Source organism: Xiphophorus maculatus, chromosome 5, assembly GCF_002775205.1.
Source record: "Xiphophorus maculatus strain JP 163 A chromosome 5, X_maculatus-5.0-male, whole genome shotgun sequence".
NCBI lineage: Eukaryota > Metazoa > Chordata > Actinopteri > Cyprinodontiformes > Poeciliidae > Xiphophorus > Xiphophorus maculatus.
Window position 1 is genome coordinate 3,764,236 of NC_036447.1, and position 288,358 is coordinate 4,052,593.

Below are 288,358 nucleotides of genomic sequence, written 5' to 3' on the forward strand. Positions count from 1 at the left end.
TCAACCTTCCAGATCTCTCAGGTCTTCTGGTACTGATCTGCTCTGCATCCCCAGAACCAGAACCAAACAAGGAGAAACAGCATTCAGCTTTTATACTCCTCTAATGTGGAAGAAACGTCCAGATTTTCTTTAAATCCAGGCTAAAAATCCACCTCTTAGAGCTACTTTCGATTAGTAGTAACTGCAACATTGACCAACATATTTGATGCGTTTCTGCTTGATGATTTTGGTGGTAACATTTGACAAAATGTAATGTTTACTGCTTGCTTTACAATTGATGGCTGTGCGATGCTTTTATGATGTAAAGCACTCTGAACTGCCCTGTTGCTGAAATGTGCTTGAATAAAGGTAAAACGAGGGCAAACAGCCAGCAGCTGAACTGTGGATTCTTTCTGCTACATCATTTCTTCGATCCTCACAGTCAAATATGTTTTTCAGCACTCATAACATAAACACTACATCTCCTCACTTTTAGGAGCAACACCAAATGAGTGGTTTCTTTTGCGTTTGAAGAATTAGTGGCAACTATAACAGGCCTTGCACCATACAGTTATTAGAAACCATTTGTTTACTTGTAATAGACCACCAGAGGAAGAAGAAGTGCTGTGCAGCGGATGGTAAATCCCCCACAGGAGCACTGGTGCCTCAACAAAAGATGCTATCAGGACTCATCTGCTTCTAATTTCCCTGACCAAAGTTGAAACAGACAGCACCCCTCTACAGAATATTTTATGGCCTATTACTTCATTTTATGAATACAAATTGGTCTCCCAACATTGAAGACAATCTATTTCTTCCTCTGAACTGATTTCTTCCTCTGAACAGGCAGAAAAGGAGAAAGGAAAGATAAAATGGAGGCTGCAAATAGGCCAGGAGATGGGATAGGAGGAAAATGAGAAATAAAAGACAGAAGACTGACAAGTTGTTGCCATAACTTCCTATTTCCAAAGACAAACACACCAATGAAAGGGTTTGCATTGTAGATCCATTTTATGATAGAGAATGTGCAGAGTTTCCATCATAAAACACATCTTCTGCTGATAACGCAGCTGCCAGCAAAACAATCAATATCCCCAATGTACAGTATGTGTTTAGGTAAAGTCAAAGACATTTCTTATTCTTACTAAACCTTATATTGCAGCTATCCTTTCACAAGTGGAAGTACTTCAGCTCAACTTTCCTTCAAACCATTTGATGTTTAGAACATTTCGCTCTATTTTGCACAAACTTCTTGCACTGCTTGCATTTACATGAAATGTTTCCAAAAGCGTGCTTTATATGGCATGAAAGAATTAGCAGTGGAAGAAAGTTCTGACATATATGATGTGACACGTTCGTACACATTTCCATTTGCTTCATTAATTAATGTTCAGACAACACAGGCAGGAGTCTGAAACATAAAGAATCCTCCAAAACACTCCAGCGCTGAACAATTTCCAACAGTAAAAGCTCTTATGCTGCAGCGTCAAGATCTCTGTTCAAGGCTTCAAACTCCTTCTGCTGCTGCAACATGAATAGAGAGTAGATGATGTAAACTGAGGGCCTGAAGATGCTGTTAGGTTTGAAGGTCCAAAGCTGCAGCCCTGCAACATGCAACCTGCATTTTGGTTCATCTGGGTGTAAACTGTCGACTTTCTGTCCATAACAAGTTGGTATTTTGTCCATTTGAAGGGAAACCTACATTTTTATAAGCTTTTAGTAGCTTCGGTGCAGCACTGTTGCTCTGACTGCAGCTACAATCCACACTTTGTGAGTCTCTCCTAAACTCTTGGATGTACTCAGAATCCTCTCCAGACTCCAGTTATTGTGATTTACCTTATTTAACACATTTTTTCTTCCACCAATCTTTCCATGTCACTCAATTTGGCATTTTAACTATTTTCCAAAATAAAACTGTATGATTTCATTTAGTCTCTGTTCAACCATTCCCTATCAAGCAACCAGTAGGCATGTAGATATTAGTTTAATTAATATCAATTCTAATGGACCTAGTAATCCAGACCTATTAGTCTGGTAGAATCGGTTAGATTGAGGACTAAAATTGCAGTATTTTCAGCTGGTGTGATTCACTTTCTCACTGCATTTTGTCAAACAAACCAAACAATTTGAAAATCTTGCTCCCCCCCTCGCCTGTAGTGGCGCTGCACCAAGAACCATGGAAGGAAACGACACAAAAATGTCCAAAGAAGACATGAATGCAACTTTCTCTTGTAATGTAAACAAAAATGTGTACTGTCAGATTTTAATGGTTGTAGGATTTCTCTTTGGTAAAAGACCACGAGTCATTTCTCCTGCTAGCGCCAGATATGAGTGTTTGTTTGGGTTGTATTTACCCAGAATGCCCTGCGCTGTAGTCATCTTCCTGGCTTTGGAACGGTCTCCAGTCCGTTTGTATCCACATATGCATTCAAACCACGAGGATTATTATTCATAGGTTAGTAGAAACCTAAATAAGTAAACTATACAACAAAAATGTTTAAATTACATTCATCCTATAGTAATATTAACAATGAATATTGTTTATAACACATTTTATATTTATAGAAATCATAAAGTGCTGAAAGTTATATGAATTATCAACAGTAGCAATAAGTTCGGCTCATTTGATCATATAAAACTGGAATTTTTTCCACACAAAATTTATTTTTCCACATTAAATGTAGATTTTCTGAATTTTTCAGGATGACGTAATAGGACCATATATTCAATATCAGGGGACACCGTTCTTGAGTTCAAATTAAATTAATGCCAGAATCCAATAAGACATTTTTTACATCTTCTTTAGTAGCAGTATGTATCTACAAAAGATCCATTCACTTCATTGGGTTCCCAGCAAACTTCTGTAGCTGAGCAGATCCCTTTAATCTCCATTTCCCACACTTTCTGTGTCTTAGAGTCCAGGTAAAGCTGCAGACCCAACACATTTGTCCTTCAGAACATGACACCTTAGCCTTACTAATGAGCCATTTAACATCAGTGTGAAGGAACAGCAGTTAAACGAAAGGCCCCTTGTGGCTTTGGTAAGTGCGTGTCAAGCCTGGAGGAGACAGTAATACTTCACATTGACAGGTGGAAGGATGAATAATGAGAAGTTTTGCATTTCTTTCTGTATAATGCTAATCCCTCTGCATTTTCCTTTGCAATGCCTCTCGCTCTCTCCGGAGAACTATCAGGGTCTGCGCAAACTTCTGCAAACTCATATCAAAGGTCCATTCATCAGGACTAGAAGATTAGAATATCTCTGGAAAGATCGTTTTAATAATTCATTTCAAAAAGTGAAACACTTTATGAAGATCTATTAAACAGTGGGATACATTTCAAGTATTTATTTCTGTTAGTCTAGTTGATTATGGCTTACAGAAAAATTAATAAAATAAGGAAGAATATTTTATTGCAGAAATGTTCTGGGGATTATATGACAGGGAAAGTTGAGTGGGAGGAAAAAGTGTGGCGAAGTAAAGATGCCAAAGAGTGAAAAGCGTCACACATAGATGTTTTCAGGACGTGGGATAAATCAGTCACATTCCTGGAGTTAAGCAACATCTGAACCAGAGTAAATGTCAGGAGTCTCTTAGCTGAGCTGAGCAGGTGTTACTTGTTTATTTATTTTAGTTAGATTTGTTTAAATAAAAGAAATTGGTAAGTTGATTCAGAAAAAATCAGATTTTTAACAACAACCTGTTTAGAAAATATTGAAACATCATACAGCAGACATAAAATAATAAATAAAAAAGTAAAAATGAAAATACGACCATATTCATCCTGACTTAAGGTACACGATAAGTCAGCAGTTTTAAAAGCAGGTACACTGAACATATACTGTATGTGTATGTACACTCCACTTCTAGATTCTTCTATATTAGTTTCATTTATTCTTGTGATTTTCTGACAAACTGGATTGTTTTTCTTTTCATTAGAAATAATCAATTTACACAAGTTTCCATTTTTAATTGAACCTCTTCGTCCATTCAAACTTGTACGACTTACGAGCTTCATTGTCTATTCTGTCTTCTATGACGGTAATTTGAACCCTAATTTAATTATCACATGTTTCTGAATCTAAATGAGGTTTCCAAAATCAATACTTGTTAGTCTTTGTAACAAAACAGAACTGAACAGAAACTTTGTGGGTCTTCAACACAAAACCCTCAAATTGCCGCAGCCTGCAGGAAAACAAACAGCTAAAAGCTGGAAAAACAGCTGTTGGAGAAACGTTAAATAGTTATGCACAAAGAGTTAATACTTCATTTTATAATTACACTTTTATAATACTGAGAATAAAACATATTAATGTAACATGAAGAATCATAACAGTTTTCTTTCATCACTTGGCAAGATTGAATGAATGAGAGAATGAAGTTTATTTATTCCAAAGAAAATAATCAACATAAAATAATAATAATAATAATAATAATAATAATAATAATAATAATAATAATAATAATAATAATAATAATAATAATAATAATGAGAATTTACCACTAAGGTAACTAAGTTTTAAAATTAAAATCTGTCATCTCTTCTAAGTATTTTAATAAACTTAAATGGTTTTATTCTTTTAAGCAACTTGAAACTTGAAGATTAAATTCAGAGCCATAGTTTAATGTTTTGCTTAAGGCTCCATGTGTTCCCTACAGTCAGTACTAAACTTGCAGGAAAAAAAAGAAGATAACTTCCGATGGACTAAATAACAGTGGTGCCCAAAATGAGGCCCGTGGGCCATTTGCTGCTCTTAGAGTAATTCTGTGCTGCCCATGACTGCAGTTCAGGAATTCTACAAAGATTTTCAACATAAAGTACACTAAATTAAATAAAAATCAAATGTAAAATGTTAGCCACAACTCAAACTATTGATTTTTTTTAAACTGATGTTTAATTTCAATATAAATCAGGACTATTTTTTCTAAATGAAGCTAAGTACAGGAGCTGCTGATATTGTTTAGTTTTTACTAAGTTATTTGGAGAGATGAAACCTAAGCAGAGACTTTTGCCCACAAAGCACCAGACCTGGAGAGCACAAGTACTTCATACTGACAAGCGGGTTAATGATCTGGGCTTGTCAACGTGGGAAGCAACATGCTTGATTAGAAATGCCCGTAAGTATATAAAAAAGACTTTGAAGAACTTCCAGAAACCCCCAAAAATTGTTCAGAGTCTCCCTAAAATATTGCAAGATTATTTGTCTGTTCAGACACATAATATAAAAAAACATAATCCTAGTTTAAAACTTTTGCACATCACTGGAAATGGATAAATGAGTGGAAATGGGGAACAAGAGTAAGCATGTGCACATGTGAACACTGTGCTTTATTGTTACAATGATTTAAAAACTGCAGGTCTTTTCCTCTTGATTGGATTTGAATTCTCAGTGGCAGCAGACCGGGAGCAGGAGCATATTGACAGAAATGACAAAACAAATGACTTTCATCTGTTTACCTACCAGAGGCTCAGAGCCTTGCATCAAATATGACGGAGATGTAAAGCTTTGACTTGCATACCAAGGTTGGAGAAGAAGATAATTATTTAAAATGCTTCTTTCATCTGGTAAATCCATTGTACTTATGCACATAGAGGAAGAAGCTGTAGATGTTTCTACAAATACACAGAAATGTTTAAAGAAAACACATTTGTTAAAAAAAAAAACATGAAAAGCTTTATTTTACTCATATCTTTTCAGTTATTAGTAATTTTTCAATGAGAAAACATTTTCATCTGCTGATTAATGTGCTTGAAGCAGCAGCATTAGAAAAATCATGTTTTATATATACATACAAATTTAGTTTCCTCTCTCTCTCTTTTTTAACCATCATTTTTGTCAGGCCTTGCTCTGCATCTGTCCGCTCACACAAAGACAAAGAAGACAGACGTGGCGAGACAGCGCAGCCAAAAACAGCCCTGGAAGCACTTCTGTGCAGCCCGTCTGTTTTGTTTGTGGGAACTTCACCAAGAGATTCTGCAAACAGCTGCAGTCACTGCGGCATGGCAGCCATGAGCGCCTTCTCTGCCTCACAGCGCGAGGAAAGGAAAACAGTTCTCAGGAAGAGCCACATGTAGGTGGTGTGGACACGGAGATCAGCGCTGGATGGCGAAGAGACGGCAGATAGGAAGGTTTTAAAGCCTCTGAGCTGCAGGAAGCCATGATGAGGGCAAGGCTGCTGGAAAAGGGCTGGGAAGTTACTGTGCTGGGATATTATTTTATGTTTTATTCGTCCTTCCAAAGATATGCTTTTGTTTTAAATGTTTCCAACAATTACAACACAAGTTTAATTTGAACTTCTGAAGGAATAGTTGCTAACGCCCTACTTCCAGGATGTATTGTGATGTTTGAGGCCCTTTGGCTCACTTCATGTTGTCGGACAGGTTCTGCTTTAGGGACTTTCCGATTGTACAGGTCCTACAGAAATGGGTTCAGGATTTGGCTGGTTAAACTGAACTCAACTTTTCAACAAAAGTGATTCAGTACAAATATTTAACAAGGGAGATAATTAATTTTTCACAATGGACCAGGCTGGTTTGGATGTTTTTTTCATTCAATCAATGTAATAATGATTTAAAACTTTTGTTGTTGTTGTTGCAGTAACTCATTGAATATTTGTGTAACTGTCTGAAATTAATATGATCTCGTTTGATGTATTTCTTAAGTATTAAGTTTTAATGGCTATCTATTTATCATTGCAATTGAGATGGCTTATTTATATAGATGTTTTATGCTGCAGTACTGACCTTAATCTAACACAAATCTTAACAGATTAGCTCCTACTTTTGTTTAAAATGAGTTTGGTGAGTTGATACATGGGCTGCATGGTGGTGCAACTGAAACACCACCAACTATTTAAAAACAGAGGAAATCTGCAAAAGGACAAATACTTTTTCATAACACACTAAATAAAAGGGAAAATAAAAACAACTGTTAATTGTTGATGAAAAACTGAAACAAAAATACTGCAGAAACTAATTTGGTTCAAATAAATAAAAATAAACCTCAATACAGCAGACTCCAGTGTATTTGTGGTTCAGAATTTGTCAATTTTACCTCCAAATTATTAGTGGAAGACTAATATGGCTCCCACTGTGTGTTTTAATGCATATTAAAATATATTTTGTGTTTAAAATATTAAAACAGGCAGATAGAAGTGATTTTAGAGAGGATCTTGATTTATGGACTGTTGTGGTATAAACCTCCATCGATCCCAGGGATCCACTGTAATCTCTAAGGACAATTAAGTAGGAGGCTTTTATTATGAAATTTAACCACAAAAAAACTATTTAAAAGTCTAAAAAGACAGTCCCAGTAGTTTTTCTGAGACATTTCAATGATAATGGCTTGAAGCTATTGAAAACAATATTTTCAGCTTGTTGAAGCTCCTGAAAACTCCAGAATGATTCATCAATAAATCTTTAGACAAACAGGAGTACCAAGAAAAGAAATGTCTTAAATTAAATTAAAAATTTGCTTTATTTCATACATTACTGACTTGTCTTTGAATTGATAATAAAGTGTTTATTCATTCTTCTGCTTTATTTAAACCATGCTTCATCAGATCCATGCAGACTTTAGGTAAACTGTTGAAGAACGGCCTCATTACGTGCTGAAAGTATTGACTGTTGTATCATTTATGTCTGCAGAAGCAGCGTGGCATCCACCATGCAGCGATGCCACACTTCTTCAAGCTCATGTCAACAGAGAGAAAGTGAGCAGCGAAGCATCATTTACCAAATGGAAAGCTTCAGAGAGAAGTATAGCCTCTGTCCTGCTTCTTCTCTCTCTGCTCGAATAAATCACCGTCATTGTCACGACGACTGGAACGACTCCAGTTTTAAAAGGCGTGCCAGTCCGGGGAGACAGAAAATGCAAACGTTAACATATTCTTGTCTTGAAACTTCACTGGTTTGATCTGGCAGCCAATACGTTCAGATCGCACCGGCGCTACATGATGTGTTTAGCAGTCTATAAAGCAGCGCAGGCCTTTCTGACCTCTTATACTACAGTATAAAATAAGAATCTTTATGAGCTTAAATACATGCTTCAATAGAAGCCCACAAGCTTGAGAATAATCTCTGTGAAAAAAGAAAGAAAAAAACGTAACGTGATTTTCTGCATTCTTCCTGCTTTACTGTGAATATAAATCCTGAACTTTGCACAAATCCAATCAGCACAACGGTTAAGGACAATGTCTGAGGTCACTAACTCTTAAATGGGTGCATCCTTATCTACTTCTAAACACATCGACCAAACTCTGATAATGCACCATGTTTACTTTAACCCAGCCTGATTTTCTGTCTCCAGTTTCAGCTCTCAAAGCACCAACTTGGACAAAATGGGAAGCCAAATGTCTGAAACTTGTTCTCTTCTTCAGTAGACCTGCTGGAAGTTGCTACAGGTCAGTTCCTTAGACTTGTGCACTTGGAAACCCTGACGACACATTGAACTCTAAAACAAGCAATTCTTTGTAAAACAATGTCCTCTAATTGATTTAATTACCTTTTTCCAGGCCAAAACATTGACTCAGGAAATCTATGTATTCACCTCATATACTGTATGCCTGCAGACTGCAAATAAAAACACACACACACACACACACACACACACAATGGTTTTGCCTTCTTAACCTTTGACTTTTCGCCTTGATAAAAGGTGGGACTTTGTGCCAGACAGGTCATGAAGCTGCAGCCTTGAAATAAACCTTGCAAACATGTTGGTCTCATTTATGAAGATTTAGCTTCATAAAAAATTGAAAACAATAAATACCTTTTAAAAGAAGACTGGTTCATCCATAGAATTCAATTAAACATAAAATAAAGATGAAATAAATATGAACTTGATCTGTGGGAATTCATGTGTATATCTTTATTAAAAGGGAAACTATTGCAATTATCACTGGAGATTATATAAACCCGTTCAATAAATTACAATATTCTTGAAATATTAATTTGTTTCACTAATTAAATTCACCAAGTAAAACACGTCGTCATGTTTTCAAGCCTTTATTTCTGTTAACTGTGGTGATTTTCCACTAATAAGCAGCTAATAAAAACATGACAAAGATGAAAATATTACATCAAAACATTTTTATTGCCAAAACGTGATGCAGTAAAAAGTGTTTGCTTAAAGGTTGTTACTTTCAAAAGATACTAAATGAGCCTCATCAGAGCTCATCCCAACTTACTAATATGACGATGGGAATCACTAAGGAATGTTTTATATAAGGAGCAAATATTGGAGATGAAAGGGAGCATTTATCTGTTTTTGATAATTACAACAGTATTAAAGTCCAATAGCAAATGTCATCCAGAAGAAGACATGCCTTTCTGTTTTAATTCATTTTTATAGAGTGCCCTCAAAAGTCCATGTCATCACCTACATTAAATAATGACTGAAGTCATTTCTTGCCAAAAGCAGTTTTTTTTTCATCTTTTGGTAAGAAAGAGGTGGTGATTTTTCTGACAAAAAAAAAATGATACAACTTTCAACTTGTGTTCGGTTTTTCTGTTGCACTCAGAACTGCAATTTTATGTTCATGGAAAGATGCAGAAGAAAAAAGAATGATCAAAAATTGCTACTTTTTATGAATCATAGGAAATTTTAAGTTAAAAAGTATTATGTGAAAGCTGACTAAAGAGTTATAAAATATCATGCGTGACTCATTAGAATAGAATAAAACGGGAAGAAAACAAACTACAAAAGAAAAATCAGCAAGGCGTAAGCACCACAACTGGCATTGCAACAAATGAGAACAACGAGGAAAATAAATACTGAGGAGGTGATTAGTGGAGAGGAAACAGGTGAGACTGATTAACCAAATGGGAACAGCTGAGACGGCTGCAGCCTAACTGGGGGAATTACAACCAAGTAAACATATGGATGACAAATTAAAGTAGTGAACATAGGAAATCGAAGGGCTCAGTAAAATAATCTTTAACCAGAGGAAAACACTCAAGAAAACTTAAAATAAATGTGACGAACCTGATCTCAAAGTCCTCCAGATCAGGACATTAACTTCTAAAGTCAGAAAGAGCAGATTTCTTTATTTGCTACAGAAATTAAAAAATAAATATAAACATTTATCATGTCATTTAATTCTGTAAATATCAATGTTCTTTTTTATGTAGAGAACTGGTGAGCTTACACCTATTGGGGGTTAAAATCTCACAGTAAAACATGAAAGTGGTCCAAAAGGCCAATTAGTTTTGGATTCTGTGCCAGTGCATATCAACCTAAGAAACTGATTTAGTGTCATCTCTTCAGTCAGGGGCAAAACCATCATCTCAGAAGTGAGAGGGGAACATTTTATCAGAGGTCTTCTCAGCTATTTATCATCATCTCGCATTTAACCTCTCCTCTACTTACTGGCTAAAAACAAACATCATCACTAACAGCCACAATGCAGCACCAGGCAGTCCGGCAGAGGTGGGTAGAGAACTCAAGTAAGAGTAGCTCTGCTTCAACATATTTTTAATAAAGTAAAATTAAAAAGTAGCTGACAAAGAAATAACTCAAGTAAAGGTAAAAAAAGTATCTTGTAAAAAGTCTACTCAACTGATTCAATTATTAACCATATAATTTTTTTAAATTACATGATCAGATGGACTAAAATATGATAAGTGGAAATTTTGGTATTTTAAGGACCAAATTTAACAAATTAATAACAAAATCAGGAAAAATAATTTTTTCCAAATTGGTTTATTTCAATAAAAAACTTTAGAGACTTTGAGACCTTAACAGAGACTGCAGGTCTGTGTCTGGTGAAGTTTTGATTAAAACCTGTTAGTTTTTTACTCAGTGAAGTTAGAAAATGCAGAAATTTTAGTCAGAGTAGAGATACTTCATCATAATATTACTCAAGTAAAAGTAAGAAGTGCAGCAGTAAAAATACTTGTAAAAGTAAATATTTTCAGAACGTTGCTAAACTAACTGCAATTGAATAAATGTATCTAGTTACCCAACTCTGCTTATATCCAATATGATACTGCATTTGTTTGGTAAATATATAGAGTGAATGTGAAAGATGAATAAATGAACGTGTGCAGATACCATTTAAAGCCCTGATGGTGGAAAGTGAATGAGAACGGGGCTGTCAGGGTATTGCTGTGCATCAACGCCTTCCTGCTTCCCTCCATGGGCTGCACGGCTTCTCTGTGGCCCATTCGGTTGAAAATGCCGCCTGATCTGAAAGCAAAATGCTGATTCTTGGTAAACTATGACAAGGCCTATTACACAGATGGATAACTGCTTTCATTGGGGGAACAGAGGCCAGATGCACTGAGCCATGCAAACTGTCAAGTGTCCCTCAGCAGCAAAGGCCTGTTAAAAACACTTCACTTCATCAGATATGAGCGACCTCATATCTGATGAGGTGCCAGCTTTTCAGCCGGGGTGTCCAAGTTACAAAGTACTGTTACTTAATTCCAATTACAATGATCTATGGTGTACAAGAGTGAATGGTAGGATGCTGCAGTCTGGTAAAGGCTAAAAGCAATCCCACACGGCTTCTAACAGGAGATATTTGAGGAGGAAGAATCCACTTCATCAAACCGTTTCTCACAATCAGCCATGTTTTGTTTCAACGCTTTTTATCCAACAACAGGGGAGGAAAAACACACAGTACACTTGGACTTTGACTGGGCCATATTAACACGTGTTTATGCTTTGATCTAGGCCGGGGATGTCCAAACCTTTTGCCACGTAGGCCAAAATCATCGAGTCACAGTGACATGTACTTTTTTTAATCAATAGTAAAAAATTATTGACTTTAAAAGACTCCTATATTTACCTGAAAAGTGACTTGTAAGTTGGTTCTGTTTTATTTTCAGTGTACTAAGATATTTGCAATAGAAACTAGAGAAAATACTTGGGCATAATTTTTAGCGTACACCTTGCGGATTTTAGTTTCTACGGTAACTGGTTGCCGTTGGGTATCTAATTACAAACACTTCACCTTTGCAAAAAACAAAATCTGAAAACCATGCACTTTTCCCGCACTAGCTACATCTTTATAAAAGCTCATTTTAAATCAGCATTAAAAGATTTGTTGCTAAATTACACGCCAACCTATTGCCTTGCTTACAGCAGCTGAATTATTTTCCCTTCATGTTCAGATTCTTGCTGGTGCTTGTACTTACTATGCTCCTCGGATAAGCATTTACAGTAAGTTAATAAACATCCTGAGTGAGATTTTCTCCTGGCCACGGTGTGACACGAGCCCTGCTGACACGCTGTCAGCCTGGGAAGCTTTTCTTAAGATGCTGTGTAGGACAAGCAGCTGCAGAGATGAACAGCTGACGCTTCACAAAGCAAAAAGTGGCGACAGAGGCAGAAACAAATCCAGACACACCCCAGAGCAGGTCTGTGGATAGAAACGCCAGCAGTCCTCTGGAGGCTATGAATCAAAGCCTGGGACATCAATATGCGCAGCTTAAAGGTTCACCTTCTTCTGGGATTGGTTAAGCTGAGGGGTAAGCAAATCTTTTTCATGAAACACTGAACTCCTGGGCAACGTTTAGACCTGTGGTGCCTGGAATAACTGCTGTTAGCCTAAGCATGATAGCGCATTATCAGAAGGGATAAATTTAGTATCGTCTTCAGGCAAACTCCTTAAGCTATTAAAAATTAATAGTACCTCATTATACAGTGCGAAGTTAGTATCTGGAGCAACATAATGTGCAGTTTTATTCTCACTAGTACACTAATCATCAGCTAAGTTAATGAACCTGCACCAATGTGCAGTAAATGCAGTGAAACTGAAGTGGCAATGATGAAAATCACAAGCTGAATTATAGTTTTATGTTCAATTCTGCTTCCTAAATACAATTACCTCTCTTACCTTGGCTCTAACGGTTTTACTACTCCAAATATCTGCTGATGACATTGCAGCCTCACACAAAAACCCAATCCTCATACCTTTGCTAAATCTGATTAGAGACAGCTTTGGAGCCGAGGGGAAGGAGAGGAGGTTTCAGAATCGTTTTTTCCCCTCCCTGTGGCCTGTTGCCAGGAGGCAGGATATGAAGTATAATTTCAAAAACATGGCAGTGGAGGCCATATTGCCACAGAGCGCTTGGAACATGCACATGCTGACGGACAGAGCGATGGGTGACTTTGATATAGAAAACATGCTTCCTTCGTCATGTACAGGAAAATATTTGAACAGAGTGAAGAGGCTGTGATGCAGGATTCAACCTCTGGAAGAAAAATATGGAATTATGACAATGAAAAAGTATTCCCTCTTTCTCTGATCATCAAACTGATTTTTATATCAAAGAGTTCAATCAAAACAAAATTAATTTCTTAAATGATACTCCTATGGGGAAAAGAGATAGCAAAACTATTCTAATAATATGTGGAAATCTAATTGCAATCTAAATCTACTAATACTGTATGTTCTGCCAATCTGAGTGGCAACAACCAACAAGTGTTCGTAAAAACTGCTGGTCAGTGTTTTAGATTGCTGTGTAGAAATCCTGGCCTACTTTTCTTTGCAGAATTGTTTTATTTCAGTCAAAGAAGATGATTTTCAAACACATACAGCATCATAACACAGGATTTTAGTGAAATTTAAGTCGAAAGTTTGACTAGGTCACCTGGAAACCTTTACTTTCAGAGGTCGACTTCCTGGTGCGTTTTGAATCATTGGACTTGAGCAAGCAGTCACAAACTGATGGGTGGACATTTTCCTTCAGGGATTTTTGGTGGAGCTCTGTCTTCTCAAACCCACATTACAAAAACACAAACTCTGATCAAGTATTTTTGTATAGTTTCTAGTGCAAAAATTTAAGTACATTTGAAATGAGACAAATCCAACTTACAAGTAACTTTTCTGTAAAATATAGAAGTTTGCTTAAAGTCAATAATTCATCAATATTTATGAAAAAGTATTAGTTATACTGCATGATTATTTCACTTATAACAAGACATTTTTACCATGTTATAAGTGAAATAATCTGCCAGTGAAATGAATGAAAAATCAATATAAAACAAGCTCCAATATCTTGAGAAAAAGTTACTTATAAGTTAGTTTTGTCTTATTTCAAATATACTTAAATATTTGCACAAGAAAATAGACCAAGAAGTCCTGGTAACAGATGGCTGCTCGTACTCTTCCAAAACTTCTGATGAAATAAATTGTAAAAATACATTTGTTACCATTAATACAAGATGAATTTTTTGACCAGCTTAGTGAAATTGAAGACGGACACATTGCTATTGCTGCAATGGCTTTATTATAAGTTCAGTTATGCTAGCGTGTTTTCATGGCGACAAGCTGTTAAGCTTAGTTTGAGTGTATTTCTTGGACTGAATAGGAAATAAATTAATAGGAAACCTACGCTGCTCTTGACTTGTTGATCTGCATTGTTTTCTTGTCAGGCTTATCCAGGTCTAATAATTAAACAACGCTGGGCAGCTGCCAGAGGAGCTGGACAAAGGGAAAATATCGATTTCTGTCCGAACAGAACAAAAAACAAAAAGTCATGGACCTGGACTCTGTGAGCGCTGTTGTTATGTTGAGGAGTTGGGGGTGGGGAGGTTGGCCCTTAATATAATTAGAGGTCTGAAACAGGGACAGAGGGAAGAAAGCTGGAGAGTAACAAGACAAAGAGCGGCTGCAGATAAATGGTGGACCACATGAGAGGTTGATTGGATGAGAACAATTTAACAAGCAGCTGCAAAGACTGGAAGATCAGCCCGAGTGGCAGATATGGTAGAGCTCGATGCAGGCCTGCCAGGAAGTGGACTGTAATGACGTGCGTCTGATTGGCTGCACTTTGATTTCAAACAGCCCACAGGAGATTAAACACCAGTTTAGATTCAGCTGCAGATACAAACGGCTCCTATTTTAGTGTTTCTATTGGGAGGATTGCAGGTGTGTTTTTGTGTGTAAAGGCGTTTAGTTAGACAAATGAGACAAATCTGGGAGTGTCAGAAATTGGCAGCGGTGTTGATTATGATCAATTTTGTGCAAAGATGTTTGAAAGTTTTATATTTCCTAACCCATAAAGACAGTTTGGTAGATTTATGGTAAATATAGATTACTCATAGAAATCAAATAACAATATTAATTCAATTTTTAATACATATTTTATGGGCATCAATGGCATAGAAAATTCAGCTATCACATTATTTATTTTTAAAAGAAAATGGTTGGAAAAACATCTCACTAAAATACAGAATCGGCGCAAGATTTTTTTCAGTTACCAAAAACTCAAGTAAAATTATGCATAAGAATATTTAGAGAGGCTGTGGGATGAATCTGGAGTACCCAGAGAGAACCCACACGAAGAACATGAAAACTCCACCGGCTTGGATTTGAATTTAGGACTTTCTTGATGCAAGGTAACAGTGATGCCACCTGCTCCACCTTTTAACTTCAGAATAACTAATTTAGTTCTTGTTAAATTTTCACTGCTCTTTCTTCCAGTGTAAAACGTTTTTTTCGGTGCATCTTTGATTTGCAACATTTGTGCCCCTGCATTAATTTTTAGAGAAAAAGCTCTTTCAGTCTGGAAAAAATAAACGTACAGTGCTGCCATTTCATTCAGACTAAAGGTATAAATAAATATCCATATTCCAGTATCTTGTGAACTACCTCCAGTTTATTCTGTGAACGCTCCAGTCCACAATTAGCCCAGAGCATACGCCAAATGCCCCTGAACATGTGTACAACTGTTACAAGCCCCATAAGACACGGCACCTTAAAGCCTGCTCCCATCAGTCCAGACAGATGTCAAAGCTCCACCCAATAAAGCTGACTGGCTTCCTTCTGCCCTGGAAAAAGCTCTCAGTTTGCCTCATAATTATTCTGCTGGCCCTGTTAAGAAGCCAGAGACTCACTGCCTCGCTTCTTCTTCATCTTTCTTTCTTTCTTTCTTTCTTTCTTTCTTTCTTTCTTTCTTTCTTTCTTTCTTTCTTTCTTTCTTTCTTTCTTTCTGTGCCTCGTTCCTCAGACAGAGCCAAAGATGGTGCAGAGAGGCTAACTGGTCTGCAACACCACATACCTACCACATTGTGCCATGGTGTATTAGGGCTACTGCAGATATACAAAAAGAAGAGTTAAATTTCAACCAAAAAACTCAGGAGTATTGAAATAATTCTCAAATGTTTTCTAGGAAAAAATGGAAATTTCTGAGCTCCAAAATCCAAAGATTTTCTAGAAAAAACAAGAACATTTTGGGATTAATCTCTGAAATTAAGAAAAAAAAACTTTTTTCTTTCAATTTAAAAAAACCCTCACAAATTCAGAAACTCAGAAATTTTCAAGCGTTTTTTTTTATTATTTTTTTTACTTTTGCCACTGAAATTTCCGGGGGGTTTTCTTTCAAAATTTTGAGATTAATAATATTGTTGTAGCAAATTTCCAACTTTTGAAACTCGGACATTTCCAGATTAATCTCAAATTTCTGAGTTGTTTTTTCTTTTTTTTTTTTTTTGGCAGAAATGCATTACTTTTTTTTTTCTATCTGCAATGCCATCGTAATATGCATTACGTATTACGTTGCATTACTATGCATTACTAATATGCCATCAGTTAGGAGTGGTGTGAAAATGGGTGTGGGCTACAGACGACGCAAAACGGCGCCTGTAGCATCACAGGGGGCGCCAAAAATATGGCTGAAGAATAATTTCTATCCGGCATGTTTATGTATGTGTAAATTGTGTAAATCATGTGATCTATACTGTCCGCATGTAGACTGGACAGTACAAAGTAGCACCCCTGTGTGTATGCAGCAATCAGACAGGCTCCAACTGGGTTTTAATGCTCAGCATCTCTTTGCTGTCACACACGCATAGAGCAATTGAGATGCTCATTCTTCTACAAGACAACTGCTTAAAGGTTTTCAGTGAGTAAAAGCTGTTGACGCGTCTCCCAAACGCTTTGCATTTGCCTAAAAGCATGACAAACAGAAGAGCTGGCAGGTCTCTAACAGCATGCAGTAATGACTTGGAATTTCAGTCATTGCTGTTGGAGAGGTGGGGATGCTTCCTCACAATTTGGATGAGTGAATCACGAGTTCTTAAGTGCAAGAGGCAATCTAGATAAAATGTTAACCGGTGGGGAAGAGGATGCACGTCGTGTCCTGGCGGTCAAGAATCAGGTACAAAAAAAATAGCCGTGGTTTGAACAGTTGGACCCTTTGCATGAGCGCAGATGATGACATTAGAAGCATTCTACGTAATTCCACTGCATTTGGCAGTAAAAGCAGCGAGAAACGTGAAAGTTTGAAATGAAAATGTTAAGTGCGTAAAAAAATGTCAAGTTTCAGATGAACAAAGCGTGAAGTAACATTTGCAACCAGCAGCAATTACAGCACAACACCAAGGTAAGCGTGACATTTTCATTAATGGAGGTGTTTGCAGAGTGATTAGGAGGATTCATGCCTGTAGTGTAAGGAAATGGCAGATTTACATATATGGGCATGCCTCATTGTGCTGAGTACAAAAGATTCATAGGATTATATGTGGTTATTAAGCCAGTTAACCCATATGGGGAGTTTTATACTGGGAGATACGATTTATCCATAAATCCTTGATAATTAGCCAGTAGAGGGAGTTATTGATCAAGTAAAACCAAGAAATTGACATAAATCTTTATTTAAAAAAAAAATAGAACAAGATAATTTCCTTAAAGCAATGGGTGTCAATTATAGGGCTGCAGCTAACAATTATTTTAGTAATTTATTATTCTACGGATTATTTTGATGTTTAATTGATTACTCAGATAAAAAAAATTGGCACATTTGCAGATTTTTAATTCGACCACTTAAACCTTTTTCCACAATATTTGAAATACATTAAAAGATGCAAATAATTAAATTACTACTGAATTTAAAAAATGCAATAACAGCCTTCTTTTTTTGAAAGGTTTGATCAGGATGCATCTGCAGCTAAAAATACCATCTGTTGGTTATTTTTGGATATTGGTATCAAAAGTTGCTTAATAGGAGGTTTTTTTTACTGAGTTTGAACCAGGTGAAGCTAAAAATGCCACTTAGTTGACAATTATTTCAAAAATTGATTATTCACAATTAATTCAATTAATTGTTTCAGCCCTAGTCAATTTCCAGCAGCACAATCTGGAGGTCTTTTTTATGTTATTCTTATTTAAATAAGTAATTATGTTATGAGGTATTAGTCAGATGAATAATATTAAAGCAGAAATACATGACTCCTGGTGAAAAGAATAATTAAAAATGAAGTGTTTTTTTTTTTTTCAGGTTGCTTGCTTTAAAATTCAAATTTGCCCGTTGAACATTTAAAGTAAAGAACATTGGTAATTATCGTTTCTGAAAAAGCTACTAAAAAGCGTCTAGCAGCAGCCTGGCCTGCAAACATTTAGACTGAAGGAGGTGGGAATAACTCAGCGCTGAACGGCCGTGAGGAAGAGAACAGAGGAGGCAAACCGGGAACAACAAGCAACAGCTCCATCCAGTGGTCAGCAAGGGAAGCATTTCAAATTCACTGAGCCAAACGTGAGATTTTAATATAGGAATATGCTTTAAAGTGTAAAGAGACAGAAATCTGCATATTGCCCTGCAACAACTGCTATAAAGTGTAAGGTAAGTGAAACTACACTGGAGGTTTATTTAAACAGATTCAATCTTATTTGTTGTTTGGTAGGTTGGATCATTTTCTCTACATATAAATAATTGACAACTAAATCAGTGGCAGTAAATCCCACTTATATTTTAAAAATATGTATATAAAATCACCCGTTTGACATAACTCAGCGAGACATTAAAGAAATTAAGGCATATTTCCTTGCTACAGCTTTGACTAATATGTCATTAGTGAAAGTATCAAAATATTGAGTCAGGATCTTTTCAGATTTTCATTTCTATAAAGCAAAAACAAACAATTAGATAAGCAATTACTATTTAAACTATCTCAACTGTGAAGTATGGGGGTGGCAGCATCATGTTGTGGGACCGTTTTGCTGCAGGAGGAACTGGTGCACTTCACAAAATAGATGTCACAACGAAAGATTATGTGGAAATATTAACCCAACATCTAAAGGCATCAGCCTTAGGAAGTAAAAGCTCGGGCAACACAGTGGGTCAAAGTTCAAAGGCAATGGTAGCAAATACTGAGGAAATTGATGTAAACTTTTGATTTTTAAGGCATTAATAAATCTGACATTTTCTCTCATTATTGTGGCATTTCACTAGAAATAATTGCAGTCATTCTAACTGACCTGAAACAAGATTTATCAGTCTGATTTAACTTAAGACAGTGGGAAAAAAGTAAAATAAGATCGTTTTAATTTGGCATATTTATGTCAATTGTATGTCACTGCTCTGTTTTGGTCTATCACATCAAGGGCCTTAAAGTAGGAAAAGTAAGCAGAGATTTAATGTTTACTGAATGCTGTGCTAAAAAAAACAAACGACAAACCAGAGGTAAGATGATGGTTTTTATTAGTTCAGTTTTCAAATTTTAATTTTCACTTGAGATTCGTTAGAAAACATCATCAGTTCTGCAGCCTGCATCACAAAGAACCTGCAACACGGAAAGACGGAAGTCAAAGGAAAATGACTCTGTAGGTAGGTCTTTTAAGAGATATGTGTTAATACAGCTGATGGCAAACTATTTACAGCAACAGTTTGATTTTATGGTAGCAACATGCTTGGGATTTCTCAGGGAGAGATGATGATGATGGGCTTAGTAAAGCCAGATGTATGGAGGCAGAATATTTCAGCTGTTTTAGAGCCATCTAGTTGAGGCAGTCAATTTCTCAAAACTTTGTGCCAGTTCAGTTTAAAATAAATTAAACTCACGAGCAGAAAGACGAGCAGAAGAGAAAGGAGAAATGGATTTCTGACTCTTAATTTCTCAGCGGATGTCAAACTAAACTCCAGCTAATGTTCCCCCATTTGAATCAAGAATACTGAGCGAAAACCGGTCATGACGTCGACACGATGAAATTACTCCAGAAATAAATTAGAGAAGGAAAGTTGCATTAGTGTACATTTATAAAAAAAAAAAAATAAGTACCTGATTTTCTCTCTGTGACCCCGCTGTAATGCCTTTGCATAACTTATAGAAAACTTGTCACACTCTTTAAAAACTCAGTCATCATTCATTAAATCACAATCCTGAAAACCATCGAAGACCGGTAAAGAATTCCACCCTGCAGAATCCGATTACCTTCGAGTCAAAAACACGGTGGAGATTTCATACAAATAAAAAGGACACTTTTTTTTCCTGTCTATATACACAAAACACTTCTGTACAGTTTTTCACTTCCAGAAACAGACAGAAACTTTCCCACTTACAGAACAAATGGAAATCTGATCGGATTCAGTGATTAAAATTTAAGTAAATCTAAAGCTTACTTTTAGCACTTGGTTATGTTCGACTGCCTTTGAATTCCAAGAATCGGTCCATCATACGGGATCCGGGTTTAACGCATCAACTCTGGATCCTGCTTGGAGTCGACGTGAGGCTGATCTGATCTACGATGCTTTGCAAAAATATTCAGACGTCTAAATCTTTTCACATTTTGTCAGATTGCAGGGTATTTTACTGGAAATTTATATAATAGACTGCAACGATGTAATGCATAATTGTGAAGCGGAACATGGTTTAAAAATATTTTTTTTTTGACAAAAAAATCAGAAAAGTGTGGAGTGCATTTGGACTCCACACTTTCAGGACTTCCCTCCACAACACAGCTGCACTCACACTGACTTGGCAGACATTTTATTCGAAGGAATGAGTATCAAACTGAGAACCTCAACTCACTCAATTTCCTGTACATGATACATCCAGAGCAACAACTTGCCATCAGGAAAAACTAAATTCGTATTTAAAGAGGTTTATTAGAGAACATCAGAGGAGGTTCAGAGGTTTGAAGGATTAAGTAATAGTGTAATTTCCCATTAATAAGCATTATTCAATGCTCTAACTAAGCAGCTGCAAAACTACCAAAACATGGTAGTTTTGCCATGTTTTGGCAAAACTACCATGCCAAAACATGGCCAGCCTCAAAAACTCACAGGTCGAAAACAAGACAGCAGAGATCAAAAGCTCATTTTCTTTCCGCTCCACAATTATGCACTAATTTGTGTCGGTTTACCACATAAAAACTCAATAAAAAATACTTTCAGGTTTGTGGTTTAGCCTGACAGGATGTGGAAAAGTTCTCCGGGTGTGAATATTTTTGCAAGGCGCTACATTTGGCGTACATTAAAAAGTAAAAATAGTGTGGAATAAAACCTCCCCCAGATAAAAACACCAGAAACTGAAAATTCAACACTGTTAAACCTGCGCTGCTATTTAGTACAGTTGCATTCGCAAGGAGTCGTGATTATGTTGTCATGGGATTTCATTTACACCTCAAAAGCAACGCCTAACAGCTTTACAACGAAAGGAAATGTTAACGCTGGATTAGCCAACAGGTGTCGGGACAGACGAGTGGAAAAACAGCCCTTAATCCTCATCGAAGGCAGTGAATGTTTAAAGTTCATAGTCTGTTTAAGTCAAACCCCAGAAAGACAAGTTCAGTTCATATGCCTGCTTTCATGGGGCATAAAGCTTATTCATGGCCCGCGTCGCGCGAGAAGACGGACACACGCGTTCTGCTGGGCCTGACGTCAGATGAGCCACCGGCTCTCGTTCTGTGGAAAGCGTCCCAGGCCCGGCAGCCTGGAGGTTCAGAAGGTGGGTTGGTGGTCTGGAACGGGCTCATTTGGGTGCTTTGGAGAGGGTATCTGTCTCTGTGAATACGCGGTCTTCACTCCATGCCTCCCTGGTGCTCTTCAGGGCTTGTGTGCGTTGTTGGTCCACAACCACGTAGTCAACACGCTCGTCTGATGCAGAAATGCCGGTTCCATTGTTTTTCATCTGAGAAAGCACAAAGCGGTCCGAAAATAAATACATGTAAGCTCCTAGAACGCAAAAAACAACGTGGTGGTGGTGGGGAGCGCCTACCTTCCGAGGTGGGGTAGACTTGCCAGATTCAAGATCCAAATCCAAGTACTCCACCTGTTTATCTCCTTTGGGCTTCACCATGGGGCTACTCCCACCATCCACAGGCAATGGTGCCGCCATCTTCATCATCTGCGTGAGCCGGGACAAGTTTGGTTTTGTCCTCGCCAAACACAGTAAAAGCTCAAATCCAAATGAACTAATGTGTTGTCACAAAACCCAAAATTCTTTAGGATTCATTCCAGTTAACAAAACATAACTGGTGCAAAACCAAAGTTGCCAGTTTGTTCACTTTTAAGGTGTTCTGATTTATCAAGACACAATTTTAACAATAAATTAGCAAGAAACGTTTAGCAAGACCTTCACACTGGATGGAGACTCTATACCGGTGTTAAAGGCGACCCGTTATGTTTCCTTAAACACGTCAGAATAGGTCCAGGAGCTACACAAACCATGTTCATTGCATAGTTTTTGTTTTTTGGGGGGCACAAAATCATTGTTAGACAGTGAGATTTTAGTCTGCCTATTTTGAGCTCCTGTTTATTTATTTTATATTTTTTAAGAGCTTGGCCTATTTTAGATGCAGTAGATACCAAAATGGAAGTACAAAAACTTCCAAAATGTGAATTTTGTATAATAGGTCCCTTTTAATGCCCCACCTTCAAGACCCAGCTGGAAAGTCTAGGTCTTTCCAGGACTTTGTAAAATCTTGCAAAATTAAAAATACCCAGGCTCCCTGTTACTCATGCAGATTAATGTTTGATGTGGCAAAAAAGGTTTTCTGATATTTAGCAAATAGAAATAATTTTGATAATTCTAAATAACCTAAAGCAAGAAAAGTTTGTTTGGATTTAACTTCAGAAAGTGAGAAAAAAGTTGAATGTGTCTTTTATTCAGTGTATTTATACTGATAAAATAAAACAAAAGAAAAAAGAATTGTGGTTTTGTGACAACTCAAACACATGTTGGGTCTAAACGTAGCGTTAATTCTGCACTACAAGTACGGTGGAAACATTAGATCTAGGATGAGACAAAACTAGAACATAACTATTAAAGAAAGTGGTGGAAAATATCTAAAAACCCTTACAAAATTCCCCCAAACTCCTCAGTATTCTGGCCACACTGACTGGAAAGTGACGACAACATGGCTAAATCTGTGCAGATTTCTTTGTGATCTGATTGCAACACCTGAAAAGCCCCCCAAAAAACCTCTGGTGTTCTGACAGGGCAAGCCATTCATGCCTAACCCTGCTCACCTCCTCTATGGTGTCAGGTTCCTCCACCTCCCTCTTTACAGGGGTGATGGGGACTGTGCAGTAGAAGGACTCCTCTCTACAGAACGTAAGAAGGGGTGGAAGTAGCAAAGAACGAAGGGGGAAAAAAAGAAAAGCAGATGGTTAAGACCAAGAATGCAGGATAAAGAAAATGGTTGAAGCCAGAGCCGGAGGAAGCCGAGGAAGTGGGAAACTAGAGAAGGGAGGAAATGAACTGAGTGATGAAAGAGCAACAAGACAGCAAACGGTATCAAAGCAAGTAAAAAACTGTTAACAGCAAAAAAAAATGGCTGAGAATAGCAAAGCAAAAACCAAAACAGTAATGTTAAGACGTGGTTATCCACCTCTAGAGCGTTTAAAAAGTGCTTCTTTTCCTAAGAGTTTTCCACATTTTGAAACCACAAACTTTAATCTGTTACTGGGAGTTTATAACCAACACAGAGTAGTGAATAATTGTGAAACGAACAAGACAATGATGCATGGTTATAATTTATTTTACAAATTAATGTCCAGAGATTGGCTGCTCTGGAAATGTCGGCCAATAATGTGTCAGATAGCATTCTGTAAGCAAGTTCCTCAGTTCCCTTTTCTTAAGAATATTTTAGATTAGCTCTGCAAAAGCATGTGAAATATTCTCAAATAATTCCCACAGAAAAATACACTAATATCCATGAAAAGGTGTGGGTAAAAAAAAAAAAAAAAGGCCTCTTCAAACTCTGGACATGAATCAAAATGAGAATCGGTGTCAAGACAAAAAAATTAAGTCATCCAATCTGATTGAAGTTAGTAGATCTACATCAATAACTCAGCTACGACTTCGATAAAACCTTGCTACTTTATGGCTTTGGAGGTTATTGACTCAGAGGTCTGAAAATCTTTAGATTTCCATTTGTAAAAGAAAAAACAAACAAAAAAAACATTAAAACCTATTTATCATTTTTCACTTTGTTGTGCTACTTTGCGTTGGTCTTCCACATGAAATAAAATAAAATAAAATTTAAAAAAAGCATAAAATCCACATTAAATAATTGAAGTTTGTTGGTGTAATGCAACAAATTATGGAAATATTGAAAAGTTGGTTACTTCTGCAAGGCACTGGGTGTAGTTCTCTCAATGTTTCAGCATTATTTCATATTTGGTTTCATTTTGCTTCATAATTGAACAATAAAACTGAAAATATCTGTAAAAGTAAAAGAAAAATAAGGTGTAAAGAAGGCAGAGGAGGGCAAAAGGAAACTGCAAAGAAAAGAGTCAAGGTGGCGAGGAGTCCATCTGCAGGAGTCAGTGTTTTATCCACACTCACTATTATCATGTGGGAGAATACATTTCTTAATGTCTTGATGTTTTCTATAAATATTTTGACGTAGCAATTCATTCTCAAAGTCTTGCTAAAATTCCAGCTGCTTTAATGGAGCAGGCGTAAAAAAATATCTGCAGAGGTTGTTACTTTATGTTTACTCCATTATATAAACAATAAAAAGCAAAGTTTTCTGCAGATTTTATAATTAAAGTTTATTTTATTTAAAGCAAATCTTCTAATGCATGTTTTTGGATTCAGAGAATAAATGTGTGTTACATACTGGTTCGTCTGTGGGTAAATTAGGGTCCATTTCTACATAATTCTCTGCAATGTCCTCGGAGTCAGTGCTGGAGGCCGTGCTATGCACTGACGAGGGTCTCGCCGGCATTGGAAACCTAGAGAGACTGGGCAGCATTCACAATGTTTACACACCAACTTTGAAGCAAATGCACCAAATAAAAGCACAGATGTAGACCTCATCTCTGACTGACTTCAATGTGAAGCAGCTTGGAGGCAGATCCAGGATCCTGTTTGTATGAGCAGTGCTACTTTGGTCAAACAGTAACTACAGTAATGCATACAGTGTTAGAGTTTACTTCTTTAGTGATCCACTAAAATAAAAGGGCACATTCTCACTAGGCTCTGTTTAACTCATGGAAGCTGGATTCTGTGTTTAAAAAGTAAGATGGACAAAATGTTTTCTTTTGGTGTTCGAGTGGCAGAGGAGAGCAGAGCAGTGAGAACATGCCCTTTGGTGTTAGCAAAATGTAAAACTATGTAAAAAAAAACAAACTAATGTCAAACATCTTAGATACTTACTCTCTAGCAAATGAGCGTGTGACAGGTGAGCGGACAGGTGTGCAGGGCTCCTCCCATTCTGGTAGTGGTTTGATCTCTAATGGTGCAGGTCTTCCTAAACCAAACAAATGCACACCTTTCAGTCCCTGCTCCTCATCAATCCAGCACGAAAACAAATTATCGCTATGGTAACAGTATCCCACATCAGGAATGGCAATAAAATAGTGGAGGAATGTAAAATGTATCATAGTACACCCCCTTAAACTATAGCTTTGTTGAAGAACCTTTTAATTAGAGCAGAGGTGCAAAATATATGTTTCCAATCTGCATCACAGTATAAATCTATGAATATTGCATACATATTCATTAAAAGTTTACCTTTATTCATTTTTTTTGTCACCATAAAAAAGAAATGTCAAATTGCAATACATTAGAATTAGCTGTGTAGAGGGTAAATGTAAGCAGTAACATTTACGTGTGTAACTTTTTTTTTTTTTTTTCAATTAGTACTTTCAGGAGTACGTTACAGCAGTGGTCCCCAACCCAACTGGTACCGATCGGCACAAGAAATAGTTAAATATTTCTGTTTTATGTATTATGTGAGTCTGGAAGAGCTTTTATTTTGAAAATCCTTTAACCGGATTCTCTCGGTTACGTCTTGTGCGCCAAGATTGAGCCCACAAGCAGCAAAATGAGTAAGAAACAGATCAGATTATTTGGAAAGTTTCTTTGCAAATGGGAAAAGGCCCAGAGAAGAGACAGGAGGATGGATTTATCCCGGTAGGTGATTCTCACGTTCCAAGCTCTGCATGACATGCGGCGACCGGCTGTTAATGAGGCAATGAAGCTTCAAACTGCTTCGCTACTTAGAGAAAAAGGAATACCCTGCGCGTCACTCCGGGAGTTATTGTTTCCCTTTATTCTCCCAGACGGGAGCGTCTCGTTGCAGAGAAACAAGCGCAGGGCTCCCATTAATTGGTCATTATCATGAGTTAAAATTTTCATGAAAGTAAAATGTTCGTTTTTGTGGCACATCTGTATCTTATTTTGAAGGGATATGTAAACGTTACCATAGAGACCAGATAGAGTTAGGGCAGTGGTCGAGACGAGAACAGAGGCTCGTGAGTTTTAGGTCTGGTTCACACGATTTAAGGATCGTCGGCCGATTTTCCAAACCTCTGTGACCACAGAGCCGATAAAAGTCCAACAGGTTCGATCGGTTCGTGTGTCCAGCCACACAGCAGGAGCAACACACCACACCAGAACCGATTTCACTCCTGAACATCCCGATTCCTGAAGAAAATCCCATAAAACCCCAACATACCATACGTGAATTTAGAGCAACAAACATGTCCGACAATGTAGAAGCAGTAGTGATAGTTTGTAGACTCGTTTTAAGCGATAAAAGACGTAACAAAAAGAAAAACGTTGGATGAAAGACTGTGGGAGCAGCCGCTCTATGTGCTGAACTTCGCACTAAACCGGACTCTCGGTTGCGCCATGTCAGCTGTTTGGGATTCCCCACCGTGCTTACGTCACCGCGCTTTCCTGTCACATTCAACAGGTTGCGTCAGGGAAAACCCCACACTCTGCGATAAAAGGGCCAAGACAATCAAACATGTTGAATGTGCCCGATGTTAGACGGGATCGGTCCGACGTTCCACACTGACAGGATAATCGTACGATTATCACAAGCGACAATCTTAGAACTCGGAAAGGTCTAAGATTGTCATTAGGGGAAAATCGGGACAAAAAAATGTAAAATTGTGTCATGTGACCTCCTTCCCCACCAGTCCCCTGGGGCCGCAGTAAAATTGCCAAGCCTTGACCGGTCCGCCGTGATAAAAAGGTTGGGGACCACTGCGGTTACAGCACCATATATTTCATATTTACTTGAGAAATGTTATAAAGTATCGCTACTCTTGCAGTAAAGTTTCTCTAAACTTGACCCAGTGCAAATAACTTCACTCCATGAAGTACAAACATGTTACAACCAAAAATAAACCAGACACAGACCTACAATTTGTCAAAGTGAGACCTCTTGTTGTACTCAAACTCTGTTGTTCTAATGTCTTATTTGTTTCTTCTGCATAAAATTTATTTTGTAATGTTTTAAATTTTTTCCATTTTACCACAATTTGCACATTAGTATATTTTTTGTAAGTCTGATTTAATCAGATGTTATTATCAGATCATAACATTTTTACTCTCACTCTCTTATGCTGGAATAGAAACCATGTATACGATATAAAGGCATGTGAGTGAAAATGATGGCCATGCATGGCTTCCTCTCTAAGATCATATCTTTGTTCAATTTCCTCCTGCAGAGCTATCTGTTATTTTCCAAAAGCATGCATGTGTTTTAGTACCAATAAAAATCTGATTGTTGTCTGTTAATGTGTTTTGTGTCAACAAAATGTAATTTTTAAACAAAAATGTTAGTATTTGATTGTGCTAAAACGTAATGTTAGGGAGTATTTTGTGGAACACATGAAATCCAAAGTGAATGAAGACCACATTCCAAGAATATCCTGCAAACATTTTAAGTTAGACTGGATTAGTCAATCAAAGTGACATTTCTCTGAATCAAAGCCCTAGATGATAAGAGGAAAGATCCCACAATTTAACTCTAAAAGCATGCAGATGGATGAAGTGTTGTATGCAGAGGTCAAAGAAGTTTCAGACACACAAACAGTTCGATGGCGTGTACGTACCCTTGCGTCGTCCCCTCGGGAATTCACCTACGGTTTGAGAGTCGGTTCGCTCTAAACCGACAACCTTTGCTCTTATTATTTTAGGACTCTGACCTGATTGGTGAAAGAAGACTTTGCTCATTATATAAAAAAGGGGGTGATCACAACAATTAAGCCCTAAAGTAAGAAATATTCTGCCATGCAAAACAAAAGACATAACTTTGCTGCACAGTGAAGCTTCGCCCTCACTCACAACCATTTATTTATTTTCCAGCAGCACAAATCAAGAGAGCGATTGTCATGACAACAGCGGGACCAAACTACCCGACATGCAACTCACTCCATGCAGCACGGCTTCCCACACAAAGACTGACATCACAGCTGTGCATGCACGATTGGCTGTGTGGACGAGTACACGGAGAAATCAGGTCATGTTGAGAAGAACAACACACAGATCTGCAGCAGGGTGAAGTGCAATGTTAGAAAACTAGGAGGATTTCACTTCAACACACTGAGCAGAACATTTCTGGAAGGGTGGGGTCATTTAAACAGAGCTACAGTTTCAAACATTTTTGATGGAATTACATAGAAATTCAGCTGGCACTGAATTCCTGTTGAATCCTTGGAGAAAGGAGGATAAATGGACAGGTGGGGATTTATAGACAGAAAAAACTATTTCTCATGGCCGATAATAAAATTATAATAACCAGTAAGAATTTAAGCTGGTATTTTTATGCTCAATGCCCGAATAAATGCATTAGTTAACTTGTTTTAGCCTTGTGTCTAATATGAATATATTTATAGCTGAAACAACAAATTGTATTAATCGATTGTTGAAATAACCAACAACTAATTTAGTCATCGATTAATCAATAACTAGAGTATACTGTCTCAAAAAAAGCCACTTGCTGAAAGAAAAACGTATTCAGCCAAAACTATACAAAAATATATACATTTTGGATTTAAGATAAAAATTTAAAAAACTTTGAAAATATGTTCAACCCAAAACTTTAGTGGCAAAGTTTTATCTTCACCTGGTTCAAATTCTGTTAAATAAAATCTTCAATTAATCACCTTTTGCTACCCAATTATTAATCAGTTAATTGAAAAAATTTGTCAACAATTAGCCCTTCACCATAATGATGTTAAGTCAAGCAGGAGGGCTGAGCTTTTCACATTATGAAAAGCACATTTTCTAGCTGCACATATATCCTTTGCTACAAAAGCGTTCATTAAAGGAATGATATGTTGAAAATAAACATTTTATTACCTATTTAGAAAAGGAATTAAATTATTTGCATCATTTAATGTTTATCCAAGATTCTTTAAAAAATGTTTAATTGGTTAAATGAAAAATCTGCAAAATGTGTCAATTTTTTTAATCTGATTGTCAAAATAGTCGATAGATTAATCAATCACTAAAACAATTATTAGTTGCAGCCTTATATATATTAACATATGAAAATAATATCTGAAAGTGCTGTAAACATGAACGTTTAGCCTCCTTTCAAAATCCTCTCCACTGGGCATGGGGGCAACATAACTGGGTTTTTGTTGATTTTTGACTGTTGGTTCAGCTCTTACTGTAGATACGGACAAATTTGGACGAGCAACAAATATCTGCTTCTATAATGCCATGCTCTCCAGTTTTTCCAGTTTTGAGGAGTGGTTCAGAAAAACATTACTCTGAGTCACGTCATAATTGTAACCTGGGAAAACAGGAAGTCAATTACTAATAAGCATGGGTCAGTATGAGTTTCTCTCTGTGTGATGTTGAGTAAAAACATCACAGTAATAACTGCAAAAAATGTTCCAATAGGACTAATTGTTGTTTTTATGTAAAATAGAAATGGAACAATTAATCCTACTCTGGTTGAAAGAGTTGAACATATTATGTGTATTACTATGTTATTTAAAACTTTTTATCTTGCTGTGCTGTTTCTAATCAGATGCAACTACTTCAAATATGAAAATTTATCAATTAGTTTTTGCAGCTTAAGATATTTGAAAAAGCACAAGATTAAAATCTACTTTAGTAAAGAAAAAAAAGTATAAATTATCAATACCAAAATAAAGTAGCAACAAGTGAATTTTATCATAAAATACTGACCATGTTTGATGTTTTAAAGAAATGTAAAAGTTACGTTTTCAGTCAAATCTGATCATCTCACAGCTGCGGAGCTGAAGCATTAAATTATTTGGAGCATAAAAGACTTTTCTTACTTAATGACTTTACCTTGTCACATCTCTGAAAAATCCCCCAGTGAAGTGTTGGGCTGTCTGGTTCAAAGAGCATAAGAAAGGAAAAACTCCTAATTGGGAAGTATTAGCTGGCATGAACCAGCCTAATTTTCAGCTGTGACAATTACAGCCATGGCTTTTGATTAGGCCTGTGTGATGTTTTTTGTCAGTCTTCAATTCACTTTGTCTCTTCTTCCCTTCACTGCTCTCTCCTTCGCTGATCCCAGAGTCAGAATCCCCTTCGCTATCAGGTCTAATCAAAGGACTCAATTGAAATAAAGAGAACAAAAGAGGATGGAGGTGATCTCTCCAGCCTTTGGTTGCTCCGTGGCATTATGACAAGCCTTCTAAAAAGCGCCTTGCAGGGTCTCTCAGAAGCTTGAGTGTATTGAGCTTTTGACAAGGGGTTAAAACTTTATTAAAAAGATGTGGCTAGCAGGAAAGTAATTCACCAGCCTGCTTGGGGACATGCATGCAGAAGAAGAAGTTGGTATTTAAAATACCAGACACAAAGTAAGGAATTTCTCTTCCTACCAACGACATCTGCAGAGCAAAGATAACTTTACTGTGAAAGTTAGAAGTAGGGATGCACCGATCCACTTTTTTCGCTTCCGATACCGATATCTGAGGTTTAATATCAGCCGATACTGATTGGATACAGAAAAGCAGTGCTGAATTCACTTAAAACGTGTTTTTAAGACTCAGACATAAATGTGCTGAATTACAAACTTATTTGATAACTTATCTGATAACTCTGCACACTAAAATACACCAATAGCTTCGCAAGTTTGGCCAAACATCTAGAAACAACTTAAATTTGTTCAGTCGGCGCAAATAGGAGTAGAACAGCAAATGAAATATAAATAATAAAGAAACAGAAACTGACAAAAACAGGTTGGCTACCTTGCTCAAACTTGTAAAAATAAACTGCAACAAACCTCTTTTCAAATGGTTGATAAAATGCAATTATGAATTCTTAATGCAATGTAAAATATCATAACGTCGCTCAGAGTACAAGGCATAGAATTAGACTGAATAGATCTGCCCAATAGACCAGGCACATTGTCACTGATGCCTGATCTAGACTTTTTCTCTAATATCGGTACAGATACATATACAGAATATCAGATTGGTGCATCTCTATTTATTAGACAGTTCTGTGACCATGAAACAGCAGCTGAGTGCGACACAAAGCATTACCAGCTGTAGTGTTAGTTTGATAAACATCTCTATGAAGCAACAACATCCAGGAGAAATCACAACTACGAGTGCATGCACACAGGCTGAGGTCTCACCTTTACGATCAGGCTTGAGGTTTCGGTCCACAGGCGGGGGCTGGCACTCGTTGGGCACCGGCCGGCGGGGCGGGGTCTTCGGACTGGAGCGGAAGCCCATGTGGGCGGGCGGGGGCACCTGTTTTCCCAGGGAGGAGAACTCCATGGTGCTGGGAGTCATGGGGACATAGTTCGTTTCGTGCATTGGCTCGGACAAACTGCCCGAGTGGTGATGCGACGGCGAATTGGCGCTCATGGGGACGTAGTTCTGCTCCACCTCCTCCATAGAGTGGCTGCTCAGCGGCATCATCCCTTTGCTCTTCTGAGGAGCGGAGAACAGATGTGGCTTTTGAGACTAAGATGTGCTTCTACGACTGGTTCACATCTTGAGTCAGAGAAATCAGAAACCGGCTCAGAGACCCTGCTACCTCTGTAGGCCTGTCCCAATAAGCAACAAATCAATTAATCACATGATAAATTAAAACAAGCATTTGCATGATTTATTGTTTTTCTCTTTTCTAAAGACTTATAGATGTTTATAGACTTAATAATTAATTTTATTTGTTGTTTTGTTTATTGATTTTGGATTTTTAAAAAGTCTTCCAGTTCCACTGTTGAATACTCAGTAGAATTTAAAGTTTATTGTTTGAGTGTTCTTGCATTATTCTGCCATTGCCATAAGGTTACTTGAAAATGGTCTCAAAAGAAGAATATTATTGTTTATCACAATAACTTCTGTGACAATTTATCCTCCAGCAAAATTTATTGCGACAGGCCTACCTCTGTGATTATTGGATGATTCTTTCAGAGATTTATAGAGTTGTGTTCAACCAATCAGACCAATCACTGTCTTTAGCAGGAATTATATTTCTACCAGGCAAATATTTACTATCTGTAAGGTAGAAAACAAACAGATCCAACGGTCATTACATGCTTTCTCCTGATTGTGTGTAAGTGAATAATTTTTGTTTAAATAGTAACGTTCACATGTGAATTAAAGGACTCAAACAGTTTGACTTCCTCTGAAAATGGTTGCTATTATTCAGACCAGCACAATTTATCAAAACTTTGATTTGAAAGGGGAAAACATAAAGAAAATAAATTTAAAAAGTCAAAAAACAGCGAAAATGATCAACCGCTTGGAAAAATGATCCCAAATGCTTTAAAATGGAAACCAAAGCCAGAAGGATGTTGATGGAAACAGAAAACCTGTGGATCAAAGGGGAGCCAAAATGGCAAATACTTAGCCAATGATCAGCTCCAGGTGATAAAAGAAGATCTACAGTTACCTGTGAGTCCTGAAACAATTAGAAGAATCCCACAAAGTCACATTTTTTAAAAAAATGCTGATGTTAAAGCTTGTCATGGCAGACATTAACTGGCCTAAAGAAAAAAGGTGCATCATCTTATGGCCTGATGAAAGCAAGATTGACCGTTCTCGATTTAGGGGCACAGGATTCAAGTCACATTACTCTAACTGTGTTTCCATTAATTAGTAAGCTGATAAACTTTTACTTGTGTATAGAACAATGAAATGTGGAGCCTTGAATGCTTTGCTATAAGCCACAACCTTTGTTTTCTATAAAAGTTGAATAAACTAATATCTCTATGAGAAACACTTACAAAGTAGCTGTTGAAGCTTTCATTGAAGTCAAACGAACAGCTTTTGTCTGAGGAGAATGATCTGGGAATGTCATAGAAGTCCTGTGATCCAAAATCTGTAAAAAAAAACACAAAGGGTAAAACATGTCTTTTATTACTAACCTGCCAAGACTCTAAACAGTATTAGCATTCTCATCCATGTTTTTAAGTAAGGAAATGCTTAAAAGACAATCAAGATTTCCAGCTTCAAATAATTGTTACAGTAAGTGAAGAAGTGAACAAACATTTCAAGTGGTGTCTGCATGAAGACGTGTAAAAATCCCTAAAAAACATTTTATCGCAGCAGGAAATCTCATTGAAAAGTTTTGGAATCGCATTTAGTGTGAGGAAAATCTTTGTTATTTATTATCAACAGACTCACCACTGTCACAGTTACTGGCACACATGCTGGGAATACGTTTTTTAAAGGAATCGGTTTTATATTTATTTACTTTGGTTCCTTTGTCAGTAGATAAGGAAACAAAAAGAAGAGAATCATTTTGGAAATAATGTCTTGGCTCAGTCACATGTAAGAAAACATGCTTGCAGCTCCGGTTACATAAAGTCAAAAACTTGACTAATCCAGGATATTTTTCTGCTTTCTCCAAAGTTTCTTACAAGATTTTACTAAAATAACCTGGGGTTTAACTTTAGCATTGACTTTTTTCACCACTAGGGGGAACAATGAGTGGTTAATGTTTTTGCTCTGTTTTAATGAAAGTTCGTTTCATTTGCTTCTCCGTCTACTTAAAAAGAAAATTTTTTTTCCATCAGTTGTTCATAACAAAACCCTATCATATCCAACCACAATCTCCTATTTTGATGGACTTTTTAAATTTTATTTCTTTACTACTAAAACATAACTGAAAGTAAAAAAGGAGGATTGGCACATCCCTATTGAAATCCCAGTAAAATATTAAAAATTTTGTGGTGGTTAAATATCTAAATGTGGAAAAGGGCTGTAAACACTTTTTGTAAGACCTTGAGCACAAACCTTTGCGGAGCCGTGAACAGTCCATCGTGCCGATCGTGTTGCTGCGTAGAGCTTTGCTCCCGGCGCTCGTCGGCACGCAGTAATTTCCGTCCGTCTCCGAGGCCGAGCGAGGCACGCAGTAGGTGTCCGTAGGCGAGCGCTCAGCGGGGGGCGGCGGGAGCCCTGAGGTGGAGCTGAGTGAAGGTTTGGGCGGTCTGGGAGGGGGGACGACATCGCCCCCGCCCTCCGAGCCTCCGACACCCGTCGACGTCGACATCGTGCGGGGGACCTGGTAGGTGGAGTTGGCGCCGGGCGTGGGAGGGATGTCGTAGCTGACGGAAAGATTCCGCATGTGCGACTCCACGAATGACGTCTTCCTCAGTGGTATGTTGAAGACGTAAAGTCCAGATTCGTCCCCGCCGTCCGGGTTGGTCGGCGGGGAGGTGGCAGACTTCGGGAGCAGCACCGTGTCCTGCGAGTAGCTGCGAGGGAGGTGATAGATGCCAGCGTCGGACGAGGTGGAGGTGCCGCGCGAGGGAGGCGAGTCGTAGAAGGAAGGAGCGGAAGCTGGAGGCTGGTGCTGTGGGAAGAAGCCGTTGTGCGAGGTGTGTTTGGGTAAGGAGGTGGCGGATGGGGGCGTGCGGTGGGATGGGAGGTTGTCATTCAGGTCCGTCTCTGAAGAGGTAGACTTGGAGTACTCTGCCTGGGCTCTGAGAACAGAACACACTTCACTTAGAGGAGCAGAAAACCCACACAGTCACAAAAAACCTTCACACCACTCCGGCAGGCAGAGTTAATGACAAAGCTATATTTAATCAACTACTTTGGCAACTTTCATTATATTAGTATTACTTTGTGCATCACATAGCTGGGTTTCTGCAACTCAAATGTAAGTCTTTTTAAGACCATTATAAATTAAATTTAAGAGGTGTATCACAACAGAAATGACAATCCTTTTAATAATTTAAATTAAGAACAAATCAGTCTTTTAAACATTATCAACAAACTTAAAATTTTGGCTTGTAGATGATCAAATATGAAGGCACTGATGAAGTAATTCTTATTTTCATTCTGCTTTTTTAGTATTGTTTGTATTGTAGTAAACTTTACTCTGGTAAAAAGTGCTTTTTTTTATTATCACTAAAATTCTCTTTTTGATTGGAGAGGCTTGTTCATTTGTCTGTAAAATACTGGCCCTTTTGAAATAAAAAAACAAAACTTGGGTTGAAGACAAATTTACTGCCATTCTGGCAATAAATTTGCACTTTCCCATGACAGTTGGAGAAAAAGCTAACTAGCTAGCTAGCAAAAGCATCTTAGCAGCTAGTTAGCGGTAGCCTGAACTGCCTTCAGTCACAGAATAAAGTGACTCGAGGCTGATGATAAAGTGTTATCAGATGAAAAGTCAAAAATATGTTTATTTTGTCCTGCCATTACAAAATTTAAGGCCTTAATTTTACATTCATGAATTTAAGACTTTTTCAGAATGTGTGGACACCGTGCATAGTGAACAAAAGTAATGGGAAAAAAAACCTGGGTAGCTTAATATGCAGGCAAAAATAAGTTGAGAACATTTTAATCTCAAAGTGGGTTATAAAAACGTCTCAAAATCCAGCATTAATATCACCCATTTTCATTTAGAGTGATGAATAAAGTGATTTGCATTCCTGTGATTCACAAACGTTCAGCACTCTACACAGGCAGGCAGGCAGGTCCAGTCGGGTTCTGGCCACTCACACACTAGTCTGTGGAGGTAGAGTCCTGCTCTCACATTCCTCCAGGAGCAAATATTCCTGATAGCCCTCCAGTGGGGCCTGACAGTCCACTGAGCTACAAACACCATCCAGCAGGAAGGAGGAAGAGAGCAGCAGTGAAGTTAGAAAACTGAAAGGGTCAAGGTATAATTCAGATGGATTTTTAATATATTTCTAATATTTTCCAAATTTCTAGATTTTTCGTTCCAGTTTAAAAATATTCTAGACAAGACAAAGGATAGTTTCACAATTTCAAAATGTTTTTGTCTTACTGTCGCCTTGTTTGAATGAGATGCCAGAGAAAGTGTAGAGTTATTTGTCTGACTTAAAGAAGGCAAATACATTTTCAATTGTTTACAAGAGCAACAAATGTAGCTAAAGTTAAAAAGCAAACACAGCCACCACTCTTATTTATGCAAGATTGTTTTAAAACAATTGTCAAGTTACAAGTGGGTGTTAAGCAGCTGATTTCAGTGTTTTCAGCAGCATTAGAGTATAATATTCAATACTAAATTTAGTGGGAATTTATTTCATACATTCTTGTAGTTTATGTGTTAAAAATCAAAATACATAAAAGGTATGAAGAAGGGTCTTGTTACAACTATAATAATCACTGTCATTTTAGCAGCAATGTGATTATGGGTTAGTTTTTTTTATTTTCAGTAAATCACATTCAAATTACATTTTTTATGTTTTTAAAATTTTTGGAATTGCATTAAAGTGTGGGAATAGTACGCATTTTGTTCTTAAAGAAATTCAGATTTTAATCTTATGGAAAATGGAATAAATAATGTAGAAAAAATTGAATATAGTATTGTTCCCCAAATCCAGACTTTTCCATAATTCCCCAGCCTGCAGAGGCATCTCACACACACACACACACACACACACACACACACGCACACACACGCACACACACGCACACACACACCCACACACGCACACACACGCGCACACACACACACACACACACACACACACACACACACACACACACTCCCTTTTATTTATTATTTCAGAAAAGAATAATTTATATATGAACATTGGCCAGAGGTTGGTAATTGTTTTGACATCTTACTGTATGTCCGGTTGTTATTTACAATTGTTATTAGTGGTATTATTAGCCATAGATTGTCTTGTCTTTTGAGAGTTAGATTATATTACATTTTGTCTATGTAATATAATTTATTTGTTGGCTCTTTAGCTCAGTACATTGAACAAGCACATAAATATTATAACATGGTTTTAATTTTAATTTTTTTTTATAATTATTGAGTCAGTAAGTAATATATTTCATTAAATTGAAATAAGGGGTAGGATTAAATAAGTGTTCACGTCTTCCTACTCCTTTTCAAACAGAAAAGTATTGGTAAACAAATGATTTTGTTCTTGGTTATGTATGCAGATGTTTTCTCTGTCCTACTGATTGCTTGTTTTTAAAAACCTGTTTGAAATAAATCAAAATCAAACATTTAGACAATCAGTGTCACCTGTAGGTTTCAGGCTTTTTGCTCTCACAGTTGGCGAGCCACAGGTAATCCTGCGGGTCCTCTGAGCTGGACTGAGAGTCTAGGTGTCGCACGCTGACCGGCTGGTATGGAGGAGGGACGACGCCCAGCAAAGACGGTACCGGGCCGACCATATTAACTAAAGATGGGTGTGGAGGAGTGTCCACGACAGCGCCTGACGGCTGAAGATTTTTTGAATTATCTGCAGGAGAAAAGAAAGATGGCTGTGGTTAACTATGATTGGAAATTCATCTTATTCAGAACAACAATTTGAGAGAATGTGAAATTTACTGTGGTACAAACAGTAAGCAAGACAACAACAACAAAAAAAGCAGCATAAATAAATTGTGTACTTAATGCCAAGGATGTAAAAGTCAATGGAGAAAGAAGCTTCTGCTGAACTAGGAGTAGGATTTTATGCAGCAAAATGTCAGCATTTTCATGGTCGTAACCCGTACTATATGGTTAATGCGTCCCAAATTATTCTGTCTACTACATGTTACAAAGCATGAAAGTCGTTTTCCCTTTATTTGTGAAAGAGTGTGTTGTTTTAACAGGAAATTATGAGCCTGAACATCAACATCAGGCATGTCTGAATGCAAAACTAACATACTGGAGAGTTAGGTCACTTGATTCCTAATGGGTTTCTCCTGCACTAATGAAACTGAGCTACCAAAGGATTTATCACAGCAGACAGGCCTGAGAGGACTAAAGTTACTCATATAAATACCATTTCTTTACATCATCTTGATGACATTATTAATGACATATCCAGAAATAAAAATGTCAAATTTAACAACTTTTAAAACTCCATAGAGGAGTCAGTAGGCTGAGACAGTAGCAGTGGAAATGGTATTCATTTACAAGCTTATTGTAAAGCAATGATATCATGAGGAGAAATGTTTTATTTAACCAAATAATTCAGCAACACCATGTACAAATTACCTCCAATTTGTTAAAAAAAAAATTTAATAAATTTTTTTTCCATTTAACTATCCCGTTAAATGGAAATTCTTGTTTCTACACATTTGCATTTCAGTGCGAGGATGTGCTGCAGAAGAGGAGCATTATCCAGCAACAGAATGCATTTCCATTTCAAACGGATCATGTTGTTACTATTGGAATGATTATTATCATTCCAATAGTAACAACATCATTCCAATAGTAACAGAGCTATGTCTTTTTCTTTTGATAAAGTGTTCGAATGAGTTTCCATAAAGAAACAAGCATTTAAAATACTGCAGGAGGAATTCTGATGAAAACAATCCAAGATTGTATTTCTCCTATTTTAGCTTCTCTTTCCTGGCTCCCTGTTCAATTTAGAGTTTAAAATCATTCCTCTTAAAATGTAAATAGGCCTGTCGCGATAAACAATAAATCAATTAATCACACGATCGGCTTTATCATTTCTTCTGGCCTTTTTCTCTTTCTATTGATGACACTGGATGAAAAAAGGCTCAACTCCGGTGCTCTCCACTGCCCCTTCCCTTCCTCACTTCCTTATTGCCCAGTTCACACTAAATGCTTTTAGTATTGTCGGCCCATCGCCGCCCATTTTCAAACCCTGAGAGACCACAAACTAGCAGACTAAAAACCGTAGGTGTAACGGGTTCGACCGTGCAGTGTGCCCAGCCACACGGCAAGATCAACACACCACACACGAACCGATTTCTCTCACCGACATTCAGATTTCACAAAAAAAATCCCATAAAAAAACACTACATCATACATGAATTTAGTGTAAACAAACACGGCTGATGACGTAGAAGCAATAGCGATAGTCTGTGAGCTTATTTTAAGCGATAAAAGATGTAACAAAAAGAAAAGGCGCTGGATAAAAGAATGGAGGACGGGGCTTGATGTGGAGGTGAGTTATTCTGTTTTTCGTCTTTACCATTTGTGTGTTTAAGCTTCATCGGTTAATTAGTATTTACCGTTTTAATGTTTAAAATTACATTGAGAACAATGGGCACAAAATAATGGCTACAAGTCCAGTTAACTAATTGTAAAACCAGGCATTAATCAATGCTTTACTAAAATCTAGCCATTCAGTCAGTGGCTAGTGACACTAGCCACTGACTGAATGATATCCGTTCAGTCAGTAAAGTCCTGACTGAACGAATATCATTATAACCTATTTATGTCACGTTAACGATGAACAGCTGAAAAGTTACCGGGTTGCGGTAGCAATTTCGCTCCAACTCCCCTCCTTGTCATTTCTGTGAATATTCTTTGGACAAAATGTTGAATAAACATTAATGTTGTTTCCACATATCATTTCCGATGTCCGCTGGACTTTAGGTTGTGCCGTGTCAGCTGTTTGGGATTCCCCTCAGAAAGCATGGAGGGGAATCCGTGCTTTCTCACTGGCTACCTGTCACATTCAACAGGCTGCGTTCTTGCTCCCAGTTGGGGAAAACCTCACACGCTGCAGTGATAAACTGACAAGACAATATAACATGTTGAATATGCCTATGCCTGATTTATATCGGAGTGTTCTACCGACTGGACTGGACCTGATTAGTCGTAACACACTACAGGATGATCGGTTAGGATTATCGTGTGAACTGGGCTTAAGGTAGGAGTGAACTATTGCATCAGAATATGCCCATCTTCTCTATCTAAATCTAATGATTATTGAAGGGCAAGATAGTATACAGACTTCATAATCTGCACTCTTTTGGTTGAACGCAGTATTTATTTCCACTTTGATTTTATGTTGTTTAGTTTTTATTCAAGTGCATTTTTTGTTAATGGAGACTGAGAGTCAATTTTAGTTTTGTTTTTGGTTGTTTTGTTTATTTTGTTTACCAGTTCCAGAGTTAAGTGTTCTTTTGAAAATAAAGTGCATCTATCTTTGGCAGGATATACTTTGGATTATTATGTCATCACCATTACATCAGTTTAAAATGGTCTTCAAACAATATTATTGTTTATCGCAATAATGTTTGGGACAATTAATCGCTCAGTAAAATTTGTTATCGTGACAGGCCTACATGTAAACCTCTGAATGTTTAAGTTTCATCATGCCTTTAGATGCGCATTTTAAAAATTGTATTGAATTATTTGTTTATTTGATTCTTTTGGTGGATTGGACATAATTAGAAAGACACAGATTGGGGGATTTAACATTTCAATATCTTAACGGCTTCAGGGAGGTAATAAAAGTTTTCTGGAGAAAACTAATAGGTAGAAGGGGCAGAACAAAGGCTGAGGACAATTCTCACCGAAACTCAACAGGTCATGCAGGTGACTAATGAAGTTAGACATGAAGCAAAACAATCAGCTGGGATTAAATATACACTCAAGCTGTTTTCTAGCAACCTAATTTTAATAGGACACTGCAGTCAGAGACATTTTGAGCTGAACTGTATCAACTTTTAATCTGAATGCTGTCTGAACATGAAGGCCACATGTACTGAACGTAAGCTGAGACTGGAGAAAAACAACCCAAGGACAAGTCATGTATTTCTTTACATTCTCATCAAATATAAGCACTGAACTGAAGCTCTGGTCAAAGGTGGTAAACAGTAACCAACACCTTCTCGATCAATGTGAGAAAGCACCGAAGCGCATCATTTCACGACTCGCACCTAAATAAAAACTCTTGCAAACTCATAATTAAAATCGATCATGAGGCGAGGAACATGGATGCAAACAGCTGCCACCAGACGTAAGCCAAGCGTGGCGGTTCTGTGAATTTACATTCAAAGGGCCACATCAATAAGCATTCACACCTTTTGTTACATTTACAGCATGAACATAAAGGGACACGTCAAAAGCTTTATTCATACAAGTTCAGCTTGAATATGTTCTAAGACGCCATTTCATCAAGGTCTTTGCTTTGTCACTCAGCGAGTTATCAAATTCTTTCAAAGCCCCTTGCTTCAGCTCGCTGCTGAGTTGCACTGAAAGACAACATATGCTGATAAATATTTTGCCATTCTTCATTTTTCAATTCGTTTTGTTTTTGTTCACACAAACAAGGTCCCAGAGTTCATTTCTACAGCACCTCCCAAAGAATTCACACCCTTCAAAATGTTTCCACATTTTGTCAGCGAGAAACTCTTTTATTTTATTTGACAAACCGACACAAAGCAGAACATTATTGTAAAGTGAATGGTTTAAATATTTTACAAATAAAAAGAAAAAGTGTGGAATCATTTGGATTCAAAGTGCTTTACTAAGGTGAGTAAAGTAACCCTGTAACTCATAGAAAAATGTACAAGATGCACACATTTGTGCATGGAAAACTATAAGACGTTTTCTATACAGGGATGTTCAGTTCAAGTTTTATGATATAAACTTACTGATTAATTATTGGTAACTAACCAGTAATAGTAACTAACTATTTACTTACTAAATTTTAAACCATATTCAGTTACTGTGCAACTAAAAACTCATCTCAGGAGCGTTGCTGCAGACACAAGCAGTGGGAGGTGACAGTAAAGCAGGATAATTATTTTAGTAAATCTATCATTTTTTCAATTATTTTGACAATTAATTGGGTAACATTTTCACATTCTATAGATTTTTTGTTAAACACCAAAGCCTCTTTTTTAAATTCAATATTAGAAATACACTGAAATGTGCAAATAATTTAATTTCTTAAATTAAATAAACATTTTCTTGCCTAAAATCCAATAACAGCATTCCTTTAGTGAACCCTTTAGCATTTGTATCAAAGAATGTATCTGCAGCTAAACAACATGCGAAAAGCTCAATACTTTCAACTTGACTTTACATCGATTAATCAATTACTAAATTAGTTATTTAAATTCACCAAGACTAATTTGATTAATCGTTTCAGCCCTAATTATAAGCATTTAGCTGTGTCTCAGATACTGGAAGATTTGATTAAATGTGACAATATAGGAAAAGGTTCAAAGGGGGTGTGGATACTTTTACAAGGTGCTATAACTACATATTAAGGCATTTAAAATCTGAACATTTGCCATTGCTGCAATCTTCTTCTGTTTTTTGTCACGTAGTTTTACATTTTGAATCTTTAGAGGAAAATTGGAAACATCCTTGTATATTAATTTGCAACTTCTACAGTAAGTCTGCATTCCCCGAGCCCAGCAAATTTTATTTTCCTCCAATATTTGTTCAGCTACGCAACTCTTTACAAGTAGGTTGGCCACATTCGAGTGGGAGTTGGGTCACCCATGGAGAGAAAAGCTAGCAGAAAGACAGCCAAGGACGCTTTTCATGAGCGCCACGAAGGCCTAGCTGCAAGAATATCTGTCTGTGCAGCAGGTTTCTCCTTGAAAAGTCTGTTAGTTTTCTCATCTAAAGTTAAAAGTGAGCTCTAACAATTCTGTAAAACAGAAATGATAAACGCTAACATCAGCGTTTTCCTGCAACACAAGCCGTGAAAGAGAACTGGCAGCATGGTTTCAAGGATGACCTTGCAGCAGCCTAATCAGTAACTCATTTGTAAAAATTCAAAAGAAAAATGAAGCTTAATGGTCTGAACTACTGGACTCGTTTTCAGTGGCAATCACATTAAAATTTGCACCAGTTTAATAGCGGGGAGGAGAAATGAGAGACGGCTAAGTGCACGGTGCAAATAGCACAGATTGCAATTTGGCTCAGAGACAAGAGAGAGAAAAAGGAGTCGGCAAACAGGAGAGAATGAAAGCCAGTTAAAAGGCCGGGAGCGAAAGAAAGTCGGCAAGACCTGCAGGCACACAATGCTTTGATTATCCAGTACTGGGAACAAGAGTAACATGAGCCTGGATGCACACATGGATCAGCACATGGATCATTAGACCTTGGCTAAGAACTGTGCTGAATTGAGACTTTCCTGCACATTCAGCTCACTCACCTAACTCTGTCACAGAGAACAAGACATCTGGAGAGCAAAATGTGACCGTAAGCAAATAGATACAGAGAAATCAACATAAAGGCTGAATCAAAACTAATCAATAACGGCAATATCTTGACTCAACCTAATCCAGTACAAATTAACTGAAGTTTTATGAGTCTTAAAGGCTTGTCAAAACAATGATGTTGCGAAATGAATGTCTGGATGAAAGGCTGCAAATTCTTAACGCTGGCATGACTAAAATAATAATTTTAAAAAAACACTGCTCTGTCGGCCATCCTTACCCTCGTCAGTAGGGTTAAAACCACAGATGTCGCAGATGTTGCGCACCCACTTATTCATGTCTTCTTCGGTGTCGGCCACCAGGTAGAAAACGCGGTCGATCGTCTTGATGTCGAATATGAAGCTGTTCTCCAAGTCTTTCTTCCTGAACGACAGCCCAGCATCCACCTGAAACGATAAGTTTAGTTGCTTTTTATCTGGGCAGTTATCGTTAGCTACAACCTTAATGGATGCCTGACTTGAACTCTAATCTCAGGTGGGATTTTTAAAAAAAAAGGTGGTTGAACGTAAATCCAAGATTCCTCAGGAACGCTGTTAGAAGCTGGTTTCTGACTATAAAACATGTTTACAGCAGGTTATAAGATATTTTCGTCAATCTAATAATTATTAGGATTATGATATGAGGCCTAATATGGATCGATACAGATCAGACACAGTGCTGAATTGACTTATTTATTTGATAACACTGCGCCAGTGCAGCACATGAAGATACAACCAAAAGCTTCACCAGCTTGGTCAAACGTGTAAAAAATAAACTGCAACAAACCTTCTTTCAAATGGTTCAGAAAGTGAAATTAGAAATTCTAGATATAATGTTTAATAAATAATAAAGCATGGTGTAGACCAGAGCACACTGCATAGAATTAGACTGAATAGATTTGCCCTTACGGATATTAAAATCATATTGGTGTATCTCTATTGCCAGTGCACCTTTTCTGATCACACTTCTGCCTTCCACTCAATTTTCTGTTAATATGCTTGGACGCACCTCCTTGTGAAGGTTTATATCCTACTGACTCAGAGTGAAAGACCTTATAAAAGCTCAGAAAACCTTTTCATGTATTTTGAATTAAGTACCTGACTAGGGTGTGACACCATGCAATTTCATTAATGACCTTTTGCACAATATTAAAATTTTCTGAGACACTGACTTTTGGGTTTCCATCAAATTTACAAGAAACAACGGTTTGGAATACACTGCGTGACAATTCCATATAAAATGTGTTTAATTTCGAGATGACTGGAAAGAGGTATTGTACATTTAAGAAATATTACAAATTTTTGAGAGGTACTAGTACATTAAATAATTGAATGAATAATTTTAGGTGCAACTGTTTCTATTCTCTGGCATTCTCCAATCCAACGTCCCAGAAATAAAATACTGCTTGTTGCTTCGAACATGTCAAACATGAATAAATCTAAAGATTTTATTTTGGGGGGGGGGAATCTTAATGTTTGAAAAAATTTGAAAAAGAAACTAAAACCTACTTGTTGACATAAGTTCAGGTCGATCACTCGAATGGGCTTTTTGGCAGTGTCATTCTTGTAGTACTCCAGCACATCTGGGTCGCCTGTCATTCGGCCACTGCGAAGAATAAACCACCGCTTCTTCCATGCCTGTAGGGTGAGAACAGAAACGAGGTCAAAGGTTATATGAATGTTCTCACCATTACTGTGCCATTCCAAGATTGCCACAGTATGACCAAATGCCTTATTTTGGGCCGCATAGCTTGTGTGCCTTTTCCACCAGCTAAAATGCCCTCACTGGAGAACAGCAAGCGCCGGAGGGAAGAGGCCCACAACCAGAACTATGCGTCTGGGTTATCCAGAACAAAAGCTACATAGTTGGCTGTCGCACTTTGACTTAAGTGAATAACCAAATCTATAAAGAGAAACGGGCAATTGACTCATTTTGTTCAAATGCATTTCGCAGTCTCTGCAGAACTAAAGAGCAGCACACAACTCACTAAAGTTTAAATTTAGAATCAGCAGACAGAGGAAAAGCAGACGAAAGGAGAACAGATATATGACTTCACAGGCTGTGTGCCATAAAAAAGGTTTTAGGGACAACAGTGGACACCCAATTTATACTAGCAAAGAAATTAAGTACTACAACAAAATTAAAAATACTGAAATGAATTCAAAACTACTATTTATCCTAAAGGGAGATTTAAAGTTGTTGCAACTCGAATCAGTGCATCTTCAGAGTTGTGTATGGTGATGCTGTGAGCAGGAAGGATGTCCAGTAGCAGTCAGTTTTGCAGGAAATCTGTTGCAAAACTGGTGTATGCATCTGGTGTATGCCCAATTTCTTGCAGCAGAGAATATTCTACAGTAACATGTCCTGGATGAGACAATCAGTTGTTGGCAAGCTCTGCTAATCCACCTCATTTGCTTTTGCAGCTCCTCTTTAAATGTCTGTTTGGCTATATGGTTAGAAAGCCAGAGAGAGATGTTGGATTTGGGCATAAGATCGTTGTCTGTTATGATTGATTGAAGAGATGATTTGAACTTCCTCCTTCTCTCTCTGCATTTCAAAATTAAAAGTTACATTTTCAGGTGTATAGTATCAGAGCTTAAAAGTAAATTTTATATTGAGTCTTTGCATTTTCCTTTTTATCCATGAAAAGATTTTTAAGAATGAAAATGTTTGCATCCATAAAAATCTTTTCAACTCCTCTGGGATTTGGTGTCATAGTTCAGGTATAATTTAAGCTTTCAGATTAGCTTCTCCTAGTTGTTGAAAAAAGAAACACCTTGCTGCCATAGTTGTCACAATAACCATCTATAAATAAATACAGAACAAAAATACTTCCAGATGAACCGCATCCAAAACCAGAGAAAATAAATGTCCAAAGAAGAAATGCCTCAAAGTCTCAAGAAGAACAGAACTGCTCCGAGACGCTGCCACTATGAGCGGCGATATTCTTGAAACAAACTGTACAATTTGATGCCTGTGACAGATTAAAAAGCACTGGGATCATTTTGGCTTCAGCTACTCGTATTATAAAACAAATTATTGGCATCAGATTAAAAATATCACAGCGCATCTTTAGTTTAAGAGCTACAGCTGCACAATATTAGGAACAAACACAATCTCAGTCTAATTGTTATTGTATTAATGAGTTGCAACCTAGCCACATTTTTTTCACCCTCTTCTTTTTCTCTGCACAGTCTCTCTCTGGTAGGGAAAATATATTTTTTGAGCAAGTTAAACTGTGATGAAACTTTTTTTTCAAATGCGTCTTCAGAAGGCTTTTCACAATAACAAATTTTGCTGGACAAGAGACTCTCAGAAATTATTGTACTACACAACAATATTGTTGCTTTCAGACCATTTTCAAGTAATCGATTGATAATGACATAATAATGCAAGTATGTCCTCTCAAAGACTAATAAACATTAATCTTGTAAAAAAAAAAAATTTCCCATGGGAACTGGAAGATATTTTAAATGTCCAAAATAAAAACAAACAAAAACAATAAATAAAAACCACACTAAACTTAAACCATATAAAAAAGGATTATGATGTCTCTAAACAAAATTGCCCTTCAAAATAGAAATTATTGCATCCATTTTTAATTTATCTTGAAATTAATTGATTAATTGGAACATGCTTAGTCATCGGCTGAAATAGTATACGCTGAACTACATGAAATTCATATACAGTCAAGACCCAGCTGATAAGCAACTTCTATAAAGATTAGACAGAAGAGCTAAATAACCTGAGATTAAACAAATCAAACTGAAAGCTTTGTGTCCGTGTGAAGATAGCGGTGTTGGTTTGTTTTTGTCATTTTTCAGCTGTTTGCTGTCCACAGGGCGTCCCTTTGTTACTGGGCCAAGTCCCACACCGAGACGCATCATCCGCCTTTTCCACTTCACAAACAAAACGAAGACAGTTGCGGAGATGTGAAGGACTTGGATATTAAACTGTAAGCTGTAATTCACATCACTCTCACATGCAGTTCATGTTTTAAACATTTCACTTCAAAAAGCCTGTGTTGTATAATCACAAATACACCCACAGAGTCCAAACGAGGCCTAAACTTATTAAACCCAGAGCCTCGGAGGCACGGCCACCTCAATGTTGAATTTAATTGCAAAAGCTAAACTGACGGCCAGTGTTGTGTTGGACAAAGGCACTGTGGGTGTGGGGAGGGAACCTCTCTCTCCAGCATGTGACAAAGCAATCCTGGGTCATGTTACCCTGAGGGGAACAAGAGGACCAGGAGTTTAGGTTACAACCTGGCCAAGCCTCCCCAGGCTATGATTGTTGACAACGGGGAAAGTCGTACATCCCCAAAATGAGGAGCATGGGGTTCGCTAAAAAAAAACAAAAAACAACAAAAACGCTCTGCAGTGAAACAATTTTCCTTTTCAAATTACTAGAAAAAAAATCTAAATGTTTACACTTTGCTGTGGAAAGGAGAACAAACTGATATTTGAACACATTCTTTATTGCCATATAGCCGAAGCTAGATCCTTAATTGGGTTCAGGTCTGGTCTTTGACTAGAATTTCCAACAAACAAATGCATTATTATATATTTTAGTTTACCTTGAACATAACACAAAACAACATATATAAAATTAGAAAAAAAATGACTCCCTCTTTAATCCAGCTTCCCTGTTCCACAGCATAATACCATCACTACCAAGTTTAATACCCTGACCAGTTTGGGATGTGATTCTTGATCTTTTTGTTCACTAAAGAGGTCTTCATAGCTCAGCTGCATTTATACTGAGATTAAATTACACACAGACTTCTGAAAGAAACAGGTTGTGCAGAATTTCATTTGGGGACATTATAATATAGGGGGCTGAATACAAATGCACACCACATAACGCTGCACAGTATATCATTAATAATGGATATCATTATAGTGTGTGCAATATTCATATCACAAAAGACTGCGTGCAAACATTGTTCTCTAATATAATCTTGCATTTTTAAGCTAATGTAATATTTAGCCACACAAGTGACAGATCAAAATGCTAAAAATGGAAGAGTGATGGAAGCACAGATGGCAAAGAGAGAAAAGATGGTAATAGGCTTATATACCACAACTGATATTATTACAGTATTGTTTAAAAGAGAGTAAATGTTGATTCTACATAAAAAAACTGTCTGGAATATTCTAACTCATAAAATGCATTCAGTCAATATATTGTATGCATGCAGGTTATCAGAAAAGCTGCAGAAATTGCATCAAGTCAAGTAACATAACAGCACATTTGCATATAATGCAATCACCTATTGCAAGGCCAGTAATCTGATTTATCCTTAAAAGCTAAACTAAACCAGATTAAAAAACAAACAAAATGTTTCCTTTTGTTGTCGGGTTTATTTTGGCAACCGCTGTCTCTGGATGCAGAGGCAGAACATGCTGCCACAATTCAGCTATGATTAGTTGTTTGGATTTATACAGACCGGAACATCTTTCCCAATATTCTATATAAAAAATTTTAGATTCTGTATCAGTGACAATGAGCCTGATCTGTAAGGACAGATCTATTCAGTCTGATTCTATGCCTTGTTTTTGTCAGTTTCTTTATTATTTATTCTACATTGGCTGTTCTACTCTTAATTGTATTGACTGAAGAAATTAGTTGTGTTTATTTTACTTACTTGACCAAGCTTGTGAAGCTATTGGTGTATTTAAATGTGGTGTACTGGTGCAGAGTTATTAAATAAATGTGCAATTTAGTACACTTATGTCTTTGTTTAAAATTAGAAACATTTTAAGTCAGCACTGTTTTTCTGTGTCTGTTCGGTAATGACCGATACTATACCACCAATATTGGGATGACAAAAGTGGATTGATGCAACTCTATAAAAGACCTATGAAAGAAGTTGGAGCAGTTTTAGCAGCAATTCAGCTTTATAGCAAAGACCTTTTCAGGTAAGTTGAAATAATTCTGAGATTTTTTTTTAAACTTAATGGGGGGTAAAACATCAAAAACACTGCATACAACATCATGGTTTAAGCTTCTCAAGTATTTACACACTAAGTATTTCTGTCTCGTCACATACCTCACAAACAATCTCAGGGATGTAATGAAGCGTGCAGTCCTGATTCAAGATATGCTCATTCCACTGCAGCCAATCCAAATTGTTCTGAGTCAGAAAGGAGTCCTAAATACCATAGAACAAATTCACATCCTGTCCAAATGGGCTGTCAAAATCAAATCTTAAATTTACAGAAGTCCCTTTAGCTTTGAGGACTCCAGCATTCATGGCTCCCAGTCTGGGACTGGGACAGAATGGGACAATACTGGACTGGCATAACCACAGTGTCTGACAACCCTTCCTAAACAGTCGCCCGCCACCCCTGTTCCTCTAAGCTTCACATCTGATTGGATGAAACACAGGAAGATGTCCCACTATGTAATCCCTCCCATATCCCACAGCCAAAAAGGGGGACAGACAGAGAGATCATTGAGGGGCTCACCAACATGATGACAGAGGAGAAAGCAGAGGGGCTTAAGAGGAGATGCCAACCCAGTGGAGTCATGCTGCTGTCAGAGGAGGCCTGACCCAAGATCACTAGAGCATGAAAAAGGCAAAGGCGGAGTGGAGGCAAGTACGTCAACAAGAAATGGCGGAATATGCATGAAGGAAAATCCTGAGCAGCTCCAGATAGTGGGAAATGTGTAGATAAATATAGAGAGCAGGAATTAATGGACTCATTCACCAAATCCACAGTATTACAGCATACTCGCATTTTAAAATTTATTAATATTCATTGATGCTTTAATGGACGCAACTAGGGCTGAAACGATTCCTTGAATGATTCGAATACCTCCATTATGGAAATTCCTTGAAGAAAATGTACCTGCGTCAAAGCTTCATCAATTTATGTTTTATTATTTAGCGCACCGTGTTCCGGTCGGAACATTATTTGCTTTGAGCGGAGCTCTGACTTCTGCCCCTCTCCAGGCAACATTTCCCATATTCTCAAACCCAAAGCTTGACAGGTATGGGGCAAGGTGAGAATTCATCTATTAAACTGACTGAAGATGAATACATAAACTAAAAGTTGGATCATAGACATTTTTTATAACCGTATTTGTGAGCCTGCCTCTTTATTATTAAATTGAATAGAATTTCAGATATTTGTATAACTTTTTTTCAGGTTAATTTAGAAAGTGAGCTTTTATTGTTACAAGTTAGTTTTCTAAACTACAGAAAAGATAAGATAAGATAAGATTTATTTGTCATTGTCATCAACAGATTACAACGAAATTGAGATAAGATAAAGTAACTGTTAGGAAAGCTCAAAAATGAAAATTTGGACTCATACTGATATCCGATAGTAACACTGGTGTTATGCCAGATTTACCAATATTTAATTTTATAAAAATATTTTATCCGATTACTCTATTAATCGTAAAAGTAATCTGTAGATTACTCGATTACTAAAATATTCGCTTACAACAACCCTAGACGCAACAGTGAAGAAAATGGTCAAAGTAGCAACACTGTTATGAATAACTGGAAGTAGGGATGGGCATTAAGGACCTAAAGTTTTATTACAATACTTTTGCAGTACTATTGTGATAATGAAATTGGAACTATTTATTTATTCTTTTTTAAAGTAACTGTATGACTGTGTGTCACAGCATTCATAACCCCACAGACACAAATAATGCTCTTGAAAAATATTCACATTTGCAATGCGCTTCTTTAGGAGACTAAGTACAGTCACTGTGATTGGCAATGCTAAGCTGCAGATGGTAACTGAATTTCAATTGGATAAAATAATAAAACTAACAATCCACACAATAAGGACAGTTTGTTTATTTTTTAAACATTATTAATTGGAATTTATCGTGACAACGATAAATCAAAACACTTATAAGAAATTTATCATGATAGATGATAAACAATATGATAAGCGCCCACCACTAACTGCATTTTATTGTTGGTATAATACATCCATACTCTGATTAACAATAAACAATACAATAAATATCCATTGTCCAACCGCAATCTGATCGAGGACTTTGGGAAGGACATGGAGAAAACTCATGCAGAATCCAAACTGTGCAAGTCGGGAAATACCCCACGTGCAAAAAACATATACAGATTCAACTCATCGTTCTGATCAACAATTAACTTGTTCGGAACCTGGATACTTCTTCTCCGTTTCGTTCATATCAGACATGCCTTGGATAAAATCATTTTACATGTGCCAACTGAACCAGGAGTGTTTGGCTTTCACAATTTTATCTACAGGAGTTCCTAAAATGCCAGACGATGAGACTATGTTGTTAGCACACCACCACAGTCTTTACTGCAATGAAACATCAATTAAGGCTTTAAGATAAGGAACCATTAGGGAGTCTATAGCGGATGAGCTCATAAAGACTACCTGGAAAACATTAAAGGTCAGAGAAAATGATTGAGAGCTAACTGAGTAAGAAGTAAGGATGGCAAACTGCAGCTTTCCTGCAGTTTACCATTTGAAAATGCCAATAGAGCAGCGAAGGTTTTCAGAAACCGAAAAGAATGCAAAAAAACCCCAAAAACCCTTAATTCTTTAGTCATTGAGTCGCCAAATGTAATCTTTCACAGAAGCTCAATAGACAGTAAATTCTTAGCTCTCATTTGATCTTTTTCTAGACTGGTGTCCTAAAGAAGCGTATTAGGAATGGGAATGGTTTTCAAGAGCATTATTTGTATATGTGGGGCTGTAATTGCTGTGACACACAGTAATAGTCATACAGTTATCTAAAAAAGTTGCAATAAATAGTTCTTACCACTTTTATCATCAAAATGGTACCGCAAAGTGTTGTAATAAAACTTTACGTCCGAATTGCCCGCCCCTACTCACTTGTGCAAGCAAAAAAAAGCATATAGGAGTGGTTTGAGTATAATATGTATTCCCATATGGAGGAGGAAGAAATGCAAGTCAACCTTATTTGCCAAAGTCAAAGCAAGAACCAACAAAGTATGAAGGAATTCAAAACTTGCTAATTTCTTTAAATATGCAACAGCTTAAAGACACAGAAATTAGAACCAGTCTAATCAATCAATCACGAGTGGGAATGAAAAATGTAAAATAAATAAATAAATAAAACCAGTAGCTAATTAACCGCTCTACACTAATTAGGGTTCTCAGTCTCTGGTTTTACAGCTCTTGAAAGCTGAATTGTAATTCATAGGTTGGACAGCTTAATGCAGCATAAAAGGTCTTTATATGCACTAATGCCAACATGCAGTCATCACAGACTATTAAGCTACACAACTTCATCTTTAGTGGCCTTGTGACTAAATGACGAAATATGTCAGAAGCAGTAAGGAGTCATGACTCGAGTCACTGAAATAAGGAGGCGTGTTGGCTCTGTAACAAGAAATAAAACATGGTTTAACATGGCTTTCGTTTCCCAGTAAATGTTTTAAAAATCACTGCTGAATGCAGATCCTCTATCTCAGTGTTTCCCAACCCTGATCCTCAAGGCACATTGTCCTACATGTTTTAGAGGTTTCCCTGCTTTAATGTGCCTGATTCAACCGATTGCTGTTCAACAAACGCCTGTTAATCAGTCATCAATTGAAATCAGCTGGACTGAAGCAAGGAAATACCTAAAACATGTAGAGTGGTGTGCCTTGAGAACCAGGGTTGGGAACACTGCCCTATCTGGTGCTACTTTTCCAATGCTGTGCACAATTGCAAACCATTTAAATTGCTTTGAAGACAATAAAAAGCTAAATGATTCAGTTGCTCTGCAATTAATGTTTTACACAAAAAACTGAATATTTTTAGCAATCAGCTTGATTTCTTTATTTATAAATATTTTATACAAAAAATATTACACTAAAAATTAAGGCATCTAAAAATCCCCACATTCCTGCTCTGCATCACCATCGCAGTCACATGACCAAACAAATGCCACATGGCCAACCTCCTCAACCATTCCGTAAAAAGGCAAAAAAATTAGTTATTATTGTTGCCTGGTTTATATTGGACTGATATCAATATGTTAAAAATAACTAAAATTTACCAATACCGATGCTTATTCAGCCATATTGGGCATCCCTAGTTTTGGCTGATGCAGTTAGAGACCAGAATGCATGCATTTAGAGATGGAAGGTTATAGTTTTTATGCAGTTTATGAATGTGGAAAAATAATCAGATTTTTTCTTATTTAAATATTTGAATAGAAGCCCCATAAACTGCTCTACTTCCTGGCAAAAGGTTCCTGAAATGGAAAAACATTTTGGTCACACATGGTAAAAAGCAGAGAATGAGTGAGCCCTCAGTGGAAGGTTGAAAGTGAAAATTTACATTTAAATTAGAAATAAATTTGAAATTAACATTACGTTTTGAAACAATGGCAGCCATATTGCATTTTGAACCCAGGGCAACCAGGAGAGACTTCCAACTTCCTACAAATGAATTACAACTTCAGGGAACTTGTGTTGACTTTTGGCAGACACTGGGAACATGCAATTAGATACAAACTGAATGCACAAATATGCTGTTGTGGGTGTTTTAGTGCACCCTGGGATTTGTAGTTTTAGTAACAACTAATATCCATGTGGCAGGTATAACTCGGAGTGTGATTTCCTGGACCAGATAAAACTGCAGCAAGTTTTGGGTGCAACATTGTGTTCAATATCTAGTTTTCTAATATGCAAAAATGAATCAAAAATGAATAACTTCACACTGATCAATCCCAGAAGACATTAAAAGGTCAGAACAAAGGTCAGATGGCTTTCAACTCTTGGGTGTGAACAGATTATTTTTTCTACAAGAACTAACAGCACTAAGGAACTTCTTACGAGTACAAAGCACTATTTCCTACTAACGCAAATTTCATGAAAATTTAACCGATTTAAATGAAAGTAACCTTTTTTGAAGGGGGCTTGGTTTCATTTTTAACTTTTTCAAGATGTTTTTTGATGAACTGATACCTCTCTTCTCTTCAAAAACAAAGACCTGAATGTACATTTAAGATGTATCAGCATGAGACTGGCTGAGCCATCTGTCCCATCTGAGTGGGCTGTGGTTAAGTGACCTGCACCCCAGCTGTACTGACTCATCTTTGACTAGGACAGCTTCTCTGTTTGTTCGTCAGGAAAACACACACACACACACACACTGAGAACGAAGAGATTGGGTGCAATATGCGTGGGGTGAAGTTGATGCAGAGAAGGTCAAGATTTAGATGATAAAAAATATGTGTTACTCTTATCAGGCAAAAATAATCATACAGAATACATTAAGTTCAGAAATAAACAAGACTATGTGCTGTTTGGATGACAGGTCCTTTTATTTCTACAGCATTATGACACAGTGCTGTAAAACAGTATTTGCTTCCTCAAAGATTACTTCTGTTTTTTGTTACACTTGAATGTTTTACATCGTAATAAAAATGACGATGAAGATAAGCTGAGAAAAGACAAAAAACAGATTTTTAGCGATGCACCGATTGCAGTTTTCTGGCCAATCAGCAATCAGAAAAAGAAAAAAAAACGATTGCCGATTCAGTTAGATATTTTTTTGAATATATATAAAGATATAAAACGTACACCGTCAGCGGGGGTCGGCATTTATCTATGAATTGTTGTGAATAATTTCTTATGATATGAATCTTGATTTATTGTTGTCTTAATAAATTCCAATTAACAATAGAAAGAAAAAAGCAAAACTGACAGATCAGTGTTATTTTTAATATTTTCTCTGATCTGCAAGAGTGCCAATAAGTAACTCTGGCCACTGTTTTGCCACATTACAATGTTGTCCTGAGAACTTTTACCATTTAAGACAAAAACAGACTGTTGGTTTACTGCTCTAACCACCGGGCTTAGCAAGTTATTCTGGGGGGAAATCATGTATACAAACAAATAATGGTTCTTATACGCATGCTTCAGCAGAAAGATTATGCTATAGCAACAGTAAAGCAGCAATAATCCACCATTTTACTTGATATACAGTAAAATAAGAAAATACCTTCTACATAAGTTTGACATTTTAAGATATTCGACTAAATACCAAAATATTACATAATTCTATTTGCTGATGCAGAAGGCTGCAAAAAATGATTTTACACAAATATGGTGAAAACTAATTTTTAAGTCTATTTTCATTCAATTCAGCTCAACTTGAGGTTCCTGAGCCAGAACTGTAGAAAGGCTGTTTTAAGAGAGGCTTTGGAACGTCAGAGATTTTAGCACCCATGGCCTGTGTGACGAGGTCTGCAGTGAGGGAAGAAGGGGAAGGACAAAAGCTCCTCTATGTTTTGTGTCACAATTTGAATAAATCAGTCTTTGTTAGCAGGGCAGGATTGGGATTCTTGCTAAGTTGCTATTTTTACATCCATGAGCACAAGAGAAGGCGGTTAACGAACCATGAAGAACCATGGCCTTTGGCTAAGCAAGCAATGCGTCATCGAACACCTCCTGCTGGAAGCCAAAGGGATTTCCATAAAATATCTCCGTATCTTACACCAACATTTAGCAAGCAGAAAGCTAATGCTACCATCAGTCTGTGGCCTCAAGGTAAAAGCAAGATTATTCTGTTTGTGAAAAACATTTTTAAATTAATCCAAATCACAAAAACACACCAACTGAAGTTTGGAAGGCTAATTCTGATCCAGTTTTATACAATTTTTGTTTCTTTCTACACATTATAAGCAACAGTCATACAGCAAATAAAGGGTCATCACAATAACTTTATCTGCAATATTTAAACTGCAAACGGATGTATGGGATGCAATGTGTGTTGGTAATTATTCACGTGTTATAAAGTCATGCCCGCCAATCCAGATGATGGATGGATTCTCACTGCAATAGATACACTGCAAATAAACTCTTTCAATCTAAAAACCCTCTGCATGTGTTTTTCTTCAGAGTTTTTCTGTTAGCATTCATGGTAAACCGTCAACTTCAACTGCAAGAGTCATCATGTTACCTTAAAATTTACAATAAATCTTCAACTGTCAAGACAAAAGCAGCATTTAGAACATTATGCATGAAATAATTATTTTAAAGAGTGACTAAAGTACAACGAGCTCACCCTGTAAATGTCGTTCCCAGAGCAGTTGCTGTCTGTTTTGACGTAATTCAGCTATTGGCAGCGAGTAGGAGCGTGTGCTGTTTTGTTGTTGTTTGCGCCTTTTGGCTTTTATCAAGTGTTGCAGTGTGTTGTGGGTTCTGCAGTTCGTGACCTCTCCCACTTCTGACTTCCTGTTTAACGTAATCAGGGTCGGCCCAGACCCTCTGAGAGCCGCCAGAGCTAAATCATCAGGGTTGAGCCTCAGAAAGCGGCAGCTTAGACGTGGTAGAAGTCTATGTCAACCAGCAAGATGACAACGGATTCGTTCCAATGAAAACTGGCTTTCTTTCCTATTTGTTTTAATATTAAAGTCTTGGGATATTTTGAATTGCTTAAATTGCATTTTTAGACTCATTTGCCAGAAACAAAACTGTGGCAAAGCATTAGAGCGAATGGCAGACAGATGAAAACTGTTAATCTTTCAAATATCTAAGCTAACCAACACTTAAATCAGTTCCTTTATAAATACAAGCAAATCCCTTCTCTTGTATTTCTCCTTGTAATTTAGAGTCTGGCTTCTCTTTTCATTTCTTTTCCCTGCATCCATGATTCAGTTTCCTGTCCACACAGTCAATAGAAAGATGTCAGACACCCCAACATGAAAAGCTTTCAAAAAAGCTCTTCCTCTGCAACCCATCTCCCAAAGCTGCAGTCATAGATGTTCAAAGGAGGTCACTTAGGTCAAGAAGCAGCCATAACAAGAAGTGACAGTGCATGTTAAAAACTAATAGACCCAGACGGTGCAGATGGACAAAAATTCACTGGCCCTTCTTCTTCTGAGAGAGATCGGTCAGGACATATTAGCTTGAAGACAGTAAGTCCTCTGCCTTATCAATTTTGCAGGTGTTTGTGTGTCTAGTCAATTTGAAATGGGGTGTGACAGTGACCTCCTTTTTTCAGTAAATACTGATTATTCACCAGAAACAAAAACATACATTTAATAAAATAATACAAATAGAAAAACATGCTATCTCACTGTTTGGCTGCAGTGAGATTAAACTCACTAGTAAAGATAAATGACTTCTAAACGTTCAGTAAACTACTTACATTTTTTTCCATTCTGTCTAAGCAGACCTTCCCCACACTTACACTTTTCTCAGTGCAAAGACGAATGTGGTAAATTAACTTTTCATCATCCCGTTTTGCATGCAAGAACTATATAATCATATTTTTAATCTTATTGGAACAAGTTTTTATATCTCCCAAAAACAGAACTGCAGATGATAAATTCCCAGAATTAAGGCAAAACACAAATAATTTAGAAAGATTTGTTTATCTTAAGACAATTTTAGAAACCCAGGCAGCATTGGTGTGAGCTGGAATGAGTTTCTGTAGGCATAATAACCTACAGTGAAATTAGAATGATTTAAGGATATTACTAATTATTCAATAGTTTCAAACAAACTGGCTGTAAAGTTTTGCAGTTAGTACTGCAACACCATGCAAGAATATCTATATATTCCATTTAAGCTCTGAGCATTACAATGTTGGAAAATTAACTCTGTAAGAGTAATTACTTCCATTTGCTTTCTTAGTTTCCACAATCTTGTCGACATTTTCCGCTCACAGATATGTGGAGTCAGAAACTGTCTTAAAATTCGATTGATTTATGCAGGGATCGGTACCACAGTTAATGGAAGCAAATTGTAAGGAGGGTGTAAAGAAAACACACAATTAGATTAAATTACATCAATTTCGATTGCTGGACTTTTCCAATTCTGTCCAGAGCTAAATAAAACATTCCCAACAACCAAGTGGTATTCAATAACTAAGTACACAAGAATGAAATTATACAATTTAAGAAGAAACACAAAGTCCATGCCTAAACAGAGAGGCAAAAGAAAGCAGAGAAAAAAATAGAGTAAAAGAAGAGTAGTGCTAAAGATAGGACCACCCAGGCAAACAATCAGAAGTAACAACACTGTGTGCGCCTCCGTGTCCAACTAAAGCATCTTCCTAAGTATTACCACCAGAACCTTTAACTCCCAATTGGTTCTGAACATGTTAGTTATTATTTTTCCACAATGTAGCTGTGTTCCCAAATCGGTGTCAACCTCTTAATTTCATCCCTTTCTGGGAGAAAACAAGAACAAATCTTTGTTAAACTGGAACATCACATGGTCCCTTTGTGTGTAAGCAACCTTTCTCCCACACAGGTCAGAAGCACAGCTATTGAAGAGCTCAAGCCTTAATTTTCTCAGAAATGAAAGTTTGACATGCAGAATTTCACCTAAAATGGGCATCAACCTTTCTTACACCCCAATAAATTTGAATAGAAAAAGAAGCACCTTGCAGAGCCGAAAGATTTCTGATGAGAAATTGTGCATGCAACTGTAATAAGAAGACAAACAGAAAAAAACATGATAAATTAGCTTGTCCTAGCATTGTGAAACCACAAATCTAGTGCATCGGGATGTTAATGCCAGGACAACTGAGTTAAAATAGATCTAAAATAAAGAGCAATTGGGAGTTTAAATCTGGCTGTTTAAAAAGCTGATGGAGTAAAAAATAAATGGATGTAAATTCCAGTTAAAAAAAAAGAAACAAAATTAAACTAATGTGTACTGGTGATTTTTGGCACTATAAAATATCAGGGAGTATTGCAGTTTTGTTTTAGAACTGCATTGCTCACGGTGGCAGCATGTTGGAGAAGTTCTGTTATGGTATTTCTGATTTATTCTTTTTGTAGACTTTTGTCCGCATATTTATTTGGACAATTTGCAAACATTGTAAAGATATTTACATTGAAAGCAATGTAAACATTCTAATTTAGAAGATATTTAAAAATCTCTTCTAAATTTGAGATTTAGAGAGTTTTTAAAGAGGGGCGACAAAAGCAAAATGAGGTGGATTAGCAGAGCTTGCAAACAACTCATGGCTTCGTCTAGGACATGTTACTGTGAAATATCGTCTCCGCAGATTAGTTGCAATACTGACTGCTACTGGAGATCCTTGCTGCCCACAGCACCACCATTTTGTCTTTTTCAATGTCTTTTGATTTTCTTTTGGGATAAATACCACAGAAGTAAATCAAACTGAGTGAAAAAAAGAACAGAGGTTTAAATTATACCCAGAGTTTGATGGTGGTGACATCATCAAAGTAGCACTTACAGCTACACCTACAGGTGTGATCATAAGGTTACCTATAGGACAGCTGTAAGAAGGATGAGATCATGTTTAAATGCATCTATCATCAAGAGCAAGCTCAGTGCAGAATCTTCTAATGGATGCTGAGTGAAACCTTGGATTAGTGGAGGGTTCTCATGTTGTGTCTCTGCTTACCCATCAATAAACACTTGCCTTGACAATCTTTGTCCTGAATTTACAGAAGTTGTGCGTAAATTAAAACAACATTTCTTTAAAAAATGATTATTTGTGTTACAGCAAATGGGATAAAAATCGCCACAGTTGAAATCCGCAGGCCAGCCTTTAAAAAAAACAGACACGAGTATCAGCTGGTAGAAGTCAGATCAGTGCATCTGTGCCAATGAGTCGAAGTGAAGAAGAACAACTACCAGTAAATCAAATGTCCTTTGGCGTGCAGTTTCATAGTGAATAGGTTACAAAAACCTCACAGTAATCACCAGATTTTGGTTTCTTCATTCAAATGTAGCTCATTACTTGGTAACGTTGCGTTCGGATGCACAGAACAAACAGAACACTGCTGCGTGAAGAAACTGAGCCAGCATAAGCTAAAAGGGGCCAAGCAGGGCAGTTGTTTTGTGCAGCTGGGGCATGTAGTTTAAAGGTAACATTTGTGCATTCCTGTGTGGCCAGAAATAAACTGGTTAACCAACATCTGTTGTAGACACTGTAAAAAATATGCAAGAGTACGCCCACTCTTGTTAAGAGAGGTTATTGGAGGCTTTGAAGCTGCAGGGTTTCTGAAGACAAATTTTCAACAGATATACTCGCATAGAAAACACCTGATATAGTTAGAAATATCACCGTTTACTACGTTCATACTGTATCTGTTCATGACATACAGACAAAGTGCAGTGTTGTGTAAATGTATTCACCCCCTTAGAGATTCCTTCTGCTTATGATTTTGTGTTTCACTTAAATGTTTCAAATCAGACAAAGACAAAGAAAGAGATTATTTCATTTATTAAGGAGGAAAAACTATCCAAACCTACATGACTGAATAAAAATAAGTAAATTCCCTTATGTCACCAGTGAACCTATCTCATGTTGTCAGACAGGTTCTATTCAACCTATTTCTTGATTTGAAAATATTGGCAGTAATCAGGCGTATTAAGAACAGGCTGGATAATTTCTCTTTTCTTTTGACAATGGAACATTATGTATTCACTAAGGTTTGAGAGAGATTAAAATCTGTTTTGATTTGAAAGACCAAACTGTGACAAAAAAGACAAGGTAACACTTTATTTGTTATGAAACTGACATGACACTTCGCACTAAAGTGACATTGTTTGCAAAATCATGTAAATTTGGGACTTTTAATGCAACTTTTAAAGCAACTTTGCATTAAAACTCATTATTTACCGAATGCCACTTCATGACAACAGTCAGACATTCATAAAGACTCCTTCATGTTCATGACGGGTGTTATGTCATATTTATGACAGTGTCATATCAGTCTTATGCACACGCCATCAAATAAAGTGTTACCAAAGATAAAGCAGAAGAAATAGTATTTTTTCACAGCAGTGCATGAACCCAAGCCAGTTTCTACTCTTTTCCTTTTACAATCTTTTCTTCCCTTTCTCAGTTTACCATTTCAGTTACTCAGCTTTCATGTGCAGCTGTAAAATTCTCACCAGCCTAAGTTTACTCTGAAGCCCAGTCCTACAAAAATACAACCTCCATGAGTCATGCAGCCATCTTTCTTCTGCTCATTATGTAAATGATTAACAGGTGATAATCTCTAGGCTTTCACAGGTGACCTATAATTAGACAGCTCTGATTATCCAAAGTATTTCCCATTAAGACCACAATGTAAATTTTACACCAACTCACAAGGTGGCTGGGATCTGTCATAACACAAGCAAGCACAAACAATATTGTCTAAAAATTTTTTTAAATGAAATTAACAACAACACAACAAAAATTAATAAATCAAATATTGTTGTTTACCAGATACTTCTGTAGAAAGCATCAGATTATTCAGATATTTCCTGCTGAGGTCCTACGGTCTCTCCTTAGTCAGCACAGCTCAAGACAACATTGTTGTTGTGTGAAAGCCGCAGACATAAACGGGGCACCAACTCTTCCTTGTGGTGTGAGAACAGAAACCGTCATCATACTGTATCGCTGATAAGTTTCAGACAGCCAGTCTGACGCAGAGATGGATATTAAGAGGAAATATGTGGGGAAGGAGTAACAGATGAGTGCACAAGAAAGAGACGAGCCAATCAGTAGCACCGCGGCTGGTTAAACCAGCCTCACTACACAGATTCCCGGTGAAGCATTAACTTCAATGGAGCAGGTTTAAATATTAACATCCCATCGTGTATGACTGAAGGAGCACAGAAGCACCTCGGGTTACCTATAACATCTGAAACTGAACTGGTTCACCGCGTTCCTTTGCCTTTTAAACCATAACCAAACCAACAATCCCTCAACCAGAGGTTTCAACCAACTTGGTGCTTAATTATAAACACATAAAAAAGAAGAGAAAAACACACACAAAGCAAAATAACATCCCTGAGTGGAAGTTTCCACTTTGTTAGCGCTTTTTATCTTCCTGGTCATCTGTTCCCGACACGCATTCTGTGCAAAAAGGTTTCCTGTTTTGCCTCTTTTTGTCACCGTCGTGTTGGGGGGGTTTGTCAGGTTCTAAGTTTAGAAGCTCTGCTAACATTCAACAGTTACCTGGATCTATCCGGTATAGGTCTGCTGACAGTACACTGCAAAAAAGCGGGAATTGGGTTAAGATCTCAAATCAGACAGAAAACTTTGCATGTGGTCAAAAACCCTGACCTGTTGGTTTGTTATTGTTATGAAGCACAGGTCCAAACCCTTCATTTATACTAAAGGTAGCTGTAATATCGTATTCTTGGTAAAAGACATATCAATTCTAAACTACAGTAACCAAATCTTTTGTAGAACTTTTTCTACAAATGCAATGATCAAAGCGCCTTTTCTTGTCGAGAGAAATAACATCACCATTCTGTACTGGCATCCCGACAAAGCTGTTTGTAGAAACCTTAAAACTTATTTTTAAAATGCAGTATCTCTCCTCAAAAGGAGTTGCTCCACTGACGATGGTCACAAAATTATTTTTTAAATTGTGATTTTTACTTAAACTAATAACCAGCTTACATTTGAGCAATATGTAGATATTCTTTTACCTGATTCTGAAGAGTCCAAGCGTGGCTCGGCTAAAAGCAGAGCAGAAAAACAAGCAAAGAAACCAAGTTGCTGACCAGTCACTGTTGTCCAGTTGCTCTGACCACTTTCCTGCCTTCTCCACTGACTCTCCCCCTCCTCCTCCTGTTCTCCAAAGTCTGCAACACCCAGCTCCAATAACCCATGACCCACAGGAAGTAGACACAATGGACTGAAAATAACACATCACCTCCCCTGGCAACAAATGCCCACCACCCCCTGAAACACACGGCCCTCTGCAATACAGAACACCTTGGAGAGGCCGGCTTAAGATAGGTGAGAAGAACCAAAAATATCTCCCCCTGCTCAACAGGCGGTTCCGCATGCCAAAGCGGGTTTTGTCCCACTGTCAGTTCATAGTTTGCTTAAATCTTTCTGCAATTTTCAGGACAATTTTTAAAGACCATAAAATGTACATCTTAAAATTGACATTTGTGTTAATTTGACATTATTTTTAAGTTTAAGAGCTAAATAGATTTTTGGAAAATAGGTCAACTTAAAAACAATGTGTTTGACTTTACAGATGTGTTTCTTTTGACTGGAAGCAATAATAATGTTTTGGCAACTTCTGATGGAGAATTTGTAAAGGAAGCTAAAGATTAGGGTGATTGAAATGAGGCCTTCCAGTCTCAAAAACTGGAGCTCATCATCAAAGATCGATCATCAAACAGGAAAAAAGCTGATAAGCCAAATCTGCCAAGGGTATGAATAGTTTTGGGTGTAACTTTATTCACTTTACTTAACAGCTTAAAATACTTAGCAATTAAAATTAAATATAAGTGTCGGTTTACCTTGTTTTGTTGTTTGAGGTAATTGCTTTAGTATAGTAGAGTAAACCAAACTTTGAAATTTGACCTTTTCACCTCTGACCCTCTCCTTTCCTACAGAACCTAAACGATCTGTTAGAAATCATTATTATATTGTCATTATTAATAGGAAAAATTACAAGAAAGTCTACAAATTACAGCACTTTTTTCTGACATTCCAAGCTATTGCATCATTTTCTTTATACAACTGCCTATTTTACTAGATGAGACACCAAATATACCTCAATATGCATTAATACGTCTTGGCACTACTACATAAGTAAATATCTAGTATTGCTCATCTCCACAGTTGGGAGAACAGCCAATCAGCAACAAGGACAATGAATGGAGCTCCTCAATTGGCTCCTTTGCAAGCACCAGCCAATGGCATGTCAAGGTATTCCCAAGCTGCATTTTCTTTCAGATACTTTAGATAACCTCTATGAAAGAAGTCTGCAAACAGGCAAATTTTCCACAAATATTCTGAGTAATGTTCCTCAGAAGAAAAATAATCTGCCAATACCAAACTACAAATATAAAGAGGTTCATTGTAGATCATGCAACAAGAATGTTATGATTTCTGATGTCGAACCAAACTACAATCAGCCTGATTCAAAATCTGATTTCTGTAGTGAGTTTGCAGGAAAATCTAAATGTTGCGTGAGAAATTATTTTTCTGTTTACTGCCCTGAATCATGAGCTTTACCACTTTGTTACGAGATAACACCTTACCCAACATGCAGAACAAACGAAGCACATTTTACAAAGCATCACATATTCTAGTCTTCTAAATTTAATTTGCTAGGCCCTGCAGGGAAACCTCACACGTTTAAATTAATCTGAAATAGTTCATAAATAATAATAAAAACAAATAGTATAAGTATTCAGTGATGAATGCATATGCTTTTGTTCCAGTTCACAATATACAGATCCAAAGTGGTCCTCTCTGCTTTCTGCAGGCGTGGATCACTGCATAGTGAGAAGGATGACTCTACAGTCAGGCGTAAAAACCATCTGCGGGAGAGTGTGGGTGCATGTGTGTTAATGTGTGAATGCGCTGCTTACTTGTTACAGTATGTTAATATTCTTTTCTCTCTGATCAACCCACAGAAAGAGTGTTTTTCTTACAGCGTTGTACCGTCTTGGGCTTCACTGCAGGTGCATCAAACCCTATCATGGTCCATGAAGTGAGCAACAGCAGTCTAATCCAATCACTCCAATGAAAATTATTCAAAATCACATTAAGTGGCCACTGAGAGGTTGCTTCGGACATGATCTGATTAGCAGCTCTCTTGCAAGAGTCAGTCCATGAGGAAATGGCTTGAGATACTGAGCATATAATAAGGAAATGGACTCTGATAACATATCTGTGCAGCAATAAAAAAGTGGTGCCTGGCTGCTCAGCAAAAGATCAGCCTTCAGTAGCTTTCAGGTTCCTTGCAACATGATGTGGATTGACAATATTCAAAAAGGAGGGCTGGAATTTTACTGCATTAATTTAGATTAATTATGAATATTTTGATGTGTTAAACATTTTCACTGACTTAGTCACTTTTTTTGTTCTTCAATATGCAAAAGTCCCACCCGGAACCTTTGTATTCACATGTTTCCGGTACCCCCATAAATCTGATGCAGAAACTACATCCGCAAACAGTGAAGGACAACAAAGCCGCTCCCTCTTGGCCCATTGGGATTTAATCTTTCACAGCTCCTCCTCAGGGATGCAGTTTCTGAGCTTCTGCCTCACTGAGCAACCATCCCTAACTCAGCTCCTTCAGACTAGCCAGCAGCAATTAGCAAACATCTGGTGGAACTGCACGTCTTCTGAGCTCATTATACGAGCTACTTCTCAGTAAAATGCTGGTAAAATGTTATTTGAAATACATAGCATGTTTGTAACAACTGAAGTTTTAATTGTGATTTAAAATTGTACTATGTGCCTGTAAAATACATAATACGGCCTTTAGATATATTTGTTGTTGAGCTCTTTTGTGTATCTATTCAAAAAATTTCAATTCCAAAAAATGTTTTGGAATCGAATATGTTAATTTTATCAATACATGGTTTTCAATTAAAATGCAGTTAATTAATTACAGATACTGCAATTAAGTCGGTTGAAAATTTTAATACAATAGAATGGCTTAAATCAAAGCATAATGTCTAAATGACCTAGTCAAAGTCCCAGCCTAAATCTGAATGAGAAGATTTAAAAACTTCTGTTTGTAGATGCTCGTCATCTAAACTGACTGACTTTAAGCTATAAGAAGTTTCAGTCTGTAAATGTGCAAAGCCAATGTACAGCTGTACAATTTTTCATTCTACTTTCAAAATAATGTCAAGTTGTTAAGTCATTTAAAATTTCAATTTAAAAAACTTCTGGTGCTTTAAAATGATCAAAGATTGCAGAAGTGTGATTGCTTTTGCAGGGCCCTGCAGTTGTTCTCCTGTGTAAATGATTCTTCAACAAAGCTTCCAGTCGTGCTGCTGTATGTCCCATGCTAGGTGTTGTGTCTTAAGAGCAGAGCTGCCTGCATGCCTGGGCTTGTCTCCCGGCCAAATTAAGCGGCACGCCTCCATTTAAAACCAGTCCCTTGAAACTGGCGCACACCTCCACTCTCTGGTGTCGCATTCAGATGATACTGCTTCACTTTCAGCTGAGAGTGAGTGTGTGTAGTGTCAACACATGCCTTGGAAGTCATGCCCTGCATATGCGCTCCTGAGTTGTTTCACCGTACGCTGATTCACAGCCACTGAGGAACTTGTGGAATTTCTCAAACGTATCACAAGCAGAAAGGAATGCTGAATTGTTTCTGCAGCTAAACTATTACTTCACATTGTCCCTACATCATGTCCTTACTTCTCAACTGGCTTCTGTGGGTGTGTGCCTGCACACCTGTGGATTCTGATGGCCCCATTTCTTAAAATAAATGTTAATTTACTCCCGTTTAAGTCTACATATTAACATAAAAAAATATTAAAATGTGATTTTCTTTGCAGATTTTTTCCATCTTTTTATAGGTCCATTGCAGCAAGGTGTGTAGGATTATACTCACAATACAAGATTTAAAGGTTTTTGAGAAAATCAAGAAACTTGATTTTTGATTCCATGCGTTTAGTTTGGAATATTAAAAGTCTGGCTTCATTAATAAATACAGCAGTTTTGATCATTTTATCAAAACGTGGTGCTCCTTGCGTGAAATAAAAGAACTTAAAATGGATAATTTTGCATTTCCACAACCAGAACCAAAATCTCAAACCGTAAGCTGCATCTTAAAGAGAACATGTTCATTCCCTGTAAAAACATTTTAAATTATAAAATATAATACAGCTATATAAACCCTGAATACACTGCATTTATAAAACTAGCAAGGTGATATTTATTGCTTTTATTTTCAATATTTATATGTGCAGACGTGGAATGTTGTATCAGTTGTTTCATTTTTACCACTAATCTAACTTAATTAGGCCTCACTGTCATTAAAAAGTTTCTATAAATGCAACATAATTTACTCCATCTTATGGCCTCTATCTCAGTGTTTCCCATCCCTGGTCCTCAAAGCTCACTGTCCTACATGTTTTAGAGGTTTCCCTGCTTTAATGTGCCTGATTCAACTGAATGCAGTTCAACAAACGCCTGTTAATCAGTCATCAATTGAAATCAGCTGGACTAAAGCAAGGAAATACCTAAAACATGCAGGGCAGTGAGCCTTGAGGACCAGGGTTGGGAAACACTGCTCTAGGGCACATAAACATTTTTAAAAACTACATAGAAAAGAAAATGTATTTATTGGTAGATGAAGACAGTTTTCTCTCAGGTGTTTCGGTAAACTTAAACATGCAGAATAAATCTTTCATGCATTGTTTTCATATTTTCCGTCTTTCATCTTGATTTTACTGAAAATCTGATCAAATACAAACTATTAATCAGGATGTCTTCTGGTTTGATTGTTTCTTTGACAAAAGATAAAAACAGAGCGTCTCTCTGGCTAATGCGTTAGAAAAACATTATGATTCCTCTCTGACTATAACTGATGGGAGCTGATGCTGAAAATCATTCCCAGACTCAATGTTCTCAATTAGGCTTTTTCATACAGTGCTCTATTCAATCAGCACACTCTGAGGACGGTTTGTACGTACAGATGGCAGCCTACAAAGAGCCATGGGAACTAAAGCTGTGCTACAGATAAAAGAATCTCAGCTGACATCAAGACATGTTCCTCCCTGAAACAAAGTTTATTACATTCCCACAGTTTTTCCTATTGCATTTCCATCTATGTATCTAGCAGGTCACGCTTTGTTCCTCCACAACCTTGACATTTTCATACAGAACCTTTTTTTCTTTCCCTTTGGTCACATGCACTTGCCAAAGCTACATCCTTAAAATGCAACACATTCCTCTGGCATGGCAGACTAGGCTCACATGATCACAAGGTTCCTTCACTGCTGACAAGGCAAACTCGCACAATCTTCCTTCAAGTCATTTAGGAGCTATGCATAACCTGGAGCATAAAGGACAAAGAAGTTAAATATTTTTGTCAAAGCAATTTTCCTTTATTATGTAGAAATAAACTAAAAGCCACCAGTCATTCTGGCAGACTAGGCAACAAAAACCCAAATGAACTTCAAACACTACCAAAATCCCGTCATAATGTACTTATAGCCGTCAGTTATTAAAATTATGACATATTCAATTGGGCTTAATTTTCATCCAGTTTAATTAGTATTCAACAAGCTGAACAGAGGCCACATTAAGCTGTAACACATCAAGCGGATGAATATAAGTAACTTTTTCCCCACTATGACAAAAACAAAAACACTATGGCCCCAGTAACTACATACAACAATTAAATTAAACACTTGCACTTGAATTATGAACAACTCACCTGCTGTGGCCTGAACGTGCAAACTCACAACTTCGTCCTGGCCTGCATGAGGAAGACCATACAGACCAAACTGCGCACCTGCTTGTGTGTAATCAAATATCTCAGGGTTTTGATGTTGATCTAGAGAATAAGTCTGTGCTTTGCTGTCACACTGGACACTGGAATTACAAGCAATGCGTCAGGCAAAGTTTTTTAATCATATTTTTGCAATTTAAAAGATGAGAGGTCAGCAAGACTTTCTGAACGAGGGAGTCTCCTGATACCATAAGCACTTCAGAGGTTCAGAAGGAGAAAATCCCACAGCATGCTCCTTCTGCACCAGATATACTTCAAGGGATACACCATAATATGCATAAACACGTTCAGTGGGAAACATCTTGGCACTACTGCAGAATATTCCAGGTCTTTATCTTTGCTCTTGGAGGGACAGTCAATCAGTGCCAAGGAAAATTAATGTTACTCCTGGATTGGCTGCTTTGCAAACCTCAACCAATAGACAATCAAGAAGGTTTGCATCTAGGTATTTTAGCTTTGCAGGCTGCATATCAATATGTTATATAGAGAAACCTGTGAATAGGAGAATTTTCTGCAAATATTTAGGAGTTATATTCCACAAAGAAACCTGTAAATATGCCATCACGCATAGGTTGCAAATATTATGACGATATCAGTTGCAGAGTATGCCTACTTTTTCTTTCCCCTTTTTCACCTGTGGTTCCATCACTCTGTGACCTTTAGCATTTTGGATGATGTAAATTGTGTTCCCTGGGAGCATCTGGTCCAAAGGGCTAAATATATATTGGAATATAGTAGCTGACAATTATTGCACTCCAGTTTTTTACGATATGAATAGTGAACACACCGATATTGCAATACATGCAATATATTGTGAACCCTTATCTAAAGATACAACTAAAACCATCACAAGGAATCCCCAGTTACTCCATCAGTCATCTTTGCTGTCTGACAACCTACAAACCACTTGTACTCCAAAATATACTGAGAACAGAGAAGTTTGTTCTCTCTCCAAGGGCTGCTAGAACATGAACAGGGCACTTCAGACTTCAAGAATTAAATTTTCTTGGTAGTCCTCATAGGTTTTTCACACTGCAGCACACAACCTTTCCATTTCTCAGATAAAAACACTGAATATACCTCAAGAACTAGCTGTAAGAAGAGAAAACTTTTTTCTGTTCTTTTGGGTTATTTATTGGCCTTTAGTTTAGTGTTTAAAAGCTTCAAGTTTAATATGAGACAGGTTGGCCAAATTAGTTTCAGTATAGGCATGATGGGAGTTTCATTTATGTTTGTTCAGTTTTAGGAAATTTTACTAAGGGGTTTGTTCTTAGGAACAATTTGTTACCAAGTTAGAAAAATACAATATAATGACACAATAATTAATCAGCTTTCAGTTATGTTGACAGAAAAAAGGACGAGGATGACTTACAAATGTGTGATACTGGTAATATTGCATTAGTGCAATAATAGTTTGAAAAAACTCCCAGCTGTCAAACTGACTGGTAGTTTTAGCAAAATAAAACCAAAATAAATTATATCACAACCTTGACCTCTTCTAAAAATTAATGTGATAGTTTGTAAGTTTTTATCCAGCCAGTGAGTTTGTAGAGTTTTAATAATAAAGAATACAATCTTTCAAAATTGCCTATTATCTTCTTGCTTCGTTTACCACCTGTAACCTAATCCACTCATCAAAATGCCTCATAACTCCCTTCAATACTTCAAACATCTGAAATGCAACACAGTAAAGGAACCACATTTTGCTATAAATCTTCACCTGGTTAATTAAGTTTAGTCCTTTGAGATCAGAAGAAGAAAAAAAAATAGAGAAAGAGCGGTGTTTCATAAATTCACCGAACAGCGTTTCAATGTCAAATAAAGAAATCTAACCCACCTTTGAGTCTTACCACAAGTGACTCCTCACAGTCCCATTTGTTGAATGTTATGGAAAAATTAAGGAAGGTATTCCAGTTTTCCAGGACATGTCAAGAAAAAGAGCAAAACATAGGAAGCGGCGGACATGTGAAAGTTCCTTGGAATGCCGGCAAAAAGAAAGAGAGGTCCTCACAGCTTCCAGTCAGTCCCCAAAATGATTCGTCTCAGAGAGCAGGGGTCTCTGCTGCATCTCTTTGCTTTTCTCAGTGTGGGGGTGAGTGTGTGTGTGTGTGTGTGTGTGTGTGTGTGTGTGTGTGTGTGTGTGTGTGTGTGTGTGTGTGTGTGTGTGTGTGTACATGTCCTCTGGCTGATGGCCAGGACAAAGATATCTCACTGAGCCATAGTAGCTCTAATGCAATAAGGGACTGTGGCCAAAACATGACCAGAACCTCTTCTCTTTATCAGCCTGTTTCTTTCATCTTAGTATTGGGCCTTTCAAAGCAAAAAGACATATTAAAAAAAAACAAAAAGAGAAACAAATGGCTGTTAGACGGGAATGAATCTCATTTTACCGAAAACTGTCTGCGTCACGATTACTTGGGAAATAACGCAAGATGGTAACAATATTTCACAGCTAGTCGTAATATAGACACCCCCGAAATCCCCGGCCAGGTTGGGATAAACATGGACATGTACTGACGCTCACAGCAGAGCAGGTGAAGAGGGGCAAAAAGTACCATGACAGCAGTGGGCTATATTAAGGGGCTGTGGGCATAGCAGCTAGGGTCAGATCACATAGTACTACATGACAAGAATGCCTGCTGTGTGTGTGGGGGGTGTGTGTGTGTTTAAATTGAGAGGTGACCTGATAAATGTGGATATAGGTACCTCACAAAAAATGTTATATCATGAAAAAGTTAAATGTTTTTCGTCATTTCAGAAAGTGAAACTCAATTTGTTACCCATAGTAGGGGTGGGCAATATGGACTTACGATATTTTGTGGACCATTGTAATAAAAGTAACAATAAAAATTGCTTCTTTTTTAAGTAACTGTATGGCTCTGACTGCATCACAGCATTTATAGCCCCACAAACACAAATATATTCCCATTTTCAATAGTCTTCGCTACATAAAGTGTGATTTATATCACTAAGCGGCACACCGCAACAAAATTTAACCATATTTTCAATCTTATTAATATTTATTGATCCTCTTGTTGAACACTGGAGAAAATAGTGAAATTGACAATCCTGACAAGTTTGGGGGAATTTTAAGAATTAATTGGAATTTATCATGACAAGGATAAATCAAATTCTTATTATAAGAAATTTAGCATGATAAATGATACATTAATAAATATACACCCCTAACGGACTTCAATATTTCAAGCCTTTATTTCTTGTCATTTTGAATATTAGACTTACAGATAATAGGAACCTAAAGTTCGGTCCGTCGCAAATTTCTACATTCAATGGCAGCCTAATGCAACTAATTGGTCATTTTTCCATTTTAAACCCAACTGCAATATTTACAGTGGAAATAATATTTGTTTGTTTTTTTTATGTATTTTAACCAAACAAATAACATATTAAGGACTCATTTAAAAACCTTGAGGAAACACCATGATACTGCAAAGTTGTACTATTTTAGCCCAACAGGAATCTCATTTCAGTTCATGCTGAAATATATCTTCAGATAATCGTCTAATTATTTAGCTTTGTTTTTGTTACACTTGCAATAATTCTATCCTATTTCTAAACGACTTGTGCTTAAAAATCAAAACACGTGTTCTGGATTTAACCGCCGTCTCTGTGTTCAGAGTTCAGACAGCCTCCTGTTGGGAAGTAAAAAGATTTTCAATCTGGAAGAACTGGTCCACCCATAAGTCTTTGTTGAAACTCCTGAATGACCACAAACAAGCTCTTCTGCCTGAGAGGAATGAGGAGAAAACCTTCAGTAATACGTTACATAGGTGAGACATTCAAGGAGCATGCAACTCTTCCGTGAGTCAGTAATAACTGACACTTTTTTGTTTCCCGCTTGTAAAATGGCTTCAGGTAAAATAGCTTGGATGCCTACAAGAAAAGGCTTAAAATAAGCCACTTACATTGCATCATGAGAATTAAACTACTTGTTGGAGCATGTGATCACTGCAAAACAAAATCTTGAGACCATTTTCAAGTACAATAATGGTACTAGCATAACAATGGAAGTACGCCCTTCCAGAGAGCAATAAACTTATTTAACACTGGCACTGGAAGGCATTTTAAATGTAGAAAATAAACAAAACAACCAAAAAAAAAAGTCTTTGGTAGAATGATATGAAATAAACAAGTGAAAATTATCTAGCACGTTTTATTTTATCAAGTGATTAAATGATTTATTGCTTATTGTGACAGGCTTGATCTGAGTACACTTGAAATAGGACAAAACTAATTTACAAGTAACTTTTTGTGACGATATAAGTGCTTGTTTTAAGTCAATAATTTTTTAAAATATAAAAAGTACTAATTCCACTGGCAGATTATTTCACCTGCAAGATTTTTTTCACGCTATAGGTGAAAAATATCTGCCAGTGGAACTAGTACTTTTTATAAATATTCAAAAGTAACAAAAGTATATCTGTCTGAAAAATTACTTGTATGTTAGTGTTGTCTTTTTTCAAGTGTATTACGATATTTGCACTAGGAACTAGACCAAAAATACTTGGTAAGATTTTATGTTTTTGCACTGATGGAGGTAAATGTTGAAAAAAAATGTATTCTGCAAAACCCCTACAGTGAACAGAAGACCACAAAGGCAGAACTAATATAAGTGAAGGAGTAAGGGACCCTTCCTCTTTCTCTCTCCCTCTCTTCACTCGCCATCTGGTAGCCATCAGCGGCTCACACAGGAAGGGGCGGCCATGCCTTTCTGGGGCGCCAGGGAGCGGCTCCTCTTCCCTCTTGGTGTTAAAAGAATCAACAATTGCCAGAGGATTGCAATGCAGAGCAGCGCAGGGCAGGGCAGCGAAGTCCGGCCCATCGCAGCCTAAACTAAAACAGTCGGCGGCGGCAATGAGGGACCAGGCACTCACAACCCTGCAGCCCAGCAAAGAGCAGCACAGAGCAGCCTCACATTCCTGCCGCCTCAGTCTGCCAAGAAGCACTGGGAAGGGAGAGAACAGAGAGCTGTTCTCTGCAGGCCGCCTCATGGTGCTGCATTGAGAAGCACTCATCTCTTTTGTCCCCGTTGCTTTTTGTTTGCACCTTCTATAGTTATTAATTGCAGTCCTGGCAGAGTCATCGGTTATTTCCATGCAATTATTTACTATTAATCTACACTGCATGAATCAGTTAAAAGAATGTTATTACAGATCTGACAAGTGATTATTTTACATTTCTGAAATAACATGGATGCCAATCTGATGGCAGGTCTTGCAGCGCGGTTAGTGCCCACCATCTTTGGCCATCTGTGTTCTCATACTGGTCCTGTTTTAAGTCTACAACTACACTCTGGAAATAGAAAGCACTCTTATGACACACACTATTTTTACTTCTTGTGTCATTAGTTGACAAGCTGGAACATGAAATAAGCTGAACCCTGCATGAAACCTTTGATCACATTAGTTCACAGTATGAGAGAATAATCCAGAGCAGTGAAACAGGAAAAAAAAAAACGCTGAACGTTGCAGAGCAGTTCTTAGTTTCTGCTTTTAATTATACCTGCACTTGAAACTGTTCAACTTGGCAAAGTACCAAATACTGGTGGAGAGAGGAATTATTTTAGATGGTAACTGATTTCTAATAAAAGAGAAGGCTAAAGTCAGCTAGCCAAACATCCAGATGCAAAGGAACACTGCAGCGGCAGCACTGTACACAGCTTTGTGGACTTGCCACACGGGACTGTAAACAGCTGCACCAGGAAGCAGAGTCAACTGTTCACAAACATCCCAAAGTTAACCTTTACCTTCCAGTTCACTACATCACTAATCCACTAGCAAACAAATTCCAACACAAGAAGCCCACAATACCTTGGTTATAAGAGAAATTGGGCATAATTAAAACTAAAACTTCAGTTTAATCAGCAAAATTTATCTTGGCAGCTTGATTTTTTTTTTTTTACATATAAAATAATCACACTCTGAAACTTCAGGTTCAAGATGTAAAATGTCTAAATTGAGCTGCCAAATAGATTAGATGTAAACAAATATATTAGAATAAATGATTTAAGTCACAGTTTTTCAAAGTCCTCAGAAACTTGGAGAGATGAGGAAAAGAAAAGTAAAAATAAAATGTTTAATCATAAATTTTCAATTGGAACGTTATAAAAAAATTTTTATTTAGTTATTTATTGTAAAATATAAGTTAAATGGGCAGTAACACGGATTTTCCAGGCATATAGTTGCATTTTATAGCACAATCAAGTAATTGTTAAGTACAATTAAGTAACGTTAAGTTGTTTTAAAATTGCTATATATAGCAAATATGACTAATTTAGAAATTGGGCCTCTGTCTCTTTAAAAACTTCTGCCCTTTCTGAAACTCCGTCTTTAGGACGTGATCACAACATCGCACCTCTATTAACCCTATAACAATGTCTTTACCACCTTTTCACTCAGAAATTGTTTGTATAATGAGCTCAGCAATTCCACTAGGTGTTTGCTAATTGCTGCTGGATAGTCTGAAGGAGCTGAGAGGCTAAGTCACATGGGAGGGGTGAACATATGGAAAAGTTTTTGACGGCTAAAAAGACAGAAGAAACGGTCTGGGATCTATGCTCTGGAGGACATCGTCAAGAAAATCCTAAGAACTGATGACCAACTAAACTTAGAAGGTATGAGGCAACATTTACGCTAAACAAATGTAATAATTATTCAATAGTGAATAAAAGAAAATAAAAGAGGGGAAAAAAACATTCTAAAAGTCAATGTTTCTTTACTTATTTTGTAGCACTGTCTGTTGGTTTGAAAAGCGGTTTCTGACGAGAAGCTAATGAAACATTGAAACCGTGATTCATGCTCTGTGGATGCTTTGTTCAGCAGGAACTTTGAAATTAGTCAGAGTTGATGGTAAGATTGAGTTAAATACAGGACAATCCTGGGAGCCAACCTGTTGGAGGCTTTAAACTGGGGTGGAGGTTCACCTTCCTGCAGGACAACAATCCCAAACATACAGCCACAGAATCTGTGTAAAAACGCAAGGAGTGTCATTTGTAAATGTTTTCCATGCAATCTGGGTGGGCTTGGGCTATTTGGTAATTCAGTGTGCAGATGAGCTCAGCTGGTGGAAATTTAGCACAAAAGACCTGCAGCTCTGACTGCAGTGAATGGTTGTTTTAAAAAGTATTGAGTCAGAGAGGCTCTGCTTCTTAAAACAATCTCTCTCTGACCGATTTTCTAACCAATAAGGCCAAACAGATCTAAAGAGGAGTGGCAAAAGCAAGTGAGGTGGATTAGCAGTGCTCGCCAACAACTGCTGGAATATTGTCTTGGTTGCCAGGAAATTGAGCTGTTAACATGACATAACCATGAGATGGTCAGATAGCAACAATCTTCAGTGAGAGGCTTTTTTAGATTCATGCAAAACTGACTGCTACTTAAGATTCTTAGATAATACGAGCTACTGTACTTATAACAACATTTATTTTCTTTTTGGGATAAATATTGAACTGAATTTATGTGGTTTTTAGGAGTATTTAAGTAGAGGCATCTGAATATAGCAGTAAGCCACATTTTTCTGATTTGTTCTTTTCTTCATGATTATGCATAAATTTGCGTTTCTCAAAAATGCAACAAAGTTTGTGGCTAATGCAAAATGCGGAAGGGTGCAAATACTTTTTGTAGAATATAGCTATGAATACAAAATCAAATGCAACCTACTATTAGATGAACATAAACAGTTTTATTTAATTTCACAAAGCAAAAGTGCAAAAATGTCTTGCAATGCAATTTTAGAAACAGATCCTTCTGAGTTGACTTTTATCAAATTTAAGCTGTGATTAGCGAACCACTAATGTGATTATGTGCAACTCTTGTCTTGCAAAATATAAGCAAACCTGGGTGTTATTATTCAGTAGCCATGTTTCGCTGCAGTTACCCTGCAACAAAAGACTGCTTTGACACCCTTCTATGTGCTACCGCTTCTCCTGAGGGCTTTCTCAAATTGAGTGCTTTGTTTTCAAGGGTTTGTTTGTCTTTCTGAGGCAATGACATGATTTCTGGCTTATTCCACTATAAATATCCAAACAAAAATGCAGACGCGCCACAAACATGTTGACTTTTGTCCAAAGAGCACGTCAGGACAGACAAAGCTTTGTAGTTGGAGAAAACAGACATTCTACTAATGCAGCTTTCAGAAATTTTTGTATTATCTTTAAAATTTCTTCTAAAAATCAAGTGTACAACTTCACCTTCACATTCTCACCTTTGAACTGGTTTGGTTACCAGTGTGGTTGCTGTGAAACTGATCCACACACACAGGTATAACACAGTGACAATAGCCTGTTGTCAGGGATAAAAGTGGACTGTGGAAACAGCAGAACTAATATCAATTTTTAATGGTCATTTGTTTGTAATGGATATTAAATTATTAATGGCATGTGCAATCCATTTTCAAGCTGTGGCAGATCACAGCAGCAATTTGAAAACAGAGTGCTGCCCACAATCCCGAGGACACTGTGCAATAATATTACCTCGTTAGCCTAAGAGGCTAATGCCACACAAGTACCCCTCTGTTACAATCCGTCCAGGTTGCTTGTTTGTTTGTCTCTTGAAGCACGCGGGGTGCAGGGTGGTGGCGGTGGGGGGTTCAACAGAAACCGTTTGTTCTCTGTTCCACTTGCTAAGCAGATTTAATGAATCCTCTACTTAATCGAAGAGCTGGGCCTTTGTTTCGCTTTGGCCGTGCCGTCACATTTGTTGGGTAAAGGTTTCTCTGGCCAATTGTCGGAAAACGGCCGCCGTTTCATCCGGAGTGTAGCATGCGCTGTAAATTTGCTTTCGCCCTGCCGAGAGGCCTCATGGAGTTTGGTCCCTTGTCTCCGTTTACTGCCATCTGAGGAGGACCTCCGGGGTTCAATGTTTTCCTTCATCCGCTCGACCCCGAAGCCTCGCTTGCTCCCACTGAGGCCCTTTTAAGGGAGACAGAAACTCCACAACAAAGTCCGAACATGCTTCCAGTGGAGAAATATCAGGGAAATACAGAAGTTATACTGACTGAGTCAAGTTAGAAAGGCAATATTGAGAACATCTATGTTTTCCCTACAATATTTATAAGCAATAAAGGGGGCAAAGTATGACAAACATAACCTTTGAGTATGACAGTAAGCATGGGCCGGCATCAAGTTCTCACACTGACATAGGGGTCTGCAACTTGCTGTTCTTTAGATTTTCCACAATGACTCTCAGTAACTTAACTTTAACAAACTGAGTTTTTACTTAGTATTTGGGAATAATTGCCTATAAACCTTCACAAAAGATTTTTTTCTTAGAACTATTTCTTCCTTTTTTGTTATTACATAGAAACTTTTGATATAAACGTCATCTATCTTTTAGTAAAAGTTTCTTTTGTTTAAAAATAATACATTTCCTCTTGTAAATATGTTTTGAAAAGGTTAAGTTACATAGTCATAAGGTAACATTTGTGGCACAAGATGAGTTTTATTTAGCTGGACTGAGAGCAAAATGGGCCTTTTGGATTGCTAAGGTGGCATATATTACTATATTATCATATCATAAGGCAACAATTGTTCTTATTTTGAAGACTATTACACTTATAATCTAATTCAAAATATTTTTTAAATTAATGGCTTTCAAACTAACATATAGAATATTACACTGTATTACTGCCTTTTCCAAACAGGCAGATTTGTGTTTTTATGCAAATGGTACAACTGTTTAGCAACTGTCTTTCAGCCAGCCGACTACCACTGTGCAGCAACAGGTTGGGGAGGGACTGGAAATTCTAGTCATTCCAGAAATGTATCTCACGTCTCTCATCAAAAGGACTTTAAACCATAGGGAAAAAGGTATGCAGCTATATTTTTGTGATTTTAAAACTGTAAATATTTAAAATGTAAACAAACCAGCACATGTCACTGGACTGTGTCGGTGTGAGAGTGTGTACTTTTTCTGCAATTCAAAATTTGAATATTCTCCCAATCTGCCATTATTCTGGGTGGTGAAGAGCTGAAGAATCCCCACTATTGTGTTTTTATTTCCATCTGATTTCAGTCATTTAAAGCAACTCTGAAAGAGAAAGTTGAAAATCTTTCACATTTACTTTTTGTTTCAAGTAATCCCTCATCTCCAATTGGAAATAATTCAACTTAACTTCTAGTTTCTTGTAGATATCAGACCTTCCATCAATGTACACAAAATATATTTAATAAAAGCAAAAATGATGTTACATCTCCTCAGGATAAGTATTGAAAATGCTGAGTTAGCTCCTTCTCTTTGAGTCACGAGGTTTCTTTGATAGCCTCAATAAAGACGAACTAAAAGTGTTAGAAATAGTTTGTTTAGGGTTTTACAACAGAACATCTAAAAAAAAATTTGATTTCATGGTGTGAAAATTGAAAAGAGGAAAAAGGAAAACCAGACAGAGCTGCAACAAAATGGAAAAACCCAGGAGCATAAATAGTTGTGACAATCTGTGGCTGGGGAAAGACCAACATAACGCAGCGTCATGATAGATTTGAAACAAACATAAATGATCAGACAGTTTCATTCATCGATTCAGGTTTTTTTCCACCTGATTTGTTCTCTATGGGATCTGTACAAAACCTTGCAATAAAACCACTTGCAATAAGTGGTTGCGATATATATCTGTCCAAAAACAAAAACTCTTGTTGCCACTAAATGGAAAGTCTCACACGCGTCAAAATTTTCCTCATACTTTCAGAAAACCTCACTTAACTGCATTACTGTTACCTTATCAGATGCACCTTTGCTTGTCAGTTTATATAAAGAAAAATTTGCTGTACAGATACATTTGACGCGTCAACACTGAACAGGACACTGCCGCGGTTTATTTTGAGAAGCCCTGACTCATCACCACAATGAAAAAGGATGCAGAGTTACCATAAAAATGTTCATAATTAGGTAATAAACTCATCTAATCAGCCTTCATTCAGCAGTGATTTAAAACCTCTTCTGCATGCACACAACTATTTGATTTCAGGGGCACAAAAGAAAATGAACAAAGCAAAGTCACGCTGTCCTCAATGCTTATTTTGGAGCTGGCAAAACATATGGAGGTACATATGAAAAAGGAGGATCATGTAAATAGTCTTAACATTTTGAGGGAGTCATAAAACTCTAGTTTTTCTTTAAGAGCAGATGGAAGTTAATACATCAAATCTACCCAAAAAAATGGAAATAAATCTGATCCATGCAGTCAAGAGCCTTATAAACACATATTTTACTAAAATAAATAATCAGAGATGGTCAGTTGAAATCTGACTGCCGTGCTGATTGGCTGGTGTAGTTCTAATTTCGATGTCCATCACGTTACCATTACAAATTTAAACAATTGCCCAAATATCTTTACTTTTGTTTACTTTATAAAGCATTTGCCCTCTTTTTTGGACCAAATAATACTCAATGTCATGGCAGCTTAAACCTCCACATTAGCTGAAGTTATCTTATTAAGAAATAACCCAATTTGAATAAAATTATACAATAAGCACATTTTAAAAATGTAAAAATACATAAAATCCAGTCAAGATTGCTGATTTTACACCAAACAAAAGGGATACATCAGCTGCATTTTCATATAAAAACCAATGTGAGCCAGGAAGACTGCTGTATTAGTGCCAAACTCCCAATCAACATTACCATCCCAACCAACATTGAAGCAGGTAAAAAAGTATAACTTTCCTCCCTTGTTAAATCCTGAATTAGTTACAATTTTGCTACAATACCCTAGACACAATCTGAACATAAACATAAAAGAACATAAGAAGATAAGAACATAAAAATCTCAAATGAGCTAAAAAATCTTAGAGATGAATCATTGTCCAGATCAAAAACTATTTCTACGAGTTTTTGATCCCAGCAAACTACAGAGAGAAGCACAGCCAACTACATAACAGAGAAAACATGTGAGAGCGGCGAACATTCCCAGAGTGGCCTGCCAACAAAATTTCTTTAAGAGAACAAACACATCCAGGAGGTCACAAATAAGCCCAGAACAACATCTAGTTCACTTGCCCCAAAGGTCACTATTCCTGATGCAATAAAACAACTGGTGACCCAAAAGAAACAAAGGCTGATCTCGCATTTCCAATAAAACATCTTGATGACTGATTCTCAACATTTCAATGAAAATATTCTGAGTTGAACTATTTGGAAGGCGTGCACTGCATTACATCTTGGGTAAAACTAAGACAGGATTTCAGAAAACAAATTTATACATGGATGACTCCAACAGATTAAAGTAATGGGGTGGCTTAGTTAAAGTTGGCAAAGGTAAAGCTGATCTCAAACACTTAATGGCAGTTGTTGCCACAAACTGTCTGTAGATTTAAGGGGCAACTTCTTTTCTCTTTTTATTTTACATAGGGTTGCAGTATATTGTTTCAGCGTGACAAAAACTAAAACAGAATAAATCTGTAAGTAATATTTCAAGCCTTTGCTTATCATAATTTTAATGATTGAGCTTACAGATAACTCCAAATTAAATACCTCAAGTTTTGAAACTTTCATTTGTACATTTAAAATGTTACACAGAGGCTATATAATGGCTACACAATCATGGGGAAGACTGCTGACTTGACAAATGTCAGTATGGCAGTCGACGACTCCCTCCACAAGGAGGGGAAGTCACAGAAGGCCAACAAACAAAAAAGAAAAGCTGGTTTTTAACAAATTGCTTTATCCAAGCATATTTAAGGAAGATTAAGTGGAAGGAAAAACTGTGGTATGAAAGGTTGCACTAAAAACAGGAATAAATTCAGCCTGGAGAGGATTGTCCAGCAAAATTCAATCAACCTGAGCTAAAGAGCAAAAGAACTGGAGGATCCAAAAATCCTCTTTTTAGATTAAAATTAAGTTTGTATTTCATTTGGAAATAAAGGTTCCAGTATTTCAAGAAAGAGTGGAGAGGGTCATTATCCATGTTGCCTGGAGGCCGCTATATCCAACCAATTAGGACTTCCATTAAATTAAATTTCCATTAAATCTCAACAGAACCACAGGCTGATCCCCTCCATGCCACTCCGCCTTGATGCAGAAAGTCATGCAAAAGGACCCACAACCACACAATCAGCCAACAGAAATGAGGATACTTCACATTTCTGTTTAAAAAAAAAAAAAATCTTTTTTTTTTAATTTATTTATCATATGTAAAATTAACACATAAGAAATGAAGGCTTTTAAGAAAAAACTAACTATGTGTAATGAATCTATACATGAGTATCAATAACCATAATGAGCGACCAGAAGCTAGGGGAGCACCGATTGCAGTTTTCCGGCCGATCACCAATCTATAAAAAGTTTGACCCGCTTATGATGATTTTGGCTGACACATAATTTTTTTGCCTGGAAAATGACTAAATACAGCAAGAAAGTTTCTAAGTTGTCTGTGTGTTAGTCAGCCCACTTTCACAGCAAAGTAAACGCGGACAATAGTTGATTTCCAGACCTCTGCGGATAAGATTTGTGGAAAAGTATCAGACCGTGGTTGATTTTCCTAAATTAAGGAAATCTAAGTTGATGTACCTCTGCAACCTTACAAAACATATTCAGCTTTTTCATCATAGTATTTTTTTTAATATACCCAAATATGGAGGCAAAAACTTGGAACCTCATCCAGCCTTGTTTGAAATTCTTGCTGTTTTAAACTTTTCAGTTATTTCTCGGATTGTAAATACCGGAATGTTCAGGTGAATTGATGTTTTATTGTGTCAATTTCCTGAGTCACCAAGATCAACAAACACCTGCCTTAGTTAACAAAATGTTATTTTATCTTTCCCATGTTGCAGAGGAGCCATGCCATGTTTATGATGTTAAGGAGTATGTTTTTATTTCTTTTTGATGTGGGAAAGTTTTCCACTCTGAAAGAAGTAATTATTGAATGAATTCTACATTGATGTGCAAGATTATGTAATCAAAAATAGATTTATTTGCAGGTTTCTTAGGCAGCTTCATTGGCTTTGACAATACTGTGTATTTCAAAATATTGCTGTTTCCCCACAGTTTGAATTCTTTGTAAACTCATGGATGTTGGGAATGGGAGGCAAACACAGTTTACGCAAGAAGGAACAAAAACAATCTTTTAAAAAAAATCGAAATCAGGCTGTTGAATGTGCACAACAAGAGGCCTGCAAACATGTCTGTCATTTCGCTCCATGGTCTCCAGAGAAAAGCAGGCGAGATGCGGTCCCACAGGTTGATTTATCGCAACGTCACCAATAGGATATAAAGTGCACTTACGTAACGTCTCAACTTTTTTTCAGGAGGAGACTTTCGCAGCCAGCCTGAACACACCACCTCTCCCCCACTCATCTCTTCTCCCTGCGCGCCGGACTCCCAGCGGTCGGTGGCCGTTTGGCTTCGCCTGATCTGGGGAGTGTCTCCGTCCGCCTGGAGTAAACAGAAGAAAAAAGAAGAAGCACAGTGGTGTGATGAAAACAGGAGAGGAAAGAAAAAAAAGTTAAAAACGAAGCACTTTTCTTGTCTGTGGGAGTCACACAGACGCGGTCAATCCGTCTTTCCAAAAAGTCGACTCACCGACAGAGAGCAGGGTAGTTTCTCAGAAATGAACACAACAGATTCCCACTAGTTGTAGTCAAATCCACGCACTGTTTCCCACGCTCGGAGCGGGCGCAGTCCTCCTCCGTGTCGCTTTTTAGACGAAGATAAACGCTAATCCGCGTACTTTGAAACGCTGAGGCGACAAAACAACAAGGAGTCTAGTGAAGTTTTTCTGTTTGTTTGTTTTCTTAACTATAACGTTCCATGCTAATTCCATTCCACAGTGGAGCGAGAAATCCCAGTTGGCGAGGTCGGCTGCAAACGTCCCACAGCGTACCGCTGCATAATGCTCGATTTAAAGCGACCTTTGGACGTAAACACAGAGCTTACACCGAGCTTCGCTAGCAGTTTACTCCCATGGTTCCTTAATTGTGATTGACAGTCGGGCTAAAGTGTGTCTTTTCCCTAAACTCAAGTCTCCACTAGAACATGACTGTGTTAAGCTAGCTGACACTAAAGCAAGAGAGCCCGGAAGTTTGAATGTCGTGCTTTCAAGATAAAAGCACATCGTCAAAGGGTTCGATTAATATTTCCCTTCTTTGTCAAACTGTGTTGGCTAATATGAATCATCTAAGCAGCAAGTAATACAACAAAAGAAAGAAACTATTCAATACATAAACAAGGCTAAAGCAAAAATAACCATAACAATAGTAATAGGTAGATATATTAAAATGTATATATATATATATATATATATATATATATATATATATATATATATATATATATATATATATATATATATATATATATATATATTATAACCCGCTTTTCCGGATTCATAATCAACATAAACAGGATATTAAAATTATTGCATGCTACAAACATTAGAGAAGTTTTATAATAGATCCAATTTTAGAGCTGGTCTTTTTTCTCCTGGTCTGCATTTCAATATACTGCACTGATGAAATTATGTTTTAGCATTAAAAAAGAAAACTGAATGACTTCCTAAGAGGTATTTAACAGTAGAGACTCTTTTTTTATTTTGTACATGACTTCTTAACATCTGTTATTATTATTTTGGAAATCCCAATCGGAAGTTGCATTAAAGTCAAGCACTTTAACTTGACCTCGCTTTGAGATTTCTTCAGAGGACGAACTGGAGAGGCGGCAGCGTGCAAGGAAAACTGAAGACTTTAAAAACTATGGGACATGTAGTTCAGTGACTGCCTGTATTCTGCCACCGCCGCTTGAGTCTATATCATGGGAAAACTTCTTTTTGGTAATTAGGGCACGAGGTAACAGAGACAAGTCAGCTTTGTGCGAAAACACAAAACGGGATCCGGATAGTTTAAAAAGAAACAAAGAATGGCCCAACCTCTCTGGCACAGCCTCAGGTGTACCAGCAGAACCTTGCACGTCTAAACTACAATATCCACAATGCGGAGAGAAAAGCGCACGGTGACCCAGCGAGAACAATGCAATGATTGTTTTACTTTTGCAACATCTCTGTTGAAGTGAACCGTTTTGAGCACAACAGTTTTCACAATGCACTTGTAAAGTGGCTGACATGCAATTTCAAATAAACAAATTGACTTATCGGATCTATTTAAATAGCTACTTAGGAAATGCAAAGGGTACAGACTAAAAATGTAACCAAATATTATTCCGTTTCAACCGAGTGAACAAAATGACTTGACTTATTTATAAATGATCCAGTCCACTGCCAAAAGTCTGGTCCCGTCCCCTCTGACTGGTATCCAAGGAATGTTACTGGAATGCTATTGTTACAAGAACATCCACTGAAAGGACACAGCACTTCTTTAAATATTGTCATAATATAATATTGTGGTAAGCCTGAATAATAAGCACTTTTTGACACATCAGACATTCTGGTCAAATAAATGTATTTGACACAACAACGTGGCTGTATTTTTGTAGCATCAACAACAAATTGATATAAAATATAAAAAAATAAATACAACTTTTTAACATCAAACGTGTCTATAAAAAAATGATGTAAAAGATTTATATAGCAGAAAACCGGTCATACAAAATGATCACAAAGAAAAACCAGACGGCCTTAACAGCACTACTGTCTGCAGAGATTCAAATAAGTCAAGTTTAATAAAGACAAAAGTGACACAAAACACTGAACATGTTAAGAAAACTGGCTGCAAACACAAACTGAATATTAAAATAAAGAAGTAGAAGTTCAGCTGAGACGCAAATATTTGTTTCTGTATTTGTTCTGGGAACAAAGCCTTGTGTAGAAGCTGTTTCTACACTGCAAGGGGGCTATGTTCTTGTGATTTCCCAGTTCCCTTTTTCAGTCCCCGCTTTGTCTTTACCCACTTCCATTTGTGCAAAATAGTTTTTGCAGCCAAAGCAAAAAAAAAAAAGAAACAAAAAAAAGAGCAGAGAATCCAGAGGCTTGTTTTGACAAATCACACAAATCACAGTTCTGTTTTTCTTCTCTGAGCAGCTTGTTAACACGTACGGTGGCTGATTAGAACCATTTCTAATCCATGCTTTTGACTCATCCTAAAATAAAAGCCAAAGTAAATCAAGTTTAGAAAATTTTCTTTAGATCAGCAAGAGGAGACTATAAAGCTGAAGACGCAACAGGAAAAAATGAGTAATAGTTTAAAGGTAATTCTACTCATGCATACTGGAAAGGTTTGGGAGATATTACGTTTTGACATGAGTTGAAGAAAAAAAGGGCCAAAGACAGAAAAACAAACAAAAAATAATTAACTTAGCTAAAACAAAATTGCCATGAGAAGTTGTTTTTTTATGGTTACAGATGTTTTTATGGTTGTTCTTACTGGTTTTGAGAAGAAATAATTTGTCTGCAAATGTTTTAATTAATTTATTTATGACAGTGTTAATTTAAACTTTTTTGTTGTGAATGTTGCCACTCTTGACCAGGACTCTCTTGTAAAATCTCAATGGGATTTTACTGGCAAAAGAGAGATTAAATAAGTAAATGAAAATAAAATTTTAAAAAAATATTGAGCTGAGTAATCACCTTTTCCTGCAATGTTTGTGGAGGAAGTCAGACACCAAGTTTTATGTTGTTGGCCATCTGTGTTGTAAAGCATGTAGAGGGAAGCATCATGCTGAGGGAAGGGTTTTCTGCTGCTAAGACAGCTTGGGTTTGGTTGAGATGGAATAAAAAACAACAAAAAATAAAGCATTTCATGCCAAAAAAAACATGTTAGGTGACCTGAACAGAATCTGAACCTGGGTCTTGACCTGCTTATCTATAAGACAACGAGTGTAATCTTCCCACTGTGCAAAGAAGCATCAGCTGGAGGTCTCAGAATACCCTGCAGGAATCATATATCCGTTCTGTTTGCTGGGAGCAGAGGGATGCCTGGTTTAATTATATTGTTTCAAATTATTTTCAGGTAGATAATCTAAAATTATACAAAAATGCATGACTCATTCGTATATATACATTTTTATTGCATGAAACCTTTAAAACAACAAATGGCACACGCTGAAGAAATCCTAATTTTCTGAAAAACTTTCCATTCTGAGAAAAGGTTTGCAGCTTGTGATGCATCATAGAAGTAAGCAAAGTCCCAAAGCTGTGTTTAGAAGTAGAGGATAATAAAAAACACTTTATTACAGATCAGTTATTTTAGTTGTAGTTTTATAACACAGGAAATATTAGAAACACTGATCCCCCAATCAGGCATTTCAAAACATTTACATATTTCAAAGTAAAAATGTGCATTTAAAAACAAGGAAACCTTTTAAATTTGAACTATACAGGTACTTGAGCTATATTGTCTATTATTCATGGAGGATATACATGGACCGTATAAAAAGACAACTTTTTTTCTCACCGACATCAAATCAGACTAAACCGTTCCTCTTTTATTTTTGATATGTTTATATTATTTCCACTAAAATTATCAAAATTAAGGATTTTTTTTAAATAACACTTTTAATGCTTTCTTTAAAGTAATACATTTACAGCTACTAAAATTGTTTTGCCTTTAAAGTTTGTGAAAGCTCAACATTTAAATTTACAATTGGTGAAATGAGTCCTGTACAGACATGGGACTGAATAGCCATTCAGAGAGAAAGAAGTCAATACCCTAAAAATAACGTAAAAAGCCAGATTAAAGCCTACACATGCACTCAGGGGAAAGGACTTTAAATCTGGAAAAAACGCTTTTTTGATCAAATTAAGATGAAACTGTTAGCCATAATAATCATCACTAGATTTGAAGGGGAAAAAAGGTCAGTAAAAGGAGTGTAGACGTGGCAGCATCATGTTTGGTGGGACTGGTGCAATTTACAAAATAGACACCAAGTTAAAACTCTGGATGCAAACAGGTTTTCCAAATGCTTAATTAGTTTCACAGTGACTAAAGGACAATAAATCAATGAATTGGAGACTGCATCTCCAATTCATCTCCAAGTTACAAAGAAAATATGCAGATGGAATTGGAAATGTGGGTGTGAGAACAAAATTTACCAAACCGATTCAGACAAGTTCTGACAGGAGAAATGGGCAAAAATTCCAGCAAACTATGGTGAGAAGTTTGTGGAAGGAAATCAAGAATGTTGGAACCAATCATATGGTTAAAAAAAGCACTTTTACCAATTACTGGTAATAGGTATACATCTTTGAATAAAGTAAAATATATTTTATTCATTATTCTGCAATTTAGCAATTAGGAAAAATTTGTAATCCTGACTGACCTAGTAAAAAATCTATATAATTTAATGAAAAAAAAAAAAGTTGTCTTTTTATACTACTGTATATGTAAAGAGCTGGTTTCAGCTGCATTTAAAAATGTATTCTCCTGGATTTAAAAGTAAGAAATATAAATCATTAGATGATTAAAAAATGAAAAAAAAATGTATCCATCTCTTTGGGTGTAAGAAAACCAATAATCAGAGCCAGTTTCCTGATATTCAGTGTGTGAAAACATTTAAATTATAGCAGAGCTCTTCTTTTCTGTACAGTCAACCCCAGTTCATGTGGGTCTCCCTCTGAATTTTATTTCATTTTAGAAGACCAGTCTGCTAATGGTGTTGAATCCTCCTCCTCCTCCTCCTCCTCCTCCTCCAGATGGGCCACAGCTCCCTGGTGGGTTGTTGTCATCTGAACCGTTTGGCCTGAATGAGCAGGAAGACGAAGACGCCTGAAGAGCCTGGGTCCGAGCGCTGAGTTCCTGCTCCTGTTGATCGCCAAGGAGACAGACAAATATTTTACCAAGCTTAATTAAGTTTAAAACGCACCCTGGAAATACAGACAAATAAACTCTTTAAGAAACAGTGAAAGCCTTCCAAAGGACATCGCGTTGTGATAGCTCCCTCTAGAGGAGCATCGAAGTTATTTACACAAACGCAGTAGAGTTTCAGTTTAACACACCACAGCTCAGTGAGTTGTGAAATTACACCTCACATCTTTGAGTAGAAGAGTCTGAATTTCACTCGAGTACCAGAATACATAAATCAATCTAGTCTGTGGCTCAGTTGCTGTTTGCTACGTTCCACCTGGATTAATCCTCCACTTTAATGATAAAATCTTACTTGCGAAGAGAAGCGGAAATGATGTTTTAAATCGATTGTGTGTTGAAAATGAAAAGTAAGCAGTTGTTCCAAATACATGCCCACAAACTTCTAAATCAGTGGTAAGCATAATTACAGCTCACTTCACACTTACACTTTCTTGCAAATGTAATCAAACTCCGCAAGCTTTTTTTCTCCCACATTTTCTCACTTTGCATCATAAAGCAGTGCAAAGTTATGAAGTGGAAGATAAATGACCCGTTTTCAGTTTCTCTTTACATATACAAGTCTGATGAGTGTGGGATGGATTCCAATTCAAACCACATTTTCACAGATTCCCCCTCAATCTTCCCTATTTATTCTGGCTAAGCATGTGCTGCCACTTAAGAAAGAGCATGAACAAAAGCGTAAGTGTGTACATGTGCAAAGATGATGGAGGCAAACATAAAAAAAATTAAATATGTAGTGGCAGCAAAGGAGGTGTGTTTATTTGGAAGCACCAAATATAAAATACACGCAAATTCTGGAAAACGTGCAAAACTTCCCGTATCCTTTATGCTTTGATTTGATCAACAAAACAAAATCCCAGGGTTGGGCAATAAATCAACACCATTATATATCGCGATATACATGTGATCAGTACCAATAGAAATATGTCAGATAGAATGTTCAGTAATTTCACTAAACTCTGATCCAGAACTGCACAGCATTCTGGGAGATGTAATTGTAATAAAGGCTTTAGCTGCTAGCCATGCTAACCTTTCAGGGGTTGTTGACATCAACTGACTCACTCACTCTGTTGTTACCTAGCAATAACTTGTTGAGTAACTTGCATAGGAGCAGTTTCAGGTATCGCCACTGTGCCTCATAACCGCTTAAAAAAAAAAACAATGGCGTGCAGTGAAGGGAGAAAATGAGTCCAACAGCTCGAAAGGAAACTGTGGATAAAACAGGAAAGGTCACGTCACAGGTTTGGCAGCATTTCAGATACTTAAAACAACAAAACTAATTGACAATTATTGGTATCTTCAATTATGTGGTGATAGGTTTTTCAGTCATGTTGCCCAACTCTACAAAATTCCTATAAAATAGGTCAAAATGTGTGTTTGCAACTGGGGCTGTTGCAAATGATTATTGATAGTATTGTGACGATTAATCGAGCTATTGAATAAAAAATTGTCCTGTTCTGTAAAAGCTAGTAAAAGAAATATATGAAAGAGAACTGCTAGTAAAAAACAGTTTCTTTTAATAAGAAAACTTACTATGGAAAATGCCAAATGTTTCAAGTCATTTTTAGTCTCAAGTTTTATGTATGAAAAAACTGTTTTATAAAGTGCAAAAACAGATGAGAAATAAAACATTTCAAATTAATCTTTAAAAATTAAAAAACTAACTTAAACCAAGGAATTAGTAACAAATGCCTTGTATTTTACACTTCACTTTTAGTCTCAAGTTTGAAGTATAAAAAAACTTTTACAAAACAAGTTTCTCTCTAGATCACTTTTGATCAGCAAGTAGCTACATGCATTTCCTTGCACATGTATCACATGCCCGATTCTACTAACAATCACAGATAAGTTAAGATAAGTTTGTTTTATTCTTAGGGAACATAAATGTCAACAGTCAGCAGGCACAAGTGAGCTCAATGCATGTAATGGATGTTTCCTGCTGAGATATTGGAGGGTGGAGCATTGAGGCTCTGCTTTGTGAAACACCAATTCCATTTTGCAGTAAACGTACTGAGCTGTGTGTTCGTTTCCATTTAGTTTAAAGTGATCCGACATTTTGTGTCTCCCTCAGCGGCGCTTCTTTCTGACCCTCGCCTTCTCCTTCCATAGCTGCTATTAGCACTTAGGATTCGTCAACAACTTATTGCCAGAAGTGAGAGTGATGCGCAACACAAATATTGGAATGCAGTACGCGGAATAACAAAACATAATTTATAGCTGCAGTACATAACTTTTATAAATGTTTTTATATATGTTTTATATATCTGTAAAAACTATCACCATGTAGTGGCATCATTAAATGACATAAATAATCTGAAAAGGTCAAGCTCCTCCACTTCCTCCCTGTGCTGCTACTGCCATTTGAAGAAAAACAACCTCTCAGAGCCAGTGCTGTCAATCAACCTCATGAACATGTTGCTAAATGTGCTGATGGAGGAGAAACAACTTACAGTTACAGAAAAACCATTTATCCGCCGTCATCGTTGGTCATGATAACTAGGTCTTAGCATTCATGACAGGGAGAAGCTGTATCGTAGCAGACAGCAATGGTGCACAAATGGGTCTGATTAACAATGATAAGACCCTCCTGGCTCTGGAGGAGGGTCCAGAACCAGGTTTTAATTTTTTTCCACAGATTATCTGTCTCATTCCATACTTACAAATATGTACAAAACTTATTTTATAAAAGTTACATACTGCAGCTTTGACAAAACCTTGAGGTAGATAATTTCCCCTGAGGAATTTCAAAATTTCAATCATTTGATGAATCCTAACAGCCCTAGTTGCAACTTTGCAAATGCACTGCACAGTAATGCAAATCTGTGAGAATTACCTGCAAATACAGCTTATTGTCTTTGATGATAGCATCCAGCAGCTCTTTCTGCAGGGGAGGCTCGGCACTCAGTCTCATTCCATTTGCCATTTGTCCCTCATTTCCATTCAACGCTGGCAGCTCCTGTTTCCTGTACATGAGCACATAGGCTGTGTCTTTGGGGAAGCGATTGGTGATGTTTTGTACTGACTGTAGGGAAGTGTATGTCACTCTGCTGTCATTGAACAGGAGCCAGTCCCTCGCCTCCAGGCCCACGTTGGGTAATGAGTCGCCTTGTTCTGATTTGCAGAGGCTACAAGCGGCCTGGTCACTCGCTAAATCCTGTTTGACAGAAGAGAAACCCGCTGGATGCTGCGTCCCATCCGCTCCGTTGATGTTTCGTCCGTAGGAGTAGTAGTGGCCACTCTCCGAGGAAACCCCAGAATGCACCACAACAGAGCTGAGCATATAGGGCACTGATTGGACTGAAGTCTCTCTTCCTCTTGTCATCTTCTCAGCTTCATCTAACCTTAACTTCCTCTCTTCCTCCTCTTCTCCTTGTGATGGTTTAAGTTTCTTAGCCAGGTTCTCGCTGCTTTCCGGAGAATCAACTTGCAAAGGAGACGAAGAGGCGGAGGACCACTGCACTGGCGTCGCAGAGGCATGGACAGGAAGTCTCAGAGCTGGCGGGATGATGACGTTATCTAGGATCTTCTTGCGGATGTGGCTTTTGGCATCGTAAGAGAATCGGAGCAACGTGAGGATGAGGTATTCAGGCGCGGAAACCACCTTCATGGTCCTCTCAGCTCGTTGGAGGGAAACACACTTCTCGCAAAAGTACGCGTTGTCTTCGTCCAGGATTTCAGGAGCCAGAAAATAGTTCACCAGGTCAGGCACAGACAGAGGGGGTTCGTTCGTCACTGGCTCATACTGAACATTAGTAGCTAGATTGCTTGATTCAGGAGCTTCGCTGCCACCATTGACAGATCCCTGACAGAGCACCTTGCCTTCCTCTGTAGGTCTCTCTGATTTGGGACTGCCCTGAGAGGAAGAAGACGGACAAAAGGCCAAAGACAAGTCTGTAAAAGGCTCTTCTTTCTCGGAGATGCTGTTACACTGCATGCACCGAATGCCTGTGATCAGCTTTCCACCAAACATCCGCTCTATCAAAGTCCTTCCATCATTTGCACATCGGTTCTCTGCTTCAACCAAATGGCAATCCTTGCAGTCTTCAGAAGTTGTTGGGCTTATTGGGTCTCTGCTAATGGGATCAACCAGGGAGGCTACTGTTGGCTTGGCTGATTGCAGAACGTGAAGCGTTTTCTCCTCTTCGTGCAACCTTAAAAATACAAGTACACTTGGCATTAGCAGAGGTGGGTAGAGTAGCCAAAGATTATAGACAAATGAGTAGCTGTATTTCAACATATTTTTACTCAAGTAAGAGTAAAAAAAGTATTTTGTAAAACTCAAGTACTGAGTAACCGATCAAAAGGTCCCATTGTGCTACAAAATGGTACTATCAAGAATATGTGCTACTGGAGATTCTTCCTGCCTGCAGCATCGCCATCATCAATAAATCTTTTAAGATATTTGGATTATATGAGTTACAAAATTTACTTTCCCTTTTGGAAAAATAAAGCATTTTTGAATTGAATGAAATCACATAAACAAGGGGAAGTTTGTGGTTGTAATGCAGGACAAGTTCAAGGTGTATGAAAACAATGCATGTTTCCACAATTAGCGTCGCATCGTTGCTATTTTAATTGGCTTTAAGCAAAAATAAAACTACAGGAACAGCTGAGCATAAGGAGGAGCGCTGCAGACTCACTGTACCTTTCTAGAAGGAATCTGAGATACTCTGAACAGTCCTGCTGTGAGCCCACGTTGAACCAGGGAGGACGAGACACTTCCAAGAAGTTCCTGGGAGCGTACGCTGCCCTCTGTAGGCCAAAGCACACATCCACAACTCATGTTGACATCCACTAACTTCACACATATTTCATTAGTCAAGACATAACAGACCTGTGTGTGTGCCAGGAAAGCAAAAAGGAGCTGGAGTCTCTTCATTACTGTGTTGGAGCCATTTAGATGTAAAGACAAAACGTGCCTCCTGAAACTGAGAGCAAAAACTCAGGTTCAATTCTTCACATTCTCAGCTTTGACATGTGTGTTGGTATGACTGAGTGCCTCACTCTGTTGCCATAAAAAGGGTCTGGATGATGCTGTTCATGTAGCAGGTGTTCCCCAGGTTGATCAGACCTGTCCTTCCTGTCTCAGACTTCCCAGCCGGCCTCAATAAACCAGAAGCAAACGAATTGGACTGGGATGTCCAGGCACTTTGATTCAACACCAACTTGATCTTTTCTTCTGAAGGTTTTGGGAAATCCTGGAAAGAGAATACGGAATAATTAATGCAGATGTGTCTGAAGGCTGGCCTTATTTACAGAGCAGTCTTTTTTGATTTGAATTAACTCAGAAAATACCAACATAAACATCAGTTCTTCACCTTTATGGCTTCCAATATGTGGTCGTAGAGGTCAGGGAAGCCAGAGTACTGGTACATCATGCAGTGTATAAGCTCAGTGAATTGGAGCAGGAAAGTTTGACTGGTGGGGAGACCGTCTGTGTTTAGAGTCTGAACTAGAGAGCGCACGTGTGGAACAACCTGAAAGGGAAAAAACAGGAAATTAGGAAATAAAAACAATAAATTATGGACGATAAAGCTAAAATTTTCCCATCAAACGAGCAGCATGGTCAGCCAGGAAAGAGATGAACATCAGGACCTCCACAGACAGTTCAGCTGATCATTTCACGTTTTTTAGGTTTTAATTAAATTGGTTCACGGGCCACTGCTTGGCATTTAAAATGCTTTGCAGATCATTACTGAGGAGGGTCTGTGTGGCCTCGAAGTAATTTAAGCAAGAACAGAAGGAAAATGAGAGAACAAACAATCTGGTCACATGAGGAGGAAATGAGCTGTGAGGAGACAGAGGACCTCTTACCAAATGGAAGGCCTCAGGAGAGTGCTGGAAGCTCAACAGCATGTGGGAAAGCACGGATAGCGCCCCCTGCCGCACAATAGGGTACCACAGACGGCTGAATACCTGCAGGTCAAAATAAACAAAAAGCAAATATTTATAAAATAAATTTAGGTCAAATCAAAGTCAATTTCTTTAACACGTTTGTCATAAAAGGTATAAAATATGAAATCAATGATATTAACCAGCAATAAATATGAACTACTGTAATTAATTAATCTATTTCACACATTTGTAACATAATATTTAAATCCAACCTCCTCTACAATGAACCATAAACCAAGGAAGTTTTACAAACCAGTTCAATTTTCAGCAGAGTGACATCTATAAGAATGGTAAACTTCTGAACAGCAGCCAGTCCTTTCAGTAGTGCGATGACCCAGGTATCCACATGTTGGGCCAGCGGCCAAGACAACCAGTCGATCATTCTTTAAAACACACAACAAACAAGTGTTAACAAGCATAAACTGCATATTACACACTGAAATTACAACATGCTTTCATCCTATAGCTTACAAGTGTAGAATACAAAGACATTAAGCTACCGGCTGAGAGCTTTGGTCATGCTTGCATCTCTGACGTTCTGGTCTGTGGTGAGACTCTTGATGAGCACATTGATCATCTGGACAGGGATGTGCTGGACCAGACTAGCCAGGGCAATAGATGGGTCAAAGGATGGGTCTGAAAGAACAACAACATCGAGTCACTTTTCTGTATAAAATATTTTAATATTTTCCTTGTAGCTTGTGAGATGTTTCCATTTAGATACTTCTTAACATCTAGATAGAAACATTTAAAACAAATTAAAATCTTCAGACAAGATAAAAAGCCAAACTGTACAAAAAACAGCTGTGGCAGCACAATTCATCATGTGTTTGTGGTCTACAAAAATCTCAGACGTGTTATTTCCTGTTTTATTTTATGAATAATACCAATTTGTGAATATGTCTGCGGTTTCAGTTGGTATTAACTCAAGATTTTAGAGCATTTAAAGTTATACACTGCAAAAACACAAAATCTTACCAAGAATCTTTGTCTAGCTTCTAGTGCAAATATTTTAGTAGACTTGAATTAAGACAAAAATATCTCAATAATTCTTGAATATAAATACAAAAAGTACTAGTTCCAGATTTTTCCCGCACTGAAAACATGAAAGATGTCTTGCTAAAAGTGAAAAACATCTGCCATCTATCTATATCAAAAGAATTATTGACTTAAAACAAACTTATATGTCTTGCTGAAAAGTTATTTTAAGTTAGTTTTGACTTTTTTCATGTGAACCAATATATTTGCACTAGAAGCTAGATAAAAAAAAATACTTGGTAAAATGTTGTATTTTTGCAGTGTATTTAATTTAAAATATCAGTTCCTTTGTCAATTTTAACAAACAAAAACAGTCTAACAATTCCAGCAGACTAAATATATAGCTATACCTGTGGAGGAGATAATAGCAAAGACTTCTTGCAGTGAAGGCAACAGTGTGGCTGGCTCTGCCTTCCAGATGTTCTGTAGAAGAGTGCTGACCTTTGTCACCTGGCCTACATACTCTCTCAGTTCCCGCTCTTCACTGGCAAAGCACTGAAAGCAGCTGATGGTCCTCACTAGCTGCTGGCAGAACAAGACACCTGACTTTTCCCTCGGGATGCACTGCATAAAGTCTGACAGCAAAGTGCTGAGTCGGGCGCAGAGAGCTGGCTCAGGCCGTTCGCACACCATCCTCAAAACCTCCACTTGGATGACACTGAAGGTCTCCAGGACGGAGGGGCAGCTGATGAGCAGCCGCAGGCAGCAGTGGATGTAATCGATTATTGCAGCATCTCTGTGTTCCAGCTGCCCGTAGCCCTGCTGGAGTAAACAGAGCACAAAGTCTTTGCAGAAGAAGAGCTCAAACTCGGGCCGGTGGTAGCGAGCATAGGCCTCCAGAACTTGCAGGCCAATCTGCTTCTGGAAAGCATCGTCACCGAGCAAGATGAGGCGGGTGGTGAGTGTGAATAGGGCTCGACACTGTTCCTGCGTCACGTCGTTCTCTGCTGCTTCAACCACCTTCTTCACTATGGCCCTCTTCACCGGGACAGAGTGATCGGAGCTGATCAGGCCCTCCAGAATCTTGTCCATGATGTTGAGCTGCAGAGGGCAGAAGAAAGTGATTAGTTGGTAGAAAGTGGTAATACTTGGAAATACTGAGTAAGCCGTCATTCTTTTGTTATTTTTGTAGACATCAAAAGTAGTTTTGTTCCCTCATAACAGAACTATTGGAAGAAAGAAACACATTTTACACATTTCTAATATTATAAAAGCTCACAGAACTTTGCCAGTTTATCTGGCGGCCTGATAAATTAGTCATTAGACTTCTTTTTTTAATGAACACATTCTCAGAAATAACCAAGGAGGCAGACCAGTGAGCAGCACATTGTTCCTGTGAATCAGTAGATCGTTCAAGTCTCAAACAACCAAACTAGAGCCTTCTTTAAATCAAACACACAACACCTGTCCATGAAGTCACAAGTCTATAACTTAGTGAGATCGGAAATATAACCGGGCAACAGGTTCCAGAACAGATCGCTTCGCTTTGATTTATATTAGAAAATCCCTCATCTCTGAGAGATCGAGATAAGTGGAGTAGATTGGTAAAAATTAGAGATACTCCATTTCTTTTTGTTGTAGTCTTTAAAATACCAGTATTTCTTTGTCTGTCTGATGACAGAATTTTTTAGTACATTTTTTTTATTGTCCCAGCTACAATGATCCACTTGATAGATATGTTTTTTAAAGAACAAAAAAACCACAAAGCTAAGCAGTAATTTGGGTTTGTTTCATAACTTCAAATATTAAATCTGATGATCAAATGTTATGTTCAATTACTCAAGTAAGCTTTTAACCAAGTACGTTTTTACTGTTACAGCTTTAAAATATACCTTTAGCAGGCAGGTAGCTATCATTTGTAAGATTTTTTTTTCATTTCCTCTTTTAAGTATTCTAATGTGAACATTTAATAATTATTTCGATATTTTAACTACAGAAATGAAAATTATTTATTTGGTACGATAAATACCAAATAAGTGAACAGTATTTTCTGCTTCATTTAATACACTGAATGAGAAAGCAGTAATTGATGTGTTGTTTCTGTTCTGTAGAAACTGGCAGCTAGCGTGCTAATGCTAGTTGCTTCTTTAAATTTAACAAATGCCTATAAACGGTTACGAGCTATAGCAGATTATTAACAAAATGTAACCCCGAAGCGGTAATGATTATTATAAAACCTGCAGAAGTCCATATTCCAACCCGATAAATAAAGTAATCACACCATAATAACAACAAAGCAACGAAACAGGCCGATAACCGTCAGGTACCACTCTGACTTAGCATAAATACCACCACAATACACCCGCAATTCATAAGCGTATCAACTTGAACTTACCTGAATTCAGCATGTCAACACATTCCAAACTAAATGTAAAAGCTCTCAGGCCGAGTCAAACACCTCCTGACAGATGAAACAGTTTTATTCAGGTTTCATTTGAGCGTTCAGAATCAGCTGATTAACCTTCCACTACCGTCATTCCAACTGCCGACAACCGGTGTTGTGCTGAAAAACGCACCCCTGCCGTAAAACGTAACTGTTGTTTTTAAAGACAGATAGTTTTTTTAATACTGTTTTGATGTTTTAAAAATAAGTAGGGTATTTCTATATAGCAACTAAGAACGCTTTAGATTTACTTTGTCTTTATATGGACATACTTAGTCTATTTATAGATAATTAGTTCTTTTTGCATCAGGGGTGCTTCTCTGCTTTTTGTCGCCAGAACACCAGCGTCATCGTAAGGACCTTTGGACGAAGAAGCTGTTTTACTGATGCCTGTTACAGTATAGATGTGCTTCATTATAATATTAATTCGAATAAATCCTTTTTTCTTATTAATGGTTATACGTCATAAAAATTGTATGGATTTTAACAAAACAAATATTTAAACATGCGTTTCACTCAAACGCTCTCGTCCATTTCATGTTTGAATATCTACGGAAGCTTGTCAGTTGCTATTTCAAAAGTTTATATACATGAGGTCAGAATATTTTAAAAATTATTTTTAAAATATGGAAAATATATTACAGAATCCTTTGAAAAAAATATGGAGAATATGTCAAAGTCAATCTGACTAACACAATGTTATTTCGAAATTACAAATCTGGTAACCAACAAATTATTTCAGCCTAATTTAGCCATCTGCCTGTAACCTCATGTATTTACAAGTAAATGTTTATTATTACGTATTAGCCCATAAAAATAAAATAAAAATTAACATTGGGCTTTTATTTTTTGTCTAAAACCGACTTGTTACAAACTCGTTAATTCATTCAAAGAATTGCCTTTAATTGGTTTATAGGTTGTTATTAATTCTGTTCAGCAATAGCAAGACGCATTGCTACTGCAAAACAATAAAATTAATAATATAATTTACAGCAATCAATCATTTCTTACTTTCAGAATTTGGATCTAGGAATTACGTCACACTAAACGCATGGTGCGTTTCATTTCCATAATCGCAAGTCGGAATTTCCGAGTGCAAAGTTAGAAAGTGTAATTTTTTATGTGATAATTTTACTTCCTTAATTTTTTTTGGTTCTTTTAATTTAATGTGTTTTGTGTAGCTTATAAATATATTATGCACTATTGTATTGTATTGTATTGCTTGAACAATAGTTTTTTTCACTGAATAATTGAATCATAATTTGAAAAGTGTTTTATTGTTGGCTCACTTTTTTGCTTCTTGTTTGTTTACTTGGGTGATATTTATACAGGATGTTTTGATAATATGAAATATTTAAGTGTGACAAAAAATATATATAAGGGGGACATATTTTTCCAGCACTGTAAGGCGTTGTATGCCATACGAGGTCAGTCTTAGTGACATTTTCAAGGGTCCGCGAAAGCAGCACTTACAAGTCTCGCGAGAGATCACGTTTACCGGGTAGCTTTGTAGCGCGAGAAAAACCTTGCTAGCGTGCTGGCTGTTCAACCGGCGCGTCTTTCATTATAAACAGTAGTTCAGACTAAGCCCGTTAAGGTTCAGGAAAAACATTAACGGTCGTTTCAACAAGATATATTAAGGCACTAATTAACCGACCATATCTCTGAACTGAAGAGAAATTTCCGTCAAAATGTCCGAAAGCGAAAACTGCGTTGAACAGCGGGAAGAACCAACTGAACTTGAAGAAGCCGGAGGAGCGGAGGTAACACGGTTTAAACTATTCCCATCACTGACTAAATGTTTTTCAAACACACCACTGTTGTCATTAATGCACCCTCTCTTCGCTTTGAAAGTTATTCCGTCCTCTTTGTGTTAAATGCTGACTGTGCGAGTGTTCATGTGAGGTATCCAGGCTAGTTAGCTCTCCGCGACGGGTGCTACAGTTAGCTAACAACAGCAGCAGCATCAGATGCATCCAGCGGCCGCCCAAGCTAACGTTACCCATAAGCAGTGTTTATACTCCACAAGTTATTGCACCAAAATTATCCCCTCATTTATTGTTCACTGGTAAAATACACGCAGTCATCTTGGTGCTTGTAAATGTAAACATTTTAACTGGACCAATGAGGAGGATAACTTCTCAACTTTCCTATCAGTCTCTTTGTTTTCAATGAGTCTGATTAGAAAAAACCTGCTAACTGCTGAGGATATGTCGCACCTTCTGTTGTGTTTCAAAAAAACAAAACAAAACAAATAAAACGGCATCCTACTAACTTCATATGGCCTTTCATATGTAACAAAATACGATATATTAAGACGAGCACAAACAACTCAAAATGTATGTATCTATGTTCTAATTAAGTCGCCGTTAAAGCTGAAATCTGCACACAAGTCGCCACAGTAGTCCACATTTTATTATTAGGTAAAATGCACAATAAATAGAAATATTCTTTATTGTTCTACAGTGGGGAAATTGGTGTATCAGCAGCAAGTTATAGATAAATAGAAGCATGAGTATTAAAACTAGGATCAGAAATATAAAAATAAGAATAACTTATATAATGAAGGCAAATTTACAACATAACACAAATAGTACTGTGCAGTTATTGAAAATTGCATATTTGTATAAAATAGAATTACAAACGGGTATTGTAATAAAAAAAAATCAACAAAATGTGCATTTGTATTATTTATTTATTTTTTGCATAAAAGACAATAGGCAATTTATAACAAATGAGAAAACCAGATTTGCTGCTATTATATAAGAATTGTGCTCTTTGTGGACTGTCAATTGGACAATTTAGTCCTGCTAAGACTAATATGACATTAAATGATCACTAATTTATTGTCTTGTGTTACACCAGCTGATTCAACTTATTAATTTTCAATTATGATGCCTATTATTTAGGGCACTTAGGTTCTAATAATCATTTTTCATTTCTAAAGTAATAACTCTTAAAACATGACATGACATCAGGTTGTTAGTGTAAATATAATACATTTTTAAATAATTTATTTTTATTGAAAGCAGCTGAGGTCTTGTTCCTCATCAGTTTATTTGTGTCGATCCTATGGAATTTGAAATATGAAAAAAATATTCCAAATCTAATCTATAATCTTGTGCTTCAGGAAAAATCAGACTCTTCAGATGCCGGAAAAGAATCCTCATCAGAAGGTGGTGCTGATGCACAAGATGCATCCTCCTCTTCATCATCTAAGACTAAAGAATCCACTCCAGGTTATGAGGAGAAAGTGGTAAATAGATTATCTTGTGTAGTTGAAGTATCTGACTTGTGATTCTGGGTAAATGAGTGAAGAGACTTCCCTTCCTGTTTGTTGCAGCAAACTGACCGAACCAACAGATTTGAATATCTGTTAAAGCAAACGGAGCTGTTTGCACATTTCATCCAACCAGCTGCACAGAAGACCCCAACTTCCCCCCTGAAGATGAAGCCGGGCCGTCCTCGGATCAAAAAAGACGAGAAGCAGAACCTACTCTCTGCTGGAGAGTGAGTATTTGGCCCAAAAACTCTGTTTGTTTTTTAACCTTCGGAAACTTAAACCCATTTCCTGTTCTGTGTTTTAGCAACCGGCACCGCCGCACCGAGCAAGAGGAGGACGAAGAGCTTCTCAACGAGAGCACAAAGACCACCAATGTGTGCACTCGCTTTGATGAGTCTCCCTCCTGTAAGCGCAGACCGTCTTTCAAAGCTGAAGGAAATTTTAGAGCTGTTCTTCAGGTTAACCGCTCTCTTGCGTCTCATTTCAGATGTGAAAACAGGAAAAATGAGGGACTACCAGGTCCGTGGTCTGAACTGGCTTATTTCTCTGTATGAAAATGGAATCAACGGCATCCTGGCAGATGAGATGGTCAGTATTTCCTGGTTTATAAAAGCATGTGGGTGAATTTTAGTTAGGGCTGAAAATATTAATTGTAATGAATCGATTGTTGAAATAATCGTCAACTAATTTAGTTATTGATTAATCATTAACTGGAGTATACAGACTCAAAAAGGGCAATTTTCTGATACGACTGTCAGAGCAATAATTAAGCCCAAACTGTACAAAATATATGCATTTTGCATTTAAGATGACATAAAAGAAAGAAACTTTGTAAATATACTCTACCCAAAACTCAAGTGGCATAATTTTAGCTTCACCCGGTTCAAATTCTGTGAAAAAAAAAACTTCCATTAAACACCTTTTATCATCCAGTTGTTAATCAGCTAATAGTCAACTATTTGTCCTCCATTGTATTGATGTTAAATCAAGCAGAAAAGGCTGGACTTTCACATTTGTATGTTAAAAGTTTTTATTTTCCACTGTAGATCAAATGTTCACTAAAGTAATGCTGTCTTTGCATTTTAGGCAATAAGTATATATTTTCTTATTTTAAAAATGAATTGAATTATTCACATCTTTTAATGTGTTGCTAATATTGTATAAAAAGGATTAAATGAATAATCTGCATTTGTGCCAATTGACCCACTTAATCCCACCGGCTACAATTGTTGCAGAGTATCAACTTATATTTTCACTAACATAACCAACATAAAATGTAATAATTCATAAATATGTGTTGGGGAGGTCCAAGGATTGAAATGCATGCACTTACTTTTTAGGAAGCAATTTGGGATTAAACAGATTAATCATCAAAAGTAATCGGTTGATAACTAAAATAATGGTTAGTTGCAGCCGTAATTCCAGTTAGTTTCTGGCCTTCAACATGTTCTCTGAACCTGTTCAGGGACTGGGGAAGACCCTCCAGACCATCGCCCTGCTGGGTTACATGAAGCACTACAGAAACATTCCAGGTCCTCACATGGTGCTGGTCCCCAAGTCCACTCTGTACAACTGGATGAACGAGTTCAAGCGATGGGTGCCCTCTCTGCGTGCCGTCTGTCTGATCGGAGACCGGGATCAGCGTGTAAGCTGTGACAAAATGATTAATTTAAGGCTTTTGATTTAAAACTCTGTCATTTGAAACATTTGGGTTCTGATTGATTTCCTTCAGACCGCCCTGATCAGAGACGTTCTGCTGCCAGGAGAGTGGGACGTCTGCGTCACGTCTTACGAAATGCTCATCATTGAAAAGGCCGTGTTTAAGAAGTTCAACTGGAGGTACCTGGTCATCGACGAAGCTCACAGGATCAAGAACGAGAAGTCAAAGGTCAGGAGCTGCTGACATTTTGCCCTCTTCAAGGTTCACATGGGTGCTTGAAAATCCTAGGAAATGCTTGAATTTCATTTAGGTGTTTTAAATTTTTGGAAAGTGCTTGATTTTTGCATAAAGTCCTTGAACATGCTTGATATTAAAACTACACATTTTTGTAATAAAGTGAAATCTAATGTTTGAGTAAAGACTTAAAAGTATTACTCAAGTTAAAACCAGATATTTTCAAACACCTAATAAACATATTTTTCACAGTCTAAAGTTAAAGCAGACTAAACTTATTTTTTTATTTCAGTTAAAATTACCCAAATTATTTATAAGTGTTAAAAGCCAGAAAACTTTTTTTGTAACTTCGAATTAGTAAGTTTGAATGTAGAATGTTGTTAATGACAGTAATAATTTATGTCATGTTTTTCAGCTGTCAGAAATTGTGCGTGAATTTAAAACCACCAACCGGCTCCTCCTGACTGGAACGCCGCTTCAGAACAACCTGCATGAGCTCTGGGCTCTGCTCAACTTCCTGTTGCCTGATGTCTTCAACTCATCAGAGGTCTTTACTTCCATCCTGTTTTCTCCTCTGTCTCCTAACCCAAGTTCATGCATCAGGTTACTTATCAAGTTTTCATTTCTTTCTAGGATTTTGACTCATGGTTTGACACAAACAACTGCTTGGGCGACCAGAAGCTGGTTGAACGTCTTCACACCGTAAGTTCCAAACATTTAATGTAAATCTCATTCTTTTAAAGTGTTTATTTGGGTTGAATATCCCTTTAAATGCCGTGGTGTTGTTGTTGTTGTTGTTCAGGTGCTGCGTCCTTTCTTGCTTCGTCGTATCAAAGCAGACGTCGAGAAAACTTTGCTTCCCAAAAAAGAGATCAAGATTTACGTGGGTCTGAGTAAAATGCAGCGAGAGTGGTGAGCATCGAAGCTTCAAGATTCTTTGACATTAAATTTGATCTGAACTTAATGTCTAAAGACATCGGCTGTATTTCCACCGATCAGGTACACAAAGATTCTCATGAAGGACATCGACATCCTGAACTCTGCAGGCAAAATGGACAAAATGCGTCTGCTGAACGTCCTCATGCAGCTCAGGAAATGCTGCAACCATCCGTACCTGTTTGATGGGGCGGAGCCTGGCCCGCCCTACACCACCGACCTCCACCTGGTGGTGAACGGCGGCAAAATGGTGGTGCTGGACAAGCTGTTGCCCAAAATGAAGGAGCAGGGTGTGTAGGCTGTTTAACATTAAGCTGGCTTTTCATATCAAACTAACACGGTCTGGAAGAGTAAGTGGATTACAGAAATTATATTTATTAAAGACTTGAAAGGTTCAGTTTTCTTCCAAAGGCTTCAGATCTTTACAATGTAGAGTGCCTCCTCTGGGTCTGGGAAGATGTCCTACCCCAAGTGGAGGAGTTTAAGTATATCTGGTTCCCCTGGAGGAGATGGCCCAAGTGGCTGTGGAGAGGGAAGACTGGGCCTCCTTACTTAGGCTGATACCCAACTTTGGATAAGCGGAAGAAGATGGATGGATGACTTCCGAGGGTCCTAAGCTGTTTTGTTTCTTTGTTTAGGCTCTCGTGTGCTCATCTTCAGTCAGATGACCAGGATGCTGGACATCTTGGAGGACTACTGCATGTGGAAGAACTATGAGTATTGCCGTCTGGACGGACAAACTCCACACGAAGAAAGACAGGTACATAATGTTCATGTGTATTGAATACAGAAAAACAATGTTTATTTTATTTTTAAATGTGGCCTGCCTTACATAGTTAAGATTAGGATTTAACTGAAGTTAAAAAAATATTATTTTAATTGTGTAATTTTTGTGTTTGCCTGTTTTAAGACATTATAATGGATTCCAAAAACACATAATCAAATTTCTTGTCAACTTTTATCACAAAAACATGGTGGTCACTGGTGGGCTCCCCCTACCATCAGGCTTATAATGTATTTTAAAGGGAAACCCTGCTGGTATCATTTGACTCTTAACAAAACGGTTTCTCTCTAATGCCATCAGGTCTCCATCAACGCGTACAACGAGCCAAACAGCACAAAGTTCATCTTCATGTTGAGCACCAGGGCCGGCGGTCTGGGCATCAACCTGGCTACAGCCGACGTAGTCATTCTCTACGACTCGGACTGGAACCCCCAAGTCGACCTGCAGGCGATGGTGAGCGCTCTGCTTTCAAACGTGGCCGCAGTTAATTAGTTTCTGACTGAAGATAGTAGAAAGATTAAGAGCTATCTGGTTTGCCTTTTAGGATCGAGCTCACAGAATCGGTCAGCAGAAGCAGGTGCGTGTTTACCGTTTCATCACAGAAAACACTGTGGAGGAGAGAATCGTGGAGAGGGCTGAGATGAAGCTGCGCCTGGACTCTATCGTCATCCAGCAGGGTAAGCCTCGTGTCCGTTCTGTGAGTGGATTTAGTGGAATAAGGAAGCAAAACTAAAATATTTTTTGTTTACAGGAAGACTTGTGGATCCGAGTGCGAACAAGCTGGGTAAAGACGAGATGTTGTCCATCATCCGGCACGGTGCCACACACGTGTTTGCTTCCAAAGAGAGCGAGATCACAGACGATGACATTGATGCGATCCTGGAGCGCGGAGAAAGAAAGGTGAATCCTGCAGAGTCGCATTTCAGATGAGCTGTTCCTAAAAGGTTTAAGCTGTTTTCCTGTGAATGTAAACCTGTGATTGTTTTCTGGTAGACCATGGAGATGAAAGAGAAGCTGTCATCTCTGGGTGAAAGCACACTGAGGAACTTCACCATGGACACCGAGAACACCAGCGTGTACACGTTTGAAGGAGAGGACTACAGAGAGAAGAAAAAGGTAAAAATCCTGACCAGCAGCAGCTGTTGTACTCCATGTGTAAAATTTTAAAACTTGGGTTTGTTTTTTTTTCTTTACAGGTTATCACCAACTGGATTGAGCCTCCCAAAAGAGAACGGAAAGCCAATTACGCTGTAGATGCGTACTTCAGGGAAGCTCTGCGAGTCAGTGAGCCCAAAGCACCCAAGGTAGGACCAGTTCGCTCTACTAACATCAAGACTTAGCAATCTGGGTTCACAAAGGTGCTTTAAATACTTGAGTTTCAATTTTCAAGGTTTGGAAAGTGCCTGATTTCCTTACAAAGTTCTTGAAAATGCTTGATGTTCAAACTGCAATTTTATGTTTTATTGAAAACCTAAATTGGGAAAGTGTTACAGTTAAAACCAGATATTTTCATACACCTAATAAAAAGACAGAATTTTTTTTCTTGGTGTCTGAAGTTAAATCCGATTAAGTTTTTATTCTTTTAGATAAGCTAAATTACCTACATTATTTCATTTTTCTAAATGTCAGAAAAGGTTGCGCAAAATGTTGTTTTTTTGTGACTTTCTGTGTATATTTTGTTTAAGCATTTAAGTTGAGCAGAAATGTACCTTAATATGATTTATTTTGATATTATTATTTTTATTGTTATTTTTGTTTTAATTAGAATTACCACAATTATTTCTGTTTGTTAAATGCCAGAAAACATTTTTTGACAATCTATAAATTCAAAAGCTTGAATGTAGAATACTATCACAAGACATTATTAATAATAGTAAAAATGATATATACACTAGTTAATTTGCATTGTTTTTATCTTCATAGTGTGGTACTGGAAAAGTTTGAAAACTTACCTTCTAAGTGCTTTTGAATTTTACATTGTATGAACCCTGTATAATGCAGAGGGACAGCAGGAATGTTTTATTCTTAATGGAAATGTGTTCCATGTTTTTACAGGCTCCACGTCCGCCGAAGCAGCCAAACGTTCAGGACTTCCAGTTCTTCCCTCCACGTCTGTTTGAGCTTCTGGAGAAGGAGATCCTGTTCTACAGAAAGACCATCGGATACAAGGTTCCACGTAATCCCGACATCCCCAACTCAGCCCAGGTCCAAAAAGAAGAGCAGGCCAAGATCGACGAGGCCGAAGCTCTGACTGAGGAGGAGCTGGAGGAGAAAGAGAATCTACTGCAGCAGGTAGAGATCTTTCTCACCCAGATCGGCTGGTTTAACACGGAGTCAGTCTGTAAAGAACTGCGACTTGACTCGTAGTGTGAGACTTTGATCTGTTATGGTTTCAGAACCACTTTCTCTTGTGGTTGTGAAAGCACAAGAGAAAGTCAGTCTGATGCTGCAGCTCTGAAAGGAATGAGCATATTCTGTAAAATGGTGCGTTTGATTTATTCACCAGATATATTCCTATTCACTCATAACAACCCTGATTATAACAAAACAAACTCGCATCTTATTTTGTCATTATTCTGTCAGGATTTTCAAAATAAAAGCACTGTGTATTGTTTTTTAGCCTTTTTTCCAAGTTAAAACTTAAATTAATTAAAAACCCTACATGATCAGACTTTAGACTCAAGTCAGATAGTATTTTAGTCTCTAAGGATGGAAATTTATGAAATTTGCTTTTGATACTTTTCAAATTTTAAAAAGTGCAAAACATGACAAATAAACTATATTTAAATTTATGGTTTCACCCAACTGTATTTCCTGACTACTGTACGTTTTAATAAATACTTGCACCTTGACCTCTAATATTCTCCACAAGGCTATTAAAGAAAGTATTTAAAAATCTATTTAATTGTATTCCTTTGATATAATTCTACAATGCACAGCATAGTTATGTTTCTTAGGAGTAAATGATGAGAAACATCATGGAGCTTTGCTACATTCATCAGTTTTGGGGTTTTTTTCTTGCAGGGATTCACAATTTGGAGTAAACGTGACTTCAACCAGTTCATTAAAGCCAACGAGAAATGGGGAAGAGACGATATCGAGAACATTGCCAGAGAAGTCGAGGGGAAAACACCTGAAGAAGTTATGGAATATTCTGGTAATTAATAAATACATATAAATAATTTAAACATGTATTTAGTGTTCTGTGGGGTATTTTTCTAACTTTGTGTGTATTCTTTATTTCTTTGCAGCCGTTTTCTGGGAGCGCTGCAACGAGTTGCAGGATATCGAAAAGATCATGGCCCAGATCGAGAGAGGAGAAGCCAGAATTCAGAGAAGAATCAGCATTAAAAAAGCTCTGGACTCGAAGGTGATCCACCATCTGTTGGTTTGAAGCAGCAGCTCAACATCAGGCTTCCAGCTTGAAAATGCTCAAATTTCCAGGTTTTGAAAGTGCTTAGTTTATGTATAAAGTTCTTGGAAGTGCTTGATATTTTAACTGAACAGATTTGCAATAAAGTGCAATCTAACATTTGATTAAAAAGCTAAATTTGGAAAGCATTATTTTACAGTTGAAACCAGATATTTTCATGCACCTAATCGAGACACACCATCTTTTTTTTCTTTCACTGTTTGAAGATAAATCAGACCAAAAATTATTATTTTTTAGATCTGTTAGAATTAAAGAAATAATTTCTAGTTAATAAATGCAAGAAAACTTGCTGAAAATATTTGTAGACATTTATAACTGTTCTTTGTATATTGTGTTTTTAAGCATTTAATTTGAGCAGGAACGTCATTTATCTTAACATGATTTGCTTGGATTGTTTCAGGATAATGAATATTATTTATAATTTTTTAGTAACCTATTGATCTGTGTAATTGAAATTAAGTTTGGCTTATATTTTATACTTTAAACAAGGCCATTTATGTTATTTTTCCTCATACCAGTCAGTTGTACAGTGTGTGTGAGTGAGACATTTCAAAACTTAAAATAGTATTATTTATGCTCACCTCATTCCTTCTGTAGAATATAGAATACTATAACAAGATATTATTAACAGTAATAAATATTAGTAAATCAAAGCTATCTTTTTTTAGTTCATTTGTATTGTTTATATCTCTGAAGTGTGGTGTTGAAAAAGTTAAAAAACTTACTTTGAAAATGCTTTAATTTTGCTGTGGTAAGTGTCCCAACCCTGCAACATGTTCCTGTGTGCAGATTGGACGCTACAAGGCTCCCTTCCATCAGCTCCGCATCTCCTACGGCACCAACAAGGGCAAGAACTACACGGAGGAGGAAGACCGCTTCCTCATCTGCATGCTGCACAAGCTGGGCTTCGACAAGGAGAGCGTCTACGACGAGCTCCGCCAGTGCATCCGCAACTCGCCCCAGTTCCGCTTCGATTGGTTCCTCAAGTCCAGGACAGCCATGGTGAATTCGGTCTTCGTAGAGCTTTCTTGATTTTTGTTTTTCCTCGTGTGTTGGTTGACACAAGTAAAACTTTAGGGTCTTGTTCTGTTGATGTAGGAGCTGCAGAGGCGATGCAACACTCTGATCACACTGATAGAGAGAGAGAACATGGAGCTGGAGGAGAGAGAGAAGGCTGAGAAAAAGAAGAGGGGACCAAAGAGCAGCTCAGTAAGTCGGAGCTTAGATAGATGGAATATCTGTGCAAAGGCTGAAATGATTAATCGATTATTGGAATAATCGGCAACTAATTTAGTCATAAATTAATTGTTAAACTAGAGTGTATAGATTCAAATAAAATGCCATTTAGTGGAAAAAACAACACATTCAGAGCAGTAACCAAACCAGAATTACATTTTGTATTTAAGATAAAAAATAATGTTTGTACATGTATTTTAGGCAAAATGCCTCCAGCGACATAGTTTAGCTTCACCTGGTTCAGACTTACTAAGGGAATGCTATGGTATACTTTTAGGCAATAAAATGGTTAATTTCTTATTTAATAAAGGAATTCAATTATTTATTTGCATCTTTTAATGACTGGTAAATGAAGTGGTTAAATGAGAAATCTGTAGAATTGTCAGAAAAATTTATTAGTTGATTACTGAAATAATTACTTGCATCCATCACTAGCAGTTTTGCTGACATCACTCATTTTTAGTATCACTGAAAGCGTTTCTCCATCTCTCTCTCCTCCAGGCGCAGAAACGTAAAGCAGAGGGAACCCCCGATGGCCGAGGACGCAGGAAGAAGCTCAAGTTGTGAGGCAGCTCACAAAATAAAAGATGAGAATTTTACCATGTCAACCAGCTCCAGCGTCATTAGTCCTAGTTTCCGTCTGTTCTGCAGGCTGTGATGATGTACTGTGTTTGAAATCCACCCCAACTGCTCTGGTTGTTTTAGGGAAGTGTTACTTTATGGGCCTGCATTGTCGTCACTGACCTGAACACTTCAGCTGTGCTGGTTTAGATTTTTTGTTTGGTAGTTTTGTTTGTTTTTTATTATTAGATGTTAACTGAAATAATTGTATTTATGCCATTTGGTTGCACTGCATTCCATTGCTCAAAATGTACCCTTTGTATTATTTTTTTTTTTTTGGAAACATCTGTTCTTGCATCTCTTTGGAGTAAAAAATGTCTTTTTGAGCATCACAAATAAATCTCCCCTTTTTATATTAAAACTTCTAGTTAGGCTTTTCTATGAAATTAAGCTTTAGATCATATTTGCCCCCGGTAGAATAGGCCATGGACTTCATTTTTTATTTTAGATTTATGTCATGTTATGTCATTCCCTCATTATAAACAAACCCATAGCAGTATTTTGACTCATTCTGCAAATGCTCCTAAGAACAAATGGCATCAATGGACGGACTGGAGAAGCATGATGGCGTGTTGGAACCGGTAGGAGGTTCTTAAAGAGACGGATACAGTTATGATCCGAAGTCAAATAGTTATTTTTGATATAAAACAACTGAAGGGAATGTAGTTGATTTTGATATATGTACCTGCAAAATACGTAACTCTTTAAAATGTTTTTCAATGGGGCATTATTATGTAAATGAAACTTTTCAGAGCTTTATATCATGTTAAAATGTCATTCCTTCATCAAAAACAAACCCAGAGTGTTTGACTCATTCTGCAGCTGGTTCTGGAACAGTCCAAACGGCGTGGAGAAGCATTGTTGTGATGAGCTGAAAAAGGAGGCGAGTCGGTAACTAGGAGGTTCTTAAAGAGACAGACCAATTTCAAGGCGCCAAGTCAAAACCAGTTATTTTTGGTATGTAACGAAGGTAATAGTTCACTGATTGCGCTATAAAATGGCACTAAGTGCCTGGAAAATACATAATCCTACGTATTATTTAAAAGACTTTTTATTTATTTATTTTTTTAGCTTCGTATGTTATTAGCTCATTGAAAACACATCCAGTGTTTCTTTGACTCGTAAGCATTTTGACTCATTCTGCAACTGCTCCTAAGAATGGAGACATGAATGGACGGCACAGACTTACTGAAGGGGGCGTGTCTTAAAGAGACAGGCCTAGTTGAATGCTTCACAATATAATCTAACAAAAGTCGCACATCTGTCATAGTGCTGGATGTTCAGCTCTACTCTTGTGATGTCATCCATCCCATATGTACACAAAGCAGCATTGGATTAGATCTTCAAAGCAGTTTTAAAAATTTTGAAATCATCACGTAAATGTAGTTTTTATTTCTCCCTTCATTTATGAAAAGGAACAATTCAGTAATAAAGAAAAGAGCAAATACATCCCTCTTTAAATAAGACACTTCTTAAAGGAAAAAATGACATTTCATTTGGCTGTAAAAATGTAGTTTATCCAAAGCTTGGGATTTGTTACCAATGACATTTTGCTTATTTAATATCTTCCTTATGAAAATGTTTTCTTTATCTTCTTGAACTGATCAACAAAACTGAAAAATTAAATTTAACCCTCCTTTAATATTTACACAGCTCATTCTGAACAAAGGTTTTTCATGGTGCATTTACAATCCCTTTAACAATGTAGTGCCATTAATCAGCTGACGTAACATTTGATCACATTCATTCAGATCTGCTTTGTCCATTCAGTCTTTTTTACTCTGCTCGTCACAAAACTCAATAATGAATTGCAACAATAAAAAAATAAAATAAAAGTTATGCATAGAAAAATTGTCTTTTGAGATGAAAGTTTCCATTTAGTTGTAAATTTGTTTCATCTAAACTGCAAAAACAAAATCTTTCCAAATATTTTTGGTCTAGTTTCTAGTTAAAATGTCTTACTATTGAAATAAGACAAAACTAATTCACATGCAACTTCTCAACAAAATAAAAGCTTGTTCTAAGTAAATAATTCTTTAATGTTGATTTAAAAATGTGCTGCAATTCCACTGACAAACTGTTTCACTTATAATATATTTTCCCATGTTATAAGTGAATTCATCTACCAGTGGATCTAGTACTTTTAAAATCAACATTAGAGGATTATTTACTTAAAACAAGCTCCTACATATTTCAGGAAATACTAAGACATTTAAACTAGAGACCAGGCCAAAACTATTTGGTAAGATTTTGTGTTTTTGCAGTGTACGGCATGCATCTGCAAACACAAGATAAACTGTAGTATTTTACAGCAGGACATTAGATAAACAAGGCCAGTATTTTAGGGTAGAATCCACATATTTCAATAATTCTGAAAAGGCTTCATCAAGGCACAACCTACAGAATACTAGTGTTAAAATGAGCCTCAAAGCTGGGACGCTGTCTGCATGAGGGCGCTGCGCGCCGACAGCCTTCGCTGTCCACACGTTGCACTCGGTTTTATCCAGTGCTACAATCAAAGGCACAGTGGTGAGGAAGACTGTTGCAGTCTTTTCAAGAGGAGACTGAAGATGAAGAGAATCGGAGCCCGCATTTAGACCTCAGAGCTGTCTGAACTGCTCCACATGCCTGCAGGCCTGTAGCCTGAGTAGGCAGATGAGGAGGAAGTGGCATACGGAGGGAACTGAGCTTCCTTTTCCTTCCTCTTGTGCCTCAGCAGCAGAATGACAACGATGGCGATGAGGCAGATGAGCAAGATCAGAGCTGCGATTCCCACCAGCATGGGCAGGAAGGAGGTGTCAGCCGGCTCTCTGCCCGAGCTCTCCAGCAGGGGGCGCTCCAGGAGGCGGTCACCGCTGGGCGACCAGGGTTGCCGCTGGCTCACCACCATGCGGTCAGATCGGTCCAGAGCGATGTGCTGGATGTTGGTGCCCCGGTTGTTTTTGATGCCAATGTCCTGGGCCACAGCAGGACCGGAGAGCGCCGGGGCGGCCCTGCGTTGGCGACCGCCTGCGTCCGAGACGTGAGGCTGCGCGACCGAAGAGACGCTGTGTTGGAGGTACTCCACGCTGCGTTTGCCAATGTGACGGTTCGCATTCTCTCTGGAGCGGAGGGTGTAGATAGTGTGGATGAACCATTCCCGACCAGCAGCCACCTGGAAAAGAAAGCAAAAATATTTCTATTATTCTTCCCTCTTAAAGCTGCAGTAACTTTTATAAAAATATGGTTTTCACATATTTGTTAAAATTATCATTTTGTTGTGACAGTGTAGTATAAGACATATAGTCTGTGAAAAAAAAATAAAAATCAAGTTGTCTTCCCCCAGTGCTCCCAGTACTAACTGCAGAAATTTACCACTCAGTAAGAAACAACCAATCAGCGCCAGGAGGCGGGTCTTAATGCTGTTAATCACTTTCGTCACTCATCATTTATTTCTGCTGGAGCTGATTAGCTGAACCCTCAAGAGTAAAGATAAGGAAGACTGTAGACTTTATAGGTAGTGCTAATGATAATTGGTTATTATTTCCAATCTGTGAGTGGCACTAGTACTTTTTTTCTTAAATCAATATTTAAGAATTATTAACCTAAAACAAACTTCTACTTCTTGAAGTTACGTGTTAGCTGGTTTTGTCTTATTTCAAATGTACTAAACTATTTTCAATAGAAAGTAGACCAAAAATACTTGGTAAGATATAGTATTTTTGAGGTGTGTTTTTAAAAAGCAGGAGGAAAACTGAACAAAGACCTGAGAGATGCATCATCTTCAAGTTTTCAGAAGAAAAGAAAAAAACATTTTTCCACATTTTGTTGCTGGACATCATCGGTCTGAGAGACACGGACCTGAAAAAGTGGTGAAGAAGAGAGCATGAAACCGTCTGACCCTGGTTGTGTGACCAACGTTTGAGCTCCAGATGCATCTTGGGCCAGTTTGGCCTTAAAAGAAACGTCCCCAAATGCTGAAGCTTGAGTCTCTGGCTGGGCTTTGTCCTGAAGAACCACGCACATTAAAATTACAACAAGTATCAGCAACAAATCTTCTAAAATACCTCAAATTTTGTTGCATCCTACCAAGATCTTGAATCTGTAGAGCAGAGAGGGAGCGTCTGCCAGGCAGCCATACTCCCTGTTGGTAGGGTTGTACTTGGGGACGTATCCATCCGCCCCAGTGCAGAGGAAGACCTTCTCAATGCTGCAGGAGAAGGAGTCGCCCAGGTTCTGCACAGGATCTACCATAACACGGCCGTAAATAGTGGAGCCTGAAACAAAAGGACAGCAGACGTGTGAGAGAGTCTATAAATCATAAAGGTTGTAGTATTCTGTGTCGCCACTAGATGGCAGTGGTGTTCAACCTTCTGAAAAAGCAGCATCAGTTCCTTCTCCAAAGCCCATGGAGCCGTCAGACAACCAGAGCTCTTTCTTAGACAGCAGGAACATCTGAGTGTTTAGACTAAATTCAGCCGCCACTGGGTCGCTCACCTACAAGAGAAGGATTACACATCCAAAAGACCATGACTCTGGAGGTAAATCAAGGTCACCAAGTCATTTTATGCACCACTAATCTGGAACAAACTTCAAGAAAACTGCAAAACAGTTCATTTAAACAACCCAGCTGTTAGGAGCCGCTTTTGACTAAGAATAACTGGAACACTGATCATTATAGTTGACGATGGCATTTGACAAAATGTGATGTTTAGTGTTAGTTCCATAATTGTTATGACGCCTGTTGCAATAAATCATTTAATTGCATGATATATTAAAACAAGCTAATTGTTTTTCTCTTTTCTCACTCACCAAAAACTGGATGATAGTCTGGCGCTTTGCTCTTAACCAGCATCTTTTTTTTTCTCCCCCCCGGGGGGCTTTTGTGGGCTCTAGTGTCCCTTATATGAAAGTAGGCTGACAGGAAAGTGGGGAAGACATGCGGCAAATATCGCCGGGTCCGGGAATCGAACCCGCGACGGCCGCGTTGAGGACTCAAGGCCTCCAAACGTGGGTCGCGCTATGCCCTACGCCACCACAGCACGCCCCAACCAGCATCTTTTTTAAAGGACAATTACATCTATAGAGACTTCATAATTCATAATTTCATTTGTTTTTTGTAGTGTTGTTTTATAGTGTAAACACTTCCTTGTTGCTGAAATGTGCTAATCAAATAACTTGACTTAAACTTTTTTTTAATTAAGGATCTTCCACTTTTTAGCATTGAAACAAGTTCCAATGTGTTTTTTTTTTTTTTAAACCAGTTTTATCTAGGTAGGCTTTGGAGTTGTAAAGCATTCACACAGAAGGTCTTATTGACGCCATATTTAAGTAACAGTATGAACGACCACTAAAAAAAAACCCAATTCACATCTCAGCAAAGAACTGGAATTGAGAATCAAGGCCTGCTGTAGTGCCAATACTGTGCACAACACAATTCAATTTCCATTTGCTCAAAGAAAAACTCGTTCTGCTTAATTGTGCCCTGGTTAACTAATGGGGTTGATGTACCTGCTGGAAGCGAATGTCCATGTCAAAAGTGAGCGACTCTCTCGGGTGGCAGACAGGAGGGATGCTGAACTCCCCATTGGGCGAAGAGATGCAGGGAACCAGCTTCACTGTGTAGGTCCCAGAGTAGTCCCGCACCTACAAACCAGACGCCCAGTGAATCGTTGGGAGCATTCAGCTGCTTCTCCTTTTAAGGGTGGAAAAAAATGACTCACTGCAAAATCTGAGACGAAACTCCACTGCTGCATGGGCTGGTTGTAGGTCGGTTCAGTTCTGACCAAAGCGAGGGTAAAGGTCAGTCCGGGAATGTCAGCACACATTACCATGGATGACACACTGGTTCCTGAAGACAAATACAAATACGGGCAGCATTATACCTAATCTAAACAGCAAGTCTGTTAATATTTATAGGGGCATTCTTGGAGCCACAGGCTTCGCAACTGTAAATGCTGAAGGGTCACTTCAACATTTGCTTGAATGACCTTTGGCAGTTTCACAAGAGAAAGACCCCTGAGGCGGAACTCCACAAATAGATGAAGAGAGGATGTTGGCCACAGAGTAACCCAATATGCTCCTGCTTGTACAGAATTATCCTTCGGGACAAGTTTAGGGTATGAATGTATGCACGAGGGCGCCAAGCTCATACCTGGATGAGACATAACAAACTGTCCCCTGAAGCGAGCCTCGGTCTTGAAGTTGACCACCAGGCGTCCCTCCTCATTTATGCGCATGCTGGTGGGATACATGGCTCCTATAGCAACAGAAGATAACAATACAATGTTCTCAATTTTACCATATTAGCTGCATTTCCAGCTAGCAAAGAATTGAAATTACAAAAATTAATTTGCTTAATGGAAACAGGCCAATTTTTAAAAAAAACGTCACGTTTTTCAATAAAAAGATTTTTTTTGGCCGTATCAAATAGATATAAATGACAAAACTGCAACCGAAACAGTTTTCTTGCATCTCACGAGTCAACAATTGGATGTTGCTACTGGCGGAAACATGAAGAAAACAGGAAGTGGTAATCTGACAATTGCTTTTTCTGACAATGTGCAGCTGGATCCAGCTGGATCCACTTCCGTAAAATTGGCAAATACAAGTTACATAGCCGCTCTTGCAATGCTCCACCAGCGTAACTGTTTACATCTGTCGCTATCATGATTTTTAAGGACATTTCTTATTTCATGAAAACACCACGATTGCGAAATTGTGTTTTTACGACATTTGCAGAATAGCCAGAAAGATTTGCACAGATTTGTAATGGAAACGCAGCTACAGTTGTCTTGGCAGGGACCAGCAGAGAAGAGTTGAAGTACCTTGTAGTTCAGCTTCAGGTGGGCTGCCGATGCCGTCCTGCCACAGAATGGCCGTATCATAAACGAAGGTGAGCTTAAGCTCCGACTGCAGGTCAAAGTGCTGCCAGCCTCCAACAGCGACAGGGGAGTGGAAGACATAGGACACAAACAGAGGAACCCGCAAAGTGACGAAAGACTGGACCAGGTTCAACACCTAGATGGTAGGAAATAAGAACATCCTGGAAAGTCAATCAGTTCATATTGAAAAGGAAGCATAGCTTCTTTCAATTCTACAATATCACAGTTGATATTGTAGGATCTCAATTGTACAAAACACACAAATGTTATTATTTATTCACAAAAATGAAGCCAAAAGGATTAAAAATCTTGTAGAGTCACTTATATCAGCAAAAACGTAATCTAGTAGTTTTCTGTAGGACTCCATCAATCTTTTACGTTGTTGTGCCATTGGACATTGTAACACCTTCATCTTTACTCTCTCATGTTGATGACCCAGTTGGGTAAAAGTTTTAGGTGTTTGTCAGATTACCTCAAATTTTAGTCTAGAATACTTTGGTGTAGGGCTGTAGCAAACAATTATATTAGTAATTGATTGTCCTATTGATTATTCTTACTAATATTATTAACAAAATGGCACATTTTGCAGATTTTCGTTTACCACTTCAGCTTACAAGATCTGAAATACACGAAAGATGCAAATAAAAATTCATTCAATTCCATAAATTCAGTAACAGCATTCCTTTTTTGTATCAAGGGATGCACCTGCGGCTTAAAATTTAGAGGGCATGACCAATCGCAGCTTCTTTGGATTTAAAGTGACAGAGGCATTAAAACAGCTCATTCTGAAAGGAGCTCAAAATATGCAGAACTGACCAAACTGAAATCTCATTATGTAAAAATGATTTGTGCAAAAATGTAATGAGCCTGTTTTGTGTAGCCCATAGACCTGTCCTAACCTATTAAAGGAAGCACAATAATAAATGTGGAACCAAGATTGAAGATCATCGTTGCATTTGAAGGAAGAAGGGGAAGCTTTGCAAGTCTGAGAACATTATTCCAGCTGTGAATTATGGCAAACAACCTATACTATCATGGCTAAACCACCAGTTACATCACACGAGATTACAAAACTGTGGACCTTTAGTAAAACAGAACCAGCTGACCTGTCCGTCAGTGCCGATGGAACCGCCGCAGTCGTTGAGCAGCTCAGACATGTCGTAGTAGCTGGTGAATTCCCAGAGGCAGGCTTCCAGGTTCAGGTTCCTGTAGAAGCGCAGTGAATTGGCTGAACGCATGGCGGTGCTGTACTGGTACGGCGACGTCTCCCCGATGATTTCAGGGTTCTTTGTTGCATCTGTGATGAAGCCGTAACCAGTTTGGACCTCATTAAAGTCCAGCAGGTTGGAGCAGCGGTGGTTCCCCACGCGTGTGCCGTCCGGACTCAGCGTGAGCTCAAAGTTAGACAAAGGCCTGGTGGAGATCACTGGGAGCATTCCTGGGGAAGGAAAAGTAGCTCAACATAGATTATTTTGGTCAATATAACAAAACAACAATAGTTGTGTTCGAAAATAATTACCATCCATGTGCGGCATGTTGATGGTCAGTTTGATAAGGTTGGGAAAGTCTGGATCATCTGGACCCGTGTAGCGGATCTTCGCAGAGAAGGGTTCTGCTCCGACAGTTCCCGGGATGTGAGGCTGACACATTCCTGGCATTAAAATCAATTAAAAATGAATTAACTCACAGTACAGCTGCAACTAACAATTATTTAAGTTATTGATTTCTCTACCATTATTATTATTTTGAAGATTAATTGATTAATCAGACAAAAAATTGTCACATTTTATAGAATATTTAAAAATGCATTAAAGATGCAAATCATTTGGTCTATTTTGTAAATGAGAAAATGAACATTTTATCGCCTAACAGACAACAATATGGTATTCTTATAGTGTAGGCTTGATCATTTGTTGCAAAATCTAAGCCCTACTCCTTGACTAGACATCAATACAGTATATGGCTGATCTGGTGACCATTTCATTGATTAACTGATTAATAATTGGATAGCAAAAGGTGATTAATAGAAGATTTATTTGACAGAATTTCAACAAGGTGAAGCTAAAACTATGCCACTTCAATCTTGGGTATAACATATCTACAAATGTATTTTTTTAGTTCATCTTAAATGCAAAATGTATTTTTGATACAGTTTTGGTGCAATTACTCTGAAAATGTTCTTATTTCAGCAAATGACTTTTTTAAGTTTGTATACTCCAGTTAAATGATTATTTCAATTATTGATTAATCACGAGTAATCCGATTAATCGTTTCAGCCCTAACTCACAGAGGAATCCATTTGAACTGAGAGATTCGTCTTCCAATACTCGCCTTCCTCCGTACTGATAACAAAGATGGGACTGGACAGTTCTAAGCCAGCGTCTCCGTTGGTGTTGAAGGCTCTTGCTGCGCACTGAACTCTGGAGCCAGCTTGAAAGTAGATTGAGTCCAAGGTGATGGATTTGGTGTTGGTGAAGAAGGTGTTGGTGTCCACCTCCCTCATGGGACTGGTCACTCCGTCTGGTCCGGTAGGAGCGCTGATCAACCAGCGGTACTGGGTCAAAGTGTCATTGATGTTCTCTGCAGAGCAGATGGAACCCGTTTTATCAAAGTCCTGGTACTTTGGGTTGCAGGCCTGGAAGCAAAGAGAAAGAGATTAAAAGTCAACTTTAATGTAAGTTAGATTTTGGACATAAGTGGATGGACCAGAGGAAGCAGGACGGCACCCACCGTCACACACACAACAGGGTATCCGTTGGGTGGGCTGGGCCGGTCTCGGGTTTTGGCCGTGTCGTCGTACATGAGGAGAGACACCACATGAGGCACTGCAGGGAACGTGACATCTGCGACGCTGTCCATCTCCTCAATGTACACTATCGCCTTGTTCATCTGGCAGGAATAGGAGAACATTCGCTCCATAAACATGTGGAAACTGTAACTTCTCTAATAAATAATGGTGACAAAGAAATTTGGCTTCATTCGTTCACTGAAAGCTTTTTGTTGCTTTTGTGGTTTAATTTCTCTCCACTGTCACCTCTTACAGGAAGTGAAGAGATTTAATCTGCAAGTTTTGATTTATTAAAACTTGCAGTTTCTGAGCTTCAGACTTACTTATTTTTCTTTTTTTTTTTAATCATCTCAAATGTTTTCATATAAATTTTATCTCTAATTTTGCTCATTCTAAATACATCTGCGATCCATATCTGTAATTCTGTCAGAAAGTTTTAAAATCTCTCACTCAGGTCATAACATGTCTCTCTGTCTTTCATTGGGTATTAAGATCATTTCTGCACCTAATTTTAATTCGTATGCGTCTTTCAGACTCTAATTATAATCAGAGATCAAATGGAAGTGGGTGAGATTCCATAAATGCAGATTTAAATCAGAGAACACTGTGCTCCTTTTGGGATTTACAGTTTTAATTACGATATAATGAAATGCAAAACAACTTTGGAAGTGATAACCTATTTCCAACCTGAATGGCATGTGGCTGCTGCAGAGCGTATGGGTAGAATGTCCCAGTTCTGTTTATAGGTTTGTCTTCTGTTGGGCTCTGCAGCATCTCATTCCAGAGGGAAAAGCTTTTTAAAGGCCTGAGCTTCGGCTGTGCTGACAGCACTGCCAGCTGCTGCCTGCCTATTTTAACATGAGGGGATGCGTGTTCTCGTGCGCGGCTGTGCAGGAAGCACTCGGACCGCTGCAGGTTTCTATTTGTTTATGTGCGCCACGCGGTCTTTGGCTCACCTGTATTTCAGCCACCATGTTGTCGTCAGGCTTCATGTGAACCGTGAAGGCCTCTCTCATCTCTCTGTGACCGTCATACAGGATCTCGATTTCAACAAAATGTTCCTTCTCACCTTCCTTGAACTCCACATCTGAAACGCAGAGTGGGAGGTTAAGCGCCGGGCAGCTGAAAGGAACAGAAAACAGAAACCCAACCTGGGGCCTCTTACCCTCAGACAGTGGGTTGTAATCCTCTCCAGACGTGGCAGAGCCATCCTTGGTGTGTATCCGCACTACTGACAGTTTTGATGCGTCTCCAAAACGCAAGATGGGGATCTTCACTCTGGCCACCTCACCTTTGACCTGAGGTTCTCGCACGCTGTATTTGATCTCAGAAAAACGGATGATGGGCTCTAAAAACGGGGAGATGCATACAGCAAAACTGTGAAAGATCATATTGTTCCACACAAATAAATAAACTTAAGTTTAACTCATATCAACAGAAAGTATGGCGCCAAAGAACTAGTACATTTCCACCAAAAATGTTTGAGATTAATCTAAAAAAAAAAAAAAAGAAGTGGAAATTTCTGACTTTGAAAGGTCAAAAATTTGCTAGAAAAAAAAAACTTAGAAAATTTGACATTAATCTAAAAAAAAAAATTCCAGAAAAAATCATGTGAATTTCTGAATTTCAAACAACAAACATTTTGGACATTGAAACTCAGAAATAAACACTTTTTTTTTCTAGATGCTCAAGAATGATAAAAATATGTTTATTAATCTTTATTATGCAAGATCACTTTCTTGTAATGCAACTACAATACAAAGTATTTGTTTCTTTACAACTAAACTTTTATGCTAAGTAGAAACATGTTTATCCAGAGACCTTTACTGAAAAGCCAACTTTGCTGCACCCAAATCAGCTTTTGTATAATTTATTAAACTCTTCTAAATAAAAGAAGGTGACTGAATCCTGTTTCTATAACTGAGCATAGATTTGTTTTCCCAAACAGAAACATTTTGACAACTAGATGCATTTCATACTGTCTTTCTCGTCTGTGATGGTGACCAGCGCGTCCTTCTGCTCCCCGATTGAGGCTCCGTACGGGGATTTGCTCTTCGGACTCCCCAGCACCAAGCGGAACTCCTCATCTTCCTCATGGACTGAGTCATCCATCAGGCCAACCACACACGGCTTCTCCGACTCGCCTAGCAAGGCAGAAACATTCAGATAACACAAGAGTTGACAATAGGGACAGTGAGGTGTGTGGAGGTTCAATGATTTTCCACCTGGCAGAAAGGTGATGATGGAGGCGTCAGTGTTGGGCCTCTCGCTGTAGTCCATCATAACCTGAGCGGATCCCTGCCGGGTGTAGCAGCGCACTGTGGATCTGAGGCTGATGTCTCCGCTGCGGTACACCATCGCGCTCACTTCGCCGTCAGATTCATCCACCTTGTAGCTCCCCTCCTTAAACTGAACCTTCGGCACTGAAACAAAATTGTTCTGTTACAAGACAATCATCGTACGTTCAGAAAAGACAGTAACTGAAAGTTTGGGTTACTGTCAGCAAAAACAGATCAGCAAAAACTCTGACCCTGTTAGTTTTCATTATCAAAACAAAAGTAAATTGAAGAGTAAAATAAATGTCTGAATCTAAATCAATTTGAGAAAAATAAGACGTAACTTAAGGCTGGTGATTTGTTTTTACCATGGGATTATAATTTTCTCAGATATAAATAGATTTTATTGGATTTTTAAATGTAAACTTCATATAAATATGTCTACAATAAAATCATATGTTGTTATGTGGGACTCAATTTGGTTCTTATTTAACTAAATTAATTTAAATCCCTTTAGAGATACAATCATACAGGCACATTAAAATCAAGTTTAATTAATTTAAATACATTTAAAACCCAAAAAGTCAGTTAATCACACAATTCTCAATGGTTTGTCTAACTGCAGGAAGTTTATTGCATCAATTCAGTAACTTTTCAGTAATCCCTCCTACTCAGGAAGCACATGGCGACAGTGGGAAAGACGAACTGCCTTTGAACAGGAAAAGACCTGCAGCAGAATCAAACTCAGCATGAGCAGAAATTCAGGTTAAGCAGCTTAGGGAATGATGCATCATTAAATGTGCAAATTCTAAATAATTGTGGTTGTCATTAGTAAACTGTGTAATAATAATAATAATAATAATAATAATTTGGGATAATAATTCACTATTATTAGTGAATAATAGTTCACTAATAACTATTAGTGAACTATTAATAGTTTACTATTAATAGTTTTATGATTTCCTAATCATAAATCATATTTATGATTAGGAATCATAAATATTAAAATGTTCTAACACAGTGTTTTCCAACCCTGGTCCTCAAGGCTCACTGCCCTGCATGTTTTAGGCATTTCCTTGCTTCAGTCCAGCTGATTTCAATTGATGACTGATTAACAGACGTTTGTTGAACAGCAATATGTTGAATCAGGCACATTAAAGCAGGGAAACCTCTAAATCACGTAGGACAGTGAGACTTGAGGATCAGGGTTGGGAAACATTGTTCTAACATATATTTAATGTATTATCAATATATACATTAATTCTAATTATTATTATTATTATTAGTTGTAATAGTAAGAGAATTGTTAGTATTATTATCATTGTATAGCAATATTTTCAAGTCTAAGTTAATAATTAGATAATAACAATAAATATATTTATTTATTTTTGACCAAATAAGACCTTTAAAGTAAACTCATAAAAAAATTCCAGAAAGCAAAAACTCTTTCTGGAATTCCACCATAAACACATTCAGCTCAAACATCTTATTATTATTAATATTATTATTAAATATAAGTGTGACATAAAATTAATCAACTCTTCCTTCAGTCTATAACCTTCTCAGATCAATGGTAATAATTCCTGTACTCACAGTCAGTGACAGTGTCGTTGATGGTGATGGTCGTCTTGCTCGGTTCTCCTAGTACAGCATTCATGGGCATCCTCAGCACAAGGTCAAAGGTCTCTGGCCCCTCCAGTTTTGGCTGACCCAGATCATCCAAGATGGTCACCCTAAATGTCTGCATGGTGACACCTGGAGCAAAGTCCAGGTTGCGACTAATGCCGACATAGTCGAGTCCGGCTAAAAGACAGAGAAGAAGAAGACGGTGGTTTATCACAGTGACTAGGAGTCATGGATGTTGTCAAACCAAATGTCTTACCTTCTGCAGAAACAGGATCGCTCTTTCTGGAGCGAACCGTAACCGTGGCGATTTTGGACAGGTCAGTACCTGTCCTCCAGACCTTCACCTCCACATAGCCTGAACTCTCCTCCACAACATATTCAGGCTCCCCAAAGTACAGCGAAGGCTCTGTGAGAGAACAGACAACATGACTTTGACATGACATACGTCAGTTTTTCTAAAACAACTAAACTTCTCAAAAGATTTACATGAACACACTGAAAAAACATACAATCTTGCCAAATATTTCTAGTCTAGTTTCTGGTGCAAAATTGAAATACAGCCAAACTAACTTACAAATATTCTTTTAGCAAGATATAGAAGATTGTATGAAATAAATATTTCCTTAATATTCATGAAAAAGTACTGGCCCTGATAATGGCCAGTAAAATTGACAAAAAAGTCATAATATTACAATTATTAGGTCAAAATACAATAAAGTTGTAATAGCATGAGAATAAATTTAATATTTTCAGAAAAAGGTCATAATATTATCAATCAATCAATCAATAATAATAATATTATCACAATAGTTGTAATACTACGACTTTATTCTTGTGTCATTCCGACTTTACTCTCTTACAACTTTATTCTTGCAATATTACGACTAATTTTGTCATTTTTATTTTTTAGTTTTGTTAAAAATAAAAAAAACTATTTTTTTATTAAAAAATAAAAAGTAACTTATTAGTGAAATAATCTACCAGTGGAACTAGTACATTTTAATGAATAACTACCTGAAAGGTAGTTTTGTCTTATTTCAAGTGCACTAAGATATTTGCACAAGAAACAAGACTATAAATACTTGGTAAAATTTGGTGTTTTTGTAGTGAATACTGTTTTTTTGTCCATTCAAAAGAGGAAAAAACCAACGTTGGACACTGGGACGTTCTCTGAAGTACATTCCAGTAGTTTTGCTTTATAGTTTGACAAAACTATAGTTTAGCGAAAGCCATTATTTCTGTTTCGCCACAGGAAGAGCGCTGTCATTCTTGTCCTCCCCTCCTTCTCCATTCCTCCCCCTGCTCCTCTAAATCCAGACAGCACTGTCTGAGCTCCAGGCCAAAGGGCCGAGGATACACCTGAAGAATGAGGCGTGCGCTTGTACATGCATGCAGACTGACGCGAAGGGAAGTTCCAGCTTCATGCTGATCCAGAGGCTGATAAGAAGCACGGGCAGGGAGACCAGGAGGCAACCGGCCACTTTGCAAAAAGAAACAGGCCAAGAATTCAGAGTGCTGGAACAAAAAGTCCTTTAATCTCTTGTCACTTTTGCATTGAGCGGCTTTTCATTACCCTGTGTCCGGTGAGAGCTCTTTGAGATTAACTGAAAGATGGGCAGATTTAGAGCTGCAGTCTTTAAACACCAAGACTGCAGAAAGTGCAGAAGGAAAAATAAACATCTATATTATTATCCTTACTTGCAGGTAGTAGATTTAGGCTGCCAGGTTGTGCAACAACATTTTGATGTTGGTGCAATAGAGCTCACTCCATAATTACCATCTCACCTTCGTTCTCACTGCGCATGGTGGAGGAAAAAACCTGCGGGATCCATCCAGCCTTCACAAAGACGTGTGCAAAACTTTTATTCGTCCAAAGTGTACAAAGTGTGTAAAACAAATGATCACTTGCATGAAAGTCTTATTCATTTCAATCGAACCAATTGTATCAGGTGTGAAAACACCATAGGGAATAGAGTAGAAATTGATTTTTCTGCTATATTTGCTCTACATTTCAGGAGTGTGAACATAAATATAATCTCAAGCTGAGGCTGCAGCACTGCTAGCACATTTTCAGCTCCACTTTGCTTGTATTCACCACAGAGGCAGGCGAGGAAGCTGGAAGTGAGCCTGGAGATCACTGGGATGAAGAGTCAGACAAAGACAGTAACAATGGAGGCTGAATGCTGGCAAGAACCCAAACCTGAAGTTTACTCAGGCGGACAGATGCTTTAACACATTCACAGACATATGGAGGCACTGAAGCAGATTTATGGCGTTATTTCAGGACCCACCAAGAAGCGGAGCCACAATATAGGTTCAGACAGAGGTGTCCTCTCTTGTTTTTCACATGTCTGGAAATGTATGTGGTTTGTTTAGGCAGTGACTTTAATTATACTTTGATGTAATGCAGTAAATTACTTGAAATGAGTGGGAGGGAAAGGCAAATCTGAAGAGTCAGAAAACCTCAAAAGAAACAGACAGTGAGGTCTTGAATTCCAACAAGCAGATGGGACAGAAGGAAAACATGTCTGTCATGTGGACAATGGTCCCTCTTACTCCACCACCTGTGTTTTAGGCCTTGCGAAGAAAAGGATACACCAACAATGACATGGGGGTCACGTTTTATCTGGGTGCAGCATAACATCGCCTGTTTAAGGTAACACCTGTCTGCTGTTACCATGTAAAGATGCAGGCAGCCAGGCCAATGTATGGAAATGAGAATGCTGTTGTCTCATCATCTTTGGTAAAGTCGCCGTCCTCTCAGACAGCAGAATCGACACATAAAGCATCAAAGGCTTTCAGGGAGCAGGATTACTCACATCTGACCCTCATGCAGCTCTTAGCCTAAACATAGACTGATCCCAGCCTTGGAAAAATTGCAAGAATTTCATTTTGCAACGCTAAATTCCACAAAAAAGTATTAGAGCCATATTAAATTATGAGAAAAGAAGTAATAAAATTATGAGAATAAAGTCACAATCCTCTGACTTTATTTTTGAAATATTATGACTTTGTTGTATTATTTTGACTTTATTCTTGTGATATTATTTTATTATACAGTGTATCAAAATAGCAATGTTTTTAATTTTGTGTAAATACAATTAAACAATTTTTTTTATAACAAATTAGGATTTCTGCTTTGTATGGCAACTGAAGAACTGGTTTAGAAGAACCAGTACGGTTGTAGCTTTTAAAGTAAAGAAGCACCACCCATCACTCTTAAGATAATTCTGTTTTAAAACAACAATTCCCAAGCTATATGTAAGCTCTTTGTGTAAAGCAGTGGACTGGAGGCTAGTTACCTCAACAAAATTGCTAATTGTCAAAAATAGCAATGTTTGTCAATTAGCAGAAATTGCTATTTTGTGTATCTATGTAAAAAAAACTGTTTTTTATGCCTAGTTCAATGAATTAGGAGTTTGGCATTTTAAACAAACTGAAAAACTCAATACTCCACTCACCATCATCGCTGTCTGCCAAAATTGTGACTTTGGTGGATGGGAAACTGGCCCCCAGCTGACCGCCCATCGGCATACTGAGGCTGACGTTAAAGCTCTCCTCTTCCTCATAAAGGGAGTCATCAATAATGATGATTCGGCAAACTTTTTCTCTCTCGTCCTTGTCGAAGCGCAGCACACTGGTGTGGTCCTCAGCACGGGTGATGTAGTCGGAGTAGGAGAGGACAGTGGTGGGTATGGTGCCAGTGGCGGTACCTGTGGATTAACAGGAACTTTATTTTCGTTGGTGGACAAAAGTAGGAAATGAAGTTTTTCTGCTTTTATAAAAACAGGCTTTTCTCACCTTGCTGAGTGAAACAGACAACCATAAGTTCCTGGCTGGCATCGCCTGATCGCATGACTGGCACTAGTAGCTCCCCAATATCCTCCTCTATCTTGAATTCTGCTTGTGGAATGAAAACTGTTGATTCTGTTTGGGAAGAACAACACAGCAAAACCAATTAATTGTGGTTTTATTTTAAAAAACAGAAAAAATTACAAGTCTTAGAGAAGAAAAGTCATCTCCAACATGACATTCCTACCATCTCCAGGATCTACAATCTCCACCGTTGCAGCATCAGGGTACTCCAGCACCGCCATGACCGGGTCCGACAGCTGAATCTCAAAGGTCTCCGAAGTCTCAAACTCCTGGTCAGTGAAGATCTTCACCCTCCAGGTCGCTGTCGTCTGGCCTGGGTTGAACTGGACTTGCTTCTGAGCTCTGCCACGGAAATCTTTGTCCTTCTCAGCTGAGCCATCTTTTGTTCCAATACCTAAAAGAGAGAGAAACCCACTGAACTGTGAAGTTAGAAACTCAGATTCATTTATTAAAAAAAAAAAATTACAATCCTAACTGAGGCAGAGAAGACAGGAAGATGTTTTTGTTCTGACCACCATATTCTTGCAGGATTTGCTCACATTTTCCCCCCTCTGGAATGTTTCTTATCCTTTTCTTATTCTTTAAAGTGATTTTAAACAATCTACTCATTTTTATAAAACTTGTGGTAAAAAACTACTACTTCTTTTTTAGTTAACTACATGGCACAGCATTTATGGTGACACAAACTTAAATAATGTTCTTGAAAAACATTCCTATTGGAAATAAGCTTTTTCAAGATGCCACATATTTAAATAAGTGTGATTTATATCACTAAACTGTGCATGGATACTTTATTTATTCATAATATTTCAGCCTGAAGCTCACACTTTGTAATTTTGTTACCCAATGGGACAAGAATTAACCAATCATTGTGGAGAACTGAAATATTTGGCTCACAACTCCCCCGTCCCTGTAACTTCGGCAAATAAAGAGCAAGTGTTTCTGAAGCCACAGGATTTGTTGTTCTTGATGAAAGGAATAAACACAGTTAAGGAGTTTTAAAAAAAAATAGTTCCTGTATTTGATGCAAATTTGCACTACATATATAAAGTGAATTAAACTGAATATTTACCTGTAAACAAAAAAGAAACCAAATATTTTTTTACGTTACATTGCAACAGCAGAGCAAGAGTCAACACTTACTGACAAAAGAGGTTTCCCCCAGGAAGCCTCTGCGTTTCAGAGTGACCTCCAGGAATTTGGCGTCTTCATCCACTAAGTAGTATTCCCGCTCCAGAGAGATCCAGGCCCAGTTAAGACGGAACGGCTGCGGCTTGAGTTTGTTTCCACCTGCAGAGGGAGAAAAGGGCCTTCATTCAAAGCTCCTTTTCTACTATACCACAATCGACTTTGTTCTCATTAAGACTCAGTGAAGTGTGTAAACTGCAACCCGCAGTGAGCTCAAAGATAAAAGAAATAAAGAGACTTTCATTTCAGGAGGGAAACATGATAAGTTAATACCAAGGTTTCCTGAAACTGAGCTTAACTCCAGCTTAGGAAGTCTCACAAGTTCCTCTTTTTCCACATCTAGAGGATTTTAAGTGTTTGCTTTCCAAAATTTAATGGCGCAAGTGTAAATGACGAACTTACTCTATGCTACTGAACAGCAGCAGTTGATTGTTTAAAAGAGGTGTGCAATTTTCAACGCTACTGGGGTGAATAAAATGAAAGTCAGAGGAATATTCAAGCTGTACAAAGGCTTTAGATTGGTAAGGGCATTTACTATACAGACATGTTACCCATTCATTCCAAAAGCTAAAGCTAAGGCTAATTTAAAAAAATAAATAAGATTTCAGATATGAAGCTGAACATAATACAATTAAGTAGCTTTATTTTTCTTTTTAAAGAATATAATTCAGTCTTTCATCTGACATGCAGGCTCAAGAAATGTTTTCAGTCTTTTGGAGTTTTTAGCAGTTAAAGAAAAGGTCTAGTTATTTTACAAGGAATACACAGAGATACTGATGTTAACATTTAATAATACTAACTGTGCTAAAAGAGATTATTTAAAAAACTGTAGAGTTGTTTTTGTACTGAAATATTAGTGTAGTCCTGTCTAACTGCAGAGCTGCTCAACGTCGACTGCCCTCCTTCATACTTTGACATGTGCAAAAAATGTAAAGGAAGAAAATTTTGGTGAGGTATAATCTATCTTTGAAAGAAGACATGCCGTAATTCTTTTTAGATTGGATTATCTGTCCCATGACCTGAATAATTTCACTGTATTTGTTAATTTTTCATATATATATGTCCCTATAACCCATCCATAGATAGATAGATAGATAGATAGATAGATAGATAGATAGATAGATAGATAGATAGATAGATAGATAGATAGATAGATAGATAGATAGATAGATAGATAGATAGATAGATAGATAGATAGATAGATAGATAGATAGATAGATAGATAGATAGATAGATAGATAGATAGATAGATAGATAGATAGATAGATAGATAGATAATTTTAATATATGCAGAAAGTTTAAGAAACTTATTTTTGATTGGAGTCAACTCAGTCCAAATGACACTTTAACCTGCCTCTCCTCCATTGAACACTAGAATCAACCACTTCCTGGACTCTAAAAATAGATTAAGACAGTATGCAAAAAAGAAAGAATGGAAACGAGTTGAAAAAACAAAGTATACTAAACAAGCCACCCATCTCCCAACCCTGGTCCTCAAGGCTCACTGCCCTGCATGTTTTAGGTATTTCCTTACTTCAGTCCAGCTGATTTCAATTGATGACTGATTAACAGGCGTTTGTTGAACAGCAATATGTTGAATCAGGCATGTTAAAGCAGGGAAACCTCTAAAACATGTAGGGCAGTGTGCCTTGAGGACCAGGGTCGGGAAACACCTGCTTAGACAACAGTACAATGACCCAAAAAAGATATCAGAACTAATTTTGGGATATTTAAAGAAGATCAACTTTAAACTTTTTGAACAACCTTCCCCAATCCCTGACTTCCCCTCCACTGAAAATTATGCTTACAATCCAAATCCATGCTACGAAACCTCCTACTTTAAATGAACACCAACAACTTCAGGAAAAAGTTAAGTATCCAGTCAAATGGATGTTAGAAACTTATTGGTGGCTCCAAAATTCTGTGAAACATTCCACAGGACATTTAACCATCTCGTTTGAATGTAATGCAAAACAAATATCACACTCAATAAGAAGTATTTAAAGCTCAAAGACCCATAGCTTTGATCCACAACCTTCAAGTTACTCCTTAATCCACACTATCTCATGACTCAAATAATCCCTCTAACTGTCAGATTAGTTTAGCTTGTAGGCTTGGAGTTTGATACTTTAGGAATACTTAAGATCACAGGTTTCTTATGTGTAATTGGAGCTGATCCTGCAGTAAGATGAGCCTGGTGTGGCGGCCCATGACATGTGACAGGAAAAGGGTCAAACTTAGCAGATTCTTCTCTGAGTTCTGGTGAAGGAGGTTGGGAAACGAGTTTTGCACTGAGAATCACACTGACTGCAGCCCTATTGACCTAGATTTCTTTAAGAAAGAGGAAGGCTGCCTGGCAATATGGTTAGAAAACCTTAAAGCTTTAAGAATGGTGGAAACCTCTTCAACAAATCAGTAAGCATAACTAAAAATTGAAAAACACAACATATTCAAAAATACAACGACATTAACTTAGCACAACTACAAATCAAGAAAACAAAATGGAAGAAGTCTCAATGGGAAACTTGAGACATCGTCGATTGGATGACACCACTTTTGACTTTAAAATAGGAAATTATTCTGGGATTCACTCTCTTTGTTAGATTTTAGGGTAGATCTGTATAGCTCAAACTGTAAAAAAAAAAAAAAGGTTGAGATTCGTAGTATGTCCCCATTCAGAATATTCCTGTCCCAAAAAAGGCCTGGGCAATAATGAATAACAATATATATGGTGATAGACACACGATGAATATCAATAGATAATATGTCTGAATGAATATTCAATAATTCTATTGAATATTCAATCCAGGACTGCACAGCATTCTGGGGGATGTAGGCAAAGGAAAGGCTTTAGCTGCTCAACCAGGTAGGTTGGTCGCATCAACTAACTCACTCACTTTTTGGTTACCTAGCAACAACCTGCTGGGTCACAAGAAGTTTCAAGTTCCCTCCCCAACTTTGGTTACCTAACAACAACCTGTTGTGCAGCAGCAGTTAAAGGTTTTGCCACCGTGCCTCATAACTGCTTAAAAATAAATAAACAGAGTGAAAACTGAGGATAACAGAAAAGGTTATGTCACCAATTTGTCGGTATTTCAGATATTTAAAACAAAACACTAATCAATAATTATCAATATTGACTGATATGAAATGCTTATATTGTGACACATTTTTCAAATAAATCATCCGGTTATACACTAAAGCCAGAATAACTTCTGGTTTCAAAGCCAAAGGTGTTGTTGTCCAGTTAGCGATGTTTTAGATTTCCCATGAGAACTTCCCATTCCGTCTTGTTAATGTTGTTGTGTCTTTTTAATATGTAGTTGTAGTTAATGTTGTCTTTTCTTAATTTGCAGTTAGTCAATGTCATGTTTTTGAATATGTCGTGTTTTTCAATTTGTAGTTGTGCTTAGTGATTTGTAAAAGCGGTTTGCACTTCAAGGCCACCGTATTTACGCCACATGATACAGGTATCAAAAATCATAACGTGAACTTAAAATTAAACGTTTTTTTCGCAAGAAAAAGTTAACAACAAAAGAACATGGGGGTTAAGCTTCACTATAAACCAGCATTCAGCTCATTTCTGCTTCAGCGACAAAGAAAGAGGCCACAGCCTTTATGCTATGTGACTAGAGAGAATGAAAACAGGGTGAGGGTGTTATTTAGAATAAGGAAAGGGGGAACATTTCAACAGTAGCAGCCAGAGTAACAATAGACGCAGAACAACCGAGATGCAGTCAGAAGCATGACCAGATTCAACCTCTGCAAAGAGATCCTGGAGTCAGGATTTACCAAGTTTTAAGGTTATTTTGAGAGCACATTCAGGCAGGTCAAAGTGCAAAATTTTCATTAGAATATTTTGGATATGCTCCATGAAAAAAAATCTGCAAATAATTTGGACTCACGTTACACAGGAAAAAGCTGCAAATAGGTGAATCAGTGAATACTGATTGCTGAGGCCTAATGAAGTGAATGCCAGATAGTTTTTGCTAAAATTGCAACAAAGAAACACAATTATCACCATTATTAATGATTGTTTTTGCTTGGCATAAATTATTCAAGTTGTGTATTACATTCATATAATAAAGAGAAGACTTGTTCTTTGTGACCCTGAGACTCACCTTTGCTCTATAATACTTGTAAACAGAAATTATTCAATACCTACATTCCTGCTTTGTGCATTAAATAAGAGAGAAAAACAGAAAGTCTTTGACTAGCTTCAGTTATCAGATTGTTTCTGTGCTGAGTTTCAGGAAGCTGGCTGCAGCGCCCGTTTGAATTTGATACGGAGGTGAAGCTTTGCCAGTGGCTATCATCGAGGATTACCGGATGAACATGGTGAAGACAAGAAGCTGCTTCAGGTCAAGTAATCATAAAAGTTTCTTTTTCAGAATTAAAATAGGGAGTGAAAAACAAAAACAGAGGAGTTTTAATGAATCAGCAGCAGGTATTTCATAAACTGCTCCACCTTAGACACCGTACTGCACAGTCATCGGCTGCAGCTCATGATGCACAGAAATGACCAAAACATCTATAATTTCCTCTATGCTTTACTTGCAAGTATCCAGACATTTTTAGTTCATCTTTATCAATAGTTTTCTAGATTGAAAAAAATAATGTTGAGGAAGTGGGAAGTAGGTCAGTTATGCTAGCTTGACTTTGACATGTAGATGTGCTGCAGAATCCGTTGTGTTTCAGTTCACGGCTGTATGTAAATATTTACATATTTCTTAAAACTATTGCCACGTTGTGACAGTATAATACAAGGCATATAATCTGTGAAAACAATAAATCTCCTCTATCTCCTTCCTGAGCTGCTATTGCCATCTGAAGAAATGCATCACCCCTGACCAAAAACAACCAATCAGAGCTAGGAGGAAGGTCTTAAAGCTGTTAATCAATTTTGTGAACTAGTTGCTAAATGTGTGGTGGAGAAACTGTTTACAGCTACAGGACAACTGTTTATTTACCATCATCTGTGGTATGCTAGTTGGCTTTCACATTCAAGAGAAGATCTAGGAACTATATTTTAAGAAAAAGTTTAAAATAATTCTGGCTCTCTCAAAGCAAAATAATAAAAACTAGGTAATTTATCAAGCATTTTCTCTATCTAGTAGCTAATCTTCCAGAAATAAACTAACTTGGCTGCTATTAAGCTACAAACATGAAAACAAAGCTCTCCGTTCGGCTTGATCTTCCAGTTTCTCACTCCTTTTCCTTATTTCCCGCCAGACTTTGAGGAGCAGATTGACAGCTGAGCTCAGATTCCTTCTCCCCCTCCTCGTTGCCGTTCCTCCCTGTGCCGGCTTTGTTCGCCTGGGGGGTGGAGGAGCGGCAACCAAGGAGGACAGCAGGCCACAGTCTGGGTGGGCCAGAGCTACCACCATGGCATGCCTCCCTGCCTGCCTCCACATTGTTCAGAAACAGAGCCGGAGTGGGGAATCTCCCCGCGCTGGCTGCTTTTGTACATCCTGTCAGACGGTGAACTGGAAGCTGGCGTGGGCTATGACAAATCAAGAAATAATCAGGGCGCCAGACTTCCCACGGTGGCACAGACGGTTGTAACAAAAACACAAAATGAAAATTTGAAAGAGGCTGGGAAAAGCTCAAGCGAACACAGCCCTTTTAAACATGAGAGACGTGGATTTAGATCCCACTGATGGTCTGACTTATGACACTTTTTATGATGCTCTCACTATATTAGACCGGCTGTCAAATCCAATACTTACAGTAGCCGCTGGGCTCAACTCACATTTCCATTAGCTTTCAGACTGACCATCCTCGTAATTTCTGCTGGGATGAAACATTTTATAGGCTGCATGTATTTCTGAATGCCACAGTTAGGAGCTATTTCATAAATTACAGTTATAGTCACATAGACCTATCCTGAAATACTGCATTGATTTTAGACTTTCAATAAGTTTTCAACCCCTCTTTTTCCTAAACAACTCAAAACAAAAGATTTGCACACAAATCTAAATTTATTATGGATTTTCTCTAACTTAAACACTTGAAAGGACAAAAATAACTTGATTAATGTCCTCAGGGGAGTGACCAATAATGTCCAAGGTACTTAGTAAAATATGAAGATTTAAACCAGAAAGTCTTTTGGAGTATTTAACCAGCTGCAGGGTCCAAGATTACCAGATTAAACAACTATACATAAGCACAATGTATAGTTGTCAAGGCCTGGAGAAAAAAAACTAAATGGTCCGTCTAATGTAAAGAGAAAATGGATGGATATTCAGAAAGAACCTGAAAACAGCCAAAGCTAAAGGGAGCCAAGAACTATAGCTTTGAAAGAATCGGCTCCATTGGCATCAACATTTTCAAACTTAAAGTTAACCGTCTTCTAGAGAAAAGTTATACCGTGAAACGAGACGAGGATTGAGCTACTTCTACTGAAAAAGACAAAGCAATGTCTCCCATCCCTAAGATGAAGCAGATACTGTAGTGGAGAACTCCTTCAGTGACAAAATGCTGCATCCTAGTTGCAAAAGGGGCGTCATCACAGATTCTTCCTCCCAGTACAAGTGAAACTCTGTATATCATCCCAGTGTTTATGCTGTTATTTCTACACTTTTACTCATTTCTAATAACATTTCTACGTAAAATACGACAAAACTATTGTTTAACTAGCTTTTTAGCAAGATATAGGAGCTTGTTTTAAGCAAATAATTCCTTAATATTGATATTCCATTGGCAGATTATTTCAGCTATTACACTGGAAACATGTCTTGTTATAAGTGAAATAATCTGTCAATGGAGCAATGATTTTCTTCATCAACATTAAGGAATTATTTATTTAAAAGACTCTCTTATATCTTGCTGAAAAATTACTTGGACATTAGCTTTGTGTTATTTCCAGTGGACTAACATATTTGGACCAGAAACTGGACCAAAATACTTGGTAATATTTTGTATGTTTGCAGTGCACATAGCGCAGTAGAGGCAGCATTGACAAAGTTGCTGAAATACAAAAGAACTCACTTGAAATGAACACTCACTGATTCTGCTATCAAGAGTGGTTGAATGTCCAGACGTCACTTGTGCTGGAAGCTTGATGGCAACAAAAAGCAAGTGATCATCCTGCAACTTGCAAAGAGAGATTTAGGGACTGCTAATTTAGAAAAAATAACATCTTGTGCATCTAATTATTGTATAAATTCATACTGTAGAAATGTAATGAAGTTATGTGTTTTATTAATGGTTCCAATGAACTACTAAGACCTTCACACTTGTGTTTGTAATTCAGGTTTGCATTTAGTGTATAATCCACTACTACTACGGGAAGAGAAGGAAAATCAGAGACATATCAACACAGCAACATAAAATTTTCCTTTACAAAACACAAATCAACTAAAACGATAATTCCATGTGAATTGTACAGTGCCATTGCAAATAATAGTCGATGTAACCATAGAGACAACAAAGCAGGACCAGAACAGGTCCTGTCAACTCTGCTGCCAGAGCCAAACATAGATACAGTAAGATACTGGGTCAGGCCAGAGATATCACAGGAGAGGAAGGTCAACATGATGCTCTGACGTCCATCTGCATGATGCAAAGAGGAGCAATCTGCTAAGAATATCTTCATCAAGCAGCCATCGCCCCTCTTCATTTCCTCATCAATCATCCTAAAAGTATAAATAATGTGTGAGTTCCAGGCAGCTGAATGTCAGCGTCACACATTAAAGGTTTGGTCTGGTTAATCAAAGAGCTGAAAGATGATGGCTTACAGGTAACAATGTAAATCTCAAAAATGATTAGCCAGAGTTTTTCTTTATTAATGTTTGAATTATTGCTTCCATGAATGAGAACCTAAACAAATCAGCAGGAGCCGCACACTGAAGGAACAAATAAACAAATAATTTTTCCAAGTATTTGTTATCTAGTTTCTAGTGCAAATTTCTTAGCACACTTGAAATAGGACAAAACTAACTTGCAAGTAACTTTTCAGCAAGATATGGAAGCTTGTGTAAAAAGCAGCTCGCCAGAACATTAGTCAAGCAAGAGAAGCGAGATAGACAACCAATGGGAACCGACTTCCGGGGTTGTGACGTAATTACTACAAAACGGGAAATTTACGGGAAGATACTGAAACGGGAGAAGGAGTAAAATAAACATAAATAGTTTTCCGGCCAAAATGGAAGACTTGATAGGTATGCCAAAGACCGGACCCTAAACAGTAACTACTTACCGGACCAGAGAGGTACGTGTCTTTCATTGTTTCCCCCATAAGCTGAAGGTGACAGCAGCAGCAACAAACACCTGCAGCTTCATCGGGCAACTCTTTCCTCTTCCTCCGTTTGGTCCTCCTCATCTTCTTTACTCCTTGTGATTTCTACGTTCCCATCCATTTCAACGCGCTGCGGTTCAAATTGAAAAGGCTCGACTACGTTACTTGTCGCTGCTTTAGCTAGTCGGAGCTAGCGCAATCAGACCTAGCACACGCCATTTACCCAGAATGCATAGCAGCGTAAACATGTCCACGTGACAATATTTAACTTAAATCGATATAAAAAACAAACAGCCAGTGTTGTATAGTAACAAAGTACAAATACTTCACTACTTTACTTAAGTATAGTTTGGAGTACTTCATACTTTCCTCGAGTATGAAAATTTTTGATGACTTTCACTTTTACTTCACTATATTTCCGAACTTAATTGCGTACTTTTACTCCGATACATTTTCAATGTGTGGTTTAGTTACTCGTTACAAAAACGCGAGAGAGAGAAACGAAGTGTTTTGACCCCACCTACTGATTAGCAAGTAGCAAGCAGGCTACCGAACAAAGTCCGTAGCCTGCTTGCCTGGGCTTGTTCATCACCTCCAATAGGATACACCTGTTTCGCTTCTCCCATTGTTGGGGAAATCAGAAATCGGAACACCTTACACCGGGCGGATGGGGGGGACGAACAGAGAAGAGTGCTGCCCGCACTGACGCGGCTCAGGGATTACGTGACACGCAGCGCCGTGCCCTATAATGCACTGTAAGCTGTGTAATGTGTTTTGAGGCAATTGACCAAAATCCCGGACAATTTTTAAATTCCCCCCGGACATCTTTTTAGGTCTGAAAAGTAGGACATGTCCGGGAAAAAGAGGACGTCTGGTCACCCTAGTTCAATGGGGGACAGAAGCCATAGCGATAGCAATTTAGACTAAATTCAACGAATATAGGAAAGGCATGCAAGTTCAAAACCACAAACCATTAACATGTGCTACTCTTTAAAACTGGAACAATTTATTAGCAGGTTTCATTTTGCCTGCACTTGGTTGGGTACATTATTTTAAGTTTATTTGACAAGTTTACCAAAATATAAGAAATGTCATTCAAACTTGCCTTGTTTTACTTTTTACTTGTACTTTTCATTACATTACTTGAGTACATCCATTTTTACAGTAATTTCCATACTTAAGTACAAGAAGTTTCAGATACTTTAAGACTTTTACTCAAGTAACATTTCAGTCAGTGACTTCGACTTTTACCAAAGTCGTATTTTGGAGAGGTACTTGTACTTTTACTTGACTCTGAGATTTCAGTACTTTATACAACACTGCAAACAGCATACAGTATTTTTACTGTATTGTTTTTACAGCTAAGATAAATATTTCTTAAATAAAATGGCTACAACTCGTCGTGGATCTCTTTAAAACAAGCTCCTATGCCTTGCAGAAAAACAAGAAAATGAACTTTCCATCAAGGTATAGTGGATTAGGGCCACAGGTAATAAAAAGATTTCAAGTCAGAACTTTGAGTTTAAAGTCAGATAGTTTTTTTTATTATTATTATTGGCTGTAATACTCTTCTGTAATTTTTCAATATTACAGAGCATCTAGAAACTAGACAAAAATACTTGGTAATATTTTGTATTTTTGCAGTCTACTTTACTATGATTCATAACGTTTAACTTAATAATGGAACAAATAATGTCCAATGAAACACATCAGAATATGAAACTAAAAATGTTCACAGTTGGGCTGGTTATGATGGATGTTTCAGTGGCCTGACAGCCAAACAAACTGGAATATGAAGGAAAGCAGAAGTAAGTTGATGAGAGCTTCGCTAGTGCTGCAACAGCTTTGCCATCTGAGAGCAGATAAGAATAACTGCTGAAGCCATACATCATAACTCCACACCCTAAAAGCCCCGCAAGCACCATAAATCAATGCTGGAGGATAAAAGGACAGAAACAAAAAGAGCGAAGAGATTCCTTGTTTTTTAAAAAAACAAAACAAAGAGAAGGGGAATTCCCACAAATATTAGAAGGGGAGAAGTGGGAAATTAGCGAACGAACCAGATGGAACGAGAATGGTGGTGCCCTTAAGGCTCTGTAAAGGGAAAGTGAGAGCAGAGCGGAGTTTTGTGGAGGACTGAGAGGCCAAGACTTCCAGGAGTCACGGGGGGCCCTGACTGTGGCACCATTAGTCACTAAATCTCCTGTGACTGTTGACACGACTGACACCTAAGATCCCCAAACACAGTTAGGAAGTACACTGCGGTCGTGTCAGTCAGCATGAAACGCTACAGCATAAGAATATACCTGAGCAAAATGACAAAAATGGCCACTTAGGGTGATATTTTCCTCCTAATCTTCCTCTATCCGCTCAAAAACACGCAGACGGGGTTATCAGGCTTTGTGAGATTGGGTTGGATTTCTGGGGGGCTAAGAGCAGAGTGACCACAGACTTTGAAAGGGGATCCCACTTCTCACGTACACACCTGTCTGCTTGGGATGTCACTTCACTTCAAACCCGTTCTCTGTCTGTGGTTCTGGAGTCTGGAGCCTTGCAGGAAGTGCATTCTCTTGTCTGCCACTCCGTGATTATGTAACACTCAACACTCCAGAGTCCCCTGTTTCTTCAAACCAAATGTTACTAATAAAAAAAAGGCTATTTTAACGATTAAAATGGTGTAAAATTTATGGCAAAGGCTTTGATTATCCTCAATTTCTTTTAGAGTTTCACAGAAAAATTGCCTGGTGATCAGAAACCTGCCAGTCTAAGTGCACTGCAAAAATACAGTCTTGCCAAGTATTTTTGGTCTAGTTTCTACTTCAAATATTTTAGTACAAAACTAACTTACAAGTAACATTTCAGCAAGATATTGGAGCTTGTTTTAAGTCAATAATTCCTTAACATCGATTTTAAAAAAAGTACTGATTCCACTGTCTCTTTCTTGAATACAAAAATGTCCTCAAGCGAGAGTAGCACTACTTCGGAAAATCATCGTAAAACGCTTGAAAATATGAGCCTGTGTAATTAATCTATGTAATGTGTTCACTTAGGGAATTACCTGAACTTGATTAACTTTTTAATAACACTATTATTTACTAAATATGATAACATTTTTGGTAACACATACACGCCTTGAATGCTTTTTCTTTTGTTATTTCTTAAACTGTTAATTTAACTTGTACAACAGTGTAATATTTTACCATATTTCCTTCATCTGTGGTGAACATTTTTATTTCTCCATGTCGTGTTAGAACTATGTCTGCTGGACACGGACATTAACAAGTTGTGTATCCCCTTGTAAGCAGAGGTATTTATTGCTTGAGAATCCCACTGTTTGAAAGCCTGAAGGGAGATTCTGACCTGGTCATCTTTCAGGGAAGTTACTGCCTTCCCAGCAGACAGCGAGTGCAACCAAACATGAACTACAGTTTGTGTGAAGATTAGCATTCTAGCTGCTTTACAAGAACCCTTCATTTACTCAAAATACTAAGCAATACATCAGCAGTTCTGTAACGCCCTGTTTCAGCTATGATTGCCATACGAGAAGAAAAGAGAAATAATTCAGACGAAAGGTACCGGTAGTCACTAACTGTCTCCTTGCAACTTTTGAAGCAAATTTGATTTGTGAGGACGGAGTCATCACAGGTCACCTAGAGCAACGTGTAGAAACTTCTCAAACAGTAAAGAGAAACATGTTGAATGCACAAAGCATAGACAAACTAAGCTAGTAAATTAGTGGTAGACACTGCTAACCTAAAAGTTAGTTGCGCTAATCATAAACTTTAGTTCCATTAATGCTAATGAACTACAACAACACAGTGCTAACGCCAATTAAAATTATATCTGCCCTTGAAAAACTACAACTCTCAACCACCAATTTAGGTTTGACATTATAATTTGCATGTTCTATAATTCCCTTTGATTATAGACGTTGTATTTATTACTTAATTAAACTGTGAAATGGGTGAAATTAGTGCAGAGCTTCTAGAAGCATGTAGGTGTTCAACCCAAGTAGCATTTACAGCCATTGTTGTTTATAACTATAACAAATATTTTAGAAATAATAATAAACAAGTAGCTTTTTAATATAAAGCTTTAGATTATTTAGTTAAAGTTGTATGCTCTGCTTAAGAAAGAACATTCAACTTTAAAAGGAGATGATGGATGTCATTTATATGACATATTAAGTGTAAGCTGTATTATGTGGTTGAGTGACTTCACAGTTTAAATATGTTGGATGAAAAGTTTGTTTGTCCAAACTGGGTGGATTATCTCAGGTGCAAATCTCTTCTGACCTCAAGTTTTACCCTCAAACACAAACAGCTCACCTGGTTAGATTAATCATGAGATGTCTGACCATTAGCAGGCACTGCAGCGGCATGTTGCTGCATGTCCAGGATGCAGCCACATCCACCAACAGAGACTTTGTAACACTTCTCAGGAGTAATCTTCCAGCTTAATCCCCACAGGATGTTTAGGTGTCATTGTTGGTTCATGAGTTTTATTAGTAAAATACTTGTTTTATGGTTGGATTTTTAGTATTTGTGTACGGTAACCTGCCACTAATTTTTTTGTTGTTGTTGTTTAATGAGTCCACTGTCAGAATCATAACCAACACAAATGGTTTAAAAGGAAGAACGTCTCACAATCATGTTAAATTGTAAATATTTAAGCATTTTTGAGAGGAATTATTTACGGATTTGATCAAAAATACTTAACTGTGAACAAAAAATGCAGTCACATGCATGTTGGCATGTCCCTTCTTAAAACTCATTTTTATTCCTTAGCATTTAATTAAACTAGTGTTTTGATACTCTGTTTTTATTCATTTGTGTTATTGTCATTCTTGTACAGCACTTTGGTGCAGTTTTATGCCTGTTTTAAAGTTCTATATAAATAAATTTGACATTGACATTGAACATAAGCATAAAGTAACAAATAAAATGCTTTGAATAGCTCCTGGTCAGTTTTCTGTAAACAATTTGTCCCCAATTTGGACATGTTATTTGGCGTTTATTATTTTATGCAGACAGTAAAATAGCAACTCTGCTGTGTGAAGCTCCAAAAATTATATTCTAGAACCATGAGTATCTATCTATCTGATTGATGGCTATTCAACGGTCATGCTTAATGGTTCCCCAACATTAAACATTATCCATAAGTACCAACCAATTCACAATGTGAGGAAAAATAGATTTTTAAACTGTACATCTTCTTCCAGAAACGCACTGTTACCTCTGTCTCTCTTTATGCATTTATGAGGGTTTTGTGGTGTAAAATGTTTGGAAGAAATCACCTTCAATTGTTGCACCTGTCTTAGAGATTTACTTTATTAGTTTGCGATACCATTTATTTTTATTGTTACCCTTGTTTCATGTACACAACCAAAACAAAAAAGCTCTCCTTCTTAAAATGAACTGCTGAACTCTGGGTGTAAATGTTTTGCAGGCATTTTAAACGTGACATTTAAAAGCTTTGAGAAGCTCCCTGAGGAAACAAGCTTTTTGTTCATGGACATTGAAGCAAATTAGAGTCCTTCACTTTTACAAACCCACAATAAGAGCTAGCTTTAGGTCTCCTCTGACCCCTGTCCTTTGAACCTGCAACCCTCTCCACTGCTGCTAACAGAGGCGGCACCGTGTCCCTGGTGTCGGTCATGGCCAGCTGCTCTAAGTCTTTGTGATGCAAGCAGTTGTGACTGACAGAGAGAAGAACTTGTATATTTTTAGCAGCTCTTAGGTAAAAGGATTTGGGATTCTTACCATTGTCCTCGACTGTGAAATAGAAGATATCACTTGTGGCGTTGCTACCATCCAACAGCACATAACAGATCTTCATGTCGTTGATTTCAGCTGTTATGATGAACAGAGAGGAACAAAAATATAGATGAAATGACAACATTCCTTTTGCAAACTTTTAGTTACTGATTTGGTAATGAAAACTGAAAAACGTATGTCTGTATGACATCACATTATCTCACTGTTTAATCATTCTGTATGTGAACTAGCCATAAGCCATTAATAAATAAAAGTAATAAATATGATAAAATCAATAAAAAATTCAATAAAAGAAAGAAAAGCTAGAACAAAAAAAGACAATCTTAAAGAAAATTGAGTATGGAATTAGCTTTGATCATTTTCCAAGGAAAAGCGTACAGAAAAGCAATTGTACTTCAAGAATATTTTTATTTTTCCAAATCAGAATTTTTAAACCAAATTTGTTCCACACTTTTCACACTGATTAAATATATGAAACACGTTCTATGTGAACATAATTTTAGCTTCTTGTTCATCTCTCCTAAACTAAAGTCTTAGTTTAACATTTGTATCAGTTTTTTCTACAGAAGAGTTGCTCCCCATTTAACCAGTTTTTTCATAATTGATGCTGTTTTATGTGGATTTCAGAAAATCTACAGAGAAATGTATTTGATAATTCAGAAGTGTGTTTTTAAAGAATGTAGTATTTAAGTGACACAATGGTTAATAATAAAAGTTAGTTATGGACATTAAATGCAACATTTTGCAAATTATCTTCCAGTCTTTAGGGTCAATGTTTTTCCATGTTTTCAGCTTCTCCCTGCTCCAACACTGATTCAAATGACTAAATAACCTTCTCATCACATCATTTAGAGGCTTAGTAATAACTCTTTTGTTTTGCTTGGATGTGTTGAACCAGGGAAACACCTGACATGTGCAGGAAACATGCAGACACTGATGTTATTGAACATCAGTGTGAAATAATTTCACGGTGTGCTGCTTGCTTACCTTGTGTGAAGGTGTTGATGCTATGATTGCCCAGCTCCACGTTCATGATGAAGCCATGCAGCGGCTCCTCAGACACGCTGTACTTCAGGACCTTCTGGGGGCTGTCTCTGTCCTCTGATCTAAGGACCTTGCTGGTAAAAACGAAGCCCAGGTGTCCCGTTTGGAGGACTCTCAATGAAGCAGCAGCTTTGTTGACCACAATCTGGGGCACACCATTATCCACCGTGTTGATGTGGATGGTCATCATTTGAGGCTTGCGAGTCGCGTACACCGTATCAGGAAAAACGTAAAAGTCTGTGTGAGTGCCGTCCGTGACTATGAAGGAAAAGCTGTCCTCGTTGGTCTCTGTACCATCATGTTTGTAGCTGATAAGGTTCTCATTCAGGTTCTGCTTGGTGAAGGATGTAATTGGCCGGCTGTTGTTGAAGAGCAGCTGGCCGTGCACGGGCACCTGCGTGACTGTGAAGCGGAGCAGGTTGTCAGGCGTGTCCCGATCCTCAGCCGTCAGCTCAAATGGTGTAATGAGTTTGGTTTCTCCCTCCTCCACAACCAGCTTGTGCACAGTGATGACAGGTTTTTTGTTATCTACATCAGTGATGGACACTCTGAAGGTTCGGAAGACGGGATTGTAACCATCTGTCACCTCAAACTCAAAGCTATCCATTTTGACCTCATCGTCTGAGGTGTGGATGTAGTAGATCTTGTTGCCAGCCAGCTGCAGTTGGGTGAAGGTGGAAATGGGAACACCTGGGAGGTCAGTGCACTCTAAATGCCCCCGGCTGGGTGCTCTTGTGATGCTAAAGCTGAGATACTCATCAGGACTGTTGATGTCAGATGTGCTAAGGAGGTCAGTGGTGAGTGTTACTTTTCCCCCTTCTTTGAGTGTCACACCTTTGTTGATTACATCTGGGAAAACCATGTCAATGCTGCCAATGTTGATGTAAAAGTAGCGATCAATAAGAGGATTGATGCCATCTGTGACGTCAAATTTCAGCAAGTCTCGAATGCCCTCCTGGCCTGTGTGTACATACAGAATTCGTTGCTTGTCTATTTCATCCTGTGTGAAGTTCATCCCCAGGGTTATGTTTCCCAAAACATTACCAAATTTGTTTATACGCTGAAGGTAGCCTTGCCCAGGACCATATCGCAGAACATATGTTAGTTCTCTATCTTCAGAGTCGAGGTCTGTTGCTTTTAAAGCCCTGTTACTGATTACCTTTGTCTCCCCAATCTCAACATCAAGGCCATCATTTATAGCCATTCTTGGTGTCTCATCATCAACAGGAATAACAATGATGAGAACTGTTTTCTCTACTGCATGTTTTCCGTCGGAAAGCCTGATGTCAAAACTGTCCTCTTTGGTCTCAGAGTCATCATGTTCATAGACAATGTTGGCTGCTTCTTTGATCTGTTCTAAGCTGAACCTTTCTACAGGGACAGTGCCTGTGCTTAGCTGTTGGATTATCGCCCCATGCTTGGGGCTTTTGATGATCTCAAAAAACAGCTCGTCCTCTGGGATGTCAGCATCAGCTGCGTTCAAAACCGGAGTGTCAATCACTAAGTGCATGCCTTCCATTACCAGAAACTCACGTGTGAAGATCTCTGGTTTCTCATCATTGGCCGGAATGATGACAATGTTGAGGAAGTGGCGTTCAGAGAAGTTGATGCCATCGGAGCAGCGGAATGTGAACTGATCCTCCACAGGTTCAACTCCTTTGTGGATGCTTTGGACGTAGTAGATGTGACCAAGCGAAATATCTTTAATGGTAAAGGCAGTGATGGCAGTACCAGCTCTTGATTTCTCAGATCCTGTGGCTGGGGAGATGTTTTCTACATAACCAGATGTTGGTTGGACAATAATGGTGCATAGGATGTCATCATTGTTGGTGTCAACATCCTCAGCTTGAATATGACTTATCGTAATGACATTCTTCTCTCCTTCCATCACAACAAATTGTCCCCCAACACTGACAACAGGTGGAATGCTATCAACAGGAAGGATGGTCACATGAACAGTCACACCCTGGACTTTGTTGCCACCTACAACCCACTGATCAGACATATCAGAAAGAGTTAGGTTGAAGGAATCATGTACTTTGACTGGACCGATTTCACCAGAAGTGTGAGCATACACCACCACTCCGTTGATGATGTCCTCCTGGGTGAACCTCTCAGCTGGAGCGCCGTTAACTAGAATTTCGCCCAGCCTTGGAGGTTCCTCAACAATGAAAGCCAGCATGAGGTCATCCGTGTCTTTATCACGTCCTTGAATGACGTTACTGGTGATCTCTGTTGCTCCGTTCTCCAACACATCGATGGCGGCCCCCAACACGCCAGCTGGGAGCATGATAGTCGGGGTCTCGTCGTCAACTGGCTCTATAGTTACCCTCACAGTAATGGGGACCTCATGGAAACCATCACTCACAGAAAGTTTGATTATATCACTGAGAGATTCCTCTCCACCATGGAGATAAGTCAAGAGGCCGTTTGCAATATCTTCGAGATTGAACGTTTCACCATTTGACATGTAAATGCCTAAATATTGCAGCTGTCCGTATTTAGGAGCTTGGGTCAAAGTGAAGATGATATTTTCATCATCTGTATCTGTGTCAGTGGCGTACAACTCCTTGCTGCTAATTATAAAAGTACTTGTTTCCTTGACAGTAAATCCTGTGTTGATAATTTCTGGGGGTTTGTTGTCAACTGGCTGGAGGAAAATTGTGAATAAGCCATCTGCTGAGTTACCAGCTGTGTCCTCCACAATGAATGTGAACTGAGCGACTTTTGGAGTGATGCCCAGTTCCTGGTCTGGAGGCTTGTAAGCTACTTTGTGGTGATTAACCTGGGCTTGTGTAAACTCTGTAATTACAGTTTCAGGGCTGTCAGTCAGTACAATCTTACCCAAGGGGGCTAGATTGTTCTCATCGGTATTGGTTGGTACTTTAGTGATTGTGTACTTCAGGTCTCTGTCGTCTGAATCTAGATCAGTATAACACAAGAATTTCTTCCTGAAGAAAGTGAGCTCATATTCCTGGACAGTCATATGAAGCGTGGTGCCTGGGAACAGCACTGGGGGAAGGTCATCGACAGGGAGGATTTTAATGGTGAACGTGTGCTCACCTGACTGATTAGGGGGGTTGTTGTCATCCTGGACACGAAACACAAACAAATCCGTCACTGTGGTGGTGCTGTGAGGTCCGACATGTCGATAGAACAGCTTTCCATCAAGAATATCCTTCTGAGACCACTCAGTTACCACCTGCTCAAACATCTCATCTGTCTCACTGAACTTCCACTGAGAGGGCTCAGCGGGTGGCTCAACTTGCCTGAGTAAGAGCTCCCCCACAGTGGAGTACGGTGCTTCCAGAATGAACCTTATAAATGAGTCTTCTGAGTCTATATCTGTGGCACTCAGGATGAAGGGAGAGATCTGCATCATTTCTTTCTTAAACAGCACCAGACCAGTGTTGGCGTTGATTATTGGGGGCTCGTCATCAGTAGGAACAATAGTGATGGGAAACAAAAATTCCACTTCGTTCCTTCCATCTGTCATTCTCAAAATAATGTTATCACTGTAGGTGTCGCTGCCGTCATGCTGGTACACAACAATGCCAGCGTCCAGATCAGACGGTGTAAAAAATTTCCTGCGCAAGCCGAGCACAGTCAGGTCTCCGTGTTTCAGACCATCAACAACGGTAATCCTTACATCTTCCAGGTTATCCTCATCACTGATTTCCAAATTCTGGGAGCTGGAAAGAGCTCGGGATTGGCCTTCAAACAGTAGCTGACCTGTATTTTTGGTTGCAACCGGAGCTAAGGTGTTCATAGGTTTCACCACTATCATAAAAGCAAATGGGTCAGACACTGCGCCATCAGTATCTATAATTTCAAACTCTAATTGGAAAATCCTCTCTTCATCTGAGTCCTCTGAGGGAGGCTTGTATGCTATTTTCAAATTTCTGATGTCCCTCTGGTTGAAGGAAGTAATGGGGAGATTCTGATCATCTGTGCTGATTATGTAACCCTGCTGAGGGCTCAGAGGTGAAGTAATATTGAAAATCAAATTGTCTGGATCAGATTCAACATCTTCAGCTGCTAGCATGTCGCTTGTAATAGCTGTCATCACAAACTGATCAACCTCCATCATCATCATTGCTACAAAGCTGGGTTTAGGAGCAGTGTTTTCTGCACCTTCTCTGATTCTGACCATTGTTTGGAAGTGCTCCTGCATTATTGTGTTGCCCTCAATATCCTGCAGCTCTACCATCATTGGAATATAGTCTCTGTTCGGTGATTTGGTTTTAGCAGTGTGTTTGTAGTGAATACCCAGATTTACAAACTCATCACAATCAACCAGTTGGCCATTGGGGGGACTATTCAAAAGCGTGCCATACCTGGGGAGGCCTCCGGCGCCAACCAGCGTGGTGATCTTACACTGCGTGACCCCATCCTCAAAGGAAAACTCCAGAGCCTTTTTGTCAATCAGGCTGCTGTCCCCATTGAGTTTCTCCACATTAAGAGGCATATTCCTGAGGAGGATCTCGAGCTGCTGGAAAACCACCTCCACTTCTAACATGAATGGGACGATAACCGTATCTGTGTGGGAATCATAGCGAAGCTGCATCTTTACACGGTCCTTGCTGGGGCTCCGAGATCCAAAGTGAGTGTATTTCACTTCGTTGGCTCCAAATGAACAGGGAAACCTTTTGGGGGTCAGCATCCCAGGTTTCTGAGTCAGCGGGTCATTGTCCAAAACTGTTATTTGGCAGCGGTCGCCGGGCTGCACTTCTGTAATCAGGTCTTTCCCAGGGTCCAAAAACACTGATCTCCCGAAAGGCACCCTGATCCCATTATTAGCAATGATGATGTCGTCTTCATTAGGTCCAGACTTGTGGTAATAGAGGTGACTGGGATCAAAGGGCTCAGAAAATACTGAAATAAGACATGAACTGAGACACAGAGTCAAGAGCAGGCATCTAAGAAATGCCCACTTTTTGCAAAGTTGGGAACTTTGCAGACAACCAGCCATGTCCTGTGATAGTTGTCCTGGAGATTATCTATATCACAGATTCCGCCTCTGGATGAAATAGTAATGAAAAATAATGAAAATGGAGATGTCTTCCTGCTGGTTTGTGCCTTTGAATCAGTCCCTGTGTGTCTGTGAGGCCACACAGAGACACGAGTGTGGTGAAGGCTGCAGAGTTGTGCAGGTAAGAATGAAACCGTAGACAGTGACAGGCACAGACTCCTCCTTCTGTCAGCACAGGGAGGGAGCCTCCAGCCCCCATGGCTAATTTAAGAAAGACCATTGGACAAGTCTGAAAAAGAGCTGCTCCAACCAACATTTACCCCGCTTCTCTTCCTTCATTAAAATTGCAATGGGAGAATAAAAGAAACAAATAAACCAACTTTATTGGCATCTGTAGAGTATGGTTGTTGATTCTGTGTAAAATCAACAATCAAAATATAATTTGAAATTTAGAAAAAAATTATACTTGACAAATGTTTCCTATGTTTCATAATCTAATCAAACTATTTCCTATACATTGGAAATAATTCATTTTTTGTTTTCTTGAGGGTTTATTTTGGAAACCTAAGTAAACACAAAATGTACTTGCATGTAATGTGTTTTGTTGAGGTGGAAAACATAATTTGTTGATAATCACTTGCAAATAATTAACCAGGTGTTATGTATCATGACGATCAGACGTAACCTCCAAGAGGTGTGAATGCCTATTTAGAAAATTAGAAAAATATGAAGTCCATTTGTGCCACTCTGATGAAAAAACAAACTTAAATCTGATCATTATGACTTAGCAATCTCATAACTAGTCAGCCTGTAACTCTCTTTGTAATCCTAATGATTTTTTTTAAATCAAAAAGGTAAAGTTAGACAACTTAAATGAGGCAGTTTTACTTAGTCTAAGCCTAGACAAAATATGTTACTCCAAATCAGGACTACAAATAGACTTACTGCTGACTTATCTCTAAATGATGTCTACATGTAGATTTAATGTTAAAATCGGATGTACAGGACATTTCATGCACAAGGCTGTAGTGCCTTCTAATGACATGATACATTTCACCTTGATTAATTAAAGTAGGAACATAAAAAACAACAAAAAAGATGTGTATGTATTATGGCAAAAATCACATGTGCTCAATTTCTGACTTGGAAAAAAAATCAACTGAAATTTCTTATAGGGCCAAATGTATTTACTTTTTGTAAATATGTATTCTGCCTTGGAAATAGTTTCTGTGGTATAGATGAAAACTATAAATCTAGAAATAAACTACATTTCTAAAATAGACAAAGGATCAAAAAAAATAACAGAGCTTATATAAATAATTGGAAAGAAGCCGTCATTCCAGTGAGAACATGAGGATCTGTACTCTTGGCGCAAGGTTGTGATAAGATAAAAATACAGAGGGACCTTTGTCAGATTGTCCTCCCAGTTGATCCTAATTTTAATCCTTTAGTCTCCAGCATTTACCATTTCTTCATTATACTGAACACTAAGTAAATGTTTTAAATAATTGACCAACCCTACAAATAAAAAAAAAGGTGTGTCACATTCTCATATGTTTGCTGGCTGGAACTCTTGTCAATGGACAATTTTAATTTAAAAACACTCCTCAGAATGTCTGAAGAATTCAGATTGCAAATGAGGAATAAACCCTTAATTGATTGAGGATAGAGATGGTTTTAGGGCAACCTTCCTTGATGTGTGGGCCAAATAGCAGAGATGCCGTTTGCATTCAGGCATTCTGTATCACACTTTTCATTGCATCCTCTAAATAAATCCTGGCCTCCTTACTTGTCCAAAAATACACATGGGACACATACCAAATGGTGTAACTACAGAAACAAACCAATGCTCTCCAGAGTTTATCTTACATTTCTTCCTTTAAAAAGAAGAAGCAGAAAACAAGCACCTGTGGACTCAGCCGGCAACTTATTTATCTGGAACTGAGTGATAAATAAAGTACAATCGTTTATGTGGGCTAGTTCCTAACTGCGCCTGTTGTTGGGCTAAAGTGCAACATTAATGCAGCCATTAGCTTTCCTTTTAATTCAGACTTGAAAGACATGACATGCATTTAATGGGAGTCTAAGGTAAACAGACAGAGATGCTGGTTGGAAGCCAGGCTCAGACGCCCAGGATCAACTCCTCATCCTGGGGAAAGCTCTTGATGACAGCAGTCGCTAATGATCCGATGATGGATGAAACACAAAGTCTGAGTCCCTTCATCCTGAGCAGCCACAAAGACAGAATACACAGTCTGTTGTCCTTTCAATCCAGACTACAGTTTCCTCTGTTAGCTTGAGCCTGTGGGGAGCTGTAATTGGTAAATAAGCTAAGCTTATATAACCCCTGGTATTCACCCTAAAATCAGGGAATATACTTGAGAATCCCTCTAAATATGCTTTTATCTGGATATTGCGATGGTTCAAACACCAAATATACCATGCATTCATACCCCAAGTAGAAGCTGTCTCAACACTACTGCAGAAGCTAGCATCTGTAGTCTTCCTTATCTCCGTTTTTGGAGGTGAAGCCATTAAACAACAATCAAAATGAATGGCACTCCTGGATTAGTTACTTTACAAGCAGCAGTCAATAGAGTGTTAAGTTCCCAAGCTGCGTCTTCTTTTGAAAATTTTAGATTTACTTTACAAAAGATTCTGTGAATATGCACATGTTTTGGAAATATATTCCACAGAACAAAAAATCCATGAACACAGAACTGCAAATAGGCAGTATTACAACAGTACGTTAGTGCCATTGCAGATACAAAAAAATAAGTAAATTTCTGCCAAAAAGCTCAAAAACTGTGAGATTAATCTCAGAAAAGGTCTAGAAAAACAAGGAAATATCTGAGCTCCAAAAGTAAAAAAAATTGCAAGAAAAAACTCAGGAATTTTGAGAATAATTGCTGAGGTTTTCTTGACAAAACTTGAAATTTTCAGAGCTTGAAAGGTTGAATGTCTGAAAGAAATAAACTCAGAAATCTTTAAATAAATTACACATATTTTTTTAGAAAAAACTGAGCTGATGAAGTCGAAACTCTTTCAGAAATGTTCAGTGTTTTAAAAGTTGAAAATTCTCAACTTTTTGAGCTCACAAATGGCAATTCTTGATGATGCATAAACAATTTCCACAATTCTGATTCTGAGATTAAAGTCAGACTCCTGTAATCAAGGTCTGATATTCTCAATATCCTTTTTTTTTATTTTTTTTTTTAAGTGAGCAATAATCCTCTTCTGAACTCGCACATGCTTGCCTATGGACAATTTTATGAGACAACTGTCCTGATAAAGTCGGGGAACCTGGCGAGAACATGAAAACTCCATGCAGAAAGAACCCCGGCAGGGATTTGAACTGAAATGCACCATTGCTACCAACAGCACAGCTTAAACAATTATGCTGAGATGTTTATCCATCAAGAGCCAACAGGTTTTGATTGAAAGTTGCAAAGATGGATAAATAAGAAGCTCAAACAGATTCTATAAAAACCTGTTTTGACGTCAGACCAGGAGGCTCACCCATGATGAACTTCGTGCCTCCTTAGAATAGCCGAATAAGATTCCCCCTGACATTCCCTTTGCGCCACTTTCTAGCATTCAAATCATCCAGGCCGATGTAAATATACTCTGCATAAATATAGAGGATACTGAGACCTCTGGATCCAGTTTCGAGGAAGAAGAGGTTTGTGTTCTGCTGCACTGAGGGGTTTGTTGCAGCGCATTCATGACTGCGGTCAGGTCTCCTGCCGTCACCGCTGCACCGCAGGCTCAGTGCAACGTTTCACCTGCTTAATGGTGGATTAAAGCCTTCTGTGGACACACTGATATATGCCATCACTTGGTTTTAAACCGGAGCAGAAGTCAGTGGAAACAGGCTTTATATAGCAGCTGGACCGCTCCCAAAAACCGGGGAAGTCATCACTGTTAATACAGCTCGTGAAATTAAACAGGAAATGTACTGTATGTTAACTGAGCTTTATGGTGTGATAAATTGTGAAGTTGTGTCCATGACTATACACATATAGCATAAATAAAACAGTGGATTCTACATGATCAAGCTACTTAGTACTTTGGATCCAGAGCAGAGTTATTAGAGCTAGAAACCACTGACCAGGCCTGACGTTTCATTGGACTGGAAATGGTAGAATCTGATAAGTTCTACGAGCTTCGTACATCTAGAAGTAAAACAAATGCCCAAATGAGAAAACTCATTTCGGCCGCTTGTATCCATGACCTCGCTCTTTCGGTCATGACCCAAAGCTCATGACCTAAGATGAACGTAGGAATATAGATCGACCAGTAAATCGAGAGCTTTGCCCATTGTCCTTTACAAAATTGCTCAATCTCAATCCATCGGATTGGTCATTTTTATCCATAATTATATTTTGATCTAAATCTTTGTAGCTCTGTCTGTATGTTTGGGGTTATTTTTCCATCAAAACATCTGCCTCTACGTTGATGTTAGCTTTCTGTCTTCTGTAGAGTTTGACATGTTGGCTGACATGCACCTTCTCCTGGCCTCTGGCAAATTGTGGCTATTACACTTTATCATGTAGCATTTTTGTTTTGTTTGAAAAAAAAAAGTGAATAACAACATGGGCAAATTTAACAAACATTTATTAGTTACAATAAACTCCAATCACAACTTTGTAAAAAGAATCTAAAGATTTCTAACAGTTTTTAAACTTCAGTTCCAACTTTCTCATAACTTTTATAAATAGACCCTAAATGGCTTTGGCACATCTCAAATCTAGAAGTGCATCTCATAAACACTAGTAAATAAACTAATAGAATTCGGGAAAACATGAATAGTACATGAATAAGAACGTTTTAAAGATGTAAATCACTATAGAGTTAAAAGTAAGGCTGAGTAAATGATTGGCTTCAGAAAGTTTTATACATGACCTAAGAACTTGATTCAGTAACGGACTGTACAGATTTTTTCAACTTCAAGTGGGAGAATCTGAAGTTTTTAGCAAGATGTTGCAGCTTGCTTTAAGTCGATAATTCCTTAATATTGATTTTAAGAAAGTACTAGTTCCATGTAATGACATTTTTCCAATGTTATAAGTAAAATAATTTGCCAGTGGGACCAATAGTTTTTTATAAATGTTCAAGAATTATTGACTTAAAGCAACACTTACATGTTGCTAAAAAGTAAATGTAAATTGGTTTTGTCTTATTTCAAGTGTACTAAGAAATCTGCAGTAGAAACAAGACAAAAGTACCTGGTAAGATCTAATGGTTTTGCAGATCATGCATTCTTTGTGCTTTTAGGGGAAAAACATTATTTATTACAAGGTCATCACATACAGTTTACTTTGTACATCAGACACTGAGTTGGAGCAGAAGCCATGTACAAATGATGTACAATATTTCACACTTTTACACAAAAATACACTTTGCAACAAGAGATCAAGCTTCAAACCCAGAGGATGAGCTGAAGTGAGTTAATCCTCTGCAGTCAATCTGGCTTCTGCATCCTGAAAGAGGAAGAACAAAAGGACAGAACAATGAAAACAAAACATCTTCTGCCACAGCCACATATCCTCTAGTCACTTGCTTTTTACTGCTTTAACTTCTGGTTTGACTAAGTACAAGAAAGCCTCAGGCATGACCTTTAACCTCAAAGGTGAAACATCTGTCAGGGGAAGAGGATAACTGATATGATCCCAGCTGAAAAGCAGTCTAGTTCCTGAAGATTAGGTGACATTAGTATGAATTATTTGTCTAATTTTGCCCAAATTACTTGGTGGTTTTTGCACAATCATGACTTCAAGATGATTATGTCCAACAACTTTCACTAATGTCTTTAACTTTTATAACATTTGGTTTATTGAGGTATTTTTGCTCTTCCTCGTCTCCGGTTTTAGGTTTGTCGGTGCAAATCAGTTACAAATTGAGTTTAGAGTTGCTTTTAAACGACTTTTGGAGCTCCGAAATGTCTTTGTTTTTTATAGAAAATTTCTAATATTAAACTCAAATGTTTTTTGTTTTTTTGGTGGAAATTTACTAAATTTTTCTGTCTATAATGGCCCTACAATCACAGAAATCAGGTTGCCGAAAGACCTTTGGAAGGAAATGCTCAACTAAACTGGCTGACAGGATGCTCAACTTTCAAATTTATCTCCAGCAGAATAATCTCACACTCTAAAACTTAAACTTTTTACTTGAGTTTATTTATGCAGTTAAGAAAAGCTAATCAAAAAAGAAATTTAAAAAAAAAGTTATAGTTGGTATTTTAAAAGGTTTTTCAGAAACAATTAAATATCAAATGCATCTAAATCTTAACTTTAAAGAAAACTAACTTGTAAAAATTGTTGATATGTTTTTTTAGCTCCATGCTTGACTTCACCTAAGCTCACTTTAACCATGATGATGAGAGACAGAGATCTAACAAAGCCGAGTGTGAATTTGACTGTTCGAGGAATGTGGAGCTGCTGTAGCAGCAGGTGGATGAATGTCCATCCGTCAGCAGGACTCTGGGCTGCCAACTCCTAAAAGCTCAGGACCTTTAAACCATCCAGAGAGGACAACCAGGGAAGACCAAGTCGCACAGTTAATTTCCATCTGGTCTTCCTCACACTCCACATTGAGGTGGTTTGCTTAAGATGCAAACTTTCTGCCTTGCCTTGCAAAATTGTGTCGAGCCTTCATTAGAACCGTCTCAACCCCATCGTAGATGTTCAAGCTCTGAGGGAAGACATCCTCTCATCACCCCTTGATTTGAGACGTTGCGTTCTGAAGGTTTTTTTTTTTTTCTTTCTCCAACGAGTTTTTGCGGCGCTAGTGGCTCGTATTTTTTCGACAGTAAGCAGACAGGAAGGAGGGAAGACATGCGGCAAAGGTCGTCGGGACCGGGAGTTGAACCCACGATGTCTGCGTCGAGGACTAAGGCCTCCAAGCGTGGGGCGTGCTAACCCCCTGCGCCACCACAGCACGCCCCTTCTGAAGGTTTTTGACACCAAAATCAGCTGAGTGGTTTTTCTTAAATGCTTGGGCTGTTTTTATACTCAAATGGAAATACAAAAGTGAAATTTTGCATATAGGTCCTCTTTAAGCATCCAGCATGCAGAGGTGAGATAAGTAAACTGTTTAAACCTAGAATGATTACTCCAGCTCTTGTTCAGAAATATAAAGAATAAATTGCTGTAGGCTTTACTTAAATTTATTTAAAAAAATCTTTGCTGTGTTTATGTAAATTGTAAAGCAACTAAAAAGCGTATTAGACCAACATTTGTAAACATTTCTTGGATCTTTTTTGTACCCAAAATTGGGACAAAAATCTAACCCTTTGTAGTCCAAATTCTTGATTTGAAGTAAAGTTTTAGTATCTAGGCAAGGCAGAGTTGAAATTACACAGTGGGGTTGTTAACAACCAACCCACGTAAAGTTATTTCTGTGTTTCTTGCAAACTGTTGTCACTATGTCAGCCCCTCCCTCCCTCATTACGAGCCGGCTGGCTTGGTGTAAAGACGTGGAACATACTCTACTAAATTAGGACGGGCTATAAAAATGTTACAGGCCACTTGAAGAAGTAAGAATCTAGATATTGTCACCATGTTAAATAGTTCTGGTGTAATTCACACCTGTTAAAATAAAAAGTAGTTCCCTGGCAAAATGAAAAGTGGGTTTGAGCCATTAATAGGCAACTCACTTTTTACCTCCCAGTTTTAGGACAGCCATTCAACTTAAATACAAATTCTTAACACTGATTTTAAATAATTCCATGATACTTTCATATCTTCAACAGTTATATTTTTAATTTCCTCTCTTTTGTCAAGATACCCTCATTTGGACAATACCTCCCAATAGCCTCTGTAACTGTAAGTCAGATGACTGACATTAAAACAACAGTATTTCTCCATCGTCATGGTGAACCCTTTCATTAATACTGTCTCAGCTGTGACCTTTGGAAAGGCCCAACCACGAACCTCTGCAGGTCACAGGAGTAAGGAAGCTTTAGCATAAATATTGAAGCTTTAATTTGAACAATCTGAGGTGGCTGTGAAATTACCTCAGAATGAGGTAGGTTCTGTACTTACTCTGTAGTTAAATGACTCTTTTATGCCTTTTTATATTTACCCTTTTTAAAGTAATCTAAAAAGTTAAATTGACATTAAATAGCAAGATGTTATGCATTCCCAATTTCAAAATGTTCCATCCCAACTCAACTGCAGTGTTGACAGAAAAGTGTATTTTCTGGCTAATATAGTGTCAGAAGAATAATAACTAAAGGACAGAGTAGACATCCCTGAGGTGCTCCTTGCTCTTGGTTTTGTAGTGTACGATCTATTATTGTTCACTCACACTGTTTGTCTTTCTGATAGGAAATCAGACCAAGTTTAGATTATTTCTAGAAATATATAGATAATGTTTGATATTTTAGGTCAAGTAATCACAGAATTACAGAAATAAAGCTTCTCAACAAACTCTCTTATTTGCAGCTCATTCCATCAGCATCAAGCGGCTTAATCCCGGTGTGTGTTTATTGACTGCTTTCAGAGCTTTTTAAGGGACATAAGTTTTCATATTGTTTGTAAAGCTACGTTCACAGATAATTGCATGTGTTCCCCCACTAACATATGTCCTTGTGGTAACAATAACATGCTTTCTCCATTCTAATACGAAGCTACAGGACCCAGGTTTACGATTCTGATGTACACATGTAGCAACACAACCCAAACAAACACATATTGAATAAAGATCCAAATAAAGATGTTGAAAACCTGGGCAGGTATTGTTCAACACAAGTGAAATCATTGGTGATTTAAGACTTTTGCACCATATTGTCTCAGCTGAAACCAATGGGTTTGGAACAGATAAGATTTCCCAAACTTTATCAAAACACCAACTGAAATTACAAACTAGTAAGGATTTTTCTTAAATAGCTGCAGTTTTTTATTGTTTATTTTCTTGTTTACATATTGGGTATTTGGTGAAGGGGGCGGGGTCAGTTCTACCAGCTGTTTTAACCTTGCAGCGTAGAGGAAGTGTCAGTCTGTGATTCCCAACAGTCCCTCCCTTCTGTAGAGCTGCCCAGTTTAAACCACATCAAACCCCATCAGCAGGAAGTTTCTCTTCACTGTCATTAGTGACATGCAGATATTTTTCCTAACCCTACCCATATACAGTTGTGCTTACATTACCCTTCAAATGCTCCTACCTTATTTTTCTGCTCTTACCACCATGACCAGCACTAACCAGTTCCTTCCTGTAATGACTTCACCAATAAAACAAATGATTTTTTTATTGTGATAGGGGACAGTGTCTGTGAGACACTGACAAACCCTACTTTGTCAGTTTCTCACCTCCAGGTTCAGTTTGCTGTGAAATACTCATCTCAGACCACAGAGGCTGTTTCCTTCAACATTAACCATCAAACATGAAAGCTGCGCTCTAACTGGAAAATAGCAGAGTAAAGAACAGGTCTAATTATGCAGCTTGAGTTTACGAGCTGCCAACTCATGTCCATCATCTCTGGCTACAGCCTTTTAACTCCGGCTTACTCGTCTCATCGCAAACCAGGTGGGAATAAGGGTTCATGTTTTCATTTTCAGGTTACACTGGTTTTATATTCACACTGGTTTTATATACATATTGGGCTAAGACTTGAGTCTTGGGATACATCTGTATTTTCTTAAATCTATCATTTCTTGCCATTTATAACACTGCAAAGTCTGATTTTCAGTGCTTGTCACCACCCATGTCAACATATGATGCAATGCGCATTGAGAGAGTGAGGAAGTGAACAAGCGGAGGACATAAGTATTTAAAATATGTCAACATCAGATCAAAAGCATCTAAAGTTATGCCTTAAGCCATTTTTTGTTTGATATTGTGTCACCCTTTGTAGTTTTTTTTAAAAGGTTTAACATCTCTGAATGTCAATTATATAATTATAGAGACATTTAAGCTCCAGTTATAGTAGTCTGACGGGATCTAAGATAATCAGAGGATTTAAGCAACAATCTAAGACACAACATTAGTCTGGGAACTGCTTCACCATGCATAAACAGTTTATATTGATAGAATTAATGACAGTAGAACTTATGTTACATTTTTCCGAATTCTTTCTTAAAAGTACCACAGGTTTAGATGTTGGAGATCACATAAATAACCAGAATATGAAAACCACAACCATTTACTGCTTCACTAGACCAGACTTGACCGTAGTGATGATATTATGGTGAAAAGTATGTTTTTCTTTTTGCGAGAAAAGAGCCGAACTAAGCCCGTCCTCTCAGGTGTGAGGAGCAGTGTGAATTCCTTCACCCTGGGCTGCTGCAGCCCAGGGTGTTGATGAGCAGAAGGAAGAGGAAGCAGGTGCAGGTGTGGTGGACCTTACAACCTGGAGCATTTGATGATTAGATTGAGAAGGGCCAAGTTTCTACTCGCACTACAAGACACTCACCCATCTGTAGCAGCCAGTTAAAGAAATGAAAGATTAAAGTCAATGGTTTGATATTTCCAGAACAAGAACAATTTAGTTATAAACATGTTTTTTTAGTTGTTATTATTGTATTGGGTTTACAAACCCCATTTTCAACTGCAGTTTTATTTTGCCCATCAAAATAAATCAAAGCAGAAATATTCAAATATACAGACCCATCTTAGGTGATTCAGAAGGAAAGGGAAGTAGTGTATGCTTGTTTTACCTCACCTCAATAATTTTAACAACAAAATCTAATCAGTAAAAATGTATCAACTATGTGACAAAAACATCAACTAAATTTCAATAATTTTCGTCTTTGTGTTTTAAACAGACAACATGTTTATGCCTCCGTTTTAAACTGTTTTATTCAGGAAGTTTGCTTGAACTCAACACTCGCATTACTGTGAAATATATACAGAAACAAAACCGCTATTTCTAAAGATGTGTACAGTGTAGTGAAAAAGTGAAATCTTTGTGATTTTCTTTTTTTTTTAATGTTTGTCACACTTCAGTGTTTCAGAACCGCAGAACATCAGTGGCATGACCTTAAAAAGGCCGTTCATGCTATGGGTGAAACAACCAGTCATTAATGTCAGGGAGAAATCGATTTTTCACACAGGGCCGTGTAGGTTTGGATGTTTTTCTCCCAGGAAATCAGGAAACACTTTTTGAACTCACTGCACAGTTAAAGTATAGTTTCCTTCCTTTATAGGAATCATGAATATTAAATGACTATTTTTTGTTCTGAACTAAATTTGGTTCATTTGAAATTTCACTAACTTCAATATTTCATGCTATAAAAGCAGAGAATTCATTAGGTCACTGTGAAAGAAACTAACTGTATTTTTGATAATTAAATTGTCTCAGATAGTTGAATATGAATTGATGCACAACCCAATACCTGCTGACTTGGAAAAAAAACTTTAAAAATAAAAGTCAAAAATAAGAAAACAAAATGTTAGATGTTTTTATGCTATTTTATTTTAGGGTAGTTTTCACTGTGTGTATTTTTAACCACCAGCTGACAAGCTATATACAATTTAGGGAAAAGCACACTTCATAATTATAGAGTTAATGGTTATGAGTTTTCTATTCATAACAGATTAAATCAGGACAGGAAGCTGTAACTCCAGCCAACTGAATGCGGCGTGTTGACTTGTAGCCTATAAAGTGGGAGAAGGGGGTGCCGCCACTTTATGAGCACCTTAATAGGCTGAGCAGCTGAAGTTCAACATGCAGCAGTTGCCGTCTTACCTCTCCTCTGAGGGACAGCAGGAATCCAAGGTGGACGCCGTACCTCACACCGGACAGTCCACACCGACTTCCCAGATTGTGTTGCTCCTCTGCCAGGCTGTGAACCAGTGGGATAAGTTAGCAAAGTGATTATTGAGTTTTGTGGATGTGTGGGAGAATGAGAATGTGGGAGGACAGTTGGGAGGATAAACATGTTGCTGCTGTAACATACTGCCATGATGTGACAAAAAAAGTGTTTCTATTGCAGTTTAGCAAAAGAAACCAATTTTGATACATCTGAAAAACCACTTCATCCTAATGCAAAAACTATCAAAAACATGAGTTCTTTCTAATTTGGTGTGTTTCCATTAAACGCATTTATTTTCATAATTAAAATTTGCGCAATTTTATGGTATTAACCATAAAATGCAGCTGGTGGGGCTTGTACTGGCCACATTGCTTAAAGCTGTAGTATTTAATTTTATTGTTTTTAACTTCAGTATGTCGTGACAGTATGAGACAGATAATCTATGAAAAGAAAATCAAGCTCATCTGATTTGTTCCAGTACTAACTACAGAAATACATGTCAGAAACAACCAATCAGCGCTAGGAGGAGGGTCTTAGCACTGTCAATCAAACCCTTGTATGTGCTGCTTACACCCTCCATCTTGCTCTCTGCTATGCTACAGCTGGTTCACCAAACCATAGCAGGTCATGAATTCTAAGGCTAGTTAGCATAGCCACTGATGATGAAATGGTAAGTTGTTTTTCCACCATTAGAACATTAAGTAGCATAAAGAGGTTGATTGACAGCGCTAAGACCGTCCTCCTGGCTCTGATTGATTGTTTTTGACTGGTATTTTTGCAAACCGCAGCACTTGGAGGAGCTGGAGAGGCTCAATCTTTTCACAGATTATCTGTTTCATACCGTACTATGGTGACAGATTCAACAAATATGGAAAAAATACTGGAGCTTTAAGATATAAGAGTGTCCTGATGTGCCCAAGAGTTTCAATATCTGGCACAAAACTCTGTCAATGCATCTGCACATCCAACATACTGGTTTATGACTACTCAGCCTGATACAAACTCTTGATATGACCAACATCAAAATCAGTCCCAATCCTTCAGCCACTGTTTTGACTGACTGTGAAGGATTTTGAACTCATGGTCCCCATTTTAAGACCTGGAAGTTCCTTGCAAATTAAAACATTTATGAAGACAGACTGGGACTAGTGAGCGGAGATATGACCTGAACACCAACCTCTCCTCTGGCTGGAGCCAGAGTTGTTGCTGTTGTTCTCATTCGTCTCCTTCAGTGACTCCACAGAAGTCTTGTTGGAGACGGCACCTTCATCATCGGTTTTCTCTTCAGCAAGAGGGTCCACGGGTGCTGAGGAACTCTGCTTGGCGTCATCCGCTTTTGGTTTTTCCTCCGAGCTGTCTGGAGAAGGAGCCGCAGCTGGAGCTTCCGGTGTAGCTGCAGGTGCAGCTTCTGATGCCGATGCAGCTGCAGCTTCGGGTGGAGCAGCAGCCTCAGCGCTGGGTGCAGCAGCAGATATGGCAGCCTCTTCTGAACAAAATCAAATATTGACATTGATTGAGTTTGGTGTCCAAACTTTCTGCATCGTGGGCCAAAACTGGGTCAAAAAAACCAGAAACAACCCAAAATCAAGCAAATAAAGTGGCCCGATATTTATTGTAGATTCAAACCTTGAAAATTTTTAAAGACCATGTATTAGGGACATTGTCGACAGAACAAAAGAAGTACCTTTCTGCTAATAACTCAAAAATTTTGTAGAAATTTTGACATTTGAAATTCTGAAAATTGAAATTTAAAAATGTTATTTTCTTTCTAGCAAATTTCTTTTTTTTTTTTTAAAGAAAATTTCTGAGATTACTCAAAAATTTGGGGAATTTTTTTTTGTCAGAAATGTGCTACTTTTTTTCTACACATTTTGCATGTTTACTGTACTAAACAGTAGTAAAGTAATAGTACTTTAGTTTTCCTTTTTGTTTGGGCTCAATCAAATACATTATTTTCAGGAAAAAGCAGGATTTGGGTCGCTTTGTTTCAAAATGCTTGGTATATATTGCCAAGTTTAAGAAAGAATAAAAGCTCACTTGGGTGCAGCGAAGTTGGTTTTTCAGTAAAAGTCTCTGGATGAACTTGGTTTAACCTTTTGTTAAAACATGGTTATAAAAAGACAAATACTTTGTGTTGTTGTTTACATTTTGCTATGTAAAAACATCATGTTGGTAACAATTTTTATCCTGATTACAAATTAAAAGCTTCTAACTGCATCTGTGGGCCAAATTTAGAAAGAAAACAACACTTATTCTGAGTTTTCATTCAGCGCAACCGTTGGAGTTCGTGTTGCATAAAATTTTCAGGTAATTTCTTCATCATTCACATGTTTTATGCAAAGCCGCAAAGCAGTAGAAACCTTTTCACCCATCCTGCCTGAGGCATTTTTGTACACAGGCAGCGATTCTCCTATGCGACGCCGTTGTTAGGGGCCCAGCGAGTTTATAATGAGGCGACTGATTACTGGGCAGCTTCTAACAAGCCAGAGACATGCAGCTGTTTGGAGTCTGTGGGAAAGTCGGGTTGCCCCGTCATTACCTGACCCAGTTTAGTTTTTACAGCAGGGAAAGGCGAGACGAGGGGAATAGGAAGACGTTTGATGATCAAAGCATAAATCTACCACGACCATAACCACTAATATCACTTTCTGCTTATTATTCTCCTCTTAAATGCTGGGAATTTGGTTCTTTACTTGTCTCACATACAACAGCAACATAGAATCACAGCAGTAGCCGTAGCCTGCTGGTGGAGTCGATTGTCTTCAGGCGATTTCCAGAGGAGGACTGGCCAAATTCTCTGAATGCCAATTGTTTCCCTGGTTTTCTTCTTTTAATAAATGGCCTGGATAATTCTGCCATGTTGGCACCCAGAAAGGTTTTCACTTACAAACTGGGTGTTGCTTCATTTCATGTCCCCATTATGATTTCCCTGCGGCTCAGTTTTCAACGTAGACTGAAGACCCTATCATTAATTTCTGGTGCTACTTCAGAAATATCTGCAAGGAATTTTGCATTTTTTTCCCTCTTTGAATCCCTTCCAAAGGAAAAAAGATTGTAAAAAGTAGCAAGCACTCTGATGAGGCACACAAACATTTTTATTCTTTAGCAAACCCAAAGAAAAATTGTTACTCGCCTCATGGATCAAGCACTACTTGACATCGAGTAAGGTTGAGGCAGCAGTGCAGTAGAAGTAAGAAATACTGCCACCTACAGGTGGGAGCTAGTCACTAAAACCCAATGTTTTGATCATTTTTGTAGAAAATGTGCAATAAACTCACATGCATGCACGTGGAGTACATAAAACTTCATGCAAACTTAATGTGATTACATGTGACAAATTAACAATATTTTTGTTAAGTTGGAGCTCCATTCTTTCTTTTTTTTTTTTTTCCAATAAAAGAGGTCCTTTAAAGGGAAATCGGGGGTGTGCATTCAGTCTTCTGAGTGTTGTCACTGACAAGAAGCCAATTCAGTAAAGATTCTGATAAGCAACAAAAATCTAATCAAAGATTCCACTTCATCACACTCCAAATTAAATAAATTTGGAGTGTGTTCATGCTCATTTTATATAATTGTCAACCAATAGGAGACTAAAACAAGATGAAGCAAATTTTAAAAGTGGCCAGCAAAATTATAGGTGTTAAATTATTTCATTTAAAAACATTTGAAAGAGAGTCAAACAAAAAACCGGAAAATATTCTTCTCTCTCCAAATTATCCACTTTGTAGTAAATTTGAGCTCAGAGAGCCTAACTCAAAAATTAACAATGTAAAAACTCTTTCATTAGTCAGGTCGTTATTCAGATGTATAAAAAATAAAACTGGGCATGACTCTTATGCAGTCTATTAGTTTTATATTGCACAGACCTTTTTCTTTTTTAGTTGGTTAAAAAAAAAACCCTGACAAAACAGGTTTTTTTGTCAGTTTTTCTGTCTCTTTCCTTTTAATTTTTTCCCATCCAGCTGTAAGTAAGATTTCCCTAATAAAGTGCCACTGATGCAAATCGAGGATCAGAAATGTGAAAAAAAGCAGATTTCAGTGAGGTTGAACCTGGATGGGCAGGTTCTGGGTATTTCAGAAACTGCAGATCTTCCAGCAGACCATAACACTCCCTCCGCTGCCTTCTCAGCTTCCTTAGCTAAAGGCATTGGTCCTTGAAGTTCCACCCACATGGGGATTTCACTTACTGCGCCTGATTAGACCCTTCCTCATGTCAGCGGGAACCTGTGCAGACTCTGAGCTCCTGTCCACTAAACACCTGTGTAGGTATGATGCTGTTTTAACAGGTGAAAAATGCTGGTTAATGCATTAATTCTTCTGATTCCCTTCAAAGCTGAGATAATGAAAAACTCCAAGTTTTTGAAATAAAACTACATCATTATCCTACTGTCAGTGGTTATGCAATAAAACAAAGTTTCCTGTCATTTAACTGTAGAAATTAGCTCAGGAAATCTAAAAATAAAAAAAGAAAGAAAAAAAGTAGCTTTTTTTCTGCCAGCAGTCCTTTTATGCAAATGTTGTGGGTTAGCTTTTCTTGATGGAAAAATGTTGCAAGCACTGAAGTAATCATTTTGAGGAAGAAACACTTCTCCTAATGACAAGGAACATTTTACATTTGTCGCAAGAAGATGATTCAGAGGAGTAAATTTGGGAGTTTTTTTTTTAAATTGCAGCAAACAAACGCACCATCTGACAGCTGTTTGCAGCAATTACCAGTGGGAAATGAAAAGTAAAGGAAAACATTTTCTGTTTTGGTTGTGGATTATTTCTTTTCACAGGAAGTAAATCTTTTGGGATTAAACAGTCTCTAAAATCAGCAGCCTCCATTTAACTTCAGTATGGCTCAAGGCAGAATGACGAGTCCAGACATGAAGACGCCGTTTACCTCTAACCCACCAACTCTCCAGAACAAAACAGAAACACTTTGTACATTTACAAGCAAATATGAGCATCTTGGTCTCAAATGAGGACAATAAAATAGACCAACTAATGAACACAGGAAGCTGCATGATTAAATACTTTATCTTTTCTACTTTACAAATTTCAAAACAACTTTACAAATTTCTCCAACTGGCCACTTAAACTGTAAAGAAAACCACAAAGTGTTCAAAGGCATCAGCTGCATAAAAACCTCCAGCTGAGCTTCTGTTTCCACCCTGTGGTCAATCAGAGTACTGCAGCTCATTTGTACCCTCGGACCAGGAAGTCGTTCCGTCACCAATATTTCAAAACATTTCTTAGGTCGGAACGGAAACAATGATGAAACTTGTGTTCTACCAAAAGCCAACAGTAACTGAAAAACAACAAAACCAAACTTCCTTTCCTATCAGAGGACGTGTTACAAAGATCTGCATCTGTTTTCTACAATCATATCACCCACAAAAAACTTCTGCACTTTGTGGCTTCATCATCTTTTGCCTCTTTTCCACACAAATTCCCGTGGCATGCCAAAGAAAATTAAAAAATGTTTTCATATGTTTTAAAGTCATTCATTAATTACCCATCCTGGTCTTCTTGGTGCTTGAAGTTGATCAGTTTATTGTTTTCTGTTTCTTTACCACTTTTTAAAAAACTGACCGCATGTTCTCACTGTGGTGATGTGGAGTTTCCTGACCACAGGTGCAAACTTTCATTATGTTGCTATTTAAGCTTCTTTGTTACCACATTGTATTGCGATGTTCCATTGTAGGGGAAGATTCACAGATCATCTCCAAATTGCCCTTGAATTGCTTTTGTGGGACATTTTGATTGCACTCTTTATTTATGACAGTATTATTTGGCAGATTGTGAGGAACAGAAGCAATCCAACACATTTACATTCCTAACATGTTGGACTTGTTGGAGTGCTTCTGGCAAATGCGTTTCTGGATGCATCAGAAGGAAGGTTCCTAAGATAGAATAATGCTGCACCCGACCTTTGCTGATCATCCTGACTCTTCCTGCAGAATTTCAGTCTCTCCTTAATGTTTATCTTGGAATAAACAAATCCTCCTGCTGCCAACAAGAACCAAGCTGTGCATTGGTGGCAATATAAATGGGTTTAATGCTTGTTGGACTCTCTTGACTTTCCTGAAACATCTTAGCTACAGTTCAACTTCTTACTTCTGCACAGGTTTTTTCTCAAACGTCCTGAAAACTGTTCTTTTAGTCGCAATCTTGTTAGGAGCAACTTTTTTAGTGTTTGGCCCATTTTAATGAAAAACAATAATGAATGAATACTTTTGCTAATCCAAGACATCAAAAGAAATTATTGAGTACATAGTTCATCTTTTACTGAAATGAGTTTACTATTTAGATTGATAATGAGATTTCAGATGATCCTTTCATAAAATGAAGTCAGATTCTAAAAAAAAAAATAACTCAGTAAAAAATTATTTTGTTTGTTTGAAAGTAAACTTTCTAATCTAACAAATCTCTTAATGATGCATTAATTTTTAACTGTGCACATAATACTAATGCTTTTAAGTTAAGAAGGTAAGATTTTTTGCCACAGCAAGAACTTGTAGTCATGACTACCAGGAAGTAGATTTAAACAGGAAGAAGTCAGTTTTAGGTTTCTGGGAATGAGTGTCACCAGCTGTCATAACCCATATTTGGTATAAAAATAATGTCGAAGTGTTTTTGTATTAAAACACTCCATACAAGTGGTAAATGCACTCGCACACTTACACCATGAACCTTAGATGGCTTAAAGATAGTTAAATATGTGAACCAAACTTCCTCTTCCTCTATGCATTAATGCCATTAGGAAAGAGGAAGGAAAACAGCACACAATTAGCCTGGTACTCATGCCAACACGAGTTTCTATAATTTACACAGTACATTTTTAATGTTTGTTTATTAGTTTTTTTTTTAAAAACCCATAAACCTCACCTTTTTTCTCTTCCTGTGTTTCAGGCGCTACTTCTGGTCCTTTTGGCTCAGTACCAGCCGTTTCTGTGCTATCAAAGGTTTTCAGACCTGAAAAATGTACAACATTTTTTTTTTAAATTAAACAAACAAGGCTTGTCTGATTTAAATTATGTTTCCTTTGAGGTTATGTTTTTTTTGGAGATGTCGGCCGGACCGTTTTGAGGCGCAGACTCAGCACGGACTTCCGGGTGTATGGCGCCGAGTGGGACGTTTTCATCGGGGCTCGCGGCAAAATCAACCGAGTAGCGCTGCAGAAGAAGGTAGTCATAGCAGCGTTTTAGTGCTTACGTGCAATCATTAGACAGAGCATTTTATTTTATTTCGCCGTGCACCAGCCAACATGTTGGGTGGCTGAATTAAAGGCCTCCTCCTCTTACCCTTCCTCTTCTCCGTGACACAAAGCAAACGACACCAAACACAACGATTACAAGGGCGATTACGACCACGATGATGATTCCTGAAGACAGAACAGCAGCGATTGTGAATAGCGAGCATTTAAAGAGAACACGTCAGACAAATTGTTCCACATATTTGTTCCATAAACAGAAATTTAACTTTCCATTTGTTTAATTGTGATTTAGTTTTTCTTTTATCTTGGATCTGCTTAAATTATCAAGGTTATCTCATTTAATAACTCCTGAGTGCTCACGGTCTGCCCAAATCCCACCTTCCTGCCTGTATTCATGCCCACAGAGAGAGGAACACACTGCCGATGGAGACAGAGGTGCAGAAATCTCTCATTTTATATGCAGATTGTGAAGAAATATTTTGCTACAGATGTGACATCTGGCAGTGTTGTGTTATGACTCAGAGTATACGGATGCCATGATTGCCTTCATGTAATTTAGGTTTTTGAACGGTTTTTGAATTCCAGGAACCCACAGGGTCGTCTTTAACTGGTTTGAAGGGGCCCCAAATATCTGTGTCCAAAGAAACATTTTTACCTTCAAAATCACTTTTTGTTTTTATTTTTACCTCAGAAACAGAAAAAAAAAAAAACTCACCAGTGCTCTCGCTTGACATTGTAGCTGTAAGAAAAGCAAAATGTCGATTTTCAAAGAGGAAATATTTCACAAACACACCAAACAAAAATAGGAACCTACTGTTGTCTTGTCACATTTTACATCATAAGTGGTGCATTTGAAATGAAGCTTCCAGGTGCATACTCATGCTGTGTTTACAGCACAAGCAAAGGTTTGAGAGTAATTCTTCTATTCAAATGTATCTATTTATTCACATTAAAATAATGATATGATATAAAAGACATTTTTTCCCAAAAGATTCTACATTGTGTGGATCAATTTTCTCCATAGGAATGCTCAGTAGTGGATGTGGTTAGTCATAGATCTATCCAACATAACCTGATCCACTTCCTGTTTGATTGTGGGAGTAATTTGCTCCCGAAAAAAAATCATTGTGAATTAACTATCATATCATGTTTTAGGGATTCTTTTTATACAAATATCATGTCTTTATAGCATGTGATTGTTCTGCAGCCGCTGCAGCTTACATTTGTTGGCCATTTTTGTGGTTGCTGGATTATGTTTTGTTGTAGATGAAAGGTTTTTATTTATGGCAGTTGGCGCAGATGAAGGCTTCTCCATGGGGATGGTAGTCCTGGCAACACCTCCATCACTGGTCTGAGTCTCTAAAAATCATAAACACATTAGGAACTCTTAAAGATATTTAAAAAAAAAAAAAAAAGAATAAATGGGACTTGAAGGAGAAATCATTTACTGGCTTGTGTTCATGGCACTCACTGTTCCTGTCTCCTGGAGTAGATGTGGTGTTGGTGTTACTATCAGATGCGTTCATGCTTCTGCTGGTCTCCAGGGTATTTGAGGTCTTTGTGGTGATGATGGCGGTCGTGGATGTGGCGCTACTGGTGACCACTGGGTCAGTGGCTTCTGTGGTGATAATCGTTTGTAGACTACTGGAATCCTGGGTTGTGTTCATCACATCGTTTGCAACAACGGAGGTCAAAACCAATCCTACAGAAAAACATTTAAGTGGTAAATATGTTATTAGCATTACAGTCAAGCCGTCTTGACAACTCAAATTGCTTTTGCGGCCTTTGTTTCAGCTCTTTTTTAGGGAATCACCACCGCAGTGGATCATCTACCTCCATCTCACCAAAGTATCAATCTTCTGAAATGCTGGGTTTATCTTGTCAGAAAAAAAAATTGGGCTTGGACTTGAAAAGGGACTTTAAGGAACCTCATAATTGTTCACAGACTGCCATTTTGATCAGATTTTACCAAACCTCTTCCACAGAATGATGTAACAGTATCCTATAATAAAACTAATATCATTGCATTATGTTTATGAGTTTTGTCAATACTAGGAAACAAGTTTGCTCAGTTAGCATTAGAATTATCTGTTCAAAAGTTAGCACAGCTAACAAAGATTAGCATTTTGAGGAAAGGATTGGCCATAAAGTTTTGATTAGTGTGTAATATTTCACTCATAGTTATATTTTATTGTAATCTTTTTTTATTTTTAACTAGATTCAACTGTTTGTCATCGACTCTCAATGCTACATTTGTTAGCACCTTTTCCTTCCTGCAAGAAATGTCGATTCTCTCCTGGAATTCAAGCAATTGATCAGGATGAACTCTCACTAATAACATCCATTCCATCGATGCCAATTTACTTTTAAAGCAAATTTAAAACCACATTATTTGGACCAAAGTCAGTGGATCGCCATCTATTCATGGTTCAGTATTCACAGAATTTTCTGCAGGACCATAACTCCAAATTAATTGCTGAAATTTCATCTATTTATTGATTTCTTCAGTGAGCTTATCTTAAATATTCAAAAGAAAATGAAACTTGGGAAACTTAAAATATGCTACTTGACATGCTATTGCAGGAACACCATTTATTTTTCTTGGTGCTGATTTGATGCTCCCCTAAGATGTTAGCTTCAGAGCTAAGACTGAAACACTGTGCATATTGGTGCATTTGAAGGTATATTTGGTGTGTGAATTATTAAAATAGGTAGTTCTAAAGGATTTAAGAGAGGGTTTATTTTACTGTATACTAAGAAACACCAAAATGATGACAAAAGTAATAACATATTAAAATAAAACAAAAAGTTGAGATAAATATGTATCTGCAGGGGTAAATTGTTCAAAGAGTGGGTCCTGCAGCTGCAAAGGACCCCAGTTTTTTGCTTTTGGTTGATGGAAAATGCAACATTATTTAAATAGTAGACCTTCTACATACTACTGAACACTGGATATGTTTTTGGATATTTAGTCCCAGTACATCAGTGAACAACCTCTTTTCTTCCTTTGTTCCAATTCTCAGTTTGAACCACACTAAGTCGTCTTCACTACGTTCGGAGCAACATTATTTCTCACCTTTTGTCCCACTCAAAATTTTGTTCTACACTTCCCTCCCCTTTTTGCTTCCCACTCAAACTTATGCAACTATATTTTACTGCCTAATTTGTTAATGGGGTTTCTTTCAATCTTTACCATTTAAAGATTGCTAATTCTGTCTCTCATGCTGTCAAAACTTAGCATAATAAAGTTGCGGTATGCAGTCTCTCAGCTTCAAGTAAGAATTTTGATTTTGTTAATTAATAAATGCAAACTGATCCCAGAAAGCTAAAAACGAGGGAACGAGTGTGAATTTGAAAACTAAAAAAAAATCCTTAGTAGATGAGAGCAGCATGATGACATCTTTCTTGTATGTGTCGTATATCATTTGCTGCCTCTTAGCCAGGACTTCCTTGAAAAAGAGGTTTTTAATCTCAATGGGACTTTCCTGGTTAAACAAAATATTAGCACTACAGATCATTTAATGGTTGAAAATTCAAGTTATTGCTCTATTTTGCAATCATATTTAGCAATTTGGGAACAAAAGAGAACAACATGTGCATTACATTAAAATATTTTTGAAAAGGGTACAATTGTATATTTAAGACAAAATAAAATATATGTAATTAAAATTTTTGTATAAGATATCTTCAGTTCCGATAACTGACATTACCTCTATTTATTCATTTGCAAAATCTCTTAATTAGAACATGTTTCTATTACAAAATGTAGATAAAAATGTTCTCTTACCAAGGTAAAACAAATAAATTGACGGCATTTTGAGTTTGTTTGATGACACCAGTCCAACAGTCCAGAAAAATTTGCAAGAGTACAGCTCCGCATTAAGAGGTGATGCATTCATATGTGGCGGTACTTCCTTAATTCTTCAACGTATTGCACGCATCTGAAGAAACAAAAAGAGGATCAACGCCTGCCTGTGACCACAGCAGGATGCTTAAAAAAAAACAACACTGTTGCTCAAACAGGTTAGAGGAGAGGAAACTGCTCCTCTGCCACTGCAGTTGAATTTTTTTTTCTCAAACGTGTAAAGAGAAAAACCTTTTTTATTATTTTAAAAATGGATTTCTTGTCCTGTTCCTGGGACACTGAGAATGTTGCATAATAGTTCTGTTTGTAGCAGGTAGCTATTTAGGTTTACGCTCACTAGATGTCACTGTGACTAAGGAAAACACATGATATGGTCTCTGACTGCAAATTACCAGAACACTTGTCATTAAATTTACACCACAACAAAATCCATTCATATATAATCAATGTGCTTCCCTCTTAGATGCAAAATCTGCTTTAATTAATTAAATATTAATGAGTTGCTTTATTTTTGTTACTGGAATCGAAATATTACCAGAGGTGGGCAAAGTTGTACTCAAGTAAGAGTAGAACTACTTCAACATATTTTTACTCAAGCAAAAGTAAAAAGTAGCTGTCTAAGAAATTACTCAAGTAAAGATGAAAAAACATTTGGTAGAACATCTACTAAAGTACTGAGTAACTGATCAAATATTCAATCATTTATTATTTAAAGATTATATAATCAGACGGACCAAAATATCAAGTTCATGACGAGAATTCATATAAGTAGCAAAAAATAACAGAAGCAGGCAAAATAATTTTTTTTACAAATCAGTTTTTATTTTCAATAAAAGGCCTTTGAAACTTTAACAAACAACTGCAGGTGTGTCTTTATCAGGTGGATTTTTGGTTCAAACATGTTTGTTCTTCATTCAGTGGGTAGAGAATCCAGAAATTTTACTCAAGTAAAAGTAAAATGTATAGCATAGTAAAAATATTCCTAAAAGTAATTGAGTAAATGTAACTGGCTACTAACAAAGTTTGAACATGGGAATTCTTATTTTGATATCAGGACCTTGATGGACCAAATCATCTGTTTACTGAGTGATAAAATAGGAGATTAGAGGCTATTTTTGTTTCTTAATTGTTTTGGTTGTCCCAGTGTGAGTGCACTATGCTACAAGTGTGTCAGTGTCACTTTACTTATGTGGTTTTGAGTGTGCATGTACGCTCGGTCCTGGAGGTTCATTTTATTACTGTTTATTTGCCCATGCCAATGGTAATCAGCTGCAGGATTAGTGTTAACTGCCACCCAGTCGCTGGCAGGCTCCACGTGGGCCACTGCAGGCCCCTCCTGCCGTCTGGCCCGACCCGGTGTGTTCGCGACCTTCTCTTGGAGTTAGTGGGCCTGCGCTTTGCTTCCACCTCTCGCCACGTCACAGACCCCAAACAGGAGCGTCAGACGCGGAGAGAGGAGACGGTTTGTTTCCGTGCAAATGTGTGGAGAGACTCAGAGAGGAGAGAGAGCCGGACCACCCACCCGGAGGATTCAGAGGCACAGGATTCACAGCCTATTCTGTTGACCTGCCACACTGCCCCGGCTCCGTGCAAGGCCCTCCCCAATTGTTCCGCCTGCTAGCGTGGGGAGAGGGGGGCGGACAAGAGGGCCGCGGTGGTGGATGAGCAGTAAACAGTGGGCTGAGCTTCTCTCCTTTAGCGCACAAAGGGGCTGAATTGTGTCGGGCTGGAGCACTTTTTAGAGTGGTCCTGCCATGGGGCCTGAATGAAACATCTGTGGAGGCTGAGCCCAGGGGAGAAAATGCTATTTTGCTGTTCAACCACACTGACAACCTGTTTTCTTTTTCTTTACCCCCTCCTTACCACACACACACACACACACACACGCACACACACACACACGCACACGCACACGCACACACACACACACACACACACACACACACACACACACACACACACACACACACACACACACACACACACACACACACACACAAGCAGCTTCCTTCACTGTTATTCCTCCCTTGGCCTTGTAAAACTATTCATACTGTATGCACACGTTCGCCAAAGGGGGACCAAAGAGTAACAGTAAGTGTGAGGAAGAGAAAACCTTTAGTAGAAAAACGGACATATGTCTAAATTTTAGACTGAACCACATGCACTTGATTCTTTCTGTTGCATTTTATTTGCTTTACAGAGTCCTATTGGTTAGTCGAAATAGACAAAATGAAGACAAAGAAGAGGTGGTACTTTTATGAAAAGTTTGAGATCTTCTGGTTTTAGCTGAAATAAATAATAATAATTTGAACAAAGTTAATCGATGGTCTTGTGTGTAAATGTGTTTAAACATCTATTGGTCCACTTACAAAGATTGATATTTATAATAATTCATAATGTATTTTAAAACTGTGGAATACAGTTCCTGTGATATCTGTCATTAGTCCTATAATCAATTTTGTAGGTCAGAGTTGGAAAATCTGAAAGAAAACATTTCGTAAATGGGCCTATTCAAAGTTTCAAACGTTTCACCAAAAAAGATTATTTATCATGATTCACAATGCATGTTAAACTCCAGAAAAGTCTTGAGCATGTGTATCTGACAGAAAACATTTGATAAATGATGACACATTTATTCAAATGTTCAATCTAAGTTCTAACTTAAAGTCTTGTTACTTGTTGATCTGGTTTCGCTTATTAACTGGAGTAAATTTGTGGTGTCATACAGAAAAGATAAATTTATTTGGTGTTCAGTGTGATACCATGTTCAAAGTACATCGGCTAATCTGGTAGGATCAAATCTCTACTTGATTCTGCAGCATTTCTTCACAGATACTGTATGTTCCAGCATCTCAAGCTCAATATTTCAGAGTGATAAGACTTTGTCCTTGTTATCTAAATGTCAACAGCCTTTTAGCACGCATTTCTAACATAGCTGGAGATTAGACACTCATGCTACTCCCTTAAATGAACATGTTTGCTTTTTAAAATCCTACAACAAACTGGAAAAACACTTTATTATTTAAGGGTTCACGACGTCAGACTACCAACAGATGATGGCCTCCACTTTGATAAATACAGTCAAAACAAGAAGGTATGGAGCGTATCAGAGTCTATAAGACCACCTGTCCGTCAAAGTCTTTAACCTCCATCAAAGAGATCCCCTGACTTCCCTCACAGTCCAGCTCTGCCATGTGCAGCTCAAAGAGAAACACCACTGAAACATTTCACTGTAATTGAAGGGGAAACAAAGATCCTCGTGTACTTCCTGGTCTACCATTTCTTTAATCAATTTCCTCTCTTTGGTCCTATATCATCTCTAATTACTTTCCCTTTCCTGCCCCTTGCGGGTTCTTTCAGGAATGAGGGTCTACGTACACCCCCAAACACACACGCTTAAGGACACACACACACACACACACACACACACACACACACACACACACACACACACACACACACACACACACACACACACACACACACACACACACACACACACACACTAACCCCCTGCCGCAAGCAAGCAATATCTTCGGCATCAATACTCTTTGCCCCCTTCTGCTCCTCCAGCCTGAACAATGAAGAAGGCCCACTGGCTCCAGAACCCAGAACCCCACCAAGCAACCCCTGACCCTGCTTACCTTTTTAGCTAAACCCCTACACACACACACACACACACACACACACACACACACACACACACACACACACACACACACACACACACACACACACACACACACACACGCCGGCACACTTACACTAATATACAGGTTTATATATCTTATACTGAAGCAGTAAACTCTGGCACATTTGCACATGACGAAGAGAGGTTGAGGGGAAGCAGCGGCGCTTTAAATACCAGCTCAGCTCGTAATCACTGGAGTTTGAACTTAAGAGATTTCTTGTGTTTGGAGGTCAAAAAGCCAAAACACTCATCCACTCCTTTCTTTCTTACCCGCTGCCTTCTGTCAGTCACTTCTCTTATAAGGTCACTCTGATCCACTCGCTACTTACATCCAGCAACTCCAAGAATTAGGGAAGTTTTCAAAACAAATGCATGTGTAAAGCAAAGTTCATTTTGGCATGAGACTGACCAGTTCATGAGAAAGAAAACAAATTTCATTTCATTGCTTTGTGTTTTAAAAACCTGGAATTTGTTAATTGCTTCCAAGGGAATTCATTAAATTTCAAACTTTTACTTGGTTTGGGAGAATGTTGAGACCATGTATCTGCAAAGTGTTGCAACAACTGTTTATCACAGGGCATTGTGTACATCTGGAGAAGGCTGAATGAAATTAGCCTCCAAATAATACATCTTTATTGGACTTCACATTTCCCCAAATATGACCACCCAGAGAACACAGTGCTTACCACCCACACAGTGCGGAGTGGATTTATCACTCAGCTGATGTCAGTGTGTTTGATGAATGAAAGCAGCTTACAGTATTGGCATTGTTACCCCGTTTGATGGGGATGTGAAACACCAGAAAGTCCAATATAAATAGGAACTGGGCACGTGAAAAAAAGAAAAGGGATGGTGGTGTTGACGGCCGGCAATGAGAAGAATGGCTGCCAAGGAAAGTTAAATAAAAAGAAGTGTTGGTGTTTAGTAAAGACTATGTAACGTAAAACTGTCCATTTGTCAACAGCATCACTGAGACATTAAGCAAATGATATTTCCTTATAGCACATGGTCTGTGTTTTGCACCACAACCTCCAAACTTGCATTATACACTTCCTGCCCCTGTACTCAGTGATTTGCATGAAGCTGGGACAGACAGACTACGTAGTTCTCATATGGTGTCATACTTCCGGGAACTTTGCAGCGGACTGCCATCTTGGTAGGTAGTTTCTATGGAGTTGCTATGACAACACTAAACAAGACACAAGCTTAGAACTGGCTCTCGCCTCATTCCTAATTTATAAAGAAAATATAAGAACACTACAACTATTACTAGATAACAATTTTTGAGTAGTCCACCCACCTTTATGTAACACCAAGATAAATATTACATATTTACTGTAGTACTTACTGAAGATCTAGCTAGATCTTGTACCTGCTAGATCTTGATCCTGTATGTACCTGCACATACACTAGATGTAGCATGTAGTGTATGTGCAGGTACTACCTGTACATACGCTGCCAGTGATCAGAATCAGCAGAGTATATGTATATATATACAGTATATACAGTATATATTTGAAATAAAAAATGCATGCCATTGTGGGTTTTGCAGGAAAGATGCCGCACTCCAACCAATTAAAATGCAAGCAATTATAGGATTTTTATCTAAGGAGAAAGCGGTAATGTGGTTTCTCAGAACTGAACATCAACTAAGGGAAACTTAGTCCACTACACATACATACAAGTAGTACCAAACTTGTTCAATATGTTTTAATTTACAGATAAAATATATTTTATTTTCTAATTCTTGGGTGCCCCACCACTTTCTAATGCCACCCTGGGCAACTGCCCATATCAAAAACCGCCATGATAAGCACAGATTCAAAAAATGCTTAAGAAAATATTTCTGCCAAAACATGGCAGAAGATTCTCAGTTTTCCAGGTTTTTATATTCAGAAAGGTTTAAAGAAAGCCATTTTGTTTTAAATGTTAATTTAGAAATGTCCCTTCCGTTTATTTCCCATGAATCTTGTACGATGAGGTGACAGCCGCTTGTCCTCATCCAGCTGAGCGTCCGGCGTAATTCATGCATGTGAAATTTCGAGCTCATACACCTTAGATGTGCACACGCGGTCCTTAGATGCAACACAAGAAAGTTGAGAAGCAAAGGAGAGAAAAAAGGATGGCCAGAATACAAGAGAGCATCCTATAAATCTGCTTCTACACCTGCAGAAAGAGAAAAAAACGAGAGCTGAGAAACCACAGCGACCATCATATGCATAGATAACAACAACGTTACAGAAAAGTACTAATTAGTACAAGAAGCACTTAGTGGAAACCGCAGCCCAAGATAGAGTGTATCTGTAAACACCTGATTCCAAACCCCTGTGTGTGTGTGTGTGTGTGTGTGTGCGTGTGTGTGTGTGTGTGTGTGTGTGTGTGTGTGTGTGTGTGTGTGTGTGTGTGTGTGCATGCAGGGGTGTGGGGGTGTGTATGTGAGTGTGAGAATAAGTGTTGTTTTTTGCCTTGGAGGTTTTGGTTTGTAATATTTACTTTGAGTTTTCATTCTGTCAAGTCTGTCCTGCACATCATAGTATAAACTGACAATATTTTTAAGAAAGAGACAAATGTTTTTACTTGATGATGGATTTTACAGTACCTGAAATATTTTATGCGTTTTCCACATCATATGACAGTTTGCTGGCTAAGCATCACTTGTATCTTCTAAGCTGTAATGAATGTCATCAATTATGTTGCATTGTTTCGGTCTAAAACATACCATTTAAATTAAAAACATCAAGGGATTAATCAATGGCCAAACTAATGGCAAGTCATAGCCTGCCATTAGCCTGACAGTAGAGCAGGATTGATGGACTTAGGACTGAGGTTAATCTCTCTGTCTGTCACAAGATGCATGCTGACTTTCATCTTTCCACACACAACCACACACACACGCCCACGCCCACACAGGTTTGACAGGCCGCTGATGTTGGCCGTCTAATGTGGAATTAAAGAAAGAAGGTGAAGACAGACTCAAAACAGATTTTGGCTCTAACTTTTTCCGGAGCGTTTTAGCAGGGGTTTAATGTGCAAATGATAATGCTTTATCCAACTGTGTGTGTGGTCAGGTGGTGTCCACACACACATATGCACATGCCTGCCCACACACATGCTGCTCTCACGCGCAGGCGCATTGACTTGATGATGGGGACTCTTTGGTTCTTTTTAGGTCAAATCAGTGGAACCACTGGGCCTGGAGGCACCGAGCCTGGATGTCCTTCTGTTTCCAGACTTCAGTTTGGCCTCTTCCAGTAACTCCTGAGCAAATACAGACAATCATCCTGTATGTGTGCGTGTGTGTGTGTGTGTGTGTGGGGGTGCGTGTGTGTGTGTGTGTGTGTGTGTATTTAGGAAGGAAAGCAGCAGTAAAAGCAGGAGCTGGGAACATGCTCTGTGTGGGGTATAAAATGAAAATGAGGGGTATTACCTCATTGTCATTTACCGTAACGGGATTACACATTAACTATTAGCTTTGAGGCACCATGTTCTGCTTGAACATTAGGCGCAGGAAGTGTGTTCCATGTCTGGGAATACATTCTGGACAGAGTTTGCTCATTAAGCATCGACAGTGATGTTGTTTCTATCACCCAGTCGGCCCACCTGCGACTGTCGGTGAGCATGTTTGTGCTCTGGGAGTGTATTTGTCTGCTTCACGTGCGCAGAGACGTGCACTCAAACGAAGCCCACTGACAGAGGCAGAGACCACCACAGACGGTTCGCAGATGTGCCCCTGGCCACAAGCAGAAGTGGGTCTAGCAATCAGAAGTGATAGCTCTCATATGCCATATGGCAGCAGCAGGGAAATATTGCATCACTGCTGTTCTTTGATCAGATGATCAGAGATGGAGGAAAGACTGAGACTAAATCGTATAAATCGAGCAGTCTTCTTTTATTTCTTGAAAAAAACTCTTCCTGATAAGATTGACGGTTAAGCAGTTCCACCTCAGAGGTGGTTTGTGTGACAGCAGCTGATTGATTTTGTTTGTCTTGAGGTTTTCTTAATAATATCTGTTTAGCCGGAATGTGGTACCTTCAAAAGGAAGACCACCATGTCCTTCCATAAAATGACGCTTAGCTCTTTCTCCCTACACACACATTAAGGTTTGATTGTTGTTGTATCTGAATGGAGTTCACATTCACATAATATAACTCATGTTTCAATAAGCAGGAGTCGATTCCACCAGTTATTAGGGCAGAGGCAGAGGGGCCCTGACTGGGCTGTTACTGCATCATGGACAGAAACACACAGAAACCTAGTTAACACAGCATGCATGTGTTTGGAAGGTGGGCGGAAGGAGATAATTGATGGAGACTAGTGAGACTGAGGCAATCTCCTGGAGCTACACCTGGAGCTCAGCAGAAAGCACCTGGTTGGGGAATTGAAGCTGTAGAATGTAACTTATATAAACTTTCACTTTTTTCACATATTTGTTGAAAAATGTCCCTGTGTTGTGACAGTTTATGAGACATAATCTGTGAAACGAAATGAGCTTCCCTGCCTTCTCCCAGTGCTCCCAGTGCTAACTAGAAACAACAAATTAAACTACCAATTAGTGCTGTCAATCATACTTGTGTATGTACTGCTTGTCCCCTCTTGATCTGTTATGCTGCAAATTCTTCCATGAATGCTCAGCAGATGATAGTTTTCCTGTAACAGTAAGTTGTTCCTCTGCCACGAGCACATTGAGCAGCACACACATGAGATTGATTGGCTGCGCTAAGACCCTCCTCCTGGTCCTGACTGGCTGTTTTTGGTTGTGAGCGGTGCATTTCTTCAGACAGCAACAGTGGCACTGGGAGAAGGCAAAGGAGATCAAGTTTTTCACAAATTATTTGTAAAAATAATTTGGATTTAATGTTCTGGGTTGACTTCAATAATTCAGTTCAATTAATTTTATCTATGTAGCGCCGACACGCAGGAAATGTCGTCTCGGGTCACTTTACCAAAAAAAAGTCATTTCAATTCAATCACACATACATTTCAATTAATCTGAGTTACCAGACAGTACATTAAACTCAGTTAATTATTCAAATTAGTTTAAAAACTTTTCTATGTAAGAAAATCCAGCACATGGCATCAAGGCGGCATTCACTCCAATTGCTTTCATTTACAGGAATCCTTCATACCGTTTGTTCATGCATATAGTGACAGTGGAGAGGAAAAAACTTGAACAGGAAGAAACCTCAGGCTCTCTCTTGCTTCACTCATGTTTCATTCTGAGGGTTAAATTATTCTGAGCTTTCTTTGTAGCGATGCTCCTTTAGGTTTAGGCTGCTGGAGGACAAACTGACCACTTTTCCTCATTCTGCTGCTTTTTTCTTCTACTACTCTCCAGTTTGCATTATCTGCTGTTATTTCAACTGTTAACTTTATCTTTCCTCTCAGTCTGTCAGTCTGTCACACAAACCCCAATAATACACTTTGGTGATGTCACCAAACATGATAAAGCTAACCAGACAAAATAAACTAAAGAAATCAGTAAGAGGGAAGAAATCTGACAAAAATAACAAAAAATGCATAAACTAAATATTCTTTTGTTGTGCCAACAAACACCTCTTTGTGAACTGGAACCAAATCTTCTTACACATGATAAATGAAGGAAAAATATCCCACAGTCAAAGTCAAAATGTTTTTTTTTTGTTTGGAAATTCACAAATGTGGCCGATTAAAGTCGAACTACACCAAACTGGCAGTATCAACTCGCCTCATCTGCCATTAAATCCATACGATCCATCATTAGGAGGAGGACTGGCCTAAAAACTACTGTGACCACAAAACCTGGTCTGATACCAACTTTATATTCCAGTCTAGCGTCATAGCTTCAACCCCTCAGAACTATTTTTTGATCTGGTTCCAAAAAAGGTGCCAGACTGAGGTCAGAGTGGCGGTTTTACTGTTAATCGCAGGCACCGTTTCAGGTTGTATCACCACACAGTAATGGCCATCAGCAGGGCCATGCTGGAAATGGGGGGTGAAGTGAGTTGGGGTGTCCAGCAATGCATCGGCGATCTCCCGAGCGCTTTCATCTTCCCTGATAAGTGCCATACCTAATCAGGTTAAAGGAGCACATGCCACGGAAGGGAAGGAAATTCCGGCCAAAACGGTAACGTATCTGTTCCGCTCTCATGCATCACATTCCTCCAGTTAATTAAGAGTAAATATCTGACCCTGGAGAGAAAACGTCCACATTAGTCCAACCAGTCAGCCAGTGTGGTCCATCTGCACTCTCTCTTTCACTCACCTCACCCCCTCCTCGCCCTAATTTGGCACTCAGATGCGAAAAAACATAAGGGAGTTCTCAGCAGGTTTGCTATTTTTCCTGCAGTTCCCTCTGCTTTTGTTTCTCCCCACATTAGGCCCCATCATTACTGACAGGATATCAGATGTGCTTATAGCAGATCATCTAATGCCGAAGACCTCTGGGTCATGGAGTCCTGCTCTCTATTTAGCTTCCGTCTTTGCTTTGCCTTTGTCCTTTGTCCAAATCAGATTTTTTTTTTTTTTTTTGCATGCTCGTTCATCCTACGGATTAAACCTGACTGCGATCATTCTTCTGTTTGAACCATTTATGTTCCCAAAGTGATCCGCATGAGCAGAAGAAGAACATGGACGTCACACAGCAGCGCACTGTTTACAGAGGTTATAATGGATGGAGCTGTTTATGGATTGATTTTAAAGTTTATTCAGCAAAAAGACCTGACAGTAGAGATCATAACAAGACAAAGGAAGCCAATAAAAAGAAAGGACAACTAATTGCAATTGTTTTTTGTGGAGCATTTCTGTAGAGAAGTCTGTTTTAATGTGTAGTCAGAGCCAGTAGTTGTCTGATTGTTTTATGACACAGACTTCTTTCATAATTCCATAATTATAATTGTCAGCCATTGTTTACATCCTGATTTACTGCGTCTGTTTTCTTCTGGTGCAGAATTATGACGCATGTCTCACATTGATTGATATAAACGCCTGATAAAATGCGAAATGACTGCAGAAGCTTTGAAAACAATCAGATTTGTGTCCGAATTAGTTCCAAATCTTTGCTAGGAACATAAAATGTTTGGCTCTTGGTGATTTTTGTTCTCAATAATTTCTGTATTACACTTATTTTCACCAAAGATTGTGTGCTTTAAATGTAAAGAGGAAACACATTTAAATGTATTTACATAACATTAAAGAAACAAGTGCACTGCAAAAACACAAAATCTTACCAAGTGTTTTATGTCTAATTTATACTGCAAATATCTTAGTGTAGTTGAAATAAGATGAAACTAACCTACAAATAACTTTTCAGCAAGATATAGAAGTTTGTTTTAAGTCACAAATTCATTAATTTTGATTTTAAAAAGCTATTACTTCCACTGTCAGATTATTTTACTGGTAACAAGATATTTTTCACATTTTATTTAGATGATAATCATCTAAACAAATGACTATTATGTAAAAATCTGTAACACATTTTATAATAAATGAAACAATTGTCATTATACAAATATTTTTTTTCAATAAAGTTTGATTTTCATGGCCTACAGCTAAAGAAAATCCACAGAATATTGCATAAGATGAATAAAATGGGTAATATCTATTGAGGACCAATCTTACTACGAAGACTTACTATCACATTTTAAGTGAATTAATCTGCCAGTAAAACTGGGACTTTTTCATAAATATTAAGGAATTATTCATTTAAAACAATCTCCTTTATCTTCCTGAAAAGTTACTTGTAAAGTTTTGTTCTATTTCAAGTAAACTAAGATATTTGTGCTAGAAACTAGACCAAATATATTTATGTGTTTTTGCAGTAAGTAATGTTGACTAATATTCAAAAAGACAAAATAAACAGTCTTTGACAACAGTGAGAAAATGAAACAATGGTTTTTATTAAAGCAGAACCGTTGACCTTTTCTGAACAACAAACATGGAAGCAAAATATTAAACTAAATAAAAATGATCCCAGAATAGATCCTTGTGGAACTCCAGTAATTGATTCTCTAAGATTCACGGAGAAACTTCCCAGCTAACAAATGAACAATCCAATGAAGCTTAGAGTCCATTATATTTAAGAGAAACATCTTTTTACTGTCTGAACCTCTCAGGCTTGTTTGAAAATCATAACTGTACATGGAAAACACATTGCAACACATTCAATCCTGGCATCCAGAAACCATCTTTGTCCAAAGATGATTTTCATGTCACTGTCAGCTTCATATCATCATCAATTTCTGAAAGATCTCCCACCCCACAGTTAAATCAAAACAGTCCTCGGTAACGTGGCTGCTTCCATTCAGTGTCTGAGTATTTACAACAGGCCAAAACAGACTCGCTTTAAGTCTCATCAGCTGACGTACGCAGGCTGCCACACACATAGCAGCAGGAAGCGGCGCAGTGAAATACTCTTGAAGTTGTTTACGTCTCACTGCTGAAAGAGGAAGGTGCATTAGAGGGACATCGCGATCCTGACCCACGTTCCTGACCTGTGTCCAAGTGGACGGCGAGCCGCGCTCCACGTGTTCAACCCTGGACTGTGATCAAGTGCAGCATCAATAAGGGGATGAATGGAAACGTCCAGAGTGAGACTGTCTGCTGAGGAGCACCGTCTGTGTTTAATGTCAAGAGTCTGCCGTCGGCCACAAAGCCTGTCACTTCAAAACACACACACACACACACACACACACACACACACACACACACACACACACACACACACACACACACACACACACACACACACACACACACACACACACACACACACACACACACACACACACACACACACCATTAAAAAAACATTTAAAAACAAACATGATGTTCATGTCAGGTAATTCTGGGAGAGATGTATTTAAATATAAATGTGTGGTGAGGCAGTGGCGCAGGGGGCACAAAACCCCCCTGAGTCCTCGATGCCGCCATCACAGGTTCAAGTCAAGTCTCAACCTTTTGACCTTTGCTAAATGTCTTCCCCCTCTCTCACAATCCCTCTTTGCCTGTCCACTTACTGTCAAATAAAGACCACTTGAGCCAAGAAAATAACATTATTTTATTATTTTATTTTATATATATATATATATATATATATATATATATATATATATATATATATATATATATATATATATATATATATATATATATATATATATATATATATACTGTATATACAGTATATATACTGTATGTCATACCAGACAAGCCATTTGTTGACAGGAGATCTGAATGGGTTATGTCAGGGGTGTCCAAAGTGTGGCCCGGGGGCCGTTTGTGTGTCTTCGATTGCTTTTTTGTCCCCCTTAACTTTACTTTAAGAATTATACTAATTTGTTTATTAAACCTTTCGATTTTCAATAATGGTAAAATTATTGCCAACATAATTTATTTTACAGTGAAAATTGTTTAAAAAAAATGACATAGTATTCATCTCTTTAAACTCTTTTAATAAGTAGAATCACACTTTGTTTTTTATTTAACTTTTTGTTAAACACTGCAAACTGTAGCAAGCATATTAAAAGAAAGTGACCCAACTCATGTTCATATAACAGAGAATAAATTTGTTCAATTGATCGTAAAAGAACTTGAAAGCGAGGTGCCTGTTTTTTAATAAGGTAAACATGCAAAATCATTTTAAATGTTTGGATCTCAGATAAATAACATCTCTTTCCTCAAATAGTAATAATGATACAAAAACATCTAGCAACTTAATTTGCTTGATTTTGTTTATTTATTATTTGGACCAAGTGAGCATAAACTTGGGCACCTGCAGTATGAAGATCTCTCACACTGGGATTAATGCAGTGTGAGACCCCTTATGATGGAAAAGAACTTTGGACTTGGTGTTCCCTCACCCGGACGCGGGTCACCGGGGCCCCACTCTGGAGCCAGGCCTGGAGGGGGGGCACGATGGCGAGCGTCTGGTGGCCGGGCTTTTACCCATGGAGCCCGGCCGGGCTCAGCCCGAAGAGGAAACATGGGCCCCCCCTCCCATGGGCCCACCACCCGTGGGAGGGGCCAAAGGGGTCGGGTGCAGTGTGGGATGGGTGGCAGCAGAGGGAGGGGACCCTGGCGGTCCGATCCTCGGTTGCAGAAACTGGCTCTTGGGACGTGGAATGTCACCTCTCTGGTGGGGAAGGAGCCGGAGCTAGTGCGTGAGGTCGAGAGGTTCCGGCTAGAAATAGTCGGTCTCACCTCGACGCACGGCTCTGGTTCTGGAACCAGTCTCCTTGAGAGGGGCTGGACATACTTCCACTCTGGAGTTGCCCAAGGTGAGAGGCGTCGGGCAGGAGTGGGCATACTTGTTGCTCCCCATCTCGGCGCCTGTACGTTGGGGTTTACCCCGGTGAACGAGAGGGTAGCATCCCTCCGCCTACGGGTGGGGGGACGGGTTCTGACTGTCGTTTGTGCTTACGGGCCGAACGACAGTTCAGATTACCCACCCTTTTTGGAGTCCTTAGAGGGGGTACTGGAGAGTGCTCCTCCTGGGGACTCCCTTGTTCTGCTGGGGGACTTCAACGCTCACGTGGGCAATGACAGTGAGACCTGGAGGGGCGTGGTTGGGAGGAACGGCCCGCCCGACCTGAACTCGAGCGGTGTTCTGTTGCTGGACTTCTGTGCTCGCCATGGATTGTCCATAACGAACAACATGCTCAAGCATAAGGGTGTCCATATGTGCACTTGGCACCAGGACACCCTAGGCCGCAGTTCGATGATCGACTTTGTCATCGTTTCATCGGATCTGCGGCCGTATGTCTTGGACACTCGGGTGAAGAGAGGTGCGGAGCTGTCCACTGACCACTACCTGGTGGTGAGTTGGCTCCGGTGGTGGGGGCGAAAGCCGGTCAGACCTGGCAGGCCCAAACGTGTTGTGAGGGTCTGCTGGGAACGTCTGGCGGAATCCCCTGTGAGACGGAGCTTTAACTCCCATCTCCGGCAAAACTTCGAACACGTCCCGGGGGAGGTGGGGGACATGGAGTCCGAGTGGACCGTGTTCCGTGCCTCCATTGTCGAGGCGGCCGATCGGAGCTGTGGCCGCAAGGTTGTTGGTGCCTGTCGCGGCGGCAACCCTCGAACCCGCTGGTGGACACCTTCGGTGAGGGATGCCGTCAGGCTGAAGAAGGAGTCCTATCGGGCCTTTTTGGCCTGTGGGACCCCGGAAGTAGCTGATGGGTACCGGCGGGCGAAGCGGCATGCGGCTCGGGCGGTTGCTGAGGCAAAAACTCGGGCGTGGGAGGAGTTTGGAGAGGCCATGGAGAAAGACTTCCATACGGCTTCGAGGCGATTCTGGTCCACCATCCGGCGTCTCAGGGGGGGGGAAGCGGTGCAGCACCAACACTGTTTATAGTGGGGATGGTGTGCTGCTGACCTCTACTCGGGACGTTGTGGGCCGGTGGGCGGAGTACTTCGAAGACCTCCTCAATCCCACCAACATGCCTTCCACTGAGGAAGCAGAGCCTGGGGACTCTGGGTTGGGCTCTCCAATCTCTGGGGACGAGGTCACCGAGGTGGTTAAAAAGCTCCTCGGTGGCAAGGCCCCGGGGGTGGATGAGATCCGCCCGGAGTTCCTTAAGGCTCTGGATGTTGTGGGGTTGTGTTGGTTGACGCGACTCTGCAATGTCGCATGGACATCGGGGGCAGTTCCCCTGGATTGGCAGACTGGGGTGGTGGTCCCCCTGTTCAAAAAGGGGGACCGGAGGGTGTGCTCCAATTATAGAGGGGTCACACTCTTAAGCCTCCCTGGCAAGGTCTATTCAGGGGTCCTGGAGAGGAGGGTCCGTCGGATAGTCGAACCTCGGATCCAGGAAGAGCAGTGTGGTTTTCGTCCTGGTCGTGGAACACTGGACCAGCTCTACACCCTCAGCAGGGTCCTGGAGGGTGCATGGGAGTTCGCCCAACCAGTCTACATGTGTTTTGTGGACTTGGAGAAGGTGTTCGACCGTGTCCCTCGGGGAGCCCTGTGGGGGGTTCTCCGGGAGTATGGGGTACCGGGCCCTTTGATACGGGCTGTCAGGTCCCTGTATGACCGGTGTCAGAGTCTGGTCCGCATTGCCGGCAGTAAGTCGGGCTCGTTTCCGGTGAGAGTTGGACTCCGCCAGGGCTGCCCTTTGTCACCGATTCTGTTCATCACTTTCATGGACAGAATTTCTAGGCGCAGCCAAGGTGTTGAGGGGGTCCGATTTGGTGGCCTTAGGATCTCATCTCTGCTTTTCGCAGACGATGTGGTCCTTTTGGCTTCATCAGATCGTGATCTGCAGCTCTCGCTGGAGCGGTTCGCAGCCGAGTGTGAAGCGGCCGGGATGGGGATCAGTGCCTCCAAATCCGAGGCCATGGTCTTGAGCCGGAAAAGGGTAGAGTGCCTTCTCCGGGTCAGGGGGGGTGTCCTGCCCCAAGTGGAGGAGTTTAAGTATCTCCGGATCTTGTTCACGAATGGGGGAAGAAGGGAGCGGGAGATCGACAGGCGGATTGGCGCAGCGTCTGCTGTCAAGCGGGCGCTGTACCGGTCCGTCGTGGTGAAGAGAGAGCTGAGCCAAAAAACGAAGCTCTCGATTTACCGGTCGATCTACGTTCCCACCCTCATCTATGGTCATGAGCTTTGGGTCATGACCGAAAGAACGAGATCGCGGATACAAGCGGCCGAAATGGGTTTTCTCCGTAGGGTGGCTGGGCTCTCCCTTAGAGATAGGGTGAGAAGCTCAGTCATCCGGGAGGGACTCAGAGTAGAGCCGCTGCTCCTTCACATCGAGAGGAGCCAGTTGAGGTGGCTCGGGCATCTGGTCAGGATGCCTCCTGGACGCCTCCCTGGTGAGGTGTTCCGGGCACGTCCCACCGGGAGGAGGCCCCGGGGAAGACCCAGGACACGCTGGAGGGACTATGTCTCTCGGCTGGCCTGGGAACGCCTCGGGATTCCCCCGGAGGAGCTAGAAGAAGTGGCTGGGGAGAGGGAAGTCTGGGCCTCCCTTCTGAAGCTGCTACCCCCGCGACCCGACCTCGGATAAGCGGAAGAAGATGGATGGATGGATGGATGGATTAATGCAGAACCTGAACCTGCATGGAGAAAAGATTCACAAAAAGAGTCTAAATGACCGAAGCTGTTAAACAAAAATCTGATCTGTTGTCTCTGGTTGACATCACTCTGGAAAAATCAACTACATTTAGTAGCAACAAAGCCAGAGGAAGCTTCTAGAAAAGAAATTGTATTTATTTTTAAAAAGACATGTTCACTGTTGATTCAGACTGCAACTTCACTTTTCAAAAAAACAGAAATCATGAAATTAATATTCACAGAAATGGGATGTTTAAAAAACTTAATTTATTGAAAGTTTTCCTTCTCCTTTCCTTTTCCTAAGACTAATGCAATCTGCTGCATTTCACCAATTTGCATGTTTTTATTATCAAGTAACTAAAATCAGCTTGAATGGATGCACTTAACCTTGAAACTGCGTATGATTGGATTGGGCTCACTGCAGATTTTTGTTTATAAATTGGATATGTGTTTGACTTGTAAATTGTCTTGGATCTTAGTTTATTGTAAATTGGTGCTATATAAATAAAATGAACTAGAACTGAATTTGATAAACATTTTTGCAACAACAGCGGAAATTTCTTGGACGCCTAGAATTTGCAGGGAGTTGGGACCACAGCTGCCCATGAATACCAGAGTCCCCCCTTAAGAGTTGTGTGCTAAAATTTTACTTAATTAGTCAAATAGAATCTGTTTTTATTCCTGTAGAGGAATTGTTTGTTTGTAAACGCAGCGGATGTTTGCGCAATTTGATTGCAGAAAGAACCAGACCGGCCTTTTAACCCTCGCTGGTTGCTATGGATACTTGTATTAATCTAGCTGTTTAAACATAGCTAGCTTGCTGTCAGTCAGTGAACTACATCTGTATATCGCAGCATGATAAAATAAGTTATGATAAAAAATGAGTTATGAGATGCATGTTAAGCATCAAATGCAGGTGAGTCGATAAATGACAAGAGGAAATGCCCCAAACGTCAAACTGCTAGCAATTTTGTTCACGGTAAGATCCTGAGCTCTCAATGAGAAATGCAGAGTCTCTTTAAATACGACAAACATGTACACATGGTGAACAATAAGGGTACTTCAATATAGGATTTCCCTAATATACAGTATATATACTGTATATATACTGTATATATATATAAAAGAATTCATGTTTAGCGTGCAAAGGACAAATAAAATGATTTCTTAGTTCACAAAGAGGGGAAATGAATAATATTCAATCCTGCTTAAAACACAGACACACACACACACACACACACACACACCCGGCCTCACGCGGGTCGGCAGTGTGTGGTTAGAGCCTCGCTGCAGTTAGACAGCATGATGAAGTGTGCAGAGGCCAGAAGAGAAAGGAAAGTGCTTCCTGAGCAGTGATGTGTGACAGGAGATATGAGGGAACTGGTGCAGGGTCAGCCACCGCTGACAGCCACCACACCTCCTGACATCCACCCAATACCCTGGGAGTTGTGCGCAGCAGGCATGGGTCAGTGGAGCCTTGAGATGTGTGGGCTCATCACATCCGAGTGTGTGATAATCATTTAGCTGCTGCTGTGTGTGTCTCTCTCTCTCTGCTTGTGTCCACACTATAAGATTTCTTGAGGAGTAGCAGGGCCCACCCAGGTAGTCCTGAGTTGTGGGTTGTAGATTCAGATCGTTTGGGCAATGAACAGGTAACCGAAACCTTAACACCCGTTGCCTGCAGCTGCTTCATCTCCTCCCTCAGGAACCCAGCCCTCTCTTACATGCTTTGTGCTTTGTTCCTTGCCCTGCAGAACATTAGCACTACAATGACCTCAACAGAGAAACCTGAGTCCGTCAGAACCTAACGGAGTGGGACGAAGGGGAAAAAAGAGGAAATGGCAGCTAAACCTTGTGTAAAATGTGTAATAAATTGCTCCTCATAAATGGGGCTTGCAAATAGATTTTTTTTTTAAGCAGCTACTTGGCTTGATCATTTTTCAAAAGTATCACTCTATTAAGGCGGAGGCGGTCGAAAAGGGAGGAGGGGACAGCATGTAATAATGGCCTGTCATTTTTCATCAACATTCCTGACAATGCATGACCCAGACTGGAGCCAGAACACTGAGGGAGGTGACACGGTGCGCAGAGCTGCATCACGTAGGTCAGAAGGTCAAGCAGAGCTGTGATTACAGGGATCAGCAGAACCTTTATACGTGTACGAGTGTGTGCAGGGGGCATATTGCTCGAAGTTTTCGGAATGTGTTTTGTGATGCATTTCGTGAGAGAAACTCAAGCACTTGTGCTGCTTGAAGCCCAGAGATGGGTAGAAACTAATCACATTTACTCAATTACATTTACTTGAGTAACACTAGTTTTTACTTTTACTTGAGTCATTTTATTATCAAGTATCGCTACTCTTATCTGAGTAAAATGTCTGGATTCTCTACCCACTGAAGGAAAAACACACATGCTTTAACCAAAGATTCAGCAGACACAGGCACACACCTGCAGTTTTTTTTTGTTAAAGTTTCATAAGTATTTTATTGAAAGAAACTGATTTAGAAAAAAATTACTTTGCCTGATTTTATTTTTTGTTGCTTTTATGAAATATTGTCATTTTTGTCCTTAAAATGCCAAAAATTTCCACTTTATATTTTGGTCCATCTGATTAATTAATTTTTAATCATTAAATGATTGATAATTTCATCAGTTACTCAGTGCTTGAGTAGACTTTTTACCAGATGCTTTTTGACTCTTACTTAAATAAAATCACGTTGAAGTAGTGCTTTTCTTACTAGAGTGCAGTGTTTGGATACTCTGCCCTCTGTGGAAGCCCCAGTGAGGATTCCTCCACTACTCAGACTCTGAAAGCACACCCCAAACCCACTCGCATGGCTCCTTACTCAAATTAGATCCCCAGGTCTAATCAGAGGCAGCTTGGCACTGCGGGTGGAAACTAGCCACAAACCTCATCTTCAAATGACTGTTGGTTGCTGACAGAAGCCGCCACCCCCACCAGTTTAGTGTGTTGACTGGGCAGGATGGAGTGCTAGATGAGGCTCTCTCAATTCCCTTGACCACACAATGGAAAATGGGTGGAAGACCACACAACAATAAATGATTTCCAACACAGTGGCTGACCTAAACTCTGATTTAGAATTTAAAAAACATGCGTCAATGATGTTTTATAAGAGAAAAAGGCACAAAGCTCTACAATAAACCATCGACCATTTGTTGATGTAGCGTTAATTCACAACTAAATGTCGTCTCAAGGCACTTTACAAAACAAACAGATGAAGTTTATATATAGAAATACACAACTAAATTATTTAGACAATCGTAATCATAATCCAATGCAATCCTAATTCTAAAACAATGTGAAGTTCAGTTGGTTGTAAGTTTTCTATCTTAGGATGACTGGAAGGAAGTTTCTTTCAACAAAAACAAAAGTTCAGCTGAATCTTGACTAACACAAAACAGCTGAGAATAAACTTGCTGTTTGCGTAAATACATCATAAGTAACAGCACATTTAATGTAGTGGTGGGACTCGGTAATTTCTTTAATAATCAAGTTAACTGCAGGGTAATTAATCAAAAACCATATATCTACAAAAATAAGCAATAATTTCAATTCAAAAGCACATTTTGCTGCTATAATTTTCAATAAATACAAGACTCTTGTCCAAATAGCACTTTGAACAAGAATCCAAACTGTTTTATACCTATTCAGCTTTTAAGTATGTCAGGAACTTCTGATCATTTGTGTACCTTCATTAAAAAAAAATCCTTCTTTTGAAATGTAATCATTAGTGTTAACATTCAGTTTTATATCAAGATGCCATTTTAGGCTTGAATAGATTTGATGACATTCCACCTCAGCTTAACACAACTTGTACATAACTTTAGTCTTTTCCTGTGTTTCATCAAATCACTATTTGAAGCAAAAATGATCCCCCAGCAGAGAAGAGGCTTTGTCGTCGATCGCTGTCTGAGGATGCCCCTTATGTGTTAGATTTATTGGCTTACCAGAAACACAAGAAGAAATTTCAGTCTTGGGATATTTTTCCTAGAACAAAATGCAACTATTTGAGTTAAAATTAAAATCTACGTAATTAATCGATAGTTAAAGTTCTGACTTTAGTAATATGTCCAAGAAGTCATAACTGATACTGACCAAATATATGTAAACTTTTAAATTCGAGGAAAGTTGCAAAAAAAAATTTTAATTATCTACAAAATGTTTTAATTAAGCTTTTTTGCATTTAGCAAATATAAATAATTTTGGTATTTCTAAAACAAGAAAAGATTTTATATGCAAATATCTGGTTTTAAGTGTATATCAGTGAGAATTAAGGACAGTTTAAGATCATCTTACTGACCCAACATATAATTAGCACTTCATCCTATCAAATATTGTTAGGATAAACAGTACACAAACAGTACTTTGGTGTTGTGATACAACATACAGTTAAATTACAATAATTATCAGGATTCAAACTTTCTGCAGTCAAAATCTTCAGACTTCCAAACTGTCAGTTTAACTGAAAAGCGGTGTTTGGAGAGCTGGGTGGAAGCTGCATGCCAAGTTCTCTGTATCTGCCAAACCAAGGCAGAAGAATGACACTTGGTTTGAGTCAAGTGTAATGTTTTGGTATAGAGATAATTACCATGAGGCTTTTTGATTTCCTGTTCCTAACTTGTGGAAGCAGTTTGGGGATGGCTCCCTCCTGTTTCTAAATGACTTCACAACACGACACCAGTGAGAAAAGTGAGGGCCATCAAGATGTGACAGATGAGAGTAAGATTCTGCCAAAATACTGGATTTTACAAGCAATGAGAAAATAGCAACATCAGGAGTCTGAACAGCAGCGGAGGTCATGGAGTCCGAAGGCTTAATTTGATGCAAATGAGGCTTTAAAAAGACTAAGCATTGCAGGTAGCTATCCCTACTTAAAGGGGCATCATGCTTTAATGTTATGTCTTCATCTGAAACAAACCTGGATGTATTGCCTTGATTCTTTCATGCATGCTTGAGAAATCCTTCAATCTCCATGGCAACCATTTACCTGTTCAAAACGCCTGATTGGACTTAGCCCCGCCTTCCGGACACAGCTCCTCGTCAGAGCTGCAGCTTCCCGGCTTCCAGCTTTCCGCCTCACTAAGACACGCTTCCCCCACTCAGCTCCTTCAGACTAGCCAAAAGCAATTAGCAAACACCTGGTGGAACTGTGCATCTGCTGGGATCATTATACAAGCTACTTCTCAATGAAAAGCTGGAAAAAACATTGTTAAAGTTTTAATAGAGGAGCGGTGCTGTGATGACTTTCAGAAGGAAGAGTTTCAGAAAGAGAGAGGCCCAATTTCAAGGTGAAAATTTACAATGTCACATTTTTTTAAAGTCATATTTAATATGTATATCATTTGTATAAGAACTGAAGGTAACATAGTTACTTGATTGTGCTATAAAGTGGCACTATGTGCCTGGAAGATACATAATACTGCCTCTTTAAAGTCTTACATCTTTTCTGGGTCACACTAGAAGTCAACCAACTGAAGGATTCTTGGGTTTTCACCTGGGTGCAGCTCTAATCTACTCTTCCTTTTCTTTCTTTTGTCAGTGCTACCTAACAACAGTACGCCATCCAAGACCAAAGGGAAAAACTCACAAAAAAAAAACAGCAACAGTAACTTTTGTGCAATCTCAGCTTTGGTAGCCCTTCATGATTATCACTTTATGTGGAAGCATTCAGTTTGCTTTCAGTTGTAAGATAGAAAGTAGTCCAATCCCTTTATTACACCAGTAATGATAGATTTCTCTGGCTGAGAGTGGATGGTTGGCTCGCTGCTATGCTACCTACACCACTGATGCTGCAGCAAATGGGTCCCTATTTAAAACTTGTGAGGGATAAGATTGGGGCCATAGCTAGTCATTACAACACTAGCTCATAGTCTAATTTGGGTCATGCGTTAGTGGCTTTAAATGGGTGTGAGTACAGTTGTTTCAGTTTCCTACATACTTTGTGAAATGTTAGATGTTATTATTTTACAGTTGATCCCTTAAAGTGTAACCTTTGCTATGGAATACAAACATTAAGTTAGGATAATCTACACCACAAGGAGTAAGATGTTGTATTGACTGACCAAATGGTCCCCTTCTCATTATAAAACCTTCATGTACAGCGAATTTCTCTGCCTCTGCTGCTAACTGCTCAACACAGCTGTTCAAACATTACACAGTCAATTGACCCATACTTTAGGAAAACACTCTGTTTTGGCAGCATGTGCTCAAATAATGTGTAAGGCAGCACATTAATGTTCGCCATAACTCACAGGACACTGAGGACCTGTTGAGACAGGCCTCAAGCTCAAACACGGTGTGGGAATGTTTGCATGTATGACACAAACCAAAACAGACAGCTGTTCACACCAGGCCACCGGACACGGGACCGGGTCCAGAGTTTGGGCCCTCCTCAGAGTCATCGTTTCATCTGTTGAGGAGGTCCAGAGATCAGAGGGACTGGGGAAACGGGGGGAGTGGAGAGCAAAGTGGCTTATGGGGCCAATGTCAGGGGCCAAAAATAGCGGAGAATGCTTGTCACCATCTCTCTCTCTCTTTATGACTCAACTGCACTACAATAATTAACAAGTGACGGTTCCCCGCCGCTGGGGCTCGAGTCCTGCGCTATGTGGTTGGTAACAGGGCCCAAAGCAAATGGTCCTTTAAAGAGTGACCGGGTGCCAAAGATGTAAGGGAGGAGGATAAGAACGGAAGAGCAAGGGAGCAGGAACGGGTGGATATGTCACACTTGGATCCAAGTGGGATTACGAAATCCTTCCAAAGAGCAGGAGGAAGCAAAGGGGAGGAGGAAACCAGAATGACAAGAGGTGAGACAGAGGAAAGAGACAAGACAAACAAAAAGTGCTTTCATTGCCTGGATGTACATCCGTACCACATTTTCCCCTTAAGTTTCCAATGTGGATGGTGGAACTCTCTAATTTTCCTCCTAACTTTACAATAACCTAGAATTGTGAAGGTGTGAACTCAGACAGTCTGCTATAATTGTTCAACAAGGTTCTTGGATGCTGGTTTACTGCATAATTCATTCAAAAAGTTGATTAACATGTCAGCACAGAATCCACTGGGAGCTGATTATTGTCTTAATTGTCTTCATTGGATATTTTAGGTTAGTGTTTTCTTTGCGCGGTGGTGTCTGACCGTCTCCTACAGCATCTTTCTAAAGTTAGACAAATACAAAGTAGAGCATAATTGTAAAGTGCAAAAAAGTATAGTTGGTTTTCAACATTATTTTGCCAGTAAAAAAGTGTGTTGTACATTTGTAGACTTTATGGAGCCAAGTTTTGTAATATTTCCTTTTAGCTCATCCAGAAACTGCATTTGTTTAACATTTTTCTCTGCTCATGGTCGGCCACATTCTGACATAAAATCAGCTGCTGCTGCAGATTAACTTGTTTCCAAACTTGAGGTGTTGGTGCTATGAAAACTTGCTTGCATATTTTTTTATTTTAGGTCAAAGTTTAAGAGTCATGTTGTCTGAGGAAGGATTTTGTCTGAACAGAATAACATGCCTCTGTCACAGTGTTAGCACCTTCTGTTTTCTTCCAGGGATAGCCTGTATTTAATTTAATAATTTAACAACTTCAAGTTGCGAAAACTCCTGCTCTTTCTGAAATTCCGCCTTCAGAAAGTCATCACAACATCGCTCTTCTATTAACCCTTTAACAAAGTTTTTGCCAGAGTTGCACTGAGAATGAGATGTGGAGTTCCACCAGGTGCTTGCTAATTGCTGTTGGCTAGTCTGAAGGAGCTGAGAAGGGAATTCACGTGGGAGTTCAGCCTTTCGTTATTGGAGCAGAGATTAATCTAAAAGTTGCAGTGCCACTTGAGTCTCAAACTAAATCCAAGCAAATCACATGAACATGTTTTTTGCTGTAGTGCAGCAAATTTTGTAAAGGTTTGTCAGATAAGGTTACATTTTGCAAGGCAATGAGAGGCTGATATCCACGTTGACGTGTTCAGCTGTGGAGAAATGGGATGCTTGAAGTGATTAAAACTAACATTGTTGGCCTTTTAATACGTTCTGTCAAAGGGATTTTGGGAGATCAAAGTCAAATATTAGTTCCTGTTGCTGGCCAGACGAGGGTTGAGAGGGGGTTGTCATTCCAGACACGGTGAGCATACACACGTTGTCGGGCCGTGGGCGTGGGTTTGGGTTGTGCTGGGTGGAATCATTACTCGCTGCGCACCCTGAGCCTGGGGTTGACAGAGAGGCTTGTGTCACTCCCACTGTGCACTGACCGTTGTGTAATCCCTCCTGAGGTACTGGAATGAGCTAGTAATGATGACTGGTTTGACATGGTTTCACTCTCTGACACACATACAGAGGCACTCAGGAGACATTCATGCAGACGCAGACAAAACCCTGCTGTGATGTAAGTGATACTGCCACACATCAGCTTCTGTACAGTTCAGTAGAAAAATGAAATTCAAGTTTGTACAGGTAATCATTGCAGAGGCGAAGAGAAATCCTCCCGAAAGGTATATTAATTTTGGGAAAAAATTGGGACAGAAGGTTATAGTGCACAATGCTCTACATCCTCAGGGAAAGTATATTAGCCGACCGGACAGTCATTGACCGAGCTAACGAACTGGAGGACAGGCAGGAAACGCTTGTAGCGCATTGAGACCCATAACTTTACAGATTATGTAAATGGCCGTGTCAACTAGGATGTATTACAGACTGTGCTGTTCCATCAACATTTAAGCTTGTTTATCCAAAATTTGCATACCTTCACTGCAAAACCATAAAATCTTATAAAGTATTTTTTTGTCTAGTTTCTAGTGCAAAGTTCTTAGCACACTTGAAACAAGACAAAACCAACCTAAAAGTAATTTTTAGGAAGACTGGTTTAAGTCAATAATTCCTTACTATCAATCAATCAATCAAATTTTATTTGTATAGCACATTTCAGCAGCAAGGCATTTCAACATATTTTATGCTACTTTTATGGTGTTTTTAGTCTTCTATTGTCAATGTTTATTTGTTTCCTACAGGCAGAAACAGCTGATTTATCTCATAGTCAGAGTTTTTTTTTAATTTAAAGGGGCAGTATTATGCAAAAAATACATTTGTTTTAGCTTTACCTCATCAAAAACATACCTGGAGTGTTGCTTTGATTGCTTTATATTTGAGAATTACTTTAATCTCCATGGCAACCATTTAGCTGTGCAAAACACCAGGGTGGACCTAGCTCCGCCTTCAAGGTGAAGCTCCTCCTCGGAGCTGCAGTTTACAATTTACAGAGCTTTTGCCTCACAGAGCAGCCCTCTCCCACAACGCCCCCACTCAGCTCCTACAGACTAGCCAGCCGCAATTAGCAAACACCTGGTGGAACTGCACATAAACCAGCTACTTCCATTGTTAACAGAGGAGCTTTGTTGTGATGACTTCCTGAAGGTGGAGTTTCAGAGAGAGCAGGAGTTTTTAAAGTGACAGAGGCACAAATTCAAGGATGTCACATTACTTTTAGAAAGTCACATTACTTTTAAGTCATATTTGATATATGTAGAACAACTGAGGGTAACATAGTTTCTTGATTTTGCTATAAATTAAAACTATGTTCCTGGAAAATACATTATACTTTCCCTTTAATAGGTTTGCATTTATTAATAAATGAAATAATGCCTTTTTAAAAGTGGAAAAAGTCACCATCAGACAGCTTAAGATTTTTTTTAGGTATTATTTAGGTCTTTGTAAATTGCCGTTTGCAAGAACATTTGCCCAACTGCAGATTGAAAATAGGTTTTGATGAAAACTTATTACAAATCCATTGGGAAATAATAATTTCCAGAATCCTTAAAATTAACACTTTAAATAAATTAAAGATTAAACAAATGTAAATATATATTTTCTGAACTGGTGACAAACACTGCGAGCCGAAATGACTGACCATCTCATTCTGAGCTAATAGAAAACAGCGGCTTTTTGACCTGTTCATGTTGTAGGGCTTGCCCTTGTGATTTCCTCTCTTTATCACAAATATTCACAAATCCCTGTGAATGACATCATCTTGTTCTGCGGAGTTGTAGCCAAACAGACAGAGAGAAAAGCTGGACCAAGCATCGCTTCCAGATCCAAACCCTCAGCAGTCACACTCTTTGGCCAGCAGACCTGGACAGCAGTGACAGAAAATGTGCCAAATACCACCGCCGCCTCCCCCATCCACACCTCCAGTTATTATCCCCCCCACCCCCGGTCTTTCTGGTCATGAAAGCTTCATTACATCATTTTATGTGTCCACATTTCAATAATACATCACGGATAGGGAGAGAGAGAAAAAAAGAATGCTTAATGAAGAAAAACACAACCTGAGGAAACACTTAGGATTAGCTGAAAGGCAAGAGTTCAAAATGTTTGCAACGAGCCAATGGATGTAGCTCTGTCTTCCATCCTGATCCCTGCATCCACAGATGCAGCAGTAAGATTTGTATTGAATTAGGCCGGTCAGCCAGGCTCTCTTTTCAGCCCCCCAGCTCCTCATCCATCCAGTGGGGGGGCTCTTCGCTCCTCGCAGACCCAGCCATAGCAGACATTTTTGTGGTGAAATCATTAAACCCACGTGCGGCTCTCTCTCTGTGGTCACTGGGGGTCGTGCTCCTCTGCCTTTAGCTGAATAAATCATAAAGCTTGCCGGGGGACCACACAAGAAGCCACCTCAGTGCAGCCAGAGCATCCATGCACACGCACCGCAGCTCCAGACCTTGTTATGTTTCAGAAAAACACCAGCGCCGAGGCAGAGATAGAGGGAGAGGAGACTGAAAAAAAGAGGAGAGGAAACCAGCGAAGGCAGAAAAAAAATGACATAGTAAAATAAAAAGCACTGGAAAGAGTCATAAAAATGTATCAATAAAAGAACATCTAGATGATATAAAGCAGACAAGTTGAGTTTAATGAACGAAAAAACTGAAACAATAAGTAAGAATCTCCTCTGGGCTCAGAAGCATCATAAAACAGATATTTGCTTTCTCTCTCTGCGTCTGGGTGACCTCGCCACGCTGATCCTTCAGACAGGACATCTTACAAGATGAGGAAACACTTTCCTGTCTGAGGATCACATGCTGTCTGGGTTCAAATTTGCAGCATGTGGCAAAGAAAATACCATATATTACGTGAAGTGGTCACTTCCAAAGCAGAAGGAAAAGGACTCTAAAGCTCTGCTTTCCACAGAGAATCATGCAGCAATAAAAAGGGGAGAGATGTCTTTGTTCATCTGGTGTTAGACAAATAATTACTTTGATATTAAAAGCTTTTCTATGGTATTATAAATAGCAAACGTCAAAAAATGTGAAGGTTACGTTATGCATTTATAGTAATTAAACATTTATTTGTTAAATATGTTATTTTGTATATCAGGGCATAGATATTAGTTTGTGTGCATTTAAACACTTTTCCTCACCATCTGTACTGCAAAAATACTTTCTAGTGCAAATATCTGTCCAGCAAGATAAATGACAAGAATAGCAAGAATTTTTGACTTAAAATAAGCTGTTTTTGCAGTGTGACATTAATCACACTAAGCTTTTCCTCATTTACGGCCGTTCAGAAAACATAAACTATTCCTATTAAATACCAGAATAGCATTTTGAAATTTTTAGAAAAACATTACAAACATTTCCCCAGTGTTGGTAGAATTTTCCTCACAGTGGCTGAGTTGGGTCAAACATTTTAGGTGTCCATACACACACTTCTCACAGACGTTTGCTGTAAATTTGGCCCATTCCTCTGGACCGGGGGTGGGCAACTCCAGGCCTCGAGGGCCGGTCTCCTGCAACTTTTAGATGTATCTCTACTTCAACACACCTGAGTCAAATAATGAGGTCAATAGCAGGACTCTGGAGAACTTGACGGCACTTAGGAGGTGATTCTGATGTTGGATTCAAGTGTGTTGGACCAGGGAGACGTCTAAGAGTTGCAGGACACTGACCCTCGAGGACCAGGACTGCCCACCCCTGCTCTGGACAGAACTGGTGCAGCCTTTTCAACATAAACCTTTTCAGCTCTAACCACACATTATCTTTGAACTAACAAAAACTTTCTTCCCTCAATTTATCCAATCCATGTTAACTCTCAGTCAATCCATTCATCCATCCATCTGTCCATCCAATTATGATAAAAACAAACAAACACATTTTTCCATAAAAGTTTTTTGTGTTGGGATGAGGTGGTTTTTCGGCTGCATCCAAATTTGTGTATTTCACCAAACTGCAATGGAAACACTTCTTTTGCATCATACGAGTTGTATGATCAACAACCGGATGTTACTACTACTGGAAGATGAAGAAAACGACACGATGTTGCAGGATGATGATGGCGCTGACTTACTGAGGGAACAAACTTATTCATGTGTGATTTTTTATTGAGTTTCTTATTTACTGGAAACATTTAATTTCAAAATTGTTTGCTTTTTTTTTACATTAGCAGAATATTAAAATTTTGCACATATTTTGTAATGGAAACGCAGCTACTGTCGCCTTGTAACACCCAGGAAAAGAATCCCACAGCATGATGCCACCATCACCCTGCCAGATAGAAGGTCTTCTCATCTTTAAAAACAGTGAGTTTGTTTGCTGGCCAAGAAATGTTAACTTTTCTTCTGATTTAATTTGCCCTTGAAGGAGTCTTTCTTGGAACAGAGCTTCTTCCTCTGTGTGGATGGTAACATTTCTTTCTCAATGGTTTCCAGTTCTTTTTAGCTTTATGGCTCCTGGGTTGCTCCTGAATAACCAGTTTCTTTCATCTTTGTCATTCTTAAGCACTTGAAACAGTTTACCCCACAATTTATGTTTTAAATAGCCTTCTTATTAAATAAACCCTTTGCTAAATAATCAACTCTGGTATCATAAGTTAAAGTCCTTTATAACATTTAAGGTTTTGTTCTTTTTACTGAGCTTCTACTTGATTCCTTCTCCTATAAGTTTTCTTAATTGTGTCCTTTTGCTCTTTTGTTCTGTCAGCATATTAAAAAAAAACATGCTTGACTACATCTGGCTCACTGCTTTTGCGCAACGTCTTACAAAGAAAACACAGAACTTAAAACACTGACTGAATCTTACAAATGTCAAATGAAATACATGAGTCCACGCAAGAAGGAGCCAAAATTCTAGTCATGGAAGCTTTGTGGTTTCCATTTTCCTTTTTCACTACACATACTTTTATGCAGCCATCCTTGAGTGGCTGTGGTTGGAAGGTGTTGAACTGGAACAGGAACATCGGTGACGTCTTCACATTATTCCACAAAAACTGATTGGTTCCCAAACTGTGCAGGAAGAAACATCCTTCCATGTCTGTCCTTTATAAATAAGTAGATCGCTTCCCCAGTTTGTTGCTTGAGTCAGCAGGTTGCAAACATATTTTCACTCAAATTCATCCAAATGAATTAAACTGTCTTTGCTTGAAAACAAAATATATTCATTCGGATTATATAGTCTTTAATCAAAAGAATATTTAGCAGAAATTCTAACATAGGTCAATTTGTTTTTTGTTATTTCTACTTTTATTATTTAAATTCCTGTAATAAAAACAGTAGAGGGCACGTACGACGACTTCGTTTCTAATCACTGACTGATTGAACGCTACCATGCAGAGATAAAACTCAAAACTCCTGAAAAACTTCAACATCTGTTCACTCCTTCCAGAAAGTAAAACTCTGACAACTATCCCTGATACAGACTGAATCTATGTTAACTTCTTACAACAAAACCTCTAAAAAATATTGTCGCTACGTTTTGTGAACTATTTCCAGCCATATATTGCATGTACTGTAAAACATTTAACTATCTAATTTAACTAAAAGTGAAATATTGGAAGCTATATCTAATCAGTAGTCGTACTGATTAGATTCAGTCATGTGCAATCGTAGTCAGCAAATTTATAGATGAGCTTTGATTTCAACACTTTCAAATCACACATAACGTTTTATGAACAGTGTGATGCTGTGAGAGCTCTGATGGAGTCATTGTCTGAAAAACACAAACTGTCTTCCTGCTCCTACTTCCTGTTGTCTTCTTCATGGTTTTCACCAACATGCGGCTGTTCATCACGTAACTTGTGTGATGTGAAAAAAGTGTTTTGCTAAATACATCTATTTCAATATGGCTGAAAAACTCCCTCATCCTGCCGCAAAATCTCTGATCAAAAAACGAGTTTTTCCAAAATTGACACGTTTCTATTAATTCTAATTCAAGCAACGTCATGGTTAATGGAAACCCAGCTAGTGAATCTGTCCACAAGAAGTGGACGCTGAAGAAGCTGGTTGTTCTCACAGTTCTTTATCCAAGCATATTCATAGTGAATTGAGTGAATTGTCAAGAAAAATCAAGTGAAGTATTTAGGGGAACTTCAATAGAAGTGAACTGCGTGTATTAAGGCTACGTTCACACAGCAGGTCCTGATGCTCAATTTTGAGTTTTTTTGCTGAAATCCATTTTTTAGTGCGTGTGGTCGTTCATATTATTAACTAAACCTGACTGGATTGTGATGTCATGCTCTTCACTGACACAGACTTCATTCAGAATTTCATAATCATAATCTTCAGCCATTGTTTACATCCAGATTAATGTTTGTTTATATCCAGAATCATGAAGCATGTATCGAATCAGTGATTGTTCAGACTACAGATGCTTTGAAGGAAAATCAGATTTGTATCCGATTTAGTTCCACATATGGAAGTGGCACAGATCAGATTTTTTGGGGGTGAAAAGATTGGATTTGGACTGAGATGAAAAAGTTGGATACAGGTTTCATTTGCCTGCTGTGTGAACAGAGCCTAAGAGACACCAAACAGGCAAATCATGGCCCACAAGTCTTAGGAGAGACAAAAAATTACATTTTACTGACTGATCCAAAGTCATTTTTTCAGATGAAAGTAAAGTTTGCATTTCATTTCCTCTCCGGTGTGTTTTCTGTAGTCCACCGTCAACGCAGCCGTCTACCAGGAAATTTATAGTGTTTCATGCTTCATGCTGCTGACAAGCTTTATGGAGATTCTGATTTCATTTTCCAGCAGAACTTGGTACTGGCACAGATTGCCAAAGGTACCAAAAGCTGGAAGAAAGAAGGAAAGAAACTAAGAAAGAATGACTGACCGAATAAGGGCACCTTTTAGAAAAAAAACCCTAATGTTTTGTCACACTTCTGTTTCGATGTTTATCCAAACCAGGCAAGCTGCTGCAATTCTTTCCTCCTTGTTGTTGCATCACAGCATCCTAAAATGAAGGGTAATCATTTTTGGTGAACTTGTGTTTTGAAACAAACTCTTACTCCTCAAAATTGAGATAACTTACATATTCTTTCATCAGTTTCCTGTCAGCTGATTAACGATGATGGTGGTGGAGGGCATTCATGTGTCACGGTGAGAAATGAAAGTTGCAGCCTGGAGAAATAGGTGAGGCTGGACGCTGAAACTCTACCTTCGCAGCTAACGGAGGCTGTAGCACCTCTCGACCCCGGGCCACACATTTCTGAGTGAACTTTGGCCCTGTGACCACACCAGATGAGCTGCGTACCCCTTCAAGCAAAACACGCACTTGCGCACACACAAGTGGCATCTCGTCAGACGGCCCCTGGCCTTGCAAATGGGCGGCCATTACCTGGAGATTGTATCAGTGTCAGTTTGTGGGGGATTCTTGCTCCCTGGAGTAAAGCTCAGAGGGCAGGCGCCTGATCTTCTGTGAAATGTTAATGTGGAACAAAAAAGGCTGAACTAAGAGTGTAGCAATACTTGGAGCCAGGATCATTGGTGAAGAAACTCTATCCCCTTTAGCATCAGTTGCCGTTTTGCCAAGCAGAAGACATATTAGTCAGATTTGAGGGATTTGATTTTCAAGAGTTTACGTTGTTAGACATAAATATATGAAATACCACACAGGACAAAAGTCTCCTTCATCAGCTACAACTAAAGCATAAGTGTCTATCAGTAGAGGTATTTTGGTTTTGAAGGCGGTAAATTGGCCAAGGAATGCAGACTGTTGCCTTATCAAAGTCTAAAAGCCGGGGATCTGGAAATGCCTAGCTTTGTTGAGCGTTTAGTTTATCTGTCCAGTAATTGCACATTGTAAAACTGTCTATCTGGGCTTGTTGCTCTCCCCAGTGGCCAATGTAACCATCTGGCCTTTGCAAAAGATCAGAGTAGGAAGTTATGTGAGACGTCAGAGGATAGGAACTCTGATAGCCTCACATGAAGTTGGCTGGTTCTTTAACATTCCAGTCATTGCTTCAGATGCTTGTTACTGAGAGTCCACGGGCATTGCCAAATTTGTCAGCTTTCTGAGAAATCCTCTACAGTAAAAATATATGAAGACATTTGAAAACTTCCAAATTTTCTCTATTTTACTTCTCTGAGACCTGCAGCAGTATTCAATGAAGAAGATCGACACTTCTGGTCTTTCTGTATGGGACCTTCTGTACAACTTGACCAGTGTGCAGAACATTTCCCAGAGATCAGATGCTTTTATAGTTTCTTATTAGTTTAATGAGCAAGAAGCAAAACTAAGTTTTTGAGGTTGGAAACTTTCAGCACCTGACACTTTCGATCAGTCAAATATTTCTGGAGTTTATCCGTCACTCAGCCTTCAGGTCTCAGGTGACAATGGCTTTGTGAGCACTCTGTTTTTAGAGGGGCTTCAGGAGCATTATGTAAAATCAGCTTTATGAACTTTTTTATGTGTACATTTGTCATGTTTTAATGTTAGTCCCTCATTAAAGACGTACCCAGATTGTTGTTTTGATTCTTTCATACATTTTTGGGGAATTCTTGAATCTGAAATGAAACCATTCAGGTTGCCTAAGAGCTTGCTCTCACTATTTACCCACTCATCTCCTCCACCCAATTTCAACAGCAGCCATTGTGTATGCGCTGCACAATGGCTGTTGGAAAAAAAACTTGTCCTGTAATTAATAAGTTTTGACCGATCCTAACTTGTTCAAGGAAGCATAATATCACCTTTTTGAGGAATACACCACCTGTGTGGATCCACTTGTGTCTCTGTTTTTAGTTATATAATTTACTGGTATGATTCATATAAATAACATAACTACAAACATAACAAAATTGAGCAAAAGAAACATCTTTCCAAATCAGTTTCTTTAAATATAAAACTTATGAAACTTTAACAGAAACTGAAAGTGTGTGTCTGTGTCTGGTGAATTTTTGGTTAAAACAAGTTTTAACACACTTGTCCAGAAATTTTACTCAAGAGTAGTGAAACTTAATAACAAAGTTACTCAAGTAAAAGTAAAAATACACTTTGTCCAGAAAGTTACTTAAGTAAATGGAACTAGTTACTACCCAACTCTGGCTAAATGTGCCTATCTGGAGTTATTTTGTGTGCACCAATGTTTTTATGACAGACACATGAGCAAGTGTCTATCAATAACCTACCACTGAAATGTCATTTGATCAAATCCTGCATTACTCCCCACTTCAGCCTCTGAAAAGTCTCAGAAATAGAGACATAAAAACAAGGAGGTCTGAGGAGAGTCAGCCTACGGCAGCCTGTGCAGGTCCTTCTTTATTCCCCTGTTTATTATGCTCCCAAGTAATCCATGCCTTGTGCTCTACACCAGAACTGCCATATGTCAACATCTTGCTGGTGGTTTGTGGGGTCCCAAACAAGAGATAGGCTGCACTGAAGTTAAACTTTATAAACGAAGTTCAGCAGAACTCTAATTATTTACAAATCCAGAGCCTGGGAATATTTTTGGTAAACGACGACGGCGGCGGCGGTCTTATTTATTTACCAATTTATTTATTGACACAACCCCCCCCTTCACTGCTCATTGCTTACAGGTTAGCTAGTCAGACTGGTGAGGGGATGATCTATGTGTTTTCCTATCTACATCCAACAATGACTTATCAAGATTAGTGTCTTCCTGATGCAAAACAGTTGTGCAACATTAAGTTCACCTTTCCAATGAGCATAGAGAGAGGAAAAAAAGTGCTGCTGATGAGGAGTGTGTAGGCGTGTGGGCGTGTGTGTTGGGGTGTGTGTGTGGAGGTATTTTTGTGAGCACCCCTACAATGATCCACCTGTGTCTCAGCCATACCCCACAGGACCACCCACTTAGGCAGAGAGAGGGCAGTGGAGAATCCCTATAACCTATCTGGGTGGGCAGTAAGGCCTTGCCCTGAAGTAGAGTGTTCGAAGTGACTGAAAGACTTTGGAAGAATGACTCTCAGCGAGCGCCATCACATCATCGCCAGCAGACAACAGCGAGGGCAGGCAAGATTTATACACAGGCTCCGTTAGGGCAGCCTCTGAGAAAATATTCAACTCATAAACTGGTGCATCCACATTTATTCTGTCTGTCTGGGAAATTTATTTAAAATAATAGAAAATTTGATATTTATTTTGTTTAATAAATATCAAATTATGCTTGTTTCATAATTGGTGATTGTAAAGCACTTTGAACTGCCTTGTTGCTCAAATATGCTATACACATAAAAGGAAAAATATAAAAATGATCAGTGTTATGTTACAAAATAAAATCCATCTGATATTTAATCAGCATGAGGTATTGTAAAATAATAAAGTCTTTCAATTTAGAGACACTGTTTTTCATTAAGCACTTAATGTTACTCTTACATTAATAGCTAGCTAGCTGGATAGCTAACTAGCTAGCTCTTAGAATATCTAGCTATCAACAGTATCAGCTAGCTAGCTGTTGTTAAAAAATAACATTCATCTGATATCATATCAACATGATATATTGTAAAATAATAATGTTTTAAAATTTAGAGATGCTGTTTTCCATTACAGACTTGGTGTTACTCAGATGCTATTTGTAGCTTGGTAGCTAGATAGCTAACTATTAGAAGATCTAGTTCATTTTAACTGTCTGGGAATAAGACTCATTATTCTTAATAACTCTTACATTTCGGGAAAATTGTACAGTAGGACACCCAACACCACAGGTTTTATGCAACCATTACCCCTACATCAGACATGTATGTGAAGCAGGTTATGAATTATGAACTCATCTGCACAGACAGGAATTCAAGATGTCAAAAACTGGAAACTGGAGAACCATTGGTGTCCAAACTATCTGCACCACGAGTCTAATTGTCAGTACTCATAATGTGTGTTTTTAAACATTTTAACTGAGTAAAAGAGTCAAAACCTCTTTAAAAATGCAAACAAATTTTATTTTAGCGAATTAATATTGTAATTGCAATATTGTAACATTGATAAATTACAATATTATTGAAAAATTCATTTATCTCAGGCGCTTTATGACTAAGTGAAACACATTATATAGATTAAATACACAGAGATGGATGTTTCAAAACCTTTTTTTCTGTTAATTATCACAATTTTTCACTTGCATTTAATGAAAACATGACATGTCCGTTTTGTGTCGTCCCAAATGAAGTTTGTCCACTTACTATATTGCAGAAATTTTATTTGTTCTATGATTACATCAATAAACAATTTCATATATTTTAGGTTGAAGCATAAAGAAAATAAACCCCTAACTTTAACACATTGAGAATAAATGTCTTTTCTTAAGCTATAGATTTATGGAAATTGTAAAAATTCATCTTGTTACCTTAAAAAAAAGATGAATTTCACCTGTAGTTCAGTTTACTAGAAATTCAATACAGGAATTGAGTAAACACACTGAAAAACAGCCCAAGCAAGTCATTTTCATGAGCTTTATTTAAGAATATTGATCAGTTTGTAACTTGTCTTGGCCAAAGTTATTGAAAGCTCTGGAGCCACAGGATGCAGACACCTGGTCTAGAAAATATCTTCAGTCTATTTCCAGAAACAAACACCAGAACTTTCTTTGAAAACCCTCGCCGTATTTAGCCAAGTTTAATGAATGGGTGTGCTTTAGTCTATTTTTGAATAAATGGGCGTGGATATTTTTGGCCATCCTTACCATAAAATTAACAATAACTGAAAAAAACATAGCTTACAAAAAAATACATATTTATATATATCTGCACCGGCGCCCCTCAGGGGTGTGTTCCTTCCCCTCTTCTCTTGTATGCATGCATATTTGCACCAGTTTACACATATGCCTGTTTACAAGAAAGAAGAACACTTTTATTTTTATTTCTGCCCCTTTTTATACACATTTATAATAAAGGTCTTAAATTTAAAGCAGAAAGAAACTCAAATTCCTTTTCTGTAGGCACAAACTTGGCAATTGAAGTTGATTCTGATACAAATTTGTCAATAAAAAGTGTCCAACAAATTGGTCCAGTTCTTGAACTGAACACCTTTTTTTCTGGCTCTGGGAGATTCTGGCGGCGTTGCATCATCTGTGTTGCGAGCAGCTTGGTAACAGAGCAGGGGATTTATTTATGATTTCTGCTAAATGACTGACAATCTTACAATGATGAAAATGAACGCCATCTCAGGTGAAATCACGACAGCATGTTGTGTTTGGTGCGCCGCCTGCACAGCTCAAACATTTAATGACACTTTACATGTGAATGTGTTGTCATATTTATCACCATTGTGTTAGTTAATAATCCTCAAATGAATAAAAATGAAGACTGATTGATTTTGCACTGGGAGATTCCAACTGAAAAAGATTACATTTATTCATACCAAATCAAATGAGGCTGTCTTTAAGTTTTGGTTTATTCTTTCTGGTAGTTGTTTCATGGTTTCCAAACTGTTTGGGGGTTTTGCAATTTTTAAAAATGGTAAGATTGAATTATTTGTTTGGTCTGAAAATACAAGTCTAAACCAGTGGCATGGGTTGATGGAACATTGCCTCACGTCAAAATTAGATCTATTTCTCAGTGTTTAGAAATCACTTGCTTCAACTCTCATTTGGTTTTCGGAGCTGTGGGAGTTTTGAAGTAGGTAAGAGATGCTTACATAAACAAAACAATAAAAAAAAAAACAGAAATTGGTCTGTTAGTAGTCAATCATTGCGCATCCTTTGCAATTTACTCACCACTGTTAAGCTGTGAGTACTTTGAACTGAAAACTTGTACTATTTTAAGGTTGGCTTTAAATTATGATGTCAAGGTGTCAGGAAGAGTGTCTGCTAGTGTTTGCTTGAATCATTCACATGTGTGAGTGATTGACTGAGTAAAAGAGTGAAAGCCTCCTCCCCGGTGGTCTCCCTGGGCTCTTAGCCACTGTGCAATGACCACTGCTGCTGCTGTCCCTGACCCACATCACCACATCATTGACACTAAACCGACCGCCAATCTCCCGTTGGCCCGTTGCCTCTGGCACGGCTCGCTCCGGCGCTGTTTGAATTATAACTCAGCTCCATAATGAAGACCGAACAGTAACGAAGGGGAACACTGTGTCCACAAACTACAAGATAAAGCTTGTTTGTCTGTCATTATTCTCGAGCAGAGTTATAATTTTCTCCCAAAAAAAGCAGGAGGGAAAAGAAAAAGGAGAAAAGTGGAGCGCAGTGCTGACCAGGCCGAGGCTGCGGTGCATGTGTTAAGTGGCAAACACGGGCAGGATAAAACAGCTCAGGAACACTATCCCATGTTCAAATAAACAAATGTGTGTGGGGTCTGAAGAACAAACACACATTCATTAGGTGTTTCTGTGCCTGTAGACCTGCTCTGTTTGAGATGTGATGTACACACACACACACTCACACACATTGAAATAAACTGCAAAAGTCTTAAAGCACATTGGCTCAATCTTTTAAACTGGTCTTCCTCATGAGTTTTTATTAATTTGCTGTTGGTCTTTTAGAGTTGTTCTTTTGTATTCTTCTGCTTTCTTGTTCATTCTCATTTCAGTCATGTGCAAAATGTCACAGAAGATGAGAAGTTTCTGAAAATCAGGTCTTTCAGAAGCAGAAACAAATCCAGACTCCGGACAGAAGACGAGCAGTAACATCAGCTGATTGTTCGCTCTACTTCAGGTATGTCAACTAGCATCTTTTGGAGTTCAGCAAATGTATATGCTGAGTTTATTGGACACAACTACTGAAATTGAAGCAAATGTGTGTCTTTATTCCGAATTATTAGTACAAAAAAGCCTAAAGATTCATTTAGAAGAATTCTTTCCAAAGTTTTGTGTTGATTTACCAGTCACAATAAAGCATTTTGCTAGACGATAAATTGTCCCTGTATTTATTGAGATAAATTGTAACATTGCTGTCTTGAGAGCATTTCAAGTAATATATTCAAAATGGCATAATAATGCAAGTTTGCCTTCTCAAAGACCAACAAACTTTAATTTTGTACAGAACACTTTCCACTGGAACTGAACAGTATTTTAATTATCCAAAATAAAACACAGCAACCAAAAGCAATAATAAAAAAAATGGAAACAAAAACCACACACAATGGAAACAATAAATAAAATTGATGCTTAATCGTCATAACGAAAATGATCAAGCTCAATTTAATTTACCATGTTGACAATTAGTTAATTGTGTATTACAACAGGCTTTTGTGTTGGCACAACATTGATTCATTGATAGAGTTAGTATGAAACTTTCACCGCTAAATGATTGACAGGTCAGAATAAAGAACAAACAAAACAGCAATAGACTAAACATTCTTTTGAAAAGTGTTGAGAAATGAGGTGAAAATGTGCTAAAATCTGATCAAATATTTAAGGAAATCTTTAAAAGATCTTCATAAAGCCTGAAAAACCTTCAATGATGGACGGGTAGTTGCTTATAAAAAAAAGTCAGAAAATGACTATGCACAAATAAAAAGAGACAAAACAAAACATTGTATTGGAGATTATTAATGTCTGTGATTATTTTCTGCTCTTATCCTTTATTTCGTCACATGAAGGATAAAATATGGAGTCTGGCCTTCCCCCTATTAGACAATCAAACAGCTCCACTGACCCTTAGCTTCTCTGAGACTTGGAGTTTATGCCCAGACCAGGGCCGCCCACTCCTGTTTACCAAAGAAACTTGACTGATGGATTGTATTATTTGGCCTTTCACAGCTATAATTGGCTCTGTTGTATAGGTTAAAGCTTGGGATATATTCTGCAGACCCCAAACATGCCACACATGGCCTCTGGGTCAGCGACACTCGTATCAGTCCAAGGACCCCCTAAATGGTAAAAGGGTCAGGAGCAATAGTCAGGGCTCTCATTGACAACATCAGTTGGTGACGATGATTTCAACATCTTAGATTCTCTTCATGTCTTTGCTCCTGAACCAGAGACACAAGCAAGGCCAAGTATGCCTCCTAAACCCCCTTGCAGCCAGTAAATATTTAGCCAGGACTCCCGACTGTGACACACAGCCAGTCCAAACAACCTGCTACACAATTATCACTGGCATCATCTGTATACTGCACGGCCTCCTTCATGTTTCCATGTGAGGATTTAGTATTTGGATTGAAAATGTTCTGTGATATTCTGTTAGCTTCAGATGTCAAACTGTTCCTGACTTTCTTTTTGATACCGCAGAACAAGAAAACATACAGTTCGAGCTGCAAAGGTGGCACTATAAATATTATTCAGTGGTTGGGTTCACTGTGTTCCTGCCCTCTAAATGTTTGTAAAACCAACTGAATGAAATTCTACCAATTTGTCTTCAAGATGACCTCATTTCAAAACTGGATAATAAGAATACGAATGCAGAAACGGTGAATGGTGGGTTCTAAAAACCTAAGGAAGAGCAATGCAAAGAGTAGAGTAGAGTACGATAGAATAGAATAGAATAGAAATGCCCTTCATTGTTCCAGAGTGGGGATATTCTAGTGAACAACAGAATCAATCATGTTGATAAATTATATATATATATACAGTACAGACCAAAAATTTGGACACACCTTTCTAATTCAATGGGTTTTCATTATTTTCATGACTATTTATAGGGCAAGAAATCCCACTTATTAACCTGACAGGACTCACCTATGAAGTGAAAACCATTTCAGGTGACGACCTCTAGAAGCTCATCAAGAAAATGCAGAGTGTGTGCAAAGCAGTAATCACAGCAAAAGGTTGCTACTTTGAAGAAACTAGAATATAAGGGGTATTTTCAGTTGTTTTACACTTTTTTGTTTAGTGCATATTTCCACATGTGTTGTTCATAGTTTTGATGCCTTCAGTGTGAATCTACAATGTCAATAGTCATGAAAATAAAGGAAACTCATTGAATTAAAAGGTGTGTCCAAAATTTTGGTCTGTACTGTATATAAAAAAAAGTAATGACAGAATCAAGAACCTACTGTACATTACGGGCAAATTTACACTACATAATACTGTGCAGTTATTAAAAATAGATCCTCCAATCCTAAGGAATGTGCAACTAAGTAAGTTAATTAAAATAAATTACAAATTGTGCATATATATTTGTGAATTACGATAAGTGACAATAAAACTGTGCAACAGCAGAATTGTGGAAATACCAGCAGGAATGTTATTTAAAATCAGTAAAACTGTGCAAATACCAACAGAAATAAAATATTGAGTTTGTTGGGAGAGGTGACGGTTACAGTGCCTTTCTATCCTGACTGGCATTGTAATACATCACACCTGTACTCTGCAAATGTAGCTTTCATGAGCTGCATTTCCAAAGACCATATAATTGCACAATCTGACATTTGAAATAAACTTCCTTAATGGAAACATACCAATTAAAACAAAAAACTTGTTTTTTGTTAAAAAGTTTTGGTGCTGAAATGAGGTAGTTTTTTTTCGTTTCTTTTGCAATGAAAACTTTTTTCACATGGCACAAGTCACATGATTATTAACCAGATGTTGCCACTGGCGCAAACCGCAGAGACAACTGGGAGTTGTGGGACGATCATAGACGATCATTGTATGTTTTTTAACGATTTATTGTGTGAACAAACTTATTCACGTGTGATTTTTATTTAACAGAAACACGGCAATTGCGAAATTGACAAAGTTCTGAACACATTTGTAATGAAAACACAGCTCCTGAAATGCTCACACTGATGATGAGTCAATCAGGTGCTTCTGATTAGCAGCAAGTTGTTGCTATTTCCCCTCTAAAATCTAAAAGGGTCTATTTTTATTTTCGCACATAGGGTTGTTTTACTTTGGAGGATAGTTTAAACAAAATATTTGTACTTGTTCTGATATATAAATTCTATTAAACAGTGCATATCTTATTGCCAGGAGAGTTAAACAAACAAAAGTTGTGAAAAATGACATTAAATTTACTACAAATACAACGTTGTGCTATCCAGAATAATAAAAGAGTTCATTTGTGTATTCTATTATGGAAACCAATTTTGTAATTTGAGTTTACAAAAGCAATGGATTTCTAAGTTGCAAGCACATGACGGATCTCTGTTTGGCTGCTGGCAAAGTTGTCGCTTCGGTGCAAACATTTGTAAAATATGATCTTAAACCAATGAGTCTGTCAGTGAGGTCCACAAATAATGTCTTAGACATTAATGTTCTGGATTTGCTGTCGTTTTCAATAAACACAAGTGTTTACCTTAGTTTTACATTAATCAAGATTACAGTTGCTGCGTTACTCTGTTAAGAAGTGACATTTTTAAGTCTTTATTAAAGTGATTAATCGCTAAACAAAAACAAATCCAACATGGAAAAGCTGAAAAAGGTCCAACAGAACAGGAGTGGAGAAACATATTTATGAGAAAAACACCAATCAGGAAAACTGGAATCACCCCCTTCATTTAATATTTCAGTGTAAAATTACTTTTCAGATCATTAAATAAATGTTAATATCTAATGAGTCAACCGAAGTAAATAAAGAAACAGCTTTGAAATATTCAATTATTTTATAAAGGATGGAAAACTTTCCAAACTTTTGTAAATCCATCATTTTCCTATTTGTTGCTGACCAAGCACGTTTTGTTGGTTCAAGCTCCATAGACCAGATCTGATTACTGCCTGAACGACTGAATCAAAAAACTCCAAAACTGAAACTATCTGACAACTTGAAGTTGAACTTAAAATAGCTCAGTATAAAGAACCAAAGTCATCAATATATAGTTTAGCTATTTCTAAGGTTCTGGTATTCACGTTAGCCACATTTAGAGCAATCATACGCAAATAAAGAAACCATTGAATCAAAGTCTTTAACGGATCTTTCATCACTTAAGAACCTGGTACGGTAAAAATAAGAGAAAATCAGATATTCTGGGTAGTGATAAGGACTTAGATAATAAAGAAAAGTAACATGTAACCCGTTACGCCGAACATGCACACACAAAGCAATTTAAGTTGATTTAGACATTTTTGTTGCAAATATGAAACAATTTTATCACAATTTATTACACAATTTAAATGCAGAAAAGAAGAAAAAGATAAATCTATCCTTTAATGTATTTATGAGCAAAACCCCAGTCCTTTAATATCTGATTGCAAAACGTGAGTATTTTAGCATCACTTATGTAATCTAAGGGCACAGCACTCAGCACATGACCGTACAAATATTTGTAGAGTTTATAGTGATGTTTGGCAGTCTCATTTTCTTTGAAATAGCCTGTAAGTCACAGGTTGTGAAAGATTGGTGGAAAAAAAAAATCCACTTTCCCAAGGAGAAGTGTTGAAATCCATCTGACTGTTGTACACTGCAGCAAAAATGATTTATGATTAAAACGTCCTCTAATTTCCTCACCGTTTTATCTTCCTGGCATTGTCGAGCTCGTGAATATCAGAATTCACACAGCTCTTTGGTGGCCTGAATGCACCGCAACAACATAAGGGCTCGGTTCATTTAGCATCGTAATGTAAAACATGCTGTATGGTTTCTACGTACTGGCCTGTAAAATCATAACAGCCTTACTAATCAAAGACATTGCGTCAGATTGCAGTTATGGCTTGATGTTGGCAAGAAATCCAATTTACTCCCTCATATTTCTCTGGCAATTGGGGGCTGGTGGTACAGACAGCAATTTACAGCATGTTACCACAAATTCAACATCTGCAAACGCTGACGTTGAACACCTGCTCACGACGACCGCAATTCGTGTAACAACACCGCTGTTTATAATTACGCTAAACCTTTTCCAAAGTGATTTGGGATGCCAGAAATTTTAATAACTACATAAATATGAACATGAAACATCAGCTGTTAGGGAAAAATCTGGATAAATTACAATTTAAACTGGATGGATGGATGGATGGATGGATGGATGGATGGATGGATGGATGGATGGATGGATGGATGGATGGATGGATGGATGGATGGATGGATGGATGGATGGATGGATGGATGGATGGATGGACGGTTGTTCCATCGGTTGCATGTATATTTGAATGGATGTTTGGATGTTTAGATAGTTTGATATTTGGTTGGATATTATGGATGGTTGGTTGGATGGTTGGTTGGATGGATGGATGGATGGTTGGTTAGTCAGACGGTCGGTCCATCGGTTGGATGTATGGTTGGATGCATCTCTGCCAATGAAACCATGTTTCTGTTTTATCAAAGCTCTCGTTCTTCTCGGCTCTTGTATTCATCTTGAAACGCTCCTTGGTGGTCCGTTGCTGCTATCAACATTTGGAACGGAGCATCATGGCGACTTCACCCAGAAAGCTCTGCTCCGTATCTCTGCAATTAGCCGAAGATAAACTCCCAGTTTAAACTGTCCCTGTTTATCCCTTTCCCCCCAATTATTTACAAAATGATTTTTCCCACAAGAAAGTCAAAACATCCAGCCTGTCTTTATGGTCACTAACTTGTGTTAATTTGCTGTCTGCTTTAATTGGCTTTGAGGACATGAGGGAGGGCTTGATAATGAAGCAGTGTTTATGTTTTTGAGTGCTTGGCGGTAACAGCGCTGAAACAGTTTGAATTTTTTTTTTTCTTGTGCAGACTGGTCTGTGTGCATGCATGGAAGACAGCTGTGAGTTTGAGGCCGTTTCAGACAGCTTGTCTGTGTGTCGGTGTGATGGAGAATTAGACGAATGGGAAAGGGTATACAGTGGCAGACAGTAGTGACCCCATTAGTGGGAGATGAACTCTGTTGAGAGAAGTCTGAGAATGAGACATAAGTACTCAACCCCTCTCAGTGCTTCAAGGTGCTCTTTTTTTCACTGGGTTGTTATAAATATTAGCAAAAAGCTGAGATTTCCTCTCTTATAAGTCAAGGACTCTGTGTAAAAAACACACTGTAGTTATTGGTTTATTGGCTTTTTTTTTCTATTATTCTGAATAATATTGCAGTGGTTATAGAATTGAACCTTCAGAGACACATAAACACAATTACAAAGTTGCCCTTCTATCGCCTGGACAACATTTCCATGATTAAAAGAGGAAAGTCACAGCAAAATCTTGAGAAACTTTATCTTTAGCTGCATTGAGTACCTAAACTGTGTTTTTGCAGGTCTGCCTAAAAAATCTAACCCAGAACACTGCTGCTTGTGTTCTCACTAAAACACCAAAGTACATTAAAGATCTGCAGTTCTGTTTCAACCTTCCAGATCTCTCAGGTTTTCTAGTTCTAGTCTACTAGAGCCAGAACCAAACATGGAGAAGCAGCATTAAGATTTTATGCTGTAATCTGGAAGAAACCGCTAGAAAACTGCACAACATTGGAAACATTGAGTTCCTTTAAATTAAGGCCAAAATCCCACCTGTTTAGAGCTGCCTTTGATTCCTAGTTAATGGAACATTAATCAATAATATTTGATGTACATTAACTTGATGATGGCCTTTGTTCCATAATTGGTTGCTGTATTTTTATAATGTAAAACACTTATTGCCTTGTTGCTAAAATGTGCCACACCAAGGGTGGCCAGTTCAGCATTAAGGGCCAAATTAACCTTATCATCACTGTAAAGAGCCACACAGACATTTCAAGATTTGATTCATACCACATTGCTTGCTGAAGGAGTTTTTTTCTTTGTCTCTATGACTTTAGTGGGACAGTGGACAGTGTTTATCTTTTACAAATGTCTTTAGGTTTGGTTTGTTGGCATATTTTACACTGTTCTTAGTTTACTGTACTAAACATTATTTTGGTGTAACATCCCAAGATAATCACTGGCCCCCACTGTATGGACGGATGGATGGTTGGATTAATGGATGGACGGATAAATGGCCAGCGGACGGTTGGATGGGACATTGCTGCAGAGGTTTTGGGTTGACACAACTACACATTTTTTCATTTAATTCCAGTATTAGCTGTGTGGTGACTTTAATATTCTCCTTCTTCCTGCTTTCTTTTTATTTTATTTTAGTTTTGGTAATAACTGAATCCAGCATTGTTAGAAACAAGTCCAGCGTGGAGACCACCTTCTGACACGAGGCTCTGCCTGCCATTAATGAAAACAACCTGAAGACCATGAGGAGGCAGCACACATCAAAAATGCTGGCGGCCATGACCAATTCTGAGACTTTGTAGCTATTAAAGAGGTGAGTGACACATAAAGAACAATCACAGCAGCATAGCACAAATGCACCTGGACATAAAAAATGAAACACGGTAATAATGACACACTGAGCTTAGGGCAAAGGAGGCTAATAAAAGAGGTGGCAAATCTGGCATTTTACAGTTTTCTGCACATTGCTTCAAAGGTACCACTAAATATGTCTCATGGCTTGTATGGACCATGATCGCAAATTAGAGATCCGTTTAAATTATATTTGGGAATATAAAAGGAAACTATGCTGTAAGAACTGGGCTGTGTTTTCATGCAATCTTGGATCAAGTGAATGGGATTAGAGCAAAAAATAGGAAAACACATTGTAAAAATGACTAATGCCTGGCAATCAGACCCAAGACAAAGGGGAAGTTTTCACTTCAGTTTTGAAAAGAATTAATTAAAAAAAAACTGTTGAGAAATTGCTATTCGGAAATGAAGACTCAAAATGTTTCTGGGGAACAAGCAACCACAATAAGTTCCCAAACAGATTTAGTTTTGGAGAAAGGCTGCTCCATCTTTTCTTTTATGGTTCACATCAAGTTTTAAAAAAGTGTAGAATGTGGATTTTCCAACCAAAACCAAATACATTTTGTTCCTAATGACCAATTAAATTTACTGAAGCATTTATTTTTAATATGAAAACTACATTTGCTAAATTAAATCAATGTTTTTCCATATTTACCCAGCAAACCTTTACAAACTGTGACATGCTGATTAAATTCTTGCATCAATTTCTTACTTTATATTATAAGTTAGTCATCTATTCCAAAATGTATTTGTATCATTTGCACTGGGGGTGTCCAAAGTGTGAGTTGGGGGCCGTTTGTGGCCCCTGAAATGATTTTCTCGGTCCCTGACCACAAATTCATGTTGACGAGAATTTGGTCAACAAAATAGAAAACTGATCACCCAAAATTTGAAGTTGTCTGTTTCTTTTTTAATAAGGCAACAGTCTAAAGCCCTCGGCTATTTAATAATAAGCAGAGGTCATAAAAACATTGCTTTTGTTGATCAGATTAAACCTTAAAAAAAAAAAATCACAATAAACACATTTTAGCATATTTTAATGGAATGTAGTTTGTGTCCCGCCAGTGGTTTAAATTAGCCTGTTGGACGTCACTGATCCATAAGCTACCAGGTCAAAAATAAAAAGTCACCACATGAATTTAACTGAGCAAATAAATAAGAACTTCACATTGGACACTTACTTCATGGAGAAGCTGCCAGCAAGTTATTTAACACCAGCAGCTTTTCATTTCTTCAACAACCGCATGGAAAGGCACATTCTGTTTTCAAAAAAGAAAGTTCATATCATTGGCATCAAGCAGAAAAATATTGAAGGAGATGGCATAAACTGCTAAAATTTGTAAAAACTGGAAGGATAGTGGGGATCATTGTCTTTGAGGAAGAAATGAATGACAGTGATTTGTGGTTACTAAAATGCTTTGTGACACCAAATCTAGCAAAAACAGTAGAACTAGGAGCTGTTTAATAGTGAGCATAAGAATATGTACACACAATGTGAAGGGAACTCAACAGATTGGGGCAGAACAGCTGTGTAGCCTTAAGAAAACTGCTAATCAGTGAGGCTAACCAGGAGGAAGCATAAAGATTTGATTCTAGAGTAATGGAAGAAGGCCATGTGATCTGATGAGTTAAGATTTGCCCACGTCCAGAGTGATGGGCACTTCAGGGTGAGAAGAGAGGCAGATGAAGTGATGCCTCTGGAGGCAGTGCTGTGATCTGCTTGAAGATCATGAATGACCAGGTTGTTCCACCAACAGATTGTTTCTTCCCTGATGACGCGAGGATATTCCAAAATGAAACTGTGAATTAGCGGTTCAGGGAGGATGAGACATTAATTTCTCATGGATCGGTCTTCACAGAGTTCAGTCCTTAACCCGGTTGGGAGTCTTTGTGATTTTCTGAAGAAGGTTTTGCTCAGTGGTCAGACTGTCCCATCATCAATACAAGATGTTGATGAAAAATCAGTGGCTGGAAATAAATCTTGTGACATTGCAGAAGCTTATCAAAACAATGCCAGAGCAAATGTGTGGTATAATTAAAGCTAAAGGTGGTCCTAATGATATACTAGAGAGGGTGATCTTTTTGGTAGTGTAAGTTAAGACCACCTTCACGCAGGATGAAGGCCTCACTAAGCTCTCCACCACTTATACAGTCCATTAGGAAGTAGCTGGATAATGACAACCTGAAGGACCCCCTGCAGTGTGAAAGTGGTCATGCTGCTGCATTCTTGGTAATCAACAATTAGGTCCCTGCTATTTTCCTCTTCCCCCAGATGTTGTCCTGTTCCCTCACCATGCTCCACAGCAGAGTCACCGTTCTACAACGACCTCACCATCTAGACCCACCTGGGGATCAACCACACTCAGGTAGGCCTCTCTCTGTCGAGCACCGTCATTATCCAGCACCAGAACTTCACAGTTACAACATGGCTGCCACCTGCATGTCTGCAGTTAAATCGTCGCTGCACAAAGTTGTTTCCATTATCTTGTCTCAACGTTTTTGCAATTTGCAATCAGTTTCAGCCTTTTGTGCGGACGTTTTCTCAGCACAGAAAAACCTCTCACTTGTCGGTGATAGCTTGATGATTAACACTGCAAAAACACAAAATCTTACCAAGTATTTTTTGTTAGTGCAAATATCTTAGTGCTCTTGAAATAAGACAAAACAAACTTACAAGTAACTTCTCAGCATGACGTAGCAGCATTCCTTAATTGGTTGCAAAAAAAAAAGAGAAAAAATACTAGTTCACTGGCAGATTATTTAATTTATAAGACATTTTTCCCATGTAATCTATCAATTTTCAATCTCTTACTCATCTGATATCAGCTTCAGAATGCTTAGTTTTTATCGTTTGCTTGATGATCTGAAACATTTAAATGAGGGGTATTATGTAAATTTGACTCTTTTTGAGCTTTGTATCATGTCATAATGTTACTGCCTCATCCAAAACATACCTGGAGTGTTGCTTTGATTCTCGGATGCATGTTTGAGAAATCCTTTAATCTCCCCTGGCAGCCATTCACTCGTGCCTAAACGCTTCTTCACATTGCAAAAACAGAAGTATTTCTTGTTTAGTTTCTAGTACAAATATCTTAGTACACTTGAAATAACACAAAACTAACTTACAGCTTTTCAGCAAGATATAGGAACTTGTTTTAAGTCAATAATTTCTTAATACTGATTATAAAAAAGTACGGATTCCAATGGAAAATTACTTATTAGTTTTGTCTTATTTCAAAGGTACTAAGACATTTGCACTAGAAACCAAACAGGAACTACGTGGTGAGAATTTTGTTTTTGCATTGTAATCAATAGGATTCATGCACAGAGAATGCAAAATACAAATACATGTATATGCCATTAAAGCTGCAATTTAAAAAATGTCCTATGGTTTCCATTGTGGTCGATAATGGGCACAATTTGGAGCCGTTTGTCCTTTTCTCTATGATTCATGCTACACCAGCTGCAGTGCAGATTCCCACAGTGACAAACGTCTGAGTGTGATGTGGTGATCGTTTTTGTTGTTGCTGTCCCCGTACACTCCTATTCTAGTAATAATCAGCCAACCTTACGCAGAGGTGGACGTTTTTTGCAGGCTCAAAACAGCTGGAGAACTATGATGGTAAACCCACTGTACTTGTTGAGGGAGCGTCTTCAGTGTTTGCAGCAAGATGCTGACTATACAAGTCTGTTGTGGAGAGTTTAATCTCTGCTTTTGTCATCTGTTGGAAGAATCCAAGCTTATTTAAAAAAAAAACTCAAGCTGAAAAAAAAGAGAGACTTCTGCAGAGCTGCTGAGACACTGAACACCACAGGAGACCCCAAAATATTCAGCTGAAGATACACAGAAATAGTCTGAAGACAATAAGGTGGATGTCCTGGAGTGGCCTAGTCAAAGCCCAGGTGTCATTTTCCTGACAGATAGAAAAGCTTAGCAGGAAGAATGGAGGAAAACCGCAGCATTCAGATGTGCATCTACCAAATACTGACTTGAAGGGGGAGAATAATCATGCGATCACTCATTCTATGTTAAATATTTTAATTTGGTTGTAGAAATCAGATTTCTATTTGACATTAAAGGTTTGTTTTGTAAATCATGAATGTTAATGAACAAAAAAAAAAGATGCATTTTGTTTATCCTGACCAAAAAGGGTAACACGCCCAAGAGAGTGAATTCTTTTTATAGACAGTAAAAATGAGGTGAGAAGGATTTAAAATATGAAATTTAAAAAAATCTCCAACAGAAGGAAAAAAAACATTGCATCCATTTTATCATTTTAGGTTTATATCTGGTTACATGCAATCGGTTCACCACACTTACTGCATAGCTCAAGAGGAGTGTTTACCATCAATTACAGACAAAATGTTACAAAACCATATTCAGGTGGACACGGATTCCTCATCCAGACATATTCAGATGCCATAAGTTAAAGTAGCATTCAGTTACTGAGGCCTACCTGATGGAAAGCCTGGGAGGCCAAGCAGGAACAGATGGGTTGAGGACAACGGGACACTGGGAAGAAGGGAGCAAAGGAGGAGAGAGAGAGGGACCACCATCACTGCTGCCCACACCAAACATTTACCACCAGCCGCCCACCTCCATCCCACCAAACCATTTTCAGCACAGTGACTCTTATCTGTAATTAATCTGCAATTTGCACATACATGCACTGCGCCTAAAGTCTTTGAAATCTTTTTCATCCTGATCAAATCTTTTACAGACAAGTGACCACGAAACAGAAACATGCATATCACCTCCTTATTTTCCTTTGAAGGATTCTTTATTGCATGAGAAAGGCAAGAACAAAGACTTTGAAACAGAGATGAACTTTATGAATGCAAAATATTATTAAAGTGAAATAAAAGGTTGTAGATGCGCACAAGATGACCAGATACCCCTCATTCTGTTGAAGGCATTTCAATATCCGTGCCTTGTCGTACAAACAAAGACGATGTCCAACATATTTCCTGGATCAATGTTTCACCACTGTAGAACAGATGCATGTCTTAGATTTGGCTCATGTCTGCTGTTGGCAAGGAATGCAGGGAAGAATCTCCTCATATGACAATCAGTCTGCAGATATTGTTCAAGCACAGATAAGCTTGCTCCGATGTACGCCCAGCAGAAAATGTAAGAACACCAGTACAGACTTAAAGTAAATCAGATTTTCAGCTCTGGGGAACTATTTTAGGTCAACAAGTTTGTAAAATTTAATTCAGACAAAAGATATTTGTTAAAGTTGCAGTCTATTTCATATGGAATTTTTATGATGGGAAATGCAGTGCCTTGAAAAAGTATTCACATCCCGAAGTACAATATATTTTATGGCAATCTTATGATTTAAAGTGCCTGATTGAGATGCTTAAGGAAAAAAAATATATATATGTTTCCAAATCTGGAGTGCATTTGCACACATTCCTTATCGTTATTACCGACGTCCGGTCTTAACTTTCTGATCCACATGCAGAATCAAAAAAGTCCACGTTAAGGAATTGGTTTTATTTTTAAAAGAATAAGCAACAATTGACAGATTTTCTTGATCTTTACGGGGAGTGGCAAGTGTCACACGATCGGTGGCGCCTGAAACGAGAGTGAGGTTACTGGTGGCCTGGTAATCATGCAACCTTCTTTTCAAACTTATTTTATGTGATTGCATGATCACATGAAATAATGAGGCCTGAAATGAGTTGACCTGAGATGCAATATGAGACAGCTTACTTTAGAATGGTTGTGGGTGAGGCGTGGGGGAAAGGTGTGCAGGGTCCTGTGTGGAGAATGGTTGATAGCGATTCCCGAGACAAGTGCGAGGAAGGTGGTGACAGAAAGCCAGAGGTCTGATGGAGTGGAGTGGAGAAGGGGAACGGCGGAGCAAGCAGGCAGGTAACTTGCAGGTAGGATCCACAGGAGGAGAAAAGAGTTGAACTTATCCTTCTTGGAAAATCCAGTGACAAACCTAGAGGCAGCAAACACAAGGACTATGAAACTTCTGGAAAATGCTCAAGAGACAGATCAAAAGCTTGTGACAGCTGAATGCAAGAGGAGGCCAGAGAGACTACCGGTAAACGTTAATCATCCAGCACTGACTGAAGGCTCTGCTGCTCCTTTATCCCCAGCACTCTGATGAGGCTGATGAGCTCCACCTGTGCAGGCTGCCCAGGTTCTCCACCAAGATCTTTGCTGGAAAAGATGCACCACTCGCACTCACATACACACCGCCACACGCCTACAAACCCCCACACACCCACACACGGGAACCCTGACAATTACTTTTTAGAGTCACTTTTATCTGTAGTTACAATGTCAAATCTTTTTTAATGCGTTTCGACCAGCTTTATATATCTAAGGCAATTGAACGGATTAATTGTGATGAGCTGATTATTGAAATTAACTAATTTAGTTATCGATTAACCACTAACTGTAGTTAATGATTAATCAATCGTAAAAAAGAACATTTACTGAAAGAATGACATACTCGGAGCAGTAACTAGGCCAAAACTGTACAAAAAATATAAAAATCTTGCATTTAAGATAAAAAAAAACACCTTTGCTTGTACATATGTTCTACCCAGAGCTCCTTAAGTGGCAGCTTTAGTTTGTTCAAATTCTTCAAAAGCACTTATTGCTATACAATTATTAATCAGTTAATACAACAAATACTCATCATATTAGCCCCACAATGCATTGATGTTAAGTCAAGTGGAAAGGATTGAGCTTTTCACATGTTGATGTCGGAAATATTGTGATAGCTACAGATGCATCCTTTGCTACAAATGATCAGGCGTTTACTTAAGGAATGCTCTGTTATTGCATTTTAGGCAATAAAATGTTCATTTTCTAAGAACGTAATTAAATTATTTCTTTGTGTGTTATAATGTATTTCTAATATTGTACAAAAAAGGCTAAAACAGTCATTGATTACATTTTCCTATCCATTCACAGTAAAGCTCTTTCTTGTGTTGATCTATCACATAAAATGCTACTAAAGTATGTATAAAAATACTTTATTGTTGCAACTTTAAATTCAATTTAACTATAAAAGTAATTCATGTATCCTAAAGGAAAAATAAATGTTGTCATTGCTCATATCCAAGCATTTTCAAAGAGAAATTATGGATGGCGATGCTGTGAGCAGGAGCAATTTGTGGTAGCAGTCTGTCTTCCAACAAATCTAAAGAAACCTCTGACTGCAGACTGTTGCTGTATGACTGTCATGACATTCTAATGCCTCGATGTCCGGGCAGCAGAGACGATATTCTACATTTCCATTCAATTATGAAGTACATTTTGAGCAATTTTTAAAATATTTTTTGGAGATTTGGACTTTGAAATTTGTGGTGAGCATAAAAAAGTGAGCATAAAAACCTTTTTGGTGAAATTTAGGATGTGTTTTCCGAATTTTCCCATTTCCATCTACCTTTCTAATCTGATACATCAAAATGCACATAAAAATATATATATTAACGGCAACATATAGTGACATGTCCTGGTTGACACCATCAGTTGTTGGTAAACACTGCTAATCCATCTGATTTGCTTTTGCTACTCCTCTTTTAATGTCAGCCTGGCCATATTGTTAGAAAGCCAGGTGGAGAGATGTGGGAGTTGGGGATGCCATTCTTGACTGTTATGATCAATAGGAGAGATGGTTTTCTCTCTTCTCTGCATCCATGAAGCCTCCCTTTCAACTCCCCTGGGATTTGGAGTCGTAGTTCAGGTGTAGTTTGAGCTTCGGAGATGTTAATCTTCTGCTCCTAGTGAAAAAGTAAAAACAAAACCTCTTCCAGCAGCACAACGTCCAAAACCAGAGGGAATAATTGAGTCTCAAATAATAATAATAATAATAATAAATAAATAAATATAAAAGAGCTGCTCCAAGTCTCTGTCACCATAAGCAGTGCAGTTCTAGAAATGTAAGTAAAGCGGTTCAAGTTGAATAAATAATTTTTAGATTAAAAATCCTCACATATGAACACAGTTTTTTTGTTCCATGTCCAGCTGAAAATGAAACAGGAATGTTCTAAGAAGTTGCTGCATTGCTGCGTCAAATCCAGGCAATCCAATTTCCTGCATGGCGTAATTAAAGACACCACGGCGGCATTAACCAGGCAACACATTAGTGTCACTGTGTTCTGCAACTTTGTATGTGTCTCGTGCCACCACATTAGGGAGCCCTGGGTGGCTTTTCTTACTTATGCCATGTGTATACTTCAGCCAAACAAGGCCTAAGGACACTCCAGGGTGGTACAGAACGAAGGAGGGGTGAGGAAGCTAAAAGCGAGGTTGTGTGGTCTGATGGCTGAAGCCCGTGATTTAGAGGCTGTTGATGCTGGGCAGACAGCCCAGCCTCAGTCACTGACTCAGGCTGGATGACGCTACATAAGTCACTACACTTAAAATGTCCTCATGTGTTTGGATCTGTTCAAGTGGAAATCAGAGGCACTCACACGACTGGAAATCGCTACTGAGTCTGATTTTCTTGTTCCTTTTTTTCCCCCTCCACCCTGAAGCCTTCACAAACAGATGGCAGAGGCTCATTAAGCTGTTGTCAGGACTATTAATGGCATTGTGAACACTTGCAGAGGTCTGTATGCCGTATGGCATACGACTGCCAAACAAAGCCGGGCCATTAAAGTAGGTGTGAGAGGAACACAATGCTGCTTGCTGTGTGCTGTCAGAAGAGGGAAGCACACACATGGTTAGCATCGGGCTGACTTTTATGATTTCATGTTTGTGCTAAACTTTATAAGACATAAAGACTGTGATAGGCTGACACTGAGTGTGTAATGTTTGTCTCGTTAAATTTCCAGCACGTTTCTTGTGTCCAAATTCCACACTTTTCCAGACATAAATCTGGCCCATTCCGAGCATATGAATATAAGAGTTTCATACTAATTCACAGCAGATATCTAAAGATTTAAATTCAGTTTTTACCTTGAAAAACTAAACAAAGGAAGGAAGGATGCAACAAAGCAAGGGAGAAACAGGAATGAAAAAAGGGAAGAAAGGAAGGATGGAATGAACTAACGCACTAACAAATGAACAAAGGAAGACAAGAAGGAAAAACTAAAGGAAAATGGAAAAAAGGAAGGAAGGACGGAAAGAAGCTAGGAATGAAAGAATGACATAAGAAAGGAATAAAGGAAGGAAAGAACAGGGGAACTAACTAGCAAAAGAAGGAAGGAAGGAAAATAGGCAGGAAGAAAGAAAGGAAGGAAAGAATGAAGGTAGGAAGGAAGGACACCAGAGTCTGTGAAATGCCTCCATACTTCCTGATGATTGGACAGATGTATGCAGGTGCCGCTGTTCTATACAAAATGTAATTATAATTGAGTAATCTGTAAGTAATATTAAATGAAAATTATATCTACATAAATGTATTTAATAGATATACTTATATTTTCAAAAGTATATAATTATTTATCTTAAATACAGCATGCCTAGTAGCAGTTTATTTTATCTTGAAGCTGAAACACATCGGTGACATCAGAGTATTTTCTATTAAACAACCCTCCCCAGAAACATCTGGTTGGCGCTGTGAAGTCCACTATTCTTTTCAAACCTGTTCTTTTCAGAAGCGTCGATGTTTCTGATTAAACCGAATCCCAGTGATCTGTCCAGTGAGTGCTAAAGGCACCGCCTGACGTGCTTTAAGGTTCTCCACACTCTTGGAGCTTCACGTTCTCATGCTCGATTTCATATTCTTTGAGCTGAGATGAATCACTCTGGGAAGGGAAGGGACTCACAGATCTACGATTTTTACAAGAGCCTGACAGGGGCTATAATGAGCTTTTTTGTCAGCTGTTTAGTCAGAAAAAGAGGACGGTGAAACAGAAAAGAAAGAATATTTCTCACCAGGATTTAAGCACATTGCAGATCAACCAATCTGTTATATTTTCAATAAACTATGACATTTATATAAATACATTAGATATTACATGTATGCATATGTCACTATTTACTATATTTTGGTCCTTTTTTGTGGATATAAACAGAGGTGGGTACCGTACCAATAAAATGTGCACAAGTAACAGTAGCTCTACTTTAACTTACTTTTACTCAAGTAAAAGCAAAAATTAGAAGTGCAAGAAATTGCTTTTGAATCGAAGAAATTGAATTGTCTTTTACTCTTACTTTTAAGAGTAAAATAGTCTTACAAGTAAGACTATTTCTAAGACAGTGTCTTAGAAAGTAATACAGTGACCCCTCGTTTTTCGCGGCGGTTATGTTCCAAAAAGAACCCGCGATAGGCGAAATCCGCGAAGTAGTAACCTTTTTTTTTTTTTTTTACAATTATTATACAATGAAATACTCCATAATACATTGAAACCAAAGAACAAAACCTTTTTACAGGCCCAAACATTTGTTTAACAAATAAAAAGTACTGTATAATTTTTTTTTTTTTTACAAATAACTAATGTAGTGTAAAATAATAATTTTAATATGAACTGAATGCGGATTCCAGGGCCCGAATTGCGGAGATCAGCGCCGCCCCACCGCGACCTGAGTCATTAGATTAGAAAGGGAGAAAATAAAAAATTATTATGAAAAAAAACACAAAAAAATACAAAGTACAGTAGGACAAATAGTGACTCGCGTGTATTTCACTGCTCTTCTGACTGATCCGCTGCATCCTGACTCCGCTCTGTAGCGGTTTTTTTCTTCTAAAGCCCGCGGTGCTGCCGCTGGTGTGTTTTTTCGAGAAAAGAACATAGTTATCGGTTGTTGTCGCTCTTTTTTCTAGTGGGCAAAAAGATTCTTATAAACCGACATGCCACCATCGATTATGTTAAATTTGACAAGCTGTTTCACGTACGTGTACATATTAAACCGCAACGTTGTTGGCACACAGGTAGAGAAGAAGCGGAGAGACTGTTTAGCCAATCAGAATGCAGAACACAAAGCACGATGCAAATCCATGAAGCTGCGAGACAGAGAAAGGTGAACCGCGATATAGCGACGGTTCACTGTACTGTCTGTCCAAGTCAGTACTTATCTATGTAGAGACAAGTACAGAGTAACGGATCGATCAACACATCAGTCACTTAAAATGTAAAAATTACATAATCAGATAGACCAAAATATAAAGATATGTGACAAGTTTGGTATTTAAAAGTCAGAAGGAAAATAATTATTATTATTAAAAAAAACATTTTCCAGATCTTTTTTTTTTTTTTTTTTTTTTTTTTAAATATTAAACTTATTAAACTGTTTTGTCTGTCTGGTGATTTTTTTTGTGGTTAAAACAAGTTTGCTCTTCATTTACTGAAGATACTCAAATCATTGAATAATTTAGCTATTTGACTTCAATTAGTTGATTATTGACGATTATCAGTGTTATGATAAGTGTTTTTATTAACTAACTGCACTAGAAAGCAATGTTGCAGCATAGAAATAACATAATTCCCTTATTATCTTTTACTGCAAACAATTGTTTATTAGGATTAGTGAGTCTGCAACTGCAATCTGCATGTAACCTAAATAGAAATAATATTTTTCCTTTAATATTTAACATTCAGCCATATTCATATTTCAGGTTTGAGGTTTATATCTTTACATAAGTGTATATTCTTGAGTTCCTGTAAGATTTATTTCAACTGCCTGAGTAGATAATAGTGAAACTGTTCTTATGGGAGAATTAAACAGACTGTATTTGAAAAAAGCAAATGTTTTGACTGCAAACATTCCATATTCCTTTATTTAATCAGGTAAACCCCGTTGAGATCTAGATCTCATTTTCAAGAGGGACCTGAGCAAAAAATTTGCAATACATAGCAACCTGGTTACAAGATAAAAATGGTAAAATGGTACAATTACAATGGTATAAAATCCTTTGCTCAAATTGAAATGTAAACTCTTAATATTTGGCATTTTAATTCATGTATATGCACTAGTATGAACTCTGTGAGGAAATTCAAGTAATTTATTGGACATAAAGAAACTGTAAACAAAAGTATTGATCTTATCCCGCTAGTATTGATAGTATCGATATTTAGCTTGGTAAGTCCAGCCCTTGTGTTCGTTGATAAAGTCTATTGTTTCTGCCAGAAATTAAAGATGGAAATGTTGCATGAATTTCTGTTTATGTATGTTTAGAGAGCTACTCTTGGTCTGACAGCTCAGAAGCGCGGTCTGTCAAACTGTGCTTCTCTTCATCTATCTGTCCTTCGCAGATGCACTCCGCTCGGCTCCACAGCTGCATCCCACATGTTTTCACGCTGTTCAACAATGCAGTTCTTCTCTGTTCTCGTAGCTCTCGTTTGTGGTGACACTGCTGTTGGTGGCTGATTGCTCTAAAGGGCTGAAACACTTTTGCTGCATTTGGTCCTGAAATGTCTCCATTTGGATAAGGTAGAGACTCTACGAATGTGTGTGTGAACGTGAGAGATCGGTCACAGCTTCATAGCACACAAAGTCATTTCCATAATAGCCCACAATCAAACCAACCACTCTTGGATTCCACCCGCTCCAGATTCCTGTAGATAAGCTAAGCCGGGAATCTGCTGAGTGCCACAGACCCCCAAGTAAGAACAGGTGCTGTTAAAGTTAATGATTTCAGGTTCTGTTCTGAAAAAAGCAGGGGCTGTTGTTTCTCCGGTAACTGCCACACTTGGACGTCCCCTCCACCTCTTTTGTTTAGATTGCTATCAAGAGAGTTTTCTGAAAGGAATTGCTCCACATTTGTTGTTATCGTGAAACTGGACAGATTAAGATGCCTTTCAAAATGTGAGGCAAGACAACAAAGTAATCTGTGACCGGGTCTGGAACAAACTTCCAGAAAACTGCAAAACAGCCGCAACACTGAGATCCCTTAAAAAGGTTTGATTCATAATAACTGAAACACTGATTAATATATCTGACGTGTATCTACTTAATGATTTTGGTGATGGCATTTGACATAATGTAAGGTTTGTTGCTTGTTTCATAAATGGTTACTGTTTTATATTTTGTGCTGAAAGGCAATGTGTACTGCCATACTCCTCAAATGTGATATACCAGACTTGACTTTTCCTTTGCCTAATAATCAAACAGCTCAAAAAATGGAACAAATGTCCAAATTTGGAAATAACAATGATAGAATAAATAGCAAAATAACAAAGTAACAGGCAGAAAAAAAGAAAGATTTCCAAGGAACTGTGTTTCAGTATTTTTACAGTCCTCTAGGAGTTTGTTCCAGAATTGAGGAGCATAAAAATGGTTTATTCTCCTTGTTAGGGCGAGCAATGGTTGGTTGGATGGATGGATGGATGGATGGATGGATGGATGGATGGATGGATGGATGGATGGATGGATGGATGGATGGATGGATGGATGGATGGATGTACAACTGGATGATGGATGGATGCTCTATTGTAAAGAACTCCATCTTGCCCTCTTGTCAACTATTTAAAAATCTCAATAGATTCAAATTTTCTTCTCTAATTTTGTGAACGGTTTAAAGTATGATGTGACTTGCTGTCAGTTATGATGTTCTGATTTATTAGCCTTATAGTCTTCTAGGACAATATGCATAACTATCATTTCGTAATTATGTAATCCTGAACTATTTTATCAGGTAGTTCAGAACGGTGTTGAACAAAATTCTGTCCTGAATCTCAGAAATGTACCTGCCACATGTAGCTCAGAATCAGCCTTTTCTCACTGTCATGGAAAACCGTAGCTGTTATCCTTCAGTGTGCTTTTGGCAGACTGGAAAAACCATTTCTGCAATGTAATCAACGCTGTGACGTCAAAGGACACACGTGCGATCTAAACAAACAAACAAAACCCGATTTTGTTTGTTTGTTTTCTCATTTACATTACAAGTAACATGCGCCATATACCGCGGTATGTGCAGCATTGCAGGAGCAGCATTCATCTCCAAGCTCTCCATCTACGCGCTGCCAGGTAAAACGTTTCCACCTCGACGTGGGCGCGACCGTGCTTGCCACGCGCGCCCCCGCGCAGCCATACGTCACAGCGCTCGCTCCGCTTCTCGCGCGCTGGTTAAAAAGAAGGAGGAAACAGCACGAGAAAACATGTGAGCGCTCTGAGAGGACTTAGAGACAACTTTTATTTTCTCATGTTGTTTTGTGCCGTGCGTGCACAAGCTGGCGAGCCGTTCCCTGCAGGAATTTACCCTTTTAAAGGAACATCAGGCTCTTTTCTGTTGGGGATTTTTTGTGTGTGTGTGTGTGTTTGTGTTCTTGAGGATAAATTTTATTGGTCTCTTTTTTATTTGGTTTGTAAATGTCAAGTTAAACCGTTTATTCTGAGGAAGGAGTTTGTTAATTTATTTTTAAACAACTCTTCTCATTGAGATAATTAAATTAAGAACAGTTTCATCTAGGAATAATAGTATAAAATACTTTTTTTTTTTTTAGCAGCTTCTGGTGTTTGGGTAATACAACTAAATATACAAACTGTTCTGCAGGGACACATTTGCATTTTTGAAAAAAAAAAAAGAAGTCGTCCCCTTTTTTCTTCTTTATTTTTGTTTGTATATGTTTTTGAAACCATGAAGCACTTGCAGTTCGTGCTCGTCCTGGCCATCGCGGTGAACGTGTGGGAATGTGGGGACGCAAAGTTCGGTGAGAGAGGAGAGTTGAGCCCCAGGAGGAGAAGATGCTACGACGGAAGCTTGCCCAAGCGACTGAAGAAAAGGGAGCGAAAAGTGCTGCTTGACGGCAGCAGCAGCGGAGAAGTTTGCCATAGGTTGTACCCTCGTGTGTCCTGTTGTCCCACCAGGAGAGCCGCCTATCAGATCCTGCACCGCGGGGATGCCCGGGTAGGTTGAAGAAATATACTGGAGAAATATACCCAAACGCCTACAATCACTGTCGTACCTGTTATTAATGTAGGGAATGTGACGGAAATGTTACTAAAATAGTTTGTCCTCGTCGCTAATAACAAAACTTGTGCATATTTTTAGCGCTTATTCTCCGTTTTGAAAGCAACAGAACAACCGTCGTGCTTATTGTGCGTTTTGAGCTCGCTGGTGTAACGTTTATGTGTGTCCAATTCGCTTCTGCGTTACCATGGCAATCAATCGCCCCGATTCACGTTACATCTCGCTTCACTGTGAGCTAACCGTCCAGACAGAGCGCTTGCTAGCTAAGCTGTCGAACCCGCTTGCTCGTGAAAAAAGGTAGGAGTTTTGTTTTGTGTGTGTTTTTTTTATTTTTTTTATTTTTAGTCTTTTAATAACCTGGAGCTCATAGACTTGTCACTTATATCGCGCGTTCTCGGTTGTTTTTAGGTGTTTTAAGATAAGTATGGGTAGTTGACGTTCTTTTCATTTCGAACGTAAAAAAGAGAAAATCGTCGCTCCAGCCGCAGCCTTTGGCTCACGTCAGCTCTGACCGTTAAAACGCGAATTAAAAACCCTGCAGGAGAGTCTGAATCGCTCCTGGGACGAGCACAAAACGCAACTATATGCGCCAAACGGGCGACTCCTTTGGATTCTCATCGGGCCATTCTCATGTAAAAGTGCCCCTCGTATAATTCAGTGGCTGGGTGGTATCTCACTTTGTGTGATACAAAAAGCACATATTGCATCATTTAATTTGCTCAAGTCATGCAAATAAGAGGTGGTGGTTGGGAGGGTGGGGGTTTAGAGGGGGTGGTGGAGGTGGGGACTGAATAGGACGAACTCGACTTCTCCTCCTCCCCTACTACACTGCCCACACACGGAGCCTTTTCTGATTATGGCAAAAGAATAACAACAACACCATTGTGCTTGTTGGTTTCACTAATAGGAGAAGCTGGAAAACATCACTCTCTTCTCTCCCCCTCCCAGTAATCAGCCTTGTCCGGGTGTTAATGCCTTTGAGAGGGTGTGTATTCTCCAGTATCTCCCCCTGCCAGCAAACTTACACTTATTCCCTCAGGGCAAGTGTTTTGTTTAAGCTTTGCAGCCTTTGCTCCCCCATCTCTTATGGTTGACTGTGGACGAGCATTTTGAAAACCCGAAGACAAGTTTTCCTTTTTAAAAACAAAATGTTTTTAGAGAAGCGGAAGTCATATTAAAGTAGGCACCCAGTATGAGGATCAGATGATTTGATAACCTTGAGAACAGATATTACGCCAACAGGATAGCATTAAAACACATACATAGAAAAAAAGCAAAAATACATACCTGTATCAATTTTTTTGAAATGTCTATGCTTCCACTATAACTTTACTTCTTTATTATTAAAATGATTTAATGTTATTTCTTGTCTGTTTGGGACATAAACTTAACCAAATAGTGTTATGTCGTTTTTCAAGAGCAAATTGAGAACAATATATTCTCAATTTTCCAAGTAGGCAGGCTATCTGTTTGGGTAGAGGTCACTCGTAGCTAGTTTCCATTAAGCGGAAACTAAAGGTGTCGCTCCTTTAGTTTCCACTTAATGCCTCTCCATATTTTGCGCAACAGAAAATATTTCAAAACAGCTGAATTTTTGTTAGTTTATAAGTGAGAGAAAAGTCCACCATCCTTCTTTTAGCCTGGTGACCGACTCACCCTTTTGTGACACTTCCTTAGCATATAATTTAAAGCACTTAAAACCTTTGGAACAGTATGCTGTAAAATTTTACGTGATTTTGAGAACATAACCTTTTAAAACATTGGAACTGGTGGCCCACCCAGGCCTATATTTGTGCTCTGTTAGTTTTTTTTTCTGCTTTTCGGAATAAAAGCAGAAAGTTCCAGCTTTATGCGTAAGCCAGGCTGAAAGTGTGTTGCAGATTGGCTCTGGGTTGTGGGCTTGTTGAGTACCGGCCGTAGACTAAAAACCAAACATGCAATTTTCATGGTAGTGAGCGTGAAAGCAATTTTCTTTTACAAAAACCAGAAGCCTCCTTTTGCTTATATTGGTGAGCAGGAAGCAGGTGAAGGAAGCAGGTGCATCTTCACATTTGTGACTATTGCAACTCCCCACCCTCTGAGCATGGCTTTCTTCTACCAAGTACCCAAAAAGATGCCACATTGAGCAAATTGTCAATATTTAGATAAGTGTTTTGGGGATGACTCTATCTAAGTCTGTCAGTGCTACACAGAAACTATTTCCTTTGTTGCTTTAAACTCTTAAAGAAAGATCTAGAAAGTTCTGCTGACAGTGACTGGACTCGAAATTTGCAAAACAGACTTCAGTTAGATGAGGAATAGTTTGGTGTTTTCATATGCAAGATTAGTCACAGCAATTCTTATCATAGTTTGAAGTGAGACATCATCTAAAACTGAAAGATGTTGAAAGTTGTTCTGGATGTCTTTTAAAAGGACCAATTCTTTCAAAAGTATACAAATAATAAGTAAATCAAAATTTGTTTGATGGATATTTTCATCCTTATTATGACTTAATATTACTATATTTTGATTGAAATTACTCTGTTAAGTTCTGATTGGCACAGGAGCATAGTGACAGTCTTGTTATGGCTGTTCTCCTACACAAACCTTGCAACTGTGTTGGCATCTTTTTAAAATATATTGTAATGGACTCTGACAACCTGTGTGTTTAGGTTTTGGCCATTTTTAGCCCGCCTGTTATTTTCTTCCTCATTTTGAGAATTATGCCCCCGGAGATTCAGCAAAAACACAACAAACAAAGGGCCCACTTGTTCTGGTTTGGATGATGGCAACATTGGAGTCCATCCCAGCAACATATGGACACGGGGCATGGCTGAGAGCACACAAATGCTTCTCTCTGTGGACCTTGTGCCAGGCCATGGCACACAGAATCAATAGGCACTTTAGAGCAAGGGAGCAGGCATGCCCACAACACTGGAAGGCATGAGAGCAGAGAGTGCTGTGACAGAGGAACATATCAGCTCGTTTTCAGAGTAAAGGAAAATTGCCTTTTGATCAATTATAGCAGAAATGTGATCCAGGTTGGAGTTTGTGAAATGGAATAATAACATTTTGTGCTGTTCTGTTTTTGACCGTCACACTGTCTACTCCAAAAATACATTTTTTTTCCCCTTTATGGCGGCGTATTTCTGTACTGGAACATCAGGTTTGTGTCAAGGGTTCCACCACCTGTTGCACAAACATAACTCCACGCAACTTAAAAGCAGAAAGTCTTTTACAGAGTTGCGGACTTATTTTGCAACCCGAGTGTAAGGTGTCCATATGTTAGGCCCGGGTCCCCTGCTTTAATTGACTTCGACAGACTGCTAATTTGTTGATACCAGAGTGGGAATGATGTGCCTGCCTATCTTGAAATTGGTGTTTACACATGGACCTCACACAGAGCAAAACACCACCAGCATGCTTGGCTGCCCCAACAGCACAGCTTTTGACCTAAAACAGATTACATTGTGTTTTATTATAGCTAATTTGTTATGTAAATAATCCTGCTAATTTCTTTTGGATTAACTCCTTGTGTAGTTCTGCGCAATGACTGTAACTTAGACTCTTTATTTTGTTTTTTTGTTGTTGTTCTGAATACTGTAAGACGTGAAGATTGCAGTTATTTTTTAACTGTCTGCAAACCTCAGTGAGCAGGCAGGGGATGAGATTATTTGGTCTGAATAGAAAATATTATTAGATTTGAAATTAAATGTTAAAAATGTTTTTGTTTAAGCCTTAAAATTATATTTGCAGAACTTTGCAAAGACCTATTTAAATTTTTTTTATTATTATTACATTTGTCAGATAGGAGCAGTTGCTTTCTATATTTTGCCTGACAATGAGGTCAGAGATCATATCCTTGACCAATAGCCACCAGGTGCAGGTTGTTAGGAATCCATAAGAATTAAAAATCCAACCTTTAATCCAGGTTTTTCAGTTTTGATGATTTTTTATTTACACAACTCACTGATTCTTAACTACATCGCAGTACGAGTTAAAAGTTTATTCGTTGATTCTCCACCCCTTTAACAAGGTGCTGGCTCTCTTTGTGTGTGGTCTCCAGACTTTCTCCACCAACAACACAGAATGTGGACATCTCCTGGAGGAGATCAAGTGTGCACGCTGCTCCCCCAATGCCCAGGTGTTGTTCCACTCCTTGGACATGGATCGAATGCCACACAGAGAGCCGGACCTGCCGCGGCTCTGCCAGGACTTCTGCCGGGAGTTCTATTACACCTGCAGGGGGCACATACCAGGTAATGAAACCCATAATAAAGGCAATGAATGCGGATTTAATTGGTGCTTGTGTAGTCACCCAGCGTTATCCGCACAAACACATTCCCATTTTTTGGGGCCCTGCATGTTGTGTTGAATAAAAGTTCACAACATGTCTTGTTTGTAACCGAGACTCTGCTTGCACATGTGGACCCTGCAAAGCTCCGGGTTTATGCAGAAAGTGGTGCGTCAGTAGTTTGGTCAGAGAATATTTATTTATCCAGCTCTTACCTCATCTGACCTCACCTCCATTCATAGCTGAGCCTGTCCTAAAACGTGTTCACTGGTCTGCTTCTCGCTCTACTGATGAGGCAAGGATGAATCAATAAAAGTTTGATAAAAATTATTTACGAGAATTTGATTATGCAGACCAAGCATTCAATCAGTCTGATAGAGCTCATTTCATTCAGAGCACAGACATTCATGCTCCATATAATGGTAAATCTACTCTATTATTGTTACTGTGGAAAGATTTAGGTGAATAGTAATTCTGAGTTACTTAAATTAACTTAAATTATTTATGCTTGCAGATCCCTAAAACATTAATGTTCAAATGGAACATCAATACATATCAATAAAGGTCATTGAAAATAATTGTTGTGTACTATTTAGCAATACAATTGCACAACTTAATGTTAATAGGTGTTATATATATATATATATATATATACAGTACAGACCAAAGTTTGGACACAACTCTGTGTCCAAACTTTTGGTCTGTACTGTATATATACAGTATATATATATATATATATATATATATATATATATATATATATATATATATATATATATATATATATATATATATATATAAAAACTTCATTTATAAAATGTTTTTACATTTTCCCTCAAAATATAGTTACTTCTCTTTAGGTCAGTCATCGTGAAACTTTTGTATACCAAGTGTCACTTTTGTAAACACTGAAATACTGACATAGCATACATACTGTCATAGCAACTTTAGAGCTAGGTAAGGAACCACCAGCAGCATAGCAGCAGTATGACATAAAATGTAAGCTGTTTTAAAATCGGAACTCTTTTAAACCTTGGTACACCTTGATACCAGGAACTGGCCTTTGTTTCTCCTGGGGAAATGTTTTGAGAAAGCATGTGAACCCTATTTTGTGGTGTAGACAGCTCCTGAGTGCTTTGTTTCAGGTACAAACTGTCACTTAAAAAGCTACATCTCAGCTCCTGCGTTGCTATTTTCTCTGAAGTTTCAACCGCACAGGATTCTAAACATAGCAGAAGAGATGGAAATGGCATCAAAACTCTTTGATGCATTGCATGTGGTTTGTCACATAGGAATTGGTTTTGCGCTTGAAAGCACCTGCTCTTCAGAAGATTTTCTTTTGAAGAGATGCAGGATCATAGTTTGCTGTGATTTCAGAGAACATGCCAAATATGATCAAACACTGCGAGTCTCCTCAAACTGATTAGATCAGCAGGGACTTGAGAAGGCAGAACAGTTTCAAACACACATGTCGACAACATGGTAAGCTGTAAGTCAAACATATATTTCATCCAAATAGATATCCGGTTGCATCAAACATGGTGCTTGTATATAAAGTGGAACACCAAAGCTACAGCCGAGAGTGGTGACAGCAACTTCACAGAAAACAAGAAGGAGGTGGAAGAACACTTGTTCTAAGTTATAGATTTCTTGCTTGAATACCGACAGACATATGGGCTCCAAGAGTTGCATCAAAAAAGCTGAGGACAGAAATGCTCTCTTCCTTTTTCTTTTCTTTTCTTTTTTTGCTTCTATGCTCCTTCTTGCTTGCTCCGCTCAGCCCACCACAGATCAGCATATGTGGTGACGAATGACACATTTATTTTTCTACAAAGCTTGTGTGTATGTAAAACTGCTGAAGTGCATCAAGATGTCAAGTGCTTTGGGTGGGCCACCCAGGTTGGCTTGGAAGATAACCAGATGGAAGTATAACTTTAGAGCTGGGGAGCCAGGAATACGGACACTGTTTCTCTTTGTCCTACACCTTTTCTTAGCTCAAACTCTAATTTTTTTGTTTAAAATGTTGGTATTTTAAAATCTTTTTTTTAGATTTACCAACAGACAACAACAAGCAAAGTAGGAATTTCTTACAGTTGTGATGTTCAAACCAATGTGGCTTTGACTGGACCTTTTTAAATGCAACTATTTTAAGTCGAACTAGTAGCCTTTAAAGCATTCTTCACCTATCACCCTGCTTCCTTAAAACGTACTGCTGTCTCTTGATTAGGCAACGTACTCGGCCCCCTAAAGATGTGTCTTGCCTCGAGTCTTACTTCTGCCCCCACCTTTTCTATACTCCTCTCATATCTTCCTTCACTCATTCCCTCATCCTGCACCCAAGGTCCCCAACCACCACGGTTAAGATAACTGCAGAAACAAGTGTGTGGGTGGTATAACCAGAGCTCTGTGTGTGTTTGATCTTCATGTTATGTTTAGATGTTTGAGGGGATATCCTATCACCTCCAGTATTTGATGCGGTCAATCGTTGCGGTGTGTGGCAGGAGAAGGAGATGAAAGGAGGGACTGGGAGAGTACTGTTTGTGTTTTTATCGCTGGTGTATTTGCTCTCTTCTGTCCTCCACGGGATTAACAAGAGGAAACAAAATTGTCAAGATTGTTGTTAGGTCTCAAAGTGCCTCCGAGACCCACTGCACATTTTGTTTTCTTACGAGAATGGTGTTGTGACGGGGCTGGCTGGAGGTGTTGCGGAGCGATAACTACTGGTCACCTTCTGTCATTATTTTAGAACATCCCGTCTTTGTTTCACAAATTAGGTATTGAGCATATCTCACCATGGGAACATCTTGTTTACTCTGAATGACAAGCCATATTGAACAGGCTGATTGTTTGAATTCACATGCTGTTCTCCAGTGCTGCTGAGTAACGCAAAACAGCGAAAGCTTTATCAAAGTTAAACCAAGTTGCTGCATCTTCTTGTATTTGTTTATGTGGGATATTCAAAGAATATGCAAAATCAGTTGCAATAAGAGCACTTTTCTACTTCCTGCCATTATGATGCTTCCAACACACTGTGTCAGTCATGGTCATCTAAGTGTGTTTTCGCATCTGATAGTCGGATAGACTCAATTCAATTGGGAACCAAAACTCCTCGTTTGTGGTGGCAATTCTGATTTGTTAAGATTAGGAATTTGCTGATATTGATTCCCAAAGGTATTGTTAACTGCACACCTGCAGTTGTGACCTGGTGGCTGGATATGTCAGTCAGATATCTTTCACAGGAAGGCAAAAGAGGACAGTGGCAGATTTTCACATCTTTCGTGAGTTAGATAAAGTCGCTTTCACCGATCACAATCTCCCAAAATTAAGGAAATCAAGTCCGATTTATCGGCGTATCCTTAGTTCTATTATTTGTACAAAGATATATTCAACCCGACACATGCAGCTACAGTCATCAACGACAACGTTTGAATTTGCAGCTGAAGTATTAGGGTTGAATGAATTGTTGATGATTTGGCTTGTAAAACATTCATTTCCAGTTAATGTGTGCAGACAACATTTACTGAAAGATTTTTGTTTCTTATAAGTTTCAGCTGAACTTTGCGCTTCTTCTCCCTGACAATTGGGGATATCCAAGTAATATGACTTTCCTTCACTGTCAGCGACATTTTAAAGAGTGCAAAACACTTATTTATCAGGGAAATCCCTGATTAGTTAGATAAACAACATAATGTGCATGATCTAAAATCTGGTTTTGTAAAAGGAGTGAGCATGAAATTCAGCTGTAATTAAAAAAAAATGACTGCACTCGAGGATATTGCTGCTGAAAATCACAGACAGTACTATAACAGCAGGTTACAAAATGAGTTTCCTCTGTGAGTTTAAGAAATATTTTGTTAGAAACTGTTTAGACAACAAGATTAGATTCATTTAAAAAAATACATTTTAGGCAACTGCAAAAGGATATGATGTGAAGAATTTAAAATAATATGCACAGATGTCTCAGTTGGAATTGAGTGTTTCTGCTCTGCTCAAAGTTAAACTGCTATCCTTTTTTCAGTTTCTGTTCACTCGCTCTTTACAGCCTCTTCGAACCAGAATTGATTCAACTAGATTCCTTTCCACAAATCCTTTTTAGAAAACTTTCCTCCTTCTCTGTCCCTATGCAACTGTTGTTAGTTGTTGCATGTACATGTATCCACAAAGCAAGACATTCATAAACATAACTCAGTTGCCTGAAACTTGTGTAAAAAGCTGTTTTAATTGTTCAGCATCAGCAGTAAGTGTCGCCTTGTATGTGCTGTGTTCGCTAGAGCTGTTCCAAGCTGATGTGGATGAGTTCTGTCAGTACTATGGGAGGAGAGGTGCTGGCTTGTGTTTTCCTGATTATCAACGAAGGCAACTGCTTGGGCAAGATTCCAACTACTTGGAAGATGAGAAAATAGAAGATATCAGCAGGTTTGTACTCTGACTTTTACCTTGTTCTATTTTATGTGGTGCTTGAGTTACTGTAAGTAAGATGACCGGTTTAGACGCTCAGGTTTCACTGGTACGAGTTCAATGTTCAACATGTTCAACTACGACTTAAGTAGGACTGAACAATAAATCAATAACAATATATATACATGTGGTCAATATCAGTTGATATGTTTGCAAGAAATAAAAATCCAATTTTAATCCAACCAAGATTATTCTCAAACATTTTCCAGAAAAAAATTAAAGTAAAAAATGTTTGACTTTGGGAAATTTTCTGAGTTTCAAAAGTAGTAAATTTTCAACTTGTTGAGCTCAGAAAATTTCCACAAATTTTTTTTTGAGATTGATCTAAAAAAAAATTTTCTAGAAAATCTTTGACTTTTTTATCTACAATAATTTAAAAAAAATTTTCCTAGAAAATCTTTTAGATTAATCTCAATATTTCTGAGTTTTGTGGTGGAAATGTACTTCTTTTTTCTGACCTTCTACACCAAAGGGTGCGAAACCTAGAAATATTTATTTTGTGGCCAGATGTGTAGAACTGATACTTTCCAGGAACCATTGAGTGATCATTATGATGGTAATAGCTACCACTTATTAGACACAAATTATACAAAGAAATTCAGATGTAGTGGTCAAACTTTTGAGACTTTTGCAAAATTGCCAACAATTCAACTCACTTTATTAATTCTTTCATTCTAGAATAAATACAATAAAAAGTGAAGCTGATCCTCTGTGTGCTGTTCCTGATTTTAAATACTGCCACCTAAAAATCCCCTCTGCTTCTTATGCTGCTATAATTGGATTACTGAGGGACACATCATTCCTTGACCTTTTGCCTTTTCCATGTTTCCCAGGAAACACAAACACAACTGCTACTGTCCTCAGGAGGTGTTGAGTGGTCTGAGGCAGCCGGTGGCTGTGGTGCACTGTGGCGATGGCTCTCAGCGGCTTTTTGTTGTGGAGAGAGAGGGAATTGTCAGGATACTCAACCATAACCTCGAAGTTATCAAGGAGCCCTTTTTGGATCTCCACAAGCTGGTGCAGAGCGGACTGAAGGTAGGAAAGTTCCTGCTTTCGTGAGATTTTTCTGCCAAACTGCAGGGTCTTAGACATGTTTTCATAGATTGTGTAAAGGACTTGTAAGTTACAAAGGATTATTATGGACTTCATACCAGAAAAATAAGGAGTTTATATTCATGATTGATTCAGTACTTTCAGTATATTGTGAAAGTATTGATGAACATTTTCACGTTTTGTCATATTATAAACATGCAAATGCGAACCAAAGCATCTGGTAAACTACAAGATCTGACCATTTGCTGTACCAAAATTCATGTAAGAACAGTGAAGCATGCAAGTTTGTTTAGAGGTATTGGTTGATAAAAGTCCAAGTGAACCTTCCTAGAGAGTCTTTTTGGCACTACATGTCCCATTTGAAATTGTTCAGTTTTTCTTTCTTAAGTTCTTTTTCTCATATCTAATCAAATCTATTCAATTCAGTTGATTTATATAGCAGCATTTCAAAACACGTAATTTCAAAGCACTTTACCAAAATAAAGTAATTTCAATTCAGCTCTAATGCAGATTGTGGCCATAAAACAGTAAAGGTAAGACTTTATGATTTTGACTTCATGAAATAATAATTATTTTTCCTCTTCTTCAGCTGTTGGTTCAGTGAGTTTTGCACATAGAACAGTGATGCTTATGTCATTGGAAAGAGCAGAGTTTGGGCTTTTAATTTGAAAGGTTGCTTATGTTGGTAGGACTGTGTTGCACTGTTGTTGCTGGGTGTTTGTCCAGAATGCATTTGTATTTTCATTTAGCTGCCTAGAGTTGGAGTTGAATGTTATGGTGGTAGAAAATGTTGTTTCAGTTTTTTCCCATTACGTGGGTATTCAATATGATTATATCGGTTAACGTATAGCATGTGTTTAGATTAATTTCTGTTGGTGGAAGTGCTGCTGCCCCTGGTACCGGGGACGCACCGGCTACACGGGCTAAGAAACTTTTTGCCTTCTCCTGATCTCATGTTGAGACAGGGATAGAAGTCAGGCCTCTCAATTTCCCCGACTTAGTTGTTACATATTTAAAAAATAAAATGAGGTTATTTTTAGGGCAGTTACTGAATAACATGTTAGTGGAAATTAAAATATCTCAAACTGGCCATAAATTGCATGCAGAAATATTTTTTTTTCAAAATATTTCCAGAAGAACATGTCCTTACAGAAATTTATTAAGCCATAACCCTGCAGAGTTGGAGAGAGGACCGTGAGATGATATTGGGGTTTCAGAGGGCAAGTGAACAAGTGTCTCAGATATGTCATAAAATCCAGGCAGTGAAGTCGTAACTTATACTAACTAGCCATTATTGTCTCAGTTTTTTGCATCTGAAATAACATTTGAAAAGTTTGTTGTCTCATTTTGATACTAAACATATGTTCCAAAAACTATCTTTTCAAAATAATTTATTGTCAGTATCTCAGCTTCAAAGAAACTTCAGGCCTCAGGATTACATTCTTGAAACATATTTTCCGTCAATAATATTTGCGTAATCAGATTTTGAATTTGAAAAATGTCCAGAAATACTTCAGATTGCACAAGGAGATGGAATAGCAGGGATGTTTTCAGGGGCACACTCCCAGACAGGAAGTTTATCCAGCTTGCACGCCCCTTGCTCCTCCACTGACAAGACACTTTGTTTATAAGGAGTCAAACGTAGCACAGCATTTGAAAATGAAACTGCCCCCTGCGGGATGAACTTCCTGCTCTTCTCAGCTCTCTTATCATCATTCAATCCAAACTGGCTATGGATAAAGTGACTTATTATGACAATTAGATGTGGCTCAATCCTGTGCCAACCCCAGGAGTCCTATTCTGTGATGTTGGCTGCTGGAAGAAGACCCCGACAACAAGTGATGGAGTGATCCAGGGAGGGTTGAGGTGTTTACTGGGAGCATCAACAGGATGGAGCTGCTTTTATACAGAGAGAGGAACGCAGGCACTCAGGGGACAGGGCAAGTTATCTTCAGCCGCATGCACATGCTTTGATTGTAATGTTCTGTGTTTCCTGCTGCTTGCCCCCCCCTCTACCATACTTCATGGATCCCCCAGTGCCAATTAAGACAAACTGCACAGAAACAATAGCATGCTGGGCTTATATAGGCTTCCACCTTCGCTGTGGGTGTTCTCTTAGGACCAAGGCCCAATAATTCCATCCTTTGCCCCGACGCTTCCTCCAGCGTTATCACATCTGAGAAATACTCTGACCAACAGAACCTATTCCAGATAATTACATGTTGAATATGACACATCAATGTCTGCATTTAGACAACCGGCATGAGGGCCTAATCACAGAGTTTAACCTAATAGCAGGGAAATCCCCAACACATGTCTTCTGGTGAATGCTACCCCCCTTTTAGATGCCTGCATGATATGTCCACTAAAAGTGGTAAAGATGACGACATTTACATCACACAGGCTTAAGGGTTAAGCAGATACCATAGTGAAGAGTGAGGTTTGAATTAAGCCATAGTCTGGGAGTTTCAGACCTTTTGTAGTTTAGAAAAATATACTTTTTAAATGCCTTATGCAGAAAACATGGAAGAGTGACCAGTGTAAATCCCTAAAGCTTTGACTGGAGAAATGTGGAATTTTGCAGTGAAAAGTGGATAGGAATGAACCACTTTGGCCTCATACTGAGGAGGCAAATGCGATCCATATCCGACTTTTTTATGATATTCTGAATGCCCCAATTTGATCTTTTTACCCCCCAAAAATCTGATTTGTGCCACTTCCATATGTGGTAGTAATTTGGATAATCTGATAGTTTTCAAAGCGTCTGGGGTCAAAACGGTCATCCCGCATTTTATCCAACTTTTACGTCATTGACGTGAGACATGGGTCATAATTCTGCATCAGAAGAAGCCAGATGTGAGAAATCTGGACATAAATGGCTGAAAATTATAATTCTGAAGTGACTGTGTCAGTGATGTGCAACACATGACATTCACCCTTCTGGTACCGACTACGCATCCAAACAGACTTCTCTACAGAATTTGCAGACAATGGTCCAGATAAGGCTATCGCTATTAGTTGTGTTTTCCTTTTATTAGCTTCCTTCGTCTTGTTTACCTCTGTAAACAGTAAGCTGCTGTGTGACGTCTACATTCTCTTTGCGGACATAAACCATTCAAGTCTTTTTGGGTTAAATTTAATTTGAAGAATTCGACTAAAAATATGGTGTTTTGCTATTATTTCTGTCTTCCGTCAACATCAAGGCTTTCTATAAAGCAGCGCTCACCAGCGCAATTTGTTTTTAAAGGCAGAATAAGCAGTAGTACTTGCTGGCTGTTTGCAACTTCAACATTATTTTCTTGGCTCTTGCATCCTTACCTAATGAAAAAGACACACACTCAGTGAAAGATAGACGGATCAGCAACATTTGAGCTGAAGACGTAAGACAGTTCCAGATGCTGAACACAACAGTAAATCAGAGCTATAAAACTTTATTTACCAATTGCTTCAGAGTGGTTACATTCTACAGTACAAATAAACACAGGCACACCTCAGCACACCTCCACCAGGGAGGTGCAGCCGACCAGATGTTGTACATGAGAGCGACTGTCTGTCGGCTAGACCTTTTCCAGTCAAAATGAGCAGATTATGAGTGGGAAACCAAACAGATTTATTTTTGTTTATGCAAACGCTTTAATATATCTGTCAGGTTTTTATAATTTTTGTTTGTTTCTACACACAAACTGTAAATGTCACACATTCATATCCAGGAGCTCTGGAAAGAAGACAAGACAGCGACTGCATTCCTAATAAAGTATCAGTCATTACTGACATGTAGTTATTTGATTCTTTATTAAAGTTCCTGGTGTTTTAGTTCAGCTTATTTATACTGAATAACAGTATGCTAAATGGAATTGAAAGACTACAACCCTCAAGCACCAATTTAATTCAGACCATATAATTTATATGTTCTATAATGTCCTTAGATATTGTATTTATCTCTATCTCTTGTTTTCAGTCGATAACCAAAACTTCAACACAGACATTAAACTTTATTCAACTTAATATGTACAAAACAGCCAAGTAAATAATTTGTGGTTTTGAATTTATCCAGAAAATGTAATTTAGGGAAAGCTAGATGTTTTCAAAGTTAGCTAAGACACTAAAAGAAAAAGTAGCTCCGCTATTAGCACATTAGCTGAAGTGTGCCTTCTACTACTAAAGAGCCATACTTAATTACTTAGATTCATTAAGTATGGTACTTATACTTAATGACTGCAACAAACAAAAACACCTGGATGAAAAACCTTTAGCGAAGACTAGCAACCATACTACATAGGTTTTCCTATAACCAACAAAGTTCAGCTGGACTGCATCGTCTTGTCAGCGTGAATAAATACTTTTGCCCAGTGCCAACAAAAGACTCATAATCTTCACAAAACAATGTAAGGCCACAAGCTCCAATTGTTACCTTACGAAAAGAGCAACAAGCATCCAGTTGCACAATTTCGTTGAGCCCTCAGTTGTTATGTCCTATCTTAAAGGTCACAAAAAAAAAACACTGTTTAAATTCTGAAATATATATTTTTTCTAACCCAAGCTGAGGCAAAAAAAAGTCAAAGTTCCTAATATGAAGTGTGAAATCAGTACAAATAAAATAAAATGAAAACAGTGTTGTAATGTGCAGTCAAAATAATCTATAAAGCAAAAGGCGGCGGCAGCATATCGGTGGAGGAGGGCAGAGGCAAGTTAGTTGGCAGTCGGGGTTTAAATAACCGAAGGGCTTACCAGGTCCTCAGGTGTCCCATATCAGTAATCAGTGTTGCATAGGAAAGATAAATGCCTAATCTAACCACAAGGGTCCTGTGGGGGTCGTAAACACACTGCCACAGGAAATACAAAAGACACATCTCGTATAAAACTACAGCTAGGTGCAGGCGTTGCAGTGGTTCTTTATTTGTTCTGTGGTACTTGGCAGTACATGCATTCTACAACAGTCATTTTGAGACGTTTTTACACTGTTTGCACTGATCTTGTTAGGCGCAGTACGACTTTCCAAATATCTGAACAGAATCTGATCTACTGCAGATTTGGCAGCAGTTTGTGCTTAGTTCTAAGAAATCTCAGGGTGGTACTTTGTCTTCTTTTAATCAAGCTATCTCCTCAGACTGCTTTCGAATGCAGTGTTTGTTTCTTATGGCTCTGGTGCCAGTTCTGCTGTTCCTCTGCTGCTGAACGAGTCAGTCATTAGCAGGGGAGGTAATATTTCAGCCCAATAAACCTCTGTGTGTCCCGGTGGTCCCCCGTTTGGCTCATGGTCTATGCCTCTTTGCTTCATTCCCTGTCACAAGTTTATTTTGGGGATGTGGGTCATTGCATATCCATTTCCATCATATGGATTTAACCTTTCAAGGTGAAGTTTGCACTGTTTTCTTCCAATATTCACAATATCTGGCAAACAGAACCATCTCTGCTTTGACTAACACCCATCTGAATATTGTACTGCATTCACATCCATAAAGCACTTCAGGAATCTGACATTTATTGTTATTATTCATATTTTTTGGCGGAGGATCTTTTGACTTCTGGAGCGACAAGGGTTTCAGCAACTTGCTCAATATTTCTCTCTATAATGAGGTTGTGAAAACATCATCTAAATTATTACTTTGGTCTCTCTTGTTGCTTACTGGAACTTCTCTGTTGTAACAGTGGACATATGGGTTGTTGTGTACTCTCATGGGTTTGTGACAAGCTAGACCTTTCCGAGCCACACCCAAACATATTTCTTTTCATTTATTCATAACAGCAAAAATAGATATCTGTATGCCTTCGAGTCCACAAAAAAAACTCACAAGTCAAGCAATTTTAAGCAACATCCTTATATGGTCACAACGTATAAACATTCATCACACCTCAGCTTCGTATTCTGTTGATTCTTTTGTGGACAGAAAAACAGGGAGCATATAGCAGAAAGAGGCTGACCCAGTTCACTTTGCCTGGGGAATGAAATGCTATAGCTGATTATTACGGCTAACTATGATGGGCAGACCACCAGGGTAGTGACAACCGATGTAACTGCCTCCAGGGTGAGACAAAGGTTTACATATTACACAAGCAATTTAGATGTTTTCTAAACATGTTGCCAAGACAGTGGGAGTTGGCAGCTCTCTCCTTGTTTAGGTTTCCTTTTTTTTCATCCCTCCCTTACTTTAACTCTTCCCCCCCTCACATCCCCGCCTTTAATTTTGTATGGATTTTTGAGCGAATCAGGAAACGGGAGGATTGGGGAGCAAAAAGCACGGACTGAAGCACTCTGCTCTTTGTGTTCTCTATGAACTGTGAGTGAGCTAATAAATTCTTCCAGCCACTCAGCATAGTATTCACAAATATCCCCCAAAGATTACACACACAAATCACTGCACAATGGAGGCCACCGGGAGGGACCGAGCGTCGCATAACCAGGCTGCAGGAAAGGCTCGGCAGTGCAGCTCTGCCCAGAGTCAAATGTTTTATAATGGCCTGTAATGGTATATTAAAGGGGCCTGGCAAAGGTGCGAAGCGGAACAATGCTGTGTAGGAAAAGAGAGAATGAGATAATAAGCAGAGCAGTGAAAGGGGAATGTGATGGACGAATATAAAAGAGGATTAGACAAGTTTGAAAAAAAAAGAGGGGAGAAAGGAGGGTGCTGGGTGTGTGGAGCTGGCATGTTAGTGATGATGAATATGACTGAGGGGGGTGATTCCAGCCCCGCACCATGGAGCAGAAGCCAAGCAGGGACATAATTAACTCCTGGATCTTTTGTGTTTCTCATCTGACTGCAGAGTGGTGATGAAAGGGGCCTGCTAAGCCTGGCATTCCACCCCAATTACAAGAAGAATGGCAAGCTATACGTCTCCTACACCACCAACCAAGAGCGCTGGGCCATCGGACCGCACGACCACATTCTCCGTGTGGTTGAATACACCGTTTCAAGGTAATGGAGAAGTCTCTAACATATATATTTCCCTTTTAGAAATATTTTTTTTTTACTGAAAATATTTGTTGTTTCAAAACATTGAGAGTGATCGTGTCAAGTTCTTCACATTTAAAGGTTAAAACAACAACATGTTAATTTATCTGATAGATCAACACAATATAGTGCAAATTTGTGAAGTGGAAGGAAAATTATGTTTTATCTTCATATAAGCTAAATATTTGCTGAATAAGCAAATATTTCCCCTCCGGTCCATAATCTAATCTTAGGGTTTTGTTAGTAGGTATGTCATGTTAACAAATTTTGCTGGACAGTAAATTGTCCTAAGAATTATTGTAATAAACAATGATATTGTTGTTTTGAGGCCATTTTCACCAAACACGATGATAATGGCACAACATACATAAAATGGAGTATGAAGTCTTGCCTTTCAAAACATATTGATCATAATAATGGAAATTATTGACCTCATTTTAATTTATTGTGCAATAATTTCTTACTGTGCCTGTTAGAAAAACATATTTAATAATTAACCTCGTAAAGACCAAGAAACAAAGCAGACAAGTTGGTGTAAGTGTGATGGAGGCATTTAAAGGAGGCAAAGGCTACAAAACAATATCTAAACGACACTATTAGACTCAGTAGGTCTGGCCTATATGGAAGAAGTGGAGGAAGACCAACATACAAAATGATGTGTGGTGAAAACTAACATTACATCAGAAATTCCCTCATGGTGGAACAGTAAAGATTAAAAGCTGGTCAGAAGGAAAGATGGATGGTGTTACAGTGCAATCAAAACTTTTCACCTTCCAGCAGGACAATTCTAGTTTTCTGTATAAATCAAGACGCATCCCAGTTTTCAAAAGCCCTTGTTAAAGTCGAGAAATAATAAATTAAACTGAAAGTCATTTGAGACATTCGAAAGGTGATATTCACAGATGCTCAATGTCCAACCTGAATGAGCTTCTGCCATTTTGAAAAGAAGAATGGATAGAACAATATCTGTTGATCTGCAAAATTTAGGTGGAGACATACAGTGGACCTCGGTATTCACAGGGGACTGGAACTTCAACCAATTGTTAGATGAAATCCACTATTTTAATGCCTATTAAAATAGGTATTATATAGGAATGCCAATTTTAATAGTTCAAATGCCAAATTTACACAAATATCCATTAAAACACACAGTAATACCGCACTACCGCAGAAGCTACAGTCTTCTTTATTTCCACTTTTGGGAGTTCAGCCAATCAGCATAAAGAAAAATGAATTACGCTCTCGGATTGGCCCTTTGCAAATTCCAGCCAATAGCGTGTCAGATAGCATTGTCTACAGATATATTTATGATTAAATGAATGGCAATGTTGATTTATCAGTTGATATTTTTACCACTAACATTGGCAACAAAAGCTGTAAGGGCAACATTGTAGAGAAACACCAACGTCTTTGTGTAATGGAGACTCATGATGTTCTATGATTTGCTGTGCTGAGCAGCACTCCTTTGATGATGACACTATTTTACTTGGGTTGGTACCTAGAGCTCTTTTCATAATTACTTATGTTTAAGATAACTGCGATTTCTCACGAAGGTATTTAAATGCTACGTTTTAATGTACTTAACCACTGTTCTATGTTTCACTCAATGAGCTATTCTTAATTATAGTATTGCCAGGCAGTCCTAGTGACGGCAACATAGTTATTAAATGGAGGATTTCTATGGCGTAACAACAGTTAAAGTAGATTCTCTTTGGCAATCTGCTTTTCAAAAGTCCTAGAATTACCCAAAATAACACCTAACCTATTACAGCACATTTGTTGATGGCACTGTCCAACTAAATTCTCAGCATAGTTCTGCAGCACTTTGAAGAAGCCTGAGTGGTTCCCCACCCAAAGTATTTTTCCTGCGAAAGACATTATGGTTGACAAACTGAATGTCTCCAGAAACTAAAGTGTCTTAAACTTTGGATTTTGTTTGTTATGGATAGTAATGTCAGCATTTTATATGGTAATGTTTCACTTATCCTTACTGTTGCATTTCTTGCAAGCAACCATAAAGTTATGTTTAATAAACTTATAGTATACATGGGATTATATGAAAGCATAAAACCATGGGAATGTCTGTGGAAGTCTTTAGAGGTTTTTGTTTTTGTTGGTCCAGTATCGAAGTAAAAACTGTTTTCTCTGCTTGCAGGAAAAACCCAAACCAGGTGGACACCAGGACTGCCCATGTGCTGATGGAAGTGGCTGAGTTGCACAGGAAGCACCTCGGAGGTCAGCTTCTGTTCTCTCCCGATGGTCTGCTGCACATCATTCTGGGAGACGGTATGATCACTCTGGACGACATGGAGGAAATGGATGGACTCAGGTCAGATCAAAAGTCAAAAGAATCACAACGAGGACGTTTCAACACCGTGGTGTGACGGAAGATTGTGTGTGTTTGAATGCAGTGATTTCACAGGGTCCATTCTAAGGGTGGACGTGGACACGGACATTTGTACGTCGTCCTACTCGATACCACGGAACAATCCGTACTTTAACAGCACTAATCAGCCACCTGAGATCTTTGCACATGGATTACATGACCCAGGCAGGTAAGTAACGCATCCGAGATTCTTGGGGTGTTTTGTTGTGATACTTATTTATACCCTTGAGCTTTTTCCATTAGTCAGCAAGCAGCTTCAGCAATTACGGCTAGAATCTAGTGATCAGGCCTGAAATCTGCATATAGTGGACTCATACCTGAACCTTCAGTCTCATTGATTACTGCAGCAGTGTCTAAAAAATCAGACAGCTGCAGCTGATCCAGAACACTGCTGGTTACGTTCTCACTAAAACCAGGAAAGTAGAGCACATAATCCCAGTGCTAAAGTCCTTCCACTTGCCCCCAGTAGCTCAGAGAATAGACTTAAAAAAATACTTATGTTAGTTTATAAATCACTGAACGACTGAATTCATTAAAGATCTTCTGTAGTTGTAAAAACCTTCCAGATCACTAAGGTCTTCTGGTTCTGGTCTACTCTGCATTCCCAGAACCAGGACTGCTTTTCCAAACATAGACAACCAGCATTCAGCTTCTATGCTCTAATCTGAAACAAATTCCCTGAAAACTGCAAAACAGCTGAAACACTGAGCTCCTTCAAATCAATGCTAAAAACCCACCTCTTTAGAGCGGCTTTTGATTAGTAGTAACTAGAACATTGACCAACATATTTGATGTATATTTGTTTGATGATTTTGATTATGGCATTTGACAGTATGACGATTTTCTGGTGTAAAGCCCTTTGAACTGCCTTGTTACTCGACTTCACATTAACAACCACAAACTTCAACACAGTTTTTACTGGAACAAACACATTTCTTTCACAATCTTTTATAAAAAACCAAGGGGTGCACTCAGGTAACACTTTGTAAAATGAGTCTTTTGAAGAACGGCTCTGCCAGCTTATGAAATCTAGATTCCCACTTTTTTTGTCCATTCTTGGTAAAATAGCTCAAGCTCAGTCAGATTTAATTGAGGCTGTCTCTGAGCATCAGATCAAACTCTAAATTTGATTTAGGTCTGAAACAGTCAAACACATTAATAAACTTTAATATAAACTGTCGACCTGTAACTCTGGTTGTTTATTTATGGTTGTCGTCCTGCTGGGAAGGGAACATTCACTCAACCTCTCTGCAGATTTTTTTCTGCATTCCATGCATCTTACCACCTTCTCTGTCCCTGCTGAAGTCAGAGACTCCCACAGTATGATGCTGCCATCACCATGTTTCATGCGGAGAGGCTGTTTTCAGGGAAATTTGTGGTGTTAGTTTTCCGTCATATGTAGCATTTTGCAGGTTACAATTTGTTCCCCGTGTTTGGTGTGTCCCTTACATGGCGAGTAGCAAATTGCATCTGGATTTCTTCTCGTTTCTCTTTCACAAAGGCCAGATTTGTGGAGTGCAGCACTAATGATTGTCCTTCCGACAGATTCTCTCACTCAAACTCAAGTCAAGTGATTTATTGCCAATACGATAATCACAACCTTTGCTGCTTATACAAACATAAAAACATAATCAAAAAAGTAGATAGCTGCTACTTCGATCATAAACAGATAAAACGGTGCAGTGTATTATGAAAGACCCTGAGGAGACCCAAGCTTCCTGGGCAAAGTAGATAATGAAATTTATGAAAGATGTGAGCGTTCCCGTTATTTAGGAAACATATTCATCTGCATGTGAGCTTTAGGGTTTCTGCAGCTCCTCCAAACTTACCAGGGGTTGCTTGGCTGCTTCTATGTTTAACTCTCTTCTGTCAGTTTAGGTGGACATTTCAGTCAGAAGTTGTCTCCTTCAATTTTCACATGATTGATTGAACAGAAACGTTGGGCTATTGTTTTAAAACTTGACTCTACTTTAAACTGACCCATCTCCTGTGTTGCTTGGTCTTCATGGCCTTCTCTAGCAAACCTCCGAGGATTTTCTCAGACATCTTCCTGAAACATCTTCCTTTCCCTTCAGTTATTTGCTGTTTTGTTTTTGTCTGTCACATAAAATCCCATTTAAATATTCAAGTTAGTGGTTCTAATGTGACAAAATGTGAATAAATTAAAGGCTTATGATTACTTTGATTCTATTAAACTGCATTTGTTATCGTCCTGTGTTTTGAAGGTGTGCAGTGGATCGGCTGCAGACAGACAACGGCAGTCTGGTTATCCTCTGCACAGACGCCAGTGGTAAAAATACATCGGCAGGAAGAATATTAGAAGTTACTAAGGGGAAGGATTATGGTGAGTCACAATTCTCAAGATGTTTTTTTAAGAGTCATAATACTTACCTTATATTGTTAAGAAATAACTCACTGTTCTAAAATGTTCATGTTGTCCATCATAACAGTAACTATTCACATCATTTGCATGAGTTTTGTTTGATGCCATTACATTTTGAGTACAGAATGGAAATACTTCAGCCTCTTGGATAACCTTTCGAAAGTATCCCTTTAAAACTGACATCTGTTATTATAAATCAATTTCATTTCGCAAGAGCACATTGTTTTAGATAGAAATGTTGAAATCCCAGTGAAGGGTAAATGTCAAAAACCATGATTGGAACCAGAGATAATCTATTTTTTTGTGCATTTTGGATTGTGAAAGGGAATGTAAGTTGGGTCACATAAAAATACTTTAAAGGCTCTGAACAATAATGGCTAGAAATATGATGCCTAAGTGTTGAAAAGTACAGCAGAGAGAGACCTAGCTCTTCTTCAACTGAGTATCATTTAAGACACTTGTAGTCCAAAATCTCTCACCTGAATTTATTTCTTACTTCAGACCAGCTCTCATCTGGTTTTATGTGGGATCTCACCAGTCACCCTAGTTTGAAATGCACTCAACTGGAAAACAAGCATGCAGCTCCTCATGTTTTTTTAAAGTAGTCAAGATTCTTTACATTTTTATTTACCAGAGTGATTGTTTCCCAGAAAAGGATTCATATTACTTTAGTTGTACGATTTTCTTTTGTTACAAATGAAACCATCTCAGAAATAGATGTTTTCTACTATTTAACTCACAATTAAAATTGTATATTTACTCCTTCCCATTTCCAGTTTCTTGTGACATGCGTAGTGACAATAAAATTTAATCTAATCTAAAAATGCAACACATTCTTTTCTAGATTTAATAAAGAGTCACCAAAAACAAAACATTGCATTCTAGGAAAAGGTGCTGAATTATATTGCAGCCATATTAGATTTGTTCTTACAGGTAGCGAGCAGTCTTTAAGTTCATCAAGTTGGGCTTAAATCAAACCAATATCTCCTTATTCCTTCATAGAAAATGAGCCTTCTGTGTATGACCTGCAGTCCAGTGGAGGAGCGCCACCTGTGGGGGGCTTCATCTATAGGGGCTGCCAGTCGAGGAGACTGTATGGCAGCTATGTGTTTGGAGATAGAAATGGGTAAGCATGACTGATTTTCACATGTGAAGCATATGGGGGATGATCCAAGTGTCTCAAAGTAGTGTTTAATTTTTTTTTTATAGTAATCAGTCTAAATTTATGTTTCCAGCAGGAAAAGGGCTGAAACAACATCTGTTCTAGTGGGAAAGTGATTTAAAAACAGTCAAAATTAATGAGGAAATATAAGGATATCAGAAGAAAAAAGGAAAAGATATTGGAAAAATCTGTTCCTAAAGTTGACACATGCAGTAAGTAGCTGCACCCAGTTCCATCCATGTAGGGCAAACAGGTTTTCTGTTACTATCAGCACAGCAGTATTGCCCAATGAGTGTAAATGGAGCCTAGGCATCCTGTCTTGTGCTGTTCACACTTTCCCTTGGTTTGTAATTCATCCTGCTTCGCTGATGTCAAACTCTGACGCTCGAGTAAGCAAAGGAAGTAAATATTGTGCTGGTGCGCTATCAGGAGTTGGCACCGTGTTTAAAACAATGTGTGGTCGCTGAATTCTGTGTCTCATTACCATTTGGGAGCGCAGCGCTGTGGCTGTAGAAAAGCCCCGGCACGATGTTTGTTTTGAAACCAAAGCGGAGGTCTTAAATAACACCAATTGCGACTTTGGTTGGAAAAGAAGATTGATTCCTGAACCATATTATGAGAATAGTTCAGCCCTATTCCAGATATTAACTCAGGCTTTGTCGCAAAAACTGTGAATAATAAGTGTAAAATAAATCTTTCTGTTCCAGTTTGTTTCAGGTTAAAATTTCGCTCAACATTAAACGTTCTGTGTGTTTTGTTTGCCTCAGTAACCTGCGGATCCTCCAGAAGTCTCCCTTTGCCACATCGTCTGACAGCGAGCAGTGGCAGGAAAAGGCTCTGTGTCTGGGCTCGGTTTCCTGCGCCTCTTCCCTCGTGGGGCATGTCTTGGGTTTCGGAGAGGACGAACTCGGTGAGTACTGCAACAGAAACCCAAAGATCACCTCTTCCTCTCTAATAAACGAATCCGTCACTGAGCCATCAATCTTTGTCCTTTCCTGCTTCATCCAAATTGCTGCTAACAAACTAAGAGGCTTAAAGCACTAATCATTAAGCAGTTGAACAATTTACATGACCGATATTAGATATGTTAGTCTGCTTATTTTCACTTCATTATAATTCTTTTAGTCTCTTACTTTATAAAATTTTCCAACCTGGAGATTTAACTCAAGAAAAAAAGTCAGCTTCTCGTTTAAATGTCTTCTGCATGAGAGGTGAGACATTGTCCAGATCAAACAAGTAATGACCGTTTTTTATTAATGCACCACAATAACAATGACTTGAATAACTGAGAATGAAAACTATTTTTTCAGAAAAAAGGCCCTCCACACCAGTATGCATTCAGCCAGAAATCGGTCTTTGCGGAGGTTTAGTAAGGGTGAGATAAACAAAATCTTATCAAGTGTTTTTGGTCTAGTTTTTAGTGCAAATATTATAGAAGACTTGAAATGAAACAAAACTATCAACCTGATATAGGAGCTTGTTTTTAGTAAATACTTCCCTAATATTGAAGGAAAAGTATTAGTTACACTAGCAGATTATTTCTCTTGTAACATGGGAAAAATAACTTAAGTAGTTTTTTTAAATCAATATTAAGGAATTATTGACTTAAAATAGGTTATTATACCTTGCTGAAAAGTTACTTGTAAGTTAGATTTGTCTTATTTTATGAATACTAAGATATTTGCACAAAAAACTACACCAAAAATACTTGGAAAGCACAACTGTTGTGCTTTAAAGCCTATTAGGTGAGGAGTTTGAAAGTCACAGTGTATCCACACCAGAAGAGAAGCTGAAGTGAGACTTGTCTTCATGCTTTGGCTTTGATCCCCTCACAAACTACACTAAGCTAGCTCTTAGCACATGCTAGTCTGGTGTAGTTTGGTTCAAGTCAATGTTTGCAAATCGTTTGAGCTACACCTGCCAAACTGGCAGACCTGGGAGCATCTCAGGCTGGAACACGAAACACACAAGACAACATAGTTGTGTGATGCAGATTTGTGCCAATTTATTTGTAGGTATTGTAGTGACCTCTGACATTTGCAAATTTCACACTGTACTTCAAACATGGTAGATAATAATTTGATACAATAGTTGCAGTTTGTGGCTTTTAAGATTCTTTTAATGGGAATATATCTGGAAGGCTAACATGTTCAACAAGGTTAAGTTTTTTGTCAGACAAGATTAAAATATGTTGGTAATGTTTGACCTCGACATATTTTCACAAACACTGCAGTGAAGCACAATGCTCTTGACTCTGGCTGCTATTAGCACTGCGTCCTGCAATAACGTTCTCAGTTAGGAAGAGGAGCACCCACCTCTAAATTAGAGTGAATAATAATTTAAAAAGAAAAAATCATATGGCTGTTGTATTATTGCTAAATATTGCAATCAAGACAAGATCATGGAAACATCTTGGCACAGAAATGTTATCAACGGCAGTTTGACTTGGCAGGATTTTCTAGCATGCGATTGCTTTCTGACAGGATTTAAGAAAGTGGTGCCAGATCAGGACCATAACGCAGAGTGATTGAGATTTTACATGGTATGGCAAACAGTTTCTGACGTAAAAAATGGCGTTGGGGAAAGACGAGTGTCCCTAAAACACGAAAAGTAGAATCAATATTGAAGTCATTGCTCCAAAACAGTGTCTGAAGCAATGTTTTGCTTTGCTAATGATGTTAATTTCTAACAAGACAACTGTAGAAATGAACAGTTACTAAACGTAAACAGAGATGAATGCACTCGCACTTACTAAATGGTTGTCTGTGGGCTGTGATGTTTTGAATCAAAATGTACATATGATGTGAATTGCTCACACAGGCTTCATAAATGTTGGATCGCTGTTATTGCCAGGTCTTGGAGTTATTATTTGATGAGCTTTTTATAGATTCCTGCATTGGCTCATGCTTTGCCAGCAACGCTAGAATTATATGTCCCAATGAAGGGGCCTCACAGACACATGTTTACAATTTATCCCCGTATGGAATTTTCTTGCAGGCTTGTTCCTCATTAAATTATCCGCCTGTTTCCCAGTCATGAGTACCCAATTGTCCCATTAAACTTTTTCTTAAAGTGCCTTGGCTAGTGGAGCATTGTGGAAGCTTTAGCTACATTTATTTTCTTCATCTGTCCTTTCTTTTCATCCTCTTGTCTGCCTGTCTTGTCACATGTTATCTCTTTATAAATTGCTTATGTCTGCATGCTACAATAGACTTATGTAATCTAACGATAAAATATTAACAGGAATTTGCTGTGACTGTTTCACTTTTGCAGGTGAAGTCTACATTCTAGCGAGCAGTAAAAGCGTGGCACAGTCACACAGCGGGAAACTCTACAAGTTGGTAGACCCGAAAAGGTACACTCAGCAAATTCTTTTGTACTTTTTGTTCTATTTAATTGAGTCTTTGCTCAGTGAGTAAGTGATTCTTGTTTGTCCAGAAGGACCAACTAGTCCTTCACTCGTAATTTCATGCTGTTCTGTTTTTATGTTGTATCCCTCATGGTTCCAACTTACACAAATGAAAGCAGGGATCATAGTGTATCAGATTGCAATGCAAATATGTCTCTTTTTTTCTACTCATTTAGCTCTTGCCCTTCTCTACTTCAGGAGTGAAGTGACACTCGTATTTGTGTCGAACACATCCAGCACAGCTTTGTCAGTTTGGTACTCACATGCACCAAACAAATCCAGTGTTGTTTTAAACCAAAACACATGAATGATGTGTGTGTGTGGAAATAAGAATGTTCTGTAGCACAACAACAAAACAAAACAGAGAGGACTCCCAGCTATCACTGAACTCTGCTGTTTGGAACCATAAAAATTATTGGTACTAGATTAAAAAATCACCTAAAGTCCAAATCCAGCTGCCTGCAGCTTTCAACCAGTCAAAACACTGCACAGCATAATAACACCCTGGTACTGTGGAGTGATGACTCACAACAGCTGTGCTTTTATGGTGCATTAAAGTACTTCTGGTACACTAGATTGTCTAAATATATTTTCAAAAATTCCATTGTCATTTAAACATTTTTTTTGAATTCTCAAAGGTCTGCACATTTATTTTTCATCATTTTCAAGTGGTTTCATTTTTGTCTAATCCATCCATGCTGTAAGTGGCTTCACTCACTTATTCTTTATTAATTATTGGTTTTTCTTCATTAAAGTGAACCAAAAGCATCCCAAACATAGATTTTTGCTTAGCATTAGACCCCTATTAGATATATTGCAGAGTAATGATTGAAAATGTGCCAATTATTGGTCCAAAGATTCAGAATCATTATCAGATCAGTAATCCACAAAATAAATACTAAGCAACTCCTTTCCCAACTACAATTTCTGTCATTTTGTGTCTACATGCGTCATTTAAATGTATTTACTGTGATGCAGTTAGTCAGAGTTTTATTTAACTCTTATGTTAGGGGTATTTTTTCTGTTAAATTTACTACCTGTATCAAGAAACCTGCTCCACATTTTCTTTTCTTTTTTATGAGCGATACTTCTCCACACACTAAACCTCAAAGAAAAACAGAAATTGTTCCAGAACAGCCTAAACATCATGTCAAGTAATAACACTTTTCAACAGGTCGTCACCCGAGCGCCTTTTCAAAAAAGAGTTGAGCAGAAACTAGTGGATAATATTTCAAAACTGTTATTGTAAGGAAGGAACTGCTAGTAGCTAAACTGATTAACTTGTATGACTCCGTTGGTGGTGTTTTACTGAAAAGTTCACCTGTTCTCAACCATTTTAATGGGCACATTTGGGGTAAAAGTTGACGCATGTGTCACAAGGCTTCAGCACACACACATCGATTTTCCAGAGTGAAACCCAATCTCTCTGTGTGCAGTCTAATACTCAAATATTTGATGCTCCGCAACTGTAACGTGCAGGGAAATGTGCAGGGAGTGTGCATGAAAGCAACTTTATCATTTATAAATGTGCGTGTCAGTAGGTCATAATCTGTTCCACATGCATTCAAGTATTAAAAATCATTTTGAAAATAAGGGCTCTATAAAACCCATGTGAAAAACATTTGTCTCCCAAACTGAGGAAAAAAATATATCCCACACAGTACGGGAGGAGCAAGCTAAAAGTCACAAGAAAGAAAACAGTTCAGACATAAAGAGACTTTGTTTTTCAAACCAATTTTGTTTTATGCGCCTAGCCAAACCACAGCTGATGTTTCCACCTATCTTATCATCAGCATTCTGCTGAAGATGGATGAGAACGTTCTCGTAGGACTGAAACTAACCACTCAAGTCACGAAGTCATCAAGTGGAATGTAGAGAGAAAATCCCTGATCTGTTTTATTGCTTAAAGGTTTGTCATGCTTGATTGAATCAGACAGATCAAATAAGCAAAGCAGACTCTCAGAAGGAGAATTTGTATGCATCAGATTCATAATAGAAACGTATTTGCAGCTGATTATTCCTGAGTGACGACAGTGCCACCCAGGCATTCACGCAATTAATGAAACCGCAGATGTTTCAGAGGGGCCCTCGTGGCTTGCTTTGTATTTATGTTTTCTGGAGTGGCTGCTGAACGCGTTTCTCCAACAGAACAGTTCTTTCCACCATCAACTGGATGTGTTTAGTCTGACCGGACCCTGTGGTACTGGAGGCCCAACTCCTAATACACACGACTTCGTTATTAGGATCTTGTTACAAAGAGAATAGAGAGGGGCTGACGAGGACCGAAGCAGCTAACGTGTCTGACCGTAGCACGTTATCAAGTCTGGTGGTCTTTTCACATCCAGACCCTAAAGCTTGTTCAGACCGAGCTTTGCTTTGGGGTGTAGTGGGTTTTGTGGTCCGGTACAGCATCTTGGGCAGTGTTCTCATCGACTTTATGTTTGGGAACATAGAGAAGCAGAGGGAAAATGGTGGAACTGTTAGCGGGAGCGGTAAAGGCTTACAAAAAAACATCAGCCATAAAATCGCTCAGCAGTGTTTGTGTAAACATGTCCTGGCCAGATGACTTCATTCCTAGGTATTTGTTTGTCAGTTGGAGTACCCCTCCAATAATAAATAGGCCACCATGCATTTTGAAACACTCTGAATGTGTGCGGTATGACTGATTTGAGAGGAAGAAAAAAAATGTTGGAGGGGGCTTATTTGTGGCAGAGCAGTGGGATGAAAATATTTCAGAAGATATAATCTTTATATAACCACCATAATTATTGCCACAGCTTTGGGCATCAATGCATGTGTGTTGTGCCGCAACATTCAACAACAAGGTAAAAGAAAGTGCTTTACATAGAATACTAATGTAGCTCACAGCAGGTGGGCAAAGCAGCAGGTTAACGAGACTGAGACTTGAGTTTCATTGAGACTCGTCTGTTGTCTAACCACTTATTTACAGTTATAGTATTTTAAGAATACATTTTAAAATCCTTGTTTTGTAACGATTTATCTCTGACACTGTGATCTTGCCTCTCCTCCCAACATAAATTATTGACCAGCAGCAGATATATTTGTTCCTGCTTTAATTCTGTTAAAATTAACAAAAGTATTTCTATTTGTTAACTATCAGAACTTTTTTTTTCTTCACTTTTTAATTTTTTTTGTTAAATTTTAAACTTTACACACATTTTCACACTGTAGTGGACCGGTTAAATGGAATGGACAGACATTTATTTGGTATTTAGTGGAAATTTGGCTCTTTTTGCTTGACAAACTTGTAGCTTAGGCCTTTGGGCTGCTTTCCTTGCACACACCTTTCTAGCTAGGCATAATTTCTTAATTAAGATCAATGCCCAAAGACGAACCAGATTTGTTGAGCTACTTAGTTCTCTATCTCATATCTTTCCTGATTTTCTTTGATTTCCCAACGGTGTCACACACAAAGCGCTATTTAAGGTTAAATTGGATCCATAGGTGTGCCTCCAGTTAACATAGGACATAGTTTCATAATTATGCTTTCCCAAACAGTTTGAAGGCATAGTAATCTAAGTGAATATACTGTCAGCTTCTCAATTTGAACTAAGTAATAAAGCATTCTCTCAATACTTTAGCAAATGTAAATAATTTTAGCCCTAAATGGCCTTAAACAGCTGCGGTTCAGTCTGATTCAGTGTCAGGCAGTGAGAAAAACACAATGTATTTTCATACAGCCATTGTTAGTAAAAAAAGAGCTAACCCTGGTGATGCTTTCTAGTGTAAAATACTATTTGCCTTTCTGATCAGTGCGACCCTTCGCCACAGATAACAAGAGAGAGCATCACCAGGAAGGATATTTCACATATTCAAGGCTTTCTCAACTGGAGGCTCACTAATTTTCTTCAGATAGGCTCCCCGTTTATGAACTGTGTTAGCTCCGGAAGTTACAAATCTCTAATGTGTTCAGAAAGCGGACATGGGGTGCTTCTCTGTGGGTTGTGTGTATGGATGCAAACTGTGTGGGTGGTGGCTACTCGCACATCTGTGAGTCTTTGTGAGCATGCGTTGCGTTTGCTCCCAGCACCCAGCAGGAAAAAAAAGAGGCCTTTTCTCTATTTCCCTGTCCCTCTTAAATCTTCCTACATCTCTGCTGTGGTCCTTTCCTTCACAAAGCTGCATGCCAGCCCCACTGAATAGCCCCAGATTCTACAATGCACAGTAAATTTCTCGCACAAAGAGAAAACAAGGAATGAAGCTACAAAAGGAGCCTGCAAACAATGGAGTCAGATGACAAAACAGCAAAGGAGACCACACTGGGCCGTTTGATTAAGCCATTGTTAAGGTGCACAATGTACACCACTCCATAGCGCTTTTCTCACATATACCTCATGTCAGTCAAACAGGGCTCACAAGCTAACAAGCTAAATACGCCCCGGCTTCCATGAAGATCAGAACTGAAACTAAATTTTAAAAGAATACTTAACAAACGTCTGAAACAACACAAATGTATGCGTGATTTTTTTCCTCTATATATTGTGTGAACAGCTGTTTCCAATCCTGAATATTATCCTATAATATATATTATATAGTAATGTAAATGCAACCATCGGAGTTGAGTCATTTGTATCTTTTTCTGTGAATTTATCTGACCGACGTGAGCGCAGTGTTGCCTTTTTTACTCTCTCACTATCACACATGCACCACCCCTTCCAAAGTTGATAAATTCCCACAGTGGCTGTTGACCCAGCTGCCTTTGTCAAGTGGCGCTACCAGCAGGTGCTGTTTTCACAGCCTCCCTGGCAGCAGTACAGGCTGTTCAGCAGTGCTGCTGACCCCTGCCTGCTATTAACAGTGTTCGCTACAGACCCCCCAACTCTCCAGGGACTCTTACTCTTTCTCTTTTTCCTTCTCTTTCTGTTTTCTTCCTTTTTTGCTCTTTTTTTAACTACATGCAGCCTGCAGCAACAAAAGCGAACAGGCATGGAGTCTGCAGTTGGGTGCTGATGGGAGCATGGGAATCAAACCCCCTCCCTCCCCACCTTCAATCGTGAAATTAAAAGCCATTACAGCACATGAACAGCCACTTTATTGTCACTGCTATCAGTCAATATGTTTATCAGAGCATTTGGTGGGTGTCTTTTAAGCAGAGAGGTAAACAGAAATATCAAAATATATATTTTATCAAGGTAAATCATCTCTTTTAACTGACTGCAACCTTGAAGGTAGGTGAGAAATGTGGAATGATACGTGATTGAAGAGTGTAAAAATTCCCAAACCAATTCCTCAGACTTTTAAGACAGTAGGTCAACCAGCGATGGCCACACTTCGCTAATGCACTAATAGTGGCGCTGATTTTTCGTTTTGTATGTTTGCTTACATTGAAAGCGTTTAGCACAGTTAATTTTTCAGGACAAATTCTCATGTGCTAATTTTCTTGGCTGTTTTGTAAACTTACTGTTGAATAAAGTTCAACATCTGTGTTTAAGTTTTGGTTATAGACTTAAAAACTCTTCAAGAGGTTAGACGTTCATATTCATGCTTTTATTTTAAAGTGGTGAAGACTATTTATGCAGCACTTCCATTTCCTCTCCTCACTTTGTTTTTCTTTCCCAAACATGAAACATACAGGAACAAAATAAGACAGGGACAGTTTAGAAAAAATAAATACAACATATAAATTATAATGTTAAAATTAATTTTGTGCCCAATAATTGTAGTTTGTCTTGCAGTTAGCGCTTTAGCATTAGCTTCTGCTAAGTATAATGTTGGTGTAGCGCTTTAGCAATAGCTAATGCTTACTAGTGCTTTAGGGTTAATACAACTAACTTTTTCTGGTAGCAGTGCCCAAAACTCAGGTGATTAAAAAAAACTAAAATTCAGGATTCTGACTATGACTAAATGCAGGTCAGTTTATAGAGTGGTAAAAAATGCTATTAAAGCACCTGTGATGGTGGAAGGCACAAGAAAAAAGGAGGAAATCAATCACTGCCTGTTTATCAGTGGATAAACCAGCAATGAAGTCTACTACTGTTGATCTTGCCATCATTTCAGTCAAATAATTAAGTCTCTATTGAAAAATAGACTGTTTGTTAAAATTGCAGCACAAAAATATTCTGAACAATATTCTGATAAATATGGATTTCATCACAATGTAAGAGGATAGAGCACAAGAGCAAAATAAAATGTTATTTTATGTTTTTTCTTTTATAAATCTTACACAAGGTCACACAAAACACTTAGCCGTCTTTTAGTCAGGTCAATGATATCAACCACAGGTGGACGTTATATTCATAAAGAAACTTTGGCTCAAAAGGAAGACATTTTCAACACTCGTCCTGAACTGCATCTAGTTTTGGCCTCTGCTGCTGAATGACCATTTGCTCTTAGACCATGATTGATGAGGCTCGTTCTCTAATGGCCTAAACATCACACACACTGACTTCACCTCTCATGCTTGTTGCCTCTCATACCAGACTGAGTCGACCAGAGTCCAGTGTGTTACTGTGTGTTGGGTTGTCCAGTGTTTTGTCCCTCAGCACAACAGAAATGTTAACGCAACAATATTTCTTTCTCCCCCACAAACAGACACACTGATGTGTTTGTACATATGGGGGTGTGTGTTTGTGTGTGGCCCAGTGTACAACAGACACTTCACATTTGAACTTGATTACGCACTCTGTATTATTTCCAGACTCATGGAGCGTGATGTGAAAAGATTCAGTTTCAGCCCATTTGCCGATGTGCGTGTCTGGATGTTTGTCTTAATACGGAACGGTCGTAGTGTGTCTCTTTGGTTCTCAAACTTGACACATATGGTGTGGAGATGTTTGTGTTTGTGTCTGTGTGAATTTTCCAAGTCATGTTTATATCCGAGAAGTGGCCTTGTCCTAGCCATATGAATTGTTTTGCTCCTCAGATTGGAGAAATATAAGAGGGGCAACCACAAAAAAACAGAATGTACAAGGATTGTTACAGTGCTCTGCACAAGTAGTCATTTTCTGCCTCATTATAGCCACAAACTTCAATGTATTTCACTGGGATTTTATGTGACAGATTTGCTCAAAGTAGTATTATGTAAAAGTGAAAGGTTTCAGTTTATAGTTTTACAAATAAAACTCTTTAAAAAAAGTGCGTTTAGCATTTGTGTTCAGCCTCCCTTTGAGTTTTAGGTCAAATTCAGCACAAGAAGTGTAAATCTCGGCATAAATTCAGTTGTTCTGTAAAGGCTTCAGAGGTTTGTTAGAGAAGATTACTGAACAAACAGCATCATGAAGACCAAGAAATACAACAGAAAGGTCAGGGGAAAGGTTATGGAAAAGTTTAAATGGGAGTTAAAGAAGAAGAATGTATGAGTCTGGCTAAGCTGGAAATGTACCAGGAGATGACCCAACATCTCTACCTAAACTGGTAGGCTGGACATTTAACAGAAATAGAAGTAGCCAAGACATGCGTAGCTGCGGAGGCTGACAGCTCAGGTGGGCTCAAATGCACCTAGATATAGGGCACCAGAGGTTTGGGTTTGTCCTGCAACCAGTGGGTTGTTGGGTTGTTGGGGACCCATGTCAGTCACTTTGCCATCGTTTCCTTGAACAAGACATTTGTTTTACCTGCTGGTGGTAGTTCTGTGAGTCCATGGTAGCTGTGAATGTGGTTTACCAGTAGAGCTGGGCTTTAAATCAATTTGATCAAATAATTTAATTTTCTGTTTTTGAAGAGAAAATTTTTGGAAAAGTGGGTTTTTGTTCCACCAATAAACTTTTGGGTTTCTGTAACTCAGACCGATGTCGGTCTACCTAGAGCCCGCCATCTTGTTTTCCAGCTTGTATGCATTTTGAATTCAGGTCAACTTCAGATGGGAAGATTTAAATAAAGGCAAGATCTGAAAAATATGTTCTGTCTTTACTAATTCTTTATAAGAAACGACAGTGAGAAGAAAATAATCCATAATCAGAAATAAGATTTTGTATGAAACAATTGTAGATTTTATTTTTAAGCCACATCGACTGGTCCTTCCTGCCACCATGAATGAATTGGTTAATGACTGATTATAGTGTAAAGTGCTTTGGAGTCCCCAGACTTCATTAAGCCCAAAAGTAACATAGTGTTTCCTGATGCAGTGAGACACTGAATTCCACATCATTGATCCCATCACACATGCACTATTCAGAAAAGGTGAGCATCAAAAGTGCCACGCATACTTCCACAAAATGTCCTTCATTTTGTCAGGTTCAGACCTTTATGCAAACCACACATCTCTCAATAGTCAGCCCACATGGCAAGATAGGAAACAGTGTGACAACAGCCCAACATTATTCATCACCCTGAAAACACAATATCTAAGGAGATCCATGGTGGGGGCAACATTATTCTGTGGGGAGGGGAACATAGATGGAACTCCATACAGTTTAGTTCTAGAAGAAAACATTTTAGAGGCTATAAAAACTTGTTCTGTCGAAGGGTAAACTTATACCCAGTCATGACTCAAACCATACGCCCAGAGCTACGTTAGAGTGGCCTAGTCAAAGGATAAGTAAAGTGTGATGGATATTATGTGGCAATCAAATCTGACTCATGCTGGTGTGATAAATTCACGGCAGACTTTTATTTGTGAAAATTGTGGAAACCGGTACTCATTTTCCCCCCACTTTCCAATTATGCACTACTTTGTGTTTGCCTGTCAAAAACCTCAAAATGAAATGTAGTGAATGTGTGTATTTATTCTGCCAAAATGTGAGACTTCAAGAGATATGAATAGTTTTGAACGACTTTGTAGTTCCTCATTGGCTGCTGTCCTGCATGTTATTGTTGTTGTCCTAGTCCTTCACACTGATTTATAAGCTCTTAACATTTAGAAAGTTTATAGCTGTTTCTTCTGGGACTTATAAAAAAACAATGGCCTCATGACTCAAATAAAAGGAAAATCCTCATAAAATGTAATTAAAAAAGCAAATAAATTGTTACTTACTCCTTTCTTGTTTTCAGCCTCACCCTTCAACGTGCAGCACTAAAATGTGACCGAAGTTTTCTTTCACTCGCACTTGGATTTCATGTTTATAGACGCAACATAAGGAAGATGCTTTATAGGATTTATTACCAATGAAATCAGTGAAGTCCAGTGTGTGTGTGTGTTTTCTGTACCTCTGTATTTAGAACAACCAACTATAGTCACAGCTGCAAGTATCTAAGGGTATCCCTTCACCAGTTTTGCATTTGTAGAATCTGAAATAATCCTACATTTTCTTGTGAAATAGCTCAACTTTAAAATTGATATTTTGTCCATCTTCTTTTTATTATTTTATCTTTTTTACATATCCTGCTCGGCAGTGTAGCACTCAAAATTGTTGTCAGTGTCAAGGTGAAGCCCAAAAGATTTACTTTCACAAGTGGAACATCATAACTATCTAGGCAAACAAAATAGAATTGGATTCAAGCGGACTAAACAGGACTTTGGGTGAATGCACCCAAAGTGTCCAAATAGGTTCACTTATTAGCATAATGTTTGGGAATTAGCAGATTGTTTTAGATCTTCTGTGATAATATCTGCTAAGTTTCTGCTTCATCACATTGACTTTGATCTTGTTCTTCTCTGCAGGCCTCATTCCCCCAAGGAGTGTCAGCGCCCGGTGGAGCCACCAGAGCTCCTAATGACAGCTTGCTCCAGAAACTGCAAAAACGGACATTGCACTCCGACTGGCAAGTGCTGCTGCAGCCCCGGCTGGGAGGGACCCTTCTGCCGAATAGGTTAGTATTATTTAAGGCTGCAACTTCATCTATTAATCATATAAACTGGCACACGCTGTAGATTTTTCTTCTAAGCCTTTTTGTACAATATTAGAAATACATTAAAAGATGCAAATATACTAATAATGAAATTACTATTATTCAATTGAATTTTTATTATTTAAAAAAGGTAATACCATAGCGTTCCTTTTGATCATTTGTTGCCTCTGTAGCTAAAACAATACTTCAAGCATCAACATGTGAAAAGTTCAGCCTTTTCTACTTGACCTAATATCAATACAGTCTAGAGTTGATCTCTTGATTGTTTTTTGGATTAACAGATTAATAATTGGATAACAAAAGCATGCTTAACAGGATTTTTTTCCCCCAGAATTAGAACCTGGCGAAACTTAAACAATAGGTATTTATACACTGAAGGTCATTTTAACTTAAATACAATATATATATATATATATATATATATTTTGTAAGTTTTAGCTTAATTATTGCTCTGAATATGCTGCTCTGAAAATTGCCTTTTTTGAGTCTGTATACTCCAGTTGGTGATTAATCAATTACTAAATTAGTTGACGATTATTCAATAGTTGATTAATCACAATTGATCCAATTAATTGTTTCAGCCTTATTACCGTTAGGACTAAAATACATTTGTTTTTTTCCTCCCGACATGTACAGTAATTGAAGTTTTAATTTTGGCATAAGGCTAATTTTTGTGCTTTTCTGTGACTGTAGCTAAATGTGAACCAGCCTGTCGCAACGGAGGAGTCTGCATAGAGCCAAACAAGTGCCTGTGTAAGAGCGGCTACTCTGGCGCTCAATGCGAGAAGAGTGAGCGGGGGATGCCCAACGACCAGGAGAAAGACGGCATCCTGGATCACATCATCGACATGACCTCGTACCTCTTGGACCTGACCACCTACATCGTATAGGGGCGCGCGGAGGGGCCTGCTCCCCGCCGCCACATTGACACAGATCTACCTATCACCGCCAGCAAACTCGTACCAAGGCGTCATTAACGTGGCTATGTAATCTCCCTCACCTGAGTGCAAACGAGCGCGCACACACAAACACCACAGATACACCCGGGATCCCTTCAGACTGCTTTGGATCCACTCTCATCCTAAAGAAACTCTCCCTCCTCTCGCCTATAAGCTATTTGCTCTGAGCACCGGGCCTGGCATCCAAGCCGTGTTCACATTGGAAGAGGCCTGCAGACATTTCTTCACCCGCTCTCGGCTGCCTCCACAGCTTCAGGAACTTATCTGGAACGGACCGCACCAAACCGAGACTCTGGCTCTTCTTCTTTTTTTCAGGGGCTTACTAAGACCAGTTTCAGGACTTTGTTAGGGATTAAAAAGCCTGGCTCAGCTCGAGAACCAGTTCATTCTCAGTCAAAAGCAAAGACATCCACCTGCAAACGCAAATCATTGAAGGAAGAGAAGCCACATTGAGCCTGCATTTGTAAAGATTATGTTGTATCATCTATGATGTTATCTTTAGTTAGTGGGCACGTTGTCATGACAACTAAAGCAAACTGCAGTCTGCGTACTTTGTTTTCCACCATTCATCTATTATCAACATAGAGAAGATACGAAGAGGAGCAGCAAAAGCAAATGAGGTGGATTAGCAGTGATGGTGTCATGCAGGACATGTTACTGTGGAATGTCGTCTGAACTGTTAGCATGTCAAAGGCCTCTTCAGATTTGTTGCAAGACTGACTGCTAGTGCTCACAGCATCACCATCCACAACTACTCTTTGAAGATGCCAGGATTAAACAAGTTTCAACATTTAGTTTACCTTTGAGATTAATAAAGTATTTTTAAATTGAATCGAAGAAGCAAAAACACAAAGAACCAAACGAGTTTCAGGATTCTGAATGCGTATCTGGCTTTCATGCACTGTATTCCTTTTCACTTCCTGAAATGAATTTTGACGTTAATAAACACCAGAAAAATCACAGGCTTCCACCAACAAACGGAGTTTAATGTCACACACTGAAACTAAAATCCAAACTCTAAACTACAAAGGGAAGAAACAACACAGTGATGTATATTTCCAATAGAGCTTACTACTTAGCATCGCAAAAAAAAAAGAATCTAGCATTACTCTCATAGAAGAGAGTTTATTTTTTTAATCGTAATAATATATGGGAGAATATGATGTTCCTAGAAGGCAGTTTTACACTAAGCTTGTCAGGTCATGTTGTACTTATATATATATATATATATATTGCAGCTTTTAAAGAGACACGTGTGGATTTTTATTTCTTTTTTTTTTTTTTTTTGGTCAGTGTTAATGTATTGCATGTCTGTGCCTGCATAGAATAACTCACCACAGTTGGGGGAGGACATCTATTTCCCCTGACATATGATTATATTACCACTGTCAAAAATGTGTCTCTGTTGTGAGATGATCAAAGATGGAGTCGGGCCTCCGAGTCGCAGTGGAAGTAGCTCACAGTCAGGGCTAGATCTTATCCACCAAGAGCAGATTTTTGAATAACCGAAGGGAAAATATTCGTCGTGACTAAACTGTCTCATGAGCAACAAAACGTTAAACACAGCTGGGATTGTCAGGAGATCCATCAGTGCGTGTTTTTTAGTTGGCTCACACAGGCATTCATGCATATGCATACACTCATTCCTTTAATTGATCTTTTTATTTTTTTCCCCCAAAGTTATGAAAATGAGTCCAGTTCTGTTTAACAGTTTGGATGGTAAAAAGTTTTTATTTTGTTTTGTTTTTCTTCTACGTGTACTTTAAAAAGCAAATCCAATAAATTCTATATTTGTCGTTCATCTCCTGCTTTGCTCGGCTCTACCTGGGTTTAATGTATCAGGATGGAATATTCATGCTGTAAAATGAAAAAAAAATCATAACTTTTTTAGCACTTAATGTGAAAGTTGCATTGTAGCTGCTGAGACGGCATGGGGTGAATAGAATAACCGTTTTCATTATTTAAGTAGTTACACAAATAAAATAATTATTTAAGTTCTCTATTTTGTTTTTACCATTGTACTGTATGTGACATTTTTTTTATTCTTGTATTGTAAATAAAACTAGGGATTACTCTGTTTCTCCTCAGAAATATCAATATGTCTATTAAAATTTATAGCATGTGTTCAAAACTCGTCTCTTTAATTCTCACTGTTACTTTTGTACACTTATATGTTCGTTTTAAATTTACAAAAATATTTTTAACAAAAAGTTAATGGAAAACTAAGATTTTTACGTTTTCAAATTAGTGCACAGTACATTCAAATATTAAAGAATGACAATAAAGCAGATGAAAGATAAATTGCTAAGACGTTAATTATTATAAAAGTCAGATCAAGTGTAAGCAAAGTAACTATTTAACGAAAAAAAAAAGATTAAGGCCATTCTAGATATGACAGAAAATGTGGCCATGGAGGAGTATAATTCGACCAAAAAACTCCAGAAACTGAACTCAAAGAAAAACATTTCTGATATTACAATATATATATATTTTTTGTATATTAAAAAATTATTTCAGAAATGTTGATATTTCAAAGAAATTATAATTTTCATGCTTAAAGGTGTTAATTTACTATATTAAACCTAAGATTCTGTCTTATAACTTCAGAAGCTTGGAAGAAAAGCTCAGAAGTCAGACATTTGTGACAAAAACGTTGCCTAAGACTTTGAGGTTTGATGACTCGGGTTCAGACTTGAAAGCGAATCGAAGCAAATTCTGATACCTGAAAAGAGCCAAAATATTCCCATCTCAACTTATTCTCTAGCATATTTTTTGTTGCAAATGTGTTACTTTACGATTACAGAAAACGTCTGAGTTTTTATCCTACAGATTTCTGAGTTTACAATGTCACATAATAATGGAAAGTTATTTTTTCACAACTTTATGACTCTTTGACAAAAAATACCAAATTTTCACAACGTGGAAAAAGGTTTTAGAAATTTTTGTAAATTTATTCAAAACAAAACCTAGATTTCACTTTCATTATTTACCTCTTTCTCAATTTAAGACACGCGCTGGATCACGCCTCCCAATGGACTCACCTGATTGGTCCGCTGCTCCAGCTGGTTGTTTTTCGGTTTAAAGATGGCGTTTCCCTGCGTCAGCTTACAGACGCAAACAGAAGTCGCTAACTAAAATAAATCCGAGGTTGTTCCACATCGTCGTTGTTTTCCTCGTCGCACCGTTTCATTGGGTGGCTACATTCTTCGTAGGACCAACAAAAATAACTACGGAATAAAAACACGTCCGCACCTGCGCTCCATCCGCTCCAACGTGTCAAACCGGAAGTCCGGAAGCTGGTGACGTAATCGATTCAAAAACTTGCTGGTAAGTTTTAGAATTAATCAAAACTTAAAATTACTATAAATAATAATAATAAAGTAATAAATCATTTGTGCTACAATATAAAACATAAAATACATTTAAATGTGATATTTGTCCAGTCCAGATGTTAAAAGAAAAAACTGATTCCTGGTTCTGCCTCTTTGTGAAAGACCTTCCATGTGACCTGTAAGTCTATTTGTGATGCATTTTAACATTTGTTTATGGGGCTTATGTATTTTTACGTTTATTCACAGCTCTTGCTGTGAGGCCATGTATGTGGGCGCCTTCAGGACTTTTTTTTTGTTGACTGGATTTCTGTGTTTATTTGCTTATGGATATTTAAAATACAAAACTGAGAAACAATGTTATGAGGATGTCTCTTGTGTACACAAAAATGTTTTTTGTCATTTATTGTGCCAAGGGGTCTCTACCTTGTAGTGTAAATAAGTACTCATATCCTTTGGTAGCAGTTAGCTTAGCAATTAGCTTGGCAGCATTTAACCTAGCAATTAGCTTAGCTTAGCTCACCTATCTTTTAGCAGTTTGGGTCATTCTGCTTTGCAGTTCTTCTCCAGCTCCATCCAGTTGGATGGGAGACAGCTGTGCTGCCATTTTCAGATCTCTCCAGAAATGTTTAGCAGATTCAAGTCTGAACTCTGACTTTGCTCCTCCAGAACATTCCCAGACTGGATCTGAAGTCTCTGAGATCTTGGTTATATAATTTGGGCCATTGCCCTGCTGACAAATGAACCTTCACCCAAGTCTGAGGTCAAAAGGCTCTGGAGCAGGTTTCCATCCAGGGTGTATCTGTCTCCATCTTTCCCTCTATCCTGACTCCTTTGACTTTTCCTGCACTTCAAAAAAAAAAAAGGCTAGAAAATAAAATGATCACTTCAAAATTAAAAAAGGCTAGAAAATAAAATCATCACTTCAAAATAAAAAAAAAGCTGGAAAATAAACTATTATGCATTTTGATTTTGAAAAACATTAGAATATGACCGCTTTTGTCAAATCTTCATTGTGGTAAGATTTCTTCAATTGATGAAAACTCATCATTATGTTAGGTAGGTTAGCTCAGCTGGTCAGGGCATAATTTTCAGAAAATCAACACTTCAAAATAGCAGAAGGCTTTAAATTAAACCATTATGCATATTGATTTTGAAAAACATTACAATAGTAACGCTACTTAGTAAAGTGTTATTGACATTGGGTCACTTTTTTCAATAATGAGTAATCTAACGCGTTGCTGTTTCAAATCCAGTAGTCAGACTACAGTTACTTATCGGAATTACTATTTTCTTTTGTAATTAAATTTTATTTCTTCTACGCGTCTTGGGGAGTAACCGCCGTTTCTATGCGACAGCCATTAAACAATCTCTCCTTCAGTTCAACTATATAAGTGGAGACACATTGTCGATGTTACTGTTATAAAATAACTTACAATTAAATATTGGCAAAGATGAATGTAATTTTCACAGGTGGCAGAGCGTTGTTGTTAGCAGCTGCTGACAGTAAGTTAAAAAAATAATTTTAATGTAACTTAGTTACTTTCCAAATCAAGTAATCAGTAACCTAAATTACTTTTTCAAGGAGTAATCAGTAATCTGATTAAAGTTACTTTTTGAAAGTAACTATGCCATCACTGAGTTCTAGTGACAGATTTAGCCAAAAAATGAGTGAAAAAACATTCCAGTTGTACCAGTGCTATAATTATTGACTTCAAACAAGCTTATTTGTCTTGTTTGGAAGTTACTTCAAAGTAATTTTTTTCTTATTTTAAGTGTAATAATATATTTGCACTATAAAGTAGTGAAAAAGTCTTGGTAATATTTTGTGTTTTTGCAGCGAAATGTCTATTTCACCTGGATCCTATGATGCATGTTGCAGATGATGAAGTCAAGGGTAAATGTTTCCCACATGTCATCAGAAAACAAAGTGAAATGAACCTCATTCTAGGAATTTCGTGGTAGAGATGCTGGAGAAAAGGATGCAGAGACAGCAGATTGCGCTCACACACGATAGGTTTCCCCTTTAAATTCTACTGACGTGGAAAAACCTGCAGGAGCGAGAGGATTGATAACCTCCGCCGCCGCTCAGCTCGACGGTATCATTTGGAGTTCAAGGTGGAAATTCCTGTGTTGCTGTGGAAATTCACTGCTCTGCTTCAGACATACACAAACACAGCCGCGCTTGGAAGCACACACGCAAGAGCGACTGCTGATGGCAATATTAATTTCCTTTTCAAAATACCAAAGAGGCTTTTGTGTTGTATAATGATAAGTGAGCGGAGACCACCCACCTCACACCGGTCCGACTCGCACATTCACACACGCCCAGAAGTGCTCACGCTGCCATATTTAGAGAAACGCGATCCTGAGTTGTCTATGCAACATTCAGGTCCAATCAAAATTGCATAAAGTGGAACTGTCCAATAGAGCTGCGAGGTCCAGCATATATCTGAGTTTACACACTATCTGTGGCATGAATCATTACTTCTCATTTGGAATCGTTTTCCTTTTCCCTCCCAAAGGGCCCTCGCCTGGCTGTCTTTCTGTAACAGTGTAATTCAGTACTTTTAATAAACATGAGGAGTTTGTATAGCAAATATTTGTAAAACTGAGAAGGCTAGAAGTGCATGCCATAATATTGTATACATGACTGAGAGTCAGCATAAGCCATACTTATAGGGCAACGGGAGGAGAGCAGGGAAAACAATAGCTGTGTTTACTCTGATCCAGAACAAAGTGAACATTCATTTATTATGTTGTATTTACTCCTGATTCTCTTCTGTTGTCATATTTTTTCACTGGGATCTTTGTGAACTGTAATCAATGTCCAGTATCAGCTGGAATAATCAACTGATGCAGAGTTTCTGTGCTAAATATTAGCAAATAAGATGGAGAAATAAAACTATTCCCTTGATTAAACTGACCCCAGCTCTGGTGTGTATTTATCTGCACTGCAAAAACACAAAATCTTACCACATACTTTTTTTTAATCTAGTTTTTAGTGCAATTATCTTAGCATACTTGAAATAAGACCAAACTGACTTACAAGTAGCTTTGTAGCAAGAAATAGAACCTTATTTTAAATAAATAAATCCTTAATTCTCATAAAAAGTATTACTTCCACTGGTAGATTATTTCACTTATAGCAAGACATTTTTGCATATTATAAGTGAAATGGAACTTGTATTTTTTAAATTGATATTAATGAATTGTTGACCTAAACTAAGTTCCTACTTTCTTTCTGAAATGTTACTTGTAAGTTAGTTTTTTGGGTTGTTTTTTTTTAGAGTGTACTAAGGTATTTGTAGTAGAAACAAGAACAAAACCTGGTATGGTTCTGTGTTTTTGCAGTGTAGGTTTTCTTAAATCCTAAGTGCAGGATTTATTTTCCGTTCAATGATCAAACAGCATGATGAATGCAACTCAAAGCTTCTCCTGGATTCTCACTGAGGATCCTTAGAGATCTGAGTTAGAGTTAAACGGCTAAAGTATCCGTCGGCTTGCTGCAGGTGTACAGAATATTCACCTGACTGCATATGCGTGGAAAAGCAGACAAACACAAAGTAATGTACTAAATATAATAAGGAAAAGTTAATGAGGTAAATGAGTTATATGTCATTATTGATGTTTATAATAATTGATGTTTGAAAACATAACAGTTTCTATGTTTAACTGTGTTTGAATCTAAATATCTTAAAGGGGCGGTATTATGTATTTTCTAGGCACATGGTGCCATTTTATAGCACAATCAAGCAACTGTGTTACCTTCAGTCGTTATAAAAATGCTGTATGTATCACAAATGACTTTTGAAATTTGACTTTGCAATTTAACGCCTTGAAATTGGGCCTCTGTCTCTTTAAGAAGCTCTGACACGCCGCATTCATTATGTCATCACAACGTTCCTTCATAAAGTTGCAAAGCAAGCTAAGCATTTAGCTTCAAACTAACTAGTTGCAAAGCTAAATATTTAGCTTGCTAACGCTAACATTTATAAACGAATGAATAGCTTGGTGAAAATTTGACTTTGAAAAATAAACATTTGTTTCTCTTATGACACCCTGAATAATCCAAATATTATCATTAAAATATTTCACTGTGTAACTTTAAAAACGGCTCCTCACACTTGGAGGCCCTCCAGGAACCATTATACTAAGATTAAAATAAAAACAGCCGGACTCCATTTATTAATAAAGTGACTTCTGGTAGCATTCGGAGGCAGTGGAGTTTACTTGACAGTATTTCTGAACTGAATTGAATTGAGTTGAAAAACCGGACGTGTCCAACTTGAAATTTGAAGGAAAATTTCTGATAAGAATCATCTTACAGTAACATAAAAAACTTCCTGCCGCCTTCTGTTCAACGCATTCAGGAATCAACCAGCAGCAAATGGTCAAAAAGCAACTTGAGTCTACAGCCGTCGCTCTGATGGCGTCCGTCTCTGTAAAACACGTTCACTACAACTGTGACGTCTCCTTCAGCTTCGTTTGACTCTCCCTACAGAATGAGTAACTGTTTCCACCATGATCTAACCGTACAAAACCACTTGACCACAACGCCACAAAAGTCACTGCTAAATTTGAAGTGTGTGGCGCTTTGAGCTGAGTTGGATGTCATTTGTCAACATATGAGGTCTCTTTAACTGAGGGATTCCTGCTGTTCACAATGTGTCTGTCTCTCTTTGGGATTTTATATTTAAACTGTGATTTATGTGTTTTATTGGAAGTTGGATACAATGCTGAGGCTCTGCAGAAACTCCATTCTCCCAAACTTCCCTAAACGTCTCAATCTTTGGGTTACGGCTTCAGTAAAATATTACCAATCTCAACTGATGCAGTAAATAGGGCCGGATTTAATTGATTTAGAAAAATGGTAGAAATGTTTATTTGAAAATAAAATCCATTAGAAATTGTAAGGATACTTAGCTATTTATTGAAAGTAGGAGTTTCAGTTTTAAGTCTGAAAATAATACAGACTTATTCAATAAAGTTGAATATTAGTGAAAAGTCAATTTACAAGAACATTATATCCATTACAAATAATCTGAAAGCCTTTTTTTCTGTTAATTACAGCTTACAGTTTATGAAAATATGGCATTTAAAACTACAATATTACATCAAACCAATTTAAAAAAGCAGAAATGCAGCCTTACAGAAAAGTAAGTTTAATACCTGCTAAAAGGTTGTTACTTTCAAAAGGTCTTTTTAATCTGACAAACAAAATTTACCCAGATGTATATTCTAATTTATTAAACAAGACGGTATAGGAAAACAATTGCTTTGTTTCATGAATAAAATAAAAATATTGCATTTTAGAAATATTTAGGTTGAATTACTGAAGATTTTCCCACATTTTTAATAATGTAAAACAGAAATTATGACACTGATGGATATTTCACCACTGACTGCGTTTCCTTTTTAATTCTTAAATAGCCACATCTTAAATACATTCCTAAGAAAAATAAGCAAAAGTCACGCTCCACAGAAAACCATAAATAGGTTTTCGAAAGGTCCACTGTACTATAAATGTACCAATTGGTTGTGTATGTATTCTGTTTGAGTTAATGTAGAAAAATAATTTGATGATACATTTTATTTTTATGTCAGCTTTTACAATTGGAAGTGGAGCAGAAAATGAAAGGATCCAAACCAGATTAATTCGTCTGAAAAGAAACATATTTACGAAAAAATCAGGCAGCAAAACCACTTTCTCGTCTTCTCTTTTTCTTCAGTCGACCCAAATTTACCCCCATATTTTAGATTCAATATTCAACACAAACAGCTTTTCGAGAGCAATGACTTATTTTATTAGGATAAAATAATAAAATAACTCAAGTCTGAGATTCAAACTCAGACTTGTAAACATTTAGTCTGCAAATATCTCTGTGCATTTATCTAAATGTTATCGGAAGGTTTGAAAACCTTCATTTGGCCATTTATTTCTTGTCCTGTAACTTTTGGTTGCATCCAACCAAAAACTTTTGGTTATTCCTCCATGGAGGAATAAATCTAAACCAAAGGACTGAAGGACCTAATTAGCATATTAGGACAGCTTTGTAAAGAGCTGCTTTACCTTATAAATCCCCACAGTAAGAGCCAGGCTCAAAACATGCATTTGAAAAAATTGTGCCAGTTAAAATTTAACCAAAGACACTAATAATATTTAAATGTTTGAATCATTTTCTTTAATTAATATATTTTACCTTCCTGCCCAAAAATCTGGGGATATTTCATTTGTCTGCTCTGTTTTGTAATAAATTCCTTCACCTCCTTTCTTCATTCCTCCCTGGATTCAGATCTTGTTTACTCTCCCGGACCACAGCACTGACTCGCATCCATGAAATGATGCAATTAAGGTTCCTACTGGGGGCTCAATCTGTCATGTTAGCACATGCTAAACCCCCACAGAGGGCTGAGAGAAGCGGCGAGCGTCGGAGCGACAGGTAAAACTGACTGGCTGGTTGACAGCGGCTTATTGACCTGCTGTGCAGCTGCAGTTAGATTTAAAACCTGGAAAAAGTGAAAAACAGCACTGAGAGGAAAGTGTTGTGGCTCTTCATGACTCAGAAAAACACATTGACCTTTTACAATGAGGGGAAAAATGCAATTTATGTTCTGGGAGGGCCAATTTGAAAGTGTTTCACTGTCAGTTTTAAAAGTTTTCAAATTTCTCCAAGGTATGAAAGTATCATCCTCCTCCTGCTGTTTGGAGGGAACAACAAGCAGGAGGTTTGGACGCTCTGCAGCCTCAGTGGCACAGGAGCAATGCACACTGAGCCGCTGAAGAGACTGCTGCTAAATGCCCTCAATAAACAGGTCGTCTGTCTGCTGCAGTGCACAGATGGCAGTGAATTTGCATATTAGCTCGATATTTAGATCAGAGCTAAATATTTAGCTGAAACTAAATAACTAAATGAAGCTAAATGTAAAGTTTGAAGCTAAATATTTAGATTTGAACGTGAGTTTTGAGCTAAATATTTAACTAGGTATTTAGCTCAGATCTAAATATTTAGATCTGCATTCTAAATATCTAACATATTAAGATCTATGCAGATCTAAATTTCTAGATTTGAGCTAAATATTTAGCTTGAAACTAAATATTTAGCTAGAAGCTAAATATATAGTTTGCTAGATTAATGTAAAGTTTGAAGCTAAATATTTAGCTTGAAGGTTAACATTTACCGAAGACTTAAATATATACCTTCCTTACTTAATATATAGTTTGAAGCTAAGAACTCAAATAAATATTTAGTTCAACATTTAACTAAATATTTAGCTTGGAGCTAATTATTTAGGTCTGAGATTAACTCGTAATAAGTTTTAAATATTTCGCTTCAAGCTGTATATGTATCTAGTCAGCTATTTATCTCTCAGCTAAATGTTTAGTCTCAAACTAAATATTTAGATTGCTAAAATCTAAATATTTAACTACAAACTAAATGTTTAGTTCAGAGCTGAATATATAGCTTACTAGATAAATAGTTAGTTTGAAATATTTAGCTAGCTAACTCAACAATTAGTTTGAAACATTTGACTGGCTTTGTGAGATCAATGCTTTTTGAATGTGTAACTACAAATGGCTCCAATAAACTGCAAATTACTTTTAGACTTTAGATATTTGCTGCTTTTTAAACTCCAACTGAGTACACTGTAGTTTATTTAGGGGTGTCACAGTAAACAAGGCTCAATACAAATGCTATATTTCTGTAGGTTTTTATTGTATTTCCTTTCTGACATTACCTTGTGTCAGTCTATAGCATGAAATCCAAGCAAAACCCATTTCAAGAGGTGTAAGTGCTTTAAGTTGGCACCAGGTTTCAGTTCACTGTGTACTGCACGCTGTCCACTCTTGTTTTTGAGGATCTGCCTGAATCTTTGGAGCAAATTAGCATCTAAATTTTCTACTGGGCCGTCTCTGATCTGAACGTTTGCCTGGCTGTCCAATGCAACATGTTGCCCTTGGTCTGCTTCCCCTCTCTGATCCTCAGTCTGTCGTGCAAGATAAACAACTGATGTAGGCTGGAATGGACCACCAAAGTACAAGTTTCCATGCGGAGGTACATCCTCTAAGCAAAGCGAAGAAATTTTCCAAAACCCATTAAAAGAAGTTATGCAAATGGTTTACGGCAGCGCTCGCGTGGCTGCGCTGTTGCATTAATTTGCATACACTGCGGCTCTGCTTGGCAGGAGCCTTTGTTTTAGTCTGCAGGGCTCATCTTGAGTTCAGATGCAACAGAAAGAGACAACAGCCTCAGACTTACTTGGACCAAAGTTAACATGAGGGTAAAATGTCTGGATGTGGATCCGTGCAGGCGACACCTGACTACAGCAACAACATCCTGTTTAACACGCTTCCTTCGTTTCCCAGTTAGGCCGATTGTAATGTCTGATTTCCTTCTAGAGTTAACATGCGGTTTCCTCTGAGTCGTCTTCTTTGTTTCTGTGTCCAAACCAGTGGACTCCATCAGACACCTGCTGCATTGTTAGCTTCACAGGCAGGAAAACAAGCATTATCCCACTGCAGCCTCAGGTTGGCATTCCTGCAGAGAATGAGCAAAAACTCAAAAGTAGTAAAGCTATTTTGATGTAGAGTCCAGAAATTTTTCTAGATTTTTCTGATTCATATTTTGAATTTTAGGTGTCAGCAGAGGTGGGCAGAGTACCTAAAGACTGGAAGCAAGTCTTTAGGTACTTGATTACAGTTAAATGCACACAGTCCACTTCAGTGGTCTGTGTGCATTTATAACAAGTAACAGTAGCTCTATTTTAACATATTTTTACTCATGTAAAAGTAAAAAGTAGCTGTCCAAGAAATTACTCAAATAAGAGTAAAAAAGTATTTGGTAAAAACTCTACTCAAGTACTGATGAACTGGTCAAAGTGTCAGTCATTTAATATTTAAAAAATACATCCTCAGATGGACCAGAATATAAAGTTAATTGGAAATTTTGGTATTTTAAATTTTATTTTAACCCTTTCATGCATGAATTATGATCATTTGTGTTATGAATTTTTTCCTTTTTTTTATTTTCTTAAGGCATAAAAAAAGGTAGGAATTTTTTTTGTTATTATTTCATTTTTTTAGGTGATCAATTGTAATTTTCTCCAAGTACAAAGTTGTTACTTGAAAAATACACCAGTAGTATTGTTTAGGGGTTATCCAACGTCACGATATTTTTTTTTACCTGCAGGAGTCGTCTACAGTAGAAGGGACAGGGTCGGTTGGCAGGCTTTTTTGTCTGTCAGCCATATTGGATTTACCAAAAATAATTTCTTACATTTTCAGCTGATGCCCAGTAATTGATAGTGTATTTTATGATGCATTAGTGTCCACTTCAGTGGTCTGTGTGCATTTTGAACATAAAAATCCACAAGGAGCACGAGAAAATGGCTTGTAGATAGCTGTCCACTGTAGTGACCACTATGCACGAAAGGGTTAATTTGGGCTAAAACATGTTTGTTTTTCATTCAGTTTGTAGAAATTCCAGAAATTTTACTCAACTAAGAGTAGAAATACTTCATAATAAAATGACTCAAAGTACGGCGTAGTAAAATGCTCCTAAAAGTAAATATTTTTCAAAAAAGTTACTCAAGTAAATGTAACTAGTTGCTACCAAACTCTGGGCTTAAGTAAGAATAAAACGAGAATCCAGGCAGATTTAGGCAAATTTGATTTATTCTGTTAACTCCTCATTACTGGCGATTTTGCTGTAGGATTGATTTTGGTGCAACTTCTGGTGAGGCATCAGAAGTTACAGTAAAGTATTTAATGTTAAGTATGAAAATGTTTGGGAGTATTATCAACATGCCGAACAGGAACTGAATACAGGTCACCCTGATGCCTTTAACAGCGCTGTTTGGGGAAGAATATAAGATTCACACTGTGTTTTTCAGTGGAAAACTTTAGATATTTCATGTGGAAACAAGCAACAAAAGCAAGAGACTGAGGACATGATGCCAGTTTCCATTCCTCCATCATCATCAGGCAATGGTTTGCAACTCACAACAGGATGCTGATGGAGTTTCTCTCACCCTGCTCCTCATTCCTAAACCCCATCAAGGAATTGTTCTCAGCAGGGAGATGGAAAGTATGAAGACTGACCTGTAATTCCTACAGCACTGCATGTACTGTTTCCTTTAAGGAGATTGTCTTACGTTCCTATTGCGACTTTAGTTGTTGTGTTTTTTTCCTTTGTGTTCTGCTTTCTGTATCAGGGTGACATCAGTCTCTCTTGCTGTTGGTCTCTCACCATGACAATTTACAACTCGTTATTAAAACCTTTCCCAGAGTTTATATCAAATATCCCTCCAGAATGCACAGCTTTATTTACAACACGACTAATCAATTTGGATCTCTTATCCCAAAACTCAGTGAAACAAGGTCTTGAAATGTTCATTGATGCAGATATTTAATTATGAGAAATGGACTTTGGATTTTGAAAAAGATGATGGATTTTGTAGGTAATCCATGCTGTTTGCTGTTCGTATGAATTGTTTGGAGAAATGCACTCACTGTTTTGCAGATGTGAAAAAATATTCAGGAAGTGAAGCAAACTGTCTCATAAAAGCAGTAATTATTTATGGATGGGAGACACAGCATAGGAACTGAGGAAGTTTACTTCCAGGTTCGGGTAAGCAGCCAAAAGAAAGGAACAAATGTCTTTTACTTAAAAGATTGTAATGCTTAAATGCTGAAACAGAATCAGGCTCTAGAGGCACTGCAGACAGTCCAAAGAGCCTGATATATATATAAAAAAACAACTAATGTTTTTAGATATGGGTATAATACCAAATGCAAGGTTTTAGTATTAATTCCTCTTTTATCCTGGAATAATTGCACTGAATTTCCACAACTTTTTAGATCTATTTTTTGTCCTAAGTTTGGAAACACTAAATGTTTCTATCCTATTTTTGTAGAGTTTCATTGTTTTTTTTTTATTTCAAATTGTAATAGAAATAATATTCTGGTTCTTTAAAAATAACAACAAAAGTCTTGTAGTAGATATATATTTTTTCCCAAAAGGTGATGTAACATTTGTGTCTCTAAACAAGTTTTACATCGATAGATAGAGTTTATCATGACTGTTATCTTTTTCTCACAGTTTTCAACCACATTATGACTAGATTTTCTATATTATTTGCTAATTTTCTGGACATAATCCACATTTTCTTCATCAAGGATGCCCAAATCCAGCTTTTAGATGCATGTTTTCTCCAAAACCTCTTAACCGAACATCTGATTTCCCTCATCAGCATGTCGTTGACTTTATTTAAAGTATCACCGAAGTTCAACAGGAACCTAAACACGCAAAAGAACAAACAAGGAAATAAGTTTGTAAATGAAACATCATGTTTAGTGGGACTAAAGGCTAAAAAACAACAAGGTTCAGATCAAATCCAGCACCAGATGTTCTGCAAGATGAAATAAACAAATCAAGAAAAGTAAAACTATATATCTCGATTAGTGAATTATTGTATGTCCCATTCTTTTTCGGAAAGTACTAGCAGTTCATCCTCAGTGCCATAAAAACCAGAAAAGCAGAATCTTCTTGGCGAGCTAAGAGTCTCTGGTGCTGCTGCCTGAACCTTGCCTAATCCTTAATCCTCGCTTTGGTACAGAGACTGCCTGTGGTGCTGCTGTGCTGTGTGCATCCTAATCTCTCCACAGCTCTGTGTCTAATGGCCGCGCCGCCTCTCTGCTCTCCGTGTGCCTCCACTCCAACTGCAGCCAAGCAGGCAAAACGAGGAGGATGCAACACAAACTGCAAGGAGGGGAAGGAGTTAAAAAGATTTGTTTTGAAAATACACAGTTTGGACATTTCAGTTCATGTTGAGGCGAAATAAACATCTAAACGATAAGTCAGGAAGGTTTTGAAGCTTCATTTCAGAAATGTTTAATTTGCAGTTTAGATTTAGAGAATAGAACAGAACGGAAACAGACTTTAATGTCTCGCAAAAACGGGAAATTCAGGTGGAAGAGCAGCACCAGGTGTACAAAAAAAGTTCTTATTTTTGTCACACAATGCAACTAATTTTAGCGTTAGATTAAATTCAATTTTCCGACAGAGTATTAGGGCCAGGGTAAGAAAAAAATCTAATTACAAGAAAATAGTCAGAATATTGCGAGAATATAGTCATGCAACAATGAAGTTGAAATAATATGAGAATAAACTCATAATATTACCTATAAAAAGTCGTAATAGTACGAGAATAAAATGCTAGTATCACCAGATCTTGCTAACTCTTTTGAAGCTTTTCTTTCATTGAAGCAACTTTTTTTTCTAGTCATTTTACAACTTTATTCTGGTATTATTGCATTTTTTATTCCACTTTTATGAAATTATTCTCGTAATTTAAAAAAAAACATCTCTTTCTCTGACCCGTTGTAGAGTCATAACCCACATCAGCCTGAGCCGAGTTTCATGTTCAGAGTGAGAAAACGGGTTCAGCGTTGCCGTGTCAACACCTGAGGCCACGCTTCCCTTCCTGAACCTTACACATTGTCCTGCTGTCACAGCCGTCCCAGGTGGCCTCATCACGTCCTCGCAGGTGTCCCAACTGACGACCTTTGGCCTTTCAACCTTCCCACCTGGGCGACGCCTTGGCCGACCCTCTCTGAACTCTGACCCCGCGTACTGTGGATCATCCTGGGGGTCACCTGTTAAAAGCATTTCTGTAGCTTTGAAAGTCTGGGCTCTTAAATCAGAGCGGGATGATTTAATTGATGACTTTGACACTCAGCGTGATTTTTCACTCAGGTCTCTAAAAACAGTGACCAAAACTGCAAAACATTTTTCTAACATCTAGAATCATTTATTTCTCTACACACAAAAATGTTTGTTTTTGTACCTTTTTATCTTTAAGCAGGTGTCAAACATACTTTTAATTAATCACACATTTTTGTTTTTAAAGATAGATTTCTTTCTTATTAGTTAGTCTGATCTTAAAAGTTGTGTTTTCATTTGCTGTTGGCAGAAAGTCATCATAATTAAAAGAAATAAAGGGCTGGAGTTGCTAGGCAACAGCGCAGTGCCTGTCAATTTTGACTTAACAAAACAGCAAAAAACATAAACTTATCACCCAAAAAACAGCTGGGTGGATTCTTTAAAAGCAAGGTAACTTTATTTATGGAGCACCCTTGAGAAAGAAACTATTCAAAGTGTTGGTACAAGGAAGTTGAAAACAACATGCAATAAGAAAAATAGGTTAAATTTAAACAAGTTTTAAGAAAAATACAATTTATTCTCGTGTGAGCTGTTTTTATGAGCAGTAGACCCAAATAGAAATACAAAAATGTGAATTTTTTTCCCCCTTTAACTGACCTAAAGCAGGAAGCATTTAGTTTAAAGTCAGACAGTGAGACACAAAGCTCACATTTCTTCTTATTCAATGATTATGAACATTTGAACACATTTGTCTGGTCAGATTTGCACAACTCTTTTCTGGAAAGTAAAGTGAGCTGAATCAGAAATCAATCAATCAATCAATCAATCAATCAATCAATCAATCAAGTTTATTTGTATATCAGATTTTAGCAACAAGGCAGTTCAAAGTGCTTTCATTACATTTTGTAGTGCTATCGTTAAATATCAGAATGTTGGTTAATGTTTCATTTATAATGTTTTAAAAAATTACAAAACAGGTGGGTTTTTAATCTGGATTTAAAGGAACTCAGTGTTTCGGCTGTTTTGCAGTGTTCTGGAATTTGGTATTTATCAGTAAAAAATGAAATTATTACTTAAAAGCATCAATTTGCTTTAAAATTTATGTTAAAAACAGAACAGAAATACATCTGAGGAGTTACTACTACGTACAAACATGTAAATTTAACAGAAAACATGAAACATTGCGCGTCGTACGTTCTGTTCAAATGACCACCAACAAAGTTCCAGGAATCATATTTTCAACATAATTGGATTTGCTCGCCTTCCTCGTTTATGATGGATATGTTACATTTTTCGAGCAATTTGAGGTGGGGCGCGAGCTTTAAATGATATCTGATCTCGTTGTGGGGCATCCCTTTTCAGCTCGAGGAATCAGAGACCACCGGAGTGTTGCACCTCTAATGTGGTCAGAGGAGGAGGAGGAGGAGGGAAGAGGAAGGGGAGGATCTGCAGCTTTGGCCCCAAAACATCTCGGTTCTCTCCCACCCTGTCCACGCTGGCGGATGGAGCAGAGCACGGCTCCACTCTCTGATCGACTCCTGCACTTGCCACACACTGAGCGGACGCCGGTAACATTTGTCATTCTGTTTTACCGTTGACGGCCACTTTCTTTTCCTCTCACCCCCCACCCCTCCTTCCTGCTTGCCTCTTTGGCAGGCAGGAGTAGGTTTAATTGTATTGTGTATGACAGGCCGGAGCTTGACACTAATTCGATACAGGCTGTGGACAGCTATTTTGTGGTTTCCTTCCACCTCACTCACTGATGTGTGGTGGTGACACATTTGACAAAAACCATCCAAGGTGAAGGGTTGGGGTTCAGAGAGCCAGAGTGAGGAATGAACCAGGACCAAACTCACCAATGCACCTGAAAGCACCTTCAAGGATGACTTTGTTTTTGTTTTGTTTCCAGTAACTTTGTAAAAGTTTTAATGGATCTGAAAGAAACCACAAAATATGTCTTCAGTTGTTTGGAGGTCAGAAAAAAGTCATGCTTTTTTTTTCTTAGCTCATTAAGCCAGCATAAAAATGTCTGATACTGGAATATTCTACCCTACAGAGCCCCCTAAAGGATGTTGGGGGAATTTCTTTTGTGTTTTCTGGGTAAAGAGAAGTAACGTTAAAGTATTGCATTCCCATGCAAAACTTTTGAGTTACCTAAAAAAAATATAGAAATATATATTTTTATTATATCTACAACAGTTTTAGGTCAGAAGAAAACATATTTTTTTGTTTGTTTTTTTCCTAAACTGACTAAACCAGCATAAAAATATCTGATACTGGAGTGTTCTACTCTTTAGAGCCCCCTAGAGGATATTAGGGGAATTTATTTATTTTGTGTTCTCTGGGTAAAGCGAAATAACGTGACTAAAGTGTTACAAAAACAAACAAAACATGTTTTTTTCTTTCCATACTTAAAAAGGTTTAAATGACAACATATAATACAAATATCTTTTTACTGCAAGTCAACGCAAAGTTATTGCATTCCTATCCAAAACATTTGCGCTAATTCGCAAATGTTTTGGAACAAAACATGTTCCAAAACGTTTTGGAACATGTTTGCACCCAGTGCAAAACAGTTTTTGCACTGTTTGCACTGGGTATGCAAACAGTGCAAAAACTGTTTGCATATCCAAACAGTTTTGCATACCCAAACAGTACTTTTGCACTACCTTGCAAAAGTATTGTGAGGTAACACAGTAAAAAGTTATTTTTATTATATGATGTAATTTAAAAAATTTGGGTCTGGAAAGAAAAAACATGTTTTGGTGTTTTTGTTTTTTTCTAAACTGACTAAGCTAGCTAAAAAATATCTGATGCTGGAATGTTCTGCTCTATGGAGCCCCTTAGAGGATAATGTGGGGATTTTTTTCTTCTGCGTTGTCTTGTAAAAGTATTGCAATGCCCCACAAAACGTTTGCGAGGTAACGCAGTGAGATGAATGCAGCGTTATACCCCTACTAACTGTTTTACTGTTGTAACTGTAAGCAGCTTTTTCTTGTCTCCAGGTTATGTACACTTTTCCCAAAGTAAAATTCAAGCACTTTTCAAGGCAAATTTTCAATTTTTTCCCAACACCACACATTGGAAATAATGCAAATGAACTAAATGATCAAATAAGCTAAATAATCAATTTTAAATCACTATCATATCATATCTTTTATTACTTTTTAATGTCTTGTGATAGTGTTCTACATTGTGGAGCAGGGACAAGGCAAACTAAAACATAACAGCATTTTATGTTGCAAAATCTTTCTCACACAGCCTACACACCTGACTAGTCTGATTTACCTGACACCAATTAAGCAAAAATAATCCCACAATTTCGATTTAAAAAAGTGTTTAATGTATAAAAGATTAGCAAACTTTTATTTCAGTTACACTGATCAATAAGTCATTATTACATTGAAGCAACTCAAGCAAATTGTGTTAATGTAAATGACCTTCAAACTCATGTTAAATGCTTAAAAACAATATTCAAAGAAAGTCACAAAAAAAAAATTTAGTGCTGAGTTTTCTGGCATTTA

General features: G+C 38.2%; 6 protein-coding genes across 17 annotated transcripts; 2 read left to right on the plus strand and 4 right to left on the minus strand.

Moving 5' to 3' along the window:
- Window positions 1-19,390: 19,390 nt before the first annotated feature.
- Window positions 19,391-83,456, minus strand: gab1 (GRB2 associated binding protein 1). Of its 11 annotated transcripts, none has more exons than XM_023333396.1 (15): window positions 82,980-83,456; window positions 82,683-82,832; window positions 44,757-44,885; window positions 43,490-43,655; window positions 43,206-43,232; window positions 37,358-37,577; window positions 34,135-34,823; window positions 33,123-33,217; window positions 32,789-32,797; window positions 31,521-31,821; window positions 28,006-28,098; window positions 25,313-25,406; window positions 23,176-23,251; window positions 21,923-22,051; window positions 19,391-21,835 (listed from the first exon to the last, which is right to left on the minus strand). In XM_023333396.1, exons 2-15 carry the CDS (start codon window positions 82,752-82,754, stop codon window positions 21,677-21,679), a joined length of 2,259 nt encoding a protein of 752 aa, XP_023189164.1. In that variant the 5' UTR covers window positions 82,755-82,832; window positions 82,980-83,456; the 3' UTR covers window positions 19,391-21,676. The 11 variants fall into 11 exon arrangements, with proteins under 11 accessions (XP_023189164.1, XP_023189161.1, XP_023189163.1 ...); XM_023333393.1 differs by lacking the exon at window positions 23,176-23,251 and adding an exon at window positions 24,774-24,897; XM_023333395.1 differs by lacking the exons at window positions 23,176-23,251; window positions 43,206-43,232 and adding an exon at window positions 24,774-24,897.
- A 2,937-nt stretch (window positions 83,457-86,393) lies between these two features.
- usp38 (ubiquitin specific peptidase 38) lies at window positions 86,394-97,788 on the minus strand. Its single transcript, XM_005797587.2, has 11 exons — window positions 97,479-97,788; window positions 95,494-96,184; window positions 94,606-94,741; window positions 94,359-94,488; window positions 94,025-94,126; window positions 93,529-93,687; window positions 93,215-93,408; window positions 93,045-93,138; window positions 92,856-92,962; window positions 91,044-92,361; window positions 86,394-88,147 (listed from the first exon to the last, which is right to left on the minus strand). Exons 2-11 carry the CDS (start codon window positions 96,173-96,175, stop codon window positions 87,977-87,979), a joined length of 3,093 nt encoding a protein of 1,030 aa, XP_005797644.1. The 5' UTR covers window positions 96,176-96,184; window positions 97,479-97,788; the 3' UTR covers window positions 86,394-87,976.
- Window positions 97,789-99,021: 1,233 nt separating this feature from the next.
- Window positions 99,022-110,074, plus strand: smarca5 (SWI/SNF related, matrix associated, actin dependent regulator of chromatin, subfamily a, member 5). The gene is made up of 23 exons (XM_005797586.3): window positions 99,022-99,289; window positions 100,657-100,782; window positions 100,870-101,036; window positions 101,114-101,214; window positions 101,297-101,397; window positions 102,275-102,454; window positions 102,542-102,697; window positions 103,119-103,250; window positions 103,337-103,405; window positions 103,506-103,615; window positions 103,703-103,929; window positions 104,278-104,399; window positions 104,724-104,876; window positions 104,968-105,100; window positions 105,175-105,323; window positions 105,417-105,539; window positions 105,620-105,727; window positions 106,479-106,715; window positions 107,448-107,580; window positions 107,675-107,793; window positions 108,646-108,858; window positions 108,955-109,065; window positions 109,594-110,074. The coding sequence occupies exons 1-23, from the start codon at window positions 99,218-99,220 to the stop codon at window positions 109,657-109,659; spliced, it is 3,108 nt and encodes a 1,035-aa protein (XP_005797643.1). The 5' UTR covers window positions 99,022-99,217; the 3' UTR covers window positions 109,660-110,074.
- Window positions 110,075-111,772: 1,698 nt separating this feature from the next.
- frem3 (FRAS1 related extracellular matrix 3) lies at window positions 111,773-148,520 on the minus strand. Its single transcript, XM_023334410.1, has 24 exons — window positions 143,334-148,520; window positions 142,332-142,421; window positions 128,286-128,432; window positions 127,306-127,536; window positions 127,068-127,193; window positions 126,728-126,979; window positions 123,523-123,672; window positions 123,234-123,443; window positions 121,590-121,787; window positions 121,344-121,508; window positions 120,530-120,712; window positions 120,321-120,451; window positions 119,307-119,465; window positions 118,908-119,211; window positions 118,096-118,227; window positions 117,683-118,014; window positions 116,520-116,712; window positions 115,847-115,951; window positions 115,416-115,543; window positions 115,204-115,338; window positions 114,063-114,189; window positions 113,782-113,969; window positions 113,554-113,700; window positions 111,773-112,867 (listed from the first exon to the last, which is right to left on the minus strand). The coding sequence occupies exons 1-24, from the start codon at window positions 148,360-148,362 to the stop codon at window positions 112,307-112,309; spliced, it is 9,423 nt and encodes a 3,140-aa protein (XP_023190178.1). The 5' UTR covers window positions 148,363-148,520; the 3' UTR covers window positions 111,773-112,306.
- A 4,972-nt stretch (window positions 148,521-153,492) lies between these two features.
- Window positions 153,493-171,205, minus strand: LOC111608542. The gene is made up of 10 exons (XM_023333336.1): window positions 171,107-171,205; window positions 168,791-169,021; window positions 168,541-168,678; window positions 168,035-168,058; window positions 167,408-167,487; window positions 167,185-167,278; window positions 166,992-167,078; window positions 161,296-161,604; window positions 160,052-160,148; window positions 153,493-153,845 (listed from the first exon to the last, which is right to left on the minus strand). The coding sequence occupies exons 1-9, from the start codon at window positions 171,132-171,134 to the stop codon at window positions 160,096-160,098; spliced, it is 1,044 nt and encodes a 347-aa protein (XP_023189104.1). The 5' UTR covers window positions 171,135-171,205; the 3' UTR covers window positions 153,493-153,845; window positions 160,052-160,095.
- Window positions 171,206-231,235: 60,030 nt separating this feature from the next.
- hhip (hedgehog interacting protein) lies at window positions 231,236-270,937 on the plus strand. Of its 2 annotated transcripts, none has more exons than XM_005797585.2 (13): window positions 231,236-231,997; window positions 236,106-236,298; window positions 240,605-240,749; window positions 241,625-241,826; window positions 248,607-248,758; window positions 250,950-251,123; window positions 251,206-251,349; window positions 253,406-253,524; window positions 254,566-254,689; window positions 255,493-255,635; window positions 257,999-258,080; window positions 267,694-267,842; window positions 268,575-270,937. In XM_005797585.2, the coding sequence occupies exons 1-13, from the start codon at window positions 231,728-231,730 to the stop codon at window positions 268,769-268,771; spliced, it is 2,094 nt and encodes a 697-aa protein (XP_005797642.1). In that variant the 5' UTR covers window positions 231,236-231,727; the 3' UTR covers window positions 268,772-270,937. The 2 variants fall into 2 exon arrangements, with proteins under 2 accessions (XP_005797642.1, XP_023190147.1); XM_023334379.1 differs by lacking the exon at window positions 231,236-231,997 and adding an exon at window positions 232,289-232,357.
- Window positions 270,938-288,358: the final 17,421 nt, after the last annotated feature.

Bases quoted from the DNA above. Each gene is read 5' to 3' on its own strand.
- gab1 (XM_023333393.1), bottom strand. From the start codon at position 82,754: ATGAGTGGGGGAGAGGTGGTGTGTTCAGGCTGGCTGCGAAAGTCTCCT. The intron at 43,233-43,489 runs GTAAGGATGGCC...TTTGCTCTCCAG, and splicing joins TTTTAACCCTACTGACGAGG to ATGTCTTGTTCTCTGTGACA. The intron at 34,824-37,357 runs GTGACACTGATT...TTCTGTTCTCAG, and splicing joins AAAAAGCCTGAAACCTACAG to AGCCCAGGCAGAGTACTCCA.
- frem3 (XM_023334410.1), bottom strand. From the start codon at position 148,362: ATGGCTGGTTGTCTGCAAAGTTCCCAACTTTGCAAAAAGTGGGCATTT. The intron at 128,433-142,331 runs GTAAGAATCCCA...CTCCCTCTGCAG, and splicing joins TTTCACAGTCGAGGACAATG to GTGGAAACAAACTCAAGCCG. The intron at 113,701-113,781 runs GTAGGATGCAAC...GTGGTTCTTCAG, and splicing joins TCTACAGATTCAAGATCTTG to GACAAAGCCCAGCCAGAGAC.
- hhip (XM_005797585.2), top strand. From the start codon at position 231,728: ATGAAGCACTTGCAGTTCGTGCTCGTCCTGGCCATCGCGGTGAACGTG. The intron at 240,750-241,624 runs GTTTGTACTCTG...CATGTTTCCCAG, and splicing joins AAAATAGAAGATATCAGCAG to GAAACACAAACACAACTGCT. The intron at 251,124-251,205 runs GTCAGATCAAAA...GTTTGAATGCAG, and splicing joins GAGGAAATGGATGGACTCAG to TGATTTCACAGGGTCCATTC.
- LOC111608542 (XM_023333336.1), bottom strand. From the start codon at position 171,134: ATGCCGTCAATTTATTTGTTTTACCTTG. The intron at 169,022-171,106 runs GTAAGAGAACAT...GTTTTTCTGTAG, and splicing joins AATTTATTTGTTTTACCTTG to GATTGGTTTTGACCTCCGTT. The intron at 168,679-168,790 runs GTGAGTGCCATG...TATGATTTTTAG, and splicing joins TACTCCAGGAGACAGGAACA to AGACTCAGACCAGTGATGGA.
- smarca5 (XM_005797586.3), top strand. From the start codon at position 99,218: ATGTCCGAAAGCGAAAACTGCGTTGAACAGCGGGAAGAACCAACTGAA. The intron at 99,290-100,656 runs GTAACACGGTTT...CTTGTGCTTCAG, and splicing joins AAGAAGCCGGAGGAGCGGAG to GAAAAATCAGACTCTTCAGA. The intron at 106,716-107,447 runs GTAGAGATCTTT...TTTTTCTTGCAG, and splicing joins AAGAGAATCTACTGCAGCAG to GGATTCACAATTTGGAGTAA.
- usp38 (XM_005797587.2), bottom strand. From the start codon at position 96,175: ATGGACAAGATTCTGGAGGGCCTGATCAGCTCCGATCACTCTGTCCCG. The intron at 94,489-94,605 runs GTAGCTTAATGT...TGTGTTTTAAAG, and splicing joins ATGACCAAAGCTCTCAGCCG to AATGATCGACTGGTTGTCTT. The intron at 92,963-93,044 runs GTCTGTTATGTC...TTTGGCCTACAG, and splicing joins CTTTCCTGGCACACACACAG to AGGGCAGCGTACGCTCCCAG.